Source organism: Salmo salar, chromosome 23 (assembly GCF_965601325.2).
Source record: "Salmo salar chromosome 23, fSalSal1, whole genome shotgun sequence".
Lineage (NCBI taxonomy): Eukaryota > Metazoa > Chordata > Actinopteri > Salmoniformes > Salmonidae > Salmo > Salmo salar.
Window position 1 is genome coordinate 28,520,089 of NC_138313.1, and position 288,358 is coordinate 28,808,446.

Genomic DNA, 288,358 nt, shown 5'->3' on the forward strand with positions numbered 1-288,358 from the left:
CCAGTCATTTTGGACCTGACTGTACATAGAATAGTTTATTTTTTTGAGTGAAGGGAGCAATATTGCAGATACATTTTGATTGATTGTAAACAGGAGAAACAATCAATCAATCAATCAAATGTATTTATGAAGCCCTTCTTACATCAGCTGATGTCACGAAGTGCTGTACAGAAACCCAGCCTAAAACCCCTAACAGCAAGCAATGCAGGTGTAGAAGCACAGTGGCTAGGAAAAACTCCCTAGAAAGACCAAAACCTAGGAAGAAACATAGAGCGGAACCAGGCTATGAGGGGTGGCCAGTCCTCTTCTGGCTGTGCCGGGTGGAGATTATAACAGAACATGGCCAAGATGTTCAAATGCTCATAGATGACCAGCAGGGTCAAATAATAATAATCAGAGTGGTTATCCAGGGTGCAACAGGTCAGCACCTCAGGAGTAAATGTCAGTTGGCTTTTCATAGCCAATCATTCAGAGTATCTCTACCGCTCCTGCTGTCTCTAGAGAGTTGAAAACAGCAGGTCTGGGACAGGTAGCATGTCCGGTGAACAGGTCAGGGTTCCATAGCCGCAGGCAGAACAGTTGAAACTGGAGCAGCAGCACGGCCAGGTGGACTGCGGACAGCAAGGAGTCATCAGGCCAGGTAGTCCTGAGGCATGGTCCTAGGGCTCAGGTCCTACAAGAGAAAGAAAGGAAGAGAGAAAGAAAGAGAGAAAAAGAGAAAAAGAGAGAAAGAGAGAGAGAATTAGAGAGAGCATACTTAAATTCACACAGGACACCGGATAAGACAAGAGAAATACTCCATATATAACAGACTGACCCTATCCCCCCGACACATAAACGAATGCAGCATAAATACTGGAGGCTGAGACAGGAGGGGTCGGGAGACACTGTGGCCCTGTCCGACGATACCCCCGGACAGGGCCAAACAGGCAGGATATAACCCCACCCATTTTGCCAAGCACAGCCCCCACACCACTGGAGGGATATCGTCAACCACCAACTTACCATCCTGAGACAAGGCTGAGTATAGCCCACAAAGATCTCTGCCATGGCACAACCCACAATAATGTTACATACTTTGTTGTATGAAGCTAATGTGATGTGAGTCACTGATGTCATTACTCTAGGTTCCATAGTAGTATGTCGAGTCCAGAAAATTCTCGACACCCATTGCTACTGACAGGAAACTACACTTTGTGAGTAACTTTTGACCTTTTAGGATAGACAAAGCATAGGCCCCCCACTGATATTGACTGATACTGATCAATGTCTAAGACACATTTATAATATGGAGCTTGGCACTCTTGTTGGCTATGAAGCTTAATATACATGTTCTGGGACATTAGTTCTGCACTACATCTTTTTCTAGTCACACTTTGATTTGACTAATTTAGTGAGCTGAACTTCCTCTCACCTCTGTGTTAATTTTGTTCCACATTTCATTTTCATTTTAAGCCCTGAAATACCTGTTCGGATTGGTTTGCCTCAAATGGAAAAAGCTGGCGAGTTGGCAGGTGTGTTAAAAAACGTTTCACCTTCCACCCTTTGCTGTTTGAAATGCCTTGATGGCAAAACCAAAGTGAAATATGTTTAATTACTCTAAAGCCATCTGAAATCCGCTCTGAAATAAAAGAGAGACAGGGTTTTGTGGGTGGGAGATCTTTAGTCGGTAAGCTGCTGTTAAGGGCTCATCTTCCCCAGCATAAAAAGAGAGACGGTACGAAGGAGCCTCAGCATGGTGCCAACAGCTACATGGCTGAAGCAGAGCTTCAAGATGAAGAATGGCCTAATCCACACATAATTAAAAGGAAAGACAGAGGGGGATTTGATTAAAGAGAATTAAATCAAACAACTGAAAGAGCTTGACTTTAAAGCTGGAATCCTTAATGGTGAAACAGCCTCGTCCGTTTGCAACATTTTTGCTAGTGCTGTCTTTAAAAATATATATATATATATAATAAAATGGTCCAATTAATTAATTTGCTAATATTCAATCCGTATCGCAGAAATTCAGTGTTAGAGTGATTTAAATTTAAAGGCAATATTCCCTTGTTAGCGGAGACTGAATTCTCTGTAAACACTGCAGATTTCGTTTCAATAGGAAATTACCTGAACATTTCTAGCTTCGACGATACAGATTTAAATGTGCCTTTGGTGTGTATAATCTGTTCATCTTTTCAGTGATGCTCAATAATAGTAACATTAAACAACATGTTTGTATACTTTCAGGACGAGGATGGGTGTTTGTCATAATACATTTAAACACTTCCGTCACTGACATCTTCATTTTATAACAACCTGAAAGACAATGGCCTCTATTCAATCAGATACACTTCAGGCAAAATCATAGCAGTTGTTTTGGTGGTGTCAGAGGTGGAACTGTATTAGAGTTGTCAAATCCACAAGTGGCTCCTGACATTATACCTAAAGCGGACATTGCCATTGGTTGCATGGAGTCGCATTAATAGAAATTCCACACAGCCTAGTATACAAGTATGAACACTGGAATCAGAGATGTAATCTACACCTCAATTAAGATGCTAGAAATCATCATTTCATTTTTCAATTTGAAGCCTCCCCCTTTCTCCTCCAAACATAACAATGGTCATTATGGCCAAACAGTTCTATTTTTGTTTCATCAGACCAGAGGACATTTCTCCAAAAAGTACCATCTTTGTCCTCATGTGCAGTTGCAAACCAGTCTGGCTTTTTTATGGCGGTTTTGGAGCAGTGGCTTCTTCCTTGCTGAGAGGCCTTTCAGGTTGTGTCGATATAGGACTCGTTTTACTGTGGATATAGATACTTTTGTATCTTTTTCCTCCAGCATTTTCACAAGGTCCTTTGCTGTTGTTCTGGGATTGATTTGCACCTTTCGCACCAAAGTACGTTCATCTCTAGGAGACAGAACGCATCTCCTTCCTGAGCGGTATGATGGCTGTGTCGTCACATGGTGTTTATACTTGCGTACTATTGTTTGTACAGATGAACGTGGTACCTTCAGGCATTTGGAAATTGCTACCAAGGATGAACCAGACTTGTGGAGGTCTACAATTTTTTTCTGAGGTCTTGGCTGATTTCTTTTGATTTTCCCATGATGTCAAGCAAAGAGGCACTGAGTTTGAAGGTAGGCCTTGAAATACATCCACAGGTACACCTCCAATTGACTCAAATGATGTCAATTAGCCTAACAGAAGCTTCTAAAGCCATGACATAATTTTCCAAGCTGTTTAGATGCACAGTCAACTTAGTGTATGTAAACTTCTGACCCACTGGAATAGGGATATAGTGAATTATAAGTGAAAAGTGCCTGTAAACAATTGTTGGAAAAATTACTTGTGTCATGCACAAAGTCGATGTCCTAACCAACTTGCCAAAACTAGTTTGTTAACAAGAAATGTGTAGAGTGGTTGAAAAACGAGTTTTAATGACTCCAACCTAAGTGTATGTAAACTTCCGACTTCAACTGTATATACACAGTATATATACACACACAGTGCATATAAACTCAGCAAAAAAAGAAACGTCCTCTCATTGTCAACTATGTTTGTTTTCAGCAAACTTAACGTGTAAATATTTGTATGAATATAAGATTCAACAACTGAGACATAAACTGAACAAGTTCCACAGACATGTGACTAACAGAAATGGTATAATGTGTCCCTGAACAAAGGGGGGTCAAAATCAAAAGTAACAGTCAGTATCTGGTGTGGCCACCAGCTGCATTAAGTACTGCAGTGCATCTCCTCCTCATGGACTGCACCAGATTTGCCAATTCTTGCTGTGAGATGTTACCCCACTCTTCACCAAGGCACCTGCAAGTTCCCGGATATTTCTGGAGGGAATGGCCCTAGCCCTCACCCTCCGATCCAACAGGTCCCAGATGTGCTCAATGAGATTGAGATCTGGGCTCTTCGCTGGCCATGGCAGAACACTGACATTCCTGTCTTGCTGGAAAGCACACGCAGAACGAGCAGTATGGCAGGTGGCATTGTCATGCTGGAGGGTCATATCAGGATGAGCCTGCAGGAAGGGTACCACATGAAGGAGGAGGATGTCTTCCCTGTAACGCACAGCGTTGAGATTGCCTTCAATGACAACAAGCTCAGTCCGATGATGCTGTGACACACCGCCCCAGACCATGACGGACCCTCCACCTCCAAATCGATCCCGCTCCAGAGTACAGGCCTCGGTGTAACGCTCATTCCTTCGACGATAAACGCAAATCTGACCATCACAACTGGTGAGACAAAACCGCAACTCGTCAGTGAAGAGCACTTTTTGCCAGTCTTGTCTGGTCCAGCGATGGTGGGTTTGTGCCCACAAGCGACGTTGTTGCCGGTGATGTCTGGTGAGGACCTGCCTTACAACAGGCCTACAAGCCCTCAGTTCAGCCTCTCTCAGCCTATTGCAGTCTGAGCACTGATGGAGGGATTGTGCGTTCCTGGTGTAACTCGGGCAGTTGTTGTTGCCATCCTGTACCTGTCCCGCAGGTGTGATGTTTGGATGTACCGATCCTGTGCAGGTGTTGTTACACGTGGTCTGCCACTGCAAGGACGATTAGCTGTCCGTCCCGTCTCCCTGTAGCGCTGTCTTAGGCGTCTCACAGTATGGACATTGCAATTTATTGCCCTGGTCACATCTGCAGTCTTCATGCCTCTTTGCAGCATGCTTAAGGCACATTCACGCAGATGAGCAGCGACCCTGGGCATCTTTCTTTTGGTGTTTTTCAGAGTCAGTAGAAAGGCATCTTTAGTGTCCTAAGTTTTCATAACTGTGACCTTAATTGCCTACCGTCTGTAAGATGTTAGTGTCTTAACAACCATTCCACAGGTTCATGTTAATTAATTGTTTATGGTTCATTGAACAAGCATGGGAAACGGTGTTTAAACCCTTTACAATGAAGATCTGTGAAGTTATTTGGATTTTTACTAATTATCTTTGAAAGACAGGGTCCTGAAAAAGGGACATTTCTTTTTTTGCTGAGTTTATATAGATGCATACATACGCACACAGTGAACCGGTCACAAGTTTTTGAACACCTATTAATTCAAGGAGTTTTCATTATTTGTACTATTTTATACATTGTAGAATAATAGTGAAGACACTAAAACTATGAAATAACACATATGGAATCATGAGGTAAACACAAAAGTATTAAACAAATCAAAATATATTTTATATTGGAGATTCTTCAAATAGCCACCCTTTGTCTTGATGACAGCTTTGCACACTCTTTGTTTAACACTTTTTTGGTTAATACATGATTCCATATGTGCTATTTCATAGTTTCGATGTCTTCATTGTTGTTCTGCAACATAGAAAATTGTAAATGAAAAAACCTTGAATGAGTAGGTGTGTCGATACTTTTGACTGGTATTGTACGTATGTATGCGCGCCCCCACCACACACACACACACACACACGCACACACACAGAGAACAAAAATTCTAAACTTAACATTCAAGAATTTAAAAGATTTTACTGAGTTACAGCTCAAATAAGGAAATCAGTCAATTTAAATAAATAAATGTGGCCCAAATCTATGGATTTCACATGACTGTGAATAAGATAACATAACCTGAAAAAATGTTTTAGGTGCGTGGATCAGAAAACCAGTCAGTATCTGGTGTGACCATTTGCCTCATGCAGCGTGACACATCTCCTTCATATAGAGTAGATCAGGCTGCTGATTGTGGCCTGTGGAATGTTGTCCAACTCCTCTACAATGGCTGTGCGAAGTTGATGGATATTTGCGGGAACTGGAATACGCTGTCATACACGTCGATCCAGAGCATCCAAAATATGTTCAATGAGTGACATGTCTGGTGAGTATGAAGACCATGGAAGAACTGGGCCATTTTCAGCTTCCATGAATTGTATACAGATCCTTGTGAAATGGGGCAGTGCATTATCATGCTGAAGAAACACGGTGATGGTGGCAGATGAACGGCACGACAATGGGCCTCAAGATTTCATCATGATATTTCTGTGCCATCGATAAAATGCAATTGTGTTTGTTGTCCGTAGCTTATGCCTGCCCATACCTTAACCACACCGCCACCCTGGGGCACTCTGTTCACAATAGCAAACTGCTTGCCCACATGATGCCATCACGTGGTCTGCGGTTGTGAGGCAGGTTGGACGTTCTGCCAAGTTCTCTAATATGACTTATGTTAGATAAATGAACGTTCAATTCTCTGGCACTAGCTCTGGTGGACATTCCTGCAGTAAGTATGCCAGTTACATGCTCTCTCAAAACTTCAGACATCAGTGGCATTGTATTGTGACAAAACTGGACAATTTAGAGTGGTATTGTATTGTCCCCAGCACAAGGTGCACCTGTGTAATGATCATGCGGTTTAATCAGCTTCTTGACATGCCACACCTGTCAAGTGAATGGATTATCTTGGCAAAGGAGAAATGCTCACGAGCAGGGATGTAAAGCTTTTTGTGCATATGGAACATCTCTGGGATCTTTTATTTCCATGAAACTAAGACTTTATACGTGTTTATATATACACACACACAATCTGTGTGCCCAAACAATTACAGTATATAAAACAAACTAAAGACAGGCATTTTGTTTTACTCTGTAAAATGATAATACTGTACTTTGAAGGAGACCGATTAAATATTTTGTCTTGAATTAGAACAGTCTTTCCGGTCTTATTTGTGGATTCGGTTAACTCCGGCTATCTTCAATTACTCATAGGTTAATATATCCAACAAGTTAAGATCTGCTACTGACAAAATTGTTTGTTGGTCTTGAAGTTCACCCTTCTGTTACTGATGGCAGCAACGTGGTTCCTGACTGTTCTTTTTGGTAGTCTGTTGATGGGGATGCGCTCCAGTGAGTCCACCACCTGTGGTTCCGCCAGAGAATGGGCCACCTGGACAGAAGACTTGACAGTGCAGTTCTCAAGTGTCTTTATTTTTTTTTCTCCCTGTGATCTGTCACGCGTCCAATAGCGCTCTGGAGCTGCTGGCCACAAACACACTAAGCCAACAGGAGGCTGGCAAGCAGGGGCAAGATTTTTCTGGGTAGAAACTGGGTGAGCAGATGTTAATTCATTTGATCTCTTTGTATGCGGATTTGCATCGGCAGAGACAAGAAAATCCGTTTGATGTTCCAGCAAATATACACAGATAATGGGAAGGGTTACAGACAACAGAGCTATTGTAAAACAGTCCCTTTAGGCACAATGCAGCCAGTTCAGCCAACTCAATTGGCTTCTCAGGATGGAGCCAAAGAAAGTCGACCAACGGTTCAAACCGGTTTTGATTTATTAAAACAAACAATGAAAGTTGAGTTAGCACAGACATTTTCTCAACAATATTAGTGCTTGGGCTGCCGAGTGGCGCAGCGGTCTAAGGAACTGCATCTCAGTGCAAGAGGCGTCACTACAATCCTTGGTTCAATACCAGGCTGTATCACATCCGGCTGTGATTGGGATTCCCATAGGGTGGCGCACAATTGGCCCAAGCATCATCCGGTTTTGGTCGTCATTGTAAATAAATGTATTCTTAACTCACTTTCCTAGTTAAAAAAAAAGGTTAAATCTATCTTCTCTTTAAAAATAGACGTGTCCCGTTTTTTTTATCCTGTAGTATTTTAGTAATTTGACTTCTAAAACACAATCTCAATCCATATCAGATACTTGTCAGGGAAAATATGTTTGAAAAATTAATTCTGAACCTCGTCAGCTTAGCCAGTATAGCATAGGCTTATTGTGGCTATGCATACATACTGTATAAATCTAGATGTTTTATGGTATTAGCTACTAATGTGAACCTCTAAATTACAAAGTAAAAATGTTGATACAGATTGTTCATGTTACGTGACAAATTTATAAAGAGCTTTAGCTCCATGCAGCCACTAAATTGTATGTTTAATTAATAGGCTTTGATTAAGACAACATATTATGGGTCTCAATACAGTCATATGATTGTGTATTACATCACTCAGTCACTGTTACTTTCTGAACTTATTACTCTTCCTATTCTTCTTGCCAGCACCAATGGCTGCTTTTTCTGTCATGATCTGTTGGTATTTCTTCTTGTTGTTGCTGTTGAAGTTAAAGGGAAAGTATTAGCGCTTGACAATTCAAGTAGTTCATATCAGATAATCAATGTCAATTCAATTGTTCTGCATACCTAAGAACTCTATGCCAAAAGCATATTTTCAGGAACACACAAGCTATGAAATTCAATACCGTACATGACACAGAAACTTACTGTCTGAACTCTGCATCAGCAAGCAACTCCTCCACCATGGTTCTCTTCCGGTCTTTCTTTGGGACACGGGAATGGTAGAAGTCCACAGGGCTATCTACTACTGTAGCAACCTGCGACAGAAAAACAAACAAATACAACATTTGGGGGAAAGATAGTTTTTTTATGGAATTTCTTGTGGAAGAATGGTGTCGCATCCCTCCAATACAGTTCCAGACACTTGTAGAATCTAGCATTTACCTGTATAACATGAACCACTGAGAAAACAGAGCACAGTTGAGGGTTAGATGCTTACTGACCTGGAAGTACTTGGGGAATCCATCTCTATCATTCTTCTTATAAAACCGCTTGGGGTCCATAGCTCCACGCATTTTCAGTGCTTTGAGGTCACCCTTTAATTCCTCTGTCATTTCAGGAGCCCTCATGTTAAACCAGCCGGCTCCAGTGGTCTTGTCCCTCTCCTCCTGAGCATGGCAAGACGAGGAAACATGTCAGTCAGGATAGTCAATGAGTGAACAAACTGAACAAAAATATCTCAAATGTAGTCAAACTATAACGACTACTTGTCCTTGCATCACGCTGCTGGTGTTTGCTACTTTCTCTTCTAAATTAATAAACAAAGGCATATGGACTTGTACTCACTTTGCGCTTCAGTTTAGCAGCCTGTTTGGACTCCCTGTATGGAGGCACAGCATCTCTCTTCTCAAACTCTGGGCCAATAACACTCTTCTTCATCAACTGCCAACAGAGAAAATAAATCACAATGTAGGAGAAAATCAAAAAAACACAGATCCATTAAAGTCGAAAGGTTTGAAATTGCATGAAATACTTCCTCATTGAATTACCCAGCCTTGCATAACTACACAATTCATTACCAATTATACACCATATATCACCTTCAAAACAAAATCAATTAGTCATTTACCTCATCTTGGCTCTTCTGTTCCTTCAGTTTTTTCAGGGAGTTAGAGACTGTCTTTGATTTGCTGCCATCGAAATTGATGTATAATCCCCCAAGCTCCTTCACTTTCAGGCCCGGGTCAATACGGCTGGACAACTCTTTCCTATAACGGATTGTAACAAATAATTACCCAGGAGGCGCAGCATTGTCCATTCTCCAACTAGTTCAATATTGATATGTTAATTAATGAAAATGAATGTGAAAAGTCTTTATACGTGCTTGGCATTGCAATTCAATAAAATAGCTCCACTGCATTAGATTAAAAAAACTAATCCTGCTATACATTCAGAATAAGATGGCATAGTGGTGCTGGAGCCACAACTGTCAAATTAAAATATACATTTTTAAAGCACAGATGACAACTGACATTTGCATGACCAAAACAGATACTTACAATTGTGGATTTCTGCTTGTGAAGAGGACTTGTTCATCTTCGTCATCATCATCTCCCTCTTCATCAACAAATTCTTCCTCATCTTGCGCTTCTTCAATGGCCTCCGTGTCGCACTTTTCCTTCTCATCCACATAGTAATGTTCATCTGACTGAAGACCAGGCTGGGTGTCTATGACAAACAGGCCATCATCAGCTGAGGACTGAGCAGCAGCTTGGGGTCTGGATGGGCCCGCCGCCTCCTCTGTACAGACAGCTTCCTCGTCACCCTCAGAACCCTGTCTATCCCTCTCATCCCCTTCCCCAGAATGCTGACTGTTGTCGTCGTCATCCTCTTCATCGTCACTGCTCTCCAGCAGACTGACCACGCCAGATTTCTGTATGATGACACAGTCTCTGGACTCCTCCAGTTTGTCAGCGTCAGACACACTGACCTTCAGGCTCAGGCTGGAGGTCACCTTAATGGGCTCTGTGGTATGAGGGGCTTCATCTTGGTCAGCCGTTTTATTCTCAGCTACTAGTGTGCTGCTGACATCCATAGCCTCCTCACTAGGCACTGCCTTACATTCCTGGTTCTTTACCTCCAATGGAGGATCTGTGTGGGTGTTTATATCCACGGTCTTTTTCTCCTCTTCCTCAGACACCACTATAACAGGGGACATTACATTTTCACACGCTGCTACTTTTACTGTTTGCTTAAGAGAGACTTGTGAATCAGCTGGCGTCATCGTCTCCTGTTCAATTATCACTGGGGCGTCCACATCGGCTGCATCCTCAGTGGACAGCTCCCTCTGCTGGTCTTCTGCAGGCTCACAGACTGCCTCAGCCATCTCTGTATCAGCACTCTCACAGATGGTCACCTTCTCCTGTATGTTTTCCTGAACAGGGACATCCACCATAGAGGTATTCTTCTCTGGGTCTTCCCTGGCGGTTGTCTCGGTTGAATCCTGTTGTACACTAGTGACCGCTGGCATCTCTGCATCCTCAGAGACTGTCACACTCTCTGTACGCTCCCGAGCAGGTGCTGCATCTTGGATGGGCGCTGCTGGTTCACCGATCACTACATCCTCAAGGGTTAGAGTCTTATTTTCTTCCCGCACTTCTTCTATCATGGAGCAGTCTGGATCAGCGTCGACTGTGTCCTCCAACACTACGCTTTCTTCAGCAACCTCAGATGCTCTCACCTTATCTGACTGGCATAGGGCTTTCTCAACTAGTATATCCAGGGCCTTGGCTGTCAGCCGGGTAACTGGTGCTGCCCTGGAACTGCTGTTGGATCCAGTGCGACTACTGCAGGGAGTGCCCCTACCTCTCACCAACCTAGGACTCCCCAGAGGGGTATACACATCAGTCAGGTCAGACTCAGAGTCTGAAACAGTGGTGCCTGTTTGTTTCAGCTCAGACAGCCTGCGAGTAGACCTCCTGGGAGTCATGCTTGGCCCAGACTCAAAGCTCTCTGAGTCCTGGGGACTCTGGGGGTCACAGGGACATCCTTTAAACAAACCTCTGCTTCTCCTGCGGGGTAGAGGAGAGTTGGAGCCATCAGTGGTTTCCTCCAAATGCATGGGGATAGCTTCAATAAACCTTGCTCTCCTGCTTCTGGTAGCTCTGCGCACCGTGGAGGTCTGATCACCAGAGACACAGGACTCAGGATCAGAAAGCTCTGTGTCCTCGGTGTGACACTTTGAAGAAGCCCGGCTGCTGGACACGGCAGTCCTCCTGGTCACTCTGGTCTGCGAGTCAGGCACCTTGGACTCAGACACCACAGAGCTGCAGGACTCTGCCTCTGAAACATCCTTGTCCTTTTTGGCAGAGTCCGTGAGAACAGCCTTCCTCAGACTCCTGGTGGCTCTGCGAGTGTTTGGTCTTCTGGAGACAGACAATGAACAAGAGTCTACCTCAGACACGCCCTCCTCCTTCGTAGTGTCAGGCTGTTCCCCACCTGCAGCTCCCCTTTGGCCCCTGCGAGCTGGCTGTGTGTCGGGGATAGCCTCCATATCTGATATAGCAGAACAGCAGGACTCTGACTCGGACACGTCAGCTTCATGGGTGGAGTCTACCTGGTTAGCAGAGACAGTTTCACGTTTAGATGCCCTGGTCTTCCTCTTCCCGGTGGAGCTCTGGGGCTTGGAGGGAACATCTTGCTGGGAGTCACTGGTCACCTCAGACTGGGTTGCAGTCTCCCCTTTATCAGCTGTCCTCCTGGTTCTCCGAGTGGACACTGGAGTGGCCTGTGGAGAAATATTATTTGTCAATACCGGTACTTCTGAACTAAGAGGTCACAGAGAGACAAATTACTTTCATAGCATTTTTTACAAATGCAGTAGTTATTAAATCAAATCCATCTCTGGCATGATGAATCTATTGAAAAGCGTTGGGTGTTTCGGGAATCGACAACCATCAAATACACAGGTATGTTTTTGACAGTGGAGCAGCGCTAAAACGAATGAACTCAAGACATTGACCACGTTTACATGCACACAATATATCCTGCGTACGATCTTATTCGGGATAAGCTACATGCACCTTTGATATTCCGCTCACAAGTATCCCTGTATCAATAAATAAACAGAATATTCCTCATTTTAGCTCATATGTGTTAAATGGAATAGTAACAAATATGGACATTGACTGTAGACCTATAACCTCTCACATGCCAACTGCTCAGCATATGTGAGAACTCCTTCAAGACTGTTGGAAAAGCATTCCAGGGGACCACCTCATGAAGTTGGTTGAGAGAATGCCAAACTTGTGCAACGCTGTCATCAAAGCAAAGGGTGGCTACTTTGAAGAATTTCAAATATATTTTTATTTGTTTAACACTTTTCTGGGTACTACATGATTCCATGTGTGTTATTTCATAGTTTTTATGTCTTCACTATTATTGTACAATGTAGAAAATAGTCAAAATAAAGAAAAACACTGGAGTAGGTGTCCAAACCTTTGATCGGCACTGTATGGATTTTTTTTAACTGATCAAAATCAATCAATCCAAACTGTGCAGCAGCCATTTGATGAATGGAAAGAGACGTGTGACAAAACACCTAAAAGTTTAATGACATTGGGAAATTGCCAAGCCTTCGATACTGGTTAAGGCTACAAGGTAAGGAGTAGGAATGTCCCCAACTAAAACAAACCTTGGGCGACCAAGAGGTCTCTTCTTTCGACCAATCAACATTTTTTACGTTTATTTTTCCATATATAAAAACACGCTGTGTGTTTTAATACAGTCAACTGTATGCACTGAGCTTGTCTGATACTTTAAGCACACTGTTTGATGAAATGAGACACACAAATGACTCCAGAGGGAGCCCGACGGCAGTTGATTTGGGCCGGACTTGCCATGCTGTGTTAAAAAAGACAGCTAATGCCTATGTGACAGGCGCACGCTGTCGCTCTTTCATCTCCCTGCTGCAGCGACCATACATAGAACAGGAAGTGTTCATCGCGCTGTCGGTGGGGCTGAAGCTGCAACATAATTAGACATCTCTAGTTTCTTACTTGAAAAGTTGTGTTACCAAGATCCCTCTTTTGTTTCGGAAAAAAACATTCCCTATTTCCTCCACCCTTGCTCTCTTTACGTGACATGTACACATCACATGCACATAACCAATAGAGCCTGACCTATAGCATATCATAATGACATCAATAAATTGGCTATAAACTCCAACACAGCAGCATAATGGATGCAGAGGATGTGACAAATAAACTTGAAAAGGGGGTATGTTTACAGGTTGCTCAGGAGGGAAAGGGGAAGTCCAATGTGTGGAAGACATTTGACTTAGTGTGCGGAAGCTTACAAACGACACTAAATAAGTGTACGAGTCTAACAAATAAAATGTGTAAAGGCCTTTATTACTGCAAAGACTAAAGTTGCATGCATTCATGAATGCAATTGCAGACATGTTGCAGGTAATTTATTGTTTAGGCTAATTGTTCAAGGCTAGCAAAATGTGTAATGCATCCACATAAAGCGTACTTAACTTTTGTAATTCGTTTCACTGCATCAGGGATAGCGTCAGGGAAGGCACCAATTCAACTGCGCACTGAAGATTAGGCTGTGTTTCAGAACCGCAGACAGCAATGCTGGTGAAAGCCCATTTGTCACAAAATATTATTTTTAATAGTGTTGCAAAATTCCAGGAATTTTCAATTAATTCACTAGTTTTCCGTAACTCGTGGTTGGAGGAATCCGGATTTCCAGTTTATTCCATCCTGATTCCGGCAAACATCCCCTGGTTTTCACAAAATCCCGGTTCAATTTATTGAATGTTCCAGTTATTTTGCAGCCCTAGTTGCACCAATGTTCTTATAATACAACCATATACAATTTATGTAGGCCATGTCTTGAGCTGTGTTCAAATACCCATACTAACATACTACACATAATGAGTATATACACACACTACATACTAATAGTTCATTTTACTATACTGTAACCGAACAGTATCCTTTCAGTTGAGCGTACAAACGCTTTGCCTGTCTACCGGAAGTTGATGCGGTTGCTATTCAACTTCTTGCTAGCTAGCATTAAAAAAAAATACTAACTAGACATCGTACGACTCCATTAACAATGTCCACTGAGAACGCACAACGAATATAGCACTTAGCTAAGAATGAATGGAATAATCAAGTCAATACATGTTGGGAAGTTAGTTCGACAGCATATAGTTAATATACTGGCATGTTCGATATATTAGTAGCCAAGTAACGTTATGTAGCTAGCTAATATATTGGTACACACACCTGTAATTATATGGTATGCGGTTCTTCAGGTTAGCGTATCTAACAAATTGTTAGCCAACAATGTGTAACATAAGTTGTTTGAAAAGGCATTACTTTATTACATTGCTCAACATTTTCTTAAATTTGTTAAAGCAATGAATTTGTATCCGCTCTCGTCAGACTTCGGCTGCACATTTTCCGCCATTTTCTTGTAATCTAAAATTGTGAAGCCACGCCCATTTTCATAAGAATTGCATTATTTGCCCTAAAAACAAGGAAATGATTAAAAAAATAAAAATAATATATAAATAAAAGCGAGGAAAAAGTTTTATATATATTTTTTTTTTACTTACGTGTATTTAGTAAATATTTTCTTAACTCTATTTTCTTACCTGAATTTTTGGTTACAGGCTTGTAAGTAAGCGTTTCACAGTAAGGTCTACACCTGTTGTATTCGGCACATGTGACAAAATGTGATTTGATGTAAACGTGGTCATTGATTAACTAGCTAGCTATTTGATTTAGGTGTAAGTGATGAGCTGAAAGAAAACTCTAACAAGTTAACAGTAGCAAGGTCTCCAAGACTAATTTGTGAGTGTGTAACTTCAGTTTAAATGGCATGTAATCTTGTATACAACGGATTGCCTCCTAAAAACAATAGTGGAAAAGTGTTTTTATGCTAGCAAAACAAATGAGGGACTCAAGCTAGGCTAGCTAACGTGTTGCCACGTGAATATGAATTAGCAAGTATTACACACTGAAAACGACCTGTATGTACGAAATGCGCTGAACTGTATCTAAATCATACACATATCTACCCATAATCACGCAAGTAAAACCTACCGTAACTCCAGAGGATTCATCAGAGTTTGTTTTAGTTGGGGAGCATACGCGTACTCCTCTTCTGGTGGCCACCATCTTGCTCGCGCTGTTCTGTCTCACTTCTGCCACATGTGTTCCCAACGTCAGCCAGACTCCACCAATTTTCTTCGATGAGGTTTAACGGCGGTTGGCATCCAATAAATGTTGCATTACCGCCACCTACTAGACTGGAGTACAACTCCCTTATACTTTGCTTGAAAAATAAAATTAACACATACCACTACTTTCCCCAACGCTACACATTCCTATGTCTCATGCCCTTCTGCATACGTCCTACATCTAGGAACCTCCCTCCTACACACTGCTGCCACATGCCCATAAGTTTGACAGCTGTAACGTAACATATTTGGTACAAAAGCTCACACAGGAAAACGTATATATCCTAACATCACTTTGTCTGGAAAGGACTCAACATCAAAACTAAAAAAAACAGGCAATGATTCTCGTTTCACCATTCACACCACCCTGACTGTGTGGCAACAAACGACAAGCATCATAAACACCAGGAATGTTCCCCTTCAATTGGTCAACTTTTATATTTACTGTTACCCAAGTAATCACTCCTTTCAATGGCACCCTTTCCTCAAGAGCAAAACAATTCACATTTCTTTCCCCCATTAGTTTAATGCGGATTCTCCCTCTGACCAGAAGAAACACAAACAATTATCACAAGACCACTTCTGGTTACCCTCACCGATTCCACAGCACCCAGCTGTTTTCACCACAAACGGATCAGCCAAAAGGCAAAGGGTCCACTGTTTCCGAAAACTTCACTCCTGTCAGACTCATCTTTATCCTGACCCTCGGTGCAAGCCTCGGGCTCCGAGACCTTCACCACACCTACCACCTCCGGTACTTCGACCTCATTCACTTCCAGTTGGCCTCCTGTCTTCAGCTCACTTTTCTTACACTTTCTACCATTCTTATTTAACAAACCATCTCCCTTTTTTTACACCATTTTTAACCAACTCAAGCTCATCCTCTCTCCCTGACCTCCTCTGCCTCTCATTTTCCCTCCATTCCTCCTCCCCTGTATTCCAAGTATATATCTCCTTATAATACTGCACTTCTCCTGACATACATCTTATTCTTGCCTTCTCAAGGGACACCATTTAACTGGCTGTCACAATCTCTGTACGATCAGCACGAACCCCTCGGGATGTAGTGCTCAACAGTGCATCCCAGCTATAAAGCAGCTCCTTCATCTTGATGTTCTTTATCAAAAGCTACCGCAAAGCGTTTCCATTTCAAACAAGCGCGCTGTTCCAACCGCCATCTCGCTTCATCGATCAAAACCTGACCAATGGAATTGCGATGCATGCTAAGGAACATAAACACATTTTCTGTGTGGATGACAGTACTCCAATGAGACTATAGTCTAGTAAAGTTTATCATTCGAGGAGGATTTATGTTATAGATACCCCGTTTTTATGTGATCTGAAAGAAATGGATAGTGATCATGTGCACCCATCTCTTCCAATGAACACAAAACACTTCAAAAGTGTTTAATCATTTAATAAACCCAATAGAACAATACAGGAAATGGTAACATTAAATATGAATTATTATAGTACAATAGAGAACTCAAACTTCTTAGGATTGTGGACCCCATCTGGAAGAAATGCCATGATTAATAAATAAGACATCCACCCAGACACTTCAGAATTTATAATTCATTTTCCATGTCAATCTGGAATATTCCAGTACTATCACATACACGATAAAGGTGTCACACCTACTATGAATGTAAACCTCATTTGGGGATATTTCTCATGTTACCACTTAGATGGGGACACATTTTCTAATAAGGAAATCATATGAGCAGTTAGGGGGATAGGACAAATCATGTCCTGGTATACCCTGTCAGTAGCACTGGGCTTCAAAAAAAGAATATACAAAGATTTGCCAAGACAATACTTTAACATCCATAAAGTTGTTTCTAAAAATCAAATAACTACTGTACACTAAATCAAGAGAAGTTTATGAACTAACCATAATTTTTTGTTCACTTTTCACTCATCAGAAATCTATTGGAATTAGGCTCTTGTCCCCACTGTACAGGGTGCCAGTATTATACAGTAGAAAACAGAAGGAGCTGTTCATACACATCAGAGCACACTAGGACTTTACATCTCTCTCTCTGTGGCTTTAACAACCGATCCAAAGTACTCACCTCTACTTCATTTTCTCATCAATTTATAATGTAAAAATATATCATGGGACACTTCCGTAGTGGGTTAGAGGCTGTTTAACCTTTAAACTGATTTGCAATAATTCTAACATTGTACTAAAACCATCTATACAATTTAATTATTTCTGTGGTTCCAATTCAGTTTTGTAGCCATGTTTGTTAAAAGTTGAGCTACCTCTATCCCTGTCTTAAATGCATTGGACATGAGTAACATTTGAATAACAGATTTTCAGAGGACATGCTACAGGTTGCTTCTCTTTGAGTGAACAAGGTAGCCTTTTGCTTTGATGATCCCCCTGCTTTTGACAATGATGGAGTAGCGCAAAACCCACTCCAACCTCCAGTCTGCTACGTTCAGGTCCTGAGTGCTCTCCTGCACTGCCTCCTGGAAGCTGGCAGCAGTAATCAGTTCTACAGGAAAATACAATGTGTTAATTCAGTGCCCCTCAGAGCACACACAGCCTTTCCTTAACATGTATTATTTGATTATACAGTGAAAAGATTACAAATTGAAATGATCACAATCTTCACCTTTTGAGTCATTATGAGTCAGTAGCTGAATGTCAAACTCCTTGGCAAAAGCAGTCAGGTCAGGGGGCATCACACAGCAGGAGGCCAGATTCACCTGGTTACTACTGGGTTTCACCTAGACCAGGAGAAAATCAATCAATTCAAAACCCCAAATACACCAACGCTAACCTACAACAATCTGACGGTCTCGTCAGCATCACCACTCACCTGGGCCCAGTTGTATAGCTGCTCCAGGAGCTCCTTGTCCAGGTCGGAGGTTCCAATGGCAGCGATTTTGTGGCTCTGTACCAAGCCCTCCAGCTCCCTCCAGGCAGGCTGCAGGTTCTCCAGGGTCTGGCTCTCCCCCTCAGGCAGAACAGGGGGTGCAATGATCACCGAGTCCAGCTGGGACACAGCCAGGGCCTGACAAGCTGTCACAAACAGTCTTATGAGCATGAAACAAGTATACAGTCAGTGCATACTTCTTAAAGCTGAAATCTGTAAAAGGGGAAACCGTGCCTTTGTTTTGCTTAGATAAAACAGAGAAGAGGAGCTTCCAGGAGCGTGGTAAAGAAAATATATACAGCACAGTACATATTCTGGTGTTCTGCCGCACATTCAATAATGTCGGGGGAAGGGGAAAAAAAGTTTGTTGTTTGAAGTGATCAACATCTTTGTTGTTGTAATATCCCAAACAGACGTGATAGCTTCTGCCTGTACGGATTTCATCTTTCAAATACAACAAATTGAGGTAAGGCAAGGAGTTGGCATGCAAACAAAAGCAGTTCACTGATACTAAAGCCTGTTGCATTTTTATTTGACATGGTCAGGTCTACAGACAATCGCCTGTACCAAATTACTTTTCCGTACAGTCACCGAGTCAGTGGTCCCTTGCTGTTTTGTAAATGTAATACTCACACTTATCGACTGCATCTTTGATTGAAGAGAGGTCTGCCTCGCAAATAAATAGTTTCACTGTAAAGCAAGAATATGGACATGTTAATAAAAACACAAACAATCAGTAAGGCACCAAGAATGGTATTTTTGTCATGAAATTCACATACTGGGCTCATAATTCCTTATGCCAATGCCACACAAAACTCTATGGTATCAAAGCAGGGGTTCCCAAACCTTCAGGCCAGGGACCCCTTTCTGATAGCAAATTCATCAGAGACCCCCCTCATAATCAGAACACAACTCGAGTGAGATAAAAAAAATTGCATACAAAGAGTTCTACTATGATTTTGGCAATGCATGGCCCAACGAATCAAGTCTCCATCCCTGGGAAGGAACATTTTAAAAACCCATTTGGGAGTGTTCAAGCACATTTCCTTCAATTCTACAGATATTGTCAAGGGGCAGAGAGATTTTTTGTTGTTGAAGCTAATATCCTGCAATTCATCACATTTTTGCTATGAGGCAGAAAGAAAACTTAGCAGTTTTAAAGCTTAAATTACAGTGCATTTATGTAACAACAAAAAAAGAAAAAGAATTGTGGAGCACTGTAGATACCAATATCCCTGTAAGCCTCCCAAGCCCATGCTGCCCAGGGTTAAGAATATAACATTTTAGACTAATAATTGCATTTTATTACACCCTCTAAACTTACTCCAGGGATCCCTTGGCCATTAAAAAAAATATATATATATTAATTTGAGACATAATTATGTAAAAAAGTGGGGTCCATGGACCACTGAGAACCCCCTGTCATAGAATACCAGAAACTCACCAGAGACCTTCAGCTCCTCCCTCTCTTCAGGTGTGATTGCTTCTGTAGCTTGAGGGATGGAGCAGTCAATAGTGTCTGGTAGGTCCTACATTTACAACAAACGGACGTGTTAGTCAAAGAAAAAGAGTAGCTTAAAATACAAAGAAAAAAGCAACATCAATATTGCCTTAACTTTGTCCAAATACAAACACCTGCTTTCGATTTCACAATCTTGTTGTGGGATTTCGTTGCAGGGAACATAAGCTTTGACTTTGTGTATGTAAGACCCCCCCCCGCTGTACTCACTGAGCGTGCGGAAGCAGATTAGCTGACCCCAACAGAAAAGCAACAGGGCAAAGCCACTCGAACTTCACAACAGAAGCACATGTAGAACCTTTCACAGCCAACTTTGCATGAATAATTAGTATGACAGTTCCCTTTCATCAGTCTGATAAATTCATTGCGGTCAATCAACAGGCAGCTATTTTGTTTTCCCAGCAGGAGAACGCAACTGCATAGTAGTATCGTAACATTGTGACTACTGTGAGCTCCAAAAGTATTGGGACAGTGACCCCTGTTGTTTTGGCTATTTAGTCCAGCACTTTGTATTTGAAATGATACAACATCTGGAGGTTAAAGTGCAGACTATCAGCTTTATTTTGAGGTTATTTTCATACATATTGGGTAAACCGTTTGGAAATTACAGCACTTTTTGTACATAGTCCCCACATTTTAGGGGACCAAAAGTATTGGGACAAATTCACTTATGTGCATTAAAAGTAGTCAAAAGTTTAGTATTTGGTCTCATATTTCTAGCATGCAATGACTACATCAAGCTTGTGACTCTACAAACTTGTTGGATGCATTTGCAGTTTGTTTTGGTTGTGTTTCAGATTATTTTGTGCCCAATATAAATTAATGTTAAATAATGTAGTGTCATTTTGGATTCACTTTCATTGTAAATAAGAATGTTTCTAAACAATTCTACATTAACATAGATGCTACCATAACAGATTATCATGAATGAATCGTGAGAAAGTTAGATGCACTATGTACAAAACGTGCTGTGATTTCTAAACGGTTCAACCGATATGGATGAAAATACCCTCAAATTAAAAGCTGACAGTCTGCACCTTAAATACACATAGTCATTGTATAATTTCAAATCCAAAGTGCTGGAGTACAGAGCCAAAACAACAAACAGTGTCACTGTCCCAATACTTTGAGCTCCCTGTATAACTCCTGTTCCCTGAAAGAGGGAAACGAGTTACAACATACTATGGAGAGTCGCACTCTCCTGACTTCAGTTTAAAGATCTACAATCACGCCTCGCAGGGCCAATGAAATCTCTGCCTCGCTGGAAGCCCCGCCTTCCACAGTTGATAAGCGCGAGGCTCGGATTCATTCCTTCAATTTAATACCACTCTTCACGAGCTCAGGGACGGGTGGCCAAACAGGTGTTGTGCCTTGTTTCCCTCCTTCAGGGATCAGTTGTTATAGTCATAACGTTACGCTCCCTTTCAGTCAGTCAACTTCGGTACAACAAACTACGGAGAAATAATAGTCATTGCCCAAGCTGACCCCAGTGGTTACTAAATGAAGTGGCCCATGGCAGAGCAACCTGACCTGACCCAGCCAGATGTGGCAGTCTGGGTATTGCAAACACAGTGCGCTGCCTAGTGACTTTCCTCTGTACGTAAGCACACTGTGGGCTACACAGAGCAGTGACTAACGATAAAACCTCAAGAAAAAAAATAAGTTTGGCGATGCCCAACTGTCCGCAGCACAAATAACTCCTACAGTCAATCCTTTAAACAACAGCCAAGACACTGCCAGACCCCTGGTGGGGTAGCGAGTACACCGCTAGGGAACACTTGCTGCGATGTGCCAGGGAGATATCGCCCACTGGATTGTAGAGGCTACGCTCCTTAAAAGAGCGTCCTGACGTGAGCTGGATTTGCAAAACAGACAAAAAGCTGGTCACATAACCACCTGGGTCCATTCAGTGCATGTGCGTAAAGCTCACACCGGACACAGGGCATATAACCTTTGTTGCTCTTCAGAAGCAAAATGAAGAGATGAAAAGGGAAATAGCTCAAAGCTAAGGACCTGTAGGACATTGCCATGACTTTCGGGGCTAAGGCCGCATTTGGAAACAATGTCACCTTAGTCGCCTGGGGCAAACGAAGTACAGGAAGGTGTACAGATAACACGTGGAGGTCTCCAACATATTTAGCTGAGGCCAAAGTCATGAGCAGGGAGGTTTTGTAGGAGGATCTTCAGCTCCACTGACTCCAGAGACTGAAAAGGGGACACACAGTGCCCCAAAAACCAGCACCAAGTCCCATGTGGGCGCAATAGGTTTAGAGACTGTGTACCCCTTTCAAGAACTGCACAACGTCCCCAGTGTGGCTCTGTCAATTCCCACACGACACGCCCACATAGAGATCATGTACACTTTTAAAGTAGAGAAAGCCCGTCCCTGCTCGAATAGCTCCTGTAGGAACATATGGATGCACCTCAGAGCACAGAAAAGGAACCATCTTATCAACAGAGCACAAACACTTGCCACAAATGCATAAGGTCCTCTCGTGGAGGCGCACTTGTGGACTGAATGGTAGCGATAACATTCGGAGGTAAACCTCTAGCCATCAGATTAGCCCACTCTGGGGCCAGGCAGAAAATAACCAAATCCTTGCACGCCAAACCTGCCTGTGCACCTGGCACAACAGGTCACTGTGCAAGGGGTGTGGCCACAGGTCCCCGCCTAAAAAGGTGAATGATCTCCGCGAACCAAGGCTGCTTGGGCCAACGGGGAGCCACAAGAATCAATGATAAGCTCTCCTGGTGCACCCTCTCCAACATGGGTTGAATCAGAACCACTGGTGGAAACGCTTAGAGGGTCCGAAGCCACTGGTGCGCCAGAGCGTCAGTTCCTAATGGTGCACTCTGTTCTCTCATCAAGAAAAATAGACGACAACGCGCGTTTGAGTTAGGCGTAAAGACCTATGTCGGCATTGCATAATCTCCCATATCTGGGTGACCACCCAGGGGTGTAGTCTCCACTTCTTAGCAAGAGGGCCCCCCCGGATAGCAGTTAACTGATATGCCAGGCACTCTGACACCGCCAATACTCCCTGAATTGAGTAACCCTCGCACAGCTGGCCCCACCCTTGGGCGGGACGCGTCTGTCGTGACCATATTGCGGAACTCCCGGACCATGAGAAACCCTTGTGATAGTAGTCAGCGATCCCTCCACTGGGCCAGTGCTCTGAAGGCATGTCAAGGACACCTGAATCGAGTGGTTTAGGTGGCGATATGTATCCAAGCGCATGGCTAGCAACCAGCACTGGAACAGTCAACAATAGTCCCAGGGGAATGACCACTATCATAGAAGCCATCAACCTCAGTAGGTGCAGAAACTGGTGAAAAAGTACCGTGCGCCTCAACCTAAACTGGGCCAAGCAGAGCTGAAACCCAGACAACCTCTCCGGGGTTAGAAAAGCACAATTTCCAATTTTCCAGCCCCCTTGTGGACAAAGCTAATCACCCAATTTATTCCTTTCACCATGGGGAGAATGGTATACCCCTTGAGCCCTGTGAACACCATGGAACGCGGGGTAACAGAGGAGCTTTAAACATGGACAAAATTCCAAACTAAATTGTGCTTCCGTGAGACTATAGCCTGGATGAAGCCCGGTCCCCGGATGAAGCCGTAACCCCAGATGAAGCCGTAACCGTTTGGCCGTAACCAAACGTGGGGGCACTGACATCACAGTAATGTTTTTGTTTAGGGGCTCACCGGTTGTGCAGTCCTGTGAGAAGGCCCCTCACTCCAGAGGTTACCCATGCCCAGTGCTCGGAGGCAGCTTCATCATTGAAGGTATACCCCGCAAGCCCCGCTTCCTCCACTCTAGGAATGTGATTGCCTTAACGCCGGAGGAAAGCTAGTAAACTTAATTTGCCGGAAGTTATGCATGCTAGCCGACGTTAGCCATGAGGCTTTTAATCTAAGATAGCTAGCCACTGATCGCAGCACAATCCATTTAGACTAACCAAGCGACTTAATGCAAGGTACATATACTAAACCGGAGCTACCCAAGCAATTCCACCATTAGGAAGGCGGAATAGCTAGCAGTAACTAGCTTAAATGGCTAGCATGCTATGCATCGCTTTAGGGAAACACCAAGCTCCCTAAAGAATGCTCCACGATTGTCAAGAGAACCTGCGCCACAAACGAGTATGGGAACAGTGACAGCTGTCTCCTTGTCTCGCACATGAACTGATTCGAGTGAGGGCAGCCTAAGCATGCACCGAGCCAAGTCATACAAGACAACAAACTTGAAGAACTAATTGTATGGCATTAGGAAACTTATGAGAACCATACAAACCTCAGCACACAACGTCCAGGGGGTGAGCACGCTTAGTTGGCGCAATGTAAGACAATCTCATGTTCTAACTGTTTAATCAGCTTCTTGATATGCCACACCTGTCAGGAGGATGGATTATCTTGGCAAAGGAGAAATGCTCACTAACAGGGATGTAAACAAATTTGCGCACAAAATTTGAGAAATAAGCTTTTTTTTGCCTATGGAACATTTATGGGATCTTTTATTTCAGCTCATGAAAGATGGGACCAACACTTTACATGTTGGGTTTATATTTTTGTTCAGTGTGTGTATATATATAAAAAAAACACATTCCTTAAAGTATTATTTTTTTAAAGACTACTAATGTTACTGTCCCCACTACAACAAAAATACATGTTATTTTGTCCTTGAAACATTTAATTGAAATACTATAGAAATCTATTCATTCCTATGGAGGACCACTCCAACTGGGGAGTGCCAATATGGCCAAACAGTGCTTCAAAGCCTCTCAATGGCCAATACAGAACATCAGCAATCCAGGATTTATATACATTATTGTTATCACCTGCGGAAGGCAGGGCTTCCAGCGAGGCACTTTCATTGGCCTTGTCAGGTGTAATTGTAGATCCTTTAACTCTAGTCGCGAGAGTGTGACTCCCCATAGTATGTTCTACCAAACTTGACTGAAAGGGAACCAATGGTTACACAAGTGTTTTTCATTATGGATCCATCCCTGCTAGATGATGTAAAATGTTAGCAGGTACTGTAGACACTTGGTCACTATGGGAACTTGGTAAACAGGGATTATGGACACTTGATACTGTTTGGATGTTGGTGAATAGCTGTTATGTAGCTATGTGTGTAATAAAATATGTATGGGAAATACAACTGTGGTGTTGAATAGCGAGTGGGTGGACGGAGTGGTCTCACCGTTGGTGAAGTTGGTGGTACGGTGGCAAACCACTCATTAAGAGTGGCTCGAACACAGTCTTGAATCTGTAATGCAACAAAACAATTGAGTGGACTGTAAATTAATAGCGGTGTTAACAGGGTTGCTATAAACACTTGTGGTAACTAGGTAGGGCTTTCATGGACACCTACAGATCATGCAATGATGCTAAATTATCTAACATTACTTTGAAAGATTGTCATATGGAAAGTATAGGATTATTTTGTACACTGCTGGGCACAATGGGTGATTTGTACAGTATGAAAGTGTGTGGCCAGAGCTATGGCTTGTTATACAACTATGAAATGCTGTAGGGAGTCTTAGTTACATGTATGAGAGTCAGGTGGTGCACAGCTTCAATTAAATAGTTATGATTGTTCATGCTAAATAAAGGCTGGCCTTTTAGAACCTACACATGACAAGTCCTTGTTCTCAAATTGATCATGCATTCTTGAATCTCATTCTCTGGTGAATCCTGGCCCAGATACTTTTTTTTTTTTTAAAGGGTAGGGGCCTGGATCAGAAAAGTATCTGTGACCAACAGATATCTGTATTCCCAGTCATGTGGAATCCATAGATTAGGGCCTAATATTTCTTTCAATGGACTGATTTCCTTATATGAACTCTAACTCAGTAAACTCTTAAGTTTATTATTGTTCAATATAGTTAGCTATTTAACGTTGAGGCTATGGTTTTTCAAGCTAACTAGTTAACGTTATCTGGCCAGGGGTGTATTCATTCTGCCAATTCTGTTGCAAAACGTTTCTTAAACGGGAGGGAACGGGACCTACCTGAACTTGTCCGTTTTTGGACCATGGCGATTCATGACTATACTCCAACTGACAAATGTTGCACTATTTTTTAAAAACGTCTTACTTCAGCTAGCCAGTCAGTTGTGACAGAGTCCAATGGTCAGTCTTACCTCTTCGCTAGGTGAAGACGGACATTTTTTCTTGAGACGGCTTCGGTTTACTAAATTCCCCGTGTGAAGATACAAAATCGTAGCATGGTTGAGGAGCACCTTAGCACTGGTGGTGTGATTATCCATGTGGTGTCCTTGGTAGTCAATAAATGTATCGTGGTAGAAGGCCTTTATGAACTATTCAGCAACTTCAGTTACTTTATTCTAACAGGAGTGACCTCGTTTCCAAACGGTAGCAACCGCTGAATTAGAATGACTTGCATTTGTAGATTATTTAGCTGGCGGCAGAATCTAGTTATGAGGACGCCCACAATGTAACCGGGTGCTGTGTGCAAAATCTGGCATGGATTTCTGGAGTCTTTTAACCAAGAGATTGTTACAGCTCAGCAATGGTGTTATCTGACTCACTGTACATTGGAATATACACTGTAATCATGACACAGCTTGTTTCAAGAGACCAGATGTTCCATTTTTAATTCAACATTCATCCCTTGACCCTAATCAGAGGGCACACACCCACACAGAAGACAGTTTTGGCAATAAACAGTTTAAAGACACAGTCAACTTAGTGTATGTAAACTTCTGACCCACTGGAATTGTGATACAGTGATTTATAAGTGAAATAATCTGTCTGTAAACAATTGTTGGAAAAATTAATTGTGTCATGCACAAAGTAGATGTCCTAACCGACTTGCCAAAACTATAGTTTGTTAACAAGAAATTTGTGGAGGGGTTGAAAAACTAGTTTTATTGACGCCAACCTAAGTGTATGTAAACTTCCCACTTCAACTCATTTGTTGACTTCTGTAACCGTAAAAGCCTTGGTTTCATGCATGTTAACATTAGAAGCCTACTCCCTAAGTTTGTTTTACTCACTGCTTTAGCACACTCTGCCAACCCGGATGTCTTAGCCGTGTTTGAATCCTGGCTTAGGAAAACCACCAAAAACCCTGAAATCTCCATCGCTAACTATAACATTTTCCGCCAAGATAGAACTGCCAAAGGTGGCGATGTTGCAATCTACTGCAAAGACAGTTGCAGAGTTCTGTATTAGTATCCAAGTCTGTACCAAAACAATTCGAGCTTCTACTTCTAAAAATTCACCTTTCCAGAAACATAAGTCTCTCACTGTGCCCTCGATACCATATGTGAATTGATTGCCCCCCATCTATATTCTGAGCTTGTGCTAGTAGGTGACCTAAACTGGGACATGCTTAACACCGCGGCCATCCTACAATCTAAGCTTGATGCCCTCAATCTCACACAAATTATCAATGAACCTACCAGGTACAACCCCAAATCCGTAAACACGGGCACCCTCATAGATGTCATCCTAACTAACTCGCCCTCCAAATACACCTCTGCTGTTTTCAAATCAAGATCTCAGCGATCACTGCCTCATTGCCTGCATCCGTAATGGGTCTGTGACCAAACGACCACCCCTCATTACTGTCAAACGCTCCCTAAAACACTTCTGCGAGCAGGCCTTTCTAATCGACCTGGCCGAGGTATCCTGGAATGACATTGACCTCATCCCGTCAGTAGATGATGCCTGGCTATTCTTTAAAAGTGCCTTTCTCACCATCTCAAATAAGTATGCCCCACTCAAAAAATGTAGAACCAGGAACAGATATAGTCCTTGGTTCACTCCAGACCTGTCTTCCCTTGACCAGCACAAAAACATCTTGTGGCGTTCTGCATTAGCATTGAATAGCCCCCGTGATATGCAACTTTTCAGGGAAGTTAGGAACAAATATACACAGGCAGTTAGAAAAGCTAAGGCTAGCTTTTTCAAACAGAAATTTGCATCCTGTAGTACTAACTCAAAAAAGTTCTAGGACACTAAAGTCCAAAGAGAATAAGAGCACCTCCTCCCAGCTGCCCACTGCTCTGAGGCTAGGAAACACTTACCACCGATAAATTCACTATAATTGAGAATTTCAATAAGCATTTCTCTACGGCTGGCCATGCTTTCCACCTGGCTACCCCTACCCCGGTCAACTGCCCGGCACCCTCCACAGCAACCCACCAAAGCCCCCACCATTTCTCCTTCACCCAAATCCAGATAGCTGATGTTCTGAAAGAGCTGCAAAATCTGGACCCATACAAATCAGCCGGGCTAGACAATCTGGACCCTCTCTTTCTAAAATTATCTGCCGAAATTGTTGCAACCCCTATTACTAGCCTGTTCAATCTCTCTTTCACATCGTCTGAGATTCCCAAAGATTGGAAAGCTGCCGCAGTCATCCCCCTCTTCAAGGGGGGTGACACTCTAGAGCCAAACTACTACAGACCGATATCTATCCTACCCTGTCTTTCTAAGGTCTTCGAAAGCCAAGTTAACAAACAGATTACCGACCATTTTGAATCCCACCGTACCTTCTCCGCTATGCAAGCTGGTTTCAGAGCAGGTCATGGGTGCACCTCAGCCACGCTCAAGGTCTTAAACGACATCATAACCGCCATCGATAAGAGACATTACTGTGCAGCCGTATTCATCGACCTGGCCAAGGCTTTTGACTCTGTCAATCACCACATTCTTATTGGCAGACTCGACAGCCTTGGTTTCTCAAATGATTGCCTCGCCTGGTTTACCAACTACTTCTCTGATAGAGTTCAGTGTGTCAAATCGGAGGGCCTGTTGTCCGGACCTCTGGCGGTCTCTATGGGTGTGCCACAGGGTTCAATTCTCAGGCCGACTCTCTTCTCTGTATACATCAATGATGTTGCTCTTGCTGCTGGAGATTCTCTGATCCACCTCTACGCAGACGACACCATTCTGTATACTTCTGGCCCCTCTTTGGACACTCTGCTAACTAACTTCCAGACGAGCTTCAATGCCATACAACTCTCCTTCCGTGGCCTCCAACTGCTCTTAAACGCAGGTAAAACTAAATGCATGCTATTCAAGCGATCACTGCCCGCACCTGCTCGCCCGTCCAGCATCACTACTCTGGACGGCTCTGACGTGGACAACTACAAATACCTGGGTGTCTGGTTAGACTGTAAACTCTCCTTCCAGACTCACATTAAGCATCTCCAATCCAAAATGAAATCTAGAATCGGCTTCCTATATCGCAAAAAAGCATCCTTCACTCATGCTGCCAAACATACCCTCGTAAAACTGACCATCCTACCGATCCTCGACTTCGGTGATGTCATCTATAAAATAGCCTCCAACACTCGACTCAACAAACTGAATGCAGTCTATCACAGTGTCATCTGTTTTGTCACCAAAGCCCCATACACTACCCACCATTGCGACCTGTACGCTCTCGTTGGTTGGCCCTCGCTTCATACTCGTCGCCAAACCCACTGGTTACAGGTTATCTACAAGTCTCTGCTAGGTAAAGTCCCGCCTTATGTCAGCTCACTGGTCACCACAGCAGCACCCACTCGTAGCATGCGCTCCAGCAGGTATATTTCACCGGTCACCCCCAAAGCCAATTCCTACTTTGGCCGCCTTTCCTTCCAGTTCTCTGCTGCCAATGACTGGAACGAACTGCAAAAATCTAAGCTGGAGACTCATATCTCCCTCACTAGCTTTAAGCACCAGCTGTCAGAGCAGCTCACAGATCACTGCACCTGTACATAGCCCATCTGTTAACAGCCCATCTATCTACCTACCTCATCCCCATACTGTATTTATTTATTTATCTTGCACATTCATCTTCTGCACATCTACCATTCCAGTGTTTAATTGCTATTTTGTAATTACTTCGCCACCATGGCCTATTTATTGCCTTAACTTACCTCATTTGCACTAACTGTATATAGACTTTGTTTTCTTTTGTTCTACTGTATTATTAACTGTATGTTTCGTTTATTCAATGTGTCGAATTGCTACGCTTTATCTTGGCCAGGTCGCGGTTGCAAATGAGAACTTGTTCTCAACTAGCCTACCTGGTTAAATAAAGGTGAAATAAAAAAACAGTATATAACCATTCCTGTCTATACGGAAATAAATTAAATAACTCAAAATACTTCACCAGAAAGCATGATTCAGCCAGAGGAATTGAGGATCATTAGCTTTTTTTTGGGGGGGGGGGGGGGGGCAGAGTGTGTGGAAATAGGCCTTGCAGAATATTGAGTTGAGGCTGTCAGTGAAAAGCATCTAAAATATGCTACATGACCAAAAGTATGTGGACACCTGCTCCTTGGATATCTTATTCCAAAATCATGGGCATTAATATTGAGGTGTTCCCCCTTTTGCTGCTATATCAGCCTCCACTCTTCTGGGAAGGCTTTCCATTTCTGTATGGACCTTGCTTTGTGCACAGAGGTATTGTCATGCTGAAACAGGAAAGGGCCTTCCCCAAACTGTTGCCACAAAGTTGGAAGCACAGAATTGTCTAGAATGTCATTGTATGATGTAGCTTTAAGATTTCCCTTCACTGGAATTAATGGGCCAGCCCGAACCATGAAAAACAGCCCCAGACCATTATTCCTCCTCCACCACTATGCATCGGGTTAGGTAGCGTTCTCCTGGCATCCGCCAAACCCAGATTCGACCATCGGACTGCTTGATGGTGAAGCATGATTCATCACTGCTCCAGAGTCCAATGGCAACAAGCTTTACACCACTCCAGCTGACACTTGGCATTACGCATGGTGATCTTAGGCTTGTGTGGCTGCTCGGCCATGGAAACACATTTCATGAAGCTCCCGACGAACAGTTCTTATGCAGATAGATCGGTTCAAATGGTAGTATAAACTCACACGCCGCCTATGAAGTCATTTCCATGGTCGGATTTTGCCTATAGGCTACTTTGAAGCAAAGTAAGACATGCCTCATAATATGAAGTAAAACATTCAGATTTCAAACAATGCATTTCAAAATGCATACTGCCTCCAGCTCACATTGTAGCGTGGTGTTGACAGGCTGATAGTCTTTTGCCTGCACTTGAATGTTGAATGGGAGGTGAGCTTCAATTAGGCTACGAGTTGAGAAATAAAAAGTAGGCCTAGCTCTTTTTAATTGTGCACCAAAACTGTTTAACATGCAATTGCATTTAGAATTGTTGTGCAATGGGCTTATAAAAGCACATTTTACTCTTGCAGTGAGGAGCTGCAGGAGGAATCCCGCTCAAAATAAGCTCTGCATGCATGATAGTTATGTTGGATAAATCAGATTCAGGTCATGCTACATGATGACTAACGAAAATACACACGGCAATTTAATTCCACTCTATTATGCAAATTGACCTATAGACTGATTAAAAATGATGGTCAAATGTATTTCCATCAATGAATAAAAAACATTTTGCAATTGGGAGTTTTTTTTCTACCAGTCATTTTGGACTGCAACAGTTTTATTTAACAGCTTTTCATTTATTAATTTGTTTTCCAAAAGCTGACAATTGTTGGCTAACGGAAAACTCTGATTGGCAGAATAGTCAAAGTTAAATAGCTACAACAGGCTCTATCACTTCTTCCAAAACTTGCTGTAATCATCCACTTTGAAATCATCTTCGAATTCCACTGTCCTCTGCTTAACAGCTCCCTTCCTGGGATCCCGCTTCCGCATCCTCATTTTCCTTTCTTCCTCTGAGAGTGTACTGATGTCCACAGGCATCTGAAGAAGGGATACAATACCAAATCCTCACAATCAGTCTCACAATATGATTAGCATTCAAATGTAGTATTCCTGAATAGCCAAACGGATCAATCCAATTTTTGTTTTCAGTTCAAGGATGCTTACCATGAGTATCCTCTTGGGCTCTTTGTACCTAATGTTAATTGTGGAACCATCGGGTTGTACGAGCAACAGTGGATACAACCTTTCATACTTCTGTCGACTGCTTCGTACAATTGATGTCTTGTTGGAGTTGTGCTGAGTGGTTGTTGTGTGTAAACTTGATACAGGAAGGAAATGACTCTGAGCAACCACCGCTTGTAGACATCTAAAAGACAAAACATTCACAATGTTGAAACAATTAGGATCTAGAAAGGACAAACTAACAAAGGCTTAATGCAAATGTACTCAGAAGCTTGCCGCGAGCTGCCCAGTGATACGAGCCTACCGGACGAGCTAAATGCCTTTTATGCTCGCTTCGAGGCAAGCATGAGAGCAGTATATCGGGGATAGTATATCCAGAGAGAGACATGATTCCGTGAAACAAAGTATGTTACAGTCCCTGATGTCTCTCTGGAAGGAGATCCTCACCCTGAGCTCGTCTACTTTATTGTCCAGGGACTGAACATTAACGAGTAATATACTCGGAAGCAGTGGATGGCGAGCACGCCTCCTGAGTCGGACTAGAAGTCCGCTCCGAATACCTCTTCTTCACCGGCGGCGTCTTGGAGCAGCCTCTGGGATATTCGCTCTGATATCCAAAAGTCATTTCCGGCTGTATGTAATAACACAAAACGTTCTGGGCTAACAATGTAAGAAAAGATTAATTAAAAATAAATACTGCAAAGTTGCTTAGAAACAGAGCTTGCTGTTGCTAGCACATTTTTCCTAGGATATAAATATTTGGTTGTTATTTTACCTGGAATGCATATGGTCCTTTTTTAGCTGGATATTTGTAGAATTTTGACCTATTGAGTCAGACAAAATCATGTGTTCTCTACTCCAACAATTAATCCACAGATAAAAGGGGAAAGCTAGTTAGTTTTCTTTGATTAATATAAAAAAATAAACTCTGCTCATTCATCTTTCCGCTTCTTCTGGATTTGATATGGTGGTTGGCAACCAACTTTAAGGTGCATAGTACCACCAACTGGACTGGAGTGTGGACCTCTGATCTTTCAATCACGTGGGTTAGCGTGCTCATAAAAACCAATGAGTAGTTGGGAGAGGCGGGACATGTAGCACGTCAAGCATCTATTTTAGCTCCTGGCTACGCAGGCCTGCGGGAGCAGTTTGGATGAAATTATTCACAAACATGCATGTGTACATTTATTTTGCAACACGGACAGTTTAGTCAGCATGTAAGGAATAATTTTTCACTTCTCTCATTGACTTCCCCAAACCCCGGCCTGCTCGAACTGTTTTGCAAGCGTTCCTGGAAGTCTCGCGATGTTGCGCCTTGGAGTTTAGAAAATCTGTGCCGAAACGTTCGTGAACACACCAGGCGTATTCATTACGGAAACTGTTTAAGAAGCAAACAGGGCAAAACGAGTTTCTATTGAACAAATTCAGGTAGGTCCCTCCCCGTTTAGTTTGTTTCCGCTTAAGAAACGTGTTGCAACAGAATCGTCATAAATACGCCCCCAGGGGTGTATTCATTCCGTATTGCAACTGAAACAGTTTACCATTTAAGAACCAAATGGTAGCAAACAAAGCAAAATCTGAATTTGTCCAATAGAAACATTTGTTTTCGTTGCAAAACGGTTTCCGTTGCAAAACCGATGAAACACTTAAACAGATTCGGCATAATGAATACACCCCTGCACAGTTGTATGTTATTTTGGCATTCAAACATGTCACATCAGTTTACAAACAATGTAAAACATTTTAAAATGTAATTAAGAGGCTGGTCCAAAATGCAAGTGTTTCCGCCTAGCTCAGTGCTTTCTGTGTTTGTGGGAGAGCCAGCAGAAAATACAGAGCGTAGGGGGTTGGTAATGTTCTATTTGCGCCGTGATTGGCTCAGTGTTCTGTCACTCATGGGGACACTACATCACTGCAAAATCTACGGGGAGAATTCGAATATTCAAGCCCCTTGGGTACTGCCATAGACTTACATTTGAAGTGCCCATCCATGGCGGCTCAAGGTCATTTGCCACAGATAAAATTACATAAAATCACGTTATATCTACCGTAGCTTTGATTGGACTGTCAACATCATACTTAGCTAGCAAGCTAAATCTTAGCCAGCAAGCTAGAGAAGCAGTCATCATCATGAATCAAGTCGGCAATCTACTGGCAAATCCTTTTTAGTTCTTGTCATATGAAGAAAAGTTAGACAAAACGTATCGGTGCTCATCAGAAATTGGACATAAAAACACAAGAGAAAACGCAAATTAAACAATGAGTGGTTTGAAAAATCAGTGGCTAACTGTAAGTGTTGCAAAGCAATCACTAGCCTGCTATTCAAGTTGGGGTTTAAGGGTCTCTTTTCCAAGCTTAAAAGGATCAACATTCACATGCAACACCAGGGGCCAGAAAAGGTTGAATACATTGGCCATGCTGTCAATCCAGCATGACTTCTGCTGTGTTCAAAACAACTGGAAACTTGAAAATCTCAGACTTTAGTTAGTTCAAGACAACTGGGAACTCTGGGGGGGAAAAACAAGCTCAGAGTGGGTAAATACATGTTGAAAGGTCACCCAACTTGGTTTGGAACTCGGGCCTCTTTTTAGAGCTAAGACCTGCAGATCACTGACGTCATGATTCAACCTTGTTTCCCCCCCCCAGAGTTCCCAGTTGTCTTGAAGGCACCATAAATCCAGAGAATGCCAGACATTGATGACAATATTTGCCCACAAGAAGGACCGCCATGCCACCTTCCTGTTCAAGTGAGCACAACAAGGCTAGTCCAAAAATGTATTGCATGCTGCTGCATAAATGTAATATGCCAGGGAAATATGTATACTGTAGCTAAGTAATACTAAGTGTATGTTGCGTAGTAAGCTGTTAGTAGCCCATGTGCCTCACCATTATAATTTGGTCTCTTTTCACCTCTTAATGGGGCGGCAGGTAGCCTAGTGGTTAGAGCGTTGAACTAGTAACCGAAAGGTTGCAAGATCAAATCCCCGAGCTGACAAGGTAAAAATCAGTCGTTCTGCCCCTGAACAAGGCAGTTAACGCCATTGAAAATAAGAATTTGTTCTTATTTTGTTTAACTGACTTGCCTTGTTCAATAAAGGTAAAAAAACAAAATAATAAATTCACCTACTGTTCTGACTTGGTGGTGCACATGTAGCCTGTTTTAGAGAAATGTCATAATTGAAAATTGTAAAAGCTTTCATTGTCTGCTTATATGCCCCCTTTATTTATCCTACGGTTCTGAATTGGTGTACAGGGAGAATACTGTAAGAACGGCCCATGTTCTGAATTCTGTCGCTGTACATTACAAAAGTGCTGAACAAAGTTATATTAACTACGTTCGTCTTCGCTCGCTAATTAATGTCTTAATCGAATTCATGGATTGCCTCTTATCCGCTCATCATTCCCTTATGCCATAGCTTGTACAAGTGATGTAAAGTACTTAAGTAGTACTTTAAAGTATTTTTACTTAAGTCGTTTTTTGGGGTCTGTACTTTACTATTGAAATTGTTGACAACTTTTACTTCACTACATTCCTAAAGAAAATAATGTACTTTTTACTCCATACATTTTCCCTGACACCCAAAAGTACTTGTTACATTTTGACAGGAAAATGGTCCAATTCACACTCTTATCAAGAGAACATCCCTGGTCTTCCCTACTGCCTCTTATCTGGCAGACTCACTAAACACATGGCTTGTTTGTAAATTAATGTCAGTGTTGTAGTCTACCTCCTGGCTATCGGTAAATTTAAAAAAAAATATATAGATATTGTGCTGTCTGGTTTGCATAATATAAGGAATTTGAAATTATTAATACTTTTACTTTGATACTTAAGTACATTTTAGCAATTCCATTTACTTTTGATACTTAAGTATATTTAAAACCAACCACTTACTCAAGTAGTATTTTCCTGGGTGACTTTTACTTGAGTTATTTTCAATTAAGGTATCTTTACTTTTACTCAAGTATGACTTTTGAGTACTTTTTCCACAACTGGTTAGTACATCGTAATTGTCAGTAGAAACAACATTTGTTTAAGCAAGTCAGCCATATCACTGTCAGCTATGTTTTTTTAAAAAGGCAGTAAATGAGGCTGAATGAATGGTTTCACTGCCAGACAATGCTCTGCTGATAGCCAGGCGGTGTCAGAGGAAGGCCCACAAAAAATTGCCAAAGACTCCAGCCACCCTTGTCATAGACTGTTCTCTCTGCTACCGCACGGCAAGCGGTACCAGAGCACCAAATCTAGGTCCAAAAAGCTTTTAACAGCTTCTACCCCAAGCCATAAGACTCCTGAACAGCTAATCAAATGGCTACCCAGACTATTTGCATTGTGCCCCCACCCCCATTTTTACTCTGTTGATTAACCATGCATAGTCACTTTACCTCTACATTTTACCTCAATTACATCACTAACCGGTGCCCGCTCACATTGACTCTGTACTGGTACCCCCTGTACATAGTCTCGCTACTGTTATTTTTAATTATTTGTTATTTTACCATTTCTTATTTGATTATTATTTTTTACTTCAGTTTATTTTAGTAACTACTTTCTTAACACTCGTTTTCTTAACTGCATTGTTGGTTAAGGGCATCTAAGTAAGCACACCTGTTGTATTCAGGGGGTTGTGACAAATACAATTGTATTTGATAGCTTTATGTTAGCCCCTAAACGTATGAGGGAACCGTTTGTCACCGTTAAAGTACAATGAATGTATTGTTACATGCAAAATCGCCACTGCAACATCTTTACTTTGGTGAGTAACGAAAGTATATTGAAGCCAATCACTAAAATAACTGGTTATATTTGTAGGGATGAATGGCAAGATAGACCGCAACGCCACTCGGAAGCCTAAGGCACTGCATCTCAGGGCAAGAGGCGTCACCACAGTCCCTGATTCCAATCCAGGCTGTATCACATCTGGCCGTGATTGGGAGTCCCAAATTGCAGCGTCATTGTAAATAAGAATGTGTTCTTAACTGACTTGCCTAGTTAAAGGTAAAAACATGTTTGTTATTTTAAATACAGGGCGTTGAATGCGGTTCAAGCCGCAAGTAACGCCCTGGAGAAGAGCTACTTGTTAGTTAACTTGCGTCCCAACGAACGTCTTCAAAACCAACACTTCGTTTATTTACCTGTTTAAAACACTCTTCGTCGTCCATACTTTCTGTAGGGCCATGTCGGATTTTAGCTAGCGTTTTTCTCAACGGAACATGAAATTGTTTGGTATTCTAGCTAGTTATCTCGCTAATCGTTATGTTTTAGATTTCTAAAAGAGAGAACAGGAAGTGGAAGGTCGTGCGCAGTTGTCCGGTAAATAAACGACGTCAGGAAACAATTACCATCCAAATGGTTCCTACATGTGATAAACCACGTCAGGAAACATATCCTGCGTGAATACAGTCATTGTTTTGAATCAATTCAAATGTAAACATTTAACAATAATGTAATACAGTTGAGTTTATTAAAGAAGAAATTATCAACTTCATGCGTAAATGTATACATGATATACTTTATTCCTAGTTATATTAATATGCTCTGTCTGTGTAGTTCAGTCCTCCTGGGATGTTTGTGGGCAGGGAACCACAGGCTGAAAAGCCGGCTGGTAATGCTGTAGCCTAATACTCATTCTCTCTGTAGCCAGAAAACAAGGCTCCCTCAACTGTCTCCCCAGTTTTGTTTGTTAATAAATTGCGGATGGTTGAAATATTTTTCTTAACTAAGCAATCCTCTTAATAATACATAGAGTTATTAACATGTGTTAATATATGTAAGAATTTCTCACTAATGTTCTCAGATGTTCGTTGATTGCTAAACAGAGTGTCCTCTGTCGTGGTTTCTATTAGCCTTCCGTCAGCTTGGACACTTCAATAGGCTACATGTGCAAAGTCATTCACTTTAATTTAGGTAAAACATTTTTATTTTAACTGAGAAGGAAGGTAGCATTGTAATATTTGGTTACTATATATCAAACATCTACAATTCATCTGACTTGGTCCAGCCATTCCATCCACAATGAAAATTCGCATTATTGTCATTAACCACTAGAGAGCGCACAACAATAGGATAGTGTTGAGTTTTCAATGTGTCAACCAAAGCGCTCTATCACCTCAATTTGAGAAGTGTTACACCGGTAACTCTATCAGGGCTTATTTGATTCAGCTGTTGTATTTCATTTATTTGCTGATGAGATCTGTTTGTTGCTATATTTGAGTGTAAGGCCTGCCCATTGGCTTTAAAGTAATGAAACCGTAAAATACAATTTCTTTATGACACAATAATAAAGACAAATAAACGCATGGCAGGGCATATTTTACTTTTTCTACTGCCAAGGGTATGAGCAGATGCTGGTTGGAATAAGTAACAATCCCTCTACTTCCCTTCACAAGCAACGGCTGAAAGTGAACTGTTAGAGGTGTGTGTGCAGTTGGTGCGTGTGGGTGTGCATGCTGCTTCTTTTTATCCCTGGAGGCCAGTTGAACTGTATTATGATGAATACTATTTTCCTCTTCAATTCCAGAACCAATTATTCACTTGAACAAAAGAGGATGAATTGTGTGGCAGGTATAAGTGAGTGTTGATAATAGTGGAGGCTGATTCTCAGGGGGGTGCAGTTTCCAACCACAGTGGATCACCATCACCTGTTGCTATTAATACTGTAGTTACCTTTCCTGCGGCATTAGCACAATTGTCAGATTTGATATGACAGGGTTACCCAACTGGCGGCCCCTGGGTGGTTTTATTTGGCCCCCAAAATTCTGGGACATAAAAGACTGTAAATGCAACAGAAATTTGTCTCCACGTGATTTAAATTTTGTTAATATGTTCCCAAGTATTTCCACGCATAATAAAGAGATCGTATATAAATGTAAGCAAGGTTTGAATTATTATGTTTTAGTCAAATATCTGTTTGGGCTTCTTGCAGTCAATTTGCAGTCTACAAATGATTTGTAATTATGTTTCGGTCCCCCGACCATCCACTCAAGAAAAAAAATTGGCCTGTGGCTGAATCTAGTTGATGATCCCTGTGATATGATGATATTACGTAGCTCTAGTGCCTGACTTTTTTAATTTGAATGATTAATGAACTGTGAAATGGCTGAAAACCATTCAAATATGTATTTTTTCAAAAGTTCATGTCAAATAAATGTATTCATATTCACAGTCATCATGTTTGTGTTTATTTCCTAGCCAAGAATAAACCATACTGTAAATGCATGACAGTGAAATTAGATTCAACAATAGGAGAGGGCAACCTCCCCCTCTTTTATCAAGCCCTCCAAGGAAAGGAAATATTGTACCGCGCTTGTCAGTCTGCACCCAATCGCTGTGTATAGCACTGGCCTTTCAACACATACATAGAGCCAGGGCACTGCAGAGGCAAGTCATTCGCTTTCCTCACAATGAGAGTTTGCCTTTTGTTCTGCTAGCCTAGATGAATGAATGACCTTATTGTAAAATTAACTTATCATCAGTCTAATTTATAATCTTTCTGTGTTATTGTGCACACGTCTCAGTTTTCAGTATTCCAGGGTTCTCCCCTTCAAAGCCAGGGCTCAGATTGGTGCTGCAGCTGTGGGCAGGTGAGTGTGGGGGGAAAAAATGATGTCTGATGAGGAGAAAAGGCTTGCTTTGTACGACACAGATGGCAGAAGAATACCCAGACAGCAGGCCCATTATTTTTCAGGGGTAGGACAGAGAACACTGTCGATCCATGTGCATTTTTATATAGATTAATCCCAAGAGTAAGAATACACATATTTAGACACTGTTATTCAACCTTACCTTATCTGTTTAAAGGAGCAATCTGCAGTAGCTACATCCATTTTTTGATTTATAAATTAAAGATATGTACCCTTTTATTCTTGAAGAATATAACTTAGAAATGCCTCATGAGCTTAGTTTAGCAGTCATACCCCATCAGAAACCAAAATATAAGCTTGTTTTACCCCAATGTTTGTAAACAAACTAAATGTAAACAAACATTGTATAGCCTTGACACACGTTTAGAACTATTATTTTGATATCATGGATGGTCAGTCCTTGCATCCATACCTCTATCAAGGAATTTGAGAGTGGTTACATTTCTCCAGCCACGCCCCTTGGCTTTTTACCAAAACAGTGGCAGCTGGCAGGGAAAACATTTTATTTTTTCAACTGCTGATTGATGCTTTAAGGACAAATTTGTTTAGACGATAACTGAGACTTTGCATTAAATACTTTCTTATGAAACCATAGCTTTGATATCAGACTTGCATATGTAATAATAAATCCCATTGACTGACTATTTAAAGGTGTGTTTAAGGTCTAAATTGAATTACCAGATGTCTCATAATGGTTGAATTTAGTCTTGAGTGAGTGCAGAAAAACTGGAGAAGAAGGGAATGTTTGGTTGGAGGGGGAGAACACTAACAGTGTAGTTTTTCTTAGGGTGATATTTCCCCCTTCCTACAGATGTGACTTGTCAGGACAGGACTGTCCAGGGGCAATAGTGCAACTAATTTCAGTTTGTCCCTGTACACACAATCTGGACTGACTGCCTCCCCCATGGAGTCCCCATGTCCTTCTCAGAGGCATTTAAGACAGGGCCCCAGGCACCCTGAGTGGCTTGTTTGACTTATGATAGTTGAGAGGGATACACTGTGGGGGAAACCATATTTTTCTTTCACCTTATGCCATCAGTACGCCATTGCAGTTCCCCTTCAACAAATTGTTGTTGCTCAAGACAATACATGGACTGTTGAGAAGCTTTCTAATAACACGTGTGAAACATAAAGCATCTGAAAAATACTTGTTTGAGGAATATTGTTTGAAAGGCCTTCAAGTGTTACAGTATGTAATACAGCTGTAGTGGTAAGCGATAGGGACCATAGAATACAAAACATCTAGACGCTTGTGTTCTGTATAACTGATCTCTGTGGGGGCTTTCTCTCCTACACAGGCAAATGAAAATGGGTCCCAGACAATGTAACAGTTGTTGGGTGTTTCAGAGGGCTTATTGTGTTGTTTTGTGTGTGTCTCGTTCTTGGCTCTGCAGACGAGCAGTCTTGCCTGCCTCCTGCCATTACAACTCAACTAGATGCCCATGCCAAGCATGTCATCTGCTATGGTTACCAACAACTGACATGTAAATATTTGTAGTCCCAATTACTGTATCACACAGAGAAAGGGGTGCCTGTCGACTCACTCCCAGACTAATTACACATCGATGTTGGGTTCGTTCTGGCGCCGCAGCAGAAATCAAAGGGGATCCTGAGACACCATGCCAAATAGAGTCTCATCTTCACAAAGGGGAAAGGGTATTAAACTATGATAACAGAGTTCTTCTCTCACCAGTCTCTTGGAACATTCAGTTGAATCAGAGAACATAGCCCCATGTGAAAAATGAATTTAATTCAAATGCATTACTGCAAATAAAGCATTTGTAAATATGTTACTGTAAATATGACACACACATTGTCAATTTACTATTTATTTGGTTTTCTCTCCAAATGTATGCTTATACTGTATATCCCGTATTATCGTACACTTTTGTTCCCTTTAGTGAAAACAAAAAATCATTAGGAACTCTGGAATTAGTTTACAAGTTTACATCAGTTTGTACAATTTACACTTGTAAATGTGTAACTATATAGTTATACAGTAGCCTATCTTAAAGACGTCTTCAGAAGCTCCTGATTGAAATATATAGAGGTCCAGTTTGAATATGACCCACATCCTGATGAAACAAGAGGTAAATGATAAACCAAGGTCATATCTTAGCAAGAGCAATGGTCAGACTCAGACAGCTGAATGGGTTCTGGCTGCCAGCCCTTTATGGGGAAAGTTTAATCAACTAAGTGCTAGTAGTCTTGTCCACAGGACTGCAGAGCATTTAGTGCAAAGAATAAGGGTCAAGAGGTAAAGGTAGAATTCAGCTTAGGTGAGGATATTTAAATCCTCCACCTACCATTGTTCTTTAGCTGTGGCAGAGTGCTTCCTATTGTTATATAGCAGACCTCATGTGGTGAGTCAGAGGGAGTGACCATTGTTATGCTGATTACAGAAACAATGACTGAGCCCTAATGAAGCATTGATGACCACACCCCATATAGCTCAATATATATACTTTGTCCTAATCAATTGGACCATAGCCTACACTGTCAAAAACATTACTATTTCGATCAATCAAAAAATAAAAATACTTCAACTTGTTACAAGTAAATGAGTTCGTTTTCTCAATTGAAAAATGACATTTGTTGAAACCAAATATGATTCAATGCCAACTGTTTTACTTTTAAGTGCTTTGACATTCTATAGAAATGTAATACATTATTACATTTAGTTGTCACAATATCCTAACCAAGCATTGGCTAATTTAAAGGGATTCTCCAGTACTTTTGTAAACTTTTTGCCAGCATTTATGAAAGTAGCGCTCACGAGCCAAAAGTGGTCCCCAAAAATGGCATACTATGTCACATATGTGCATCACGTCATTGCTCTCTCTCTCTCTCTCTCTCTCTCTCTCACTCTGCTGTGGGTGCATCATGTGCATCTTGCTAGACTGGTGTCTCTTAGGGGTCTTTGGCCTGGTTTGCTAACTACCTCTCTCAAAGAGTGCAGTGTATAAAGTCAGAACATCTGCTGTCTCAGCCACTGCCTGTCACCAAGGTAGTTCCCCAAGGCTCAATCCTAGGCTCCACACTCTTCTCAATTTACATCAACAACATAGCTCAGGCAGTGCGAAGCTCTCTCATCCATTTACATGCAGATGATACAGTCTTATACTCAGTGTGCAAAAAGATTTCTCTGCCCTTAACCTTGTTCTGAACACCTCTGAAACCAATGTCATGTGGTTTGGTAAGAAGAATGCCCCTCTCCCCACTGGTGTGATTACTACCTCTGAGGGTTTAGAGCTTGAGGTAGTCACCTTATACATGTACTTGGGAGTATGGTTAGACGATACACTGTCCTTCTCTCAGCACATATTAAAGCTGCAGTCTAAGGATAAATCTAGACTTGGTTTCCTCTATCGTATTCGCTCCTCTTTCACCCCAGATGCCAAACTAACCCTGATTCAGGTGACCATCCTACCCATGCTAGATTATGGAGATGTAATTTATAGATCAGTCGGTAAGGGTGCTCTCGAACGGCTAGATGTTCTTTACCATTCGGCCATCAGATCTGCCTACAATGCTCCTTATAGGACAGGTCACTGCACTCTATACTCCTCTGTAAACTGGTCATCTCTGTATACCCGTCGCAAGACCCACTGGTTGCTGCTTATTTATAAAACTCTCTTAGGCCTCACTCCCCCCTATCTGAGATACCTACTGCAGCCCTCATCCTCCACATACAACACCCGTTCTGCCAGTCACATTCTGTTAAAGGTCCCCAAAGCACACACATCCCTGGGTCTCTCCTCTTTTCAGTTCACTGCAGCTGGCAACTGGAACAAGCTGCAAAAAACACTCAAACTGGTCAGATTTATCTCCATCTCTTAATTCAAAGACTCAATCATGGACACTCCCAATGACAGTTGTGGCTGCTTCGCGCAATGTATTGTTGTCTCTACCTCCTTGCCCTTTGTGCTGTTGTCTGACCCCAATAATGTTTGTACCATGTTTTGTGCTGCTACCGTGTTGTGCTGCTGCCATGTTTTGTTGCTACCATGTTGTGTGGTGCTACCATGCTATGTTGTTGACTTAGGTCTCTCTTTATGTAGTGTTGTGGTGTCTCTCTTGTCGTGATGTGTGTTACTCATGGTGAGGGGCTAAAGGCTCATTGGTTGAACTCGAATTGCTAGGGGGCTGGCCCATGTGGGGGTTAATGTGGGGAAAATGGTGCAGCTCAGTTTCCAAGTTTCCAGAAAAACTGTTGCTTTAAAACTAGGGATTTCGTGTTTAATTAAGGTAAGACAGTAATTCTGCTCATAGATGATGCATGTATGAAGTCAAAACGGAAGTGGTCCGATGAAGTGGAAGATGGCACATAATGGAATATGTTCCGGGATTCATTCGACGGCATTGAAGAGTATAGCACATCATACTGATCTGCTCATCTGATCATCATACTGATCTGCTCTCACACCTGTCTCCAACCACAGACAGACAGACAGACAGACAGACAGAGACAGACAGAGAGAGAGAGAGAGAGAGAGAGAGAGAGAGAGAGAGAGAGAGAGAGAGAGAGAGAGAGAGAGAGAGAGAGAGAGAGAGAGAGAGAGAGAGAGAGAGAGAGAGAGAAAAAACCGGATGAGCACCAGAGGGCGTAGCAGATGTGACATCATTAATAAGTGCATCGACAACGTCGTCCCCACAGTGACTGTACGTACACATCCCAAACAAAAGTAATGGATTACAGGCAACATATGCACTGAGCTAAAGGCTAGAGCTGCCGCTTTCAAAGAGCGGGACACTAATCCGGCACCTTTTAGGAAATCCCGTTATGCCCTCCAACGAACCATCAAACAGGCAAATCGTCAATACAGGACTAAGATCAAATCCTACTACACCAGCTCTGATGCTCGTCGGATGTGACAGGGCTTGCATACTATCACAGATTACGAAGAGAAATTTAGCTGCGAGTTTCCCATTGACGTGAGCCTACCAGATGAGTTAATGCCTTCTATGTTCGCTTCGAGGCGAGCAACACTGAACCATGCATGAGAGCACCAGCTGTTTCGGACGTAGCCAATGTGAGTAAGACCTTGACACAGTTTAACATCCACAAGGCCGCAGGGCCAGACGGATTTCCAGGACATTTACGTAGACCATGCGCTGACCAGCTGGCGAGTGTCTTTACTGCCATTTTCAACCTCTCCCTGAACCAGTCTGTAATACCTACATGTTTCAAGCAGACCACAATAGTCCCTGTGCCCATGAACGCCAAGGTAACCTTCCTACCGCACCGTAGCACTCACATCTGTAGCCATGAAATGCTTTGAAAGGCTGGTCATGGCTCACATCAACGCCATCATCCCAGAAACCCTGGACCCACTCCAATTTGCATAACGCCCCAACAGATCCACAGATGACGCAATCTCTATTGCACTCCACACTGCCCTTTCCCACCTGGACAAGAAGGACACCCATGTTAGAATACTGTTAATTTAATACAGCTCAGTGTTCAACACCATAGTGCCCTCCAGGCTTATCACTAAGCTAAGGACCCTGGGACTGGATCCTGGACTTCTTGACAGGCCGCCCCCAGGTGGTGAGGGTAGACAACAACACATCCGCCAAGCTAACCCTCAACACGGGGGCCCCTCAGGGTTGAATGCTTAGTCTCCTCCTGTACTCCCTGTTCACCCACGACTGTGTGGACACACACGACTCCAACACCATCAATTTGCATCCTGTAGCACTAATTCCAAAATGTTTTAGGACACTGTAAAGTCCGTGGAGAATAAGAGCCCATCCTTTCAGCTGCCCACTGCACTGAGGCTAGGAAACACTGTTACCACCAATAAATCTACGATAATCGATCATTTCAATAAGCATTTTTCTACGGCTGGCCATGCTTTCCACCTGGCTACCCCTACCAACAGCTCAGCACACCCTGCAGCAACTTGCCCAAGCCCCCCCCCCCCCCCCCCCCCCCCCGCTTCTCCTTCACCCAGATCCAGACAGCTGATGTTCTGAAAGAGCTGCAAAATCTGGATCCCTACAAATCAGCTGGGCTAGACAATCTGGACCCTCTCTTTCTAAAATTATCTGCCAAAATTGTTGCAACCCCTATTACTAGCCTGTTCAACATCTCTTTCGTATTGTCTGAGATCCCCAACGATTGGAAAGCTGCCGTGGTCATCCCCCTCTTCAAAGGGGGAGACACTCTAGACCCAAACTGCTGTAGACCTATAACCATTCTGCCCTGCCTTTCTAAAATCTTTTAAAGCCAAGTTAACAAACAGATCAACGACCATTTCGAATCCCACCGTACCTTCTCCACTATGTAATCTGGTTTCCGAGCTGGTCATGGGTGCACCTCAGCCACACTCAAGGTCCTAAATGATATCATAACCGCCATCGATAAAAGACAGTACTGTGCAGCCGTCTTCATCGACCTGGCCAAGGCTTTCGACTCTGTCAATCACCGCATTCTTATCGGCAGACTCAATAGCCTTGGTTTCTCAAATGACTGCCTCGCCTGGTTCACCAACTACTTCTCAGACAGAGGTCAGTGTGTCAAATCGGAGGGCCTGTTGTCCGGACCTCTGGCAGTCTCTTTGGGGGTGCCACAGGGTTCAATTCTCGGGCCGACTGCTGGTGATTCTCTGATCCAGCTCTACGCAGACGACACCATTCTGTATACATCTGGCCCTTCTTTGGACACTGTGTTAACAAACCTCCAAATGAGCTTCAATGCCATACAACACTCCTTCTGTGGCCTCCAACTGCTTTTAAATGCTAGAAAAACTAAATGCATGCTCTTCAACCGATTGTTGCCCGCAACCGCCCGCCCGACTAGCATCACTACTCTGGACGGTTCTGACTTAGAATATGTGGACAACTACAAATACCGAGGTGTCTGGTTAGACTGTAAACTCTCCTTCCAGACTCACATCAAACATCTCCAATCCAAAATTAAATCTAGAATCGGCTTCCTATTTCGCAACAAAGCCTTCTTCACTTATGCTGCCAAACATACCCTCGTAAAACTGACTATCCTACCAATCCTTGACTTCGGCGATGTCATTTACAAAATAGACTCCAACACTCTACTCAGCAAACTGGATGTAGTCTATCACAGTGCCATCCGTTTTGTCACCAAAGCCCAATATACAACCCAACACTGCGACCTGTATGCTCTCGTTGGCAGGCACTCACTACATATTTGTCACCAAACCCACTGGCTCCAGGTCATCTATAAGTCTTTGCTAGGTAAAGCCCCGCCTTATCTCAGCTCACTGGTCACCATAGCAACACCCTCCCGTAGCACGCGCTCCAGCAGGTATATTTCACTGGTCATCCTCAAAGCCAACACTTACTTTGGCCACCTTTCCTTCCAGTTTTCTGCTGCCAATGACTGGAACGAATTGCAAAAATCACTGAAGCTTGAGTCTTATATCTCCCTCTCTAACTTTTAAGCATCAACTGTCAGAGCAACTTACCGATCACTGCACCTGTACATTGCCAATTTGTAAATAGCACACCCAACTACCTCATCCCCATATTGTTATTTATCTTTTTGCTCTTTTGCACCCCAGTAGCTCTACTTGCACATCATCATCTGCACATCTATCACTCCAGTGTTAATGCTAAATTGTAATTATTTTGCCTCTATAGCCTATTTATTGCCTTACCTCCCTACTCTTCTATATTTGCACACATTGTGTTATTGACTGTACGTTTGTTAATGTGTAACTCTGTGTTGTTTTTGTCACTTTGCTTTATCTTGGCCAGGTTGCAGTTGTAAATGAGAACTTGTTCTGAACTGGCCTACCTGGTTAAATAAAGGTGAAATAAATAAATAAATAATTATGTTGATGAGGACGGTGGTAGGCCTGATCACCGATGATGATGAGACAGCGTATAGGGAGGAGGTCAGAGACCTGGCAGTGTGGTGCCAGGACAACAACGTCTCTCACAATGCGAGCAAGACAAAGGAGCTGATCATGGACTACAGGAAAAGGAGGGCTGAGCACGTCCCCATTCACATCTGTAGTGGATCCGGTTGAGAGCTTCAAGTTCCTTGGTGTCCACATCACTAAGGACCTATCATGGTCCAAACACACCAAGACAGTCGTGAAGAGGGTACAACAATGCCTATTCCCTGCACAGGGAGGAAAATAAATGATGAAAGAAATAAATAATAATGAAAGAAATAAATAAATCATTCTCTCTACTATTATTCTGACATTTCACATTCTTAAAATAAAGTGGTTATCCTAACTGACCTAAGACAGGGGATTTTTACTAGGATTAAATGTCAGGAATTGTGAAAAACTGAGTTAAAATGTATTTGTCTAAGGTGTATGTAAACTTCCGACATCAACTGTACATGTACATATTACCTCAATTACCTCTATTAACCCAAATCCCTGCACATTGACTCGGCACGTGTACCCCTTGTATATAGCCTCGTTATTACTATTTTATTGAGTATTTTTCCTTTAGTTTATTTAGCAAATGTTTCATACTTACTTTTTAAAAACTCTGCATTGGTTAAGGGCTCGTAAGTAAGGATTTGACAGTAAGGTTGTATTTGCAGCATGTGACAAATAAAATGTGATTTGATTTGAACTACACATTGACACATCCAGCCCAAAGCAGGAGGTTTAAAAAATACTTAATAGTTGCCACATTTCAGGACGATGTCTTTACATTAGAAACCTTATCAGGCCCTTTAGTATCACATGCACGTATGCAAGTATCATTACATATTCTGGCAGTGTACAATAATACCTTTAAATGATGAAAATAATAGACACATTAACTGGTTCTGACTAAAGGGAGTACAGCTACGACTGTAAGTGACTTTTTCTTAGCAGGTTATGAGAATTTAAGCTACAGTTAGGATCATTAACATGGCAGGTTAGGAAACTTAAATAAGGTTAGGAAAATGTATATTGTAAGGGTTATTTTAAACACCCCTAATCAACGAAAAGTCATGCCCTTTCATAACTACTCCCTCTAGTCACTACCACATTAACTTGACTGACGTTCACTTTCATGGGTTGGCAAAAAGAATAAACGAAGAATAGCCATGCCCCCAACAAACCCCCAACAAACCCCCAAATATTATTATAGTATGCATTACCCCACCGCTATTCAATGCGCATGCGCATAGAGTGTTGAAAGCAGTTTAGAAGCTTTCATTTCAATTTTTAAAATCACATGGATCTTGTTATTTGATTTCAGACAAATTTAATAGAATAGGTTGAATGAACCAAAGTGTAATTTTAAATTATTCCAATCAGTAAAAGCACGTTAGATTAACAACCGCATTTTCCCACTTTCTAGTGTGTAGCCTGTGCAAAATGTCTGGCAAGTGACAATGGATTTAGTTTTACTGAGAGGGGCAGTTAGATGTGATGATGGCATGTCATTGATGTTATTTTGTCATCTGTAAAAGGTGGCAATTGTAAACACATAGCCTAAACTGATTCAGAGAGGCAGAACACTGGCAGGTTAGCGGCCGTATGAATGGAATGTGGATGAAGAGCAATCGACAGCAGAGCGCATGAAGAGCTCCCAGCGCGGCGCGGCAGCGAAAGTGAGATCAAGCGGCATGCAGTTGCAACCTGAAGCCCAGTCAGTGTAGATTGGAGTTGGCATTTGCTGCTGTTATCTCGGTAGCATCAAACCTGACCTTTTATCCACTGGCCTGCATCTTTGAGGTATGTGCACTCCACAGGTTTTCTGTCTCCCAAAGGGCGATATGGTTATCCACCTGGTAAAGAAAGAGACACTTTTCTCATAAAAGAATTCAACTCTACTCTTCAACTACTCTTTTCGGACTGCTCTTGTGTTTTGGATTGCCTTAAATTTCTCGAGTATTTCAAGGTACGTTGTGTGTTTATTTCTAAGGCTGTCCTTCAAGTGTGCATGATGAACGTGTGTTAATCAAATGAAATAGAATGCGGGACATTTGTTTATTTTATTTTAGAATTTTTGATGCTGCAATGTACTTGCAATGTACTTTTAGAAAATATTCATTCAAAATGTGTTTTGTGGGGAATTATTCATTCCACATGCACCTGCTCATGTTGTAGCATGGCATGAGGTTAGAAGCTACACATGTAAAGTCCTGACTCCTGTGATTAAATTGCAGGGTGATGTGTGCTCACCTGCATCCCACAAGAATGTTAGACAAATTATGTAAATGATAGGACAGAACACATCACCTTTTCATAAGGATTTTCTGTAACCATTATGATATAAACAAACTGTAATCCTTGACATCATGTATGGTCATAGGGGAGAGTGGGGTAAGGAGAACCAAAGGGGCAAGTTGAGCCACCCTTGTTTCTAGGAAACCATACACAAAATTAGTAATTTGAGTCTTCGAAGGAAGAAACCACATGGAAAAAGTTGGAAGCAAGTTAGGTCCAAAAAACACATTTATTGTGTTAAGAGGTTTCCTGATGCTTGTATTTAAACCAAAGTAGATTATTTTAAGATTGTTCGATGCATCAGTTGGGGTCTCTATAAGCTTCAATATTAGGTCCTAAATATAGCATGAAAATGTATCCTTGTAGCTGTGTGGGCTAATATAGTCAAGATGTTTGCCTTGGGGTAAGTTGAGCCAATGACCATGGGGTAAATTGAGCCAATGGTTGAGCCAATGGCAAGTTGAGCAAACTGAAGTGTTTTGGCATTATGCAAGGCAACAACAGGGCCTGGCCTATGTTAAAATTGTTTAAAAAAGTACAAAGTGTTTGTCAGGTGTTAAGCCTGTGTTAAAATATATTTAAAATGATTAAAAGACAAAAAAGCGATTGTGATTGTGTTGAGGGAAGTGGTAATATTTAATTCAGTACAGACATTTTGAGGCAGCTTCATTTAGGGCTCAATTTACGCCATATCCGGGGTAAGTTGTGCCAAGAGACCACTTTTTTCGACAAGCAAAGTTTTAAAAACTTTAATATTTACATGAATTCATATTATTTTCCAGGGATACACAACATCCTGAAATATATGTAGATATCATCTTTGTTAGAACAAATACTATATTTCCCTTGATGGAGTGATGCTGAATGTAAAAAATGGCTCAACCTACTCCACTCTCCCCTAAATCTGTTTATCAAGATGCCTTAAGAAAAAAATGTAAAACATTAGGGGGACCTTACAAGAGAATTTCAATTTGCCATGGACAATACATAGTGTTTTTATGCTTGGCTGTTTTTATTCTTCTCCCTAGGGGGCATCACTGTGGAGAGAGTGAAAATCACCTGGTGCATTGACATTAGTACCATGTCTTCTTCATAAGCCCAGTCATGCAGAGTTAACATAGAAAGATCTCTGCCACAGTACCAATAAGCCACCTCTGATCCCAAGGTCTCCTGTCATCCTCATGTTCATATGTTTGGTACAGGGACCTTGTATCAGTCCAGACATGAGAGCCAGAAGTGCAAATCTCTCCAAATTAAAGAAATTTGATATTTCTCACTGGAAGGCACGTGGATGCCAGGGGGACTGAGGAATGGGTTATTACCGTCCTGGATGTAATTTCAGGAGACAGAGACCTGAGCCCCTTCTGGCAGTGTTTAGGAGCTAACCACACCACAGTACTGCAGAATGTTGAGGGCTTTACATGTGGCACACGGCATCATGCCTTGGCACGATGGGGAGGCTGGCGGGCAGGCGACTGAAGAGATTTTGCTCTTCCACACTGCTCCCACAGCTTTCACACTCACAGCTCCACAGGATGCTGTCAACTGAACTATCTCAATTCTTTCCCCCCAACGTGGTGAGGATTTGAAGTTATGCAGTAGTCAAGAGATGTGTAATGATAACTGTTGAGGAACATGTTCCCTCGGAACTTCTGAACTGAATCATTTGAGGCATGCTCAGGGAGAAGACAAATCAAGAAACATGGCATTTGACTTTAAAAAACAACACATTACATAAAAAGCTAAACTGAATTGTGTCTTATTGGTCCTTTCGCTTTATTTCATACGACTGTACTAGTGACTTTGGCTTGTCATTCACCCACAACTACTGCCAGTGTTAACACAAACATTGCTATGTTTTTATTTAACCTTTATTTAACTAGGCAAGTCAGTTAAAAACAAATTCTTATTTACAATGACGGTCTACCCCGGCCATGTTTAGTGGACATCATTCTAATTTTACTCAAACTTAATTCAATAAAACAATTGTAGACCTTGCACCAGCAGAGGAAGTCATACCAAATGCAGTGGTGGAAAAAGTACAATTGTCATACTTGAGTAAAAGTAGATACCTTAATAGAAAATGACTCAAGTAAAAGTCAAAGTCACCCAGTAAAATACTACTTAAGTAAAAGTCTAAAAGTCTTTGGTTCTAAATATACTTAAGTAAAAGTCTTAAAGCATTTGGTTTTACATATACTTAAGTATCAAAAGTAAAAGTATAAATCATTTAAAATTCCTTATATTAAGCAAATCAGACGGCACCATTTAACATTTTTACATTTTACATTTTAGTCATTTAGCAGACGCTCTTATCCAGAGCGACTTACAGTAGTGAGTGCATACATTTCATACATTTTTCCCGTACTGGTCCCCCGTTTTTATTTTACGTATAGCCAGGGGCACACTCCAACACTCAGACATCATTTACAAACTAAGCATTTGTGTTTAGTGAGTCTGCAAGATCAGAGGCAGGAGGGATGATGTTCTCTTGATAAGTGTGTGAATTGGACCATTTTTCTCTCCTGATAAGCATTCAAAATGTAACTAGTACTTTTGGGTGTCAGGGAAAATGTATGGAGTAAAAAGTACATTCTTGTCTTTAGGAATGTAGTGAATTAAAAGTGAAAGTTGTCCAAAATATAAAGAGAAAGTGCAGATACCCAGAAAAACGACTTAAGTAGTACTTTAAAGTATTTTTACGGAAGTACTTTACACCACTGACCAAAGTTAGGGTCACATTGTGAGTTCTCTAATGCTTCTCCATTGCTGCCAAGTGCATTCAGCATTTTTCTACCCTCTGCTGTTTGAGACTGTCAATCTGTCTGGGACTGAGCCTAGCTTTCTAACGGAGGAGGGTTGGTTGTTTAGCAACAAAACTGACGTGTGCTCATCTATGGGGCAAAATAGTCGAGGTTGGCTTAGATTTTTGACAACATGTAAACTATATTTTGTCTCCATATTTATTGAAAAAATGTATACATTTGCACAATGAGCACATGTTGTCTCTCAAATACATTGTTACAGTTGTTTGTTAGCTAGCTAGCACATTTTTTTGTTGTTGCCATATTAGCATTGACATGAAATCAGTCAAAACACCTCCAAACAAGACACCCCACTGGGCGCACACAGGTTGAATCTATGTTGTTTCCACATAATTTCAACGAAATTACACGGAACCAACGTGGAATAGACGTTGAATTAACGTCTGTTCCCAGTGGGATGGTATCAAGAACAAGATAAAACTAGCTGAAACGAGCCACCTAAAGTTTCCCACATGGCAGCTTCTTGTCATTGTTGCTAGCTATCTGCCCATTCAGAATCATAACAACGCACGGCTTCATCGATGTGGGTGCATCATTTTCATGACGTTGTCAGCCAACCCGTCTATAGATGTAATGTTTTTGTTAGAAACTTAAAAATCTCATGAGGATAACCAACAATTTAGACATTTGAAACCCAGAAGACCTTAAGAAAAGTATATACGGACAAAAGTAAATCTTTCTGAATAGCCAGGTTCTTGACATGGAGCCCTTTTTGTTGACTTTAGCTGATATTGGCAGCTCATAAAGGGATTTCATGGACCCACAGTAAAATAGGACATGGGAAACAGGGCTATATGGCTCTGTTTTTATCATTATCTTTGACCTTTGGTAATCCCTTAGAACCTCTATGGCCTTCAGCCTCAGTATTGACATAGAGTTGCAGAGTTTTCCTGTTTGGAGTTGAGGACGGACCCGTTACCAAACTGAAAAGGAAAATAACATGTGAGTGTTTGGACTTTTACAGCACAACTTGACCCAGATTACTCCGGTGTATAGTCTGGGTTTGTGTATTAGCATTGATGCTATACTGGAAAATATGCATCATATGTGTTTGAATGGTTAACTGTGTGATACATGGGACCATGTCAAGGGTTGGGGTTAGGAATCCAAAGCCAGTGTACTGGGAGTGTTCCAGGCCTAACTCATCAGCACAGTCATATGTACTGATGGGTGCAAACTCTCTCCTTCAGTCAGGACTAAGTCTTCCAATAGTGTTTACAGTACACTACAAACCTGACATACCAGCGCTATCTAACAGCATGTCAGAGACGATGAGTCAAGTCAGAGAATGTGGTGAGCTGTCATGGCCTTAATGCCACGGCTCAGGCATGGCAGGCACACCAGGGAGAAAACCCACCTCCGCTTGGCTCTGCTTCCTTGTGAAATGTTGCTCTATTACACGAGCCTCTACCATAGAGCTATGAACTGGCAGATTACGGGTAATGGCCAGTTCTGGGTACTTCATGTCCAGAACTCCAGATCAAGTGCACTGATTTCAGGAGACTTGGACCAGAACTCTCAACCACTGCATAATGCTGATAGTAAATCTTCTGCAGTGCACTGCACATGGATGACATCTCTCAGACAGGTTCAGTGTCAGTACTGAATGGGTCATGCTAAATGACTGCCAATATCTAAATCAAGTCCCTCCATCTCTCCAGCCTTGATTGATATCAGGTTACTGTTGGAGATAACAGCTGACCTGGCTGGTACAGTCCCTGACTAAAGGCTTGACAAGTGGCTCTTGGTCAATACTGTCTATTCAAAGATATGACATCACCCCTTATGTAATGGGCTCAGTTTAGTAGAGCTTTGTACAGTCATTTCTTTGTAACAAGAAACTTAAGGACTGTGTTTGGAGCTACAGTACCAGTCAAATTTCTACATTGTAGAATAATAGTGAAGACATAAAAACTATGAAATAACACATATGGAATCATGTAGTAACCCAAAAAAGTGTTAAACAAATCAAAATATATTTTAGATTCTTCAAAATAGCCACCCCTTGATGACAGCTTTTGCACACTCTTGGCATTCCCTCAACCAGCTTCACCTGGAATGCTTTTCCAACAGTCTTGAGTTCCTACATATGCTGAGCACTTGTTGGCTGCTTTTCCTTCACTCTGCGGTCCAACTCATCCGAAACCATCTCAATTGGGTTGAGGTCAGGTGATTGTGGAGGTCAGGTCATCTGATGCAGCACTCCATCACTCTCCTTCTTGGTCAAATATCCCTTACACAGCCTGGAGGTGTGTTGGGTCATTGTCCTGTTGAAAAACAAATGATAGTCCCACTTAGCGCAAACCAGATGAGAAGGCGTATCACTGCACAATGCTGTTGTAACCATGCTGGTTAAGTGTGCCTTGAATTCGAAATAAATCACTGAGAGTGTCAGCAGCAAAGCACCCCCACACCATCACACCTCCTCCTCCATGCTTCAAGGTGGGAACCACACATGCGAAGATCCTCCATTAATCTACACTGTGGTTAGAACCAAAAATCTCAAATTTGGACTCATCAGACCAAAGTACAGATTTCCACCGGTCTAATGTCCATTGAGCGTGTTTTTTGGCCCAAGCAAGTCTCTTCTTCTTATTGGTGTCCTTTAGTAGTGTTTTCTGTATACCACCCCTACCTTATCCCAACACAACTGATTGGCTCAAACGCATTAAGAAGGAAAGAAATTCCACAAAAGAACTGTCACTTTGAAGAATCTCAAATATAAAATATCTTTTGATTTGTTTAACACTTTTTTGCTTACTACATGATTCCATATGTGTTATTTCATAGTTATGTCCTCACTGTTATTCTACGATGTAGAAACTAGTAAAAATAAAGAAAAACCCTTGAATGAGTAGGTGTGTCCAAACTTTTGACTGGTACTGTATATCTATCTATATACATGTTTTTTAATATTATTTTTTGCTGCAGCACCTGTACTTCCCGCAACTATGCTAATAGGCAAACTTTAAGACAGGCTACTGTGGAGTTTGGAGGATTATTGAGTTCACATTTTCCTAGCACTTTAAACACTATACCGGTTCTGACAACATGCTTTGTCCAGTGTTCCTCGATTCCCTCCCTTCATGTCTTCAATGACTCACACCTGATGATGCAGTGTATTGCGTCATGTACTGCTATATACTGTAGCTGGGCAAGTGGCCACTATTTGATATCCCCCCATTGTTTGGTATTATTACCATGCAAGCCTGTTGCCGGCCTCTGCTCTACATCATCTGTTGTTGGGTGGAAACACCAGTCGGGTGGATTTTATATGGCCCTCATTTCCTTAACTCCTTCCCTAGACCTAAACATACACTGAGGTCCTAGTGCCTCAGTGCAGGCCATTCATGTCCCTCCAGATGGTTCTATTCAGAGCTGGCCTAAATATCCCTCCCAAAGCTGTCTGTGTGGGGATGTGCTGGAACACCTTACCATAGAGGCTACAAGCCTGACTCTGGACACCTATTGTTCTCAGCAGAAAAGAAGCAGACAATTCTACTATGAGTCTTCTCTTCTCAGAGCTGGGGCCAAATCACACACAGACAAACACACATATCCCTCCAGTAAAATAATACAAATACTTAGGATAAACTCAGGTTAACAACAGCATGTCTTGACAGTATCATTGGATATGAAAATAATGTATTATATCCAGCCATAACTCTATACAGACTAATTAAGTACACCAGGTTAAGATGGGCATTTCTGTTGATCTGGAGAGAATATGAATCTGGAGAGAATCAGGAGAGAATAAGAAAAAATGAATCTCTTCTGAAACAATGGGTCTGTTCTGTTCAGTGGTCATAGCTCCAGATTCCTAAGGGCCAGATGTCTACAGTACTGTACTAGTGGAAGCCCGGGAGGCCGCTATGAATGGTACAATGCAGAGAAACAGCACCAGAGCACTGTTGATTAACGTAAACATCCTGCTTGCGTGTGTGTGTGTGTGTGCACATGTGGATGGTGATTACCATGACAACATTGAGTGTGTTAGATCAGAGTGTGCGGTCCACCACTGTACATCACTGGTGCCGAGCTCCCTGCCATACAGGACTCTATACCAGGCGATATCAGAAGAAGGCCCTACAAATTATCAAAGACTCCAGCCACACAAGTCATAGACTGTTCTCTTTGCTACCACACGGCAAGCGCTGCACCAAGTCTGGAACCAACAGCACCCTGAACAGCTTCTATCCCCAAGCTATAAGACTGCTAAATAGTTAACCAAATAGCTACCTGGACTATCTGCATTGATGCTGTTCAGGGTGCTGAACACTGCTACTGCTTATTATCTATCCTCTTGCCTAGTCATTACTCATAGTATATTTATTCCTCGTGTTATTATTTTTCTCTCTGCATTGTTGGGAAGGGACCATAAGTAAGCATTTCACTGTTAGTCTACACCTGTTGTTCAAGAAGCATGTGACAAATAACATTTGATTTGATTTGACCACTGAGATACAAACATTGTCTTAGGCAACGTGTTGACAGAGTTGGGATCAGATAAGGAATTCAATCAGCATTGATAGGAATTCCAATACTTTACTCTCTATAGGGCTCCCGAGTGGCACAGTGGTCTAAGAGGTCCGAATCCAGGCTGAATCACATCCAGCCATGATGGGGAGTTCCATAGGGCGGCACGCAATTGGCCCAGCATCGTCCGGGTTTGGCCGTGGTAGGCCGTCATTGTAAATAAGAATTTGTTGTTAACTGACTTGCCTAGTTAAATAAATAAAAAATCCACATCAGAGAAATGGCATGTGTGAGCTTGTATGTGTTCTACAGCTGTTCTGCCTCTCTCATTGAGAGAGGCATGCTAATCATCATTGGTGGTTCAAAGGACCCTTTCTAGGGAAATATATTCTAATACAGGATAAAAACTGTATTCCCACATAGGATTCTTGCAGTCAGCTTTATAGTCACATGCATAATGTAACCTGGCACATTCTACAGTAGAGTGACTGCTTATAGCTCAATGTGCCAACTCTCAGCAACTGCTGATTTTTGTTTCCTAAATACTTAAAACCAGTTGGAAGTCATTATCTTTAATTGCAACTTTTGCCAGAACGACTGCATTCATCTGTGTCACGTCAATACTAAATAGTTTCATGACTTAGACACAACCGATATCTGTGAAACAGTTTAGCTTCCTTCCCTCTCCTCGCCCCTACCTGGGCTCGAACCAGGGACCCTCTGCACACATCGACAACAGTCACCCTCAAAGCACCGTTACCCATCGCTCCACAAAAGCCACGGCCCTTGCAGAGCAAGGGAAATAACTACTTCAAGGTCTCAGAGCAAGTGACGTCACCAATTGAAACGCTATTAGCTCGCACCCCGCTAACTAGCTAGCCATTTCACACCGGTTACATCTGCATACTGACTGGTGCAGACCTAGGGCTCTATTTTCGGCTGGCGTTAAGCCAGCTCAATTGTCAAACGCACGCTCATTTGCAATTTCAACATGTTAAAGCTGGCACTCTTTTATTTTCTAACCCCTGCCCCAAGATTGGTAATTTACCTGTTTTATATGAGCTTGCTTGCGATGAGGTGGGAGCAGTGGCAATATCTGAGGCGTGTCCTTTAAAAACGTGCTCCAAAGTGCCCATTTCAGAATGCGCTGGTGGGGATATTTATGACCAACCAAAAGCTGATCTTAAGACTCATTCACATTACCCCATTAGTACTCCATTACGTTGCGCCAGTTGTCTTGCATTTCAACAGAGACGTCCACAATGGAGTGAAAACGCAATGCCCCCTTGCGTTTGAAGGCTCCGTTGCTAGACAGACACCTCGTACATTGACATTTTTCAAACTTAGCGTTGTCTTCAGTTCATCAAGAGTCCGTCGAAAAACAGAGAAGAAGATATGTGGTTTTCAGTGATGGCTTAATGGGATAGCTAGCAACTTGTAAACAATTATCCAAGTGAATACTATTTTAATAGTAATGTTAAATAATAAATATTTGCTGTTAAGCCAGTTATAGCATACTGTATGACTGTAGCCTCCTGTTGAAGATTATTGTGATGGTAATGACGTTTGTTTTTAATGATAATTGTTAGGTGGAGGTTGCTAGCTACAATGGTATCTTCAACCTAGCTTAGCTTTTAGCAAGCTGGCGACCTATGCTATTTAAATTGTAGTATCAATCCACGCTGGTCTAGGAGGAGATAATTCTGAACCACCAGCCGAATTGCAAAGACCGTTAACAACCTACAGAACTTGAGACAAACACATGCAGTATTAAGCCATGGAAATGCCTTGATTGGCCAGTGAGTGGCCAAGCCATCACACCGACAACTTGCTTGTTCATCAAAACCCAGCCCTTTCACACTACCGGCAGTTAGTGCAAGCTAGTTTGACTTGCAACAAGTTAGAGAAACAAGTTGAGGAAAAAGTAACAAAACAAAACATGTTTTATTATTACCTGAAACAATATATTTATCCTGTCTCGAATTAAAAGTCATATTTTGCAATCTCCCAAAATAAATGCAATCTCTGATGAAAGACATGCTCTCCTCCATCATGTGTTACAAACACTACACTTGTTCGTTCCGTAGCGGGACAAGACTCCATGAAGATGACGTACTCAGTAATGAAATGAAATACGCTCCGATGTGATCGGGGCATTAGAGGTAACATCACAGATAGAACAATAGAGTTTAGTTACAGAAAAAATCTTTGGTAACACTGTTGGTTATGGCATGGATTTTACAGCGGAAGTGCAGCCTATCCAGCCGTGACACACATTGCCCATATGCACATGGAACAAGAGATATGTGTTTTTTGTGCCCATAAATCTCATATTTAGAAACATAAAAAATGGAATGTTTTTTTCCATTTGTTTCATTTGATTAAAAAACCAAGCATAGCCGCCCTCTGAAAGGCAGTTTGTTTTTGGCATACCCAATGCATTCGCCAAGTAGTCAAGACTATCAATAAAGGGTTTAGCTCGTGAGACTGATTTTATAAAGCAGTCTCACAAGCTTTAAGCTTTATTCAAAGATTTGGCAGCAGCAAACAGTGACATCCCCTTTTTATCTATGTAGGCTATTACATTATTTTAGCCAGCTTCTGTTATTATTTTGGATGTGCATAAAAACCCCTCCATATCGGCTATATGCCATGAAATGAGAGGTTTAAAAAATCCATTGACATTCATAATTACAAACATTCAAGTTATTTTCCTGTAATAATTGCTTGTTTTCCGGCTACCCTTACCCTACTATAACGGAAGCTGGTTCAACAACAATGCATCTGGTGTCTTTCTTATCCTGGCCATTCATTAGCCAAGGAGCCTATCCATAAAATATTTCTAATGGTCTACTCGTGAGGCTTTTGCCGAATTGCATTATTCACATAGGCCTACCTGCAGTCCATACGCCATTCGGCTTGTATCCATCCGCATTTCCAAAGAGCGCCTTTTGTCCGGTTACCAAAGACACTCTCCTCCAAACATTGGCTATTCAAATGTTTCAGTCCTATAATGGCATGTCAATGGTAGGCCTAAGCTATACAGTGGGGCAAAAAAGTATTTAGTCAGCCACCAATTGTGCAAGTTCTCCCACTTAAAAAGATGAGAGAGGGCTGTAATTTTCATCATAGGTACACTTCAACTATGACAGACAAAATGAGAAGAAAAAAAATCCAGAAAATCACATTGTAGGATTTTTAATGAATTTATTTGCAAATTATGGTGGAAAATAAGTATTTGGTCAATAACAAAAGTTTATCTCAATACTTTGTTATATACCCTTTGTTGGCAATGACACAGGTCAAACGTTTTCTCTAAGTCTTCACAAGGTTTTCACACACTGTTGCTGGTATTTTGGCCCATTCCTCCATGCAGATCTCCTCTAGAGCAGTGATGTTTTGGGGCTGTCGCTGGGCAACACGGACTTTCAACTCCCTCCAAAGATTTTCTATGGGGTTGAGATCTGGAGACTGGCTAGGCCACTCCAGGACCTTGAAATGCTTCTTACGAAGCCACTCCTTCGTTGCCCGGGCGGTGTGTTTGGGATCATTGTCATGCTGAAAGACCCAGCCACGTTTCATCTTCAATGCCCTTGCTGATGGAAGGAGGTTTTCACTCAAAATCTCACGATACATGGCCCCATTCATTCTTTCCTTTACACGGATCAGTTGTCCTGGTCCCTTTGCAAAAAAACAGCCCCAAAGCATGATGTTTCCACCCCCATGCTTCACAGTATGTATGGTGTTCTTTGGATGCAACTCAGCATTCTTTGTCCTCCAAACACGACGAGTTGAGTTTTTACCAAAAAGTTATATTTTGGTTTCATCTGACCATATGACATTCTCCCAATCCTCTTCTGGATCATCCAAATGCTCTCTAGCAAACTTCAGATGGGCCTGGACATGTACTGGCTTAAGCAGGGGGACACGTCTGGCACTGCAGGATTTGAGTCCCTGGCGGCGTAGTGTGTTACTGATGGTAGGCTTTGTTACTTTGGTCCCAGCTCTCTGCAGGTCATTCACTAGGTCCCACTGTGTGCTTCTGGGATTTTTGCTCACCGTTCTTGTGATCATTTTGACCCCACGGGGTGAGATCTTGCGTGGAGCCCCAGATCGAGGGAGATTATCAGTGGTCTTGTATGTCTTCCATTTCCTAATAATTGCTCCCACAGTGGAGTTGTCTTGGAGTTTGGAGTGGGACTGTTTGAGGTTGTGGACAGGTGTATTTTATACTGATAACAAGTTCAAACAGGTGCCATTAATACAGGTAACGAGTGGAGGACAGAGGAGCCTCTTAAAGAAGAAGTTACAGGTCTGTGAGAGCCAGAAATCTTGCTTGATTGTAGGTGACCAAATACTTATTTTCCACCATAATTTGCAAATAAATTCATTAAAAATCCTACAATGTGATTTTCTGGATTTATTTTCTTCTCATTTTGTCTGTCATAGTTGACGTGTACCTATGATGAAAATTACAGGCCTCTCTCATCTTTTTAAGTGGGAGAACTTGCACAATTGGTGGTTGACTAAATACTTTTTTGCCCCACTGTATCTTGCTTATTGAGAACGTACCACATACATACAATACAATTTAAAGGAGCCTAGTATTTTTTATTTGAGGAGAAGTGCAGTGCCTAAAGGCCTATAGGCCTACTCGTTGAAGCCAATTACAACAATGTTGACTGTCAACACTCCAAACATATTTTACTGTTGCTATCACGTTATTGAAGCCTATGCTATTTAAACTGTAGTATCAATCCACAATGGTCTAGGAGGAGAATATTCTGAGCCACCAGCCGAATTGTGTTAGGTTTTTTAAAATAGAGCCCCTAGTGTAATACAGTAGTGACACAACATAAACTCAGCAAAAAAAGAAACATCCTCTCACTGTCAACTGCGTTTATTTTCAGCAAACTTAACATGTGTAAATATTTGTATGAACATAACAAGATTCAACAACTGAGACATAAACTTAACAAGTTCCACAGACATGTGACTAACATAAATGGAATAATGTGTCCCTGAACAAAGGGGGGGTCAAAATCAAAACTAACAGTCAGTATTTGGTGTGGCCACCAGCTGCATTAAGTACTGCAGTGCGTCTCCCCCTCAGGGACTGCACCAGATTTGCCCGTTTTTGCTGTGAGATGTTACCCCACTCTTCCACCAAGGCACCTGCAAGTTTCCAGACACTTCTGGGGGGAATAGCCCTAGCCCTCACCCTCTGATCCAACAGGTTCCAGATGTGCTCAATGGGATTGAGATCCGGGCTCTTCGCTGGCCGTGGCAGAACACTGACATTCCTGTCTTTCAGGAAATCACACACAGAACAAGCAGTATGGCTGGTGGCATTGTCATGCTGGAGCGTCATGTCAGGATGAGCCTGCAGGAAGGGTACCACATGAGGGAGGAGGATGTCTTCCCAGTAATGCACAGCGTTGAGATTGCCTGCAATGACAACAAGCTCAGTCCGATGATGCTGTGACACACCGCCCCAGACCATGACAGACCCTCCACCTCCAAATCGATCCCGCTCCAGAGTTCAGGCCTCGGTGTTACGCTCATTCCTTCGACGATAAACGCAAATCCAACCATCACCCCAGTTGAGACAAAACCACAACTCGTCAGTGAAGAGCACTTTTTGTCAGTCCTGTCTGGTCCAGCGACGGTGGGTTTGTGCCCATAGGCGACGTTGTTGCAGGTGATGTCTTGTGAGGACCTGCCTTACAACAGACCTACAAGCCCTCAGTCCAGCCTCTCTCAGCCAATTACGGACAGTCTGAGCACTGATGGAGGTATTGTGCGCTCCTGGTGTAACTTGGGCAGTTGTTGTTGCCATCCTGTATCTGTCCTGCAGGTGTGATGTTCGGATGTACCGATCCTGTGCAGGTGTTGTTACACGTGGTCTGCCACTGCGAGGACGATCAGCTGTCCGTCCTGTCTCCCTATAGCACTGTCTTAGACGTCTCACAGTACGGACATTGCAATTTATTGCTCTGGCCACATCTGCAGTCTTCATGCCTCCTTGCTGCATGCCTAAGGCACATTCACGCAGATGAGCAGGGACCCTGGGCATCTTTCTTTTGGTGTTATTCCGAGTCAGTGGATTTGAAACAGATCAAATGTCTGTTGTGAGGGGTCGAGCTGTTGCTTTGAAAGCCTCTCTGATGACGATATAATTGTGAGACTTCATGACGGAAAATACATTACCAGTCAAAAGTTTGGACACACCTACTCATTCAATATTTTTTCTTTTATTTTGACACATTTCTACATTGTAGAATAATAGTGAAGAAATCAAAACTATGAAATAACACATATGGAATCATGTAGTAACCAAAAAAGTGTTAAATAAATCAATTTGAGATTCTTCATAGTAGCCACCCTTTGCCTTGATGATAGCTTTGCACACTCTTGGCATTCTCTCAACCAGCTTACTGAAGTAGTCACCTGGAATGCATTTCAATTAACAAGTGTGTCTTGTTAAAAGTAAATTTGTGGAATTTATTTTCTTCTTAATGTATTTGAGCCAATCAGTTAGGGGTGGTATACAAGGTAGGGGTGGTAAAATACCAAGTCCATATTATGGCAAGAACAGCTCAAATAAGGAAAGAGAAATGACAGTCCATCATTACTTCAAGACATGAAGGTCAGTCAATACAGAACATTTCAAGAACTTTGAAAGATTCTTCAAGTGGAGTCTCAAAAACCATCAAGTGCTATGATGAAACTGGCTCTCACGAGGACCGCCACAGGAAAGGAAGATCCAGAGTCACCTCTGCTGCAGAGGATAAGTTCATTAGACTTACCAGCCTCAGAAATTGCAACCCAAATAAATGCTTCACAGAGTTCAAGTAACGGACACATCTCAACATCAACTGTTCAGAGGAGACTGCGTGAATCAGGCCATCATGGTCGAATTGCTCCAAAGAAAACACTACTAAAGGACACCAATAAGAAGAAGATACTTGCTTGGGCCAAGAAACACGAGCAATGGACATTAAACCGGTTAAAATCTGTCCTTTGGTCTAATGAGTCCAAATTTGAGATTTTTGGTTCCAACCGCCGTGTCTTTGTGAGACGCAGAGTAGATGAACGGATGATCTCTGCATCTGTGGTTCCCACCGTGAAGCATGAAGGAGAAGGTGTGATGGTGTGGGGGTGCTTTGAATTCAAGGCACACTTATCCAGCATGTCTACCACAGCATTCTGCAGCTATACGCCATCCTATCTGGTCCCATCTTAGTGGCACTATCATTTGTTTTTCAACAGGACAATGACCCAACACACCCCCGGGCTGTGTCAGGGCTATTTGACCAAGAAGGGGAGTGATTGAGTGCTGCATCAGATGACCTGTCCTCCACAATCACCCGACCTCAACCCAATTGAGATGGTTTGGGATGAGTTGGACCGCAGAGTGAAGGAAAGGCAGCCAACAAGTGCTAAGCATATGTGGGAACTCCTTCAAGTCTGTTGGAAAAGCCTTACAGGTGAAGCTGGTTGAGAGAATGCCAAGAGTGTGCAAAGCTGTCATCAAGGCAAAGGGTGGCTTCCTGCTTTTACCTCCACACCATCATAGTCCTTGATTTGTTTAAAAGAAAATTGGTTACTGTGTGTTATTTCATAGTTTTGATGTCTTCACTATTATTCTACAATATAGAACATAGTAAAAATAAAGAAAAACCCTTGAATGAGTAGGTGTGTCCAAACTTTTGACTGGTACTGTATATAGAAACAAAAACAAAAAATCACAACATTTGTGAACTAGGCTTTTATTACTCCTGTATGAGCTGAGAAAGTGAATCCTCGGCAAGCCAGTCAGGTGGGGACCCTCAGGACACATGACATCACATATGTACGTTCTCAACATCGAAAATATTGAAAATGTATGCACTCACTACTGTAAATCGCTTTGGATTTACAGTAGTGTCTGCTAAATTACTAAAATGTACATGTAAATGTAAACATCACTTAGCGTGATTGAGGAGGCAGAGAGGACCTGATGAAACCTACTGCACCAACTACTCAGTAGCTCTTAATGGAATTGGATCATTCTGATGTGGATGTCATGTCTAGGCCAACAGCGCTAACACCTGAGTCAATCATATGGTGGTTCCTCATTAGTTGTGGTTGAGTGTCGATGGATGTCAGTGGTAGGGTGTAACTTTGCCATAGTAGATGAATAAGCAACATCATTACTAATTATATTACTGGCCATCAATTTATTTATTCTTGACCAAGCTTTGTTTTTATTTTAGTCCTCTGTTTAGCCACTGATTCAAAAATTCTGTTTCCCATGCATAATGCAACTGCTAACAGTAGTTTATGGAATTGTTAAACAAATGACATGTTGAACAGGCTTTTCCTAATGGCTTGGCATGGTTCATTATACCAACAGACATGGTTGTGTATTACAAGCCAACTCCATTTTCTGTGTGTTTGTGTAAAACAACATGGCCATAATGATGGTAATGAGAGAGTGTGTGACACCATTGGATGCTTCTCCAGAGTCAACAATTCCAGGGAAGAGCCTACTCAGCTATTCCATCCCAGGGGTGTGAAGAGGCAATGCGTCTCACTGTGTGTTCTGTCTGACATTGACATACATGATTGAGATGAATGGGGGATGAATCTGTCCCTGTTTTACTCTGCTGATTGCTTCACCCCAGGAGCATCATCCCAGTCAGTAGGCTCAGCTGGGGGAATACACTGCAGGTTGGATTAACTAACTACAACTTTACCACCTCATTGTCCCCTTCAGGGTTTATGACCCATGCTATGAGCCTCCATCTCCACTTTATAGAGCATTGTTTGAGTATGTAGAGAGAGGCCCTATTATAATCTGGAGAGGGCTGCACTCTGCAGGAGTTTGGCACAAGTTTCCATTGGATGGAGTGGAGAGAGCAAAGGAATATTTCAATATGATGCCTCCTGTAACAGCAATAATTCTCGTCAAGCAATGATACAGCTACAATATGATTAACATACAGTAAAGACTGGCAGTGCTTTAAGCTAAAGTTGTTTGTTGTCCAACTTGATATACACGCCATCTCTCCTTTAGTGTTGCTGTGATGCAGCTGGTCAGTCAGAGTGAGCCTGGTTGGGATGGAGTGTGTCTGGCTGAGCTGAGCGGTGGGAAGAGGACAGTTCAGCTGGCATAGAGAACACTTGACAAAGCACTTCTCTGCCTGAGAGGTGACCAGACTGGCCTTTACCTGGCTGGCAAGCCCAAGTAATAACTATAATGGCCTCTCTCCAATGGCCATCTCTCGTGATTGAAGAAGTTCTTTGCCAAGTTATTAAAGTTATATTGTTTAACACGTACTCCCTGTCCTGGATTTTTTTGGGAAACTGATGACAATGTTTTAGATAATGTTTGATAAGTATCTTATTAAACCCTTATTTGTGTGTTTTCACACATTTCTAACCATTCTGAACATTCTGAACATTGAAGAAAGCTTTTTTCTCATATGAGCAAAGTGTGTGAACTGACAGCTAAATGATTTGTTCATGGCAGGGTATTCAGGCTGTGAGTCGGCCTAATAGTGCTGCACTGTATATTCCCAATTATGCAGAGTAAAAATGAAAGCGGATGACATCATCTGCTGTTGGTTCCTTTAATGTGGTTTTGATGACTGGTTTGCCTCTTTGTTCTTCACTACAAACAGATGTAGCAGCCATCCTGAGTGGGTAATAATGGTGATGCTGTTCCTGGTCCTCTCCTCAGGTGACAGAGGCCCCAGGCCCCAGGGGAGGGAGAGGCTGGCCTGGCGGTAGGCTGGCAGCATGAAGCACCTAGCCATCTCCAAGTGGCTCAGTCAGCTCGGTCTGCCGCAGTACTGCACTCTGTTTGACGAGGACTATGATGGGGTGGAGGTAAAAGCAGATTTCAGCCTAATTCACTATGTAGACACTGCACACTCAAGTACGCACATACACACAAACACAGACACACACATAAAAGCATGCACAGTAAAGGACACATACGAAGACTCCGCTGCCTAAGCAGGTCAGTGGAAAAGACTGCTAAAGCACAGCAGTGGGTCTCATATAACCTACATAGCTTACCAAAAGCAGTTAAAGTATACTGAACAAAAATATAAACGCAACATGCAAAGTGTTTCATGAGCTGAAACAAAAGTTCTCAGACATTTTCAATATGCCCAAAATATTGTGTTGTGCACACATTTTGTTTACATCCCTGTTAGTGAGCATTTCTCCTTTTCCATCACAATCAATCCACCTGACAGGTTTGGTATATCAAAAAGCTGATTAACACAGGTGCACCTTGTGCTGGGGACAATAAAAGTCCACTCTAAAATGTGCATTTTTGTCACACAACACAATGCCACTGCTGTGTCAGGTTTTGATGGAGCGTGTATTTGGCATGCTGACTGCAGAAATGTCCACCAGATTTGTTGCCAAAGTTGTTTACCATAAGCCGCCTCCAACGTCGTTTTAGAGAGTTTGGCAGTACGTCCAACTGGCCTCACATGTATGATGTTGTGTGTGCGAGCGGTTTGTTGATGTCAACGTTGTGAACAGAGTGCCCCGTGGTGGTGGGGTTATGGTATGGACAGGCATAAGCTACGGACTATGAAAACAATTGCATTATATTGATGGCAATTTGAATGCACAGAGATACAGTGACGAGATCCTGAGGCCCATTGTCGTGCCATTCATCCGTCGCCATCACCTAATGTCTCAGCATGATAATGCACAGCCCCATGTCGCAAGGATCTGTACACAATTCCTGCAAGCTGAAAATGACCTGCATACTCACCAGACATGTCACCCATTGACCATGTTTGTGATGCTCTGGATTGACTTATACGACAGTGTGTTCCAATTCCCTCCAATAGCTAGTCAAGTAGAGAGACACGGAAGCCCAGCTAGTCTAGCTAGCCTGTAGCCTAGCTGGCTTGGCAGTCTCAAATGGAGGTCGCTATTGAACGTTTTCAACGCTGCAGGAGCTGTGTTTACTTTGCTTTATTTCGGGAAAATGTGGACCGCCTGGACTTTCAATGTAGCAACTGTTAGCTTGCAGTGGACTACTTAGCAAACAAGTAGTGAACCTACACATGCTACTGGGAAATCCACGCCCGCCTACTTTTTATTTTTCTTCTACCCCAGTAGCCGGACACCGCTCTGATCTGGTGGAAGTGTGGCCGCCAGGTAGGCTCTCCACAGCCGACTGGCCGCCACTCTGCAGGGATCCCTCCCTGAAGGTGTCTCCCCCTTCCCTGGAGAACGGAGCTAGTAGGATGCTCCTGGATGACTTGGAGGATGTTCCTGCACCTTCCTCCTCTGTTCTGTCTCCCTCTCCGGTGGCTCCCACCCTCATCAAACCTTGAGGCTGCCTGAGAGATCGGCCCATCCATGATGGATACTACAGCCGGCTCGGTTCCATTGGGCCCCAACGGCCTTCGGTCCTTGAGGGGTCTTCTAAACCACTTGAGGTGAAAGAACGGCCGGGCCTCCCCGGCTGTTTCACCAGCTGTCATCATCGGCAGCTCTATGGTGAGAAACATATCGGTTCCCAGTGCAAAAACCCTGTGCTACCCAGGAGCACAAGTACAGGACATTACAAGGTTGCTTACGACTGTTCTACGACAGATGCCGGGAGCTGACGCTGTCATAGTTGATTTGGGGTCAAACGACATCAGGAGGGCTAACTCGGAAATGGACTTCTGAACATTGATTGTAAAGAACTGATTCTAGCATTGAAAGATTCCAAAAAGCGGCTAAACATTTCAGGCCCGGTATCATTTTTGGGCTGCTGGTGTGAAAGATTCAGTAGGCTATTGGAATTACACATCTGGCTAAAAGATTACTGTAGCTCTGTTGGAATCACTTTTATAAATAACTTTGACATCTTATGGAAACGAAAGATACTCTATAGTCCATCCAAATCATCTTGGCTCCTCGCATTTCAAGGCTGCATTGAGACAATGACTTATCAATGAGCCAAGACCAGCTCAGTTAATACCTACCATTGTGACAATGAGTCATCATAATGCTGCATCTAATGTACATTTCCCAGTGGCTTTTGCAGATCCAATGTAAGTAACTTAATTAATGTCCCCCTAACTGCTTTGAATACCTCTGTTGATCCTACAGCTATTGTATGCAGTAGTCATGTGCCTATGAACGAGAGCTACACTGTTAGCACTGAGGATGTGTGCCCTAGTAGGAAGTCCACTGTGTGCAGCTCCAATATAAATAACATTAGCAAGTCTACTTCTGATAAGCTTCCCAGTAAAGCATTAAAAGCAATCAAGCAACCCAGAAAAGTGCTTAAAACAGCCCATATTAACATATGTAGCCTAAGAAACAAGGTTCATAAAGTCAATAACTTGCTTGTAGCAGATGCTTGTAGCGGACTATATCTGAAACTCACTTAAATAATACCTTTGATAATACAATGGTAGCAATACATGGTTATAACATCTACCAAAAAGACAGAAATGCCAACGGTGTTGCGGTCTATATTCAGAACCACAATCCTGTAAAGCTTAGAGAGGATCTCATGTTAAATACTGTTGAAGTAATATGGCTACAGGTTCACCTGCCTCACCTTAAGCCCATTCTTGTGGAAGCTGTTATAGACCACCAAGTGCTAACAGTCAGTATCTGGATAATATGTGTGAAATGCTTGATAATGTATGTGATAAACAAGAGAAGTATATTTTCTGGAAGATTTAAATATTGATCACATCTTTACTAATGTGGCAGAAATGTGTTTTAAAGCACTATCCAAATCCATAGGATGTAGTGATCACAATCGTAGTTATATCTAGGAAAACCAAAGTTCCAAAGGCTGGGCATAATATAGTGTATAAGAGGTCATACATAAAGTTTTGTAGTGATTTTTATATTGATGATGTAAAGAATATTTGCTCGTCTGTGGTGTGTAATGAGGAGCAACCAGACACTGCACTGGACACAGTTATGAAATGTCTTATTCCAGTTACTAATAAGTATGCACCCATTACTTTTACATTTGTGTGTATTGTTGTGAATCGTTTTTAGATACTACTGCACTATTAGATACTACTGCACTGTTGGAGTTAGGAACACAAGCATTTCGCTACACCCGCAATAACATCTGCTAAATATGTGTACGTGACCAATGAAATGTAATTTGAAAATTACTGTAAAAACTGTTAAATCCCCTTGGATTGATGAGGAATTGAAAAATTGTATGGATAAGAGGGATGAGGCAAAAGGAATGGCAAATAATCCTGGCAGCCCGACAGATTGGCAAACGTACTGCAAATTGAGAAATCATGTGACTAAACTAAATAAAAATAAACTACACTATGAAACAAAAATAAATTATATAAATAATGATAGTAAAAAATCTTTGGAGCACCTTCAATTTTGGGAAAAAGGCATACTCGGCTCCATCATTCATTGAATCAGATGGCTCATTCATCACAAAACCCACTGATATTGCCAACTAATTTAATGACATTTTCATTGGCAAGATTAGCAATTTAAGCATGACATGCCGGGCTATCTGCATTGTGCCCTGCCACCCACCACCCGCCAACCCCTCTTTATGCTACTGCTACTCTCTGTTCATCATATATGCATAGTCACTTTAACCATACCTACATGTACATACTACCTCAATCAGCCTGACTAACCGGTGTCTGTATGTAGCCTCGCTACTTTTATAGCCTCACTACTGTATATAGCCTGTCTTTTTACTGTTGTTTTATTTCTTTACTTACCTATTGTTCACCTAATACCTTTTTTTATCACTATTGGTTAGAGCCTGTAAGTAAGAATGTCACTGTAAGGTCTACACCTGTTGTATTCGGCGCACGTGACAAATAAACTTTGATTTGATTTGATGCCAGCAACAAACGCTGATACTACACATCCAAGTATATCTGACCAAATTACAATTGGCTTAGAACAGGGCAGCATGGCTGGCCCTTAAAAGTACACGGAGAGCTAACATTAAGATATGCATGTCAATCTCTCATGGCTCAAAGTGGAAGAGAGTTTCACTTCATCACTACTTGTTTTTGTAAGAAGTGTTGACAAGCTGAATGTACCAAGCTGTCTGTTTAAACTACTAGCACACAGCTCGGACACTCATGCATACAAGACATGCCACCAGAAGTCTCTTCAAAATGCCCAGAACAGATTATGGGAGGCGCACGGTAATGTATAGAGCTCAAATTCCACATCAGGTAACTGATGCAAGCAGTAGAATCAGATTTTAAAAAACAGGTAAAAATATACCTTATGGAACTGCGGGGACTGTGAAGAGACACACAAGGTACAGACACACGCATACACATACATTGTAATATTGTTGTATGGTGGTATTATACATTTGTATTGTACATTGTGTATTGTTGGTATGCAGTGGTGTAATAATGTTATATGTAGTGTTTTATCTTTTGTTTTATTTGTAATGTAAGTGCTTTAATGTGTTTGGACCCCAGGAAGAGTAGCTGTTCCATATACATATATCCTGCAACTTCGTACTGCCATTGAAGTGGAGTGGGACATTCCACAGGCCACAATCAACAGCCTGATCAACTCTATGCGAAGGAGATGTTGTGCTGCATGAGGCAAATTGTGGTCTCACCAGATACTGACTGGTTTTCTGATCCACGCCTTACCTTTTTTTTAAGGTATACGTGACCAACAGATGCATATCTGTATTCCCAGTCATGTGAAATCCATAGATTAAAATAAAACTGAAGTCAACATGTCACGTCCTGGCCAGTATAAGGTTAATTGTTTTTGTAGTTTGGTCAGGACGTGGCAGAGGGTATTTGTTTTATGTGGTTCGGGGTGGTGTGTTTGTGTAAAGGGTGTTTGATTTAGTATTTCCGGGTTTTTGGGTGATTGTTCTGTGTTGAGCCTATGCTTTGCAGACTGTCAGTTTATCGTTCGTTTTCTTGTTTGTTGTTTTTGTATTCGTGTTGATTTAATTAAATGTTCAAAATGAACAACTGCACACCTGCTGCGTATTGGTCTACCTTTTCTGATGACGATTTCGCATTATCGTCAGAAGACGAAGAAAGCTGTGACACAACAGAAGTCCACTTAATAGAAATGTGATTCATTAACTTTTTTCCAATGCCATACTGTAGATCGTTCTTGATATATAGATTCAATCTCCTCAGAGAATGCAATCTGCAATCCTCAAATTTTTCCACAAGTCAATCCAGGGAATACAAAAACAGATAGCAATATCACTGGTCTGGGAAATCCATCACTTCTCTGAGAAAAAAACTACCTCTTACCCTGGATCCCTAAACTGCAGGCCTAAAATACAATTCTTGGTATACATTTAAAGCTGTGGCTGCCCAGGCCCAGGTGAACATGTGAGGAATGTGTGTTTGCGAGGCAGGAGTGTTTGATGGTGTGTGAGCCCTGGGCTGTCGTGGTGATGGACCTGTTTGGAGCCTGTAAACAGTAGCTGTCCCCCCTCTGACCTCCAAACCAGGCTGCTGTGGACATTCCCTCTCCCTCTGCCTCTCCTAACCGCCCGCCCACCCACCCACTGTCTCCCTCCCACGGGCTCCCCCCTGTCTTCTCCCACCCCTATCTCTCTCAACCTCTGTCTTCCTTCCCTTGTCTTCCTCTCACTCTCCCTGACCACTTCCCCTGGTCTCCACCCCCTTTCTCTTTCCTCTTGTCTCCTTCCCCCGTGTATCTTATCCCTACCTCCTATCTCATTCCCTGTGTCTCTTTCCACCTCCCTCTCACTCTCCCTTCCTCTGTCTCCCCCTCCGCCCAATGCACCCAGCACCTCTCCAGGGCTTCCCCTCCCACATCCCCAGGAGACAGCAGCACTGCAGTCATCTCAGAGACCCTTATTACTGGGGATTTATGACACCCACTTAACTGTTCGTTTTTGGACCCAGCTGTCTGCTGACTGTCACAGAGGCGAAAGGGTTTTATAGTGACCAGACTTAACCCAGAGCTAACCCTCTCTCCCCAAGATTGATCCTCAGTGGTGGAAAAAGTACCCAATTTCTCAGTAAAAGTAAAGGTACCATAATAGAAAATGACTCAAGTAAAAGTAAAAGTCACCCAGTAAAATACTACTTGAGTAAAAGTCTAAAAGTCTTTGGTTCTAAATATACTTAAGTATCAAAAGTAATTGCAGTTTCTAAAATATACTTAATTATCAAAACTCAAAGTAAAAGTATAAATCATTTCAAATTCCTTACATTAAGCAAGCCAGACGGCACCATCTTGGTTTTTTTCTCCATATTTACAGACAGCCAGGGGCACACTCCAACAGTCAGACATCATTTACAAACAAACCATGTGTGTTTAGTGAGTCCGCCAAATCAGAGGCAGTAGGGATGACCAGGGAGTTTCTCTTGATAAGTGCGTGAGAATTGGACAATTTTGCTGTCCTGCTAAGCAATCCAAATGTAACAAGTACTTTTGGGTGTCACGGAAAATGTATGGCATAAAAAGTACATCACTTTCTTTAGGTATGTAGTGAAGTAAAAGTAAAAGTTGTCCAAAATATAAATAGTAAAGTACAGATACCCCCAAAAACTACTAAAGTAGTACATTAAAGTATTTTTACTTAATTACTTTACACCACTGCTGATCCTGTCCTGCTACAACTGTAAGATATTTCCTCTGCGGTGATGTGACTCTATGGTGAAGGGTTAACGGACATAGGCTTGGATCAGATCTCATTAAAGGGTGAAAGTTCTATCTCATTCTTGATCCCAGTGAAAAGTGCGGCAGTTAGCCTAGCATTTAAGCACATTGGGCCAGTTAGCGAAAGGTTTCTGGTTTGATCCCCGAGCTGACTAGGTCAAAAATCTGTCGATGTGCCCTAATTGCTCCTGTAAGTCACTCTGGATAAGAGTATCTGCTAAATGAGTAAAACATATGAAAAGGAGATCAAATCAGAATGAGCTTGTCAACAGTCTCTTAAGGGACCATATCAATGGGATGTCCTAGCACTCTGACTCGTGTCAAGTGAAGGAGCTTCTTGCCAAGGCCTCCATATTGCTTCAACTTGTACTTAACCATGACTCACACTGCTTGTTTTTGTAGTCTGAGGATGATATGTTGCCTGTGGTTACCGTTACCCCATCCCTTTGTTTCACTTCTGTTTTGGCAATATGTTATTAGATGATTAACCTACGGTATATGATGACTTACCAGCTTACAGTAGATATACTCAGCTTGTTCAAAACATGTTTTTAACAATTCCTATGATGAAGGATTAAATACAGTAAATATTTTTTGGAATCCGTATTAAAGTCCATGCCTAACAAAACAGCAGTAAGAGGCCTAAGACTTCCACCTGTCCCCACATTATAACATATACCATCCTATGTATGAGGATTTAAACTGGCTTCATAAAGTTTCCCAGTTGTCCTCTAAAAGCATTTTATAATAAGCAACACAAATAACCAAGGTAGGGTCACATGCTGTGGTCATGGATAGACAGTGTTCCCCATGTTAATCAGGCTGCAGGACAAGAACAGAGAGGCTATTAGTGAGGGTATCTTTATACCACCAGCCTGTAAACCTTCTATCCCACCGTTACAGAATAGAGAGACTTCAGAGTGAACTCTTTAGATCTCAACATAAATGAGTGTAGCTGACTTTGTTATATGCTCGAATCAATAGTTGTTAGTTATTCCAACCATGTCTTGCTTCTACTAATGAAGGCCCACAATGCCTCAGTAATGTGAAACAGAGATAATGGAGAGAGCTAATGGAATTTCCATTCTTTTATTTTTTATTTTTTATTTTTATTTTACCTTTATTTAACTAGGCAAGTCAGTTAAGAACAAATTCTTATTTTCAATGACGGCCTAGGAACAGTGCCTTGTTCAGGGGCAGAACAACAGATTTGTACCTTGTCAGCTTGGGGATTCGATCTTGCAACCTTTCGGTTACTAGTCCAACGCTCTAACCATTACTGCTCCATTAGTGGTGGAATTAAGGGAGAAAAGAGAGTGAGGGATACAAGTTCTAAAACATTTTTTAGAATGGACCTTCTATTTTAATGGTTGAATATGATACAATTATAACACAAACGTGCTTTATTTATGCCTTTCTTTCAACCATTGGAGAGCATCAATCAGCCAGGAGATTGTGTGTCACGTCTCTCTGCTCTGCTGCTGCTCAGACAGGTGATAGAGATGAGGGGAAACGCATGACTGCATGGCTGCCTTCCTCTCTGCGTTTCTGCCTTTCTGGCTATGCAGCCTGATAACCCGCCCTGTAATGAGAGTAATGGGGAGATATCAGCACTTGCTCCTCACGCCCTGGGGACGCGTTCTGCTACACCTCACCACATTTTAACGCTGGTGAGCGTTAAACTGCCAGTCAGACCTGCCAGTGCTCCTCTCTCTGCCCATCGTCGTCTCAAGTAACCAGACAAGAAAACAATGACCCAGACCAAACCACAATTCCGCAACGCAACCCGCAGACAAAGACAACTATTCAAATATCTGCCTGAGGAATGTATTGAAATGCTTGTCAGTTCTAAAAGTAGTTATGTGACTACATATGGCACGGTCGGATAATGCATAGGAGAATCTTCAGGACAGACCAAGGGCTGTTTTTGCCTATTGATGTCAGGAAGTGGGCAAGAGGGTGTGGAACTACTAGGGGCCTCTTTGGGTAAGGACTGCACACCTAAGAGCCATCAGGGGATAATGGACCCTTACCAGCATAGGGCACCCAGACAGACACACAGTAGCCCAGCTGCCCTGGGAAGCTGGCTGTGCCTGGGCTCCCTCTCGCTCTCTCTCCAACCCCCCTGACATAACAGAGGCAGGACAATGCAGAAGAATGCCTGGTGATCACAAAGATCCTGGCTGAGATTCCACCGGGATAGAGCACAGATAACAGGGACAAAGACTCTAATGCACTGTGGTGGAAAACTAACTCTCTGATTCCTTAAAACAATCTGGTCCAGATCACTGCTCCATTGCACCAGGGATGATAAAGGCAAAGCAAACAGCCTAGCTGAGAATTTGAACTGGTGTCGTTATGAATGATGTTATTATCATGTGACTAAAGCGAACTTGTCACTTCACTTGCATCAATAATATACGTTATGAATGATTTGTAATTTTTTGTAAGCTAACCCTGATCTCATTAAGTACATGAACGCAGAATAATTTCCTCTGTTTGGATATTTCAGTATTGTTAACACAAGCTGAAAGGCATGTTCCAAACAGCAGAAAATATCTTCTAACCAAACCTATCATTTAACTTGTCTGTTTTGTCTTGCTGGGGAACAATGCACGCTGGAACTCTGAGAGAAACAAAGTGGTGTTTGTGAAGACACCACCAAGAATGTATGGTTTTGAAACCAAAGCAAGCCCCTGGTTTGAAGTGTAAGAAAGGGCACCGTTGGCAGCAGAGTGGCAGCCCAGTAATGACAGGCAGTGTGTGGCGCTGGCCTGACTAGATTAGGGGGAGGAGAGGACACACTCAGTTTGGAGGGAGGGGAAAGGTGTCCTTGGTGTCTGCCTGGCTAAAAACAGTCCTGTCTAGCCCCTGAAGAAGGCTGTTGTAGTTGAAATGTTTTCTGCATTGTGGTACAGTTTGGTATACTTCGCAGGCTTGTAATTTGCAGGCTTTCTTTCCTTCTTCATATTGCCTAACCCTTCACCCATCCATCTCTGCAGGACCTGTTGCACCTGAATGAGCTGGATCTGCTGGAGCTGGGGGTCCGTAACCACCTCCACCGCATCCACCTCCTCACAAGCATCCAGATACTGCAGGAGAGCGAGAGGAGGAGAGGTCAGTGGCTCAACATCTCACTGGTAGTTGTTATCTTCCTTTACCAAACCTGTTCATGAAGAATATACTTTGTTGGTCTGTTCACATTATGAGTCACTGCTGTTGTGACTCAAATCCTGAAAAGTCATTCCCACTGAAATATTCCCAGTTATTCCTTTTGAAAGCCACACGATTACAGCATACATTTTGAGCTGTTGTTTGCTAAATGCAATATGCCGTGCATATGCCACATACTGTAACACGCACTGCCGATGCACTTACACTTGTTTGGATGTGAAAGTAGGGAAAGTGGCAGTGCTTTAACAAGAGAAGTGTCTTTCTCTTCCAACACTCACACGGCTGACCAAACAGGAGCAGGCCTTATCATGGCTGTTTTCACAGACTGGCTCAGGTCCTGTTTGTCTCGTTCCCAGCCCTCCCTCCCACTGTCTCCCCCTGTCCGGTCCTCTGTTTGTGTCGGGAAGCGCAGGCCCCATAATGTGTTTGAAAGTATAGAGAGAATAGAGAGGATAGGCCTAGTGAGGAGCAAAACCCCGGCACTCTCCCACCAGCCACGGCCACCCCACGGTCCAGGGGTCGGAGGAGAGGCCCCTCCAGAGAAACAGTGTTGTGCTGAATAGTAGCTGACACTTTTGTTATAGTCACCAGGGAAAACGATGTGCCCTAGTTAAAGGCTATAGATTTTTTCCTGGCCATCTGAGTGAATAAAGTCACCAGTGACTTGACTCATCAGTGACTTGATGAGGATAATCAACAGTTTTCATGTTTGTTTGTTTTTTCTCCTATTCTTATCCCTTGACGCCACCTATAAAGACAAGAGAAGCTGATGAGGTGTTCAGCTGTAAGTCATGAAAGCACCAGGAGGCTGATGGCAACACGTAGGGATTACTGAGATAAGACAGACAGGCATCATGCTGCTGGGAACAGAGGAGGAAATCAAAACAGTCTCATTTACTGTAAACATAGGTATTGTGTCACGCAAAGGCATGCTTCCGCCTTGGGTGAGTGGGATGTATGTACAGCACCACACACATATCACAGCATTATACTCCTACAACGACAGTGGAACACACAAACACCTCAGGTGGCCGGTAGCACCATAATTGGGTAGGACGGGCTCATAGTAATGGCTGGAGCGGAATAAATGGAATGGTATCAAACACATGGTTTTCATGTGTTTGATCCCATTCCATTCCAGCTATTATTATTATTATTATTATGAGCCATCCTCCCCTCAGCAGTGTCCTGTGACACACACACACACACATACAGGGTCTACCCAGGCAGCTGTAAGAGATGGAGCAGTGGTGACTGCCCCGAGGCAGGTGTCCTGCTGTGTATAATTAACTTTAGAGAAGTGGGGATGAGGACTCATGCATTATACGCCAATTCTCTACTGTTGCTATGGCTACTGCCAAGAGAATGACATTTGGTATAGAATATTCTAGTAAGGCCGTTTTGTCAATATTCCATTCCTAATAAAAGACACTTGTTTTTATGTGTCTGCATTAAGTGGCTTTGGGCTGCTGGTAAATCCTGTTGTAGCACCTGAGAGGGTTTGTGGTAAAAGGGTCATCCATTCTCATGTTGCACCATCCATCCACACCACAAGTTTAAATGCATCTCTCACTAACGATCAGAAAAGCAAACTTGCAGGGTGTTAGTCAATGGCGTGTGGATTCAGGGATAGTGCTAAATAGACTTAGGATGGCTGACGTGACTCACAGCGAGGGAGAGCTGTGACACACTGGTCTGGATGTCACGGTTGTCATAGGAATGAGCGGACTAAAGTGTGTTGTTCCACATTTTATTTATACTGTGAAACTATGCAATACATAAATAAACTTGAATGACAAAAAAACAACAAACTGTGACGCAGAGGTGAAACAGACACTACTCAAAACTAATCTCCTACAAACCCAGGTGGGACAAACACCAACTTAAATATGACCTCCAAATAGAGACAACGATGACCATCTGCCTCTAATTGGAGATCATCCCAAACACAGCCCAACATAGAAATACAAAACTAGAACATAACAACATTGAAAAACTAAACTAGAAAACCCCCCTGTCACGCCCTGACCTACTCTACCATAGAAAATAACAACTTACTATGGTCAGGACGTGACACTGGACAGGAGACAGAAATGTGCTCCTGAATGTGCTGAGCTCGAATGTTTTCTTTAAAAAAAGTATTAGTACCTCACGCTGTTTGGATTTGAAAATCCAACAATTGTATTGGAAGGGGGCGGTGCTCACAGGCTGTGTGTGGCTGTCCATGTGGTTGTTTGAGTGAGAAAGACACAAAGAGAACCAATCAGTAAAAAAGCACATGCCCTTCATTATCGACGCATTGTGCCCGACAGCATCAAAATAGCCTTTCTAGACTCTGAAGTCTGGAGGACTTTGTTAGGTGTTAGCCAGACTAAAATATATTAGCCTTCTGTTATTCTGACTGTTATCCTTTCTCTTTGAGGAGTCTGAGCTCTATGAGACAAATATGACACATTCGACATTGTGATTCAGTAATGTAAAGCAGATGGATAGGTTGCCTCAAAACGATGAGAATGGAATTGTCACTATTGAAAAGTATTGAATTTCTACTGAACATATTTCCCATGCGGTACTGTGTGTTCCACAGAAGTAGATTAAATGTTTCAGTCATGCTGGGTGTTTTTTTCATATGATAAATTTAAAGACAAGCTCCGGAACTTTGGCGGTTTGCTGGTTGTGACAATGTGTAGTTCATACATGCATAATCTACTGTTTTACCTCAATTAGCCACGAAATGTCTAGTTTGAAAGTGACCGTTTTTCTGGAAGCTGTGCTGCGGCATTTCTCCCAAATTTTCCCCCACATGGGCCAGCCCCTTACCAATTTGAGTTCAACCAATGAGCTTCCGCCCCTCGCCATATGAGTGACAGCCAACAAGATGCACTTATAAACCCACAGCAGAGCGAAAGAGAGAGCAATGACATGGTGCACATATGTGACGTAGTACACCATTTTCAGGGACCACTTTTGACTCATGAGCGCTACTTTCAGAACTACTGGCTAAAAAGTACACAAAAGTACCGGAGAATAGTTAATCAAATGATCATCATTTTAAACATTCAAGCACATTGTCATTTCATGCTTTATGACTTTTGTGAAATGCCCTCTCATAACCCACTGTTTCCAAGCCAAATATATATTATTAGTATCAGGCTAAGATTCTAAAGCCTTGAATTTAGAGTCATAAACAATTACTCTATTCGATTAGGGAGACTTTTAAAATGCATTTTCATAATATTTGTTATAATTAATGTATTCCTTTAGTATTCTACAGACTTCTAAACATACATAAAATTGCTTTTCTTGGGAAAAAAACATAATGCATCCCGTTTTTTGTTCCTAATGCTTCTATAAGATTCCTTACTGAGCATTTAAGTCACCACACAGCATCGACATAGATGACAGGCCAGAGTATCGCTGAGAGCAGGTAGTATAAGCCTACCATTAAATGGAGAGTTGGCATGCTGCCTTCCCTTCTATTAGGGCAGATTGTCTATGTACAGTATTTGTTCAAGTTAATGGCATTCTTTGGAAATTGCAAACTCATCTTGTGACCCAGATAAGAGCATTTGAAAGACATAGCACTTTCATCTCTGAGAATGAAAAACACTGCAAAAAAAATGTGCTGCAATAAATAAAGGTATAAGATCAATGTTATACTAGTCTTTGCCCAGTGAGTCCCACACTATGATCATTTCATCTCATCATGACATACAGCAATCCTCTCTGCATTGCCGCTCAGGTCCTGAAGGTAACCTGTGATGTCACAGACATGGCCATGATTGATGGGATGATTATGGAAACTATTGTGAGATCCAGATGATGACAGCATGGTGAAGAAGTGCTTGTGGTTTGGATAGAAAGAGATTGAAGTGTCCGATGTGATAACAACAACGGCTGCTACCATTACAACAAGATGCCTTTTAAAACTTCATGGGATCAACGTGTTGTGATTGAGGAGGGCATTCTCAGGGTGGTCCCAGTTCCCACGTCTCCTCTGTCACATGGGGCGGGACAGTGGAAGGTTTGACGGTTAGTGGTGAGAGAGTTCAGTCTGTCCAGACCAGACTAGCTGTGATCGTCACCAACATAAACACAGTCATCCGTTGTCAACAGCTGGGCATGCTGCGTAAAGAGAGAGAGAGAGAGAGAGAGAGAGAGAGCTAGCTCCGTTTGGAATAACACTGGTCCTAATGATCTCTTTCTTAGTGCTGATAGCTGATTGTAAAACAGTCACAAGCCACTCCAACTAGAAATCACTGGTCAGTTGTATTATCAACCAGGCTTGTGTGACAAATGTCACCATGCAATGTGAGCGCAAACCAAGTTTAAGCAGCGTGTCCAATCCAAGGCCATCCACCAGCCTGTTGCATTAGCCACCATGCTACACAGCATTGTCACTGACACAGGGCCATCCGTTATTTTTACAACACTCACTGCTGACTGACAGCCATAGCTTTTCTTGTGCTGTTGGGTCTCAGCGCATTCCTCTTCACACTGTGTGTGGACTTCCCCTTGGTGATAGGCTGACAGACACTCTTACTGACAGTTGTGGCTGCTTTGCGTGATGTATTGTTGTCTCTACCTTATTGCCCTTTGTGCTGCTGTCTGTGCCCAGTAATGTTTGTACCCTGTTTTGTGCTGCTACCATGTTGTGCTGCTGCCATGTTTTGTTGTTACCATGTTGTTGTCATGTTTTGTTGCTACCATGCTATGCTGTTGTCTTAGGTCTCTCTTTATGTAGCGTTGTGTCTCTTGTCGTGATGTGTGTTTTGTCGTATATTTGTATTTTATTTATTTTGATTTTTAATCCCAGCCCCCGTCCCCGCAGGAGGCCTTTTGCCTTTTGGTAGGCCGTCATTGTAATAAATAATTTGTTTCTTAAAACTGACTTGCCTAGTTTAATAAAATGTTAAATAAAATCAAAAAATCTAAACAGGCCGTCAGTAGTGTGAGAAGGTAGATGGACAGAAATTCAGCAGCATGCCGACAAACTATTATTTGTCCCTGACGGAAAATACGAGTTACCATGGTGAGAGAATTGAATACCAGAGAATTTTATGAGTTGGTGTTGTAGTTGAGTCATATTCAGCTTAACCTGGTCCCACTAACGTTGTTCTGGTATCAGAAGAGTGTTCACCAACAGAGTTAGGATGATGCAGTAACACTGTGGTTGTGTAGCCCTGGTTTGATCTGTTTGATCACAGGTTAAATATCCACTCCTCCAAAGAAATGGATTCCATGCCAACTGAAGTACAACACATCCTTGAATTTATACGCCGTTAAAAGTTATGGAATGAGGTGTTCTTTAAAACAAGGATAGTTTACATGTGCTGATAAACTGTTCTTCTCAGCCTTGGGTACTGGGCAGAGAGGGGACGTCTTCAGATTTACATACTGTTCTCTACTCAGATCTAAACTACAACATAGGGAAAAGACTGTTAGAGAAACAGTCTTAGTAGACATCCAGTACTTCCCTCTACAAAAACATTTCCCTTTACAGAATAAAATAACTGTATTTCTCCCAGAGGGAACTTGGTTATGATTGACAGCTCATGGGCATGGGATGGCTGGCTCCTGAGTCACTGTGGCTGTCTATGGGCGTCAACAGGCAGTGCTGTGAGTAACCACCAGCAGATTACTGATCCGGATCTTGACTCAGAGCAAATAATGGGTGGAGGAGTGATCAGAGGAGTGATTTCCTGGAAATGCCCTGCTTTCTTTACAACCATGTGAGGAATGTGATGGATCAGGACTTTTGTATCTTTTCAGAGGGGAAAAAAGCATAGCATCTGGCATCCAAACGTTCCCTCGATGAGTGCATGTGCACTGGAGAGAGTTTGCCTGTGTGTGTGTCCCTTGCGTGCGTGCATGTGTGTGTATGTAGTTGAGGTACCTGAGGACACCCAGGTCATAAGATAGCACCAGGTCTGTACAGTGTCACTCAATGACAAGCTGTGCCAAGCCAGACTTCACCAATACATAACAAAGGAGAACACACAGACACGGTCTACACTATCAACAGTTCTCTAATTGGTTCATGTCAAAGAACATGACTTTGACTGATTGAAGTTACATCACATACTATGCCATTCTATTTATGTAACATTTCTATACTAAACATGTTTCATATTTGTAATGTGTGAAACATTTTTAGATACCTGACATCTTGATAAATGAGGGGTGTTAGTTTTATTTGATTTATTTCACCTTTATTCAACCAGGTAGGCAAGTTGAGAACAAGTTCTCATTTACAATTGTGACCTGGCCAAGATAAAGCAAAGCAGTTCGACACATACAACAACACAGAGTTACACATGGAGTAAAACAAACACAGTCCATAATACAGGTGAAAAATAAGACTATATACAATGTGAGCAAATGAGGTGAGATAAGGGAGGTAAAGGCAAAAAAAGGCCATGGTGGCGAAGTAAATACAATATAGCAAGTAAAACACTGGAATGGTAGATTTGCAGTGGAAGAAAGAGCAAAGTAGAAATAATGGGGTGCAAAGGAGCAAAATAAATACAGTACGGGAAGAGGTAGTTGTTTGGGCTAAATTATAGATGGACTATGTACAGGTGCAGTAATCTGTGAGCTGCTCTGACAGCTGGTGCTTAAAGCTAGTGAGGGAGATAAGTGTTTCCAGTTTCAGAAATGTTTGTAGTTCGTTCCAGTCATTGGCAGCAGAGAACTGGAAGGAGAGGTGGCCGAAGGAGGAATTGGCTTTGGGGGTGACCAGAGAGATATACCTGCTGGAGCGCGTGCTACAGCAGGTATATATATATATATTATATATATATATATATATATATATATATATATATATATATATATATATATATATATATATATAACAGCTATATACCTGTTATGAGGTATACTCATCTAGAGTATAGTCCTGGCAGGTGCAGTGAAACTGGAGATTGTCTGATTCCAGATGTCTTTCCAGTGTATGCCTGGTGTGTGTCTCTCTGTGTGTGTGTGTGTGTGTCCTCCTGACCAATGCCTGACTTTGACTGAAATAGTTGACATTACTCATGTTGGGTGCCATTACTGTTTATATTTAGGTGCAGGAGCGCCAAAATAGCTTTTAGCTAATATTCTATAAGAGGAAATGGAGCTCAAGCAGTAGAACATTTGAAGTGCCGGTACTCAGGTCCGGTGAGCTCCTGCCCAATTCAAGCACTGCTCCTGACAAAAGACCCAGCTGGGTCTCATGTGCTGAAGGCTTCTGTGGAGACACACACATTCATATATACACACACACAGAGCCCTGACCCTGAGTCACCGTGGCAGATTTAGCATAACGTTACACAAAACAAACATCACTTGACTTAAGATGGCGCCGAAGAGGATGGCTGATGTTTTACATGCCCGTAACCAATTGTGCTATTTTGTTCAGTTTTTTGCATTGTTTGTAACTTATTTTGTACATAATGTTGCTGCTACCGTCTCTTATGACCGAAAATAACTTCTGGACATCAGAACTGGGATTACTCACCGCGAACTGGAAGAAGCTTTTTCCTTTAACGAATCTGACGAGAAAGATATACTTCTCTCCCGGGGACAGGCCCAGATCCTCGTCATTTGCATGAAGAAAAGAGGAAAGAGGACGCCGATCGAGCTGCCTTTTGAGAATCCGTATGCGAGTGAGTAAACTCCCACTGCCATCAATTCTACTTGCTAACAATCAATCATTGGAAAATAAATGTGATGACCTACGATTACCCTACCAACGGAACATTAAGAACTGTAATATCTTATGTTTCACCGCTTCGTGGCTGAACGACGACACGGATAATATAGAGCTGGAGTGTAACGATGTACGTACGCTGAGAGTCGGGAAGCAAGTTCAGGGAGTGAATACATTTAATAAATAAACAAACATGAACAAAACAAGAAACACGAACAGCGCACCGACATGAAACAGATACAGAAACAATAACACCTGGGGATGGAACCAAAGGGAGTAACATAAATAGGGCAGGTATTGTGTCAATAAGCGCTGGTGCACATGACGTTGGTGACAGGTGTGCGTCATAATCAGCAGTCTGGTGACCTAGAGGCCAGAGAGGGAGTGTACGTGACAGTACCCCCTCCCTGACGCGCGGCTCCAGCCGCCGGACGCCAACAACAGGGACGATCCCGGGGATCAGGAGCAGACCAGCCACCTCTGCCGAAGCGCGAGAACCTGTAGAGCCGACTGGGGCGTGGGAGTCCGGCGACCTAGAGCACCGAAGAAGGAGGAGACGAAACAGCACCTTCTCTCCGATGCGCGGCTCCAGCCGCAGGACGCCGACCAGAGGGACGTTCCCGGGATCAGAAGCAGACCAGTCGACTCCGTAAAGGCACAGGAACCTTACGAACAGCCTGAAGCGCCGGAGCCTGGCAAGCCAGTTGTGGCATGGGAGCCTGCCGAGCCTACCGAGTCTTGAAAACCTGACGAGCTAGCTGAGGCAATCTCGGTAGACTCGGCAATAGACGCTTGACCCGCCAACCGAGTCTTGACACCCTGACTGAGGCATGAAAGCCTGAAAAGCCGGCAGAACCCAGACCCGGCGACACCTACAACACAAAAACACGCCTTGATGCTTCCCTTTGGTGAGGCGTTATTCTGTAACAATGTACGCTGAGAGTCGGGAAGCAAGTTCAGGGAGTGAATACATTTAATAAATAAACGAACATGAACAAAACAAGAAACACAAACAGCGCACCGACATGAAACAGATACAGAAACAATAACACCTGGGGAAGGAACCAAAGGGAGTAACATAAATAGGGCAGGTAATCAAGGAGGTGATGGGATCCAGGTGAGTGTCAATAAGCGCTGGTGTGCGTGACGATGGTGACAGGTGTGCGTAATAATCAGCAATCTGGTGAACTAGAGGGCAGAGAGGTAGGAAACATGACATGGAGGGATTTTCAATGCACCGGCAGAACAGAGAAGCTACGTCTGGTAAGACGAGGGGTGGGGGTGTGTGTCTTTTTGTCAACAGCTGATGCGCGATGTCTAATATTAAAGAAGTCTCGAGGTATTGCTCGCCTGAGGTAGAGTACCTTATGATATGCTGTAGACCACACTATCTACCAAGAGAGTTCTCATCTATATTATTCGTAGCTGTCTATTTACCACCACAGACCGATGCTGACACTAAGACAGCACTCAACCAACTCTATAAGGCCGTTATCAAACAACAAAATGCTCATCCAGAAGCGGCACTCCTAGTGGCCGGGGACTTTAATGCAGCCAAACTTAAATCAGTTTTACCACATTTTTACCAGCATGTCACATGTGCAACCAGAGGGGGAAAAAACTCTAGACCACCTTTACTCCACACACAGAGAGGCATACAAAGCTCTCCCCCTGCTCTCCATTTGGCAAATCTGACCATAATTCTATCCTGATTACTGCTTACAAGTAAAAACTAAAGCAGGAAGTACCAGTGACTCCCTCAATACGGAAGTGGTCAGATGACGTGGATGCTACGCTACAGGACTGTTTTGCTAGCACAGACTGGAATATGTTCTGGGATTCATCCAATGGCATTGAGGAGTATACGACCTCAGTCATCGGCTTCATCAATAAGTGCATCGACGATGTCGTCCCCACAGTGACCGTACGTACATATCCCAAACAGAAGCCATGCATTACAAGCAACATCTGCATCGAGCTAAAGGCTAGAACTGCCGCTTTCAAGGAGCGGGACACTAATCCGGATACCTATAAGAAATCCTGCTATGCCCTCGGACGAACCATCAAACAAGCAAAGTGTCAATACAGGATTAAGATTTAATCCTACAACAGCAGCTCTGACACTCTTTGGATGTGGCAGGGCTTGAAAACTATTACGTACTACAAAGGGAAACCCAGACGCAAGTTGCCCAGTGACGCGAGCCTACCAGACGAGCTAAATGTCTTTTATGCTCACTTCGAGGCAAGCAACACTGCAGCATGCGGGAGAGCACCAGCTGTTCTGGATGACTGTGTGATAACGCTCTTGGTAGCGGATGTGAGCAAGACCTTCACAAAGCCGCAGAGCCAGATGGATTACCAGGATGTGTACTCAAAGCATGCGCGGACCATCTTGCAAGTATCTTCACTGACATTTTCATCCTCTCCCTGACTAAGTCTGTAATACCTACATGTTTCAAGCAGACCACCATAGTCCCTGTGCCCAAGGAAGCGAAGGTAACCTGCCTAAATGATTACCGCCCCGTAGCACTCACGTCGGTAGCCATGAAGTGCTTTGAAAGGCTGGTCATGGCTCACATCAACAGGATCCTCCCGGATACCCTAGACCCACTCTAATTCGCATACCGCCCCAACAGATCCACAGATGACGCAATCTCAATCGAAATCCACACTGCCCTTTCCCACCTGGACAAAAGGAACACCTATGTGAGAATGCTGTTCATTGACTACAGCTCAGCGTTCAACACCATAGTGCCCACAAAGCTCATCACTAAGTTAAGGACTCTGGGACTAAACACCTCCCTCTACAACTGGATCCTGATGTGCCGCCCCCTGGTGGTAAGGGTAGGCAACAACACGTCTGCCACACTGATCCCCCACACAGGGGTGTGTACTTAGTTCCCTCCTGTACTCCCTGTTCACCCACGACTGTGTGGCCAAACACGACTCCAACACCATCATTAAGTTTGCTGACGACACAACAGTGGTAGGCCTGATCACCGACAGTGATGAGACAGCCTATAGGAAGGAAGTCAGAGAACTGGCAGTGTGGTGCCAGGACAACAACCTCTCCCTCAATGTGAGCAAGACAAAGGAGCTGATCGTGGACTACAGGAAAAGGCCATTAACATTAACGGGGCTGTAGTGGAGCGGGTCGAGAGTTTCAAGTTCCTTGGTGTCCACATCACCAACGATCTATCATGGTCCAAACACACCAAGACAACCCCCCCATATGTTTTGTACATTGTTGCTACTCATTGTTTATTATCTATGCATAGTCACTTCATCTCTACCTACATGTACAAATTACCTCTAACCTGTACCCACTCACACTGACTCGGTACCTGTACCCCCTGTATATAGCCTCGTTATTGTTATGTTATTGTGTTACTTTTTATTATTTTTTACTTTAGTTTATTTGGTAAATATTTTCTTAACTCTTCTTGAACTGCACTGTTGGTTAAGAGCTTGTAAGTAAGCATTTCACGGTAAGGTCTACACTTGTTGTATTCGGCGCATGTGACAAATAAAGTTTGATTTGATTTGACCTGTACTCTCAATCATGGGGCCACAGCACTGGTATCCTCTGCCAGGGTGAGCCAGGAAGGAACACATACAAACACACACACACACACTGGGGTGTGTGTTATATTTAGAAGACAATGTGGAATATTTAGAGGACAAAGACAGGGGAAAGTGTATTCAGTACCACAGTCAAGACAAACATGACTTCCTCTGTCTGCTGGGGACATTTACATGTGTTACAAGACACGATACTAGCTACCTTAAAATTGTATACAAATTATTTTGATGTTTTCAGAGACGTGAGCAGATTGCACATCATAGGCCCAGTGTTGCACTGTCTGTATAATGACAAGTGACAGTAACGTCTTGTTCAAAGAACATTAGCAGATATTTATCACTACTTAGACCTTTATGTTTCTAGCTGCCATGACATAATGTGGAGTGAAACTGGGCAGTAACAAAGGCTGTTGTTGGGAGGGTTAGGCTGCTCTGTCCTCTATCCTGGGCTTTGCTGAAAGAGGAGAGTAGGGAAAAAGGGGGGAAGAGAAGAGGGAAGTTTTCAGTGCTGCGGGGCAGTGGGAGGATAGGGGGTGAGGGGGAAGATGGGGGGTGAGAAGGAGGATGGGGGGGAGGTCAGGGGCAGGGGCCGGTCAGGAGACAACTCTGCTGGCTCCACCCAACCCAGAGGGTGTGGCTGGGAAGTCGTAAATCACTCCCCTATGGCGCGGTGTGTGTGGAGGAGCAGGGGCATGTGTGTGTGTGTGTGTGTGGAGGAGAGAAAGAGGACTGATCACCCCAATCCACAAAAGTGGAGACAAATTTGACCCCAATAACTACCGTGGGATATGCATCAACAGCAACCTTGGGAAAATCCTCTGCATTATCATTAACAGCAGACTCGTACATTTCCTCAGTGACAACAATGTACTGAGCAAATGATCGTACGACAGACCACGTATTCACCCTGCACACCCTAATTGATAAACAAACAAACCAAAACAAAGGCAAAGTCTTCTCATACCTTGTTGATTTAAAAAAAAGCCTTCGACTCAATTTGGCATGAGGGTCTGCTATACAAATTGATGGAAAATGGTGTTGGGGAAAACATACGACATTATCAAATCCATGTACACAAACAACAAGTGTGCAGTTAAAATAGGCAAATAACACACACATTTCTTCCCACAGGGCTGTGGGTTGAGACAGGGATGCAGCTTAAGCCCGACCCTCTTCAACACATATCAATGAATTGACGAGGGCACTAGAACAGTCTGTAGCACCCAGCCTCACGCTACTAGAATATGAAGTCAAATGTCTACTGTTTGCTGATGATCTGGTGCTTCTGTCACCAACCAAAGAGGGCCTACAGCAGCACCTAGATCTTCGGCACAGATTCTGCCAGACCTGGGCCCTGACAGTAAATCTCAGTATGACCAAAATAACGGTGTTCCAAAAAAGGTCCAGTCGCCAGGACCATCTAGACACCATTGCCCAAGAGCACAGAAAAACTATACATACCTTGGCCTAAACATCAGCACCACAGGTAACTTCCACAAAGCTGTGAACGATCTGAGAGACAAGGCAAGAAGGGCATTCTATGCCATCAAAAGGAACATAAAATTCAACATACCAATTAGGATCTGGCAAAAAATACTTGAATCAGTTATAGAACACATTGTCCTTTATGGTTGTGAGGTCTGGGGTCCTCTCGCCAACCAAGAATTCACAAAATGGGACAAACACTAAATTGAGACTGCATGCAGAATTCTGCAAAAATATCCTCTGTGTACAACGTAAAACACCAAATAATGCATGCAGAGCAGAATTAGGCCGATACCTGCTAATTATCAAAATCCAGAAAAGACCCATTAAATTCTACAACCACCTAAAAGGAAGCGATTCCCAAACCTTCCATAACAAAGCCATCACCTACAGAGAGATGACCTGGAGAAGAGTCCCCTAAGCAAGCTGGTCCTGGGGCTCTGTTCACAAACACAAACAGACCCCACAGAGCCCCAGGACAGCAACACAATTAGACCCAACCAAATCATGAGAAAACAAAGAGATAATTACTTGACACATTGGAAAGAATGAACAAATAAACAGAGCAAACTAGAATGCTATTTGGCCCTAAACAGAGAGTACACAGTGGCAGAATACCTGACCACTGTGACTGACCCAAACTTAAGGAAAGCTTTGACTATGTATAGACTCAGTGAGCATAGCCTTGCTATTGAGAAAGGTTGCCATGTGCAGACCTGGCTCTCAAGAGGAGACAGGTTATGTTCACACTGCCCACAAAATGAGGTGGAAACTGAGGTGCACTTCCTAACCTCCTGCCAAATGTATGACCATATTAGAGACACATATTTCCCTCAGATTACACAGATCCACAAAGAATTTGAGAACAAACCCGATTTTGATAAACTCCCATATCTACGAGGTGAAATACCACAGTGTGCCATCACAGCAGCAAGATTTGTGACCTGTTGCCACAAGAAAAGGGCAACCAGTGAAGAACAAACACCATTGTAAATACAACCCATATTTATGTTTATTTATTTTCCCTTTTGTACTTTAACAATTTGCACATTGTTACAACGCTGTGTATATATACATAATATGACATTTGTAATGTCTTTATTCTTTTGGAACTTCTGTGAGTGTGTTGTTTATTGTTCATTTTTATAGTTTTTTTTCACTTTTGTATATTATCTACTTCACTTGCTTTGGCAATGTCAACATAAACTCAGCAAAAAAAGAAATGTCCCTTTTTCAGGATCCTGTCTTTCAAAGATAATACGTAAAAATCAAAATAACTTCACAGATCTTCATTGTAAAGGGTTAAAACACTGTTTCCCATGCTTATTCAATGAACCATAAACAATTAATGAACATGCACCTGTGGAACGGTCGTTAAGACACTAACAGCTTACAGACAGTAGGCAATTAATGTTACAGTTATAAAAACTTAGGACACTAAAGAGGCCTTTCTACTGACTCTGAAAAACACCAAAAGAAAGATGCCCAGGGTCCCTGCTCATCTGCGTGAACATGCTTTAGGCATGCTGCAAGGAGGCATGAGGACTGTAGATGTGGCCAGGGCAATACATTTCAATGTCCGTACTGTGAGACGCCTAAGACAGCGCTACAGGGAGACAGGATGGACAGCTGATCGTCCTCGCAGTGGCAGACCACGTGTGACAACACCTGCACTGGATCGGTACAACCGAACATCACACCTGCGGGACAGGTACAGGATGGCAACAACAACTGCCCGAGTTACACCAGGAACGCACAATCCCTCCATCAGTGCTCAGACTGTCCGCAATAGGCTGAGAGAGGCTGGACTGAGGGCTTGTAGGCCTGTTGTAAGGCAGGTCCTCACCAGACATCACCGGCAACAACGTCGCTTGAGGGCACAAACCCACCGTCGCTGGACCAGACAGGACTAGGAAAAAGTGCTCTTCACTGACGAGTCGCGGTTTTGTTTCACCAGGGGTGATGGTCGGATTCGCGTTAATCGTCAAAGGAATGAGCATTACACCGAGGCCTGTACTCTGGAACGGGATCGATTTGGAGGTGGAGGGTCCGTCATGGTCATGGGCGGTGTGTCACAGCATTATCGGACTGAGCTTGTTGTCATTGCAGGCAATCTCAATGCTGTGCTTTACAGGGACATCCTCCTCCCTCATGTGGTACCTTTCCTGAAGGCTCATCCTGACATGACCCTCCAGCATGACAATGCCACCTGCCATACTGCTCGTTCTGTGCGTGATTTCCTGCAAGTAAGGAATGTCAGTGTTCTGACATAGCCAGCGAAGAGCCCGGATCTCAATCCCATTGAGCACGCCTGGAACCTGTTGAATCGGAGGGTGAGGGCTAGGGCCATTCCCCCCAGAAATATCCGGGAACTTGCAGGTGCCTTGGTGGAAGAGTGGGGTAACATCTCACAGCAAGATCTGGCAAATCTGGTGCAGTCCATGAGGAGGAGATGCACTGCAGTACTTAATGCAGCTGGTGGCCACACCAGATACTGACTGTTACTTTTGATTTTGACCCCCCCTTTGTTCAGGGACACATTATTCAATTTATGTTAGTCACATGTCTGTGGAACTTGTTAAGTTAATGTCTCAGTTGTTGAATCTTGTTATGTTCATACAAATATTTACACGTTAAGTTTGCTGAAAATAAATGCAGTTGACAGTGAGAGGACGTTTCTTTTTTTGCTGAGTTTGTGTCCCATGCCAATAAAGGCCCTTGAATTGAATTGAGAGATAGATGTCATACTACTGAGGGGAATAGGAAGGCAACAGCCACTGTGGGAGGCCCAGAGACACAAAGCCAGAGCGAGAGCAAGGGCGAGAGCGAGAGCGGGAGAGAGAGAGAGATGCGGAAGGAATTTGTTTCTCTACGCTGGTCTTGTTGTTGCCTGTCTGTGTGAGTCTTTGTGCTGGTCAGTCAGTCTACTATGCCTTGGACTCTGTAGTGCTACAGCTCAGGAGGAACTCTACTCAAGTAAAGTGAGGAGGAAATCTCTGGCTGTGCTCTTTTTCAAAACAAGTGCAACTTTAAATAGACAGGTAAGGAATTCTGGAAATGATACTGAATGGAAGTCACAGGGAGTGTTGGAGTGTGATGGTGTTGTATCTAAATGCTGATAGGAGTTACAGAGGTGTGGGCAGTATCTATCTGTCTAGTTTGTTTACGACTTCAAAGAACGTTGATTTATTCAGACTTTACACGTCTTCACAACAACAGGAAACTCTCAGTATTGTTTTTAATAGAATTACTTCAGTCAATTCAGTTTTTGCCGCCTTTTCTCACTAACAAGGTCAAACTTTTACAAATATTTCCTAAAATGTTTTTTCTTTATTTTACACAATATCATAAGATAAGCATTTCGACTACTGAATCGATGTCTTTCAAGGACTTTGTTTTCTGAGACTTTTCCCTTGGGAAATTGGCCACCTAAGATGCTGTGTGTGTAGGAGAGAGATGACAGTAGCTGGTCTTGTTGGTGAGGAATGGAGTGGCAGCCACTGCTGTGGGCTTTAATAACTGGCGATTAATATGTCACACACAGACCAGCCATGCAGCCCATAGACTGAGACTCAGCGGGTCTCTCTCTCTCTCTCTCTCCCCCTCTCCTGCAGCGGTCTTTCTCTCTGAGGAGGAGGAGAGGAAGATCTGATTTAATATCAAACACCCCCCTTTCTCAACAAAAGAATGGCCCAAACAAGTGTCATGTGACAGTTGGGCTCATTGTTCTTTTCAGAGATCTGGAGAGAAAGACTGGCCAGGGGATGCTTCAGTAATGCACTGCTGTGTGTGTATGTATGTGTGTGTATGTATGTGTGTGTGTGTGTGTGTGTGTGTGTGTGTGTGTGTGTGTGTGTGTGTGTGTGTGTGTGTGTGTGTGTGTGTGTGTGTGTGTGTGTGTGTGTGTGTGTGTGTGTGTGTGTGTGTATGTTTATGCTAATGTCTGTATGCAAGTATGTTTGTCCTCCGTTTTCCGCCCATCCACTCTCTCCAGTTTGCGGTGAGAGAGAAAGGGCAACCTCACTCAATCAGTTTCCTCTGGTTAATTTTATCCCTCTTCATTTCCCTGCATGATTTTTATTTGTGGTGTTGTTTTCCTGTGCCACTCATTAGCTTTCCCGGTGTGTCTGCTTGGCTGTCTGGGTATTGAGGGGCCAGGCCTGCAGCATGTGACAGAGCTGGAGCTGTAGGGCCTTATAAAATCTGCGTAGCGGAGAATGTGGACGGAATCCAGACATTAAAACTGAATTCAACAATATTTCAAAATGTATTGGATTTAGTAGTAGGAAATCAACTAGATCTATTGAACTTATTAGAAAATGCATGAATTTGCCCAAGTTAATCATAAGTCACGAACAAAATGTATCAGCGATTCGTATTTTCCTGCAACATTGTGAAACGGCACAGGAATGCCCCCTGTCTATGTGTGTGTGCGGTGCACGTGTATGTCTACACTCTGTGTAGCCGTTAGCGATGATGCTAATGATTCCATCTCAACCAGAAGAAGGTTTTCCCAAAAACCTTCTCAATTACATGTTAACTTTGCATCAATCCAGTGGCCATTTGTTTTGCAAACTCTGCAAAGACATGAGTGCTACAGAAACACTGCTAACCAAACAACGGTCTATTGCTGGTGCGCACAAAATGTATTAGATTCTTCCCAGACGTCAAAAATGGTCCCCTAATGTGGTTGAAACATTGTTGTGGACTTAGAACATCCAATTGAGTTGTTTTTCTATGTAAAAAAAAAGTATGGATTATAAGAGGGAAAAATTCAATCAGGCAAAAATTTAACCGATTTTATAGGTCCTTAGAGCTGTGAAGTGTCTGCTGGCTGCTGCTTTTAGAGCTCCAGCTGAAAGACATCCAGAAGTCCCTGCCCTGCCTGTTGCCTCCACACCTCAGCTGATTGGGCATGTGAGCTATTCACAAGTCAGACCCTTTCTCCACAGCTTCCTGTTCCTTCCTGTAAACTAGATAAGATGCAAGCTGGACACCCTGCTATAGAAACCCTGAAAGCCGGCTCAGAGCCTGTATCCAGCCTGATTCACTGTGATTTGTGTGCTGAGTGGAGGACCAGCGTTAATGGGGGGAGAGAGAACTCCCTAAGCCCTGGGTGTGATGGGTCTGATGGGGGGAGAGATGTATGGTCAGCCCAGATGTTCACTGAGTACAACAGGCTGATATTCTAAGCTAGAGCAGACCTAACTGTTTTGTCTCCCTCAGAACTGCCTGTTTCCATTGTCAGATATGGGATGGATGGGAGAAGCTGGATGGGCATAGCAGTCAGCCTTATAGTGCTAAATGTATTAGAGGTTTTATTCTGCAGAGTACTCTCGTGGCCCACAGCCTCTCTCTGGCCTTTTGTCCACTCAACGCACGTTTGAATTCATTAAAGGGAACTTGCATTATTCACTAGATTCACATAGAGGAGTGAGTGTGGGGGAAGGCTGGAGAAAACAACATAACTCTGATTATACTGGCCAGTTTGTTTTGAAATTCACTGGAATATTCTCTTCCTCCACTTTTTCAGTAACTTCTCTAATAAGCTTTAGTTTTGATGTTTATAGTTTAATTTCCTTTACATGTTGACTCGCATATCTTTCTGATCAAGGTCAATTTTGGCATTGCTCACTATTAGGTAACAGATTTGTAGATGCTGTGTGACTAGTGCAGGACACAATGCTCCTACTATAAGTACAGTCAAATAAAGACAATATTTGTGTTTGTTGACATGAGCTAATGACATGTGCCATGAGCCAGATGCAAACAAAGAACTTTAAAGTGTGTGTGTGTGTGTGTGTGTGTGTGTGTGTGTGTGTGTGTGTGTGTGTGTGTGTGTGTGTGTGTGTGTGTGTGTGTGTGTAAAATATGCATAGGAAGATGTCAGCAGTGGGCAGCAGTTAAAGTGATGAGAGGACAGAGATGGAGTGAGCCAGAGAAAGACCATTGTGCTTGTGAGAGGTAGACAGACAAAAGAGAGAAAGGAAGTGAAACAGTGTGAGGTAAAGCGGAGTGACATCATGAGGCACAAAGGAGATAGACAAAAGAAGAGGGACGGTGGCGATTTTCTACACTCACACTTCAGTTCAAATAACAGCCATAACCTTGTCACCTCTTCTAGTATTTCACATGAATCATTTATGTTATCAGAATATTGAATATTCATGTTGTCTTAATGAGCCCAGAGAGAGTTAACCCTTTGCCTTCCAGCACGTGCAACAGACTCACCACAGGGAAGTAATTATCAAACAGCATTCCTTGAGTGGGAACAGATGCGCCTGGTTTTGGCCACACTGACTCACTGCTGGTTTCTCATTCTGCTTTTTCTGAGGTCAACAGCAGGCCTCCACACACTGACCAGCCCTAAGCCCTCAGGCACCAGCCAATTAACCCCTTGCCCCAGCCCAACCAGTTTCACTGGCTTCTATAGGAATCCTCACCTGGCCGCTGAAGAGTGGTCTGGCACAAAATGGCTGCTTAGCACTGGGTGGGTGCTGTTGGTTAAGGTCGGGTGTTTGATTGAGTCAAAGATTGTTTATTATATTGACAAGATAGTCAAGTGACCGCTCTAACAATGGAAATACAGTGCATGTACCTTATTTACATACGTATTCAGCCCATTTGCTATGAGACTCGAAATAGAGCTCAGGTGCATCCTGTTTCCATTGGTCATATTTTAGATGTTTCTACAACTTGATTGGAGTCCACCTGTGGTAGATTCAATTGATTGGACATGGTTTGGTAAGGCACACACCTGTCTATATAAGGTCCCACAGTTGACAGTGCATGTCAGAGCCGTAACCAAGTCATGAGGTCGTAGGAATTGTCTGTAGAGCTCTGATTCAGGATTGTGTCAAGGCACTGATCTGGAGAAGGGTACAAAACATTTCTGCATTATTGAAGGTCCCCAGGAACACAGTGGCCGCCATCATTCTTAAATGGAAGAAGTTTGGAACCACCAAGACTCTTCCTAGAGCTGAGCAATCAGGGGAGAAGGGCCTTGGTCAGGAAGGTAACCGAGAACCCGATGGTCACTCTGACAGAGCTCCAGAGTTCCTTTATGGAGATGGGAGAACCTTTCAGAAGGACAACCATCTCTGCAGCACTCCACCAATCAGGCCTTTATGGTAGGGTGGCCAGACGGAAGCCACTCCTCAGTAAAAGGCACATGACAGCCCGCTTGGAGTTTGCCAAAAGGCACCTAAAGGACTCTCAGACCATGAGAAACAAGATGCTCTGGTTTGATGAAACCAAGATTGAACTCTTTGGCCTGAATGCCAAATGTCACATCTGAAGGAAATCTGGCACCATCCCTACGGTTTTGCTAAACTTTCTCAGAACCTGATTTTGCTTTGTCGTTATGGGGTATTGTGTGTAGATTGATTAGGGAAAAACACAATTTAATCAATTTTAGAACAAGGCTGTAACGTAACAAAATGTGGGAAAAGTCAAGTAGTCTGAATACTTTCTGAATGCACTGTATATCAGTGCATTCGTAACAACCTAACCATTACAAAACTTCTATTCGATCAAATAAGACAAATATTATTTTTTTTGTTGACAAATTCCACACTCTCTCATTGACCGCCATACAAAAATTGCTCACTTCGTGGGGTTATTTTCGTGGACAGATTTTGGGCAGAGTAAAACCTCTCGCGTCGCCTCTTCCTCTCTGGGTGAGTTGTGTGAATTGTCACACCCCCATAGACTGTAATTTGTGTTTGTTCTGTGGTATGATGTTGATGATGAGTAAGTGGAACGTGGTCAGTGACTGAGCCCACATGATGAGTCTGGACACAGAGCAGGGGAATAAACATCTGTGGTGATCTGAGATCCATGTCAGGACATGTGATCGACATGACATTAGAGGTGTTAAGGAATTTCTGGGAGACGTTAAAAAAATATGGTGGAGTTTTTGATTCTGGATAGCTAACTACCGAATCACACTGTGAAAGCCGGTACTCTGATCTGATTTTTAGTCTCACAATACACCTGGAACACAGTAGGTGAATTAAACGTGCTTCTGATCCAATTTCACCCTGAAATGTCCTAAGTTCTCCTGAGATTGAAACCTGTTGTTAACCATGGTTATTTCCCAGTATAAGTAGCTCCATTTTTGTTGACACTACTGGCATTCTATCATCTCCTTGATGAGTAAGGAGACATCGCACAGAGAGAAGGGAGATCTTATCATACATCAATTACAGGACTATGTTGTACTACTATTTTAATTGCATTTGCATGATAGGAATGAGTGTGTCTGTGTATTTGGAAGTGTGCTGTCATCACAGGGCAGATTATGGTACTCTCCCATCAGTCAGTCAGTCAGTCAGTCAGCAGCACCCGTGATGGTGGGGAATTCCTCCCATGCTACAGAATAGTCCTCCCTGCTGCTGCCCTCCTGGCACTCAGTCAACGGCTTAAACAGCAAAGCATCTCCCCATAGAAGAACATATCTGGTTGCACTGCAATCCCTGTGGGGAGGATTAACCATTTTAGGGACCTGAAGCAGGGCCTTAAATCTCCCCCTCTCAGTTAGAGAGAGTTCACAGAGTTAATACCAGACCGAAACACTGACACCAGCCCTGGCTCAGATTACATTTCACACAGCAGAAAGAGGACAAAGGCTCTGAAAGTAGCACCAGGCCGTGTGTGTGTGTGTGTGTGTGTGTGTGTGTGTGTGTGTGTGTGTGTGTGTGTGTGTGTGTGTGTGTGTGTGTTGGGGTCACGGTGACAGTGTGTATGTGTGTTGAATAGCGCTAGTTAATAGGGTCAGTGCGTGGTCACAGTCAGCTGTTGTCTGGGTCAGTGAATTCTCCACCTCTCCTCGTCCCCATCCTCCCCAAGGGGGTGTTTCTATAGGACTGCTGCTCCCTCAACCCACCGCCCATTGTTTTACACGCATTCTGCACTACTCTGTTTTTTTCATCACACAGAAGTTCACATCCATGCATGAGGGTGTAAAGCAAACCCTGATGAAAAAAACAGCAACATTTCAAGCTGGTACATGCTGGTCAAGCTGGTCTGACCAGCATGGTCTAGCTGGTTAGGCTGGCCGACCAGCTGGTCAAGCTGGTGATCAGTTTGTGATGGTATGCTAGTGACCATGCCGGTCTATGCTGGTCCACAATGGTCTAACTGGTCAAGCTGCCCTGGCAAAACCATGCCCATCATTATCACATTTCCCAGCATTCTCTACTGCAGTTCGATTTTTTTAATTGTTTGTTTCACCATTTTTTGTGTGTTTTTGCATGTACATTGATTGATTAATAAATCTTATGCTACACAACGATAAATAACATACATGTTTATGAAGTAATCCAATCTGTTAGTTGGACTTATTGTACCTGTTACTGAAATGGTTGTTCCAGTTTAGATGGTTTAGGTAGTCTAATTATTCATCTTTCTAACCCCGGCAGTAATTCTGAATACAGATTGTGGGTGAATAAAAGTTACAATTGTTGTATATCCCCATTCTGGCTGGATTCCAACAGGAACTAAAAATCAATTTGCAAGCCTGCCTGATGTGACCTGCAGGCCTGATGTGTCTACTGTATTAGGAAAGATTATAATACATGTAATGTTCTGTCTTAAATAATTAAGCACTTTGATGCTGGTTTTGCTGGTGACCAGCATACCAAAATAGACTGGTCAACAGCATACCATGCCAGCCACCAGTGTCCTAAACACAGTGAAGACTGGTCACCAGCAAAAGCACAGCAAAGACACCAGCAAAACACAGTGAAGGCTGGTCACCAGCAAATACACAGTGAAGGCTGGTCACCAGCAAAAAAACAGTGAAGACAGCAGCAAAAACACAGTGAAGACAGCAGCAAGAACACAGTGAAGACAGCAGCAAAAACACAGTGAAGACAGCAGCAAAAACACAGTGAAGACACCAGCAAGAACACAGTGAAGGCTGGTTACCAGCCTTGTCTAGGCTGTTTTTTAAGAAACGATCAAAGTGCTTGGCGGTCTTAACCAAAGTTTTTCTTTATCTTCCATCACCACACAATTGCATTTTAATGAAGACCGCAGGCTTTATCCTCAGTTGACCCCTTACAGTGTGATAATCAAACAACCTAAATTACAGCTAAACCCTGTGATGATTGATTTTTCTTTACGCTCACTCCCCTCCACATGCCAAGTCAAGTTTAGGAAATAAAACAGGTTATGAATAATCCTGTGCTGCTGCTCTTTGAGGAGCAGGTGAGGAAACAGCAGCAGCAACAACAAGTGACGTCACCCCCTCTCTGCTGAGGAGGGAATTTGGTTTCTCTGCTTGTTAAGGAGTTGGCCGGAGGCAACAGATAAAAGCAGAAAGCTGAGCAGAAAAGCTTCTCGGCTTAGAAAGGAGTCTTTATTTCATTGTCCAATTAGAGGCGTAGTGGTCCAAACTGAGGTAAACATGTTTTTGGAGAAGACAGAGAACAAGAGATCCCTATTTGCTGTTGTGTGGTCAGAGTCAGACTGGCTGGTGGTTCACTGATAGCCTGGAGTTGTGTCCTCTCTCTCTCTGGGAGGTTGTATGGACAGGGAGGGATCCTCAGTGGAACTAGGACTTGGATAAATGAAGGATGGTGGTCTCTATGCCATTGGCTTCATTTCAATGTACTTACGTATATAGCATTATCTTAACATATCCAGTAGCAATGCCATTGTCACTGTGCTGTACTATACTGACAGCTTAAGAGGAAATGTACGCACACACGTAAATGTTGCCACCCATCTTGTGCATCAGCAGCACCTGTTTACTGTCCCGGACACCATGTCTCTGTGATATTGTCACAACAAGGAGAAAACGCAGTCGTCTGCGATAACCAGCCTTATATAACCTCTAGGTGGAAGTAGGTCCTCAGTCCACTCCTCCTGCCGTCTGTTCTGATGTGTGTCTCTCTCTTTCTTCCCTCTCAGAGCTGAGGATGATGGCGGAGGGGAAGTTTGCCAGTCTGCCCAGGAATATGCACATGGGCGTGGGCAGCAGGCAGTGTCCCCTGGCCTCCTCCATGGACCTGCTGAGCTCCAGGCCTGCAGTACCAGAGCTGCCCCCAGCCGGATACCACAGTGTCTCCATCCACGGCACTCTGCCTAGGAGGAAGAAAGGGTCCCCAGCCCCGGCCCAGGGCCCTGCCCACTCCTGGGACATGTACAGCCACATGGGCACCCTTCCCCACCCGGCCCGCACCCGCCTGCCCTCCTCACCGCTCATTCACAACATCATAGAGGAACACCAGCCTTACCATACAGGGAGGAAAGGCCACTCTGCATACAGGTACAGACACACATCCTTTAATGCTCCAGTGCTATGCTTTATATTTAGGACTAGTTTAGGACTACCTTGGCAGCAGCTAATAGGAATCCTAATAAATACTACATTTTCCTTTGTTCATAACACACAATCGAAAATAAATAGTTATGTTTTGTAAAATAAGACACTTAGGGGTCGCTCTTCAAAGCTACTTGAGTACTGTGCTGCAATCACCCCCCTGACTGACTGAGCTTACTTCACTCTGAAATAGTGTCCCAGCTCAAGCGTCTGCCATGGTAAGCAGGTCAGCTGAGATATAATCAGTGAGCAGCACATGTTAGCACCAGCCTCTCTGCTACTGTCTGTCAGGGCAAGGGGCTGTATCCCTCAGGCCCTGTTGAGTCACTGCAATGCAGCTTCACTCTGGCCCCCTCTAGATGTTATCCGGGGCTTGGGCCTTCCTCCTCCCCACAGCACCTTGCGCTCACTACTGAAACACAACAGTGTCAGACTGCTGATAGGGCTAGCTTGATCTCAGATAACACAGCAAGTGAAGGTAGAAGTTCCACAGCATCAATTCATGTGATTAGCCCAGAAAACTGTGGGCAGAGACATAATAAAACATACACACATCTCACAGAGATGGAGTGATGGGAAGGCTTCTGTTTAGGGTGATATAAACCACCCAACACAACAACAAAGCTTGTCTCTAGGTGAGATATATAGGCCCAGACAGCCCTGGCTGTGAGTTAGATCCTGTGTGGCAGAGTTTTAAAGTGGCACTCCAGTCTCCTTTTCACCTCATTTAACACCTGATTTACTTAACAAGAGGCACATCTCAATAGGTTGTCCAGGCAAATCATTACATAGCACAAGTGGGGGGGCTTTCATCTTTTGTTCTCTATTGCTCCTTTATTGTTCCTTAAGCAAAGGGGAGTCCGATGACATCATGGATTCCCATCAGAGCAACTCACTGAATAACCTACTCCTTGAAGTATGCTGTTGTGTAAAAAAGTATATATATATTTTGCTCAAACATTGTTTTTACCCTTTAGTGTGTAAAAGTAACTGTATTTATAATTGGGATATCGCTTTGTAACAGTAAAACAATTTTTTTAAATCACTGAAGGATGTCTTTATGTGACACTGTAGACCAGAGCAACCCAGCGGCGCGGGACAGAATGAAACACAGCCCCCCTCTTTAGACACGCTTTGAGCAGGCAGACAGAATATCTGGGCCTGGGTGGAGGAAGTGGGTTGGGGTGCGAGGGGGGTGTTAATTAGAACTGAAAAGGCTGCGTCCATCCCTTGACATTTGAAGGTTATCTAATATTGGTCTAGTATTTCATCCCCATAAAGCTGGTGAGGTTAGTGAAGGTAAAAACTAGACAAAGGGAAAGAGAATAAATTAGCAACTGGTTTCCATAACAACCTCCATTCTGGCACTATGGGATACACAGTGGAGTTGAAGAGGAGCAATAAGGGTAGAGGACTGTCTGGCTCAGCAAAGCGAGGGAAGGAGGGAGAGAGAGAGAAGGAGAGAGGCAGAGGAGGGGTAGAGAGGGAGGCAGAGGAGGGGTAGAGAGGTACTGAAGAGAGCCCTGAGGTGTAGTATCTTATTCAGAACATTGCACGTCCTAATATTTCTATATTTATTTTACTTTTAGATTTGTGTGTGTTGTTGTGAATTGTTAGATACTACTGCACTGTTGGAGTTAGGAACACAAGCATTTCGCTACACTCACAATAACATCTGCTAAATATGTGTATGTGACCAATAACATTTGATTTGATTTGAACAGGGGATCCTGTGGCATTAAGTACACAGCCCAGAGCCCAGCTGTAGTGTATCCGATTGTAGCTGCTGCTTTAACTCTAGACACTGATGTGGGGACATGGACAGGAATGAAGGCTAACAGAACACTATAAAAGCTTTAGTTCTTAGGGACTCATTCTGCCTGCACTGTGCTGCCTGCTACAGGACAGGACTGCAGCCCCATTGTGTCTATCTTAAGGCCACTGGTTGACTGGTTGTGGCTGGCTAGAGGGGGAGATTTCAGGATTACTCAAAGGTCTTTGTCCTGCTCTGTTATGAAAAGATAGGTCTGTCCTTAACTTCAGATGGGACGATATGCCACTCTATCATCTCTTTTCATGGAGATTACATGAGTGAATGACCACTTCATTTCTGCTCACTGACTGAACTACTTGGCTAATTGTGGTTCCATGGATATTGTACATGTTTTAAATAAACCTGTTTCTTTGTGCTGACCTGTTAGTCTCCCTGACTGTCTGTTGACCTTTGCCCCAGACAGTGCTCCATCCTTCAGCGACACGCTACTTAATCAGTGTTTATTCTGTATCGATGACACTATCTGGATTGATCCACAAAGGGAGACATTTTTCAGGTGACCCCTGACCTCAGTCTGTCTGTGTGCGTATGTATAAGCCAGATAGCCCCTATAACCCAGGGCTCACTCACTCTGCTCCAGGGAGAGATAGACAGTTCTGGCTGCGGTGTGCCTGCAAATCCTTTACGAGTTGGACTCAGGTTGAGATGGAGAGGAGATTTACAGCTTCGTAGAGGAGATGAAAGGGCTGATTAAAGATGGAGCTGGCCGTGAGCTCAGAATCTAGACTGACTGAGCTACTCTGTTTGTTCGGTTGAGAAATGGGCTGCTGCTGAGTTTGGGCCAGACGCCTGTATGGTAACAGGCAAGGCTAGAGAATGGGGAACAGTGGTGAAGGTTAAAAAACAGCGAAGAGAGTGTTTTTCCAGATATCTGACTGTCAGGGTCAGTTCTGAATAAACCACTCTGATGAAAAACAAAAACATGGAGCTGCAGCTGCAGTATGTACAGTACATTGATAGGACCATGTAGGTAGGCGAATAGACATCACACACACCACATCTTTTCAAGGAACGTGTTGTTGTTTTCCGCCATGTCAAGGCTGTCCTCGGGATCACAACAGAGATAAGTCATGACGCCAGGCCTCGATGTTTCCAAGGACGCTGTGCGCTAACCCGAATCCAGGAAAAAATATGCTATTGTTATGATCAAATCATGCTGTGGTTGGTTAGGTACAGTAAACATTCAATTCCAATATCAAACACAGCCCCGGAACAAACATTTACTGTACACCGTCATTTGTATTGATTGGCTGTGGGACTCACACGCTTCTAAGCCAATCACAGTGTATACACTGTAATTCCTGTCAATGTGTTTGTAGTTCTGTTTCTAACGTTCATCCAGCCCAGACCATCAGGTGCTGGTTCTGCTTTTGGAAGGCTGCTGCTACTTGTCCTTCTCCCCAGCTGAACCAGCCAGCAGGAAGCTGAGGGACAGAACATGTTCTGTGTGAGGGGACACACACCTGCAGCAACCCTGTAAAATAAAGAGATATATCCGACTCACCCTGGGCCAATCATTCACACCCCTTCACCTCCCCCAGTTTTTCCTGGCCAGATGGTCACTTAGTGTGAGTAGTATATGTACGCATTTATTCATGAAAATGACTTCAATAAGGTGACTTGATTGAAGTTATTTTCTGCCCTGTAGAGTGCTGATGCACTGTACTATACGTGTAAAAGTTGAGGGGTTTGCCAATAGTGTCACACTGCCCCTTGAGTCAGTAGTGTGCATGTGCCTTAGGCATCCAGAACAACCTTTGACTCCTCTGTAGGGCTGAGGGAGTGTTGCATGTCAAGTGCCCCTCTCTCTCAGTCAGTCAGTCAGAGAAGGGGAGGTTGTGTGCGGAAATCCAATTATAGCCAGGTCGTCTGTGTGTGACCTGGCCTGTCCTTGTCCTTGGCTTGACTGAGATCCATTTGAACTTGAGGTTTGGGGAAAGTCAGTGGTTGAGTAGGGTACACATTTTCTCTCTGCAACACGATGCAGCTGTGGTTTGGCTGACACTCAACCGATCAGAGGGAGAGGCTCTTTGGCTGGCCTGCGGCCTCGCTCATCCTCTTTCTGTGAAAAATGATCAAATCTCCACTATGCCTCCCAACATCTCTGTTCTCTAGCCTGTCGGACCCAAGAGGTTGGGGATATACTGTATGTCCTGTATGATACCACCGCACAGTGAACTGTATGATACCACCGCACTGTGAACTGTATGATACCACCACACAGTGAACTGTATGATACCACCGCACAGTGAACTGTATGATACCACCGCACAGTGAACTGTATGATACCACCGCACAGTGAACTGTATGATACCACCGCACAGTGAACTGTATGATACCACCGCACAGTGAACTGTATGATACCACCGCACAGTGAACTGTATGATACCACCGCACAGTGAACTGTATGATACCACCGCACAGTGAACTGTATGATACCACCGCACAGTGAACTGCACAGTGAACTGTATGATACCACCGCACAGTGAACTGTATGATACCACCGCACAGTGAACTGTATGATACCACCGCACAGTGAACTGTATGATACCACCGCACAGTGAACTGTATGATACCACCGCACAGTGAACTGTATGATACCACCGCACAGTGAACTGTATGATACCACCGCACAGTGAACTGTATGATACCACCGCACAGTGAACTGCACAGTGAACTGTATGATACCACCGCACAGTGAACTGTATGATACCACCGCACAGTGAACTGTATGATACCACCGCACAGTGAACTGTATGATACCACCGCACAGTGAACTGTATGATACCACCGCACAGTGAACTGTATGATACCACCGCACAGTGAACTGTATGATACCACCGCACAGTGAACTGTATGATACCACCGCACAGTGAACTGTATGATACCACCGCACAGTGAACTGTATGATACCACCGCACTGTGAACTGTATGATACCACCGCACAGTGAACTGTATGATACCACCGCACATTGAACTGTATGATACCACCGCACAGTGAACTGTATGATACCACCGCACAGTGAACTGTATGATACCACCGCACTGTGAACTGTATGATACCACCGCACAGTGAACTGTATGATACCACCGCACAGTGAACTGTATGATACCACCGCACAGTGAACTATATGATACCACCGCACAGTGAACTGTATGATACCACCGCACAGTGAACTGTATGATACCACCGCACAGTGAACTGTATGATACCACCGTACTGTGAACTGATTGTGATGTTACCTAGCACTGTAGCTGTAGGTGTTGAGTAACAAGGCCAGCTCTTTATTCCGATGCGGAGGGAGCGACTTCAGAGCTGAACCAGCCAGCGCAGCAGCCTGGCTGTGTTGTGTTGTGTTCCTCTGAGGTGGTGTGACATACAACCACCCACTCACCCTGCTGAAAGAAAAGCCAGGTTAGTGTGTAGGCTGACATGAAAGAATAGGCAGAGAAGAGAAAGTTCAGTTCTCCAAGTACAGTGAGACGTGGTCGTACAGAAGCTAAATGGAGAAAGAGCTGATAGGAGCTGTTTAAGAACTAGTGGCCGGCGCTGAACTTCTCAGGATGCAGCAAACATACTCTTTCCAGTTGACTTTACTGGCCACCTTATTTCCTGCTGCATTCACGCCCTGTTCAGAATATTAGGGAGAAAAGGAAAGACCAAGGGCCGTCGAAGTAGTTCGGTGAGTTATTTTTAGATTGTAATCTTACTGTAAATTCTTTGGTTTGGATACTTGCTCGCTTAGCCAACATTTTGTATGGATTAAGGGGCAACATTCCACTGTTTTCTATTCCACAGAGGCTCTTCTTAAAACGTTTTTTTTTCACATATATTTATTAGTTCCAAGTCAACAATTACAGAAAGAGATGGATTTCTTTATTTCCACACATACCCCCCCAACCCAAAGAGACAAAAGCATAACAGCCAAACATTCACAGACACATTTCCACTAATAAAAATACATAAAAAGTATTATATTCAGCCGCAGATAATGCAGATTACGCTTCGACTATAGCCAATATTCACCTAAAAATAAAGAATATACAGATTTACAATTCCAATTCTTCTATAATATCACCGGTTTGCAAAAGTCACACAACAGATCCCAAATATCATGAAACTCTGGGGCTTTCTTTTTCACTATATAAGTACATTTTTCAAGTGAGGGAACTGACATACTTTCAGTGCAGAGCAATTGAAAGTCTAGCTTGTAATAGACAGAGATCAACTATTTTCTTCTCTTTCCTTTGTAAAGAGAGAAGAGAAGAGAAAAAGATACATTCCTGGGTAAAGATTTAGGATGCAAAGTTTAGGGATTAATGGTATTGGGGTAGAGGTAATCTCAGAGATATAGTGCAGTACTGAGCTCCAAAACTTTTGTATTTCAGCACATTCCCACAGGCAATGATACAAGGTGCCTAAATGTGTGTTACATTTAACACAGGTCTGTGATATTAGGGTCAAATGTGTGGAGTTTAACAGGTGACATATGTTCTCATTATCAAATTGTATTGCAACAATCTCAGGCAGCTGTTTATTGTCTGTATCTGAGCTCTAGAGCATATCATACCCCAGTCCTCTGCTGAAATATCTTCCTGCATATCTTGTATCCACTGAAGTCTCTTACTATCAGAGTTGTCTTTATGAGTAGCTACAATTTTCCCATATAATGACATCATCTGACCTCTCCCATAACACATACTAACAGAGAGAGTTTCTAAAGTGGTCGAAGGACGTTGTAGGGAAGATTGTTTTAGACTGGAAAAAATAAAGCTTGTAAGTATTTGAAAAAAGGCTTTTGTGGTAAGTTAAAGCTTTCATTTATTTCTTCAAACGACATGAGCCCTTTTTAATTGAATAAATCCATTACTTTAACAATACCATTTCTTGGCCATTCTTTAAACCCCAAATTGGTGTAAAACTGGATAATACAGGGGATTCGCCCAGATATTGCTGTACTTTGTGCCACATAGTTAGGATGTTTTTAACAAAGGGATTAGTAGTATTCTTCTTTAGCTTCTTAAAGGGAGCAGAGTTCAAATATCCATACAGAGATAAGCCTTATGTGGACAGCATTTCAGTCTGCAGCCAGGGTAAGTATGGTTTCTTGGAGAACCAAAACATTGCTGCCCTACGTTGTGCAGCCCAGTAATACCACTGTAGGTGTGGAAGTTGCAAACCCCCTCTGTCATAGGGCAAATAAAGAAGAGAAAGTCTAAGCCTTGGTTTTTTGTTGCTCCAGATAAAATTTAAGAGTATCTTTCTGATCTTTGTGAAAAAATAAAGGTGGTGGAGCCAGAGGAATTGATTGAAATAGATAAAGAAATTTGGGCAGAATATTTATCTTAATGATATTTATTTCACCAATAATAGATATAGGCAATGATGTCCATCTGTTGATGGATTCTGTTACACTCGTTACCATGGGTTCATAATTTGTTAAAGTCAATGAGCCAATTTCTGGTGTGATTTTAATACCAAGATGTGAAACCTTGTTCTGTATTCACAAATGGATGCTGTACAACTGGATTCAGTCTCTCTTGCTTGTTGAGGAAAGGATAGAAGAGGTTTAAAGTTTTATTAACTTTAAACCCAGAAAACTGACCAAAGTTTTTCATTATATTGGACAGGGAAGAGATATAATTATTTAGATCTGTTAAGAATAAGAGGGTATCATCGGCATACATGTTCAGAATCCAATGTTTTAATTCCACTAATTGACAGGTGGGACCTTACTGCAATGGCAAAGGGTTCTATAGCTAAAATAAAGAGTCCTGGACTGGCCGGACATCCTTGTCTTGTACCCCGAAAAAGCATAAAAGGTTGTGAAATCAAGTTGTTCGTGGCAACTTCTGCAGTGGGGTCGGTATATAATATTTTAATCCATTTATGGAAGTAGTTCCCAAACCCAAATCTCTTAAGCTCTTCAAATAAATAAGACCACTCAACTCTATCGAATGCCTTCTCTGCATCATGTGAGAGTATGACAGTATCAGGGGACCCTTCACACATGTGCACTATGTTTAGTACTCTCCTCACTTTGTGAAAACCTTGACGGTTTTTCACAAAGTCGTTTTGGTCTTTGTGTGTTAGATATGGGAGCACTCTATCCAATCTCCTGGCTAAAGCTTTAGCAATAATTTTTGAGTCGGAGTTCAGAAGAGAAATCAGTTTGTAACTTTCACATTTTGTTGGGGATTTATCAGGCTAACGAATAAGAGTGATTAAAGCACTCCTTAGAGAGAGGTGGAAACAACCTTACTGAGAGGATTCTGCATACATTTCCAAAAGTGGACCTGGAAGTTTGTCCTTAATATCTACTGGGAGAATAATCTGGACCTGCCGCTTTACCTCCCTTCATTTTGGAAATAGCATGAGATATTTCAACACCATTCCAATTGTGTGTCTTCTGAAATAGAGGGAAAATCAAGACCATCCAAAAATGATGTCTGATTAGTTAAGTTCTCGAGAGATTCAGAGTTGTAAAGTGTGTTGTAGTAGGAAGCAAATGTTTGGTTTATTTCTACAGGATCCGTTGATAATTGTCCTTGGAAATTATGAATTAAATTATTGGCTTTGTCTGAACTTAACTTCTTAATGCACCAGGCCAGCAATTTACTATGTTTTTCACCTTGATCATAGAAGGACTGTTTCAGCCTCGTTAGGCTGTTTGCAGCCTTTAAGGTGGAAAGTTCTTCATACTGAGCTTTAAGAGTAAATCATTCTTTGTTTATTTCTTCTGAGTGATCCAAAAAAGCTTCCCTCGCCAATTCTCTGATTTTGCTGTCCAACGCTCTCATTTTCAGATTTAATTGATTTGATTTGAAACTGGTAAAATGTATAATTTGCCCCCTAATATATGCTTTGATAGCCTCCCATCTGGTACTCGCTGACATTTGGTCAGTGTTCAATGTAAAATATACATCTATATGCACTCCAACGTAATGTAAGAAGTCTGAGTCCTGTAACCATCTGGGATGCAAACGCCATCTAGAGGATCCTTTTACTAGTTTTGTATCCCTATAGAACAATGACACAGGGGAATGGTCACTCAGAACAATACTATCATATCCACTTCCTGCTACATTGGGAAGCAATGAGCAATAAACTAAAAAGTAGTCTATACTACCTTTAACACGAAGACTCCCTTTTACTCAGGTTCTGAGTCCTCCAAGGTTCATATAGATATAAGTCCTTAATGAAATGCTGTCATTTCTTTCTACTCAGCGAGTGGGAAGTGTCTAAACCAGAGGAGCAATCTCGATGAGGATCAGGAGTGCAATTAAAACCCCCTGCTATTAGGACTTAATCAGGAAGGGAGGCTATCAATAGAAATACATTCTCAAAGAATTTGGGATTATCATCATTAGGACCATCAACATTAACCAGATTAATACGCTCATTCAAAAGAGTTCCCTGTTCAAAATGTAACTAACTGCTGTATCAGTTATAATATTCTCCACTTGAAACGGAACAAATTTGTGAATTAAAACCATAACACCACGAGAATGAGAGGAGAAACTGGATGCTTTTACTTGCCCTTGCCATCTCCTGCGTACTTTAAGTAGCTCATCCTTCAACATGTGTGTTTATTGTAGGAACACAATAGATTAATGAAGTTGTTTAAGCCTAGTAATAACCTGTTTAAGCTTGGATAGTTTACAAACTCTACAGACATTCCCCAAAGTAAAATTAAGTTTTACATTTGAAGTAATTTAACCGAAGATGTAAACATGGAATAAGCTATAGCATAAAGGCATATCTAAAATATGTTTAGTAACTACAAGGACCGCGTTAATATTTTATAGTGAGAAAAATATGTAAAGATCTGTTGGAACAAACAAACTACTAACAGTTAAACACTGAACACCATTCCCTTGTCTCCCTAACCGAGACACCCAACGCTTCCTCTCCCACCTCCCCCTAATCGTAGATTGTAGCCTGGTGGACGACTGATCCATTAAAGTGAGTAGTCTAACCTAAGCGTCGCTAAATAAAACAGTGTCTCCTACCGTCTCTCTGCCATTACTCCTCATGAACAAAACAAAAGGCGTATCTTGCAAGATGTTATGTAAAATATACCACAACAAAACGCATAACTAGCAAGATGATATGTGAAATACTGTATCACGTAGTATTCATTTGAAAAGTAGCAAAGAATAGCTCCACCTAAAACAGTAATGCTAGTCAGTGAAGCCTGACTAACGCTAACATTACAGTATGGACAGTCCAAAATAGCTAGTAGCTACCAAGTAACAAAATGGCCCATACATATAGCATTAACGTAGTATACCATGATAAGTTTATAAACCAAAAAAAGTATCAAAAGATCAGAAATGAACAGCCTATGCGAGAAAAATATATACCATTGAATATGTGCTACGTTACCCAAAGGCCCTTGCACATGATGTAGAAGTCAGGCTTGCACATGAGTGTCAATCATTTTAGTCCAAGGATATGATCGAAACTTAAGTCTTCATACAGTAGCAGCCTTCCCTGTGGCTCAGTTGGTAGAGCATGGTGTGTGCAACGCCAGGGTTGTGGGTTCAATTCCCACGGGGGGCCAGTACAAAAAAAAAAAAAATTACAAATGCATGAAATGTATGTATTCACTACTGTAAGTCGCTCTGGATAAGAGCGTCTGCTAAATGACTTAAATGTAAATGTAAATAAAGTAGTCCCGATGCTTCTCAGTGGTGCAGGATGAATGAATAAGGTCCCGATGTGTCCATTGACATGGAGCTTAACATCGTCATCAGCATTATGGGGCGGCAGGTAGGCTAGTGATAGGAGTGTTGGGCCAGTAACCGAAAGGTTGCTAGATTGAATCCCCAAGCTGACAAGTTAAAAATCTGTCATTCTGCCCCTGAACAAGGCTGTCATTGTAAATAAGAATTTGTTCTTAACTGACTTGCCTAGTATAAGGAAACTGAGTGGGTGAGCTCACCATATTATTCACTTAACTGTTATGCTAGCTACTGTACTACAGTAGCAGTTAATAAATGAGTTATTGTTAGTTAGCTTGCCAACAGTCACATAATCCAAGGTGGTTTAATTCTCCATAGTCCAGAGTGGTGGTAAACTTCACAGCTACAACATGACTAGGAAGAAGATTCATGTTGTATGCCACGGATGAACACCTCGGCTTGAGAGGGAGATTCAAACTCGTGTGACCATCCATTGTAGGTCAGATATTCCATTGGCAATGTTGAGGGACTTGAGCTGGTTGTTTGACCCTGTCGAGCATTTTCCTTTTCGGCGGAGGTCCGCAGATAGGTCAGGGAAGAACAAGATCTCTTTGTCCCTGTATATCACCTTGCCCATAGCCCTGGCTTTTCGCATCACTCGAACTTTATCTTGAAAGTTGAGAAACTTAATGTTAAGGACTCAAGGAGAGGGGTGGTTTCTCTGGCCTGTAGGAGCAGGAATCAGATGGGCTCTTTCAATGCGCAGTGGGTCCGGAAAGTTGTCCGACCCCAATAACTCGGGAAGATAGAGCTTCCAGAGTCATTGGGGCCGGAGAACTTTCCGGACCCCTTCCGCATTGAAAGAGCACATCAGCTTCCGAGAGAGAGAGAGAAATGCAAGAGAGAGAGAGAGAGAAATGCAAGTGCGTCACCATTTGCCACTTTTTCAAGTAGATTAACCAGTCTCAAATTAGACCTCCTGTGGTGGTTCTTGAGTTTAGTTTTGAAGTAAGGTCCGCCAACTGTTTATCCAACTTTTCGGTCGTTGTTTTGACAGTTACGACAGTATCTTTCACCATGCTAATGTGTTCCTCTGCTTCGTCCAAGGGTGTGGAGTGGGATTGATGGTCACGTTTAACCTCACTAATCCCTGTTAGGACACCTTCGTGATTTGCGGAAAAGTCCGCCCTCATGGCAGAGATTGCTTCCAAAACCCCTTAGTTCTGGCTCTGGTTGTCTACTTTGCTGGTTGTCATGTCGGACTTGTGGTGTGAGGAGCTTGTAGGGCTTGCTGGGTTAGTAGAGCTGGCTGAATTAGCAGGGCTAACTGGCCTAGCCTGGACCACGTTGTCGACGCGAGATGTTCTTCTTGTTTTAGGAGGACTATGTTTAAGTCGATTCATAATGGATGTAGATACGCCTGAAATTGTCCAAGAAAATTGGTGTTCATGTTACCAGGATTAAAAATAAGAGATAATAATAAGTTTAGCCAAAATTGGCAGGAGAGCACTAAAAACATGTCCTCCCAGTTCAACGCCATAACCACACCCCCCACAGAGGCTCTTAAATATGATGTTTGTGTTTTTTCCCCTTCACAATCTCTATGGGAAAAGTGGTGAAAGGCTCAAGGAATTAATTCCCCCCCTGTAAGGCCTCTGCATCAAGGGTTTGGATTCAACTACTCTTAAACACACAAAAAAACTGAATACTGAATATATAGAGAGGCAGAACTCAAATAAACAGAATCTTTAGCAGAACCCTGAGGAGGCATCGTCTCGTCCTCAGGAATTTGAAATGAACTCCTCTCAGCCTTTAGAACTGATTTCCTCTCAAAATCCATTATGGACATCTCGAGTTGGTTCTGAGAATTTAGGGAGGACTAGCCCTGCTAATGACAGGGACAGTTTAAACCCCTTTTTCTCATCTAATGTAACAGAGAAAGGACTCATGTGGGAGTTTCTTACCCCTCTGTGAATTTGCCACTGAGGTCAGAAGAAGGGGACATGTGGCTGTGACTTGTGTGGGGGCTGGTTGGGTAGACAAGTGGGTGGGGGCGGGGGCAGGTGGTGTCTGAGCTTGCCACTCCTGTCAGAGAGGAGGTAGAATCTCAGTCAGCAGCCAGGGTAGTAGCAGCAGCTCTGCAGACACAACACAGCACAGGGAGGGAGTGGATGGGACCAGCAGCAGCCAGTAGAAATGTGTTCACTCAACAGAACCCTGTCTCTGTCTCTGTTCCCCAGGGACCTCAGCAGCAGCATGGATCCCACCATGGAGTATGTCAAGGTAGGAGCCCACTCAACCATTACACATCTGGCTGAGACACAGGGCTCAACAGGTGTCACTATTGTTTTGTTACCTCACTTTATTTTTCAACTGATTCAGAAGCGGTCAGAAATATTGAGGTTTGATTCATCACTTATCTGAATGGTGTTTTAGTAGCTTTTTGAAGTTGATATGACACTAATTCCTACAAAACAGTTGAGACTAGTTTTGTAACTCTGAGGTCAGTGAAATAGGGCAAGAATGCTAGTAGCTCTCAGGGACCTCTGACACAAGATGTTGATCTGACGTCAAGGATATGAAGTGTCTTGGTTTATATTTCCAGGATTTTAAAGAGATACAAAGAAAGATAGATTAAGACAGTAAATATGTACAGTATATATGGAGAAGACATGATGTGTGTACAGTATGTGTGTGTGTGTGTACATGTGTACATGTGTGTTTGTGTGTTTGAGTTATAAGGTCTGATGATGTCATGTTTTGTAACGCACTATTCTTTTGACAAGAGGTTTAACTTTTTGTTCTCCAGACAGGTTGAGCATTCAGTTCATAAAGTTCAGCTGTGTAAAAGTGTCCTCTTCAAGCTTTGTTTCCTGCGTAGACATCATCTACTATACCCATTGGTTAGAGAGAGAAAGGGGCATTTGTTTGAAAAGGAGTGAAGATCCAGACATAGCCCTCATAAGCTCTCAACTATTATCGCAATGCCACAGGAAAACAGTAGGCAGACAGGAGATTGTAATCACTAGTTTTGTTGTGTTTTGTCTCAGAAGGAGCCACACTGTACTCATCTGTAGCTAAGGAGCCGAGTAACATCTTCAGTGGAGTAACGTCTCTTTGGTTAAAAAGTAGCAGAGACCACTTGGGTAGAAAGGAGTGTCTCTTAGATGGAAACAATGTGGAACAATGTTCCATTTCCACCAAGAAGAGAGACATTTCTCTTTAGACTTTTTTTTAAATCTAGTGCTCTAAAAGTTTTTTGTATAGTACATGTTTAGTAGCTAAGTAACTGATGTTGGCTCTAGCTATAATTCCTCTTTATGTAAGGTTGCTGTGAGCATAAATTATTCTACTCTCTCTAAGGGGTAGGCTGTCAAAAAGCCTCAAAAGGAAAAGGACGAGCGAGCGGTGGAAATGTCCTCTGTCTAGTACACTAATCTAATTTCTCTCTAGGCGATGAGGCACTTTGTCTTAGAAGTAGGTCAATGTATCGACCAAATCATATTTCCCATTACCTTCACCTGTGTCCCTGCTCACCGTGATTGGGCTTGAGTGGTGACTGAGGTCTGTGTTCTGATACCACACGCCTGACAACTCTCTCTCTCTCTCTCTCTCTCTCTCTCTCTCTCTATTTCACACACATGCTCATTCACCCACTCCTTACCTTTTTCCCCTCACCCACTGTCACTAATACCCTGGGCTGCTTGCCTCATACGATAGGATGCTCTCAGGTCAGTGTGAAAAGCAAACATAGTGGTTCTTCACATGCAGGTCAGGAGAGCAAACAGCTCTCATATCAGGTGCCATGGCAGCCTTTCATGAACACATACACAGCTCTGCTACCTCACTAGGGTAGTAGGCAATGTTCCCTATAAGCTGCGCCAGCTCCCCTTGGACAGATGAAATATCAGCCCGTGCAGAGATGCACGAGATTGAACTTCCCTTTCACTTTCTAGAGTTTTCCTCTTTAGTTTACACTAGCAACGTTTCGCTCTACTGTGGGAATTGTGCTCGAATCAATGCAATATTAGCCACTTTCAATGTAACATTCGGAAAATAAAACTAACTATGCAAGAGATTTTCTTGTAGGCAGAGCGCAATGGAGTAGGATTCTATTGCATTGACAGGCATGACTCAGGCCTGTACTCTACACAGACCGGTGCGCCATAACCAATCATAGGTACAGTAGGCCTATATGCAAATAGCCATTCACTTTGAACTCATTGCGCTTGTTTTGAGATCAAACCAGGGGCTGCATGTAGCCAGGTGTGCACTTTTGTTCATATTCTTTGCTAGTTAGTGAGTTATTAGCCCAGTTATAGATAATTTCTGGTTGCTTCTACAAGAGCATAACGTTTGTGCATTTCTAGCCGTCTTTAGAAGCAAGTCAGGTAAATAGCTTTTTTTTATGTCTTAAAGGGGCAGTGTTGTGTTTTGAAACGGTCTTGAATAAGCTAAGTAGTCAATAGGCAGAGGGCAGCATCATTTGTCTGATTCTCTGTAATAATGGTGGAAATAATAATAATGACTTTTATTTTGTAAAGTGGTTTCTTGCATCAAACAACACAAGATTTTCAGTCACCACCTTGTCTGAAGGACAAGTGGATAAACAGGTTAATGTCAAGCCCTGCATGTTTTTTTTCCCAAAGTCTCATGGAATGTTGGCCTTCATTGAACACCAGACATTTGCTGCTACTGTAGGCTGAATGATAGAACAGCTGTTCAAATGTTATGGGATGCATTTTTCTCCATTGTTTTTGATGGTAGGCCTACATTATGATCAAATAGCCACAGTAGCCTACTTGGCCACTGTTAAAACTGTAACTTAAAGCGGGTACAGCCTCAGTGTTTACTGTAAACGTACGCCGGAAGTTGCACAGCATTTTCATGTTCAAGTTAACGCTCAGCAGATCTGAAATTTGCTCAGGTGTCAAAACATCGGTAATAGGTAGTCCTAACCACTACTCAGGGCACTGGCTCAATATGCCTTAGAAAAGAGAAATTGGCCCAAATCAGAAACTCAGTTCTTCAGTCCATTGTTATCTACCCTTTATGTCAAATATGAATTATGTCCCTACCATCTCCATTCATTCATGCTCATTCAGTCACCTCAACATGTTGGAACAGACAACCACATGGACCACATCTTCCCTCATTACTTATTGTGATGTTGGAGAGTGCTGCCAGCCTTGTCGGACTCAGGTTGATGACAGAAAGTGTTATATGAGGATGAAACATCCCAAAGACTGAGCCCTGTCCTCATCTCAGCTCACCTCAGAGGGATTACACAGATGAGGGTGCAACCTCATTCTTAGACAAGAGTCATCTATGCCAGGCGCGTAAACGTACAGTACCAGTCAAAAGTTTGGACACACCTACTCATTCAAGGGTTTTTCTTTATCTTTACTCTTTTCTACATTGTAGAATAATAGTGAAGACATCAAAACTATGAAATAACACATATGAAATCATGTAGTAACCAAAAGTGTTAAACAAAAGATTCTTCAAAGTAGCCACCTTTTGCCTTGATGACAGCTTTGCACACTCTTGGAATTCTCTCAACCAGCTTCATGAGGAATGCTTGTCCAACAGTCTTGAAGGAGTTCCCACATATGCTGAGCACTTGTTGGCTGTTTTTTCTTCACTCTGCGGTCCAACTCATCCCAAACCATCTCAATTGGGTTGAGGTGGGGTGATTGTGGAGGCCAGGTCATCTGATGCAGCACTCCGTCACTCTCCTTCTTGGTCAAATAGTCCTTACACAACCTGGAGGATTGTTTTGGGTCATTGTCCTGTTGAAAAACAAATGATAGTCCCACTAAGCGTGAACAAGATGGGATGGCGTATCGCTGCAGAATGCTCTGGTAGCCATGCTGGTTAAGTGTGCCTTGAATTATAAATAAATCACTGAGAGTGTCACCAGCAAAGCACACCAGCACACCTCCTCCTCCATGCTTCACGGTGGGAACCACACATACGGAGATCATCCGTTCATCTACTCTGCATCTCACAAAGTCACGGCTGTTGGAACAAAAAATCTCAAATTTGGACTCATCAGACCAAAGGACAGATTTTCACCAGTCTAATTTCCATTGCTCGTGTTTCTTGGCCCAAGCAAGTCTCTTCTTCTTATTGGTGTCCTTTAAAAAGGGAAAGGGGAATACCTAGTCAGTTGTCCAACTGAATGAATTCAACCTAAATGTGCCTTCTGCATTTAACCCAACCCCTCTGATAGTAGGGGTTTCTTTGCCCCAATTCGAACACGAAGGCCTGATTCACCAGTCTCCTCTGAACAGTTGATGTTGAGATGTGTCTGTTACTTGAATTCTGTGAAGCATTTATTTGGGCTGCAATTTCTGAGGCTGGTAACTCTAATGAACTTATCCTCTGGAGCAGAGGTAACTCTGGGTTTTCCTTTCCTGTGGCGGTTCACATGAGAGCCAATTTCATCATAGCACTTGATGGTTTTTGCAACTGCACTTGAAGAAATGTTCAAAGTTCTTGAAATGTTTCACATTGACTGACCTTAATCTCTTAAAGCAATGATGGACTGTCATTTGTCTTTGCTTATTTGAGCTGTTCTTGCCATAATATGGACTAATATGGACCAAAAATCTGTATACCACCCCTACCTTCGATTGGCTCAAACACATTAAGAGGAAAATAAATTCCACAAATGAACTGTTAACAAGGCACACTTGTTAATTGAAATGCATTCCAGGTGGCTACCTCATGAAGCTGGTTGAGAGAATGCCAAGAGTGTGCAAAGCTGTCATCAAGGTAAAGGGTGGCTACTTTGAAGACTCTCAAATTTAAAATATATTTTGATGTGTTTAACACTTTTTTGGTTCCTACATGATTCCATACGTGTTATTTCATAGTTTTGACGTCTTTACTATTATTCCACAATGTAGAAAATAGTAAAAAATCAAGAAAAACCCTTGAATGAGCAGGTGTGTTCAAACTTTGGACTGGTACTGTACACACATGCACATCTACACGCACACACACACACACACACACACAAACTTTAAACATCAGCCCATCTGTAAATAGCCCATCCAATCTACCTATCTCATCCCCATATTGTTTTTCTTTTACTTTTTTGCACACCAATATCTCTACTTGCACATCATCTGCACATCTATCACTCCAGTGTTAATCTGCTAAATTGTAATTACTTCGCTACTATGGCCTATTTATTGCCTTACCTTCTCACGCCATTTGCACACACTGTATATAGACCTTTGTGTTATTGACTGTACGTTTGTTTATTCCATGTGTAACTCTGTGTTGTTGTTTGTGTCGCACTGCTTTGTTTTATCTTGGCCAGGTCGCAGTTGTAAATGAGAACTTGTTCTCAACTGGCCTACCTGGCTAAATAAATAAAAAATTCAATAAACACACACACAAACTCTGAGGTGAGTATCACTAGATTCAGGGTAGTAGTGTAGAGTTTCTCCTGTGGTGTTTAACCAACACTAGAGAGGCCCGACGAAGCACAGCCCGCCTCCAACAGACTCATCCAACTGTGTTATTCTGGGCAGCCACAGTGCAGAGGACAGCAGGAGTACAGCTGACTGGAGCACCTCCTGTTAATATCTCTCCCATTGTTTTGGTTGGAGATCCAGCTGCTGTGTGTGGGGCCTTCCTGCTGAACTGCACTGTCTGGCCCAGGCCTTACATAACGCCCATGATACTTTATCCACTGTTACTGTGAGCTCCACACCTAAACACAGCCCATCCAGGTGTGTTTGTTTTTCCACCCAGCTGGGCCTTAAATTAACAAGCTATTGAAACAACAATGAATCTTTGCCACACATGAACAGGAAACATCAAAGGCCGATGTGCCAAAGTAATTTCCTGTGGGTAGGTGACCCGTGTTGCAACACGGAGCTGGTCAGGGTAATACCCACAATCCTACTGCAACCAACCACTGGGATAGTGGTTTAGATGGGTGGACTAGAGGGACAATGCAACAGAATGACTGAATGCAGCAGCAGTGTAGCTTCAAACTGTTCTTTGTGAAAGTCTTGTTGTTTTGCCTCCAATTTCACATGGCTACTATCTTCAAAGCCAATCTAGAAGGCGGGAGAGTGGAAATTGTTCAAGAAAGACTCAATGCCTAAAAATACAATTTATTTGCTGGATGGAGCCCAACTTCTCCCTCTGGGAGTGTGTAGTGTTTATGAGAAACAGGTTTTATATCATGGTCATGCAATGTGTCTCTACATGGATTAGATTGAGACTAACTGTCAGAGTGACTCAGCGATACAGTCACAAAGAGAAAAGGGTGTCAGATGAGGACAAAGGGCCAGGACCAGAGACACCTGCTACTCCAGTAGACTCCTCAGTTCAACATCTAGTTTTGATTGACATTTGGTTGAGATTTCCACATAGATTCAACGTCATCGCATTGATTATTTTGGTTAAAATGATGTAGAAACAACGTTGATTCAACCAGTTTTTGCCCAGTGGCTGGAGTGTAGAAGAGAAGAGGGATATAGTGTGAAAGACTGATTGAGAGTGACAGAGTGAGAAGAATGGAAAGAGAGAGCATGAGAGTGAAAGAGAAGAACAGGAGGACAAGAAAGACAGGATGGAGAACTTCAGGCCTAGTGGATTGTTTGACCTGTTGGTCTCCCCGGGCCCCCGATGAAGGGAGTTCTTTACTTCTTTTCACACGAGGCATTAACACAGCCTCTCTCTCTCTCCTCCTCTTAGAACCTGCTGAACAGTAAGCAGCTAACTGCTTATGAAAGAGCTTTAAAAGGGAACAATGGCTCTCTGTGCCTCCTGTGAGATCTCCAGCCCTTGCTAAACACCAGATGAAGACCCTTTTGGCCCTCCGTGTGGCCTGCACAGCACAGAACAGCACACATAGCCTGCAGAAATACACACTATTTGTGACAGGCAGGGTGAGATCTGACAGTCTGACAACTCACCAGACTAGACAGCCTGTATATAGGATTGCAGTCCTATCATCTTCATCAATTCCAAGTAAATGAATTTGCCCAGCACGTAAAACGTTTTCTACTGCAAGGTCAAAGACTGTGGAGTTTAAGTGATCTTGCTGCAGATACGGAGAATAGTGTTGAGTTCAGAGAAATAGCCAACAGTGTCAATTTCCCAGGGGTTAGAGAGATTGACTTGCCAATTTGAAGAAAGAAATGGCCAGAACTGCAAAGACATAAGTTTGGATTTCTGACAATACTTCTAAATAGGAACACTCATACATAATGTGTATATGGTGTGGCTAGGATATGCAGCACAGGTGTGATTGAGACGGACACAGACTGTGTAACAGTTAGCTGCTCCTAGTTAGAGGCAGATGCCAGCAGGTTTATGAGGATGGGATCCATAAACCCCAAGTACCAGTGACAGTGACTCCCTCAGGATAGTTCCGTCATTTACCTCAGGCAAATGGCTGTCCTTCATCTCTCCCTGTTGCTCCTACCTACAGTGGGCCTACCTACTGTACCTGGCTGTATCCTAGACTAGTTAGAACTAAGTTCTGCCCTTCAGCTGGGTCTTGGGCTGCGTTTACACAGGCAGTCCATTTCTGATATTTTCTTCAGTAGTTGCATCTCTTGGCAAATCAGATCAGCTCTTTTGACAATAATTGGGCATAAGATCCGATTGGGCTGTCTGTGTAAATGCAGCCACAGAGTCCACAGTTCATTATACAACAATGTAAGAGAAATGGCAATCTCTAGTGGTTTGATTGAAGTACTACAGTATAATTTATTACACAGCAGAACAGCTGGACAGACAGTATTGAAGTGCACCCACGTATAATTCCAGTCAATCTCTTGATAGTCTGTTGCTATATTTTTATTTTCTGGAGTTGAATTAAAAGATGTGCAAATATGCTTTCCAGGGAAATGGTATTTGTGTTATCCATTGTAGTTTCCAAAAGTCTAAAGGACAGACAGACATTACACACAGTTTCTAGATATTTTAGAAATGACCAAAATGTGGATGCTGTATGTGATGTGCTGTAATGGCACACTTGGCACTGGTCAATACTGCTCTTTGGTTCTGTGCCAGCGTTAGTGTTGTGCATCTCACCTTTCATCACAGCGTTGTCATCATCAGTGTCACTGACATGCTAAAGGCATTCTGATGAATTAATCACTTACTGATGCTTGGGTGCACACTTCCATCTGGCTCTATATCCATCTGGCTCTACAGTATATCCATCTGGCTCTATATCCATCTGCCTCTACGCTCGTGTCCAAGAATGGGAAAGTAACTGAAATGAATGACTACCGACCCGTAGCACTCACTTCCGTAATCGTGAAATGCTTAGAGAGGCTAGTCAAAGACCACATCACCTCCTCCCTCCCGAGACACTCGACCCTCTCCACTTCACCTCCCGCCCTGACAGATCCACGGACGACACAAACGCCATTGCACTGCACACTGCCCTCAACCACATGGACAAGAGGAATGCATATGTGAGGTTGCTGTTCATTGCCTACAGCTCAGCCTTCAGTACCATAGTGCTCTCTAAGCTCACCACAAAGCTCACAGCCCTGGGACTGAACTCCTCCCTATGCAACTGACAAACGACAGTCCATCATGAGCCCCACAAGGGTGCGTCCTCAGTCCCCTCCTGTACTCCCTGTATACCCACGACTGTGTGGCCTCACACAGTTCCAACTCCATCATCAAGTTTGCTGAGACGGGACAGTAGTAGGCCTGTTTACCAACAATGACGAGATGGCATACATGGAGGAGGTAGGTACTCTGATGGCGTGGTGGCAAGTAAAAAACCTCTCCCTCTACGTCAGCAAAACAAAGGAGCTGATTGTGGACTTCAGGAGGAACCAGGTGGGGCACGCCCCCATCCTCATCAACGGGGCCGCCATGGAGACGGTAAAAAACGTCACATTTCTCAGCGTGCACATCTCAGAGAAGCTGAAATGGTCAAACCACACAGACACTGTGGTAAAGAAGGCACGACAGCGACTCTTCAACTTCTGGAGGCTGAAGAAATTCAGCCTGTCTCCGAGGGCCCTCACAGTGTCCTACAGGAGCACCATCGAGACCATACTGTCGGGCTTCATCACAGCCTGGTACAGCAACTCCACCTCTGCAGACCGCAAGGCGCTACAGAGGGTGGTACGCTCAGCTGACAAACCATTGGGTGCCCACTGCCTGCCCTCCAGGACACCTACAACACCAGGTGTTGCAGGAAGGCCAAGAAGATCATCAGGGACCCAGCCACAGGCTGTTCTCCCCGCTTCAAATCACTCAGATGTGGGCAGAACAGGAGCATCATGGCTAAAACTAGCAGACTGGCCAATAGCTTCTACCCCCAGACCATCAGGCTGCTGAACAGCCACCACTAGTCAGCTACCTGCTCCTCCTGCCTCCCTGGACTTCCTAGAGTTGAGTTCCTCATCCTACACATGCACTGTTTGTTTGCGGTTGTATTTGCGCTGTTTCCAGTATCTTGTGTCTGTTTTGTCTTACATAGTTTTTTGTTGTTAAATAACAATTTGTTCTTAGTTGACTTGTCTGGTTAAATAAAGGTGTAATACAATTAAAATTAGAATACAGGTCAACTGGATGTCAGCCAAAAGTAAACCATTTTGAGTTGGCTGTTCCTCCATTCCACTTGTCTAGAGAAATAAATGTGTGTATTTTGGGGGGTACTTTACATAAAGCTGGTAATTTGAAGCTTGTGAAAACTCTCTAACAGGTTCCTCTCTTTCCCAGGGGCAGGCAGTCTTCTGGGGTTTTAATGAAAGCAATTAACTTGTTTGATGTGTTTCCTGCGGGAAAGCATTTCTGCACTGTGTAGAGAAGAGGGAGTGCCAGCTTACCTTCCTTAATGTCTTTGTTTACACTTTATGAGCATTTCGGAGGCAGAGGAATGGAACCCAGCCGATAGATAGCCAACTGTTTGCATTTCTTAATGGCTCTTGGGTAATTACACTCCCGCACTCATTGGACCTCCTGGCCCTTTCCCAGTGCGGTTACAACGGGCTGAGTTTTTTGTTCTTACAACAGATTTATGAATGGCGCAAGACAGAGAGGACCACTTAAAACTATTATACAACATGAAAACAAAGCACATGGATGACTGATTTGTCCTGTGGAGCCCCAGATGTGCTCCAGAGGCATCTTGGAGATAGATGGAGTAGAAGAACATACTTAGAGTATTCACTTTACAAAGATTCAAAATGGCAGATTTCCTTCTTTTTAGACATTGTGTAAATGGATGAGCAGCAGTATGCATTGCAGTCATTCACTGTCACACATCTGTATCATTAGTCAGTCAGTTCTCACTCCCCCTCACCTGTAGTTGGACCTTATCTCTGATTCATAGGGCTGAAGCAAGCCAGTCCTGTGAGGCTGTATCTAATGATTGCTATAGTATATTTTCATCCGTCTAGCAATCTGGCTTTTTTCCCACATGCCGGTAATAGGCTGTAAGTTTCCCTAAAGCTTTTTCAACGGACAAGTGAATTAAGCAGGATTTTACCGCTCACACGTTAGGATGTCAGCTGATATCATGGTATTGTAGGTCCAACCAAACATTCCCTGAACAGCTGCGAGCCCAACGCTAATGAAATGTGGTTGGTCAATTCCTGTAGTTGTTGGAGTGGTTGACATTCCACTCTGTCGTCATTACTTGGGCAGTTGACAAAAAGTGGTTCTGTGTCAAATCAAATGAAATGTTATTTGTCACATTCGTCGAATACAACAGATGGAGACTTGACTGTGAAATGCTTAATTACGAGCCCTTTTCAAACAATGCAGAGCTAAAAAGTATGAAAATGAGCTAATAAAAATAGTAACAATAAATAACAATAACGAAGCTACTGTATATACTGTACAAGGAGTACCGGTACTGAGTCAATGTGCAGGGTTACGAGGTAATTGAGGTAATATGTACATGTAGGTAGGGGTAAATGTAATTAGGCAACAGGATAGATAACAAACAGAGTAGCTGCAGCATATGTGAAGAGTGTGAAAATGTGTTTGTGTGTATGTGTGTGGCGTCAATATGCGTGTGTGTGTGTGTGTGTGTGTGTGTGTGTGTGAGCGTATGTATATATAGTGTGTGTGTGTGTGTGTGTCAGCCATTTGGTAGCCATTTGATGAACTGTTCAGCAGTCTTTGGGGTCCAAGCGGTTCAGGTGTGAACAGAGTGAACAGTATGACTTGGGTGGCTGGGGTCTTTGACAATTTTACAGACCTTCCTCTCACACCGCCTGGTATAGAGGTCCTAGGTGGCAGGGAGCTCTGCCCCAGTGATGTACTGGGCCGTCCGCACCACCCTCTGTAGCGCCAATGCAGCTCAGTCGGTAACAGTGTTCACAACGTCAAGGTCGTGGGTTCAATTCCCTGCAGGATCCACCGACATAATATGTATGCAGTCATTGCCCTGTAAGTCATTTGGGTAAAAGCACCTGCTAAGTGCCATTGCTTTCTAATGAAGAATACAGTCTTCTGGACATGCTCAGTTATACTCCAACCATCTCTCTGACTGAAGTTAAGTGTCCTTAGCATTGAAGGACACAGACACATAGCTCTGACCCCAGTGAATATGTATCTTGTCACTCATCACTACTCCTGCATCCCTCCTTGCTCCACATCTGTGTACTACTACATTCTGCTCAATGGTTGTTCAGAGAGACAAATGAAATATAGACTGAGAAACAAGATCATTTGCCCATTTCTCTGTTCAACAACACAGATTATGTGCGACCGACTTAGTATTAGATCAAGTATGAAAAAAAGACCTTCACAGTTCAAAACAGCAGTGTGTTAAAAGAACAGAAGAATCACACAGCGTGTTTATGGTGGCGGTGTTAATCAGAGCAGCACTGTTGGTAGGGTACCGGGCTTCAGGAGAACACACAGGAGCTTCTCCCCTCCTCTCTCTCCCCTCCCTCTAAACTCAGCCAGTGGTAAGAGGGGGCTGCGGGGGTTAGTCTTGGTAGAGCCAGAGGCAGTAGAGGCAGTGCCCTCCCAGCTGGCTCTGACTTTATTAGTGGGAGAGCAAGATCACATGGAGTTTCCACCGCTCCATACATGGAGCTCCGGGACTGCGTGAAGCAGCATGGATTAGTGTGTTCACCGTGTAGAGCACAGACAGCAGGGCTGCTTAGACTGAAAAAGAGACGAGAGAGAGCCACAGAGTAAGGTGCTGCAATGCTCACCCCCTCGGTGTGACAGAGGTGACGGCTAATTGAGAATCTCTGTGCTTTTTTGATGCCAAGATTTGTTTGTGAGGCTCTTTTTTTGCGAGTTAACTGAAAGGGGCGAAAGATGTCAGAGAGATGCAACGTTCTGAGCACCTTGACTGCAGCACTGTGCTGCTTCTACCAGAAGAGCTCCGTCATCAGGGCCAAGGTGAGTGACGTCATGCCGCTGTTTGTGTCACACGGTCACCAGTCAGCATTCACATCATAGCCTACTGTGTGTTCTCATAGTCAGTGTCTTGCATGTTTTGAAACCAGGTCATCTTAACTGCCTGCACCGTATTTCCTGGAATTACTTCTGTACTTTAGTGAAAGGAAAAATGAATCAAACCTGGAAAAGGGCTTTGATTCATCCTCTGTAATCTTATTCTAAGCTTTGTTTGGGCAAACAGGCTTAGCCAATGGTAATGTAGATGAATCATCAGTTGCTCCTTTAAAAAGAGGCTTTATCCTGGATCCCTTACTGCATGTTTGGGTGTGATGAATGTGCCCTCTGGGCTGTGTGAGTGCTGAATGTCGTTTTTGGGGGAGCTTTCTCCTCTGTATTGACTAGTTAATGTGGGTTAGAGTCTGTCACTGTTGTGGGATGGAGAGAACTTTTACTTTCTCTCTGTGTTTTTCTATGCTCTGTGCTGCCTGGCCCATGTGTCTGAGTGAAAGCTTTAAATAGCTCAGTTAGTCAGTGCTGGTTATTTTTCTCCTCCCAGATCAGACCTGCTGTTTAGATATTTTCATTATTGTAAGTGAAGTGGTCAGCCAGACATCCCATTCCATGTGACGACTTATGGGAGTTGGAAAGTGATGCTAAGGTGTGTGTGTGTGTGTGTGTGTGTGTGTGTGTGTGTGTGTGTGCTGGTGTTTTTTTTGTGTGTGACTATGCTCTTGGACTATAAATGGGAGAGAGCTCATCTGTATATTTGATTTAGAATGTATCTCACAATCCACTTCATTTATTAATGATATTCTTTACTTTTCTTTGTTTGAAGTATGGCTTTGATATTCCTTTGTAATATGTCCCATTGAAAGTGGTCTGTCCTTTATGACATCAGGGGGAATTGTTACAGTGGCATTAAGTGAATTGGATGGTGAGGCTGGAAAGAGAGAGACACTACAGTATATCTGTCCCAACAGTGTTATAGAAAGGCCCTATATCTGTCCCAACAGTGTTTATGGAAGTGACACAAGCCTGTAACTTCAGAAGGGGCTAGGGGGTCATGAGATGGACCAAAATACTGACATTATTAATAGCCATTATCAGTTATGCCAATTATTTGTGGCTGGCTGAAGAATGACATATACTGTAGGCCTATTCTGTACAGTACAGTACTTACAGAGACACCTTGTACACAGTATGTAATACAAGTGGGTTGTAAAAATTGCCTTAATAGTTAAGCTGCAAATGAGTTAAAAGGCTTATAGGAAGTGACTTTTCCCTGGAGGTCTACTGCCCCAAAGCTCATCAGTGTTAACCACAGTGAGATCAGCCCCTCACCCCCAGTCCCCCTCATCATCATCTACATCCATACTGGCTCTCACACTCGTCCATCACGTAGGGCTAGTGATCCCTCCATCCCTATTTCTTTCTCGATCCATCGTTCTCACTCTCTTTTCTTTGGTGACCCTCTCTCATCATCACCCACAGTGGAGAACGGCATGTTTCGTACAAGTCTATGATCCATCTGACTCGATCATTTTAAGGGGAGATATTTGCCCCAAAATAGCCCACAGTTTGTTGCTCCTCGAGTCTGGCTGTTTGGACCCAGCGGGCCCTGGAGAGTCCGGATAGTCTGCTAGCTTAGACATTGGCTCTGTTTTGTTTGGCCCAGGCTTAAAATACACTGCTCAAAAAAATAAAGGGAACACTTAAACAACACAATGTAACTCCAAGTCAATCACACTTCTGTGAAATCAAACTGTCCACTTAGGAAGCAACACTGATTGACAATACATTTCACATGCTGTTGTGCAAATGGAATAGACAACAGGTGGAAATTATAGGCAATTAGCAAGACACCCCCAATAAAGGAGTGGTTCTGCAGGTGGGGACCACAGACCACTTCTCAGTTCCTATGCTTCCTGGCTGATGTTTTGGTCACTTTTGAATGCTGGCGGTGCTTTCACTCTAGTGGTAACATGAGACAGAGTCTACAACCCACACAAGTGGCTCAGGTAGTGCAGCTCATCCAGGATGGCACATCAATGCGAGCTGTGGCAAGAAGGTTTGCTGTGTCTGTCAGCGTAGTGTCCAGAGCATGGAGGCGCTACCAGGAGACAGGCCAGTACATCAGGAGATGTGGAGGAGGCCGTAGGAGGGCAACAACCCAGCAGCAGGACCGCTACCTCCGCCTTTGTGCAAGGAGGAACAGGAGAAGCACTGCCAGAGTCCTGCAAAATGACCTCCAGCAGGCCACAAATGTGCATGTGTCTGCTCAAACGGTCAGAAACAGACTCCATGAGGGTGGTATGAGGGCCCGACGTCCACAGGTGGGGGTTGTGCTTACAGCCCAACACCGTGCAGGACGTTTGGCATTTGCCAGAGAACACCAAGATTGGCAAATTTGCCACTGGCGCCCTGTGCTCTTCACAGATGAAAGCAGGTTCACACTGAGCACGTGACAGACGTGATAGAGTCTGGAGACGCCGTGGAGAACGTTCTGCTGCCTGCAACATCCTCCAGCATGACCGGTTTGGCGGTGGGTCGGTCATGGTGTGGGGTGGCATTTCTTTGGGGGGGGGGGTCGCACAGCCCTCCATGTGCTCGCCAGAGGTAGCCTGACTGCCATTAGGTACCGAGATGAGATCCTCAGACCCCTTGTGAGACCATATGCTGGTGCGGTTTTGAGCAGTATAGTTCCATGTAAATGCCTGGTTCGGACACGCTAGTCTGTGTCAGGGTCACAGGGGGTAACACAGTGGGCAGGGTTGGGGCTCTGGGCTCTGGTGCATGGGGTCATTAAAGAGGGAGAATTATCGCCTGACGACTCACTCTGAATTTAATTCCGCTGCTCTGTCGATCGCTACATACATTCAGTCTGAATCTCCCATCCTAGAATTTGATGATGTCATCAGGCTGGCGCTGGGACCAATCCGAATGGTCACAATGTGTTCGCATTCTAGATATTGTATGGGAGTGAGGCAAATCCAGACTCATCGTGGAGAAGAAACATCAGTTTGGCCGGAACGATGTGGATGGGTAGCCAAGTAAGGAGAATTACTCTGGGGCCTGTGCTATGTGCTAGCTACTGAAATACATCTCACTCATTTCCTCTCCATTAAAACAACACCCAGCAGCGGCTTAAACACTATTAAATGACCCAGGCAGCTCAGCAGCACAGCTGGGAGTGGAGGACAGCCATGTAGCTCCAGGGAGCTGTACTGTATGCTGAGGGTGCAAACACCACACACACTCTGCAAGGTCAGAGTAGTAGTGCTAAGCAATTAACCAAAATGATGGTTCTTTTTCCGTTTTTAAACAATTAAATTATTTGAATTCCATTTCATTCAGTTTTTTTCTGTGAGCTCGATGTGCAGTTTCTGTAGAGATAAATCAGATCAAGCCTGAATTGGCGATGAAGTAGGGAGTTGTATTTTCCAACAGGCCAATATTCTACATAGTTTAGCGCATGGTAATGAACTACAACGACCATAATCCATTGCGCCGCTTAAACTTGTCCGGTCTGTGTAGAGCTGATACGGAGACTGAGAGGCGAGAACGAGCGATCGAGAGGGATAGAAAGCAGTTGCTTCACGAGCCTGAAAATACATGATCTAAGTGATTGATAGTATTCAGCAGTCATAAGAGAGTGCCTTGTTTACTCTGAAGAACCACTAAGATAGTGATTTTGTCAGACAGCATAGGCAGCAGCTCTATAGAGATGAGATGATGACTTTATGATGGTTAATAGGTGATTAGTAGTAATGGGCAGTCACTACCGTCATGGGACTTTTATTCATTGTTTTATTCTGTGTTGTTACAGCATTCAACCCACATAATGCATTGTGCTTTTAATGTAAGAAAAAAAAATAGAACACACACACACAAGCACACACACACACACACACAAGCACACACACACACACGCACACACACACACACACACAAGCACACACACACACACACACAAGCACACACACACACACGCACACAAGCCCACACACACACACACAAGCCACACACACACACACACACACACACACACACACACACACACACAAGCACACACACTCTCCACAGAGAGGTTTTAAGCTGTGTGTAACAGCATGGCAGTGAGGTGCCAAGCATCATCATGTCAGGACTCAGCAGCCCTCTGGCAGATGCAGCTCTAATTGACAGATGTGAATTGCTGAAACAGCATGGCTGAAGCCCATCCATTACCAGCAGGAACATCACTATAGACAGGTGTGTGTCTGACACCTTCCTCTCTGGTCAACAATCCATATCATCTCAATCTCTCTATTTCTCTCTCTTTCTATCCCTCGGCTGTATTTCAGTTTTGTATTCCTTAGCTCCCTCCATTTCAGCCAGGAGGTTTTTCCTCCAGCCCCTCCGTACCCCGGGGGTTAAGCCGGTTCCCTCTGTAGTCCAACCGCTCTGCACTTGAGGAAACATTAAAGATGACCGCCCCAGGTTTCCAGTGATCTGGCCTAGATTTGGGTCCTAATCCTTTCTGTATGCCCTTCCTGGGATGCCAGCGATGGGCCTGGGCTGAGTGGAGTGCTGTGGGGGAGGGCGGCGGACTTAAGATGTGTGTTCTGTCCTATATTTATATTTAAATTATTTTTTATTTTTAATCCCAGCCTCTATCCCCGCAGGAGGCCTTTTGGTAGGCCGTCATTGTAAATAAGAATTTGTTCTTAACTGACTTGCCTAGTTAAATAAAGGTTAAATAAATAAATAAAGTAAAAATAAGAGAAAAGCCCCTGGAAGGTGCTGATTTAACACAGCCAAGGTGGACACAAAACCCTGCATTCTTCTACTCCATCTAAACAATGAGGTTTTACAAATCCTTCCAAATGGCAAAAAAAAAAAATCTGTAGGAAGGCTTTCATCTTTTAGACAAAGTGAGGAATTAGAAGAAATACCACCGATCAGAACAACGCAGCTTCAGAGAAATGTGGACTTTAAAGCAGCAATCAGCAGTTGAAACAGTAACAAATTGTTTTCCCCGCCCCTGTTTTGAGAAAAAGGTGAGGGATGAGGCTGGAGAAATGTAACCACTCTCAAATTCATAGACAGAGCTATGGATGCAAGGACTGACCATCCATGAAATCAAAATGATAGTTTTAACCATGTTTTGAGGCTAAATAGTGTAGTGTGTGTTTACATTTACTTTGTTTACAAACATTGGAGTAAAATAAGCCTATATTTTGGGATCTGATGGGGTACGACAGTTGAACTAGCACATGGGGCATTGATAAGTTATATTCTTGAAGGATCAGTGGGTACATATAATTCCAAAGAGGGATGTAGCAGCTGCAGATTGCTCCTTTAAGGCTCACGTCCTCTCCTCCATATCCATCACTTCGCATGCTTCCCTGTGTGGATGTGTCCTGTTTCTGGACGTAATATTACCAGTGTATTGTTGTGGATGGACATGGCCATGGAGCCCAGTTGTCGTAAACAGGTCAAGAGATAATGGATGGGGAGTGGACTGCAGCAGGTCTCCTGAGGCGCCTCAGACAGAGATAGAATGTCCTGATGGTCCTATCAGTTTACCCCTACACAGGAAGGGTGAGCCCACGTAGCAAATCACAGATGAGAATGATAGAAAGGCCATGAAAGACCACTAACTACCCAGTGTCCTTCTCCCCCCATCTCCACAGGAAACTCAGTAATCACCCTCAGGGTTGATGTTCTGAGGGAACATTCTGGCTGTCACATTTCTGTGACAAACGTTGGATGTATACTAGGCCATTGGTATTATACGTCCCCCTGGGTTCAGCTCCACATGTAATCCTAAATCTGCACTGCCGACTGACTAGAGTTTCAACCATTTAGGCCAGTGTTTCTAAACTCCAGTCCTCCAGTGCCCCCAACAGCCCCGGGCAAACATACACAATTTAATTAATTGAGGGCTTGATGATTAGTTGACAAGTTGAATCAAGTGTGCTTGTCCAGGGCTACAATACAAATGGGTAGTGTTGGGGGTACTTGAGCACTGGAGATGGGAAACACTGATTTAGGCCATGTATGTATACTACAGGGTTAGCAATGTAAGGACCGGGATTAGGCATAAGAAATCGTTATCTCCAAGCAGCCATTATCTCCAAGCGGCTTATGATGGTTCTGTTAACTAGAGGGGCTGGAGACTGACTGAATGAATGGGCCGTCAGCTTAAAAGGGACATTTAAAAATGTTCTACTTCATATTCATCATCGTCTATGGGCTGCCGAGTGGCGCAGCGGTCTAAGACACTGCATCTCAGTGCGTCACTACAGACCCTGGTTCGATTTCAGACTGTATCACAACCGGCCGTGATTGAGAGTCCCATTGGGCGGCGCACAATTGGCCCAGCGTCGTCCGGGTTTGGCCGGTGTAGGTCATCATTGTAACTAAGAATTTGTTCTTTAACTGACTTGGCTAGTTAAATGAAGGTTAAATAAATAAAATACAAAAAATCTCCATCAGCACCGAAATATCAACATGTGAAAATGGCGCGTTTCTATGTTTTGTAGAAAAAGATTGATTAAGATAAGTGTTTCCAATGACATCATAAACCAATTAATAGACAATTAGTAGGCAATGCCTACTCACAATTGGTTAAAATCACATGATACACACTGATGTCATTGGAAACACTAATCTTCTTCTATCCTTTTATACTACTAAACATAGAAATGCGCCATCTTCACATGTTGATGTTGGGGTGCTGCTGGAGATGATAAATATGAAGTTGAACATTTGTGAAGTTTCCCTTTAATAGCAGCCTGATCCTAGGGTCCAATGACCCTGGTGTGCCATCTCTGTGTGTACAAAACATTATGAACACCTTCCTAATATTGAGTTGCGCTGAGTCCTTCAGTAAGGCTTTTCAACTGCCATGTTTGTCTATGGAGATTGCATGGCGGTGTGCTTGATTTTATGGACCTGTCAGCAAAGGTGTGGCTGAAATCCACTAATTTGAAGGGCTATTTATATCAGTATATAAAATACACTATATATACAAAAATATGTGGACACCCCTTCAAATTACTGGATTTGGTTTCACCATCTGGCAGTCCGATGGACGAGCCCTGACCTCAGCCCCATCAAACTCCTTTGGGATGAATTTAAAGGCTGATTGCGAGCCAGGTCTAATCGCCCAACATCAGTGCCCAACCTCACTAAAGCTCTTGTTTCTGAATGGAAGCAAGTACCCGCAGCAATGTTACACCATCTAGTGGAAAACATCCGAGAAGAGTAGAGGCTGTTACAGCAGCAAAGGGGGGACCAACTCCACATTTGACGAGCAGGTGTCACATACTTTTGGTCATGTAGTGTATGTACAGTATATATATATATATATATATACACACACACACACAGAGGGAAAAAAGTATTTGATCCCCTGCTGATTTTGTACGTTAGCCCACTGACAAAGAAATTATCAGTCTATAATTTTAATGGTAGGTTTATTTGAACAGTGAGAGACAGAATAACAACAAAAAAATCCAGAAAAACACATGTCAAAAATGTTATACATTGATTTGCATTTTAATGAGGGAAATAAGTATTTGACCCCCTCTCAATCAGAAACATTTCAGGCTCCCAGGTGTCTTTTATACAGGTAACGAGCTGCGATTAGGAGCACACTCTTAAAGGGAGTGCTCCTAATCTCAGCTTGCTACCTGTATAAAAGACACCTGTCCACAGAAGCAATCAATCAATCAGATTCCAAACTCTCCACCATGGCCAAGCCCAAAGAGCTCTCCAAGGATGTCAGGGACAAGATTGTAGACCTACACAAGGCTGGAATGGGCTACAAGACCATCGCCAAGCAGCTTGGTGAGAAGGTGACAACAGTTGGTGCGATTATTCGCAAATGGAAGAAACACAAAAGAACTGTCAATCTCCCTCGGCCTGGGGCTCCATGCAAGATCTCACCTCGTGGAGTTGCAATGATCATGAGAACGGTGAGGAATCAGCCCAGAACTACACGGGAGGATCTTGTCAATGATCTCAAGGCAGCTGGGACCATAGTCACCAAGAAAACAATTGGTAACACACTACGCCGTGAAGGACTGAAATCCTACAGTGCCCACAAGGTCCCCCTGCTCAAGAAAGCACATATACATGCCCATCTCTAGTTTGCCAATGAACATCTGAATGATTCAGAGGACAACTGGGTGAAAGTGTTGTGGTCAGATGAGACCAAAATGGAGCTCTTTGGCATCAACTCAACTCGCCGTGTTTGGAGGAGGAGGAATGCTGCCTATGACCCCAAGAACACCATCCCCACTGTCAAACATGGAGGTGGAAACATTATGCTTTGGGGGTGTTTTTCCTGCTAAGGGGACAGGACAACTTCACCGCATCAAAGGGACGATGGACGGGCCATGTACCGTCAAATCTTGGGTGAGAACCTCCTTTCCTCAGCCAGGGCATTGAAAATGGGTCGTGGATGGGTATTCCAGCATGACAATGACCCAAAACACACAGTCAAGGCAACAAAGGAGTGGCTCAAGAAGAAGCACATTAAGGTCCTGGAGTGGCCTAGCCAGTCTCCAGACCTTAATCCCATAGAAAATATGTGGAGGGAGCTGAAGGTTCAAGTTGCCAAACGTCAGCCTCGAAACCTTAATGACTTGGAGAAGATCTGCAAAGAGGAGTGGGACAAAATCCCTCCTGAGATGTGTGCAAACCTGGTGGCCAACTACAAGAAACGTCTGACCTCTGTGATTGCCAACAAGGGTTTTGCTACCAAGTACTAAGTCATGTTTTGCAGAGGGGTCAAATACTTATTTCCCTCATTAAAATGCTAATCATTTTATAACATTTTTGACATGCGTTTTTCTGGATTTTTTTGTTGTTGTTATTCTGTCTCTCACTGTTCAAATAAACCTACCATTAAAATTATAGACTGATCATTTCTTTGTCAGTGGGCAAACGTACAAAATCAGCAGGGGATCAAATACTTTTTTCCCCTCACTGTCAAAGACAAGGACCAGCGGTCCCTAGTAAGCTAGATCCCGGTTAAAACCCAGAGAGATTTACTAATAACGAACCGCTACAGAAACCATCATCTGGAGCAGGGGGTGAAGGGACCAGCTCTCTGAGGAGAACCCACTAAACTCATCACTATTTCCTCAAGTCAATAAATCAGACAATGAACCTCAACCATTTCCAGTAACTCACAGCCCTCAGAACAAACAAACAATTCACGCCCATGTTCATCTGGAAAGATGAAACTTCTGTCACTGTCCTGCTGTGTTTGCCTCTGTGTCCTTCTGTGGGTTGTGCCATTTAGCTAGTAATCTGGATGAAGATGGTGACACCACTTAACTGTTTTAGGGAATGGTAGTCAGGGTAATGTGACTGAGCCCAGCCAGAGATATGCACTCGACACACTCATGATTGAGAGTCAGCCTGATATGGATGGGTGCTTTCCAAGGTGATGACATGGACAGTAAAGGGAAGGCCTTTAAAAAGCCACCACATGATTAGTCAAACAAATGTGTGAACATGCCGGCATAATGTGTGCAGCGCTGAACAATATAAATGAGCAGTTTATTAAAAGCAAATGACATTTAGTTGATTGAATGCATGTAGTTACCCTGAAGGATTAACTATGGCCATCGTATCATCAGGCTCCTCAGAAGTAATTTTACCGGAGCTATTTTAAAACTCAGGCTAAGAGTTGATTGCCTCCAGCTAAGTGGACCAGGCCATGCTGTAATTCCCCAGCATCGTAAAGTGGTGCCTCAGTGCTGTTGAAAAGCAAGGAAATGCCAAGAAAATCTACTTCAGTTGGCGTCAAGTTCCCCATACCACTATAAAACACCCTTAAATCAACTGGGCTAAGTGTCAAGGAGAGGGAGAGGAGGAGCTCTGTGAGTGTGGATGGAGGTTGAAGGTCTTCTGTAGTATTATGTAATGAATTGAAATAAGGAAAGACTGAAGTAAAGACAAACAGCTCCTGGATAGATGCTTTTCTCAGGCTGCTGTGTCAGCATGGAGCGCCTAGTAATTTTAAGGTTGAGCGGTGCTGGCTGGGCCTGAAGGCCTCTAAAGACTGTTGACAACATAGAGAGAGAATGCCTGCCTGCCTGCCCTGCCACGGCGTGGCCGCCCATCCTTCAGTACAATGCCAGTGCCATCAGTGGTTATTTCAGTCTGTGCTCACCTGCCCAGGCCTGCGATTGTAAGCCTCTATGGCTGACATGTATAAATACTCAGTGATATTTACATTACATCATTGACATACAGTAGTGGCCATGCTATGTTTGCTTACGTTTCTGTGGTATTGTATGTAGTATTGCATTGCACACTATTCAGGCCTAGCCAGGGGTGCATTTTTTATTGCAGGTTGATGTTTATTGTAATGAATCTTGCCCTGGAGGCAGAACTGAACAGTTTCAGCCAGGTGGGCCAGCTGCAAAGTCAAAATTGGATTTATCGTAAAAAATCATGAAAACTAAAATGAGCTTTTGGGTCTTATATTAAGGTTAGGCTTTAGAGTTAGCAGTGTGGTTAGGGTTAAAATTAGATTGTATGGCTTTGTGGCTGTGCCAGCTAGTGACCTCTCTGCAGAGATGCCTCCAGGGCAACATTCATGACAACAAATGCCAACCTGCTTTTTTATATCACTCGTCATTACTCAGTTCAATGAAGGACCCCTGGGGGCACACACCAGAGTCATGCAACGACACGGTACAGCTCTGACACATACCACACATACCCTTCTGCAACGGTGAAACGGTTTCACCCTGTCAGCGTATCCATAGAAATAGCATGATGCCTGAAAGCCTGTGACAGAGGCCAATGCCAGAGCCAAAAATATGACTCTGGTTGATATTTCAGGACAGTAAAACACTACACTGAACTATATGCTTATCCTAGAATATTCTCTATTCTCACTGGATGGCATCACTCTGAACTTGCTCTGACAGAGTCACACAGGGAGGTCCCCCAGCTGTGACGCACAGCAGGGCATATCCAGGAATTGATTGATTTGATTGACACACTGGCATTCATGTTATACAAGTACGTTATAGTTAAGCAATAAGGCCCAAGTGGCTGTGGTATATTTGCCATTATAAACTGAGTGGGTCAAGCTCTGAATGCTGATTGGCTGACAGCCATGATTTATCAGACCGTATACTTTGGGTATGACAAAACATTTATTTTTACTGCTCTAATTACGTTGGTAACCAGTTTATAATAGCAATAAGGCACCTCGGGGGTCTGTGGTATATGGCCAATATACCTCCGTGTTGTGTTGTGACTAAGAACAGCCCTTTAGCCGTTTATAATTGATCTCTCATTGAGTTCACACAAGTGATCAGAACAGAATGATTTTCAGCCCCCTAGAGCAGATTTTTCTCCATGTAACACTCTCTCAGACCATCAAAGGGCCTGGTATAGGATAGATACCATACTCAAGACTGGAGTTACAGTATATAACATCCATCAGGACTGTGTTACCAAATGGACCAAAAGCTTATCTCTGACCATTCTGAGTAATCTTACCATAATCTTACCATTAGCCGTGACTTCTAGACTTGTAGCTGTCGAGGACACAGGCCACCAATAGTATCTAGGATCTCTGGCTCTGTCCGGCAGTGTTTGTGAGATGCAGGCGCTCTCTCCTCAGCTGCCCCAGGGTAGTGGGCCGTTTTCTAGGGGAGCGTTAGGCCGTGCGGGCATCACACATGGCTGACAGGCTGTTGCCAGCCCCTTCTCCCCTAGGGTGTTTGTGTGTGTGCAGGGATACTCGTGCGTGTTTTTGTGTGTATGTGCGTGTCCACAGTAAAGCAGAGTGAAGGCCTGCCAGCCCAAAGGATGCAGTGTAGGAAGAATATTATCTACTACTGTCATGAAACGGACAGATCTTGTGTGCTTCACATACATTGCCCACCACTCTAAGTTCAGCATGTATGTCTGTATGGGGGGGGGGGGATTTGGGAGGTTTTCTTATGTTGTACGGGTTCAGTCTCAGTCATCTGTATCCTCACTAGAGGAAGTCTCTCTCCCTCTCTCCCTCATAATTAAGTCTGAGACTTGCCTTTGAAACACATAAAACCTATTTTAATCTGATGAGCAGCAGGCCCACTGTCTCCCCAACAGGTCTAATAAGATGTATACAGATATATAAAGCAGACGCCCGTAGCTAAATTAGCTCTCTGGTAAAACAAATAGCGCCATATCAACTCATGCTAGAGTTTCCAATGCTTACCCCCTCCACCCGCCTCCTGCCAAAATAAAACTATTTCCCGGAGCCTTAATTCAGTTTTAGTTGGCATATAATTCGGTCGACCACAACATAAAAAAAAAGAAATTTACAGTCCTTCAAATGTTCTCTCTGGGGACAAGGGTGAGCGCAGTCTAACAGATTTAGCCCTAGGTTAAACAGTAGTAACAAATTGCCTGTTAGGAACAGCACAATACAGTGTCTGCTTCTGGAAGTGGTCAGTGAAGCCAAACACTGTGCATTCTGAACATTCCGAACAGTTAGCCAATGTCAAGAAGGCCTCATGCTATTTTAGAAGGGGACAAATGGGTGTGTTCCTATTCTGTCCTTTAAAGGGAAAAACAGAGCTTTATGAAGAGTTTCTGTACTCAAGGCTATTGTTGGTGATGTCAATATCCGCCATAAATACCATTGTTTTAGTGTGCAGGGACAAAGACAGCACTAGGTAAGTACGGTTAAAGTATAATATTGGTTACTGCAGGAAGGTATTGAGTTGATGGAACACAATAATCCTTCAGGTCATTGCTCACCCTTAGGGCTGACGCTGAGTTGCCAGTCAACTCCCTCCCCCCCCCACAACATTTCTTTATGAACCAGGTTTTGGCAGCCCCTTGTAATGCTCAAATTGTGTTTTGGAAAGATGCAGATTGGGTGCCAACATCCCAGAAGAACACAATGGCTAAACCACTTTCCTTCAGAGTCTAATGTTGCCTGCCATCTCCAGGGGGTTGGTTTAAAAAGCAGCACAGTTTTAAAACATTGTTGTTGTTCTGGGTCTAACGGACCTCTAGTTAAAAAAGTGGAAAACTGATGCTCGGTTCAACCCCACAAGTGGCGCCACTGGAGTGAAATGTCATTATGTCTCCAGAAGTATTACGTCTAACTCAGTACAACATATATTACAGGCAGACAGAGAAGTTGCGCAACAGACCAATCCTTTTATAATGCGTTTAGAAAATATAAGCCAAAGCAGGAAGACAGTGTGGAGGGGAAGTCTATTGATTGTGAAAGAGGATTTCCTCGAAGCAGGACTGAGAAGAGTCTCTTTATTATTTTACCTTTATTTAACTTGGCAAGTCAGTTAAGAACAAATTCTTATTTTCAATGACGCCCTAGGAACAGTGGGTTAACTGCCTTGTTCAGGGGCAGAACGACAGATTTGTACCTTGTCAGCTCGGGGATTCGAACTTGCAACCTTTCGGTTACTAGTCCAACGCTCTAACCAATATGCCGCCCCATATTATATTATCAACCTGAGAGGTATTTCCTGGCAGGAACCTGCTATGATAGATGAGGTCATCCCATGTCCCCTTTTTGCTAAATGACTGACACAATGTGTGTTTTGAACTATGCAAGTAGACTATAAATCCTAGTGTGAATCACAGCAGCCTGGCATAGTGGACTGTGTGTGTATGAGTGTGTGTGTCACTGAAGTCAGGTGAGTGCGTTGTTCCACCCGGAGGCCTCTCGCTGGGGCAGAACAGGGCAGAGGGGCATGGCAACAAGGCCAGGATATGACACAGCAGTCAAAGCAGAGGCAGGTAGAGCCCTCGGCCAATTGGAGCCTTCGGCATAGTGTATCTCTGGGAAGTTACAGCCCAGGAAACAAAGAGGGGAGGAGAGCTCTGTATGACACATGCTTACACATAAAGAAAGCCAGAGAGAGAGAGAAAAATAAAGTGTGTGTGAGAGGTAGCTAGAAACAGTAGGGAGAGAGTTATATTACAAAGGTTTACCGGTACATAGACAGACCGACAGATAGATGCAGGCAGCCAGTGCAGTGCACACAGTGTGTACCCTCAGTACAGCAACCATGTCTGTGAGGATACCAGTACTGAAAGAGCCTGTTCTTCCTGTCTATGTGTAGTTCTCCAGGGACAAGTACATCATGGAGGGCCCACCGGAGAAACTACGCAAGGAGCTGGAAGACGAGCTGAAGCTGGGCAGTGAGGAACCACGCAGCCACGCCTGGTACCATGGTGCCATCCCCAGACAGGTAAAAAAAAAAAAGAAAATCACACACTCTCTCTCTCTGGAGGGACAACACAGCTGCCTGTTTGCCATGACTGTTTTAGAGTCCAATGATTTAGCTTGAGTCATTCTTGATAAAGTATTTTTTTTTGCGGCCGGCAGCACACGCTGGCTCTTTGTGAAAGAGGATATTTAAATAAAGAGATGGAGCTAAGAGAGGCTTACTGTGAAACACGACCAGCCCAATGAAAGCATGCAGAGGGGAGGGGTTCCTCTGTTGCCAACAGCTACGGCCGGGTGTCCAGTTGCACACTGATTTCATTCAGGGGCCTGTCACTCCCACCCTGTGGAGGAATCACAGCACTGGCGCTCTGAAAACATGGCAACCATGCAAAACCTTGCATACCCACGCAGAGCAGGACAGCTGGCCAGACAGACACGTTTCCAAGCTCAACCAAAAATCTCTGTAATGACATCCAACACAATGCTTTGTTTGGTCACACTGGAGTATTATGTGAATGGAGTCAGGGAGCTCAGACACTTTGGCAGGCAGCTCTTGTCGTAAATATGTGAAAATTCTCAGTGTCTAGAGGTTTCTAGAGGGGATCTGTGTGTCTTTCATGTGGACTGAAGAGTAAAAGCTACATGGCTGAGGGTCTGGACTTAGGAGGAGGCTGTGACAGTGTGACAGATCCCTGCCCTCTGACCTCTAGCGCAGCAGCGTTCAGCTATTACCCTAGGAGGTCAGGAGCCTGTTGGTTTTCTGTTCTACCTGATCATTAATTCCACCCACCTGATGTCCCAGGTCTAAATCAGCCCCTGATTAGAGAGGAACAACGGGGAAAAACGCAGTGGAACTTGCTTTTAGGTCCAGAGTTGAGTTTAAGGGCTCTAGGGGCTGAGCCTTGTTTTGAACACAGGGATGTAAAGTCTGAGGAGTGTTAGTGATGATGACCCACCTCAACACCCAGGGCTCAGCTCAAATCAGTGCTTGTACACAGAGTAGTAAAATCAGGGAATGTGTTTTTTCCTATGATTCACTCTCAGGCAACAACTTGTCTGAAACTGGTTGAGCCAGATCAGAATCAGACAAATAAGGACAAGTCAACAACATAAAGAAGTATTTATCTTGACAGGTCTGTTCTACAGCACTGGCTGTATTAAGTCCATTGAGCTGTGTGAGGCTCAGTGACAAAAGGGGACTCACTGTCAGTTTGATAAACTGTGGCTGAATGAGGCTGTATGGTTCATTGAAATGGGCTTCATTTCAAACGTGTGCTTTCATCAGTATCTCACTAAGAACTTGTCACTGAGAACTTGTCAGTGTGAACAGAGCGGCGCTGACACACAATGGTGAAAGCTCAGACCACAGAGCTCGGTCCATGAACCCCAGCCTCAGTGAGGATGCTCTGTCAGCCTCAGCACACACACACAGAGTGACAGGTCTTAATTGGATGGTAACAACAGAATGGTGCAATCAACTGACATGATGCTATTTATTAACAACATCTTCTATTATAGCCGTCCACTGATCTGCCAGGGACCACGCCTCTAAGTCTAATCATCATCCCTAAGATAAAAGCTCATCTGTGCTCACTGTGCCACCCATCCCATTTCCCAGTACACCTGTCACCTTCTGGTTTCGTCCTACTGTATCTCTCAGAGGAGTGGATGTAGGCCAGGGAGCCCTGCAGCCTTGTTCCATGTCTTACGTTGTGACTTTGTAAGGGGTGTGAGCCAGCATGTATCACAGCCCTCCATTAGGCATTGTGAGAGTCACAATGGCTCTGCCAGTCCCTGGTTACAGTAGCTGCACACGCTGTCCTGTTTACCCACAAGACTGGGCGTCTCTGAACTAGAACTACTAGAACTAGTACGACCAGCTCAGTCAACTCCCATTCTACCATTAGCGAACACATTAGCAGCTTCAGGTGATGGAGGAGTCCCCCTCCCACGTCGGTGCATCGGGGATAGTGAATGTTGTCACAGTGCATGTATGTCACACGGAAAAACACTGGCCACTCAAGTTGCAGAACGAGTTGTGCTGGCTATGGGATTGTGTTACGATTTTCACTGCTGTAAAAAAAAAAAAACCTCGTAGCTGTTTGAAAACATTTTCAATTTCCATGTAATTTCACAACAACAAAACATTTCACAATGGTTATCTGTCAGAAATGTATAAATAACTTTGCATGGCTAATGGATGTAATATGGATCGCAATTTTAATGAGCTATTTCATGAGGTATAAATCAAATTACTTTCAATGCGTCAGACTGGGTATATAAACCCAAAGCATCGCCTCGTGTAAAATCACAGATGCGACCCTGAATAAGAAATGGAGCTGTTTTGAGCTTGTCCTGGCGGGCATGTGACAGGATGGTATAGAACTGGTAACACACACATGCTCAGTTCTACATTCTGCACCTCCTCAGCAGAACAGAGACTTTACTTTACGTAAGGACAAGGTAAAACAGCATTCATGCTGCTAAGTGATCCTAGTAAGGTTTAATAAGCTCCTTCCTGGTGCTACTGCGGCCAGATTGTGAAAAGAGGGCTTTTAAAACTTTTAATTAAAAACCCTCCACAACATGATTATATAAACATAATTACTTAGTTCAATACTAACTTCATTAAAAAGTAAAGTAATTAAATGTTTGGAAGAACAACATAAGTGAAGTGGAGTGTGTAGACCAATGTGTGACATGACTGAGTTTCTAAGCAGAACTGGGGCTTTGGGTCATTTGACCCTACAGTTTGGCTGTGAGGCCTGTACTCAGAGAGCATTTTGGGAGGGATCATGATGTCACAGTACAGTAACAGTAGCGCTAGTGAAAACATTCAGTGAGACAAGCATGTTACTGAGAAGGCCATTCAGTGAGGGAGTAGAGCGCCTGTCGCCACAAATCTAACAGTGAGACGAGTGTGACAAACTGAAAACACACTAGACACAGTTCTAACTGTGTGATATTGAAAATACAACCAAGTGTGTGAGCTATATTTCTGTGTGTATGTGTGCTCAACATGTGTCCTCTGGTGTCCAGGTGGCAGAGAACCTGATCCAGAGAGACGGGGACTTCCTGATCCGGGACTCTCTGTCCAGCCCTGGGAACTACGTCCTGACCTGCCAGTGGAAGAACAGCCCGCAGCACTTCAAGATCAACAAGAAGGTGGTGGCCATGAATGAAGCTTACTCCCGGGTGCAGTACCTGTTCGAGAAGGAGGGCTTCGACAGCGTGCCCGCCCTGGTGCGTTACTATGTTGGCAACAGGAAGCCAGTGACGGAGGCGGTGGGAGCCATCATCTTCCAGCCCATCAATAGGGCCTTGCCCCTGCGCTGCCTAGAGGAGAAGTATGGGGTGGCCTGTGTCCATGTGGAGGCTGGCCCGACCCTGCCCGAGAGGAAGAGCCAGACATCTAAACGCCTGAGCCTCAACATCATGAACGGACACACCCAGGACCACAGCCTCGGACGGGGGAACCTGCTTAGGTTAGTAGGCTATCTACAGAGGCTCAGGCCTGTCTGGTCTGGACATAGTGTATGTGGTTGGAAATTGTCTGTGAGCCGTAGGCTACAATGGAGATGCTTGCTTGCAGGCGCAAGATACATTTAGATCCATTACAGCCATTAAGTGCCCTTTATTTTCCTCTGCAGCCAGGAGTTTATATAGACACTGTACATTATGTCATACATTTATAGGCCGGCAACTTATAAGTAGCTATAAAATATAATTTTGTAGGGGGTTTGTCCAAATGGAATTGGCTCCGTATAATTTCATGTATAGCCTAACATGCAAACACGTGCACTCCAAATTTGTACGACTAATGTGGGAGTCACAGAGATAAGTACACGTCTACAATAAACCATTCCTGAGGTAAAATAAGGAGTGGTGTTTAGCCTGGATGGAGAATACCAACCTCTGAGCACAATAACAAAGGCAAACCAGGACAAAAAAATACCCCATCAAATTACACTGTACCATTTTACATAACAAACAGTGCACACAATGTATCAGGTTTCTCTGGGGGTTAGTGGCGTGGTGTGCCCAGTAGCCATGTATCTGTTGGTAGCTAGAGGGGTCAGTCCAACTGAACACTCCTTTTCTCCTTCTCTTCCTCACTCTCTGTCTATCAGGAACAAAGACAAGTGTGGAAGCCAGCCGGCGTGTCTGAACCACGTTCAGGAGAGACGACGGCCCCTCAAAACCCACCAGTCAGAGAGCTTCCTCCCGCTAGGTATGTACCATCCCCTCTCTCTTACTCATTCTGCTGCAGTCAGAGGATGTACAGCTCTGACGAGCCTGCAAAAGACTTGTTTCCGTGAACATGCATTTTTTTTGCACAGGGGTGGCAATATTTCAAAGGCAAATGTAAATATTTTCTTCTTCAAAACGTTGCTTTGTACTCTTTCAACTCAGAAGTGAAAAGTGTGACATGAGCTAGAGATGAAGATAAATGTATTTCTGAAAGGATTATAGATAGAAGTTGAAATGGGAATAGATAGATGTGCTTGAAGTCTGAGTCTTTGGAATAAAAGAGACGAGAGATCAGAGAGATTCAAAAAGCTGCATTCCATTCTGTGACTGACAATGTAATTAAGCTTTCTATGCAGTTAGACTTCAAATAGACAGCAGGACTCCCAGTCAGCAGCTACAGAACACAGCATGGCTCTAGCTGTGTGGTGTTGCTAGGCTGCAGTGTGCAGGTTTAAATAATGATGTTTACCTCTTTCTCACTCACCCTCTCCCCAGGCTCTAGGCCCCAGCCCCTGCCCCAGCCCCAGCTCATGGAGCACCAGCTAAGCCCCAAGTCTCCAGTATTCAGGACGGGTAGTGAGCCGGTACTCAGCCCCACCGTGCCAAGGAGGATGGCCTTTGAGACCCAGGCCGGGGAGGCCATACGGGGCTCAGACAGCCAGCTCTGCCCCAAGCCGCCCCCTAAGCCCAGCAAGGTGCCCTCCATCAGGATGCCCCACTCCCCACATCTGCAGCCCCTGGCTGCCCCAGCCCCGGGTCCCCCTGTACCCCCACTGAAACCCAAGAAGCAGCATGTGATCCAGGCTCTCCAGCCTCCGCAGACCCCTAGCCCAGAAGTAAATTACTGTGAACTGAGCCCCTGCAGCCCAGCAGAGTTGGACAGGCTCCAGGCCCCTGCCCCAGGGCCCCAGGCCAACAACAACAGCTACGTAGAGAGGCTGAGGACAGAGGAGAGCCAGAGGAGCAGCTACGGCTCCAAATTGGACCGCAGCTCCTACCACCACGCCATCGAAGCCCTGGAGAATGGCAGCGAAGAGGAGGTGGAAGGAGGTGGAAAAGGAGGGATGGAAGAGGTAGAGGAGACTGTGGAGGAGAAGGAGAGAAGCTTCCGGCGGCCGGTGTTGGAGACTGCGTCTGCGTTCCGGCCGGGGGAGTTTGAGTCGAGGCTGCTGCCTGCAGAGAACAAACCCCTCGAGATGAGTGTACTGAAGAGAGCCAAAGAGCTGCTGGTCCATAAAGACCATCACATCATCGCCAAGCACATCCTCATGGCAGACTGCCAGGTACGGCATTGCACTGTCCCACTACACACCATACCCACATTACGTTCACCACACCACTAGTCCTACTGGATGTCTGAACACTCTGGGCTGAATCCCAAACAGAGATCATAACTCACATTTCAGTGTACATCATGAATTGATGATATACACCGAGTATTCCAAACATTAGGAACACCTTCCTAATATTGAGTTGCACCACGCCCCTTTTCGCCTCAATTCATCAGGGCATGGACTCTACAAGGTGTTGAAAGCGTTCCACAGGGATGCTGGCCCATGTTGACTCCAATGTTCCCCCACAGTTGTGTCAAGTTTGCTGGATGTCCTTTGGGTGGTGGACAATTCTTGATACACATGGGAAAGTGTTGAGCGTGAAAAACCCAGCAGCTTTGCAGTTCTTGACACAAATCGGTACGCCTGGAACCTACCACCCTACGATACCTCATTCAAAGGCACTTAAATCTTTTGTCTTTCCCATTCACTTTCTGAATGGCACACATCCTCAATCCATGTTTCAGTGGTCTCAAGGCTTAAAAATCATTCTTTAACCTGTCTCCTCACCTTCATCTACACTAATTGAAGTGGATTTAACAAGTGACATCAATAAGGGATCATAGCTTTAATTTGGTCAGTCCCATGCAAAGAGCAGGTGTTCTTAATGTTTTGTACACTCAGTGTACATGTGCAGGACAGTGTGATGAGTTATGATTCAGGCCTCATTCAGCAACATCTAACTAAGGGGCTAGAAACAGTCAGGCACACAGAGGGCATCAGAGACTGGTATTTAATTCATTTCCTCTAGTTGGTATTTGGCCTTTTACGGTCAGGTGTCTTATGTCTGTCTGGGTGTGGTACACCACACAAAGTGCAAAACGAAACCAGTGAATTTAACTACAGTAAGACACACCAAAAATGATCTGCAGCAAAGTCCATGACTGGGTGTCTAGTCTTTGAGGGAAACATCTTTATAGTGTTAAAAACAGCTAGAGTACACAGTTATGTAAATGTGGCTTTGAGGCGTCTCATGTTTAATTCAGTCAGAAGGAGCTAATGAGCAACGATTTCCCCAAACATGACCATACTAAAAACGCTTGTAAAACCACATTAATGCAACAACAAAAATGATGTACCTGACAGGTTGCTAGGGTACATGGCATCTCTGAGGAGGCGAAAGGTCAAATGGGTGTGTCCTCTGGTCTGGAGCTGGTGACCTTACCCCACGGCAGGCAGCTGCGGCAAGACCTGATGGAAAGGTAAACACACACCCTCAAATCCACCTGACACACTCCTCCTCAGGTACTAGGGACCCCTCATGTAGACACAAAAGGTTCTAGGGACTTATGACTGAACTTTGTCGTGTAACCCAGGCACCACACCATGGCCATCGGGGTTGCCGTGGACATCCTGGGCTGCACAGGAAGTCTGGAGGAGCGGAGCGCCACGCTGAACCGTATCATCATGGTGGCTCTAGAACTGAAGGACTCCATGGGGGACCTGTACGCCTTCTCCTCCATCATGAAAGCACTAGACATGCCTCAGGTACCCCACTCAATACAACTGGACATGCCTCAGGTACCCCAGTCAGTACAACTGGACATGCCTCAGGTACCCCACTCAATACAACTGGACATGCCTCAGGTACCCCAGTCAGTACAACTGGACATGCCTCAGGTACCCCACTCAGTACAACTGGACATGCCTCAGGTACCCCAGTCAATACAACTGGACATGCCTCAGGTACCCCAGTCAATACAACTGGACATGCCTCAGGTACCCCAGTCAATACAACTGGACATGCCTCAGGTACCCCAGTCAATACAACTGGACATGCCTCAGGTACCCCAGTCAGTACAACTGGACATGCCTCAGGTACCCCAGTCAGTACAACTGGACATGCCTCAGGTACCCCAGTCAGTACAACTGGACATGCCTCAGATACCCCAGTCAATACAACTGGACATGCCTCAGGTACCCCAGTCAGTACAACTGGACATGCCTCAGGTACCCCAGTCAGTACAACTGGACATGCCTCAGGTACCCCAGTCAGTACAACTGGACATGCCTCAGGTACCCCAGTCAGTACAACTGGACATGCCTCAGATACCCCAGTCAGTACAACTGGACATGCCTCAGGTACCCCAGTCAATACAACTGGACATGCCTCAGGTACCCCAGTCAATACAACTGAACATGCTTCAGGTACCCCAGTCAGTACAACTGGACATGCCTCAGGTACCCCAGTCAATACAACTGGACATGCCTCAGGTACCCCAGTCAGTACAACTGGACATGCCTCAGGTACCCCAGTCAATACAACTGGACATGCCTCAGGTACCCCAGTCAATACAACTGAACATGCTTCAGGTACCCCAGTCAATACAACTGGACACACAAGACACAGTCCACCACATGGTCTGAGTTGAGTCTTTAACCCTTCACCCTCGTGGGAGTTGGCCTATATGGATAGGGCTAAATTGAAATGTTTCTTACAGAAGAAATATGGAAAGCATATGCATAACCATGGTAGCAATTGAAAGGGAACAGTTTACAGTTCACCTGACAAGACTGAATCATAACATTACACTGTTGATTTTGTGCAATTTACATTTACTGCACTTTGCACTGTATTTGTTGATAACGCAATCTGAAATACTCGGGATACATTCAGTAACATAAGAATATTCCTGGAAAATGTGCAGTAGGTGCAACATAGACAAAAAAATTACAAGGGGTTTGAGTGAGAGGTTTCACTGGCGTTACTGTGCAGCCACTGCGTTCCAATTTAGGCGTCTATCAGTGTCCAAATCTGCCGTTTTCAACACGTATACAGGTACGAGTGTAAAGGGCTGCAGGCGTAGGCTGAGATTCCTGGAGATAGTGATGTTTGTTTCCTAACACTGCGCTTGACCACAGATCACACGGTTAGACCACACCTGGACCATGCTGAGGAGGAAGTACACTCAGACTGCCATCATATACGAGAAGTCTCTCAAGCCATTTTACAAGGGACTGTATGAAGGAACAGGTAAATGCACATCAATGGAGCCTTCAGTTGTAGTTGTGTGTTATTGGGCTGCAGTCTCTGACCGTGTCCCTGTGTGTGTGTTTAGTGGACATGCCCCTGACTGGCACCACGGTGCCTCTACTGATGCCCCTGCTGATGCTGATGGAGCGACCGGCGGTGGCGTTCGAGGGCATGGAGCTGTGGGAGAGCAACGACCAGGGCTGTGAAATCCTGCTACGCCACCTGGAGGAGGCTCGCAACGTGGCACACAATGCTGACTCATACACCGCCAACACTGAACGAGTCCTGCAAGGTACACTCCACGCCCACCGCTAGATACACACCCACTGCTAGATACACGCCCACCGCTAGATACAGGGATCATAGTTGTCCAAATGAATTGCTAAGGAAATACTCCTGTCCAAAACGACCTGTATTCACATTTGCCCTTAGCTTTTTTCATAGTACCAGAGACACTAAAACAAATGCCATACTGCATGTCTCGGCAGGTATGATGAGTTACAAGGCTAATGATAATGAGTTCCTCTTTCTGGATACAGATTTCCAGGCTGACGAGGACCTGTTGGAGATCTGTAAAACAGACTTCCAGCTGCGTCTGCTGTGGGGCAGCAGAGGGGCGGCCGTCAACCAGACAGAGAGATACGACAAGTTCACTCTCATCCTGACTGCTCTGTCCAGGAAGCTTGAGCCAGCGGTCAAACACACAGAACTCTGAACAGGACAGTCAGGCTGGTTAAGAGCGAGGATGAGGAAGAATGTTACAGAGACCACTGTCCTTTCCCAACCTGTCCACTGGAGGGAGTGTGAGTCAGATCCATCTGGAACTCATCCCTGGCAGGACACCAATCTGAGTGTGCTGATATGAAGAGGAAAAATGTCCCTGGACGCAGGGCCTGGTCCCAGATCTGTTTGTGCTCTTGCCTACTATTTGTGGCGGCAGTTAGCCTAATGGTTAGAGTGTTGGGCCAGTAACCGAAAGGTTGCTGGATCGAATCCCCGAGCTGACATGGTAATAATCTGTCGTTCTGCCCCTGAACAAAGCAGTTAACCCATTGTTCCCCGGTAGGCCGTCATTGTAAATAAGAATTTGTTCTTAACTGGCTTGCCTAGTTAAATAAAAGGTAAACATATATATATATTTTTTAAATAGTCCGTTGCCGTCATTGTCAAGCCAATAGCATGACAATGAGTGTCAGGGAGTTGGCACGATAGCACAAACAGCCTGTCACCCAGGCTAGGAGGGGGGCATTTACACCATATATGGTAGTGTAGCCCCTTGACCCTGGTCCTCAGTCATCCTACTGTATGTTACAGACTGGAACACACACTGCCCACAGAGAGGACCCAAGAAGTGTTTCTGAAAGTGTTTGTCAGATGGAAATGTATGTATGTATCACTAAAGTAGTGATTCAACACCCTTGTTATAACAATGACTTTGAAAGGAGAACATAGAACGACGAGACGGAAGAAGTGGAAGGAGGAAAACGATTGGTCGCTATACAATAGAGACAGTTTAACCGTATATTGTCTTCAATACTATATACTGTATGTACATTAACTAGATCTTCGACTGTGTATTCCATGTTCATTGTTCCTCAGATGGTATATTATGAGTTCATCTGGATAATCCTGAATGGTGAATAGTGTACATAATTCGTAAGCATGTAAATGCTAGACTGTAATATATCTCCCTCCTAAATATTGACATGTAAATAGAGTTGCGTATAATTGTAATATCTATATATGAATTATTGTGCAAGAAATGAATAAATAGATGTGCAGATGGTGTCTGAGTAACAACAACAACAACCTTGGAACATTTCACAGTAAGTATTATGATGCAAAAAATAAATGAAAAGGGTCTGGATTCAACCCGTATCACACAAGTATTGTGGAAGATCAGAGTTCTTGCTCGATTTAACTGTGGAGACTGTATTGACGGGAAACGCTGCAATGTCGTCTCAATTGGAAATTACCTTTATATTTGAACATGGATCTTACGAGATACAGATTGAATCCAGCCCTGTGTTGATGAAGAGTAGGCTTGTAAAATTAGGAGGGAATAAGCAGAAAAAAAATCCAGAATAATCCAACCAGGATTTCTGGGAAATCAGGGAATTTATTGAAAGTTCCCGGAATTTGACAACCCTAATGAAGTCATCAATAAGATGCTAAATGTTCTTTGGTATGTTCATGTGTTTGTTTTATTAGAACAATGAGAGAAAACATTTTTCCCCCCACAAAGTATCTTGACAACATTAAAAACTAAAAGAGATGTGCACAACAACATGAAGAAATAGAAGTACTGACATTGATTATTACAATGTGCTAAAATAAGAGTCAACAGTGACATTATCATATCTACTTTTTTGCCATTAAATGAATTTGCTACCATGCCAACTCAGCTGGGTTGGTAGATAACACAATTTGCTCCTTGCCGTGATATGCGTGAATACTTTATATCATCTTAAAGCATATTGTTAGGAGTTTTTTTGTTGCATAATGATCAGAATTACAGCATAATGGATATGATTTAGCTCACAGTTTAAATCCAAAGTGAAAATCACATTTTTAATCGCATAACTTTTGCTTAAGGTTGCTAATGAAAAACCTGCAGCATTATCATCATACTTTGTCACCACTGAAGGCCACTTGCACCAAGGTGCCAAGAATACGGTCAGCACTGTTTTAGGCCATTAGAGACAAGCTTGTCAAAATCCTACTGATGAAGGATAGCCAGACACATACACTGCTGAAATTAATGGGTTAATAAGGTGCTTCATATTCAAATCAACTACTTACACCATGACAGCTTCTCCTGATTTAGAGATCTACAATGACATGTTCATCAGGGATGTAACCAGTATTACTAGATATTGGATGATATTGTAGGGTAGGGTCAATACACATTTGCTGTAAGCTCCAGAAATGTTGAGTCAAGCATGCACCTTCATGCTCTGAAAGCCATTCAAGGGAATTTCCACTGAAACGAAAGGGAGGATTCCCCCCCCCCCCCCCCCCAGATTTCTGATAGCACTCCTATTAATCAGTTCAACAAGAGAGGAGTGATGATTCAAATGAGAGCATTCATCCAGGCAATGGAATTGACATGCTAAACTAAAAATCACAGGATTTATATAACATGCACTGTTCCATTTGATCTGCATGATCTTTGTTAGTGCACATTAATCAACGAAGCAGAACGGTCTTAATCAAGACATCCAATGGAAGTAAGAACATGGGGTTCTTTAGGAAGTTCAGAGGTACAGTTCAAGTAAGATGAGCATATCATATGATAACAATGTCACTTTCACAGCTTTAAGTATTTATTAAGAACTAAAGCGCTGCTCCTATTAGCGTTTCAAAGTGGGACCATCAAATTAACCACAGAAAAAGTTGTTTTTAATAGCGAATATTATACCCTGCCAAGGGTAAAACGCTCTGTCAGTCTCATAAAAGCTACTTAACTTCTTTGATTAAAGTCCAATCACTCACCAAGTCAATTATGCTCATATGCAAATTCAATTCACTTTCAAATTCATTCAATTCAAGAGGGTTAGTATCAAAAGCATTTACATGGCTAGCTACGGTAAATGCCTTTATTTTGTGGTAGTTCTGAACTCTACACCTCCTATAATAACATAGTGGTCACCTTACATTTGTACAAAAGGTAGCATACAGAGTCCATTTCATTCATTCATTTATTCATTGATATTCGATTCAAATGCTATAGGGCAAAAGTGCATCAGTGAAGACCATGTCCCTATTCAGAAGGATGTTCTGACAACAATGCATGGTTACTTTGAGCTAACAGCACGATTCTGAAAAGTGAGTCATTCATCTGATTAAAAACCCTATAAAAAGTCACAATAAAAACACATTCAGCATGAAATAAAAGAGATGTTAATACATACAATTTAGTAATAAAACAAACTACATATATGCATACACACATTAATATGCATACACATGTTTATATATGTATAAATCACATTCACAATCATAATATGCGCTTGAAACAGGAACGTTATGGGAATGCAACACTCTTTCACGTGGAGACCGCACGCAGCAAGGCCCCAGGATGCTCCTGTGAGACCGAGGAGAAGAGACGCGGAAGGAGTCTGGGTGGGGCCCAGAGGAGCACCACAGCAAGCCACCGTAGACTTTGTCGGTTGGAGCCCTTGTGTGCGGCAGAGAGTGATGGAAGAGAAATCAGCAGGTCCATCCCCACTCCCAGAGTTAGTATTAAGGCAGAGACTGCAAGGAGAGTTGGAGTGTTGTTGTTGAATTGCGGGTGGATCCCCTGTCATTTGTCTCAGGTCAGCCTCCAGGTTTCCTAGCCTGAGGTGCTGTGTGATGACTGGCTGGTGAGGGAGGAGGGCCCTCTGCTGGCATGCTGCCTTCCCCCGGTCTGCGGTGCTGGTGCAGGGTTGAGGAGGAGGGGATGAAGTGGTAGTGTAAGGGCAGGCATGCTGTTTCTAGAGTAGTACTGCTCCTACTCTGATCTGAGTGGCCATGCCGCGCCACATGAGTTACTGAACAACAGCATGACAGAGGTGACGCTCAACACACGCACATCATGATGGGAATGTTTCGATTAACACAGAAAGAAAAGAAACGGAGAGACAAAAGAAACCAAAATCATGGATGAATGAAGGAGACAGACAGGAAGATTAGAAGTGAACGAACGGGCGGCGTGGGCGACCACAGAGTTACATCCAAGACGCTGCATTCCTTCCTGTATGACGTAATGACAGTTCATATTACAGACATGCTGAAGCACGTTAAGGTAAGGCGACCGCAGGCGAGTAGCAGTCAGGCAGACATTCTCAAGAACGGAATGAGAATGTAACAATGCAACAACAAGGCAGGCTGTTAGTGCTGGACGTTGCCTGAAGAGCAGAAATACAACATTAAGATGTGCGTAATAGTGGAGTAGTGTATTAGTAGTGTATTCATTGCTTATCTCTCATTATAAAAGATGTTGCGAGTCGCTAACTATAAGCCCCCTCCCTGGTCCCTGATCTTGCTGGTATGCTGCAGTGGATTGGTTACTCTGTGTTGTGTATAGACAGACACAGTTTAGAAGAACACTCCCCTCCTACAGAGGCATAGTTACCACCTCAGGATTCTCCGCTGCTATGGAATGATGTTAATGGCCATGGATGTGTGCATGCAAACATGTGACCTGCCAACCCCCTCCCCTCCCAAGTCAAGCCCTGTCTGCCACTAGCTCCACCAGACTCAGCATGTACCCTCCACCAAAGACCTCGCCACACTGCTCCACTCAGGAACCTGCAGTCCAACAGGAGAGAGAGAGAGAAAGGAGAGGAGTTACTGTACCGACCCCTAGGACAGAGACAGATAGTGGACAGTAAGTAGTACACACTGAAGAACCACGCCCCTGGGTGTAATGTAGGCCTGACCACCAGAGGGCAGCATTGTTGTGACACACACACACATACAAATCAAAGGAAGAGAGAAGGAGTGTACAATTATCTTAAAGGGTAGTATGGTAGTGGGAGGTATGAGTCATATAGGCACAGACTAGGCCACTTCTTACCGGGACCGTATTACTGCATTCATGTCTTAATAGGTGGAGCAGAGTACTTAACATACGAGACTCACAACAACTGACTGATAACATAGAGACAATACAATGGGTCAAATCTGTATAAGTCAATTTTCCTATTTTCCAAATCACTTTGATCCAAAGTAGAAAGATCTTAAAATCAGAAGAGCATTTTAACATCCACCTCTTAAAAAAAAAAAAGAAGAAAAAAAAGATACATGTACAGAAACAACAAATCTCTTTTGAAATATTAAATAAAATGAATCAGCCCTAAGGGGTGATGAGTCCCCTTGCCATAGAGCAGACACACATGGCTTAATTCATTGATACAGAGCTCCTGTAGGGTCACTACAATAGCATGACTGTAGAGTGTTTGTTTGTCCGTGAGCTCACACAGTGAACAAAGAGGACCTGCTGTTCGGACCAGCACTCCCCAGAAGAAGAGGGCTTATGATATGAGTCCATGCTGGTAGTCAGATCAGATGTAGGTGACCGCACCTTTGCTGTTCTTCTCCATGGTGATCTCCACGTAGGACGTGGGCACATAGCCCTCCTCTCCGCTCTGCTTCCTGGCTCGCGTCCAGCCGTCGCCCTTGTCCTCCTCGATGATGAACAGCACGTCGTCCTCCTTCATCAACAGTGTTCCCTCGTTCTGACCTGGGGGTCAACAGCACAACACAGACCAAAGACATTCTGTTAGCGCACAGAGAAAGAACCATAAATACCACATCACATCATCAACATGCCATATTCACATTCATGCAAATACTAAAAACTGCTCCAGTGTTTGTGTCAATATCGCTAGTTGAAATGCCCAACCCACCACACACAGTGTCACCACACAGTAAGACAGTGAACTGCATAGAGCGCACCACTGGCTTGACTGTACTATACCATCAAAGGAGTAGAGCGCTTTGCAGTGGCCAAGGACTGGGAGGGGGTCGTCGTCGTCAAATTCATCATCAAACTCGTCTGGCTGGTGGGCCTGTCGGGGGTCTGGCTGGTGAGGGGGGCTGCGGTGCTCCTGGCTGGGGTCGTCTGTGTAACTGCCCTCAGGGCTGAGGAGAGGAGAAGAAGAGGGTGGAGAGAAGAGACGGATGAGAGAGTCTGTGCCATCTCAGCCATTCAAGCTGTAGGATTCTGCTCCAGACAGACTGACTGAGCCATCCGAGTCATTTTCCTTTAGAAAAACTATTACGACTCCACCCATGTTAAGCTTTAAAGACACAAAGAACAAGGTGTGTCATTCTATTTATATGCAGACATCTGGTAAACCTGTTAGATTGGATTTGTTCAATTTACGCTATGGCCCAGGGGAACATGTTACTACTATTACTACTTCTTCTAGTCTACAATCTATTACTACCACATAAACAACGTGTTTCTGTGCCCTCTGACCTCTCTCTGCCATGGGGTGTGTGATGGTTGACGTCGGCACTGGGTCTTCGATCTCCTCTGGTGCTCACCTTCCCCTCCACCTCTGACAGCCAGCTCTGTGTGTGTGAGGGAGACAGAGAGAGACAGACAAAAAGAGACAGAGAGCGAGAGAGAGAGAGAGAGAAAAGGAAATGAAGAGGTAGAAAGAGTCATAACATTCATATTGCTGTTAATAACCCCACGATGGATACACTCATTCTTATCCGGGATATGCCATCGTTCAACCAGTCTTTCAATATTAGTGTAGTAGATGTAACCCTCGGACTCTCAAAGAACTCCTATCCTGTTCTACTCAGTGTTCTGTTGACAAAGGGAAGCAGGGCATACAGTCATCCTCCAGAGGGGGCTAACTCGGCACAGGAAACCGTCGCCCTGTCACTATTTCTCCAGATGTACTGTGATGCCTTTCTTCCGCTCCCCTTCACCCATTCCTTCCTTCAGGGCTCTTGGCTGGGGAGGCTTACCTCATTCTTGTGGATCTCGGAGCGCAGTTTCTCCATGTTGCACATGGTCTCAGAGATCTTGGGCTGGAGGCTCTGTGGGTCTCCCATCTGAGGGTTCTTCTCATACACATCCTTCATCTTGTTCAGTGCATCTCTTCACAAACATACATTCAGTCACAATGTGAACACGTAGTACATAAACAATCTAACAAACGACACCGACATGTCAATGAAATACTAATGAAGCAGAAATGTGGACAGTATAAGAGAGACACAGATCAGTGTTTAAAGTAAGTCTTCCCATGGCCTACCTTTGGTCCACCTCTTTCTGTAGTTCTTTGCTGAGCTCGTCGATCCGAGCCTGCAGCCTCTTGCGTCTCTGTTCGGGAGGCAGATGGCTGAAGTCCTCCAGTGACGGAGCCTGAAATCGCATCAGGACACTGTCCAGTTACAATGACACAATCACTCGTGGTCTCTAGAGACCTTCTCATAGCAAGAACCTACGAGAATTATACTAGCAGAGACCAGAGAATGAATAGGTTGGAGAGCCTCACTCTAGAATGACACTAGACCTGTGCTATAGAACTCCACAAGGTGAGACACATGTACAGCTAACTACAGCAGACCAGATCTCACACTACTGACTCACCTTCACTGACCACTGGGCAGGTTTGGGTTAAAATAGAAGAAAAAGCAAAAGATGGAACGGTTATCAAAACGTACGTGGCTCATGTAGGTTGTCACGGTAACTACGAGCAAAGCATCACAAGGGTGTGACTATGAAAGGAGAGTCAAGAGGTTGGTCGGGGGTTACCCACAGTTGTCAAGAACAAAGGTGGACACAATCTGATGAGCCCTATTAGTGTGTCAATCTGGGTGAAGTTATACTTGTTATGTAATCTGTGTTATTATATTTCAATAATTGAACGGATATCTTTACTCTACATAGAATGTGGCCTATCATGTATTGGAAAGGCTATCCTCCAAGGAGAATACACTGTTCTCAAGATATCCTTTGAATTCCACTAAAAATAAGTTGACATCTTAAAATCCCTCTTTAGATGATGTGATGACATTCGAAGCAGGAAGAAGGTTGTTTCCAGGAAGTCTGTGTCTTTACTGCAGACAACCATGAGTCACCTCATACATTAGGGAAATCAAACTAGGTCCTTCAGCCAGAAACCAATGGGACACACAGGGGTGACACACAATCAATGGTCTGGCACAGTAATACCACTGTGTGACATTCATCAGACTGTTTAGCCGTCATGCAGTATATTGGCTGGCTCATGACGAGGTACAGTTGACCTTTATGTCACGTCGACATACCACCGTAACCTCCCCTTATCCAAATACCACCTATAGCTACAGTATCACTTCCTACACGTCACACAACACACTCTACAATGGCACTCCTGTGATTTCAACACCCCAGTGTTCCTAACTAGAGAATAACTAACTGGATCAAAACCAGAGAAACAGAAGAGAGGGAGGTGAGAAGGGAGAGAGACAAAAAGAGAAAGAAATAAGGAGAAATAGAGAATTAAATCACTGCAAACCCAAACACACTGACATGCTCTTAGTCTTACCCCTCGTTTAAGACCCCTGAAAGAGGCTATCCTGGGTTTGACCGTTCTCATTTCAGACAGACAGAAAGCTATGGGGTCACTGGCAAATTTAGGAGACTGACAGTGGCTGCCGGTAGCCAGGTCTGGGCGGTGGGGAGCGGGGGGAGGAGAGGAGGGGGGAGACTGGGACAACAAAAAAGGGTTGATCAACCTGCAAACTTTTAGAACTAGGAACATATTGTAACGATTGAACATAAAGTCATGGTGTTGTGTCGATATAAGAGACAGAGGTTTAAAAAAGAGGTTATCCAACGTATTGTCCCACAAAACAAATCTCAACAGGAGAAACACCAGTTAAGCAAGATCATGCAATATGAAATCTGAGAGACCTTCGGGTGAGAAACCAGAATGGACATAAGACAAGAGCAGGCAAATCAAAGTCAATATGCGCACCAACACCCCTTGTATTAGACAAGTCATTTGAAAATGGTTAGCTACTCTCACACAAACCTACAAAAAGTTATAGATTAACAGACGGTATTGGCCTTTGGTAGGTCAAAGTGTAGTGATTTATGTAATGAGATAGAAAATGCTAGATTCAGGTGACTTATAAAAAGAGAGCAACCGTAAGGTATAAACCTACCAGTGGACTCTGTTATGAGAAAAAAAACAGACAAAAGTGAGTGGGCATACATACAAGTTGTTCACTATTGAAACAGTGAGCAAAGGTCTTGATAGCAGGTGATGATGAATCTCTCACCTTGGGCTTTTTCCCAAAGAGCCACAGTTTGTTCTTGGCCGCCTTGCTGATCGAGTGTTTGGGGTCTGGCTTGACCACCCCCTCATTCTTTGGGGTGCTGATGGTGTTGTCTGAGCCCGTCCGGGAAAGGTTCTGACTGTAGTCCTCAAACGGGAAGTCCCCTGGAGGCTCAAAGCCCGACTTAAATGACTCCACTACGATCGCTGAGTCCTAACAGAGAGACAAAAAAAAGACTAAGCTATAGTGAACATCAAACATTACAGACTGACTTCTTTAAAATGATGTTTTCTGGGACACCATGACCTGAGTGTAGAGTACAGCTCAGCCCCTGGTGGAAACCACTGGGCAACATGCGCTATGTGCATAAAGAACAGCCAGCTCTGCTCAGCTGGCTGCGTGAAGAACCGGCCAGGCTGCGTGTAGAACCGGCCAGGCTGCGTGTAGAACCGGCCAGGCTGCGTGTAGAACCGGCCAGGCTGCGTGTAGAACCGGCCAGGCTGCGTGTAGAACCGGCCAGGCTGCGTGTAGAACCGGCCAGGCTGCGTGAAGAACCGGCCAGGCTGCGTGAAGAACCGGCCAGGCTGCGTGAAGAACCAGCCAGGCTGCGTGAAGAACCAGCCAGGCTGCGTGAAGAACCAGCCAGGCTGCGTGAAGAACCAGCCAGGCTGCGTGAAGAACCAGCCAGGCTGCGTGAAGAACCAGCCAGGCTGCGTGAAGAACCAGCCAGGCTGCGTGAAGAACCAGCCAGGCTGCGTGAAGAACCAGCCAGGCTGCGTGAAGAACCAGCCAGGCTGCGTGAAGAACCAGCCAGGCTGCGTGAAGAACCAGCCAGGCTGCGTGTAGAACCAGCCAGGCTGCGTGTAGAACCAGCCAGGCCGCATGTAGAACCAGCCAGGCCGCATGTTGGCCCGTGGGTGGGAAGGAGAGAGGAGGCTCTGCCTGCCCGGGGCCAGCCAGCAACAAACACTAGAGACAGAGGCCAGAAACTAGGCAGAGGCTGACTGATATACCACCGCTAGCATGCTAGCAGATGCCCATAGACTTCCAGTCATTGCACTAGCTGGCATAGGCTCGCAAAACTACCTCTAACCTTTATACTGGACACAGAGACATAAAAATAGTATCCACGAGTTCATCTGACTCCGGAGAAGTAGATAAAGGGCCTCATTGGCAAAATCCCCAAGTATCCATTTAACACTACAACCGCCTGGCCTTTCAGCATCTGCTAGAGAACATTGACAGTCCTTCTTTTAGCATACGCATCAGATGCATATCAACATAAGTGTCAAAGTTTAATAAAACAGTGAATAAACAACTGTAAAGGATAAATTGCATGAAGAAATATTAGTGGAAATATATCCATGTAAAAATATAACAATAGTTATTATTGGTGCTCCCGAGTGGCGCAGCGGTCTAAAGTGGCAGAGGCGTCACTACAGACCCTGGTTCGATTCCAGGCTATAACACAACCGGCCGTGATTGGAGTCCCATAGGGCCCAGCGTCATCCAGGTTAGGGTTTGGCCGGGGTAGTCCGCTATTGTAAATAAGAATTTGTTCTTAACTAACGTACGTAGTTAAATAAAACATGTAAACATTTGTTTAGATAGAGTCAAGGATATGTTTTGTATAATTCTCAAGGCCTATTGCGACACATAGCACGTTTTCATTTCCCTTTTAATACATTTGATTAGTAATAGAGTTCCAGTAAATTTGACATAGTAAAACGTAAGAGAGAATGTATCAACCCGCAAGGCGCGCAGACAAATTATTAATGAGTGCCAACGCTGATAAATAGGCATAAAACTCATCATTACACTATGGCTGTTCTAAATTAAAATCACCCTCTTCTTCCTCATCATTCCGTTAGGCCTAATTGAAATTCAATTGTGAAGTAAAGTGCACAATTATCACCCATTCATTCATCCATCCATGTCATTCATTCAGTGAGGAGACACACATTAGCGCCTGGCTGGGTACCAACGTCCTACAGCACAAGTTGGTGAAAAGGTTCAATACTTCTAAAACGTTTGTGAGTTCAAAATTCTGAAAACAAGCAATGTAAAAATAGAAACATTTAAGGAAAAGTCATGGAAAGAGCAAGACGTTGCATTTTGTTTTGGCAGATTTAAAAAAAATGTACATAGCCGTTGGCCTATGGCGGTTCCAGTGTTTAGAGAGCCATTGCCTCACCCTGGCCTGGCTGGTGGGTGGATGACTAACTACTGATCCTGCTCCACCCATGCCATGAGCTGCCTCCGCTCCGTGCTAGAGTCACCATGCTAAAGCATAGTCTTATGTACACCCTGCTCCAAACTATAGAGCACCGTCACATATGCTCATGCTATAAGGGAATCATGCTACTGTGTAGGCCACCATAGCATCATACCATAGGGCACCATCCTCCAGACTCACCTTGCGTTGGTCCACAGCCTTGGCAGCAGTCACCATGCCCTCCAGACACTTGGAGATTATGGGGACGACTCTGCGCTCCACGTCGGCAAAGCTCCGGTACGTCTCCCCCAGCTTCACTGTCCGCCTCTCGTCCATGTCCTGCAGGTTCTGGAGAGGTCGGGAAAACAGACACACCCCGTGACCTCTGACCTTCTAGTCTCCTGTGAGCCAATCACAGCTCAGATTTCCATCTCTCCGGCCAATGCGGGATGAGACAAAAGTTGGAGCCTGGAGGAGAATGGCTGGCCGTGGATTACCTTGAATATCTGTGGAATGGCCACGTTGAAATGTTTCCACTGCTCCCCATTAAAGTTCTGCAGCTGAGCGGCGTACTCGTTCTTACTCTCGTCTGCTGAGTGTGTGCGCAGGTACAACTGGGACTTTGCCTGCAGTGGACAAGAGGGACAATTCAGGACCACTCAATACACACAGCAGATGACAACCTGCGAGGTGTATGAGTGTAGGTAGTTTACATGTGAAGGCTCAAGCCAGGTCAGGACTTACCTTTTCTACCTCTGACTTGGTGGCGTTGATGTCGTTGTCTAACCTGTCGTAGCTGATCTGTGATTTCTCTGCCTCCTTGCACTCCCGCTCAAACTTCTTTTTGCTCTAAGAAAGTCAAATAGGAGACAGATTATTAGTCAAGACATATTGATCTCTTCTCAAAACCAGGAGTCAATCCTGCCTTGTAATGAATGCAAGCCTCTACCATTTCTACAAGAAATAGACAGGAGAGCAAAACAGAGCAGAAGCACTTTATTGTGGTTAAACAGGCAGCAGTGCAAACAAAAAACCTCTAAATAAATGTATGCTTTCCTCCTGCCAGAAAATCTGTGCTGCATTACGTGACATTGCAACAAAGAGGAATACCTAAGGCATTACAACACTGACATTCTCAATGTGAGATTCAGCTGTTGCTGGCTGCAATCACACAAGCCCTAAAAGCAGCAAAAATAATTCAGCCTTTGAAAGTGTGACACACAGGCAAACTGGAAAGGCATGAAATGCAGGAATACTTCTCTCATCAGTGTGTGTATGTTTGTGTGTGCCGATGTGCTCTTTTATGTATGCATCTTCCTATGTGTGTGCACACTCCTTTAAGTGTGTGTGTGTGCGCGCAGAGGTAAGTGGAGATCCTCTTGGCCCTCTCTCACATGCGGCCCAGCACCCAGCAGGACTGGGCGTCTGGCTGTCGGCAGAGGGGAGCAGGTCCCTGCTGGAGGTCCACGTGTCACACAGGCCTCCTTCCCTGCGAGGGGCCTTCCCTGTCCTCTCCGTGCCCTGTGCCACATGGCCCTCCCTCCATTCATCTCTTCCCTGCCTCCTCTCACACACTCACATTGTCCATATGTTTCCAACACTGGTCCAGATACTGCTGGGCCTTCCTGCCCTCTTGGAGGTGCTGTGGAGTCAAAACACACAACTCAACACACAAATGTACCGTCTTAATTTGACTAGTTTCTCACAACGGGAAAATAACCCTGCAGCAACAGGAAATGTGAATTCTATGTGATTCTAATTACTGGACATTTTTGTGTAGGGTTTGATACATTTAGCTAGGATAAATCAAGGTTGACATTTTAAAGTGGAAATAAACTTTAGAAGCCTTTTTAAAACCTTGAATACACTACAATTTGCATTTCCTGCTGCGCGTTAAATTTCTCTGCGACAACAGAGTGATCAATGAAGTGATAATGCCCTTGAAGCCAGTATTTGGAGGACATATTGGCACCGGTGTTGTTAGACCCAAGATGAAGTCGAGAGCCGGCACACAGTGACAATATATCCTCCAAACACCGACCTCGAGGGAATTATCACTTTTATACGGGTTACGGGTTACCAACATACTCAAACAATGACTGACATATTTTAATTAAAAACGTTATTTTTGATGAATTTATTCATACTATTTCATCCTTCCACAAGATATAGTCCTGACACAAATCTAGGGTTGCTACCCAAGCTGGCTGGTCCTTCATTCTATCGGTTGACAGAGACGCGACTCAGTCGTTCCGTCTTCTTGTTCTGTATCTATGGACGTTGTTCGTTCTAAATGTTCCATTGCCATAATGGCTGGCAATGTTCTTATCCCTTGCTTGCTAGCTATCCAACTACGGCTAACTTAGTCACTTCAAACAGTGCAGACAGAATAACAACAGTAGCTGAATTTGTTTAAGCTGTTTTCTAGGGACATTTATTTGGATACATCCATAACAACAAGCTAAGGAGGCGCGATTTCGCCTGGCATAGAAAATGTGCTCTCTTGTTAGGACACTGTCGTTCAGAGGAGCTAGCCAACAACACAGCTCACACAATAACTTCAAACTGAAAAGACTGCAAACTAGATGTACTTCGTTTTGTTTAACTTTTTTTCAATTTACATTTCTTCGTATATATCCATAAATATTATGCCAGCTGATTCATGATTTCGACTGGCTGAGAAAAGCTGCCTGCCTGTCTGTCTTGTCCCGACACGTTCATTACTATGGGACAGCTGGAGATCGAATTTGAATATTGACTATAATAATGAATATAATATTGTTAGCAATGTCATGGACACAGACAGCAAGGTTTATACAAATCTCCGCTGCCGATAACCGAATGTTAGTGTAAAAGAAATGTGAGATGATGTCTAGATGCTTTTTATAGTGGAGATCAAGTTTATAAATTGCCTGGCTGGGCTGATGACAGTGGATTGCGCAGTCCGATGGAACAGAGTAAATAGGCATTTTAACAACAGATTTAGCCGGTGGTGACTTGTGGAATAGACACCGGCTGGAATGCGGTTTTATCCAAATCAGCATTAGACCCACCCGTTGTATAAATTAAGATAGCGCACCTGTATGAACAAGAGCATCTCAATACAAACATGTATAACTCACTCACTACGGCATAGATGAAATAACCAAGCTATACACAACATAACAACACTGTACATAATTAAGCCTGCAATACGTACATCCAGGGATTAGTGTCCTACTGCTAAAGCCACTCACGTGTTTCCTCTCTGACTTGAGGTCCTGTGAATACCTCATCAGCTCTCCGTACACATTGTGTCCCATCTCCTCGGCCACAACCTCCCTCTGCCCCGCGTAGTCATTCAGCTCATTCAGGATGGAGTAGAATGACAGGCACGACGAGAACCTGAACACACAGGACAGGTTACTCAACACAGCAAACAAGGGTATTAGCAAGTAAACTTTGAGAAATGAATTTGTGAGGATAGAGCGAAAGACAGAGATGGATCCATGCTGTGGATCCCATCAGATGGCAGTGGTTATGGCCAGATCTATAATATGGTTGGTGCTATTCTGGACCTAGGCTCTGATTCAAAAGAGAGACCGGCTCCCCCTCTGTATCACAGACTATGAGGCCTAGAGGGAACTAGAGGCCAATAACATGTCGGATTCTGTGATAATATTGATAAGACCCACCTCCCCTTAGTGACATTACCAGCTCACTTTATTAGAATTCTCCTAAAACCTCTACCCCCCCCCACACACGGAGTGGTATAAAGTACTTAAGTAAAAAACTTTAAAGTACTACTTAAGTAGTTTTTGGGGGTATCTGTACTTTACTATTTATATTTGACTACTTTTACTTCACAACATTCCTTATTAGATGGTACTTTTTACTCCCTACATTTCATTTTCCCTGACACGCAAAAGTACTCGTTACATTTTGAATGCTTAGCAGGACAGGAAAATTGTCAAAATTCACTCACTTATCAAGAGAACATCCCTGGTCATCCCTACTGCCTCTGATCTAGTGGACTCACTAAACACACATGATTCGTTTGTAAATTACATCTGAATGTTGGAGTGTGCCCCTGGTTATGGGTAAATAAAAAATAAAAAAGGTGACATCTGGTTTGCTTAATATAAGGAATTGGAAATGCTTCATACTTTTACTTTCTATATTTTAGCAATAACATTTACTTTTGACAAACTTTTCCTCGAGTAGAATTTTACTGGGTGACTTTTACTTAGTCATTTTCCATTAAGGTATTTCACTTTTACTCAAGTATTAAAATTGGGTACTTTTTCCAACACTGCACACACACATCCACTGAGGAAGGACCAAGGAAGGAGGGATAGGGACATAAACTCAGCAAAAAAAGAAACGTCCTCTCACTGTCAACTGCGTTTATTTTCAGCAAATTTAACATGTGTAAATATTTGTATAAACATAACAGGATTCAACAACTGAGACAAACTGAACAAGTTTGTAACAGCAAATGTAACAGTCAGTATCTGGTGTGGCCACCAGCTGCATTAAGTACTAGAGTGCATCTCCTCCACATGGACTGCACCAGATTTGACAGTTCTTGCTGTGAGAAGTTACCCCACTCCTCCACCAAGGCACCTGCAAGTTCCCGGACATTTCTGGGGGGAATGGCCCTAGCCCTCACCCTCCGATCCAACATGTCCCAGACGTGCTCAAAAGGATTGAGATCCAGGCTCTTCGCTGGCCATGGCAGAACTGACATTCCTGTCTTGCAGGAAATCACGCACAGAACGAGCAGTATGGCAGGTGGCATTGGCATGCTGGGGGGTAGTGTCAGGATGAGCCTGCAGGAAGGGTAACCACATGAGGGAGGAGGATGTCTTCCCTGTAACGCACAGCATTGAGATTGCCTGCAATGACAACAAGCTCAGTCCGATGATGCTCTAACACACCACCCCAGACCATGACGGACCCTCCACCTCCAAATCGATCCCGCTCCAGATTACAGGCCTCTGTGTAACGCTCACTCCTTCGACAATAAACACGAATCTGACCATCCCCCTGGTGAGACAAAACCACGACTCGTCAGTGAAGAGCACTTTTTGCCAGTCCTGTCTGGTACAGCGACGGTGGGTTTGTGCCCATGGGCAACGTTGTTGCCGGTGATGTAAGGCAGGGCCTCACCAGACAACAGGCCTACAAGCCCTCAGTTCAGCCTATTGTGGACAGTCTGAGCACTGATGGCGGGATTGTGTGTTCCTGGTGTAACTCGGGCAGTTGTTGTTGCCATCCTGTACCTGTCCTGCAGGTGTGATGTTCAGATGTACCGATCCTGTGCAGGTGTTGTTACACGTGGTCTGCCACTGCGAGGACGATCAGCTGTCCATCCTGTCTCCCTGTAGCGCTGTTTTCGGCGTCTCACAGTACGGATATTGCAATTTATTGCCCTGGCCACATCTGCAGTCCTCATGCCTCATTGCAGCATGCCTAAGGCCCGTTCACGCAGATGAGCAGGGACCCTGGGCATCTTCATTTTGGCGTTTTTTTGTTTGTTGAGTGAGTAGAAAGGCCTCTTTAGTGTCCTAATTTTTCATAACTGTGACCTTAATTGCATACCGTCTGTAAGCTGTTAGTGTCTTATCGACCGTTCCACAGGTGGATGTTCATAAATTGTTTATGGTTCATTGAACAAGCATGGGAAACCGTGTTAAAACCCTTTACAATGAAGATCTGTGAAGTTATTTGGATTTTTATGAATTATCTTTGAAAGACATGGTCCTGAAAAATGGACATTTATGTTATGCATCCCTTAGAGGGCCTCCTTCACTCCCTCCCTTGTCCTCTCCCTGTCCTGTTACAGCACCAGTGTTAGGACACAGGGCCAAATGATGCAGGGATAATTTAATTAATTAGGGGAAGGGTTTCAGAGAATTCAGAGGGTGGTGTCCCAAACATGGCCTGTCTTAAATATGTCCACTGTAAATATCAGTGCTGTGAGGCTGAGGCTAAAGGGAGCCAGCTCTCCCTCTCCACGTCCCTCAGTCTCTCCCTCCTTCCCTCAGTCTCTCCCTCGCTCCCAGACCTTTGATATCATTCCTGTGCAATAGCAGCCAATAATGTCACCGTGGAGTGGCCAAGCACTGTGACCGTACGTCAGAGGCAGATATCCTACACAGCTGTAGGACTTGCGAACTCTGTTACTCTATTCTATGGAAGCAATTAAACATTTAAAAAGTGCTGGGTTGCCATGGCAGTCCTTCTTTGTGGTGACCGGTCTAGTGGAAAGGCCCTGTGTGTGGCATAAAGCTGATACCGTTCACAGGTTGTTAACCATTTAATACAAAACGGGTCTAATCTACTCGCCTAGGTTCATCATCTTTGGAGCGCTTGGGACAGTACTTCTTAACCAGGTTCCTGTGAGAAGAGAGGAGACATATGGTCAGAGACAGATAACAGTGAGACAGACAGAACAGACAGCTGCCTTTTTAACTCCAAGACAGGAAGGAGCACATTAACAAAAATTACAGCTCTTTCTTTATTTCAATATTTCCTTCTGTATGTGAATATGATCAAATGATTGGCTGAGATAGCTCAGTTTCTCTCAGTCAGATGGTCCTCAGAGAGAGATAAAAGTAGGTCAGACCGACACAGATAACCTGGCACTGTGTGATATTCCTGCACTCTCCTCTGTTTCCGACAGAACACATGCAGGAGGAGCAACACAAAAGACATGGTTGTCTTTGATAAAGTAGTCCCTCTGGAGAGGGGCTCCTGTAGTGTGGGGCTGTGATGTGGTGCTCTTCAGGCATGCAGTACAGGCAGTGCTCAGGTTCCACTCTTTAGGGATGAATAGAGGAGGGATACAGAGAGGTTTTCAGAACTTGCCGCCGCCCTGCCCCCTCCTCCAATCAGTCCCCACTGAGCCCAACTAATGAAGGGGCTTCCACCAAACAGCACTTGGTTTCCCAGTCCTGGGAGGCAGGGGAGTGGCTCCCCACACTACCACACAGACTGATAAACATCAGCCTGGCCTGGTGCCACTAAGGATCACACAGAACAATACCTGAACACAGGCAGACTGTCCAGAGAGTCAGGGACTGGGGAGAAATACGTCCACAGAAACGGTAGAGGGGAGGGGGGGTGCAGAGGCCACAGCTGGAGCCTCTTCGTTACCAGGGGTGATGACCACAGCTCCAGGGGGACTGCACTGTTTCTAAATCTTACTAACAGAGATACTTACGGCAGGTTGCATTTTATGTGGGCTAGAATGTGCCTATATGGCATCTGATACCAGATGAGGCACCGGTTATTCACAAACAAGTACAGAAAAACACATAAAATGAAATGTGTTAGCATTGACAACCTTTTTCCCAGATGGCATTTATTACAATGGTAAAACAAATCAGTCTAATAAAAGTGGCCACGTGAGAGGAAAGGAGAGTGAACGTCATGCTCTCTCAGCCATGGCAACAGCTCAGAGTAGAGGGGACGATTAAGATGGAAGCAGAGGTGTGACGTTGAACCCCATCACGTCACGGTGACGTCATATGCGCCACGTGTGTGTGTGTGTGTGTGTGTGTGTGTGTGTGTGGGCAGGTTCAGTGAGTGGTCACCTATGGTTTACCAACCTAGCCTACATTTTCCTATTCCCAGCCTAATCTTGTTAAACCAGTGGTCTCCCTCTAACTCAAGAACTCGTCGTTTTAGAACTCTTTGTTAGGGTTTTTTTCTCCTTGGTAGATTTGCTCCAAAGGTTATAACATGGATGTCAGAGAGGATACAGTCTTTAGGGTGTAATCCAACAGCGTATACATCTGTAACAAACTCCAGCGTTACCATCTGCCTACTCCTCTACTGTCTAGAGACTGGCCAGTAGCCACCTCCTAGAAATCTATTATATTGATTTGCGGCCCTCCAAAAATCTATTAATGGCAGCACAACCATGTCAGATTGGGCTGAGCTGGCCCTATTGTTCAGGCTGAATGGGCGGTCTGTACCACAGACACTTTTAGATACTCATCAAAAGACAGGATCCAATCACATCATTTGATAATGATCCTAGTCATTATTTCATTACCTGTAACTCAACATTGATATTACATGATAAGCATATGGAAGGTTAATATACATTACTAATGCATCCATGTCTAATATATGTCTACAACACAGATTACCGTATTCTACAAAGAATACTCATTCAATTAATGATGTAAAGTATAGGCAAAACACCTCAAAAACAGTTCTATGGAACTGAACGATAAATGCCACATTCTTACCTTAACTGTTTTGCATAGGTCTGTTCAATCTCCAGCCTTTCCTTGACAAACTTTGCATACCTCTCTAGGAAGTCGATCCCCCACTGAGTATGCTTGTCAAGGTTTTCAAACTGGTCCTGAGAGAGAGATGGAGAGAAGAGGGAGAAAGAGAGAGGTCAGGGTTAGAGGGAGATTGACTATATGAGCGCTTACAATGGCATGCATATGATGGATTAAATTAAACGAGACATGAATGAGAACCCAGTCGTCTGACATTGAATAACAAGCACATGTTGAGTCACTACTTTATTCCTGTGCCAGGCTGTACTTCCTCAATGATCACACTGGGTAATATCAAGAGCATGTCAAATGAAAGGAAAGCTACAGACACGCCGCACAGGCATACAGAGTAGACACTCCATACTTCTACTGATGAGAATTCCAAGGTGTCTAAGAGAAGAACCGGTAACCTATCGCCTCGAGAGTTAAAACAGAAACTTTACAATTTTTCAACTTCATATTCATCATCTCCAGCAGCACCCCAACCTCAATATAGGCCTAAGAAAGATACGGTATTAAGACTAAACAGGACACGCTCTTAGGCCTACAGCTCAATGGTGGTTACACTTATTATAATGATGATCATAATAATAATTTGACAATTTGGAACAATGTAAACACTAAATAAATTATAAATAATAATAATACCAGAGGCTGTAATTCCTTTATTACAGCATAGCAAAGATTAAAAAAGAGCCAAATTTGTGAAATTGTTTATCCGATGTTTTGTGAGGCTTGGTGCTCACGGAATCCTGTAGGCTATTAACTTCTTACGGGTACCTGGGACGGTAGCGTCCCACCTGGCCAACATCCAGTGAAATTGCAGAGCGCGAAATTCTAAAATACTCAATTCAAATTTTAACATTTTTGAAAATATATGTGTTTACATCAAAATAAAGCTTAACTTCTTGTTAATCCAGCCGCTGTGTCAGATTTCAAAAAGGCTTTACGGCGAAAGCATACCATGCGATTATCTGAGGACAGCGCCCAGCACACAAAACATTACCAGCCAAGTAGATTAGTCACAAAAGTCAGAAATAGCAATAAAATGAATCACTTACCTTTGATGATCTTCGTATGGTTGCACTCACAAGACTCCCAGTTACACAATAAATGTTTGTTTTGTTCGATAAAAGTCCCTCTTTATATCCAAAAACCTCAGTTTTGTTGGCGCGTTTTGTTCAGTAATCCAATGGCTCAAAGGCAGTCACAACAGGCAGACGAAAAATCCAAATAGTATCAGTAAAGTTCGTAGAAACATGTCAAACGATGTTTATAATCAATCCTCAGGTTGTTTTTAGTCATAATAATCAATAATACTTCAACCGGACAATAGCTTCGTCAATATAAAAGAAAAACAAGAAAGGCGCGCTCTCGGTCGCCATGATTTTATATTTAAATGTTTAGCTACTGTCCAACTAATGAAATCTCGGTCGACCAACAAACAATCGACCAGTTGACTAAATGGGATCTGTCCTACACTCTACATTTTTATTTTACATTATGAAGGTTACCATGGTACCCCAGAACAGTTGAGCCAGTCACGTGTTTGTTTGTAAACAGCACAACGGGAGAAAGCGGGAGCAGGTTAGTCCAGCTGTGTATTGACATGGGTCGCGTTTTAAATTTAAAAGGCAAATGTTTTTTTTGCTTCATTAGCGTCATCAGGGACGTGCAACTATAGTTTTCCTTCACAGAAAATACATTAGTGCAACACATTTAGGCAGAAAATGGCTTCATTGCCATCAGATGACAACAGAAGAGTTTTTCCCTTCAGCCAAGCATGCGTCAAAACCTTGTTCATTTGCACAATATCTCTCGTTCAAATTCGCTTGTAAAATGTCCAACTCAACAAAAATGACATTCGGTTCCTCCTACCTATATATGTATAACTTTATGAGCTGGATTGCCCATTTTTGCAATTTGTTTATTTTAGTTTGAGCTCGTTAGCATATTCAGCTAGCAGCATCCATTGTGCTAATTTTCTTAGCATTCTGGTAATAGATGCCCAATGGGCTTTTATGCGCGGTTTTTAGGCACCCCCTTGCGTACTAAGCCGCTAATAACGTAAATCCCGATTTGAGAGAAGGACGGTAAGAATATGTGGATACTGCCTAACCCTACAGCACAGCAAGGTAGGTCTAGGAGGGAACAGTGGCGCTATACCAAAGTCAGTCAGACTCAGCATACTGATAGTCTTTGATTTCACCTGAGGGCTAACCTTCCTACTTCAGAGCTTGTTTGGAGGCTGAGAATAGATGGTGAGAAACTGTCAGTATCATCCCCACCAAAGATCTATACACAGCCCAGACATGAGTGAGGTGAGTAACTCCCATGCTGTGTTCTGGGATATCGAGGGAAAGAGAGGGGGATAATATAGAAGGAAAGAGAGGGGGATAATATAGAGGGAAAGAGGGGGATAATAGAGGGGAAGAGAAAGAGGGATGGATTCCAGTTTCACCCTGAAGTGGACTGTCTGAAGAGCTCCGGTGTCATCCCCTCTCCGCATGTCTGAGCTGTGCTGGAAGAGAGGGGGAGAAAGGGAGAGAAGAAGAAAAGTAGAGAGAGAGGGAAAGGGGTGTCTGACTCTCTCCCATGGCTTGTTCCCTGCCTGGGAGCGAGGCTGTGTTCAGGATTGGCTTAGGACCTAGACAGACCCACAGAGACTGACTGGTGGACTCCAGCCAACACACTTCCTCTGTGAGAGAACAATACGCAGGCCGTCCCAACGGATCCCTCCTCACTGACGCTTCACAGACTCAGTCCATATGCACACAGGGAGGGAGGGAGGAGAAAAAGAATGTGCAAGCTACAGTCAATTCCATGGGCCTGTTAAACCATACATGAAACCCATTCTCAGAAAATGTGATCACTGATCATGGTCTAATACCATGACTTTACCTTCCTCTGACTCAGGGACAGAGATGTGTTGTTCATGTAAAAAATAATCATGAACATGTAAGTATCCGTACCCTGTAGGATGTATAAAATCAACAGATACTGAATTGACAACCATTCCAGAAGTACATCCTGTGACTAGCCAAAGCATGCCAAATGAGATGTTCGCAACCGTTTCACACCAACACACAGACAAACAGAGAGAAAGAGCGAAAGAGAGAGAGAGGACAGAGAAAATAAGAAAAAAGAAAGGCATTATTTTCTGGAGCATTGACTGTGACTAGGTCTGCCTGAGCGGCCAGGCCCCTACTGCTGCTACATTCTCATTCACACAGCTTACTCAGCTGCCTGGATGGAAATGATTTCTCCTCCAATAAAATTGCTTCTTTTGCCATTTCAGGCTCTCCAAAGCTTCAGAGCTTAAATGCTGAGCACATGTCAGGGTCCTGTACTCATGACAACCTAGGGGGGAATGGAGAACAGAGAAGGAAAGGCCTTATGCCTCCAATAACAACAACAACCAATGCTTCTCACTTCTGCTTTATTGTCCTGTCTTTTCACACAGTAAACCAACAGAATCTCCTTTGGTTGAGTTAATGATTGTTGACATTAGAGAACAATCACATTTTTGGGCCGATGCCAATACCGAGTCGAGGGTCAAGGAGGCCAATATTTTAGACCAATATTCAATATCATTATATTTGAAAATGTTGATGAGAAAATGTATCACTTTTTTTTTTTTTTTTTTACTCAGCTGCCAGGACAAAACAAATTTTTAAAACAACTTCATTGGCTAGTTCAGCTATGTGTCAAGAAATCATCTTACTGCTACGATTGGATAGAGCGAGGCTGTAACTCCATTCCCTTTCACATCTCTCTCCAACGCTCATATCACTTGCTGGCTGCTGTTTATTGCTACTTTGGTAACTAGCTCAATGGCGATGACTGCTGCTACCAAGCCAAAAATGTTCACATCTCACAAGGAGAACGAGGGCAGGAACCCGATTTAACGACAATGCACGTTCTGTCCATCATTTGAGAAGTGAGAACTACGGGTTTCTTGGTCCACAGGTTTCTTGGTCCATAAACATGCAGGAAGATCCTAAGGTAGCTAAACCTATTGCAAACTTCCTTCTTTCCCTATTACGACATATCATCTAATCTGACTATCAAGTGTCAATTTACAGACACGATTGCGGATGGTCAGATCAGTACACCAGTAAATAGCTAATGTTACACCAAAAGAGGTTTAGAAACTCTGGTTACATCGCAAGTCGGATGGCTTGTTGCCGAAAATGGTGCATGTTCAAAATTATAACCAGCTAGCGTTAGTTGGCTATTAGCTCCCATCTGATATCTTAGCATCGTGTTTATCTAGCTATCTAACACCACAGATGAAAGGGTTAGTGTAATCTTTGCAGGTCACATAGCCATCTACTTAGCTAGCTAGCTTGCTTGCTTATTGCATGCATGCATGCATGCATGCATGCATGCATGCATGCATGTCCGGGCACGTCGACACAAGCCTTGTTATTAGTAAATTAAACTGAACCTATATTTGCAACAGGAGTTACATTTTTGGCCACTGTCAATTAATCAGTTTCTCAATACTGCACCCTTCTGTTGGAGAATGAGCTAGCTTGCTGATGCTACTGATTTTCGATAGTCCATAGACTAGAAAAGGCCAATATCTGCCCGATATTGACACGTAAACGGAAGTGACCAGAAATAAAGATTGGGTCAGACGGGGTGTCCTACCTTCCATTAACATCTGCAGGTAAACCAGCTCCTCTTTACCCTCCACGTTCTGATTCCATCCAAACCCAAACAGATAGTTTAGATCTTGGTTTTTGATTATGATCCCATTCCTCCACATATGCAAATAAATAGTTCATGACAAACTACATGACGGAGTTAGTTGGAGTACGTCACATTCTGTCAATGTGCGTGCGCGCGCGTAATGGACACAGCTAGGGATTACTCATGGTACAGTGAGCACTACCCCGAGCCCCTGCAGTATGCCTCCCAAGGAAATGACTTTACCAGGAGACTGGTGCTCTGCTCAAGTGGAAAAACAATAGGACTCCACGTGACTGTCTGCCAGCCACCAACTCTTACAGGCCCAAGTTACTGTTAGAGCATGACGTGATAGGTACCATAAAGAATGACATTAAAGTAATAATATTTCTATGATAGTTTCTATCCTCCTGATTGCATAGCCAGTTCAGATGAGGACCCTATCAACCATCACATCGGGTGTGCTGTGCACAGAGCAGACAGCTGTGTACAACGCTAAGCCTGTGTTTTCTCCCTCAACACCACCACTCTACACTCTAACCTCCAGGGATGGCCCGTTCAGAGTTATGACATTATGAGTGTATGGTTGTAAAGCACCTGACTCATCCAGCAGGTGACGGCATGTCTGCAGGTAGGCTACAGTATATAGCAGCCAAACTACCTCAACTAAGCAAGTTCAACTCGGTCCCTGGTACAGGTGTGGTCTACCTGAATTCATACCGACAGCAACAGCTTGCGTACAAAACAATGCGAATGGAAAATCAGGGCAGCATACGCACGCAAAGAATCGGCCAGACCACGATCACATGGTTTGTACCATGACAGCAACATGAGGTGGTAAGGTATTTACAGTGCGAAGAGGCAGAACAAGGGGATAGGAAGAAAACCACAACACCTCAAGTCCCCAAAATAATATTTCAAATGGACTGAGCTCAGCAACCCACAGTGACTACTATGACGACGCCGGGTAACAACCTTGCAATAAAGCACTGAATCAGAGCCGGGGGGGGGGGGCTGATGAAAAAAGAATAAGCAGGTCCCAAAAAATAAAAATGTGTTACAGCAGCAAGGTCTGTTTCACAGACTGATTGAACTAAGACCCCATGTGAATGTTGTTGGTGCTGTGCCGTTTCCCCTCCGAGACAAGCCTGTTTACTGACACTAGCCCATTCCCATGTGTGTCCCCTGACGTAGCTGCACCGCTGGGCCTAATGGATGTTTTCAATAACTCAAGGCAGTTTGAACTCAACATAGTAGGCATGGGAGCAAAGCCTCCTCTCCTCCCAGGACAGCCTGTGTACTACGAGCACAGCCTGTGTTTTCATTCTCCGCTCACTGCTTAATCTCAAAGTGATAGTTCTCTCTCTGCGGCAGAGATATCACAATATGCTGAATGTGGTCCAGAGCCAAAGAAGAGCTTGATTCTGGCCCAATATTTAGTGGTGTTTAGCGCCAGCACTGCGTCGGTTGGGAAACAGCTTGCGCATGCAATACAGCCAGTCCTTACCACACAGAACACAGCCAGAGCCTCTTCAGTTGGAGAAAAACAGGTTTCAATGGACCAATGACAACATCAAGGGAAAATGCTATGGAAAGTAACTTTCCTATGGGACAAACTACAGGCTATGGGTTACATTAAGAAACAAGTAGATTTCATCTGAATAATCTGAGCATTGAAATATATAGGCCTCTGTCTCCTATAAGCCACTGTGTTGACTTCATGAAGAGAGACAACTGAGGACTTATGGCTACGCCCAGGACAGACTGGCTGCCGTCTTATAGCAGAAACACAGCTTTAACCATTACTTCAAAGGCTCCTGTTGACTCATGAACTTCTGTTAATCTTTGCTCCTCACTTTTGAGCGATGATATAGGTTACTGGTGCCATCAAAGTGCAGAATACTATTACTAATTAACACAACTACCAGCCATAGCTGACAGTGCAGGAGAAAATGTTCATGTTCCCGAGAGCGTCTGTCCCACGTCAGCTTTCCTCCATCGCTCAATACTCATGAATAAGTAACTCCATGAGCTCATCATCCCATCGTCGGCCTGCCTGCTCCTCTCTGGCTCACCACATCCACGTCTGTACTGTGACGCACCATACAGTAAGACAACATACAGAACAAAGCTTCACAGTGCAATGTAGCACAATAGAGCACAGTGCAGAATGGACTGGCCAGTGATCCAGCCCCAGAGCTCACCTTTCAGTAACTTGACCTCCACACAGAAGCCTGTCACCACTAGGATCTCTCTGTGGATAAGCCTGAGGGGGAAGTGCCGTATGGAGGCCTGGGTGGAGATTCCAACAGACTGTTGGATCTGTCTGGGAGAGAGACTTCAAGCCAAGTTTCTCACTCTCAGGGGCTGGACTGACTGAAAGAAATGTCTTTTTTGGTGTGAAGAGGGGAGAAACGTCCCAGGAATTTAGGAGGAGATTCCCAAAATGCCAGTTCAGCAGATCGGCTTTCTCTTTTGAGTGTTTCGGTTTCATTCTCCAAGGTTTCTCTTTGCAATGTCTGGGGATGTGTTGAGACACACAGGGCAGTTCCAACATCACTGCTATGCCATTTAGCCAGCCCGATTTTCCCTTTCACTCACTCTCTACCTCAACCAGAGTCAGTTTTAGCAGAGGTCCGATGGTTGGGTTTCAATATAATTTCTCTGTCTTGTAAAGTTATCCCTCTTCCCAGAGTGGGAGCCCAGTTAGCACAAGGGCAACGCACAGGGGCAGTGCACAGGAGAAATTAAACAGATGACGGTCTTACAGTTCCTCTCATGATGAAAGATAAAGCAAACATAATGATTTGATGAAATTCAGTACCCATACAGCTAACATTTCAGTAAAGACTTTACTGACCATAAGACCAGATTACTGACCACACAATAACTTTCACTGAATAAAAACAAAGGGATCATGTAAGGCAGCAGCCCAAAACTGCAGACTAGCAGCAACTAGCCACAACCCCAGAGGAACACAAGCATATCTGGAAAGGAATCTCCCTAGGCCAGAGGAAAACAGCCTGACTAAGAATGTCAGGAAGTGATGTCATCACTGGAACAATAACATCAGGACTACCAAGGTCTCTCTCTACTAGAAATGCTCTGTTCCATGTAGATAATAAAGGGGTTCCATTTGCACAGTGCCTTCATAAAGTATTTCCACATTTTTCTACGTTACAGCCTTATTCTAAAATAGATTCAATAGTTTTTTCCCCCTCATCAATCTACACACAATACCACATAATGACATAGCAAAAACAGTTTTTTTTGGCGGCAATTACTTTAGTTTTTTTTAACTGACATCAAATTTACATAAGTATTCAGACCCTTTACTCAGTACTGTTGAACAACCTTTGGCAGCTATGACGCTACAAGCTTGGCACAGATGTTTTTGGGGAGTTTCTCCTATTCTTCTCTGCAGAAGAATAGGAGAAAGCTGCACAGCTATTTTCAGTTCTGTTCGATTGGGTTTTTTATTTTTTTATTATTTCACCAGGTAAGCTAGTTGAGAACAAGTTCTCATTTACAACTGCGACCTGGCCAAGATAAAGCAAAGCAGTGCGACAGAAACAACAGAGTTACACATGGAATAAACAAGCGTACAGTCAATAACACAATAGAAAACAAATAAAGTCTATATACAATGTGTGCAAATGGCATGAGGTGGTAAGGCAATAAATAGGCCATAGTAGGAAAGTAATTACAATTTAGCAGATTAACACTGGAGTGATAGAGGAGCAGATGATGGTGTGTAAGTAGTGATACTGGTGTGCAAAAGAGCAGCAAAGTAAATAAAAACAATATGGGGATGAGGTAGGTAAATTGGGTGGGCTATTTACAGATGGACTATGTACAGCTGCAGTGATCGGTTAGCTGCTCAGATAGCTGATGTTTAAAGTTAGTGAGGGAAATGTAAGTCTCCAGCTTCAGCAATTTTTGCAACTCGTTCCAGTCACTGGCAGCAGAGAACTGGAAGGAAAGGCAGCAAAAGGAGGTGTTGGCTTTGGGGATGACCAGTGAGATATACCTGCTGGAGCGCGTGCTACAGGTGGGTGTTGTTATCGTGACCAGTGAGCTGAGATAAGGCGGAGCGTTACCTAGCATAGACTTATAGATGACCTAGAGCCAGTGGGTCTGGCGACGAATATGTAGCGAGGGCCAGCCGAGTAGAGCATACAGGTCGCAGTGGTGGGTGGTATAAGGTGCTTTGGTAACAAAACAGATGGCACTGTGATAGACTTCATCCAATTTGCTGAGTAGAGTATTGGAAGCTATTTTGTAGATGACATCGCCGAAGTCGAGGATCGGTAGGATAGTCAGTTTTACTAGGGTAAGTTTGGCGGCGTGAGTGAAGGAGGCTTTGTTGCGAAAGAGAAAAATGATTCTAGATTTGATTTTGGATTGGAGATGTTTGATATGATTCTGGAAGGAGAGTTTACAGTCTAGCCAGACACCTAGGCATTTGTAGTTGTCCACGTATTCTAGGTCAGAACCGTCCAGAGTAGTGATGTTAGTCGGGCGGGCGGGTGCAGGCAGCGAACGGTTGAAAAGCATGCATTTGGTTTTGCTAGCGTTTAAGAGCAGTTGGAGGCCACAGAAGGAGTGTTGTATGGCATTGAAGCTCGTTTGGAGGTTAGTTAACACAGTGTCCAAAGAAGGGCCAGATGTATACAGAATGGTGTCGTCTGTGTAGAGGTGGATCAGAGAATCACCCACAGCAAGAGCGACATTGTTGATATATACAGAGAAGAGTCATCCCAAGAATTGAACCCTGTGGCACCCCCATAGAGACTGTCAGAGGTCCGGACAACAGGCCCTCCGATTTTACACACTGAACTCGGTCTGCGAAGTAGTTGGTGAACCAGGCGAGGCATTCATTTGAGAAACCAAGGCTATTGAGTCTGCCGATAAGAATGCGGTGATTAACAGAGTCGAAAGCCTTGGCCAAGTCGATGAAGACAGCTGCACAGTACAGTCTTTTATCGATGGCGGTTACGATATCCTTTAGTACCTTGAGCGTGGCTGAGGTGCACCCGTGACCAGCTCGGAAACCGGATTGCACAGCGGAGAAGGAATGGTGGGATTCGAAATAGTCAGTGATCTGTTTATTAACTTGGCTTTCAAAGACTTTAGAAAGACAGGGCAGGATGGATATAGGTCTGTAACAGTTTGGGTCTAGTGTGTTACCCCCTTTGAAGAGGGGGATGACCGCGGCAGCTTTCCAATCTTTAGGGATCTCGGACGAAACAAAAGAGGTAATAGGGGTTGCAACAATGGTGGCTGATAATTGTAGAAAGAGAGGGTCCAGATTGTCTAGCCCAGCTGATTTGTACGGGTCCAGGTTTTGCAGCTCTTACAGAACATCTGTGATCTGGATTTGGGTGAAGGAGAAGCTGGGGAGGCTCGGGCAAGTAGCTGCGAGGGGTGCGGAGCTGTTGGCCGGGGTTGGGGTAGCCAGGAGGAAAGCATGGCCAGCTGTAGAGAAATGCTTATTGAAATTTTCGATTATCATGGATTTATCGGTGGTGACCGTGTCGCCTAGCCTCAGTGCAGTGGGCAGCTGGGAGGAGGTGCTCTTGTTCTCCATGGACTTTACAGTGTCCCAAAACTTTTTGGAGTTAGAGCTACAGGATGCAAATTTTTGTTTGAAAAAGCTAGCCTTTGCTTTCCTGACTAACTGTGTGTATTGGTTCCAGACTTCCCTAAACAGTTGCATATCGCGGGGACTATTCGATGCTATTGCAGTCCGCCACAGAATGTTTTTGTGCTGGTCGAGGGCAGTCAGGTCTGGAGTGAACCAAGGGCTATATCTTTGCTTAGTTCAAAAACATTTTTAAAGGGGCATGCTTATTTAAGATAGTGAGGAAATGACTTTTAAAGAACGACAGGGCATCCTCGACTGACGGGATGAGGTCAATATCCTTCCAGGATACCTGGGCCAGGTTGATAAGAAAGGCCTGCTCGCAGAAGTGTTTTAGGGAGCGCTTGACAGTGATGAGGGGTGGTCGTTTGACCACAGACCCATAGCGGATGCAGGTAATGAGGCAGTGATCGCTGAGATCCTGATTGAAAACAGCAGAGGTGTATTTGGAGGGCAAGTTGGTTAGGATAATATCTATGAGGGTGCCCATGTTTACAGTTTTAGGGTTGTACCTGGTGGTTTCCTTGATAATTTGTGTGAGATTGAGGGCATCTAGCTTAGATTGTAGGAAGGCCGGGGTGTTAAGCATGTCCCAGGGGGGGGGGGGGTGGTCAATAACAGGCGGCAACAGTGAGAGACTTATTTCTGGAGAGATACATTTTTAAAATTAGAAGCTCAAACTGTTTGGGCATAGACCTGGAAAGTATGACAGAACTTTGCAGGCTCTCTCTGCAGTAGATTGCAACTCCTCCCCCTTTGGTAGTTCTATCTTGACGGAAAATGTTGTAGTTGGGTATGGAAATCTCAGAATTTATGGTGGCCTTCCTAAGCCAGGATTCAGACACGGCAAGGACATCAGGGTTGGCGGAGTGTGCTAAAGCAGTGAGTAAAACAAACTTAGGGAAGAGGCTTCTGATGTTAACATGCATGAAACCAAGGCTTTTTTGATTACAGAAGTCAACAAATGAGAGTGCCGGGACACGCAGGGCCTGGGTTAGCCTCCACATCACCCGAGGAACAGAGGAGGAGTAGGATGAGGGTACGGCTAAAGGCTATCAAAACTGGTCGTCTAGTGCATTGGGGACAGAGAATAAAAGGAGCAGATTTCTGGGCGTGGTAGAATAGATTCAGGGCATAATGTGCAGACAGGGGTATGGTAGGGTGCAGGTACAGTGGAGGTAAGCCCATGCACTGAGTGATAAGAGAGGTTGCATCTCTACACATGCTGGTTATACTGGGTGAGGTCACCGCATGTATGGGAGGCAGGACAAAGGAGGTATCTAAGGCATGTACAGTGGGACTAGGGGCTCTGCAGTAAACTAAAACAATGATAATTATCCTAAACAACAGTATACAAGGCATATTGACATTTCAGAGAGACAAAGCGAGGCATAAAGCAATCACAGGTGTTGATTGGGAGAGCTAGCTAAGTCAACAACGGGTAAGACAACAACAGCTAATCAGCTAAGTCAACAACAGGTAAAATGGCGATGAATGGGCAGAGAGGATTGGTTAACTACACACAGGGCCTGAGTTCGGGGCTAGGGCCGACAGATAAACAAAGTGGAGTACTGTGATAAATGAACAGTCCAGCAGGCATCAGCTATGTAGCCAAGTGATCACAGGGTCCAGTGTACAGCAATAGATGAAACAGTGAAGCTGCTAGGTAGTCGTTGGTACGCTAGCACGCGGGAGACACGGCATTCAAAGTTAGCATTCCGGGGTAAGTAGAAGCGTCTGCTCAATCGTCCGGCAAAAGCCGGTTGAAGGCACAGCTGATGGAATTACGTCTGCGGACCAGTCGTGGTGGTACGGCGGGGCGCCGTGTCGATGAAGGGACCAGGCCAGATGGCGAAAGAGGTATTGTAGTTGTGGTAATTTCGTTTGCTAGCCGGAGAGGCGCCTGACTCAGGGCTAGCTTCGGGGCTGGGTCACTCAGTGGCAGCTAGCTAGCTAGCTAGCTGTGATGATCAATGGTCCAGGGTTTATGGCAGGAATCGGGCCTTGTAGTGGAGAAAAACAGTCCGAGGCTGGCAGGTATTATCCAGGCTAAAAAAACGGCTGGTGCCTGAGCAGAGGTTAAAGGCCGCTAGCAGTGGCTAACAATGACTAAATAGCTAGTAACTTAGCTAATTTGCTGGCTGCCTTCTGATGAAGGTTTTGGATATAAGGTCTAAAAAAAAAATAGCGGATCCGTGTCACATTGAGTGAGGCGGGTTACCATCTCTCCTGACTAGCCTCCCAGTCCCTGCTGCTGAGGAGTGGCTTCCTTTTGGCCACTCTACAATAAAGGCATGGTTGGTGGAGTGCTGCAGAGATGGTTGTCCCATCTACACATAGGAACTCTGGAGCTCTGTCAGAGTGACCATCAGGTTATTTGTAACATCCCTGACCAAGGCCGTTTCCCACCGATTGCTCAGTTTGGCCGGGCGGCCAGCTCTAGGAGTCTTCATGGTTCCAAACTTCTTCCATTTAAGAATGATGGAGGCCACGGTGTTCTTGGTGACCTTCAATGCTGAAAAAAAATCTGGTACCCTTCCACCGATCTTTGCCAAGAGAAAATCCTGTCTCGGAGCTCTACGGACAATTCCTTCGACCTCATGGCTTGGTTGTTGCTCTGACATACACTGTCAACTGTGGGACCTTATATAGACAGGTGTGTGGCTTACCAAATCATGTCCAATCAATTGAATTTACCACAGGTAGACTCCAATCAAGTTGTATAAATATCAACGATGATCAATCGAAACAGGATGCACCTGAGCTCAATTTCAAGCCTAATAGCGAAGGGTCTGAATACTCATGTAAATAAGGTATTTCTGTTTAAATTTGCAAAAATGTCTAAAAACCTGTTTTCGCTTTGTCATTATGGGGTATTCTGTGTAGATTGATAAGGATTTTTAAAATTCATTTTAGAATGAGGCTGTAACACAACAAAATGTGGAAAAATTCAAGAGGTTTGATGAATTCTTTCCGAATGCACTGTAGCCGCAGGGACAATACCCTCATTACACCCTGGTGTTCTGGGGCAGTGTCAAAAGCAGGCAGCCAGTTGCTGGGTGAGCGGGGCAGGGAGCAGGGTGGAAAATGTCACCGTCTAAAACACTGGCATCAAGCCCTGCCTGTAGTGAGTTAGTGAGTGTGAGCGCACAGACATTACAGGTGCATCAAAGCTTGGACCGAGAAACACCTATCTCTAGGCAATCAGACTGTTAAGTCACCACTAGCTGGCCTCCGCCCAGTACACTGTCCTGAACTTTAGTCACCGTTACTAATCGGCAACCACCCGGTACCCAAACCTACAATTTAGAGACTGCTTCCCAACATAGGCATTGAACACTGGTCACTTAAGTAATGTTTGCATACTGTTTTACTGACTTTATATGTATATACTGTATTCTAGTCATGGCTCATCCTATATAACTACAGCTGTACACACATTTCTATTCACATACTGTCCATACTCACCACTCACATATATACAGTGCCTTCTGAAATTCAGACCCCGTTCCTTTTTCCACATTGTTAGATTACAGCCTTATTCTAAAATGTTCTCAATCTACACACAATACCCCATAATGACAAAGCAAAAACAGTTTAGAATTTCTTGCAAATTTATAAAAAATAACAGAAATACCTTATTCACCTAAGTATTTAGACCCTTTGTTATGAGACTAGAAATTGAGCTCAGGTGCATCCTGTTTCTGTTGATCATCCTTAAGATGTTTTCAAAAAAAAGTTGAGTCTACCGGTTGTAAATGCAATTGAATGGACATGATTTCGAAAGGCACACACCTGTCTCTATAAGGTCCCACAGTTGACAGTACATGCCAGAGCAAAAACAAAGCCATGAGGATGAAGGAATTGTCCGTAGAGCTCCAAATCCGGATTGTGTCGAGGAACAGATCTGGGGAAGGGTACCAATTTTTTTTGCAGCATTGAAAGTCCAAGAATACAGTGGCCTCCATCATTCAGAAATGGAAGAAGTTTGGAACCACCAAAACCCTCCCTAGAGCTGGCGGCCCACCCAAACTGAGCAATCAGGGGAGAAGGGCCTTGGTCAGAGAGGTGACCAAGAACCCAATAGTCTCACTGACAGAGCTCTAGAGTTCCTCTGTGGAAATAGGAGAACCTTACAGAAGGACAACCATCTCTGCAGCACTCCACCAATCAGGCCTTTATGGTAGAGTGGCCAGACGGAAGCAACTCCTCAGTAAAAGTCACGACAGCCCGCTTGGATTTCGCCAAAAGGCACCTAATGACTCTCAGATCATGAGAAACAAGATTATCTGGTCTGATGAAACCAAGATTGAACTCTTTGAACTGACTGAATGCCAAGCATCACGTCTGGAGGAAACCTGGCACCATCCCTATGGTGAAGCATCGTGGTGGCAACATCATGCTGTGAGGATGTTTTTCAGCAGCAGGGACTGGGAGACTAGTCAGGATCGGGGCAAAGATGGAGTAAAGTACAGAGAGACCCATGATGAAAACCTACTCCAGAGCGATCAGGACCTCAGACTGGGGCGAAGGTTCACCTTCCAACAGGACAACGACCCTAAGCACACAGCCAAGACAATGCAGGAGTGGCTTCGGGACAAGTCTCTGAATGTCCTTGAGTGGCCCAGCCAGAGCCCAGATTTGAACCCTATCAAACATCTCTGGAGAAACCTGAAAATAGCTGTGCAACGACGCTCCCCGAGGCTGTAATCGCTGCCAAAGGTGCTTCAACAAAGTACTGAGTAAAGGGTTGGCCTGCACAGAGCCCTGACCTCAACCCCATCGAACACCTTTGGGATGAATTGGAACGCCGACTGCGAGCCAGGCCTAATCGCCCAACATCAGTGATCGATGTTGGGCGATTCCAACATCTAGTGCCTTCTCAGAAGAATGAAGGCTGTTAAACGTAGTAAAGGGGGGGACCAACTCCATATTAATGCCCATGATTTTGGAATGAGATGCTCGACAAGTAGGTGTCCACATACACAACATGACCAAAAGTATCTACTGCTGTACGTATCATTAATATATCTTGTGTAAATTAATCTAGTGTATATACACATATACATTGCATTTGGAATACTGTTACAGTTCTATTTGGGTTAATTGGATTTGTTCTTGATTTCTTGTTAATATTTTTTGGTATTATTTGTGTACATTTTACTGCATAGTTAGGAGCTAGTAACATAAGCATTTCTCCGCCCCGCCCCCTCCTATAACATCTGCTGAACTGTGTATGCGATCAATAAACTTTGATTTGGCTTTGACAACATCCAGAAAAAGAGAGGCTCGGGCTCTGGGTTGAATGTAGTGGGGAGAGGTGAAACTATGCAGGCTCCAGTCTATCTTCATTTCATGAATAATGCATGGTGAATAAAAGACAAATCAAGGCAGCTTTGGGGAGTTGATGCCGAATAATGTAATAGGCAATGTGTTCTTGTAGAACGCAGATAAATGTCTCATTTGCAAATGGGACTCTGGGTAAGATTCTCGTCTTCATCAGGGTTTTTCTGAAAAAAAAATAGCTAGCCTATACCCCACAATGTCATTCAAGTACCCCGGTTCCATCACTGTGGCGCCAACTCTTATTTCAGCAGAAAGGCACCAAAGAATTCCCCCAGAGTGTAAATAAATGTTGAAATACATAACGTAAACGCTGGCTAGCTATGAAGTTAGTTACCACATCCTCCCTGCAACCTGCTGTCCTAATGAAGCACCCAGGTGCACAGGGTTAATGTTCGTCTTAATCCCCAACACTCTACCCCCTCAGACAGACACAAACCCCTGTCCTAATCCAATCTCCATCATCCAGACCTTTTTGATGTGCTGAAAATACAGAGGCAAGAAGCACAGGAGTGAAAAAACATGCCTTGTATTAAGTTGCCTGGCTGCCTGCAACATTTATGACTCTGGTTAGTCGATCCCTAGTTGTTCTGCCGGCAAGCAGGAAAAGTTACAGTAGGCCTGGAGGCTGACCGTGCAGAGTGCAGACAGAGGCTGCAGCAGCACCATGCAGAGAAGGGCACTGACTGGATCATTCATCCCCTTAAGGTCGTCACTGTACATGAGAATGTGTTCGCAGTCAACTTACAGTGGCTTGCGAAAGTATTCACCCCACTGGCATTCTTCCTATTTGGTTGCCTTACAACCAGGAATTAAAATTGATTTTTGGGGGGTTAGTATCATTTGATTTACACAACATGCCTACCACTTTGAAGATGCAAAATATTTGTTGTTGTTAAACAAACAAGACAAAAACACAGAAAACTTGAGCGTGCATAACTATTCACCCCCTCAAAGTCAATACTTTGTCGAGCCACCTTTTGCAGCAATTACAGCTGCAAGTCTCTTGGGGTGACTCTATAAGCTTGGCACATCTAGCCACTGGGATTTTTGCCCATTGTTCAAGGCAAAACTGCTCCAGCTCCTTCAAGATGGATGGGTTCCGCTGGTGTACAGCAATCTTTAAGTCATACCACAGATTCTCAATTGGATTGAGGTCTGGGCTTTGACTAGGTCATTCCAATACATTTAAATGTTTCCCCTTAAACCACTCGAGTGTTGTTTAGCAGTATGCTTAGGGTCATTGTCCTGCTGCAAGGTGAACCTCCATCCCAGTCTCAAATCTCGAAGACAGAAACAGGTTTCCCCTCAAGAATTTCCCTGTATTTTGCCCCATCCATCATTCCTTCAATTCTGACCAGTTTCCCAGTCCCTGCCGATGAAAAACATCCCCACAGCATGATGATGCCACCACCATGCTTCACTATGGGGATGGTATTCTCGGGGTGATGGGAGATGTTGGGTTTGCGCCAGACATAGCGTTTTCCTTGATGGCCAAAAAGCTAAATGTTTGTCTCCCCAGAGTACCTTCTTCCATATGTTTGGAGAGTCTCCCACATGCCTTTTGGCAAACACCAAACATGTTTGCTTATTTTTTTCTTTAAGCAATGGCTTTTTTCTGGTCACTCTTCCATAAAGCCCAGCTCTGTGGAGTGTACGGCTTAAAGTGGTCCTATGGACAGATACTCCAATCTCCGCTGTAGCTTTGCAGCTCCTTCAGGGTTATCTTTGGTCTCTTTGTTGCCTCTGACTAATGCCCTCCTTGCATGGTCTGTGAGTTTGTGGGCGGCCCTCTCTTGGCAGGTTTGTTGTGGTGCCATATGCTTTCCATTTTTTAATAATCGATTTAAAATGGTGCTCCGTGGGATGTTCAAAGTTTCAGATATTTTTTTATTACCCAACCCTGATCTGTACTTCTCCGCAACTTTGTCCCTGACCTGTTTGGAGAGCTCCTTGGTCTTCATGGTGCCGCTTGCTTGATGATGCCCCTTGCTTAGTGGTGTTGCAGACTCTGGGACCTTTCAGAACACACATATATATATATATACACACATATATATACATACATATATATATACACGTATATGTATATGTATACATACATACATACATACATACATATACACATATATACACACACACACACACACACTGAGATGATGTGACAGATCATGTGACACTTAGATTGCACACAGGTGGAGTAACTAATTATGCGACTTCTGAAGGTAATTGGTTGCACCAGATCTTATTTAGGGGCTTCATAGCAAAGGGGGTGAATACATATGCACGCACCACTTTTCCATTTTTTTTTTTTAAACAAGATTATTTTCACTTCACCAATTTGGACTACTTTGTTGTATGTCCATTACATGAATTCCAAATAAAAATCAATTTAAATTACAGGTTGTAATGCAATAAAATAGGAAAAACGCCAAGGGGTATGTATACTTTTGCAAGGCACTGTATGTGGTAAAATAAGGGTAATTTTTATTTTATTAAAATCAGGTTGTACACAGCAGGTGGTCGAGGGAGGGATACGGGGTCATTTAAAGCACACACTTTCAACATGCAGTGAGCAGGCTAAGAGACGTCATGTCTCGGTCATACCACATTGTCTTTATGCCTGCACTGTTGGCTCCCTGGCTTCAAGCATGGCAGTTTCTTTTCAAAAGCGTTCTAGAAGCAGAATCCCTGTGGGCCTTGGGTGAGTCCGTTGCTTGGATGAGTATGCCTTGCTGATACATGGACCATCTGGAAGATGCTAGTGAGATAGTTTGGATGGAGAGACCGTGGGGCTGTTGATCAAACAAGACCCTGGAGATGAATGTTATCATGCGTAGGAGGACTTGGGACAGGAAGAGGCTGCAGGGCCCAGGGACTAACGTTACACAATGACTCTATAGTACTGGCAGGCGTTTCCCACTGGTGCTGCAGGCCGCAGCCCCATGCACTCAGCCTTGAAGGAAGACTCACTGGCTCCTCTGACAGTAAGTTCCAGCCGGATGGCAGTCAGGCAGTCACATGGAGCGAGATGGTACTTTACCCCCCTTTACTCCACTCGCAGAAGTGGCATCGGTCTACAACTCTGCCTCTGTTCGCTCTGAGTGTTGTCATGATGATCTCCAATCGACACTCCTGGGGCCGAAGAGCAGCGGATGTGGCAGACAGAACTCTGGCTTGTCCAAGACGTGATCAGGTGGATCATATTAACAACATCAGGAGTCTTCAGGAGCATCAGAGTTTGCATTAAACTGCCTGAGAACTGACCCTTTAGAGGGGTTACAGTAGTTTGAGATGAAGGGAATAGTGAAACAAGATAGGCGTATCGTCTGGAAAGCGTACGATGGGCCTACGATTCAGAAGCACTACAGTTGCATATCATTTCATATGTCTAGATTTTGATTACCAATGAACAGACTTGGTGAAATGTGAGCTCATTCATGGACCATTTCACAGGAAGGAAAACAAGGTCTATTTTGTGCATGACCCAGTATTTCAGCAATATTTCAGCAATGACTTTAGTAAAATATACACAAGTTGACAAGTAAGGAACATTGTGCTTCACTCCATGGCACAGAGGCTAAATGTTTAGCGTGCAGAAAGACAACATTGATGGAGAGGAAGTAGCCAATGTCTTTAGTGAGTCATTTGGGGGTCAGTGGAATTTCAACCGAGGCACTGCCATTATGAGTCCTACTACCACCACAGGCTCGCAGAAACAATAGCTTCTTGTCATACTAGTGGTGCCTTGGCTAGTTCATATATACTCATACCCCAGCCCTGGAACAAAAGACATACTGTGGTGTATGACTAACTAACCCTCATGAGGAGGATGGGGGCCTGGGGGACATAAACTAGGCCCTGTTTTCTCATCAGAGCACCGGCCCTTCAGCATGTGAGTGGTATTCACCCAGTAGCACTCTGGTCATGCATAATGAGCAAGACAGATTGGCCTAATAAAGTTAATGACACAGCATTTAAGTGACCTGGCTACACACCACAATAGTAATTTATTAAACACTAATACTCATTCCTTTAACATGACACAGAGCCCTAGAGGGTCTCAGCCAGATATGACTTCATATAGAGAGGAAGACTGTTTTTAAAAGACAATGTCTGTAAAAGATTTAGCTCAGAGATTTGTTTATTGCACGCAACATAAATCATAGAGGTGCTTCCAAGGGTTGAGTACATGTTGTGAAAAGTATATACCTTAAAAAAAAAATATGCCAATAAAAACACATACATCTTCTGCCTGAGGTCAGACGAATAGGGAAAATCTAGGCTAAAAACGTACTATTTTCAGAGAGATTTTAGATTTTAAGCAGACATCTAATTTTCCTGTTATGTGATTCCCTCTTGCCTTGTTTGGCTGTAGAACAGCAGTCTAAATACAGGGCTGACCCTAGCCTGCCTGACACCATCTGGGCCTCAGCTGGTGAGCTCATCATTGCTCCTGGACCAGGGAATGAATTCTGACAGTGTGGACCCAGCACTGCAGCCAGGCTCCCTAAAAAGAGTCCAATAGGGTTGAATAGCGGGACCCGGGTTACTGACATTTCCCAACCAAACCCACTCCCTTTTCCTGGGATAAATAATTGCGAGCAACTGGTAAATGATATAAGGTATACCAGGGTATTTGGAAAAAGCCACGGGATGTTTTTTTATACATTGGAATATTTGTAGCTACTTTAAGTAAATACCTGCAGTCAACTTGTGCAATATGTTAGGAGATAAAGAGCATTGTGTTCTTCATTTCACCTGTCACATTATTATGAATCTTATGGTAGTCCCCAGTCACGTGTTCTAAACACAACAGCGAGAGACCAGAAGTGGTTAGCATCTTCCAAAATCAAGAATTTGCTTGGTAACAGCAGAGAATCCCCTCCAGGATCAAGTTAATATTTTGTTTTGTGCATGCAGCAAACTGTGAGTAGCATTTTCGAGTAACTTGTATAATTTAGGTCAGAAACCATGAAAAATGTTCGCACTTGTAATAATTGATTTAGCATTCTCTATGGGATTAAACATTTACTTGTCAGCATTGTTAACCTTGGGATTAGAGTGCATCCGTGGGGTTTGAAAACAGCACCCCTTGTGTTCAGTGCCGGTATTACAGAATATCCAAGTATGAAGGTATTAAAAAAATATAAAAAACATTCACCTTTATTTAGCCAGGTAGGCCATTTGAGAACAAGTTCTCATTTAGAACTGTGACCTGTCCAAGATAAAGCAAAGCAGTGGGACAAACAGAGTTACACATGGGAAGAAAGAAAAAACACACAGTCAGGATGACAATCTGGATACCGCCAAAGCCTATTCAAGACAGATTTATTAACTAAATGGTTGGAGCCCTGAACACTGATTGGCTGAAAGGCGTGGTATATCAGCCGGTAACCACGGGTATGACAGAACATTTCTTTTTACTTTTCTAAATTAGGTTGGTAGCAGTTGATAATAGCAATAAGGCACCTCAGGGTCTGTGGTATATGGCCAATATACCACAGCTAAGGTCTGTATCCAGGCACTCCGTGTGTAAGAACAGCCCTTAACTGTGGTATATTGGCCATATAACACACCCCCTCAGGCCTTATTGCAAAAATATACAGTACCAGTCAAAAGCTTGGATATGATTCTGAGAAACCGTTGTCCCCACACAATTGACTGACTTCACTGGGCCATTCCCATATATGTTCATTTATTTACCTATTTTTAACTGTTAGTTTGTTTTGCCAAAATCTCATTTGTTGTGTCAGGTTAAGGTTTATTTTATTTTCAAATATCAGTTTTACAGTAGTCCCCATTCAAGGGTTTTTCTTTATTTTTATATAATAATGGTTAACATATCAAAACTATGAAATAACACATATGGAATCAAGTATTAAGCAAAAAATAATAATAATACAAATTAAAAAAAGACTTCCATCAAAATGTATTTTATATTCTTCAAAGAAGCCACCTTTTGCCTTGACAGCGTTGCACACTCTTGGCATTCTCTCAACCAGCTTTATGAGGTAGTCACCTGGAATGCTTTTCCAACAGTCTTGAAGGAGTTCCCACATATTCTCAAATCAAATGTTATTGGTCAAATACACATATTTAGCAGATGTTATTGCGAATTGCTTGTGTTCCAAGCTCCAACAGTGCAGAACTGAGCACTTTTTGGTTGCTTTTCCTTCATTCTGCGGTCCAACTCATCCCAAACTATCTCAAATTGGGTTGAGGTCGGGTGATTGTGGGAGGTCAGGTCATCTGATGCAGCACTCCATCACTCTTCTTCTTGGTCAAATAGCCCTTACACAGCCTGGATGTGTGTTTTGGGTCATTGTCCAGTTGAAAAAAAAATTATAGTCCAACTAAGCGCAAACCAGATGGAATGGCAGAATGCTGTGGTAGCCATGCTGGTTAAGTGTGCCTTGAATTCTAAATAAATCACTGACATTGTCACCAGCAAAGCACCTCCACCCCATCACACCTCCTCCTCCATGCTTCAGTGGGAACCACACATGCGGAGATCATCCGTTCACCTACACTGTGTCTCACAAAGACACGGCGGTTGGAACCAAAAATCTCAAATTTGGACTCATCAGACCAAAGGACAGATTTCCACAGGTCTAATGTCCATTGCTCGGACATCTAACGGTGTCCTTTAGTAGTGGTTTCTTTGCAGCAATTCGACCATGAAGGCCTGATTCACACAGTCTCCTCTGAACAGTTGACGTTGAGATGTGTCTGTTACTTGAACTCTGAAGCATTTATTTGGGCTGCAATCTGAGGTGCAGTTAATTGCCGATTTCTGAGGCTGGTAACTCTAATGAACTGCAGAGGTAACTCTGGGTCTTCCTTTCCTGTGGCGGTCCTCATGAGAGCCAGGTTCATCATAATGCTTAATGGTTTTTGCGACTGCACTTGAAGAAACTTTCACAGTTCTTGAAATTTTCCGTATTGACTGACGATGTCTTAAAGTAATTAGAGAACCTTCCCAAGTTCTCTCACGTCACCCCGCTCCTCCGCACACTCCACTGGCTTCCAGTTGAAGCTCGCATCTGCTACAAGACCATGGTGCTTGCCTACGGAGCTGTGAGGGGAACGGCACCTCCGTACCTTCAGGCTCTGGTCAGTCCCTACACCCAAAGAAGGGCACTGCGTTCATCCACCTCTGGCCTGCTCGCCTCCCTACCTCTGCAGAAGCACAGTTCCCGCTCAGCCCAGTCAAAACTGTTCGCTGCTCTGGCACCCCAATGGTGGAACAAGCTCCCTCACGACGCCAGGACAGCGGAGTCAATCACCACCTTCCGGAGACACCTGAAACCCCACCTCTAGGGTGCAGGCCAGGCAGCAGGCTGTTAGCCAGCCTGCCAGCTTAGTGGAGTCTGCCACTAGCACAGTCAGCGTAGTCAGCTCAGCTTTCCCCATTGAGACCGTGTCTGTGCCTCGATCTAGGTTGGGCAAAATTAAAAATGGCGGTGTTCGCTCTCAAAATTGGGTTACTTGATGTTAGATCCCTCACTTCCAAGGCAGTTATAGTCAATGAACTAATCACTGATAATAATCTTGATGTGATTGGCCTGACTGAAACATGGCTTAAGCCTGATGAATTTACTGTGTTAAATGAGGCCTCACCCCCTGGTTACACTAGTGACCATACCCCCCGTGCATCCGGCAAAGGCGGAGGTGTTGCTAACATTTACGATAGCAAATTTCAATTTACAAAAAAAAATAACTTTTGATACCATCGATCACCACATTCTTTTGGAGAGATTGGAAACCCAAATTGGTCTACATGGACAAGTTCTGGCCTGGTTTAGATCTTATCTGTCGGAAAGATATCAGTTTGTCTCTGTGAATGGTTTGTCCTCTGACAAATCAATTGTAAATTTCAGTGTTCCTCAAGGTTCCGTTTTAGGACCACTATTGTTTTCACTATATATTTTACCTCTTGGAGATGTCATTCGAAAACACAATGTTAAATTTCACTGCTATGCGGACGACACACAGCTGTACATTTCAATGAAACATGGTGAAGCCCCAAAATTGCCCTCGCTAGAAGCCTGTGTTTCAGACAAAGAAGTGGATGGCTGCAAACTTTCTACTTTTAAACTCGGACAAAACAGAGATGCTTGTTCTAGGTCCCAAGAAACAAAGAGATCTTCTGTTGAATCTGACAATTAATCTGGATGGTTGTACAGTCGTCTCAAATAAAACTGTGAAGGACCTCGGCGTTACTCTGGACCCTGATCTCTCTTTTGAAGAACATATCAAGACTGTTTCAAGGACAGCTTTTTTCCATCTACGTAACATTGCAAAAATCAGAAACTTTCTGTCCAAAAATGACACAGAAAAATGTATCCATGCTTTTGTTACTTCTAGGCTGGACTACTGTAATGCTCTACTTTCCGGCTACCCGGATAAAGCACTAAATAAACTTCAGTTAGTGCTAAATACGGCTGCTAGAATCCTGACAAGAACCAAAAAATTGGATCATATTACTCCAGTGCTAGCCTCCCTACACTGGCTTCCTGTTAAGGCAAGGGCTGATTTCAAGGTTTTACTGCTAACCTACAAAGCATTACATGGGCTTGCTCCTACCCATCTTTCCGATTTGGTCCTGCCGTACATACCTACACGTACGCTACGTTCACAAGACGCAGGCCTCCTAATTGTCCCTAGAATTTCTAAGCAAACGGCTGGCGGTAGGGCTTTCTCCTATAGAGCTCCATTTTTATGGAATGGTCTGCCTACCAATGTGAGAGACGCAGACTCAGTCTCAACCTTTAAGTCTTTACTGAAGACTTATCTCTTCAGAAGGTCCTATGATTAAGTATAGTCTGGCCCAGGAGTGTGAAGGTGAACGGAAAGGCTGGAGCAACGAACCGCCCTTGCTGTCTCTGCCTTGCCGGTTCCCCTCTTTCCACTGGGATTCTCTGCCTCTAACCCTTTTACAGGGGCTGAGTCACTGGCTTACTGGTGTTCTTCCATGCCGTCCATGGGAGGGGTGCGTCACTTGAGTCACTGACGTGGTCTTCCTGTCTGGGTTGGCGCCCCCCCTTGGGTTGTGCCATGGCGGAGATCGTTGTGGGCTATACTCGGCCTTGTCTTAGGACGGTAAGTTGGTGGTTGGAGACACCCCTCTAGTGGTGTGGGGGCTGTGCTTTGGAAAAGTGGGTGGGGTTATATCCTGCCTGTTTGGCCCTGTCCGGGGGTATCATCGGATGGGGCCACAGTGTCTTCTGATCCCTCCTGTCTCAGCCTCCAGTATTTATGCTGCAGTAGTTTATGTGTCGGGGGGCTAGGGTCAGTCTGTTACATCTGGAGTATTTCTCTTGTCTTATCCGGTGTCCTGTGTGAATTTAAATATGCTCTTTCTAATTCTCTCTGTCTTTCTCTCGGAGGACCTGAGCCCTAGGACCATGCCTCAGGACTACCTGGTATGATGACTCCTTGCTGTCCCCAGTCCACCTGGCCGTGCTGCTGCTCCAGTTTCAACTGTTCTGCCTGCGGCTATGGAACCCTGACCTGTTCACCGGACGTGCTTGTTGCACCCTCGACAACTACTATGATTATTATTATTTGACCATGCTGGTCATTTATGAACATTTTAAGATTTTAACATCTTGACCATGTTCTGTTATAATATCCACCCTGCACAGCCAGAAGAGGACTGGCCACCCCTCATAGCCTGGTTCCTCTCTAGGTTTCTTCCTAGGTTTTTGGCCTTTCTAGGGAGTTTTTCCTAGGGAGTTTTTGCTAGCCACCGTGCTTCTTTCACATGCTTTGCTCGCTGTTTGGGGTTTTAGGCTGGGTTTCTGTACAGCACTTTGAGATATCAGCTGATGTACGAAGGGCTATATAAAAATAAATTTGATTGATTGAAATTTGAATACCTGGGATAGGATAAAGTAATCCTTCTAACCCCCCCCCCCCAAAAAAAAGATAGATGTACCATTGTAAAGTGGTTGTTCCACTGGATATCATAAGGTGAATGCACCAATTTGTAAGTCGCTCTGGATAAGAGCGTCTGCTAAATGACCTAAATGTAATTACGGACTGTGGTTTCTCTTTGCTTATTTGAGCTGTTCTTGCCATAATATGGACTTGGTCTTTTACCAAATAGGGCTATCTTCTGTATACCACCCCTACCTTGTCACAACACAACTGATTGGCTCAAACGCAATAAGGAAAGAAAGAAATTCCACAAATTAACTTTAAACAAGGCACATCTGTTAATTGAAAGGCATTCCAGGTGACTACCTAATGAAGCTGGTTGAGAGAATGCCAAGAGTGTGCAAAGGTGTCAAGACAAAGGGTGGATACTTTGAAGAACCTCATATAAAAATCCATTTTGACTTGTTTAACACTTTTTTGGTTACTACATGATTCCATATGTGTCATTTCATAGTTTTGATGTCTTCACTATTATTCTACAATGTAGAAAATAGTAGAAATAAAGAAAAGCCCTGGAATGAGTCGGTATGCCCAAACTTTTGACAGGTATTAAAATAAAAAAATAAAAATAGGTTCTAGCCTACCTCTTTCAGGTAATACATTCAATGCAGTATTAGCCTTATATGTAGTTAAGGCATGATGCATAAGCTTCTAACTTACGCAATACGTACCTGAGCGCCGCTGGCCTTTCTCCTTCAAAAACACTGCTTAGCTCTTGGAGTCCCATGAAAAGCTGGACTAGAATAGCTTAAAAGGTTTTTTATTCTTCTACTTTTCTAATAGACTATTCGAAGAGGAATGCAGGCTTGTATCTGCTGAATGTTAAATACAGCAGCCAATAGAATTCATGGGGAGTTTGAAAGAAGCGAGAGCGCACGATGGCGGTATACTATAGCAGTCATTTATTCAGACCCAAAACCATTTAAATCTTCATGAAGACAAGTGCTAGCCATCTGCATCCTATTCAAGTCCTATATTATTCAAACATGTCATTACAATGAAGATATGGACAACAAAATGTATTTAAACTGTTGAAAGAGAGAAAGGAATGAAGTAACAATAGAGAGAAAAGTGTGGTAGGCTAATAGAGAGAAAAGTGTGGTAGGCTAATACTCACGTCGCACAACATTAGGGGAAATATTACGAAAGTTATAGGAGTCAGCCTACTAATGATAAAAATGTAAAATAGTCCCTATTATATTTCAAAATTAAAATTTTCTAGCAAATAATTGTAACTTTGTAGGCCGCATGTCCTGCACCAGCATCGCATGTTCTCTCCCAGCTTCATGGTTTAAACGATGTGTGTAATTCCAGTCCATAAAATATAGTATAATACAGTAACAGTCCACACTCAAAAAGATTAGTCTACTGGAAATGTTTTCCTTTACTTACTCAAGAGAGCATAGCTACATCCATGGGATTTTATAGTTTTCTATCATGTGTAATGTGTAGTAGCCCATATATATGTATTGGATAACGGCACAATCATTTGAGCTTGGGATCATAAAATGTCTAATGCCTGGCTCATCAGCCCCATGCTTAAATTTTCATGCCAATCAAAGCTCTAATCAAATCCAGACATATTTATATGCTTTAGAAGGACACTTCCAGTTTGAGTGTGAAATACAATGTTTTGGTACCTACTGGAGAGCTCTTCTTTGTCTACACCCATTCAGTGTAGTATACTTACAGACACAAATGAGAGAACAGCTCACTGACCATTTTACTTGCCCTAGCAGAGCTGGTTAGGCTTATTTCATGTTAACCAGAGTGTTGATGACTGCAACTGTGCTGCTGCCAACAATTTAATTACGCTTTTTTGCCAACGTTTACTGACACTGGCCATATTCAACGGGTGTTGAGTATTTGTAAATGTCAGTTATTCTGCGCTCTGGCACACTCAGACGAGAGTACTCTGAAATCGGAGTAGATAGACGTAGCGGGTAAATTTGCTCTGGCTATCGACAGTTGCCGCAGTGACAAACATTCTATTGAAATAGTTACTTGCATAGTGGAGTATTTTGTTTAGACATGTAGCTAGCTAGCAAAACAATGAACCATAATCCCAACTCATAACGTTACTACCCAGCATGAATCTGCAGGTAACTAACCAACCAGGTTCAATGTTAGCTAGCTAACATTAAGCTATAACTAGCAATGCAAATGGCTCTGAGATACGAATAATATTACTACACAGATTATACACGTAACGTTAGTGTACTGTTAGCTAGCAAGCAAGCTAACTTGAAATGAAAACGACTGACAAAATTAGGAACGTGTAATATCTGAAAATGTAGCTAGCTAGACTCTTACCCGTATATATGGATGGACGCTTCTCCCTCTCTGTCACAGATGCCACGGTTGCCCTTAGTTTGAAGATGTAATCCGGAGACAAGTGTTTTATACAACAGTCTTCTGTGTTGTCTTTTCGACTCCGTCTGCATATTTGCAATCAAATGCCAGAATTTTCTCCATCTTCTTAGCTATCATACTCCAATTCCACTGATTTCAAAACTTGGTCCTCCACAAAGTGGAGAGCAACACTCATGCAGTTCTACTGTATCATATCTTTCAAAAAAGGATAACCAACACATATTGACCAGCTCATATTATAGACAGAAGCGTGATACATGGCAGTCCAATCCAAATGCATCTCTCGGCATGTTCAGCCCACTCATTATCTCAGCCAATCATGATGGTATTCACATATGTTATTAAGGCACATGAAAGTTCACATGTTCCAGAAGGCATTTCTGCCCAAAAACACATTTTCATTTTTCAAAAAAAGTTTACGTTCAAATGACGTTCCTGTGAAGTAGTGACACCCACTTAGTTTCCAGAAATGAGTCACGTGTGTGCATCCACACACACACACACACACACACCTCAACAATACCATCCTTTCCCACTTCTTTCCAGTATAATTTAAATAAGTCCGTTCCATGACCTTACAACCTGCCATGTTACGTGCCCTGGGCGTGTAGTTCCTGTTCTAATAACGAGCTTGGGAATGTTGTTCCATCCCTGGGGGCTAACTTTCCCAGGACAGCACACACATCTACTGTGGGAGAGAAACTTGAATCAAAGCTCAGAGAGACCTGTTAATTAACAGTCAACCCAACTAACAGTTACTTTTGGTACCAAAACACATCAACACGGAGCCAATCCTCCTGAGGCCATGTAGTGTGGTTTAGTAACCTTGTGACAGGTCTGCAGTTTATATATCCACATCCAGAGGTCTCTTGGCTGTGGTTAGATAGAGCCTGACTGAATTAAGTTGTGGGTGTTTTTTTCTCATATCACAGACATTTGATTACTCTAGAGTTGCCATAGCTACACTACACGCCTCTATATTTAATCCATATAAAAAACCTGGACGAGTTTCATTGCAAGCCGATATGCCCATTGTCTGCTCTGCTCCTTCTGCACCCCCCCCCCCCCCCAAAAAAACAACACTGTTGTGCAAGTCAAATGTTTTTTCTGCAGCTTACAGTTAGGAAGCAGGCATGGCTGGGTGAGGGTGACATTTCTGTCACTAGCAATCGAAGCCTGTGGAGTTACATGGAAGCTAGGGAAAAATCTGAATATCAGAGCAATATTAGCACACAAATGCTAATGGTGGTTGTTGATGTTACAGGCTCTTCCTGTAAACTAATGAAAATAAATACAGATAAACAAGTTCAATACTTGATCGTGTTTGTAAGAGACAGCTGGTCATCGTTTGTCACTAAAAATTATTAGCCCATTTCTTTCTTGTTCATCAATTAAACATGAGGGCTTGATTATAATGTTGTCCTGGCAGTAAATATAAGACATGTCTCATCTTGCACCTGTTACTGTGCTCCCAGGTTCCTTTGAGTTAGCATGTATCATGTAGGGTGGCAGAAGGCGCTGTGAGGAGTGCGTAGGGAGGCCAGACAGGCAGCCTGGGTGCCAGGCCTGCACATGCCATTTATCAGCCTCTGGGTCTAATGACACACACACACACACACACACCATGGCAGAGAGAAGGCTAAAACAGGACTAGTGATTGACCCATTCACCTTGCCTGGATGTACCAGAGTCTAGTCAAAGAGAAATGCCTGTGTCGTCATATAGAATCACCCTACTACTTGAAAGGATGTGCCTGTCATGGTTCCATGACACTCTGTTGATATGATCAGCGCAGTGTCCGAGCAACCCATGTTGCTGCATGTAGGGCTATCAAAAGGCACATCTGCTCTCGTGCATCTTTCTTATTTTGTGTGTTCGTGTATATATATTTTGTATATGTATATTTTGTATATGTATATGTATTTTGTATGTGTATATATACATACACATACACACACACAGTGGGGAGAACAAGTATTTGATAACCTGCAAAATAGGCAGTGTTTCCTACTTACAAAGCATGTAGAGGTCTGTAATTTTTACCATAGGTACACTTCAACTGTGAGAGACGGAATCTAAAACAAAAATCCAGAAAATAACATTGTATGATTTTTAAGTAATTAATTTGCATTTTATTGCATGACATAAGTATTTGATACATCAGAAAAGCAGACCTTAATATTTGGTACAGAAACCTTTGTTTGCAATTACAGAGATGATACGTTTCCTGTAGTTCTTGACCAGGTTTGCACACACTGCAGCAGGGATTTTGGCCCACTTCTCCAGATCCTTCAGGTTTTGGGGCTGTCGCTGAGCAATACGGACTTTCAGCTCCCTCCAAAGATTTTCTTTTGGTTTCAGGTCTGGAGACTGGCTAGGCCACTCCAGGACCTTAAGATGCTTCTTACGGAGCCACTCCTTAGTTGCCCTGGCTTTGTGTTTCGGGTTGTTGTCATGCTGGAAGACCCAGCCACGACCCATCTTCAATGCTCTTACTGAGGGAAGGAGGTTGGTGGCCAAGATCTCGCGATACATGGCCCCATCCATCCTCCCCTCAATACAGTGCAGTCGTCCTGTCCCCTTTGCAGAAAAGCATCCCCAAAGAATGATGTTTCCACCTCCATGCTTCACGGTTGGGATGGGGTTCTTGGGGTTGTACTCATCCTTCTTCTTCCTCCAAACACGGCGAGTGGAGTTTTGACCAAAAAGCTCTATTTTTGTCTCATCAGACCACATGACCTTCTCCCATTCCTCCTCTGGATCATCCAGATGGTCATTGGCAAACTTCAGACAGGCCTGGACATGCGCTGGCTTGAGCAGGGGGACCTTGCGTGCGTTGCAGGATTTTAATCCATGACGGCGTAGTGTGTTACTAATGGTTTTCTTTGAGACTGTGGTCCCAGCTCTCTTCAGGTCATTGACCAGGTCCTGCCGTGTAGTTCTGGGCTGATCCCTCACCTTCCTCATGATCATTGATGCCCCACGAGGTGAGATCTTGCATGGAGCCCCAGACTGAGGGGGCAGTTAATACAGGTAATGAGTGGAGAACAGGAGGGCTTCTTATATCCAAATATCTAACGGTCGCCCCAGCGTGAGTTTTCTTATGCACGTGATGTTAGAACGTTCTCTCCATTCCAGAATGTGATTGTTACATAAACACTGAATGGCTCAGAGTGGGAGCGAGAGGTTACCGTGATTGACTGCCTGCACCGCCATTTGTATCAATAAATCACTATCAGAAAACGTTTTGTGTGGTAATTATTTGTGTATTTACTGTTTTATTCACGTTTTCAATTCTAGGTGACAAATCATGCATTCTGATTCTTGCATAGATTGTAATGGGCACATATTATGTGTGTAAAATATACTGCTAAAAAAAAAAGGGAACACTTAAACAACACAATGTAACTCCAAGTCAATCACACTTCTGTGAAATCAAACTGTCCACTTAGGAAGCAACACTGATTGACAATAAATTCCACATGCTGTTGTGCAAATGGAATAGACAACAGGTGGAAATTATAGGCAATTAGCAAGACACCCCCAATAAAGGAGTGGTTCTGCAGGTGGTAACCACAGACCACTTCTCAGTTCCTATGCTTCCTGGCTGATGTTTTGGTCACTTTGGAATGCTGGCGGTGCTCTCTCTCTAGTGGTAGCATGAGACGGAGTCTACAACCCACACAAGTGGCTCAGGTAGTGCAGCTCATCCAGGATGGCACATCAATGCGAGCTGTGGCAAGAAGGATTGCTGTGTCTGTCAGCGTTGTGTCCAGAGCATGGAGGCGCTACCAGGAGACAGGCCAGTACATCAGGAGACATGGAGGAGGCCGTAGGAGGGCAACAACCCAGCAGCAGGACCACTACCTCCACCTTTGTGCAAGGAGGAGCAGGAGAAGCACTGCCAGAGCCCTGCAAAATGACCTCCAGCAGGCCACAAATGTGCATGTGTCTGCTCAAACGGTCAGAAACAGACTCCATGAGGGTGGTATGAGGGCCCGACGTCCACAGGTGGGGGTTGTGCTTAAAGCCCAACACCGTGCAGGACGTTTGGCATTTGCCAGAGAACACCAAGATTGGCAAATTCGCCACTGGCGCCCTGTGCTCTCACGCCGTGGAGAACGTTCTGCTGCCTGCAACATCCTCCAGCATGACCGGTTTGGCAGTGGGTCAGTCATGGTGTGGGGTGGCATTTCTTTGGGGGGCCGCACAGCCCTCCATGTGCTCGCCAGAGGTAGCCTGACTGCCATTAGGTATTGAGATGAGATCCTCAGACCCCTTGTGAGACCATATGCTGGTGCGGTTGGCCCTGGGTTCCTCCTAATGCAAGACAATGCTAGACCTCATGTGGCTGGAGTGTGTCAGCAGTTCCTGCAAGAGGAAGGCATTGATGCTATGGACTGGCCCGCCCGTTCCCCAGACCTGAATCCAATTGAGCACATCTGGGACATCATGTCTCGCTCCATCCACCAACGACACGTTGCACCACAGACTGTCCAGGAGTTGGCGGATGCTTTAGTCCAGGTCTGGGAGGAGATCCCTCAGGAGCATGCCCAGGTGTTGTAGGGAGGTCATACAGGCACGTGGAGGCCACACACACTACTGAGCCTCATTTTGACTTGTTTTAAGGACATTACATCAAAGTTGGATCAGCCTGTAGTGTGGTTTTCCACTTTAATTTTGAGTGTGACTCCAAATCCAGACCGCCATGGGTTGATAAATTGGATTTCCATTGATTATTTTTGTGTGATTTTGTTGTCAGCACATTCAACCATGTAAAGAAAAAAAGTATTTAATAAGATTATTTCATTCATTCAGATCTAGGATGTGTTGTTTTAGTGTTCCCTTTATTTTTTTGAGCAGTGTACTTTTTTGAAGGTTGTACTGATTATGATGAGCTAAGCTAATTCCAGCTGTGTAGCCATGTTTGTTGACATACAATGCATTCTGGGTTTCACGTAATCGTCTGTTTGACCAAAGATGTTTTAACAAAATTAGGTGAGTAAGTGAATGGTGGGATGTGAACGACGTTGAAGGGGTGTGTCATCTACCATGCATACTATAAACCGACCAAACTCATCTTGTCTTCTCTTATTATCTTCGGTTTCTGTGAGGAAGAAATGCATGGCTGCGCGCTGAAACTAATCGTCGGATTACTTTCGATTTCTTGAAAGTGTTTTACCTAATTATTTCGATCAATGGTGAGCTCACCCGTGATGTGATTAATTATACATAGTAATTGCTATTAGCTATTTCATATTGTAGTTTATGTCAGCCGTGAGTTAGAAATTATGACTGCTTGTGTTGGGTCAATCGTTCCTCAGTTAGCGCTAGGACAAATGTAGCATACATTATTCCGATTAGGAAGATTGTGTTGTGCTATATATACACACTTCTGTGAATATCTAAAACATTTCATCCAAAAACAAGCTGCTCACGTTCTGGACATAACTTTGTAAGGACTGTGTTTGTGTATATAGTTTCAGAAAAAAAAGTGTGGCCAGCTCAAATGCTGATTGTTGCGTCATTCGAAACTGGCCGTTCTAAATGAGTTTTCTAATCACACGGGGTGTGATCATACGCTTCAGGGACCACTGTAGAACGATCACACCCCGTGTGATGGTACGTGTGAAAGGGTTAAAGAAAAACTAACAGGTCTGTGAGAGCCGGAATTCTTACTGGTTGGTAGGTGATCAAATACTTATGTCATGCAATGAAATGCAGATTAATTACTTAAAAATCATACAATGTGATTTTCTGGATTTTCTCTCACAGTTGAAGTGTACCTATGATACAAATTACAGACCTCTACATGCTTTGTAAGTAGGAAAACCTGCAAAATCGGCAGTGTATCAAATACTTGTTCTCCCCACTGTATATATGTATGTAAATAAGAGGTCGACCAATTAATCGTAATGGCCGATTAATTAGGGCCGATTTCAAGTTTTCATAACAAATCGGTAATCAGCATTTTTGGACACCGATTATGGCCAATTACATTGCACTCCACGAGGAGACTGCGTGGCAGGCTGACTACCTGTTACGCGAGTGTAGCAAGGAGCCAAGGTAAGTTGCTAGCTAGCATTAAAAACGTATCTTATAAAAAACAATCAATCTTAACATAATCACTAGTTAACTACACATGGTTGATGATATTACTAGTTTTTCTAGCTTGTCCTGCGTTGCATATAATTGATGCGGTGCCTGTTAATTTATCATCGAATCACAGCCTACTTTGCCAAAGGGGTGATTTAAGAAGCCCTGACTCTGTGCAACAGCTTTCTTACATGGCACATATTGCACTTTTACTTTCTTCTCCAACACTTTGTTTTTGCATTATTTAAACCAAATTGAACATGTTTCATTATTTGAGACTAAATAGATTTTATTGATGCATTATATTAAGTTAAAATAAGTTTTCATTCAGTATTGTTGTAATTGTCATTGTCATTATTACAAATATCTTTGAACACTGGTCTAACTACTTCTATACAGTTATGTGGCCCCTGGCCTGACATAGCCTCTCTGTTAGTCAGAATGGTGGCACAATGTTTGTTTGGCCAAGAGGGCAAGGCATGGCCAGAGAGTAAACACCTTTTGGGAGACAAAGTCCCCTGCTTCGAATCAGAACCTAAGCTATGGCTGCTGCACGAACGCACACACTTCACACGCACAACACAGTTAAACACACAGACGTGACGTCATGGTCCAGCCTCAGGGCCTAAGTCTGTGTAGAAAGGGCACCTCCACAGCTGGCTGCTAACCTGACAGCTTTCATATCTCAGTAAGCAGACAAGAGCACTGCCTGCATGACATATGGAATACCCAACACCTCCAAGCCTGTCAACACCCTGGCCTGTTAGGAGTGATAAGAGAACTGTGCTAATGCCCAGACACACAGGATACAAATAGAAAGGCCTGCCATGCCTTAAAGTCAAATCAGATTTCCAATGTTAGGAGTGATCAAGAAACCACAGAAGTTGGATGTGACTATGGTGTTGGGTTGTTGAAGTATCTGTACTATTGCTGGGCCATGGTGACTTACTGACTTAATACACACACCAGGGATTCCATTAGCCGGTAATAGCCAATCAATAAAATTGGCACGGGCCAAAGCAAAGCAAAAATAAAACATACCATTGCGAAATAATACTTTTTAGCCTATTAATTGACGGATATACCACAACTTATTGTATGTTTGAGAAATTTGAATTATGACATTGAATTATGACATTTTGTTGTTTTGTATTTGCCGCCCTGATATTTCACTGGCTGTACAAAATACATCAGCAGGGGATCAAATACATACAGTGAGGGGGAAAGAAAGTATGTATGTATGTATGTATGTATGTATGTATGTATGTATGTATGTATGTACAGTGGGGAAAAAAGTATTTGATCCCCTGCTGATTTTGTACGTTTGCCCACTTACAAAGAAATGATCAGTCTATAATTTTAAGTAGGTTTATTTGAACAGTGAGAGACAGAATAACAACAAAAAAATCCAGAAAAACACGTCAAAAATGTTATAAAATTATTTGCATTTTAATGAGGGAAATAAGTATTTGACCCCTCTGCAAAACATGACTTAGTACTTGGTGGCAATCAGAGGTCAGATGTTTCTTGTAGTTGGCCACCAGGTTTGCATACATCTCAGGAGGGATTTTGTCCCACTCCTCTTTGCTGATCTTCTCCGAGTCATTAAGGTTTCGAGGCTGACGTTTGGCAACTCGAGCCTTCAGCTCCCTCCACAGATTTTCAATGGGATTAAGGTCTGGAGACTGGCTAGGCCACTCCAGGACCTTAATGTGCTTCTTCTTGAGACACTCCTTTGTTGCCTTGGATGGATGAGTCATTGTCATGCAAATAATCGCACCAACTGTTGTCACCTTCTCACCAAGCTGCTTGGCGATGGTCTTGTAGCCCATTCCAGCCTTGTGTAGGTCTACAATCTTGTCCCTGACATCCTTGGAGAGCTCTTTGGTCTTGGCCATGGTGGAGAGTTTGGAATCTGATTGATTGATTGCTTCTGTGGACAGGTGTCTTCTTTTTTTTTTTTTTACAGGTAACAAGCTGCGGTTAGGAGCACTCCCTTTAACAGGTGCGCCTTGTTAAAAGTAAATTTGTGGAATTTCTTTCCTTCTTAACGCATTTGAGCCAATCAGATATGTGTTGTGAGAAGGTAGGGGTGGTATACAGAAGATAGCCCTATTTGGTAAAAGACGAAGCCCTATTTGGAAAAAGACCAAGTCCATATTATGGCAAGAACAGCTCAAATAAGCAAAGAGAAACGACAGGCCATAATTACGTTAAGACATGAAGGTCAGTATATCTGGAAAATGTCAAGAATTTTGAAAGATTCTTCAAGTGCAGTCGCAAATACCATCAAGCGCTATGATGAAACTGGCTCTCATGAGGACAGCCACAGAAATGGAAGACTCAGTTACCTATGCTGCATAAGTTAATTGGAGTTACCAGGCTCAGAAACTGCAGCTCAAATAAATGCTTCACAGAGTTCAAGTAACAGAAATCTCAACATCAACTGAGCAGAAGAGACTGCGTGAACCAAGCCTTCATGGTCAAATTACACCAAAAAGAGAATTGCTTGAGGCAAGTAACATGAGCAATGGACATTATACCAGTGGAAATGTCCTTTGGTCTGATGAGTCCAAATTTGAGATTTTTGGTTCCAACCGCCATGTCTTTGTGAGACGCAGAGTAGGTGAACGGATGATCTCCGCATGTGTGTTTCCCACCGTGAAGCATGGAGGAAGAGGTGTGATGGTGTGGGGCTGCTTTGCTAGGGACCCTGTCAGTGATTTATTTAGAATTCAAGGCACACTTAACCAGTATAGCTACCACAGCATTCTGCAGAGATACACCATCCCATCTGGTTTGCGCTTAGTGGGACTATCAATTGTTTTTCAATAGGACAATGAGCCAAACGCACCTTCAAGGCTGTATAAGGTCTATTTGACCAAGAAGTAGAGTGATGGAGTGCTGCATCAGATGACCTGACCTCATAGATCACCCAGCCTCAACCCAAATGAGAAGTTTTGAGATGAGTTGGGCCGCAAAGAAACATCCCTTTTTCAGAACCCTGTCTTTCAAAGATAATTGGTAAAAATCCAAATAACTTCGCAGATCTTCATTGTAAAGGGTTTAAACACCGTTTCCCATGCTTGTTCAATGAACCATAAACAATTAATGAACATGCACCTGTGGAACGATCGTTAAGACACTAACAGCTTACAGATGGTAGGCAATTAAGGTCACAGTTATGAAAATTTAGGACACTAAAGAGGCCTTTCTACTGACTCTGAAAAACACCAAAAGAAAGATGCCCAGGGTCCCTGCTCATCTGCGTGAATGTGCCTTAGGCATGCTGCAAGGAGGCATGAGGACTGCAGATGTGGCTAGGGCAATAAATTGCAATGGCCGTACTGTGAGATGCCTAAGACTGCACTACAGGGAGACAGCTGATCATCCTCGCAGTGGCAGACCACGTGTAACACTTGCACAGGATCAGTACATCCAAACATCACCCCTGCGGGACAGGTACAGGATGGCAACAACAACTGCCCGAGTTACACCAGGAACGCACAATCCCTCCATCAGTGCTCAGACTGTCCGCAATAGGCTAAGAAAGGCTGGACTGAGGGCTTGTAGGGCAGGTTGTTGTAAGGCAGGTCCTCACCAGACATCACCGGCAACATAGTCGCCCATGGGCACAAACCCACCGTTGCTGGACCAGACAGGACTGGCAAAAAGTGCTCTTCACTGACGAGTCACGGTTTTGTCTCACCAGGGTTATGGTCGGATTCGCGTTTATCGTCGGAAGAATGAGCGTTACACCGAGGCCTGTACTCTGGAGCGGGATCGATTTGGAGGTGGAGGGTTCGTCATGGTCTGGGGTGGTGCGTCACAGCATCATCGGACTGAGCTTGTTGTCATTGCAGGCAATCTCAACGCTGTGCGTTACAGGAAGACATCCTCCTCCCTCATGTGGTACCCTTCCTGCAGGCTCATCCTGACATGACCCTCCAGCGTGACAATGCCACCAGCCATTCTGGTCGTTCTGTGCGTGATTTCCTGCAAGACAGGAAAGTCAGTGTTCTGCCATGGCCAGCGAAGAGGCCGGATCTCAATCCCATTGAGCACGTCTGGGACCTGTTGGATCGGAGGGTGAGGGCTATTCCCCCCCCAGAAATGTCCAGGACCTTGCAGGTGCCTTGGTGGAAGAGTGGGGTAATATCTTACAGCAAGAACTGGCAAATCTGGTGCAGTCCATGAGGAGGAGATGCACTGCAGTACTTAATGCAGCTGGTGGCCACACCAGATACGGACTGTTACTTTTGATTTTGACCCCCCCTTGTTCAGGGACACATTATACCATTTCTGTTAGTCACGTCTGTGGAACATGTTCAGTTTATGTCTCAGTTGTTGAATCTTATGTTCATACAAATATTTACACATGTTAAGTTTGCTGAAAAAAAACGCAGTTGACAGTGAGAGCTTATGTGACTCGTTTCAGGAAACTAGGTGTATGTCACACTTCACAGGAGAGGCATTTGAACGTGATTTAAAAAAAAAATCAAAATGTGTTTCTTTTTCGGCGGAAATGCCTTCTGGAACATGTGCTTTAGTAACAAACTTGTATTCCATCCGTAAATACTAATAAAAAATTTAAATTACAAGCCTAGTTGGGTTAGCAACGGAAAAAGAGGAACCCTACCGCTAGCTATGATTGGCTGAGATAATGAATGGGCTGGACATGCCGGGAGATTAGACTGGATTATTCTGCCATGTAGCATGCTTCTGTCTATACCGTGAGCTACTCCGTATGTGTTGATAGTCCTTTCTGCCACGCCGTTTATGAAAGATATAATGTTAGCCATCGAGGACTACAAAAGTTTTGCTACTTTTCTCAACAACATTGATACTCTGAATTTAGCAGGTGCTATTGACAGATCAGTTTGGAAAAGTGATGGACTACTTTCTGCACACGCCACTGTCAGTGTGAAGCGGAATGACTTGACAACGCTGGCCAAACAAGATGTAGCTACAAAGAAAATGGAGTGAAATGGTTCCAGTCTGCTGCGAAGCATTCATCCATGTATACAGGTAAGAGTTAAGCTATATTTTCAGATATTATACATTTCTAATTTGGTCAGAAAGTTAAAGCATACTGTTCGCTAGCTAACATTACGTGTATGAATCTGTGTAGTAATATAATTCTAATCAGAAATACATTCGCATTGCTAGTTATAGCTTAATGATAGCTAGCCAAAATTGAACATAGTTGGTTAACTTTAACCGAGTGGCGCAGCGGTCTAAGGCACCCCATCGCAGTGCTAGAGGCGTAATTAAAGACCCAGGTTCGACACCGGGATGTATCACAACCGGCCAAGCCCCATAGGGCGACACACAATTAGCTCAGCATTGTCCGGGTTAGTGGAGGGTTTGGCCGGGTAGGTAGGCAGTCATTGTAAATAAGAATTTGTTGTTAACTGAATTGCCTAGTTTAAAAAAAGGTTTTAAAAATGTTTAAAAAAATAATAATTTGAAAGCTACCTGCAGATTCATAATACAGCTACGACAATGTTTGTATTGGCAGTAGTATGACTTCGGATTATGCCGGTTCATTGTTTAGCTAGCTACATGTCTAAACACAAGACTCCACTTCACCAGATGATTACATGACCCATCAAGTTAGTTAAAAGTAAATGTGAACAGTTATTCCAACACCTTCAAAGTGTGCGGCAAGTGCATCCTCGACGTGCATGTCCTGTTAAGATTCATTACCATAATCTAAAACGTGATTTCTATCTTTCTGAGTACCGTGGGTGGACGCCCTTATCAGGTTAAGCACCCAATGCATAGGCCTATGCTGCCCTACCAAGCAAAATGGCAGTAACTGCTCATTTGGTCGAAAATGAGTTGTCATTTTTGCTACATTAAATACATGCTTAATCATGTGGATAAGTATCCTGCCTCTATTGTATTGTGTTTTGGAGAAAATGTGGGTGATGTTAGCAGTAACTGTATAAAGTTACTGTGAAACCAAGGTAAATAAAAGCAATTTATCAGTTCCACGCTATGAGCAGATACTGCCTTTTTGCAAGATAGGGCAGTATGGATTGGTAAATTTCTGTAAATGTCCTGTAAATTAAAATGCTGCCGGTCAAACGTCCAGCGCCACATTTTCATAAAGGAAACCCCGACACACACACCGACTGAAGGAAACTACAGCACAATCAAGGAGAAGCTCCACTGATTATCCCTCGCTCTCCCTCTAACAGCCACCTAATTTCCTGCCTCTCTGAAGTATGGTTAAAGTGCCCCTTGAACAAGACAGTCATCACATCCTCCTCCTCTCGCGGCCTGCTGGGTGATACACAGAGAAATGCCACGGCTGACATGACTAATAGCACACAGTGCAGTGGATCTCAGTAGTTACTACTACTACTACTACTAAAGCCATTGGCTACCTTTAAGGAGCCCCACCCGTAAAAAAATAAAAAATAAAATCCGAACATCCACTATCATTTAAGCTCCAGCAGGAAGCAGTTTCCTTCCTGCCATCCACTTGAGACAGGAGAGAAAGAAAGAAAGAAAGACTGTATAGAAAGAAAAGACAGATGGCAGAGCTGTAGAGAGAGAATAGAGAAATAAGATAGGCAGAGAGAATAGGGAAATACAGGACCAAAGAGAGGGTTAGAGACAGAAATAAAGAATGGGGGGGGCAAGAGGACACAGTCCACATAACACTGGCACTGTCATAATGCGGCACAGCAGGGCCACATCACAAGTTCACACCTGACTGGCCTCAGTGTTTTGTTTACTGAGCAGTAGTATCTCCATGTAGCAGGAGCCTCAGCTTTTGCCCAGCCAGCAAGGTTGTTTCCAACTACTGTACCGCGGAAGCAGCAGCAGCACTGACCTCAACCAGGTGACCTGCCCAAGCCACAAACATGAACCACTGACAACCACAGCTATTCTTATCTGCACCAAACGGAAACTCTTCTTCTCCCTCTGCGAGTGTATTATGACAGCACATCCATTCTCACTCAGTGTCCCTGCTGAGTGAGTAGCCAGAGAGGAGAGAATGTTTTCAATAGTCAGGATGAGAATGTTTGTATGTTCTGCCGTCCCAGTAAATCATCTCCAGGACATTTTAATCAGAGGAAGTTCCTGGCACAGCTGGTGTAGAGGCTGAGGGGGCAGCCAGGATTGAAATGGGGGGTAAGCAAATCTGTTGTGCCCTTGTGTCACTTGGCTGTCTTCCTAGCTCACTCCAGAGCCTGCTTCCAAACATAATATATGGCATAGAAAAAGCGAACAGTAATGTGAACGTAAGAAGTCCTCCGGTTCAGTCCAGCGCAGCAGACTGAGTCAACCCGAATGTACCGTAAATTAAGATCTTCCCTACGCAATCTGACAATGTAATTTCAATGCGCTGCAGTCCTGAGCAGTTCCACAGAGTCCTTTAATACCCTCTTGGGGCTAGGGGGCAGTATTGAGAATTTTGAAAAAAATATGTGCCCATTTTTAACTGCCTCCTACACCAACTCAGAAGCTAGAATATGCATATTATTGTTCAGGTTTGGATAGAAAACACTCTGAATTTTCTAAAACTGTTTGAATGGTGTCTGTAAGTATAACAGAACTCATATGGCAGTCAAAACCCTGAGACAAATTCTGACAGGAAGTGGATACCTGATGTGTTGAATTACCTTTAAGCCTATGCCATCGAAACACACAGGGGCTTATTAATTGTTGAGCACTTCCTATGGCTTCCACTAGATGTCACCAGTCTTTAGAAAGTGTTTTGAGTCTTATACTGTGAGAACTGAACGAACAAGAGCCTTGGACCGGTGGTGTCCGATTAGACTCAGGTGCGCGAGTTCATGTTGGGTACTCTCATTCCAAAACGTTTTAAAAGAGAATGCAAACGTCCGCCTTGAATATTATTCATGTTCTGGTTAAAAAAGGCACTAATGATTTATGCTATACAACGTTTGACATGTTTGAACGAACGTAAATATTTTTTTCCCCCTCGTTCATGATGAGAAGTCCGGCTGGCATAGATCATGTGCTAACAACACGGAGCTTTTTGGACATAAATTATGAGCTTTTTCAAACAAAACTACATTTGTTATGGACCTGGGATTCCTGGAAGTGACATCTGATGAAGAGAATCAAAAGGTAATGGATTATTTACATAGTATTTTCGATTTTAGATCTCTCCAACATGGCGGTTAGTCTGTATCGCAAAGCATATTTTTCTGGGCGCAGTGCTCAGATTATTGCAAAGTGTGATTTCCCAGTAAGGTTATTTTTAAATCTGGCAATCCGGTTGCATTCAAGAGATGTAAATCTATAATTCTTTGAATGACAATATAATATTTTACCAATGTTTTCGAATAGTAATTATTTAATTTGTTGTGCTGCTTGACTGGCGGTTATTGGAGGGAAACCATTTCCTCAACATCAACGCCATAGTAAAACGCTGTTTTTGGATATAAATATGAACTTGATAGAACAAAAAATGCATGCATTGTCTAACATAATGTCCTAGGAGTGTCATCTGATGGAGATTGTCAAAGGTTAGTGCATCATTTTAGCTGGTTTTCTGCTTTTGGTGACGCCTGTCTTTGAATTGACAAAACATTACACACAGCTATTGTCAATGTACTCTCCTAACATAATCTAACTTTATGCTTTTGCCGTAAAGCCTTTTTGAAATCGGACAACGTGGTTAGATTAAGGAGATGTTTATCTTTCAAAGGGTGTAAGATAGTTGTATGTTTGAGAAATTTGAATTATGACATTTAATTGTTTTCAAATTTGGCGCTCTTGATATTTCACCTGTTGTTGATTGGGTGTACCAGGGGTGGGACGCTTGCGTCCCACATAGCCCATAGAGGTTAAGTGCCTTATGGCAAACTCCAAGTGGGCTGGTATGTGCCTTTTACTGAGGAGTGGCATCCATCTGACCATAAAGGCCTGATTGGTAGAGTGCTGCAGAGATGAGAGAACCATCCAGAAGGACAACCATCTCCACAGAGGAACTTTGGAGCTCTGTCAGAGTGAACATCGGGTTCTTGGTCACTGACCATGAGAAACAAGATTCTCTGGTCTGACGAAACCAAGATGGAACTCTTTGGCCTGAATGTCAAACGTCACGTCTGGCGGAAACCTGGCACCATCCCTATGGTGAAGCATGGTGGTGGCAGCATCATGCTGTGGGGATGTTTTTCAGCTGCAGGGACTGGGAAACTAGTCAGGAATGAGGGAAAGATGAACGAAGCAAAGTACAGAGAGATCTTGATGAAAACCTGCTCCAGAGCGCTCAGGACCTCAGACCGGGGTGAAGGTTCACCTTCCAATAGGACAACAAACCTAAGCAAACAGCCAAGACAATGCAGGAATGGCTTTGGGACAAGACGCTAAATATCCTTGAGTGGCCCAGCCAGAGCCCGGACTTGAACCCGATTGTACATTTCTGGAGACCTGAAAATAGCTGGGCAGCGACACTCCCCATCCAATCTGACAGAGCTTGAGAGGATATGCAGAGAAGAATGATAGAAAATCTCCAAATACAGGTGTGCCAAGCTTGTAGTGTCATACTCAAGAAGACAAGGCTGTAACCATTGCCAAAGGTGCTTCAACAAAGTACCGAGTAAAGGTTCTGAATACTTATGTAAATATGTAATTTCAGTTTTATTTATTATACATTTGCAAAAATGTAAAAAAAAAAAATATGTTTTGCTTTGTCATTATGGGATAGTCTATATGAAGAAAAAAAAATTGAATTAATTTCAGAATAATGCTGTAACGTGAAAAAATGTGGAAAAAGTCAAGGGGTCTGAATTCGTGATGCACCAATATGACATTTTTGGCCGATACCAATATCCAATATTTTCCTTGAAAAAACCTGATTCCGATAATTGGCCCAGCGTTGTCCGGGTTTGGCTAGGGTAGGCCGTCATTGTAAATAAGAATTTGTTCTTAACTGACTTGCCTAGTTAAATAAAGGTTACACACACACACACAAAAAAAAGGTTATTTTGTTGGAATTTACCTATGTCCCCATTACCAGTAAAACATAGTCAAAACCCGTTTCTTTCACTTACTTGCTGTGCTGTTTTGTTGTTCATTTGTTTCATTCTCAACCAGGATTTCTATGGAACGCCATTTGGGTCTTTCCATGTCAAAAAAGATAACACTATTTGACGTGTCAAATAAGTTTGTTGACCAATCAGGACCCGAATATGACTGCACATCACAGAATAATTTAACGCGTTCATACATTTTTTATTTAGTGTAATAACTATCACTCGTATTTCATATGGCACAACGATTCATCGATACGTATGCTATGATGCTGGTAAAGTTGTCTCGTGCACCTACAGTGCTGGTCATAAAAAAAAAAAAAAGAAGCTTGCTAGCTCATGGATGCAAACAATATTCTTCACCAAAAGCATAGCAAAACGACAATCTGTTTCAGTAGCTATAGTTAAGTAGCTAGGTTGTCTTCATCTAAAATAACCCTAATTTATAAGACAGTTCTTATTTGATTAACGGTGGTTGGACCCATCTATGTGAAGCTAGCCACAATAAGGATTAGCCACAATAGTGGACTTTGCGGTTAGCCTTCAAAATAAAAAAAAAGTGTCATTGACAGCGACGCAAATGAATACAAATAGCAGACGTATGCCATAATTTAATAGATCATGAAAAACAAGGTTGGAATGTTACATAAAATCAACAAAAGACTATTTGTTAAATTTGACTAATCTGTTGAAATCACACTGAATTTATTATACTTCAGAATTACATTGGGGTCATACTTATTTCACCGTACAGCCTTACTTATGGATCAATGACATTGGGTATCAGTCTACTCAGTGACACCCAGAGAACATTAGCATCATAGCTCTTATTGCAGGACTCTGAAACAACTGAATTGAGACACATTTATTGTCAACCTGTGTGTATTGAACACTATTCGAGGAAAAACAATACTGTGTGGATGTTTTGGAGTCTGAAAACTATGAGGAGGACGTTGGGGAAAAATATATTGGGTATTGAGTAGACTGTAACCTAATTTCATTGATCCCCAAACCTTAGGAAAAGCTTTACCTTTGCGATATGAATGTCAATACACACAATAGGCTGACTGGGGAGGTGATTTCACACAGTCACGCGATAAGAGCTACAACACTCACATTTGCGTAAACTCTTCACAGTTGTGTTCTGTGGATGTCACCGAGTAGACTGATATCCTATTTCATTGCTTCACATTCCAACCTTGTTTAACATGATCTAGTCTAAATATAGCATAAGTCCACCAATTGTAACCTTCTGCATCACTTTCAAATAGGAACCCTTATTTTGAAGGCAACACGCAAATTCCACTATTGTGCCTAATCCTTATTGTGGCTAGCTTCACAACACATAAACCGGTCAGGTCGAGCCGCACTAGCCAGCTGCTTATAACATTAGCTTTGGGCAACAGGGTTAATTAGCTGGCTAGCTATTTCTTTTCATGAACTGAAGTTCAATTTCAGTAGGTGAACAAGAAGTGACTACCTAGCTAATACTTACAAGGATTCCTAAGTCATTGCTAAGAATAGCGAAAATGACTGCATTTTCTACTGGTCATTGTTTTCAGGCTAGTTGTATTGTGCTGTCTAGGTACCAAGCTAAAGCTAGCTAGCTGTCCATGAAGTAGCGGTCGGGAAAAAAAACAATGCTTTATTACCAACACGGTATTGTAAGCACATCGTTCGTGGCCGGTGTTTGCAGACTTTTTTGTACAGCTTTGATAGTGCTACTGATAGTGGTGGTGCTTGGCTTGCACATGCAAATTCAGAACATACAACATTCTATAATAGAACTGCGTTATATGACGTTTCAAATTAAAAGCTTACTTCACTTTTTAGGGTATATGGGGCAGTATTTTCGATTTCGGATGAAAAGCGTGCCCAGAGTAAACTGCCTAATACTCGGGCCAAGAGTAAAATATTTGCATATTATTAGTAGATTTGGATAGAAAACACTCTGAAGTTTCTAAAACTGTTTGAATGATGTCTGTGAGTATAACAGAACTCATATGGCAGGCAAAAACCTGAGAAAAATCCAACCAGGAAGTGTAGAAATCTGAGAATTGTAGTTCTTTTGAATCCCTATCGAAACTACAGTGTCTGTGGGGTCACGTTGCACTTCCTAAGGCTTCCATTGGCTGTCAACAGCCTTCAGAAAGTTTTTCCATCTTTCTCCTGTTACTGGGCAGAGAATAGTAGCTCAGTCAATGAGTGGACTGCCTATGGACAAAGGACTTGGTGATGTGCGATCCCGCGAGCGAGCCCCTCCTTTTTCTTCTTGAATGAATACGCTATTGTCCGGTTGGAATATTATCTACGTTTTATGTTAAAAATACCCTAAGGATTGATTGTAAACAACGTTTGACATGTTCCTACGACCGGTAATGGAATATTTTGACTTTTCGTCTCTGGAACTGCGGTCGCGTGTTATGCCTTTGGATAGTGATCTGAACGCACAAACAAAACGGAGGTATTTGGACATAAATATGGAGTATTTCGAACAAAACGAACATTTCTTGTGGAAGTAGGAGTCCTCAGAGTGCATTCTGACAAAGATCAGCAAAGGTAAGAGAATATATATAATACTAATGCAGAGTTTTGTTGATGCCAGAACTTGGCGGGTTGCTGTCTAGCTTGCTTCGATGGCTGAGCTATGTACTCAGAATATTGAACAATGTGCTTTCTCCGTAAAGTTATTTTGAAATCTGACAAAGCGGTTGTGTCAAGGAGTAGTGCATCTATAATTCTTTCAATAACTGTTGTAAATTTTATCAACGTTTATGATGAGTATTTTTGTAAATTGATGTGCACATTCACCGGAGGTTTTGGTGGGAATACATTTTCTGAACATCACGCGCCAATGTAAAATGCTGTTTTTGGCTATAAATATGAACTTTATCGAGAAAAACATACATGCATTGTATAACATGAAGTCCTATGAGTGCCATCTGATGAAGATCAAAGGTTAGTGAATATTTTAGCTGTACTTTTGGTTTTTATGATGTATGTCCTTGCTTAGAAAATGGCTGTGTGGATTTTCTTGTGAAGTTTATGTCCTAACATAATCTAATTTTATGCTTTCGCCATAAAGCCTTTTTGAAATCGGACAATGTGGTTAGATTAACGAGAGTCGTATCTTTAAAATGGTGTAAAATAGTTGATTGTTTGAGAAAATGAAATTTAGATTTCTGCTGTTTTGTATTTCGCGCCATGCTATTTCACTGGCTGTTGAATAGTGTGGGACGGTCATGTCCCACCTAGCCCAGAGAAGTTAACGCGTAAAATAGTGTTATTTGACACGCAAAGACCCAAACGGCATTCCATAGTATGTCATGAAGCTAATAGCAGTGACGCTATTATTACTGTGTAACTCCGGTAGGGCAACATCTGAACAATAGCGTACTTGGTAACGTTAGTGTGTACCGGTGCCCGACCAGTCGCGAAAGCCAACATCACCCACGACAGAGAACGGTTGATTGTCAAGGGCAATGAATTCCGTTATCTTGGCGTCAATGGATTTCGCCTTCGAGTTGTCTCGCTGAAATTCTCTTACTCTTTCAAAATGACTGCTTGACTTGTTGACTACTCGATCCACAGAGCAGACATTGTGGGCTAGGTTAGGAATGCTGTGTTGCACGTGTAGCGTAACATTTTACGTGGCATCATTACGACATGTACCTATGTTATATAGGTACGCCTGGTAGCTTTGACATCACATTGGCATTAAACTAGACATTGGGTTCCAATATGTTCACAGATATACCGCGCATCCCTAGTCTGAATACTTTCTGAATGCACTGTATATCCTCTTGAATGGATGCCAGGTCAGTGATGATACGTCAGGTTCCGAGTTTGAAAAGACGTCAAAGCATTAGGAATTATATTTGGAAAGTGTGGTAATTTTTGCAAAAACTCCAACTCCAAAAAAATAGCAATATTCTTAAAACAGTCATTATCATTACTCTCACGTCTGCTTTTTTTGTGCCAAATGTAAGTTTGGAACATAGGCTCTAAAATGATTGTTGTAGCCTCTGTGAATGCAGCGAATGCCTCTGATAAGGTGCACGAAAACCCCTTTGACCATCCTCTAATTTACACACTCATAAAGTGGTAGACTTTTTGAAACTTGTGTCCTGGGTTCATACCGGTAGAAGATCTTCTGGCTCTTCCACACAACACAGTAAGAGGATCCTGCAGGTGTAAAGTAAGAATACTGCTCTGGAGCTCTGAAGGCTTTTGACACTGCTGGGATTGATGTCCGTCTGATGCCTTTCCTCAATGTGTACAAAACAGCATGCAAACTCAGCCAGGTGATTTGTTGTGATCCTTATCTGTGCTGTGGACATCCTCACTACAAACCCGCATACAGTTGAAGTCAGTTGAAGTTTACATACACTTAGGTTGGAGTCATTAAAACTCGTTTTTCAACTACGCCACACATTTCATGTTAACAAACTATAGTTTTGGCAAGTCAGTTAAAACATCTACCTTGTGAATGACACAAGTCATTCTTCCAACAATTGTTTACAGACAGATTATCTCACTATCACAATTCCAGTGGGTCAGAAGTTTACATACATTAAGTTGACTGTGCCTTTAAACAGCTTGGAAAATTCCAGAAAATTATGTCATGGCTTTAGAAGCTTCTGATAGGCTAATTGAGTCAATTGGAGGTGTATTTCAAAGCCTACCGTCAAACTCAGTGCCTCTTTGCTTGACATCACGGGACAATCAAAAGAAATCAGCCAAGACCTCAGATATTACATTTGTAGACCTCCACAAGTCTGGTTCATCCTTGGGAGGAATTTCCAAACGCCTGAAGGTACCACCTTCATCTGTACAAACAATAGTACGCAAGTATAAACACCATGGAACCACCCCGCCTTCATACCACTCAGGAAGGAGACACATTCTGTCTCCTAGAGATTAACGTACTTTGGTGAGAAAAGTGCAAATCAATCCCGGAACAACAGCAAAGGACCCTGTGAAGATGCTGGAGGAAACAGGTACAAAAGTATCTATATCCACAATAAAATAAGTCCTACATTGACATAACCTGAAAGGCCGCTCAGCAAGGAAGAAGCCACTGCTCCAAACCCACCACAAAAAAAGCCAGAATACAGTTTGCAACTGCACATGGGGACAAAGATCGTACTTTTTAGAGAAATGTCCTCTGGTCTGATGAAACAAAAATAGAACTGTTTGGCAATAATGACCATCGTTATGTTTGGAGTAAAAATGGGGAAGCTTGCAAGCCGAAGAACACCATCCCAACCGTGAAGCACGGGAGTGGCCGCATCATGTTGTGGGGGTGCTTTGCTGCAGGAGGGACTGATGCACTTCACAAAATAGATGGCATCATGAGAAAGTAAAATTATGTGGATATATTGAAGCAACATCTCAAGACATCAGTCAGGGAGTTAAAGCTTGGTCGCAAATGGGTCTTCCAAATGGACAATGACCCCAAGCATACTTCCAAAGTTGTGGCAAAATGGCTTAAGGACAACAAAGTCAAGGTATTGGAGTGGCCATCACAAAGCCCTGACCTCAATCCTATAGAAAGTGTGTGGCCAGAACTGAAAAACCGTGTGCGAGCAAGGAGGCCTACAAACCTGACTCAGTTACACCAGCTCTGTCAGGAGGAATGGGCCAAAATTCACCCAACTTATTGTGGGAAGCTTGTGGAAGGCTACCCAAAACATTTGACCCAAGTTGAACAATTTAAAAGGCAATGCTACCAAATACTAATTGAGTGCATATACACTTCTGACCCACTGGGAATGTGATGAAAGAAAGAAATCATTCTCTCTACTATTATTCTGACATTTCACATTCTTAAAATAAAGTGGTGATCCTAACTGACCTAAGAGAGGTAATTTTTACTAGGATTAAATGTCAGGAATTGTGAAAAACTGAGTTTAAATGCATTTGGCTAAGGTGTATGTAAACTTCCGACTTCAACTGTATCACTTGAACTCTTGTGCTGCACCATATTCAGTAACTCTTTAAACCGGGCATAGTCTGATGTAATTAACAAATAAAACAAGGTATGACCATGCATTTAAAACATTGAATGGAGATTGAGTACTGTCACGGCAAGTTATTGTGTGCCAAACAAACCCTGTCCTGGTGTCCCACTTCTGTTTTATTAATTTATGCTTTTGTTCCAAGAACTATGAGCATTTGGTGCCATTGTTCTGCGAGCATGGAAAATGAATTTAGCTTTAGCATGGGCTCTCTGGGAGTGGGCTTGAGTTGTATAAGAGGGTAACTGAGTTTATTGTTCACTTACTCCCCATTTGTTTTTTACTGGGCCTCTTGCAGCTTGACTAATAGCTTGGGTCTGTTTACATGAAGTGTGAAAAAAATACATGAGAAAGCGGATCGCACCGTTTCACCATTTTGTTGACATGACAAAGCAATGTATTGCTTATTGACCAGATAAATACAGACAACCACGTAATCTAGGGGGGATTGAGTTGTGTGTGTGCCAAGATTCCAGGGAAGTTGTCGTTTTCAGACATTTATTCTAGCCTAGCTATTGATTCACAGGCTGTTGTTTTTCTTCCCAAACAGACAATGAGCCAAGTAGGAAGAAGGCACGTGTAAGAAAGGAGAATTATCAGGCTGTGTTTTAGTGACCTGCATACTAACGTGTTGACTGGGAGTTGTTGCTGCTGTGGAACCATAGGACAGACAGGGGGTTGTTTGTATCCCAGGCAAAATGTCACTAAGCTGACACTTTAGTACACAATGTGCTTGGTTACCCTCCTCTTGAAAGAAGACTGACTTTAAAAAAATATATAAATACAAGTCAGCTAGTGAACTTTCATGTAAAAAAAATAAATTGACCCAGACTAGTCCTGAGTGTCAGGATCAGCCCATATTCTGCAGGCCAGGGTAGGCAACTAGATTCAGCTGCGGGACGATTTTTGTCAGAGCGAATGGTCAGGGTGCCAGAACATGATTATAATCATTGAACACAACTAAGCCCAAAAGGAGTTAGTTATTTTCATATATAATTATTTCATACCTTGATAAAATTGAGGAACAATCATGCCACTTTTTAAAAAATTCACGGGAATACGTGGGAACAGATTTCCAACCTCTTACATCTAGACGTTCCGCTAGCGGAACACCTGCTCCAGTATCCAATGATAGGCATGGCGCGAAATACAAACTCCTCGAAAATCCGAAAACTTCCATTTTTCAAACATATGACTATTTTACACCATTTTAAAGACAAGACTCTCTTAGATTATGTCAGCAGAGTACCCAGCCAGAAATAATCAGACACCCATTTTTCAAGCTAGCATATAAATGTCACAAAAACCAAACCACAGCTAAATGCAGGACTAACCTTTGATGATCTTCATCAGATGACACTCCTAGGACATTATGTTACACAATACATGCATGTTTTGTTCAATCAAGTTCATATTTATATCAAAAACCAGCTTTTTACATTAGCAGGTGACGTTCAGAACTAGCATTCCCACCGAACACTTCCGGTGAATTTACTAAATTACTCACGATAAACGTTCACAAAAAACAAATTATTTTAAGAATTATAGATACAGAACTCCTTTATGCAATCGCTATGTCAGATTTTAAAATAGCTTTTCGGTGAAAGCACATTTTGCAATATTCTGAGTAGATAGCCCGGCCATCATGGCTAGCTATTTTGACACCCACCAAGTTTGGCACTCACCAAACTCAGATTTACTATAAGAAAAATTGGATTACCTTTGCTGTTCTTCTTCAGAATGCACTCCCAGGACTTCTACTTCAATAACAAATGTTGGTTTGTTTCCAAATAATCCATAGTTATATCCAAATAGCGGCGTTTTGTTGTGCGTTCAAGACACTATCCGAAGGGTAACGAAGGGTGACGTGCCCGGCGCGTTTCGTGACAAAAAATGTCAAAATATTCAATTTCCGTACTTTGAAGCATGTCAAACGCTGTTTAAAATCAATTTTTATGCGATTTTTCTCGTAAAAAAGCGATAATATTCCGACCGGGAGTCGTTGTTTTCGTTCAAAGACTGAAAATGTAAACATGGAGTCGTCTCGTGCACGCCCGCACCAGTCTCATTGTTCTCAGATCGACCACTTACCAAATGCGCTACTGTTTTTCAGCCATGGCCTGCAAAGTCATCATTCAATGTTCTGGCGCCTTCTGAGAGCCTATGGGAGCGTTAGAAAATGTCACGTTACAGCAGAGATCCCGTTTTGGATAGAGATGATCAAGAAGGCCAAGAAATGGTCAGAGAGGGCGCTTCCTGTTTGGAATCTTCTCAGGTTTTGGCCTGCCAAATGAGTTCTGTTATACTCACAGACACCATTCAAACAGTTTTAGAAACTTTGGAGTGTTTTCTTTCCAAAGCTAATAATTATATGCATATTCTAGTTTCTGGGCAGGAGTAATAATCAGATTAAATTGGGTACGTTTTTTATCCGGCCGTGAAAATACTGCCCCCTATCCATAACAAGTTAAACACATTTTTAGCTGAATTCTTGGTGATTTAACTTTTTTTTCTTCTAAAAGTTTGGTCCGCAGGCTGCATGTTGCAGGCTGTGTTTTACAAGACAATACTTTAGCAGTACAAGAAATGTATGCCTCATCTCCAGAAGTTAATTATTTAACAGAGTAGATTAGCCAAGCATGCCAGGCTCTTACTAACTAACCTACACTCTAGTTGACACAGTGACTCAGACTACTCGTAACGTTTCCATTTTTTTTCTCCTCCATTTTAGTCATTTAGCAGACACTCTCACCCAGAGCGACTTACAGAAACAATTCGGCTTAAGTGCCTTGCTCAAGGGCATATTCAACAGACTGGATTTTACCTAGGTAGGCTCCGGGATTCGAACCGGCAACCTTTCGGTTATCGGCCCAACACTTTTAACCACTGGGCTACATGCCGCCCGCAGACTTGAATAAGATCTGCCAAATATTTATAGCATGTATGTCATGTTTCGAACTGTTGTGTAAAGTCAACATACGGTACATTTGGAAAGTATTCAGACCCCTTGACTTTTCCACTTTGTTACATTACAGCCTTATTTCTCAAATGGAAATGTATTTATTTTTTATCCTCATTTTACAAACAATACCCCATAATGACAAAACAAAAAACAGACATAGCTTATTTACATAGTATTCAGACCCTTTGCTATGAGACACGAAATTGAGCTCAGGTACATCCTGTTTCCATTGATCATCCTTGAGATGTTTCTACAACTTGATTGGAGTCCACCGGTGGTAAATTCAATTTATTGGAAATTATTTGGAAAGGCACACACCAGTCTATTTAAAAAAGGTCCCACAGTTGAAAGTGCATGTCAGAGCAAAAACCAAGCCATGAGGTTAAAGAAATTGTCCGTAGAGATCCGAGACAGGATTGTGTCGAAGCACAGATCTGAGGGAAAGTTACAAAAAAAAATGTCTGGAGCATTGAAGGTCCACAAGAACACTGGCTTCCATCATTCTTAAATGAAAGAAGTTCGGAACCACCAAGACTCTTCCTAGAGCTGGCCGCCCGGCCAAACTGAGCAATCAGGGGAGAATGGACATGGTCAGGGAGGTGACCAAGAACTTGATGGTCACTCTGACAGAGTTCCTCTGTGGAGATGGGAGAACCTTCCAGAAGGACAACCATCTCTGCAGCACTCCACCAATTAGGCCTTTATGGTAGTGTCCAGACGGAAGCCACTCCTCAGTAAAAGGCACATGACAGCCCGCTTGGAGTTTGCCAAAAGGCGTTTAAATACTCTCAGACCATGAGAAGCAAGAGTCTATGGTCTTATGAAACCAAGATTGAACTCTTGGGCCTAAATGCCAAGCGTCACGTCTGGAGGAAACCTGGCACCATCCCTACGGTGGGGATATTTTTCAGTGGCATGGACTGGGAGACAAGTCAGGTGAACGGAGCAACTAGTCAGGTGAAAGATGAACGGAGCAAAGTACAGAGAGATCTTGATGAAAACCTGCTCCAGAGCACTCAGGACCTCAGCCCGGGGTGAAGGTTTATCTTCCAATAGGACAACAAACCTAAGCACACAGCCAAGACAATGCAGGATTGGCTTTGGGACAAGATGCTGAAAGTCCTTGAGTGGCCCAGCCAGAGCCCGGACTTGAATCAATCTAACATCTCTGGAGAGACCTGAAAATAGCTGTGCAGCAACGTTCCCCATCCAACCTGACAGAGCTTGAGAAGAATAAATATATAAAAGAGATTTTGTGTATGACTGCGGAAGACAAACTATCAATCACTTAGGAACAATTTCTTCTTGAAAATATATGGTCTAAGAGACATTTTTTCCAATACTGATATTTTCCTTGCCCCCCAAAACGCGATACCGATATAAGCATTAAGCATTCTAGTACAGTTAACTAGTTAAACACCCATGGACGCAGCGGTCTAAGTCACTGAATCTCAGTGCAAGAGGTGTCACTACAGTCCCTGGTTTGAATCCAGGCTGTACCACATCCGGCCGCGATTGGGAGTCCCATAGGGCAGTGCATAATTGGCCCAGCGTCGTCCGGGTTTGGCTGGGGTAGGCCGTCATTGTAAAAAATAATTTGTTCTCAACTGACTTGCCTAGATAAATAAAGGTTACACACACACAAAAAAAAAAGTTGTTGGCATTTGTGTGTGTTTTACTGGTAATGGGGCCAATCAAAACCTATTTCTTTCACTTACATGCTGTGCTGTTTCATTGTTTATTTGTTCAGTCGTTTCATTCTCAACCAGGACACCATTTGGGTCTTTGCTATGGAATGCCATTTGGGTCTTGCGTGTCAAAAAATATACCATTTAACACTATTTGACGAGTCAAATAAGCTTGCTGACCAATCAGGACCTGAATATGACCGCACATCACATAATAATTTAACACATTGATTCATTTTTACGTAGCTATTACACGATCACTCGTATTTCATATGTCACAACGATTCATCTGCTATGATGCTGGTAAAGTTGGCTCGCGCACCTACAGTGCTGGTCATTAAAAGAAAGCTAGTTAGCTCATGGATGCAAACAATGTTCTACCCCAAAAACATAGAAAAACGACAAACTGAGTAGCTATAGTTAGCTAGCTAACTATATAGCTAGGTGTCATCTAAAATAACCCTAATTTATAAGACAGTTCTTATTTATTTGATTAATGGTGGTTGGACCCATCTATGTGAAGCTAGTCACAATAAGGATTAGCCACAATAATGGACTTTGCGGTTAGCCTTCAAAATAAAAGTATGGCATAATACTATTTATATTAATTTGCACCACTGTCAAACTTTTATTTTGAAGGCTAACCGCAAATTCCACTATTGTGCCTAATCCTTATTGTGGCAAGCTTCACAACACATAACCTGGTGCGTTCGAGCCTCACTAGCCAGATGAAGCTAGCTGGCTGCTTATAACGTTAGCTTTGGGCAACAGGTTTAAGTAGCTGGCTGGCTATTTATTTTCATGAACTGAAGATCAATTTCAATAGGCGAACAACAAGTGGCAACCTAGCTAATACTTACTCACAAGGATTCTTAAATCATTGCTAACAATAATGAAAATGACTGCAGTTTCTACTGGTCATTGTTTTCAGGCTGGTTGTATTGGTGCTAGCTAGGTACCAAGCTAAAGCTAGCTACCCCAGAAGTTGTGATCGAACAATTGATGCTTTATTACCAACGCGTTATTGTAAACACATTGTTCGTGGCCGGTGTTTGCAGACTTTATTGTACAGCTTTGACAGTGCTACTGTATCTTTGACACACAAAGACCCAAATGGTGTTCCATAGTATGCATGTCGTGTAGCTAATAGCAGTGATGCTATAGCTGTGCAACTCCGGTAGGGTAATATCTGAAAAATAGCGCATTTGGTAGTGTGTACCAGTGCTCAACCAGTCGGCGAAAGCCAACATCCCCCATGACAGAGAACGGTTGATTGTCAAGGGCAATGAATTCCATTATCTTGGCTTTAACGGATTTCGCCTTTGAGTTGTCTCGCTGACATTTTCTTACCTCTTTCAAATGACTGCTCGACTTGTTGACTGCTCGATCCACACAGCAGACATTGTGGGCTAGTTTAGGAATGCTGTCTTGCACATACAGCGCAAAATTTTACGCGGTGTCATTATGTCACGTTATATAGGTATGCACGTCAGCCTTGACATCGGTTTTGCACATCGGCGTTAAACTAGACATCGGGCCGATACCGATGTTGGCATTTTTAGCTAATAATCGGCCGATTCCGATATGTATATATCGTACATCCCTACTCTCTATGTATCCCCTCTTGAATGCGCATTCTTCTGTTTCTTACCTAGCAGGTTTAAAAGAAACGCATACCGGACAAGTTTAGCAACGCAATGGATTATGGTGATTGTAGTTAGTTTTTAGCACAGAAAACCTGGTAATTATGTAGAACATTGGCCTGTTGGAAACTACAACTCCCTAATACAATCACACTGTTCGGGCATATGATCAGATTGTTCTCTAGAGAAACTGCAGTGCAATGAGAGCATTGAGCTAAAAAAAAAAAAAAGACCAAAATGGAATTCAAATAATTGAACCAACATCTGTCAATTAGTTGTTTAAAAAACAAAAAATGACCGACATTCCGGTTAAATCGCTCAGCCGCACCAGAGGCATATGGGGACAAAGTCTCATACACTCATAATCTGAGACAGTTTCACACGCACCACTGGTGTCTCCTCTACTCGGTTTACCCAGCAGAGAGATGGTTTAAAGCTCTGCTTACCGGTCAAAGTCACCTTGAAATTGGGTGGGGGCGATATGAGCCCCTTGTATTGAATGGGACAGGAAGAGAAGAAGGGGGAGATGCAGGCCTCACGGTCTGCCGCCCCCCCATCCCATCACCCCATCCTCCTGGGCAGACCCCCGAGTTCGACCGATTAATTGGAATGGCCGATTAATTAGGGCCGCTTTCAAGTGTTCATAACAATCGGAAATCTGCATTTTTGGACGCCGATTTGGCCGATTTTTACTTTTATTTATATATATATATATATATATATTTTTTTTAGACCTTTATTTAACTAGGCAAGTCAGTTAAGAACACAAGTCAGTTAACCTGTTAGGGCTAGGGGGCAGTATTGACACGGCTGGATAAAAAACATACCCGATTTAATCTGGTTACCACTCCTACCCAGTAACTAGAATATGCATATACTTATTACATATGGATAGAAGACACCCTAAAGTTTCTAAAACTGTTTGAATGGTGTCTGTGAGTATAACAGAACTCAAATGGCAGGTCAAAACCTGAGAGATTCCTTTACAGGAAGTGGCCTGTCTGACCATTTCTTGAACTTCTTTTCCATCTCTATCTTTTACTAAGGATCTCTGCTCTAACGTGACACTTCCCACGTCGTCCATAGGCGCTCAGAGCCCGGGAAAAAACAGAATGTCGTCATTCCAGCCCCAGGCTGAAACACATTATCGCCTTTCTCAAGTGGCCGATCAAGGGACTCTGGGCTTATGCGCGTGACCCGACCGCCCCCGCCTTTGTGATTTTTTTCCTCTGTTTGCCGAAAAGGAGATTCCCTGTCGGAATATTATCGCTTTTCTACGAGAAAAATGGCGTAAAAATTGATTTTAAACAGCGGTTGATATGCTTCGAAGTACGGTAATGGAATATTTAGAATTTTATTGTCACGAATTGCGCCATGCGCGCGACACTTCTTTACCATTTCGGATAGTGTCTGGAACGCACGAACAAAACGCCGCTATTCGGATATAACGATGGATTATTTTGGACCAAACCAACATTTGTTATTGAAGTAGCAGTCCTGGGTGTGCATTCTGACGAAGACAACAAAAGGTAATCAAACTTTTATAATAGTAAATATGATTATGGTGAGTGCTAAACTTGCCGGGTGTCTAAATAGCGAGCCCGTGATGCCTGGACTATGTACTTAGAATATTGCAAAATGTGCTTTCACCAAAAAGCTATTTTAAAATCGGACATATCGAGTGCATAGAGGAGGTCTGTATCTATAATTCTTAAAATAATTGTTATGCTTTTTGTGAACGTTTATCGTGAGTAATTTAGTAAAATGTTAGCGAATTCCCCGGAAGGCGGGGGGTATGCTAGTTCTGAACGTCACATGCTAATGTAAAAAGCTGGTTTTTGATATAAATATGAACTTGATTGAACAAAACATGCATGTATTGTATAACATAATGTCCTAGGGTTGTCATCTGATGAAGATCATCAAAGGTGAGTGCTGCATTTAGCTGTCTTCTGGGTTTTGGTGACATTATATGCTAGCTTGAAAAATGGGTGTCTGATTATTTCTGGCTGGGTACTCTGCTGACATAATCTAATGTTTTGCTTTCGCTGTAAAGCCTTTTTGAAATCGGACAGTGTGGTTAGATAAAGGAGAGTCTTGTCTTTAAAATGCTGTGAAATAGTCATATGTTTGAAAAATTTAAGTTTTTGTATTTTTGAGGAATTTGTAATACGCGCCACGCCCATCATTGGATATTGGAGCAGGTGTTCCGCTAGCGGAACGTCTAGATGTAAGAGGTTAACAGCAATATTTAGACTTTGGGATGCTATCGTTAGATGAAATACGGAACGGTTCCGTATTTCACTGAAAGAATAAACGTTTTGTTCTCGAAATGAGTTTGCGGATTCGACCATTTTAATGACCAAAGGCTCGTATTTCTGTGTGTTATTATGTTATAATTAAGTCTATGATTTGATAGAGCAGTCTGACTGAGCGATGGTAGGCACCAGCAGGCTCGTAAGCATTCATTCAAACAGCACTTTTGTGCGTTTGCCAGCAGCTCTTCGCAATGCTTCAAGCATTGGGCTGTTTATGACTTCAAACCTATCAACTCCCGAGATTAGGCTGGTGTAACCCATGTGAAATGGCTAGCTAATTAGCAGGGTGCGCGCTAATAGCGTTTCAAACGTCACTAGCTCTGAGACTTGGAGTAGTTGTTCCCCTTGCTCTGCATGGGTAACGCTGCTTCGAGGGTGGCAGTTGTCGATGCGTTCCTGGTTCGAGCCCAGGTAGGAGCGAGGAGAGGGACGGAAGCTATACTGTTACACTGGCAATACTAAAGTGCCTATAAGAACATCCAATAGTCAAAGGTATATGAAATACAAATCGTATAGAGAGAAATAGTCCTATAATAACTATAACCTAAAACTTCTTACCTGGGAATATTGAAGACTCATGTTAAAAGGAACAACCAGCTTTCATATGTTATCATGTTCTGAGCAAGGAACTTAAATGTTAGCTTTTTTACATGGCACATATTGCACTTTTACTTTCTCCAACACTTTGTTTTTGCATTATTTAAACCAAATTGAACATGTTTCATTATTTATTTGAGGCTAAATAGATTTTATTGATGTATTATATTAAGTTAAAATAAGTGTTCATTCAGTATTGTTGTAATTGTCATTATAACAAATAAATAAAATAAAAACCGGCCGATTAATCGGTATCGACTTTTTTGGGGTCCTCCAATAATCGGTATCGGCGTTGAAAAATTATAATCGGCCGACCTCTATTTTTGGGATCATGCGTTGAATGAGGATAAAGGTGGAGAGATGGTGTTCTCTTAAGATGTCTTGGCACAGTTCGGATAAAAAAAAACAGATTTAAAACAAATTTGTAGAATCATGTTAATATTGTTACATTTTTGTTTTCAGCCAAGCCTAGTTTTTTTTTGTTTTTTTTAATGGCACTTTACACCTTTCCTGCACAGTACAACCCCAGGGTAATGAGTGCAATCCAACAGAGATTTACACACAATTACAGTGTTGTACCTTTTAATACACTCTGCTGGCACTGTCTATGTCCTTTGACAATCACATTGAAAACACAGCTGCTGGGTTCTTCCTGTTGTGCTGGTGCGCTCTGTAAATGTGACCCCACTCTCATCCCTGCAACTCTTCTCATCCCAAAATGGATTTTATATGCCATGTAACCTCAATTTCTATGCTCTTTCATACATTCCCTTTTTTAAGCTTATCAGCAACATGTAACCTAGCCATACAGTTGAAGTCGGAAGTTTACATAAACTAGTTTTAATGACACTAACCTAAGTGTTTCAACCACTCCACAAATTTCTTGTTAACAAACTATAGTTTTGGCAAGTAGGTTAGGACATCTACTTTGTGCCTGACAAGTCATTTTTCCAACAATTGATTACAGACAGATTGAATTCTAAATGAAATACTGTATCCCAATTCCAGTGGGTCAGAATACACTAAGTTGACTGTGCCTTTAAACAGCTTGGAAAATTCCAGAAAATTATGTCATGGCTTTAGAAGCTTCTGATAGGCTAATTGACCTAATTTGAGTCAATTGGAGGTGTACATGTGGCTGTATTTCAAGGCCTACCTTCAAACTCAGTGCCTCTTTGCTTGACATCATGGGAAAATCAAAAGAAATCAGCCAAGACCGCAGAAGAAAATATTGTAGCCCTCCACAAGTCTGGTTCATCCTTGGGAGCAATTTCCAAACACCTGAAGGTACCACCTTCATCTGTACAAACAATAGTATGGAAGTGTAAACACCATGGGACCACGCAGCCGTCATACTGCTCAGGAAGGAGACGCGTTCTGTCTCCTAGAGATGAACGTACTTTGGTGCGAAAAGTGCAAATCAATCCCAGAACAACAGCAAAGGACCTTGTGAAGATGCTGGAGGAAACAGGTACAAAATTATCTATATCCACAGTAAAACGAGTCCTATATCGACATAACCTGAAAGGCCTCTCAGCAAGGAAGAAGTCACTGTTCCAAGGTTGCAAGATTGAATCCCCGCGCTGACAATGTAAAAATCTGTCGTTCTGCCCCTGAACAAGGCAGTTAACCCACCGTTCCTAGGCCGTCATTGAAAATAAGAATGTGTTCTTAACTGACTTGCCTAGCTAAAAATTATTTATAAAAAAATAATAAATAGGCAAATCGGTGGCCAAAAATACCAATTACCAATTGTTATGAAAACTTGAAATCGGCCCTAATTAAATCGGCCATTCCGATTAATTGGTCGACCTCTACCCCAAAACCACAGATTAAGGGGAAATCACAGACAGGAGATTGCCATGGCATGTAGACAAACACCAGTATTTTCACACTGCAAACTTCAGCTGAGATTTTCAGTTTGGTCAATGCCCCATTGTTTTAATCCTATCAGCAATGGTTTTGAAATGTGTGCTCATGTAAAACCATTATCTTTGCTCCTGACTGGAAATGGATCAGAGACAAAATAAATATGCTGGGTCATGGTGAACCATGGCCTCAGTCAGCCTTCAATTGATGTGACCAGATCTCAAAAACTTGATAGAATTAAGTACCAAATACAGACCAACTACAGCCTTCTCATTAGTCATTATCCAGTCTTCATTCACCATGGTTGTTATTGGAAGGAAGCCTTGAAAGCCCCTCTGTGAGGCAGGCTGGCAGCACCGCCAGACTGGCAGGGAGAGAGTTTAGCTCTAATCTTGGCCAGTTGGCCTCACCTGATTTAACCCCATGTTGTCCAGATTAACACTAAGAAAGCCTGGACAAAGGAGGTCCACCAGCCAACCCACAAACCATAGGAGGAACTGAGCAACCCAGAATGTGAATCATCTTTTTAACAAGCTATTACAGGTAGGCATAGTCTACATTATTCAGTGGACATGGGATTGCCCTATCAGAGATAGAGAAATATATAAAAGACGTATGGCTGTAAACCAGCTGAATACCACAAATTGATGCTCTGAAAATCTGCATTAGGGCTTGAAACATCTGCCAAAAAGTGCCTACTAATCCTATAATGGAGGAGTTCAAGTTGTCAAAAACATGACAGAATCCCAAGGCCAGGACGATGATTCTGCCCAGCCTGGAGGATTAGCACTAATTAAACTGTCTTAGACTGTGCGCTGCTGTTTCTGTGACTCCATTCTTAAAGCTCTGACCGCCAGTGAGGCGTTACAATGCACCGTCTGGGTAGGAGACGCACGCTGCGTCTGGATAGCATGCGCAGCATCCCCCCCATAGTAAGAACCCATCTTAGACCTCCCTAATAATCACAAAAGAAAGAAATGGTCTGTCTGATCATTATGACAGGTTATGGTTTATTTACCTTGTAAAAAGCAAAGACTCCAAAGACAGTCCAGTGTGTCCAGGGCAGGCTATGACAAGAGGCAAATTATAGGGCCTAGGGGATGGAGCACAAGTAGCTACGCTAAATTGCTTCATACTGTCTGAAAATAAAAAGGTATGAGGACACCACTTCTGAGTGTGTGACATATAAAACAGTGCAACATGAGGTTGCTATCAGAGAAATCCCCTGACAGTATCTCTAAAAACATACAGTATGTCAGCTTGCGAAACAAGTGTAGACAAATCAGGTTAAGCCATCATAAACCACAAACTCTTTCCTTCAATATTAGGTCCAATGGCCTGACATGCCTCAGCCAATGACCTATACTATTTACCATAAACTGCACAACTAAAAGCTCAAACGTGACCAATGGATTTACACGGTAAATCTGTGCAGATTAGCAGTATTTGCACGGCCGGATAAAAAAACGTACCCGATTTAATCTGGTTACTACTCCTGCCCAGTAACTAGAATATGCATATAATTATTGGCTTTGGATAGAAAACACCCTAAAGTTTCTAAAACTGTTTGAATGGTCTCTGTGTATAACAGAACTCATGGCAGGCAAAAACCTGAGAAGATTCCTTACAGGAAGTGGCCTGTCTGACAAGTTCTTGTTCATCTTGGCTCTGTTTATTGAAGACGGAGGATCTTTGCTGTAACGTGACACTTCCTACGGCTCCCATAGGCTCTCAGAACCCGGGAAAAAGCTGAATGATATCGAGGCAGCCCCAGGCTGAAACACATTAGCGCGTTTGGATAGTGGCCGGTCAGAGGACCATCAGAGATGTTTTTATTTTCTCTCTCTTTGAACGTAAACACGCTTTCCCGGTCGGAATATTATCGCTTTTTTTACAAGAAAAATGGCATAAAAATTGATTTTAAACAGCGGTTGACATGCTTCGAAGTACGGTAATGGAACATTTAGATTTTTTTTGTCACGAAACGCGTCGGGCGCGTGACCCTTATTTACCCTTCAGATAGTGTCTTGAACGCACTAACAAAACGCCGCTATTTGGATATAACTATGGATTATTTGGGACCAAACCAACACTTGTTATTGAAGTAGAAGTCCTGGGAGAGCATTCTGACGAAGAACACCAAAGGTAATCAAACTTTTCTAATAGTAAATCTGAGTTTGGTGAGCGCCAAACTTGGTTGGTGTCAAAATAGCTAGCCTGTGATGGCTGGGCTATCTACTTAGAATATTGCAAAATGTGCTTTCACCAAAAAGCTATTTTAAAATCGGACATAGCGAGTGCATAGAAGAGTTCTGTATCTATAATTCTTAAAATAATGTTTTTTGTGAACGTTTATCTTGAGTAATTTAGTAAATTCACCGGAAGTGTTCGGTGGGAATGCTAGTCACATGCTAGTCACATGCTAATGTAAAAAGCTGGTTTTTGATATAAATATGAACTTGATTGAACAAAACATGCATGTATTGTATAACATAATGTCCTAGGGGTGTCATCTGATGAAGATCAAAGGTTAGTGCTGCATTTAGCTGTGGTTTGGGTTTATGTGACATTATATGCTAGCTTGAAAAATGGGTGTCTGATTATTTCTGGCTGGGTACTCTGCTGACATAATCTAATGTTTTGCTTTCGTTGTAAAGCCTTTTTGAAATCGGACAGTGTGGTTAGATTAACGAGAGTCTTGTCTTTAAAATGGTGTAAAAGTCATATGTTTGAGAAATTGAAGTAACGGCATTTAAGGTATTTGAATATCGCGCCACGGGATTACACTGGCTTGCGTCCCACCTAGCCCATAGAGGTTAAGCAAAACAAAAAACAAATGCATGCAATCCAACGCTGCATGCACTCTGGACATGCAGTAGTGCCGCCACCTATCAAATCCCTGTTTGCTTGTGATTCCTCCTGATATACCGCTCATTGATTGTTTAACCACATTTTCTTTTGTTTTGTCCTGTGTAATTTACCTGGGCAGGGCAGCATTTCCCCTCAATGTTCCCAGTCTTCCCCTGGGAATGCATGGGAACACACGTTACGCACCAAACCCTCTGTCTCCACGACCCTGTCCACCTCCCTCCCTGCTCAACACCTCCCTGAGCCATACCTGCTAGCACAACTTCTCTTTATTAAAGACGACATCCACCCACACACTCCCCTACACAATCCTGTGATATCACACCCCTCTACTCACTGAAGAGAAGGTTTTCATGTCAGGTGCTGTGAACTGAATGCAATGGCAGGTCTCAGCTGTGATTCAACATCTGTGTCCTTAATTGAACTCTCTCAAACTCTGTCACTTTTCATTGCACAAATCGACAAGCCAGACTTTAACCATGATCATATCCCTCCCTGTTAACAGCTGTTGCAGTCAACAGAACATAACCTAGCCTATAAGACATCTGTTATGAAAAAGAATGCTAGAATAACTGTTGATAGCCTGTGTGCTCAGCATGGTAACATTTTGTAGACAATGCTTCCATTCACAAACCATCTCCAGTGGATCAGTCTCAGTCAGTTAGCTGGTAGGGACATGCCAACCCCATGTAATAAGATGTGTTAGTCTCAGGCTTTAGGTCTCAAAGCCGTGGATGAATGCCAACATGCCAGGCAGACAGATAGTACTTTGACATGTGAACAGATAAATGTGTAATGCACACATATGGCCTACAGTAACAGTCCATCAGAGCCTAAAATCATGTCAATATCACACCTGTCATTCCTTCACTACAAACAGGCCCAGATGTGTTTTTTTTGCATCATTGCAATGTGGTTAATTTCCTTTCCGAATACTCTCTGAGTACGCTTACATGCACACTAATAATTTGATATTAAACTGATTATGGCAGTAGGCCGAGTATGGCGTTAGTCATGTAAACACCTTATCTTCATCAGCTTAAGGTCATAATCTAAGTAAGCACACAGCGATTAAAATGCCTGGTTTTCTGAATAATCATTCTAATTATTAGGACATGTAAACAGCTTAAGAATCTGTGTTTCAGCTGTGTATTTGATCTGCCGCATGTGCCAGCACTAATAAAACTATTATATTAATCTGACTCAATGTCTAGGTAGGAACCAGAAGGAATCAGGGATAAATTAATTTAATTCAGAAAAAGAAGCGACAGTGTTACTGTGCTACAGATGCGAATTCAATCTACTGTATGTAACTAGAGATGCCTTTCAGTGAACCAGAGACTCCAGGGAATAAATCATCCAATCAGGTCTTGAAGGGATTCCTGATAGAGATTTAAGAGTAAAACAATATGTAATGAGCATTTTGAATCAAGTTGGTTCCCGTATAGCACACAGTTAAAATATAAGGGATAAGGGCCTAACACATGCAGCCAGACAATCAGACTATGCCCGCATGGTCGATTTAATTAAGGCCGATTTCAAGTTGTCATAACAATCGGTACTCTGCCTTTTTTTTACGCCGATTACATTGCAACACACGACGAGACTGTATCAGGCTGACCACCTGTTACGCGAGTGCCGCATCAAAAGGACCTTGTGGCTGCAAGGTGCCAAGGTAAGTAGCTAGCTAGCATTCAACTTATCTTATAAAAAACAATCACATAATCACTAGTTAACCTAGTAATATCATCAACCACGTGTAGTTAACTAGCTTGTCCTGCGTTGCATATAATCAACGCGGTGCCTGTTAATTTATCATCGAATTTCAGCCTACTTCGACTTCACCAAACGGGTGATGATTTAACAAAAGCGCATTTGCGGGAAAAAAGCACTATCGTTGCACAAATGTATCTAACCATCAACAATGCCTTTCTTAAAATCAATACACAGAAGTATATTTTTTTTGAACCTGCAAATTCATGTTAGCAGGCAATATTAACTAGGGAAACTTACTTCTCTTGCATTCAGTGCAAGGAGAGTCGGGGTATATGCAGCAGTTTGGGCCGCCTGGCTCGTTGCGAACTGTGTGAAGACCATTTCTTCCTAACAAAGACCGTAATTCATTTGCCAGAATTGTACATAATTATGACATAACATTGACGGTTGTGCAATGTAACAGCAATATTTAGATTTAAGGTTGCCACCCGTTCAATAAAATACAGAACGTTTCCGTATTTCACTGAAAGAATAAACGTTTTGTTTTCGAAATTATATTTTCCAGATTTGACCATATTAATGACCAAAGGCACGCATGTGTGTTTATTATATTAGAATTAAGTTTATGATTTCATATTTGATAGAGCAGTCTAACTGAGCGGTGGTAAGCAGCAGCAAGTTGGTAGGCATTCATTCAAACAGCACTTTACTGCGTTTGCCAGCAGCTCTTAGCAATGCTTGATTCACAGCGCTGTTCATGACTTCAAGTCTATCAACTCCAGAGATTAGGCTGGCAATACTATAGTGCCTATAAGAACATCCAATAGTCAAAGGTATATGAAATACAAATGGTATAGAGAGAGAAGTAGTCGACGTGTCATAATTCCTATAATAACTACAACCTAAAACTTCTTAACTGGGGATATTGAAGACTCATGTTAAAAAGGAACCACCAGCTTTCATATGTTCTCATGTTCTGAGCAAGGAATTTAAACTTTAGCTTTTTTGCATGGCACATGTTGCACTTTTACTTCTCCAACACCGTGTTTTTGCATTATTTAAACCAAATTGAACATATTTCATTATTTATTTGAGACTAAATTGATTTTATTTATGTATTATATTAAGTTAAAATAAGTGTTCATTGTTCAATCAGTATTGTTGTAATTGTCATTATTACAAATAAATATCTGAAATTATTTTTAATTTAATAAAAAAAACAGGCTGATCGATTTTTTTTTTTTGGTCTTCCAATAAATCGGTATCGGCGTTAAAATCATAATCGGTCAACCTCTAAAATCAGACAAAGGCTAATGTGTTTACAGCACAAATCAAAATATTTGAATTGCAGAAGGTTGGCCAAATTATGCATTTTACAGCAAGGTGCAGTAGGTTAGGTTCATGAGACCTTTATCATACATACAGCTCTTGCAATCAAGCATTAAGAGCCTCAAACTGAACTGTAGGCTATTGCCCGAATATACATACTTTAGACTCTTCAGGGCACAGACATGCTTTTGAGACTTAATTTAGCAGTAACAGAATCATTCAGGAAAAACCATAGTAAATATACATGTTATCAATAAAACAGGTTCAAAGTTCATCATACTGAAGTGAACCCATATAAGTCACATCAGTCACATGTTGAATAAAGCTTCAATATATTGTTCTCTTCCCTCAAACTACATACCAGTGCAGTTCTCTCTATCAATGTTAGATATCAATGTAATTGGAATGAAACAGGCTCATCACTTCTTTGACTAGCTATCATGTTGGCAGAGGCACTGCAGTCTTCACAACTATACATTTTAGAATGATTAGGGGGAGAAGCTGCCCCATTGGTAGGATACTGGTGGTGACCAAACGTTTTATGGGCAACACCCATGTAACTGGAATACATGTCACAGGAGTTCAATGTCCCTGGTGAGGAATATTTTAATAGGTGAAGATTATGTTCTCACTAACAAAAAAACGTTTAACAGATTTTTGCTGCAGTAACATGGTAGCTAGATATAGTCACAAAAATAATTTGGACGATAAACCGCTTGGGCAAGCCGGGTGATGTAGCCAGGGGCCTGGCTGTCAGAGGGCAAGCCAGACCAGACAGAACATGACAAAGACCGTACCTGGAATAAGCCCCCCCACGTCTGTTCAATGGGTGGGTCGTGTTTTGTTATATTCGGGAGAAGAAAAATGCTTGATTTCCTCAAGTCTACTATTGTTTAACTATTTGACTTGCGCAATCTCCTTGCATACTCGGAACAATGCTGGTCAAGCAGCTTGAAGAGTCACTCAGACCCAGCGAGGAAACAGACATAAATAAATACAAACTCGAGCTTTAAAACCAAGTTAAACGAAATGTGTACGTGCATTGTTTAATGCGGGTAGCCATAAGATCCATAAAAGCATTGAGAGAAAATAGTACAGGGGGTTACTTGCGGTACCCTCCTGTCTACACCTTTTTTGGGGATAGCTAACGTTAGCTAGCTTGCTAGTCTATGTGTGAACTAAGAGAGGGTGTGATAGACTCCCTATTCAAACATAAAACAATAACTGATAAATCAAGCGCCTGTCAGAGACAGTGTTGTGATAACAAGTACTAGACAAAGATACGCAAATTATCCCTTTTGCCTGGCGGACATTTCTACACGCCTTGCCTATTGTTTACCGTCTGTAGTACTATGGTAAAGGTGCATGCCAGGCTTAGCTGGCTAGCAGCTTACACAATGCTAAGGTAACCGAGCACCTTCATCGAATTCGTGCTAAATTTTGGCACGCGTGTTATCCACACAAGAACAAAGAAGAGAGCAACATGGTTTATACCAATAGCAAACTTACCCAAAGCTCCGTTCCCCAAGTCATTGTGGACTCCCCTGGTTGCTAAACCCCCAGATTGTCAGTGTATTCCCCGCTCAAAACTCGCCAATGATGCGTTTCCAATCGTCTGCCGTCGTCTGTGGTGCTCACTCCTGAAGAGCTGTCTAAATTCAGCTCTAGCGAAGGAAGTTGGGATCTAGGATTCAGAGAACCGGGAGGTTCAGGTTCGCCAATAAAATGTTAAATGCATGCATGTTATTCCTTATTATTTAGTAATCAACAAAATAGTTATATAATTTTAATTCAACACATAAAATAATTAAATTAGCTATTCTAGAACTATGCTAGAACTATGCTGATGCACGGTATTTTTTAAATTCCAAAAATTTGCTGGGAAGAGGAAGACTTTCTGAATAAATTGTATCATCAATTCATGAATTTTGTTGAAATATTCATATTAGCTGCGGAAATATTAATATTAGCTGCTATCGACCATTTGATCAGTTGTCACAACAATCACTTTGATGATTTGGTTAGAATAATTTGGCCTCAAAAGTTATCCACAATAAGTAATTAACCTTTCATTTATTTAACTCTTACTGTTGAATATAATTAATGTATAAATATACATTTAGTGGGCAATGTCAGGAGACTAATGTCACCTTTTTTTAATGATTTGCACCTACGGCTATGAGTTCTGCGATTGATAAACAAGCTTAATCTGTTTTATTGATTAGTAAATGGCGCCATTTAGTGGTATGTATGGGGTACAGGCCAATCAGATAGGCGCATTAAGGGATCCTTTTTGTTTCTGTCAAGACGTTAATCGTGTAACACCTATAGGCGGAGTTATTTTGTAAACGCGTCTAATATATTTTACGCAGCTAAATGATCATGTACAGTTGCCTATCAATGTAAGTAGCAACTTTTCTGCACACAGTCCAAATGATTTGTCATATTGCTGATATTATGTCTGTCTACCGTAAATATCAGTAGTTGGTTTTATATTCACATTTTCGGACATTCAACAGACATTCACAGAACAGCGCAAACTGACTCTAACCAGAATAGAAAGAGGAGTGGGAGGCCCCGGTGCACAACTGAGCAAGAGGACAAGTACATTAGAGTGTCTAGTTTGAGAAACAAATGCCTCAAGTCCTCAACTGGCAGCATCATTGAATAGTAACCTGTAGTACCTGTCAGCTTCCTTAAATATTACCCGCAAAACACCAGTCTCAATGTCAACAGTGAAGAGGCGACTCCGGGATGCTGGCCTTCTAGGCAGAGTTCTTCTGTCCAGTGTCTGTGTTATTTTGCCCATCTTAATCTTTTCTTTTTATTGGCCAGTCTGAGATATGGCTTTTTCTTTGCAACTCTTCCTAGAAGGCCAGCATCTCGGAGTCGCCTCTTCACTGTTGATGTTGAGACTGGTGTTTTGCGGGTAATATTTAAGGAAGCTGACAGGTAAGGACTTGTGAGGTGTCTGTTTCTCAAACAAGACACTAATGTAATTGTCCTCTTGCTCAGTTGTGCACCGGGGCCTCCCAGTCCTCTTTCTATTCTGTTAGAGCCAGTTTGGGCTGTCTGTGAAGGGAGTAGCACACAGCGTTCTACGAGATCTTCAGTTTCTTGGCAATTTCTTGCATGGAATAGCCTTCATTTCTCAGAACAAGAATACACTGACGAGTTTCAGAAGAAAGTTTTGTTTCTGGCCATTTTGAGCCTGTAATCAAACCCACAAATGCCGATGCTCCAGCTTCTCAACTAGTCTAAAGAAGGCCAATTTTATTGTTTCTTTAATCAGGACAACAGTTCTCAGCTGTGCTAACATAATTGAAAAAGGATTTTATAATGATCTATTAGCCTTTTAAAATGATAAACTTGGATTAGCTAACACAACGTGCCATTGGAACACAGGAGTGATGGTTGCTGATAATGGGCCTCTGTACACCTATGTAGATATTCCATTAGATATCAGCCATTTCCAGCTACAATAGTCATTTACAACATTAACAGTGTCTACTCTGTATTTCTGATCAATTTGATGTTATTTTAATGGACAAAAAATGTGCTTTTCTTTCAAAAACAAGGACATTTCTAAGTGACCCCAAACTTTTGAACAGTGGTGTACGTACAGTATATACTATATATTTTTATTATATACTATATATTTTTAAATGTAAGGTTGTCTAACTATACAAATACTTTTTGAGATCAACTGACACTAACCAAAGAGTTTATCAAATTGAACAACTCCTGGAAATGGCTGATTTCTAATGGAATATCTACATAGGTGTGTGTGTATATATATATATATATATATATTACCATGGGTATTGCAAGATACCAGAGGGTGGATAACAAAAAAAGCATTAATATAAGAAGTATATTTGGTTTGGTTTTTGGGCTAAATGCATACATTATGATTTGCCTCTGAACTGTATATGAACCCCCCTGTATTCTACTGGCACTAACCATTAAAAACTTGGACTTCAACCAGGCTGTCCCTATGCTATTTGCTCTCTTTCTCTTTTAAACTGCTAGCACAAAGCCTACGTGAAAATTTGGTTTTTCACAAAAGATCATGAAAAAATATATAAACTGGCCCAAATCAGCTCTACATAATTCAGCAGGGAGGTGTGCAACTACCACACATTATACCCATTATACCAGTGTAGAAACTGTCACTTTCATAGGTATTACCAAAACCCTTTCAATTCACATTCCTTACAGAAATAACTATTTACAAACCTTTTAAAACATCCAGAAAGACAGTGGTCTTAGAATGGTATTTATACTTTAAAATACATGTTTTATGTGAATGAATATGGATGAAAGAATTCTGCCAGTGTTTTAATGTCCTAGTTTCATCTTTTTTCTTTACCTCCAACTCTATATATCCAAGTGAGCCTATGAGGACCTTGGGGATCAGATTTACCATTATACCCAATGATCAAACGTATAACAGACAGACACTGCTCAAAGGAGTTATTTGTGATATCTATACTCAGTTGCCACTTTATTAGGTTCACCACCATATTCACAAAAATAAATTGCTCCTATATACACCAAGTCCAGTGGTCTTGGCTTGCTAGACACTAAAGCATGCAGAGAAGTATTCAGGTTTTCTGTTACTGTTTGTTTGAACTTTAGAATGTGCAAAATGACAGCACAGTCTGTGATGGTCTTTTGTAACTCAGAATAATTCCAACACTCAGCTTGTAGTGACTGTATTAAACTCCAACTGGACTTAAAAACTTGAACAGTCTATCTCCTTTCCCAGTTTCATCAACTGTTTTGAATTCACACTGTTCCAGATGCAAAGGGTGTTGTACCTAATAAAGTGATCACTGACCACTGTATCTATAGACTTTCCAGAATGTGTTCTGGGTATACCAGGGGTATTAAACATTTGGCTGTAAGTGTTGAACAGCTAAATCTATTACCTCAGGAAAAAAGACTGAAAAATAAATACTGGAAAATACATTTTGGGAGGTATAATGTACTTTGATGTACCTACTGTAGTTGTTGTAATTCATGAAACATATATTTCTAAATCCCACATGGTGATCTCATGGAGCCTTTCTGTTTTAGCCATTAGGGGGAGGTGTTATTTTTATTCTGCATTAGGCTAACAGGAAATACAGAAAAAAGGAGGGAAATTCTCAGACTTACAGTAGATTACAAGGTTGACTAGGTGTTTTCAAGGTAAACTTTTGGCTCCAATGGGTCATGTAAATCAGAAAGACGATCTTTGGGGAACCCTTTGCTACAGGGTGTGGGAAGGGGGCAAAGTACAGACAGTGAGAGAACAATGTAGTATGCAACTGCGAGGGACAGATTTTGTCTTTGAAGCACAATCTTTAGAACGATGGGTTCCAGAATGCGTGTTTAAATATGTCAACAATGCACAAAAATGTGGTTCTCTTTTTTTTCCAGACTTCAATGCGAAACAAGACTGCTCAATGTGTGCTTTGCATCATCCAGAGAAAACTGATGATCATCTGACCAACTGGGTTTGTCTTTGTAATATAACACTAGGCTATGAAAACTCATGTAGTTTCATCCTTCAAGACATTTAGAAGTATGAAACCTTGTCTTGAAACTCTTTTATCAGGGTTATCCTTGTGTTATTGCTAGGGTTGTACATTTTGGGGAATATTCAGAGGTGGCCACCAATTTTTCAACCCTTGTATTGGTCAGCCTGTCGCATGCTTTGGTGTGTGTGTTCCCAACAAGGACCAGTTGCGCTCTGAGGCGTTTGATGTTGGTGGGATTTGGAGGATGATGGAAGCAACAGGGGAAAGAGCCTCAGATCCACAAAGTCCCTTCCACCAGGTGGCTGATGAGATATGTTGGCACGACTGCCATATTGCATCTCCATCCCAAAGCCCTTGGTCGGAAGTGTACTTTGCCAGACTGCCAAGAACCATGCCCTCATCCAGGCCAAGGTGGCGAGACACGGTAGTGATGGCACCATAGGCCTTGTTGATCTCTACACCAGACGGATGCTCTTGCCAGCATACTTGGGGTCCAACATGTATGCTGCGGCGTGTATAGGCTTCAGGCAGAAGTCTTCACGCATTTTGATGTATTTCATAACTGCAGTTTCCTCTGCTTGGAGCAACAGTAAAGTGGGAAGGGCAGTTCGGATTTATTCTTTTACATTTGCCTGCAGAGTCTGAACATCAGACAGGATGGCAATGTCTCCCTCAATCCGAGCAATGGCTACTGCTATAGGTTTCAGGAGTTTCAGGCTGCTTACCACTTTCTTCCAAAATACATCATCCAGGAGGATCCTCTTGATGGGGCTGTCCATATCGGCAGACTGAGATATGGCAATTTCTTGGAGAGACTCCTTCCCCTCCAGGAGACTGTCAAACATGATGACAACACCAACCCAATGGGTGTTGCTGGGCAGCTTCAATGTGGTGCTCTTATTCTTCTCACTTTGCTTGGTGAGGTAGATTGCTTCTATAACTTGATGACCTTTCACATACCTAACCATTTCCTTGGCTCTCTTGTAGAGTGTATCCATTGTTTTCAGTGCCATGATGTCCTTGAGGAGCAGATTCAATGCATGAGCAGCACAGCCAATGGGTGTGATGTGAGGGTATGACTCCTCTACTTTAGACCAAGCAGCCTTCATGTTCACAGCATTGTCTGTCACCAGTGCAAATACCTTCTGTGGTCCAAGGTCATTGATGACTGCCTTCAGCTCATCTGCAATGTAGAGACCGGTGGGTCTGTTGTCCCTGGTGTCTGTGCTCTTGTAGAATACTGGTTGAGGAGTGGAGATTATGTAGTTAATTATTCCTTGCCCACAAACATTCGACCACCCATCAGAGATGATTGCATTAAAGTCTGCTTTCTCTATGATTTGCTTGACCTTCACTTGAACTCTGTTGATCTCTGTATCCAGCAAATGAGTAGATAAAGCATGTCTGGTTGGAGGGGGTTATGCTGGGCGAAGAACGTTCGGAAATCTCTTCCAATGCACATTGCCTGTGAGCATCTGTAATGCGTCTGTGTGTAGCTCGTGAGATGAGTCAGGCGTAGGACAGCAGATATGAGTAATGAAAGCAATTTTACTCAATAATAAAACAATACATGTCGCATAAATACAAGGCCACAAATACGGACCGCAATACAATAAACAGTTACTCACAAACAAACATGGGGGAACAGAGGGTTAAATAATGAACAAGTAATTGGGGAATTGAAACCAGGTGTGTAAGACAAAGACAAAACAAATGGAAAATGAAAAGTGGATAGGCGATGGCTAGAAGCCCAGTGACGTCTAACGCCGAACGCCGCCCGAACAAGGAGAGGGACCGACTTCGGCGGAAGTCATGACAGCATCAGAGGTGAACCAGTTGCATAAACAGCTCAAGCAAGCAAGACATTCATAAGCATTTCTCTGACAACTTTCCTCCATTGAGTCAAAAAAACTTCTGATTCCAGGAGGACCATGAGCTGTTGAGGTGTCTGAGGTGTCTGATTCATAATTTTCACCTCGAATAGAAGTAGAGGGACTTTTGTCAGAGGTTGCTTGTTGTGAGCACTGAGGGAACTTTATTGACTTGGCCAGGTGATTCTGCATTCTGCATTCTTCACATATGATTTGGCACAGTATTTGCAAATGTTTACAGCTTTTCCTTCTGCATTAGCTGCAGTGAAAAGTCTCTACACATCAGATAGTGCTCGTGGCATTTTCCTGTAAAGATTAGAAAAAAAATTGTAAAAAAAAACCCAAATACAATTCCATGTAAAGATAAATAGTTAAGCAGTTAGATTAAACAACTCTTTTGTAGATAAATGTTTTTAAATGAAACATGTATGGAAACAGGTGAATTAACACTTCTCGGTTAGCAAGCTCAAGCAAGCTAAACCCCACATGGTAGCAAAAACTAACTAGCAGAAATTGTTAACAAGTTAGAAATGATTTCACTTTCCTGTAGGCTCTATTTACTAGTTAACAAAAAATCATGTATGTCATATAAAATATATTCACCCCAGCCAGTATTGTAATCAAAGCTTACCAGAAAGCATATAATCCTTGGCTCAGACAGTGTAGTAGTGTGGGCTCAATAGCATCTCATTAGTGTGCAAGATCTTGAGAATCAGCTTACATGTGATGGAAGAGTGCACTGCACATGTGATGGAGAATGCACTGTGCATGCAGAGGGCTGAAATTCCATTGAATTGGGGATAGTTTAACCAAAAATATGCCACAATACCTAGAATTGCCATATGTGTATCCCACAAAAAAGGTTCACTGTTATAAGCTAACTTTTTTGAGAAATGTAAGCAAAATTCCCCAAATTCCCGGGCTTAACTTCCCATGGAAAATTTCCGAAACAATTCCGGCCATTTGCAAGCCTAGTTTTTGCTCTAATGTTTTATTATCATTACTCTATTTTATTATTCTACTATGAGAGATACTAGATACATACTATGACAGCAATTCACTGTAATAGGTACACACTTATCTGGCACACGTGACGATTAAACTGATTTGGATTTCAAAGACTGCCATTATTGTAATGTTTGATATTACAACATTGATGTGTGATACCTTTTTTATCAACACATACGTTTTTTGCAAATGTATGCCTTTATTACTATATGATTTATATTGCCTGAATACTCAACGATGATTAACACCTCAGTTATGTGTGCTTCTGTCAGGGTTGTGTTCAAATGCATGCCTTTTAAAGTCAATTTAGCAATTGATCAAAAATCCAATTCAATTTGAAAATGTTCCTAGTTGCAAAAGCATGTAACAGAATTTGGGTATTCCAGAACTGTAATTTACATGTAAATAAACATAACACTGTTATATGTTTTTAATACTGCAGATAGAATGCTCTGTGTGCCAGAGATTGTACCATTCAGTTTGTCTGGGGATGACAAAGGACTTCAACAAAGCCAAAATAGAAAATGATTGGAAGGGGCCTGTTTTGCTGTTAAATTAGAGACATATAAATCAATTACTGTTGTGCTTTTTAACTACTTTCAATGTGGAACTGTTGCACAAAAAATGTGAACATTTATTTGGCATACAATTTAAGATTGTAAACATTATACAACTTTATGTAAACATTGTCTAACTTCATATAGAACAAATTGCACTTGAAATGAACATTTCCTTAAAGTTATTGCAAATAAATGCATATTTTCACTTTTTTCGGAGACAATCACTGGATTAGATTTCTTCATCTTTAAATGCAATATTTGAAAATGTATGTATTTCTATCAAATTTAAACTGGATTTTTTCCTCAAAACAAAGGTTGTAAAAGTATGCTAGACATTTATAGAATAAATCGTACTGAGTTTGATGTTTCTGTGACAAACGGTGAATTAGTTATTGATTTATACCGCTTTAAATGGCATTTTATAGATTTTATGTATTTCTATAAAATCTAAACTGGAGTTGTTCCACAAAACAAAGGTTGTGAAAGTATGATAGACATTTATAGAATACATCATATATAGTTTTATGTTTATGTGACAAGTGGTAAATTAGTTATTGATTTATACCGCTTTAAATGGCATTTTATAGATTTGATGTATTTCTATCAAGTCAAAACTGGAATTTCTAGTCAAAACAAAGGTTGTAAAAGTATGCTAGACATGTATAGATAAATCATATCTTGTTTGATGATTCTGTGACAAACAGTGAATTAGTTATTGATTTTTACATTTTTAAATGGCTTTTGGCGAATGTCTGTTGAATGTCCGAATGTGTGAATATAAAACCAACTTTACCTCGGTAAATATCATTGCTAACAAGCCAGATGACTGCTGCTAGTTACAGTAGCTACCTTCTCCCTACAGTTTTCAGCCATTAGCTTCGCCCATGACTGCCTCATGTGAACTAGCGTAGCACCCCGTATTATTGGCATATTCAACAGTTAGCGGGTGTCCGATGTTGGGGGGAAATTGGCTACAATCCCAACACTGTGTTTTAACCTTTAAAAAAAAAATCACATTTATTTAACCAGGTAGTCCAGTTGAGAACAAGTTCTCATTTACAACTGCGACCTGGCCAAGATAAAGCAAAGCAGTGCGACAAAAAACAACAACACAGAGTTACACGTGGGATAAACAAAAGTACAGTCAATAACACAATAGAAAATCTATAGACAGTGTGTGCAAATGGCGTAAGAAGGTAAGGCAATAAATAGGTCTCACGTCCTGACCATAGTAAGAGGTTATTTTCTATGGTAGAGTAGGTCAGGGTGGGTGTTTTGTGTTTTTCTATGTTTTCTATTTCTATGTTTTAGTTCTAGTTTTTCTATTTCTGTGTTGTTGTTTTTGGGGTTGATCTCCAATTGGAGGCAGCTGGTCCTCATTACCTCTGATTGGAGATCATATTTAAGTAGGGGTTTTTCTTCCTGGGTTTTGTGGGTGATTATCTTTTGAGTAGTGTTTATCTCGCTCTGCGTCACGGTTTGTTGTTTTTGTTATTCAAGTTATTTGTGTATTGCAACGTTTCACGGAATAAATAAATATGTGGAACTACAACCATGCTGCACTTTGGTCCAATCCTTTAGACAACCGTGACAGAATCACCCACCACAAAAGGACCAAGCAGCGTGGTAAGGAATGGACCTGGGAAGAGATTCTGGACGGTAAAGGACCCGGGAGGCAGGTTGGGGAGTATTGCCGCCTGAGGGAGGAGATTGAGGCAGCTAAAGCAGAGCGGTGTTATTATGAGGCGCTGTACCAACCACGAAGCAAGTGCGAGGCACACGGTGAGATTGGCAGAGTCAGGTTGGAGACCTGAGCCAACTCCCCGTGCTTACTGTGGGGGGCGAGTGATCGAGCAAGCACCATGTTATGCTGAGATACGCACTTTGTCGCCAGTGCACAGCTACAGCCCGGTGTGCTCGGTGCAAGCTCCTCACAGGTGCCGTGCTAGAGTTGGCATTCAGCCAGGAAGGAGTATGCCTGCTCAGCGTTCCTGGTCTCCGGTGCGTCTTCTCGGCCCAGGTTATCCTGCACCAGCTCTACGCACGGTAACCCCAGTTCGCCAACACAAACCTGTGCGACCTGTCACAACGCCTCGCGCTTGTCGGGCTACGGAGGTTATCCAGCCAGGACGGGTTGTGCCAGCCATAAGCTCCAGATCTCCAGTGCGCCTCCACGACCCAGTATACCCTGTGCCTGCTCTGCGCACCTGGCCTCCGGCGACGCTCTCCAGTCCGGAGCCTCCAGCGACGTTCCCTAGTCCAGAACTCCCAGCGACGTTCCCTAGTCCGGTGTGACCTATTCCAGCTCCACGAATGAAGCCTCCAGTGATGATCTATGGTCCAAAGCCTGTAGAGATGATCCATGGCATGGAGCCTGCAGTGACGGTCCACAGTTCGGAACCTCCTGAGACGGCCTGCAGCCCGGAACCTCCTGAGACGGCCTGCAGCCCGGAACCTCCTGAGACGGCCTGCAGCCTGGAACCTCCGATGACGATCCGGTGGTACTAGAGCCGAGGGATCAGCGGGTGGAGTGGGGATTACGCCCCGAACCGGAGCCGCCGCCTCTGCTGGAGGTTAAGGTTATGTGGACTGCATTTGAGCCGCCATAGACAATTATCACCCTCCCTACCCTCCCTGTTTATGTTTGTTTGGCTAGCATTCGGAGTCTGCACCTTTGGGGGGGGGGGGGTGTACTGTCACGTCCTGACCATAGTATTGCAACGTTTCACGGAATAAATAAATATGTGGAACTACAACCATGCTGCACTTTGGTCCGATCCTTTAGACAACCGTGACAATAGGCCATAGTAGCGAAGTAATTACAATTTAGCAAATTAACACTGGAGTGATAGATGTGCAGATGATTATGTGCAAGTAGAAATACTATATTATATATAGTGATAATGCCCGAGAAGCAGGTGTTTGGAGGGCCGGCAAAATGTGCCAATCCTCCAAACACCGGCCTCGAGGGCATAATCACTTTTATGCAACGGGTTACCAACATATTCAAATGATACTTGACGTATTATAATACGTATTATAATATGCCTTCCCTGGGGCTCAGTTGGTAGAGCATGGTGTTTGCAACGCCAGGGTTGTGAGTTCGATTCCCACGGGGGGCCAGTACAAAAAAAATGCATTCACTACTGTAAGTCACTCTGGATAAGAGCATCTGCTAAATGACTAAAATGTATAATTAAAATGTTATTTTGATGAATTTATTCATACTATTTCATCCGTCCACAAGATATAGACTCTAAACAAATCTAGGGTTGCTACCCAAGCTGGCTGGTCGTTCATAATATTGGTTCGGTTGCCAGAAACACGACCTAGTCGTTCAGTCTTTTTGTTCTGTATCTATGGACTCGACCCAGTCGTTCGTTCTAAATGTTCCATTGAAATACTGTCTGGCAACGTTCTTATCCATTGCTTGCTAGCTAGCCAACTACGGCTAACTTACAGTCACGTCAAACAGTGCAGACAGAATAACAACAGTAGCTGAATTTGTTTAAGCTGTTTTCTAGGGACATTTATTTGGAAACATCCATAACAATGAGCTAATGAGGCACGATTTCGCCTGGCATAGAAAATGTGCTCTCTTGTTAGGTGACTGTTGTTCAGAGGAGCTAGCCAACAACACAGCTCACACAATAACTTCAAACTGAAGCTGGAAAGACTGCAAACCAAAACTTTGTTTTGTTTTACCATTTCTTTGTATATATCCATAAAAATTATGCCAGCTGATTAATGATTTCGACTGGCTGAGAAACGTGGCCTGCCTGTCTCTCTCGTCCCAACCCCTATAAGTTCATTACATTACATTTACATTTAAGTCATTTAGCAGACGCTCTTATCCAGAGCGACTTACAAATTGGTGCATTCACCTTATGATATCCAGTGGAACAACCACTTTACAATAGTGCATCTAAATCTTTTAAGGGGGGGGGGTTAGAAGGATTACTTTATCCTATCCTAGGTATTCCTTAAAGAGGTGGGGTTTCAGGTGTCTCCGGAAGGTGGTGCCAGAGCAGCGAACAGTTTTGACTGGGCTGAGCGGGAACTGTGCTTCCTCAGAGGTAGGGGGGCCAGCAGGCCAGAGGTGGATGAACGCAGTGCCCTTGTTTGGGTGTAGGGCCTGATCAGAGCCTGAAGGTATGGAGGTGCCGTTCCCTTCACAGCTCCGTAGGCAATCACCATGGTCTTGTAGCGGATGCGAGCTTCAACTGGAAGCCAGTGGAGAGAGCGGAGGAGCGGGGTGACGTGAGAGAACTTGGGAAGGTTGAACACCAGACGGGCTGCGGCGTTCTGGATGAGTTGTAGGGGTTTAATGGCACAGGCAGGGAGCCCAGCCAACAGCGAGTTGCAGTAATCCAGACGGGAGATGACAAGTGCCTGGATTAGGACCTGCGCCGCTTCCTGTGTGAGGCAGGGTCGTACTCTGCGAATGTTGTAGAGCATGAACCTACAGGATCGGGTCACCGCCTTGATGTTAGTGGAGAACGACGGGGTGTTGTCCAGGATCACGCCAAGGTTCTTAGCACTCTGGGAGGAGGACACAAGGGAGTTGTCAACCGTGATGGCGAGATCATGGAACGGGCAGTCCTTCCCCGGGAGGAAGAGCAGCTCCGTCTTGCCGAGGTTCAGCTTGAGGTGGTGATCTGTCATCCACACTGATATGTCTGACAGACATGCAGAGATGCGATTCGCCGCCTGGTTATCAGAAGGGGGAAAGGAGAAGATTAATTGTGTGTCGTCTGCATAGCAATGATAGGAGAGACCATGTGAGGATATGACAGAGCCAAGTGACTTGGTGTATAGCGAGAATAGGAGAGGGCCTAGAATTACATTACAATGGGACAGTTGGAGATTGAAATTGAATATTGATAATGGGACAGTTGGAGATCGAATTTGAATATTGAAACAATGTTGCAAATGTCGGAGAGACAGACAGCAAGGTTTATACAAATCTCCGCTGTTGAAAACTAAATATTAGTCTAAAAGAAATGAGATTATGTCTAGATGTGTTTTATAGTGGAGATCAAGTTTATAATTTCCCTGCCTAGGCCGATGAGACAGTGGATTGTGCAGTAAAATGGAACTGAGTAAATAGGCATTTTAACGTCATAGATTTAGCCTGCGGTAACTTGTGGAATAGACACTGGCTGGAATGCGCTTTTAACCTATCAGCATTCAGGATTAGACCCACCCACAGATCCCAGGTGCCTCCATTCAAATGAAACTACACATACAGAGTTAGGCTTACACACAGGTGTTCTGCGCATGCTAGATAGCTAATTAGCACAGGTGGTTATCTTGTCTTAAGTAAGCAAGCGGTGTAACATGGAAATATGGCAATGTGGGAACACTAACCCTAAACAAGGTGTGTATCAGAAGAGGATGGTAGGAGGAGCTATAGGAGGATGGGCTCATTGTAATGGTTGGAATGGAATAGGGTGTGTTGTCAACCAATCAATTAGCTAGATACCTCATTGAAACATTCTCAACTGGGTCCTGAACTTCCTGACGGGCTGCCTCGACATGGTGAAGGTAGTAACAACACCTCCACTTCGCTGATCCTCAACACAGGGGCCCCACAAGGGTGCGTGCTCAGCCCCCTCCTGTACTTCCTGTTCACCCATGACTGCGTGGCCACGCACGCCTCTAACTCAATCATCAAGTTTGCAGACGACACAACAGTAGTAGGCCTGATTACCAACAATGTTGAGACAGTCTACAGGGAGGAGGTGAGGGCCCTGGGAGAGTGGTGCCAGGAAAATGACCTCTCACTCAACGTCAATAAAACAAAGGAGCTTATCGTGGACAGGAAACAGCAGAGGGAGCACGCCCCTATCCACATCGACGGAACTGCAGTGAAGGTGGAAAGCTTCAAGTTCCTCGGCGTACAGATCACTGACGATCTGAAATGGTCCACCCACACAGACAGTGTGGTGAAGAAGGTACACAGCGCCTCTTCAACCTCAGAAGGCTGAAGAAATTTGGCTTGGCCCCTAAAACCCTCACAAACCTGTCGGGCTGTATCACCGCCTGGTACGGCAACTGCACCACCCACAACCACAGGCCTCTCCAGAGGGTGGTGTGGTCTGCCCAACGCATCACCAGGGGCAAACTACCTGCCCTCCAGGACACCTACAGCACCCAATGTCACAGGAAGGCCAAAATGATCATCAAGGACATTAACCACCCGAACCACGGCCTGTTCACCCCGCTATCATACAGAAGGCGAGGTCAGTACAGGTGCATCAAAGCTGGTACCGGAAGACTGAAAAACAGATTCTATCTCAAGGCCATCAGACTGTTAAATATCCATCACTAGCTGACTACCACCCGGTTATTCAACCCTGCACCTTAGAGGCCTTTTATCACTGGCCACTTTAATAATGGAACACTAGTCACTTTAATAATGTTTAAATAATGTTTACATACTGCTTTACTCATCTCATGTATATACTGTATTCTATTCTACTTTATTTTAGTCAATGCCACTCCGACATTGCTCAATCTAACATTTATATATTTCTTAATTCCATTATTTTACTTTTAGATTTGTGTGTATTGTTGTGAATTGTTAGATACAACTGCAATGTTGGAACACAAGCATTTCGCTACACTTGCAATAACATCTACTAAATATGTGTATGTGACCAATAAAATGTGATTTTTAACAACCATGTCATCCATTCATTGCTTTTCAGGGTTTTGAGGATCAAAGGCAGACAACGTCCTATTTATAGCTCATCTCAGTCAACTCTATGGAACGTTGACCCGTGCACACCTAGCATGCCCAGGTGTCCAGAACGCCGTTTACACTCAAGGATATCAGCAGGCAACCTATGGCAACGTTTGGCACAGATTCTGTCAGGCCGAGGTGAACAGCAGCCAGTGTCAGCATACTTGATGAGCACCAGTGTGCGCGGAAGGCGATTGCTAAGTGCCTTTCCAGTTTTAGATGATGCCCTCCAGCCAATTCACAATGATGTATTCCAGGCAGAGGAGGCTGGTGGGAGGAGCTATAGGAGGACGGGCTCATTGTAATGACTGGAATGGAATTAAGGGAACGGTAACAAACATATGGAAACCACGTTTGACTCCGTTCCATTTATACCATTCTATCCATTAATGAGTCCATCCTCCTATAGCTCCTCCCACCAGACTTTACTGATTCCAGGCTAACCTACGAAACAGCCAGGCATGCCAACAAAGGTAGGTAGAAATTCCATATAACTCAGCAATCTCAGTATATCAACTAGTTTTCCATTTATGCTGTATTGTACCAGCCTTCTGACTATGGTGGCCCTTGCAGGTATATTGAATACTTAAAGAAGTGGGTGGAGAGAATGCAGTAAAGAGGCACACCCAGAGAAACAAAAAGATGTTGGTTCCGGACCGTCTTCACATGCTGTTAGACGATGGATACTACCTTCAGCGGTCTCCCTTCGCTGGAATGAGCCTGCCCTATGGAGACATCCCCTCAGCAGACTGTGTAACAAGTAGAGAGGGTGCTCTGCTCTGTCAGTGATGGATGCTCTTAATGTATGCCTGTCACTCATCTAAATGTCCAACCTCAAATTTGTCAGCAAGGGAAATGTCTTGGTCCAGTGCATTGTAATAATGAAATATGTATAAGTAAGAATAGGTGTTATAATCATCATAATGACTTTTCACCTCATTGGGCACACTCCACTGTTCCAGGCATAGGTCAAATCAACGGGCTGTGGTGTGTGTTTATTGCTAATGATGTCACTGAGTGGTGGTACAGCCTACCCCATAACTGTCAAGAAGCAGCTCAGAGCAAAGGATGTGGCCATCCAGAACCAGCTGCCCATGTTAACTTGTTGGAGAGTGGAGGTGCATTCCCTCCTCTTCAGGTGTGAACTAGAATCATTGAGACCAACACAACTAATGAATGACTCATATCAAGATACAACAGAACACTAATACTAATGATCAAATTATTTCATCGGCAGTCTGAGATCGTCCCTGCTAAAAACCAGGGAGGACACTGTTGATTGTGTGACAGTCTTTAGTTTTGAAGCATTTACCTATCCTCCTACAAGGTGCCATCTAGACTTTTTCTTAAAGGTCAGACTTTTACAACTAACTTCATTATAATTTCATGCAGTCTTTCATTGCTTCATAAAGTACATGCATATTGGAACCTGTTAAATGATCTATGTTCAAATAAAATATTAATTACCTGACACATTTTTTTAAGCAGAATATTGAACAAAAGAGCATCAGGACAATAAAGTATTTTTTTTAATTTAACCTTTATTTAACTATGCAAGTCAGTTAAGAACAAATTCTTATTTACAATGATGGCCTAGGAACAGTTCTTGTTCAGAAAGACAGATTTTTACTTTGTCAGCTCGGGGATTCAATCTAGCAACCTTTCAGTTACTGGCCCAACCATCTAACCACTAGGCTACCTGCTGCCCAAAGTTTAACCCTGTTAATTTGCAAATCAGTTTGGTGGGTTCTGACCAATCATATCTTTCCCTACCAAAACAAGACCTAGATTAAGATGGGCAATCTTTTTGAATGAGAATGGAGAACACAAGGAAAATAAGTCTCTTCAGCCAGCTTTCATTTGCTTTTACAAAGAGCTTCTCTGAGAGCGGCTCATTGCAACGGCAGTGGAATATTCTAGATGCAGAGGGTATTGCAATCTTGATCAGGTGATGGCGCTCAAACAGTTGGTCAGGATAACAGAAATTACTTGTTGAAAACCTTAATAAATCTTGACAAAAAGTTTGCTTTAGTTTTTCATTCTTAAAAACTCCACTGAAAGTACAACAAAAAATTATAAAAGCAATACGTTTTATTCAAGTGTAATTGCCTGACTTACGTTTTTCTTCAGGCATCAGGTTGGCAATGTGGCGAGTAATGGGGAGCTAACGCAGAATGCATCATTGAAAGGCAGCCACTCTGTCTAGCTGTGTGACCAGCGAGACATCCCCCTGATATTTCTACAGAACACCGTCCCAACGCCAGAGCGGACCCTTTTCCAAACCCAAATATGGCACTGCAGGCAACCCTGAGCACTCGCCACAGAATAAAACAACACTTTGTTATGAAGCACAAAAACTGGTGAAGAGGAGCACAGTGAGGCATCTCAACATGCCTTTGTAAACACACAGACATTCCTGTGGAACTCAGCCAGCACTGTTATATAGCACTATGATTAGAATCAGGTCTTGAATTCAAAACAGCCATGTCATCAGAATGATTCATTAGCTGTTATTTTACATTTGTCATTTAGCAGACACTTACGCGCTCAGTTCTCACTCATTCTTAAACATAGCTGTGGAATTTCATGTCAGTGTCTTAAAAAGGTTGGCTGGTGTTAGTCATGGAACAGATCTGTGAGTATTTATCCTCTCTCTCCTGTAGGCAGAGACCAACAGACTAAAGGCTCAGGGTTCCATGATGTCTGCTGTGGCATGTCTCTGTTCCAAAAATCACTGTCGCCATGGTAGTGGCGATGGTAGTGCCAGTAGTAGTCACTATGAAAATCTGCCTAGTGCCTTCACATCAATTACTTTATATATTGAAAATACTAACTAAACTGGTCTGTCTTTTGTGTGTGGTTTTCTTTATCTAGGGTGTTTCAGGAAGACATTTGGAAAGAAATATGAAAAGCATACGCATAACATTTACATTTAAGTCATTTAGCAGACGCTCTTATCCAGAGCGACTTACAAATTGGTGCATTCACCTTATGATATCCAGTGGAACAACCACTTCACAATAGTGCATCTAAATCTTTTAAGGGGGGGGGGGGGGGGGGGGGGTAGAAGGATTACTTTATCCTATCCTAGGTATTCCTTAAAGAGGTGGGGTTTCAGGTGTCTCCGGAAGGTGGTGATTGACTCCGCTGTCCTGGCGTCGTGAGGGAGCTTGTTCCACCATTGGGGTGCCATAACCATGGTAGCAATTAAAAGGGAACAGTTTGGAGATTATGGGGAAATTATTAGACGAAAGGTGACGACACAACAGATCACCTGACACAATCCAAACATTAGACTGTTGATTTTAAGTGCATTTTACATTTACTGTACTTTTCGCCACATTTCTTGATAACGAAATCTGAAAATACTCTGGATACATTCAGTAACATAAGAATATTCTTGTAAAATGTGGGGAAGGCGCAACATAAAACCAAAAAATGACAAGGGTTTGAGTGAGAGGTCAAACTGTTGTCTCCAAGTGGCCACACACCTCTCCAATAGGAACTGTGTACATAAGTCATTTCAATGTACTTTTATGACTCAAAAGAAGAGTCTTAAACTTGGTGTTTTTTTTAGCTCTCCTAGCTGTGCCATTGGGGAATTAGAGCAAAAACACTTGTAGTTGTTTTGTTTGGAACACAGCCCTGCATCTCCATCTTTACACAATTACTGTTGTTTACGCAATCCAAAAACAGTCCATTATAAATTGCAATCTGGTTCATGTGGGCATAATTAGAACGCTTGTTCTATTGCCAACATGACTAGCTAAATTATGAAATAAGATATTACAGTGTTAGGCTTTCACAAAGAAATTCAGAGAAACAGATCCTTTTTGTGAGCATAGAATGGAGTCATGCGTGCATTGCGTGGTCCACAGCAAATTTTCTTCAAAATGCAACAAGGATAGGCTCATTCTGTTGAGGACAACCCAATGCTATGTCATCTTGTAACTGTACATCAAACATAGTGATCATAAACGTTGACACTGTATATAGCATTGGTTTTAAATGGAAATGTTAAGTGCGCATTTGGATTCACAGGGGTTTGGCTTGCTTGTATGACGAAGCGGTATTTATTATAATCCTCATCCTTTCAAATACATAGTCCTTGTAATTTACAGCAATTCCCACAGGAAACCAAAAATGTGCCCAATGTGGGCAACTTCTTGTCTCATGCAGTGTTCAAGTTCAGAACAGCGGTCAGTCAAACCCCATACAGCGCTGTGAAGCGCAGAGTCAGAGCTCTGACATGTGTAGTATGTTACTTTGCAGCCACTGCGTTCCAATTTAGGCGCTTATTAGTGTCCAAATCTACAATTTTCAACCCGTATAACGTTACGAGGGCTACCAGGAGTGTTTATCCTTTTAGGTTAAAGGAGAGCTCTGCATTCTTTGTCTGGCAGACTCTGGAATGATGGAATGATTCTTCCCCAGGACACGAGGAAGGTAAATCTCTGAGAATCATACCTGACACTTATATAGGTTCACAGAGTATTGGCTGGTCCGCACTGACTGGAAGCAACTGTTGAGGTTTTCTGTGGAAAAACCAAAACCCTTACATAATGACATAGTTTATTTGGCTCTAGCCATCACAAGACATTATTTTGGGGTTTGCCTTTAAGATGCAGGATTATTGAATGCCACTTGATAGGTTAACGAAAAAAGTTGTGTTGCAAATCCTAATCAGTTTACACATGCCCATTCCATGTTTTTCCTCATTCTCATCAGGTTGAGCAATTGCCTGAAAATCAAACAGGAATACCAGCTCTCCAAAGATGAAGTACTCCAATACTCTGTGTGAAACTGCCTCACTGGTTTTTATTTTAAACAATTGCATTTATCAGAAGTATAATGTTAAATCTCTATTTGACAAAACACCTTTATAGAGGAACTAATTACCAAAACAATGTATGTGAACCATCACATGAAAAAAAAAAACAAAAAAAAAAAACATTTGAGATTTGTAATGTAATAACAGTCAATGCAATTTTGCTTATTTGTATAAAAGTAGCAGAATACATTTGTAAATACAAGTTGAAACATGTACCATAGAAATCTCAAATAAGTCTTGTCAAAATTCTTACTGTGCGGTGCAAACAGAACATGCCTCTAAATCAGAGTGCAACACAGTTTCAGGGTCAAGGTTAAGACAAACTCAACAAAAAAAGAAACGTCCTCTCACTGTCAACTGCGTTTATTTTCAGCAAACTTAACGTGTGTAAATAACGAGTCCCTGAACAAAGGGGGGGGGGGGGGGGTCAAAATCAAAAGTAACAGTCAGTATCTGGTGTGGCAACCAGCTGCATTAAGTACTACAGTGCATCTCCTTGTGGACTGCAACAGATTTGCCAGTTCTTGCTGTGTGATGTTACCCCACTCTTCCACCAAGGCACCTGCAAGTTCCCGGACATTTCTGGGGGGAATGGCCCTAGCCCTCACCCTCTGATCCAACAGGTCCCAGACATGCTCAATGGGATTGAGATCCGGGCTCTTCACTGGCCATGGCAGAACACTGACATTCCTGTGTTGTAGGAAATCACACACAGAACGAGCAGTATGGCATTGTCATGCTAGAGGGTCATGTCAAGATGAGCCTGCAGGAAGGGTACCACATGAGGGAGGAGGATGTCTTCCCTGTAACGCACAGCATTGAGATTGCCAGCAATGGCAACAAGCTCAGTCCGATGATGCTGTGACACACCGCCCCAGACCATGATGGACCCTCCACCTCCAAATCGATACCGTTCCAGAGTACAGGCCTCGGTGTAACGCTTATTCCTTCGACGATAAACGCGAATCTGACCATCACCCCTGGTGAGACAAAACCGCGACTCGTCAGTGAAGAGCACTTTTTGCCAGTCCTGTCTGGTCCAGCGACGGTGGGTTTGTGCCCATAGGCGACACTGTTGCCGGTGATGTCTGGTGAGGACCTGCCTTACAACAGGCCTACAAGCCCTTAGTCCAGCCTCTCACAGCCTATTGCGGACTGATGGAGGGATTGTGCGTTCCTGGTGTAATTCGGGCAGTTGTTGCCATCCTGTCCCTGTCCCGCAGGTGTGATGTTGGGATGTACCGATCCTGTGCAGGTTTTGTTACATGTGGTCTGCCACTGCGAGGACGATCAGCTGTCCGTCCTGTCTCCCTGTAGTGCTGTCTTAGGCGTCTCACAGTACGGACATTGCAATTTATTGCCCTGGCCACATCTGCAGTCCTCATGCCTCCTTGCAGCATGCCTAAGGCCCGTTCACGCAGATGAGCAGGGACCCTGGGCATCTTTCTTTTGGGGTTTTTCAGAGTCAGTAGAAAGCCCTCTTTAGTGCCCTAAGTTTTCATAACTGACCTTAATTGCCTACCATCTGTAAGCTGTTAGTGTCAATGACTGTTCCACAGGTGCATGTTAATTAATTGTTTATGGCTCATTGAACAAGCATGGGAAACAGTGTTTAAACCCTTTACAATGAAGATCTGCGAAGTTATTTGGATTTTTATGAATTGTCTTTGAAAGACAGGGTCCTGAAAAAGGAACGTTTCTTTTTTTGCCGAGTTTACATTACTATGTGGACTAAGCAAATGAACAGGCTACATGATCACACAGTACATTCCATAGGCAACACCAGCGATGCCTCAACAAATAGATACTGAAATGATAGTGCTATTGGAAAGTATTCAGACCCCTTGACTTTTCCACATTGTTACGTTACAACCTCATTCTAAAATGGATACATTGTTTTTTCCACCTCAATCTACACACAATACCCCTTTTGGATTCGGGGTTAAACTTAGAATATAGTTATACTCAGAAGTATAGGAACATTAGTTACAAAAGAGACATGAGGGGTGCCATTATGAAGCTTGGGAGGGGCTGAATGCAGGGAAAACAATCACGTGACAGTGCTGATAAGGGGAGAAACCGTTGAAAGCTCATATCACTTAGTTCCCTGCTTAGCAAGAATGATGCAATGTTTAGCGATAAGGAGGACACTCCACCCAAAGTGGGGTATGAATACCACCATGGGGGAAGCCATGTCAGAGTCTGAATTGCAGCTGTATCGACCCTTTGGGAAGAATTAAACTTGGATAAATTAGAACCTAATCAGACCAGAGAATCTTGTTTCTCATGGTCAGAGTACTTTAGGTGCCTTTTGGTAAACTCCAAGCGGGCTGTCATGTGCCCTTTACTGAGGAGTGGCTTCCGTCTGGCCACTCTAGCATAAAGGCCTGATTGGTGGTGTGCTGCAGAGATGTTTGTCCTTCTGGAAGGTTCTCCCATCACCACAATGGAACTTCAGAGCTCTGTCAGAGTGACCATCGGGTTCTTGGTCACCTTCCTGACCAAGGTCCTTCTCCACCGATTGCTCAGTTTGGCCGGGCGGCCAGCTCTAGAAAGAGTCTTGGAGGTTCCAAACTTCTTCCATTAAAGAATGATGGAGGCCACAGTGTTCTTGGCGACCTTCAATGCTGTAGAAATTTTTTGGTACCCTTCCCCAGATCTGTGCCTCAACACAATCCTGTCTCGGAGCTCTACGGACAATTCCTTCGATCTCATGGCTTAGTTTTTGCTCTGACAAGCACCGTTAACTGTGGAACCTGATGTAGACAGGTGTGTGCCTTTCCAAATCATGTCCAATCAATTGAATTTACCACATGTGGACTCCAATCAAGTTGTAGAAACATCTCAAGGATGATCAATGGAAACAGGATGCACTTGAGCTCAATTTCGAATCTCATAGCAAAATGCATAAGTATTTAGACAAGTAAGGTACTTGTATTTTGATTAATACATTTGCAATAATGTCTAAAATATGTCACTTGGTCATTATGGGGTATTGTGTGTAGATTTAACTTTTTTTATTTAATCCATTTTAAAATAAGGATGTAACGTTAACAAAATGTGGAAAAAGGGAAGATGTCTGAATACTTTCCGAATGCACTGTAACTAGATTTCTTATGTAAAGTATAATCCCAACAAAGGTTTTAGTATTATGATTGTTCTGTAGATGTGTTGAGAAAGTAGTCCTAAGGCTTGTACATTCCATGGAAGGTGACAGGGATGATGACCTCCACCTCAGCCCGTGCGATCTCTGTCAGGTCTCTGGCATTGAGGATGAGGAGGTACCCTGGCCTCTGGTCTGCTCCAGGGTTCACCACGATGCTCAACAACACCCCTAGCAGGAGGAAAAGAGAGCAGTTTCACAACCACAAAACCAGAAGTGTGCGAGAGAGGCATACCTACATTTTTATTTCAAGTTGTATACTACCGGTATGTCAGCATTTTACATCACACTGAGGTGAATCCTACTGATGGGTTCTGACTTAACTTGAAATATTGTTAAATCATCAGGTATCCTATAGAAAGGAGAAGGACCACAGTCTGGTTTCTAAAACAGAAGTTAATGGTTATCTGTAGGAGGAACGTATATGATTGCGGTCACTGATAAGGGTGGAGAGCTGTGGATTAGTAAGGAATGGGGGCCGAGTTCAGTTACAATAAGCGAAAAGGAGCAGTTTATTACCTGCATCACTTAACTTCCTGCCTAGCTATACATACATAATATTTAGAGGAAAGGAGGAGACTTCACCCATATTGTGGGCTGGAGATAGATACACACACATATACATTTGAAGTGGGAAGTTTACATACACTTAGGTTGGAGTCATTAAAACTTGTTTTTCAACCACTCCACACATTTCTTGTTAACAAACTCTAGTTTTGGCAAGTCGGTTAGGACATCTGTGTGCATGACAAGTAATTTTTCCAACAACTGTTTCCAGACAGATTATGTCACTGTATCACAATTCCAGTGGGTCAGAAGTTTACATACACTAAGTTGACTGTGCCTTTAAATAGCTTGGAAATTTCCCGAAAATGATGTCATGGCTTTAGAAGCTTCTGATAGGCTACCGTAATTTCCGGACTATAAGCCGCAACTTTTTTCCCACGCTTTGAACCTCGCGGCTTAAACAATGACGTGGCTAATATGGATTTTTCCCGCTTTCAATTTATAAAAAAATAAATAAAAAAACACATTCTGTGAGTGCTCAGTTTTTTGGCGGCATGAAGCTTTCATTAGACCAATGAAATTGCCGAACGGGTTAAGGTCAAACAACTTTTTTGTTTACTGTTTAGATTAAATCGAGCGCTCTCAAACTTCCCATCATTCTGATTACGGTAGTCATTTTGTAACCCTCATCATGGCAAAGACACGGAGAAATGCATATGATGCAGCTTTCAAGTTGAAGGCGATTGATCTGGCTGTTGGAAAAGGAAATAGAGCTGCTGCACGGGAGCTTGGGCTTAATGAGTCGATGATAAGACGTTGGAAACAGCAGTGTGAGGAATTGACTGAGTGCAAAAAGACAACTAAAGCTTACTGCAAATTTTTTATTTTTTGTTACAAGCCGTGTTTTGTTAAAGCCTATTTATTTTAGTTACAAGCCGTGTTTCGTTAAAGCCTGTGTAAAGTTAATTTGTTTCAGTGTACCGGTAGGCACCTGCGGCTTATAGACATGTGCGGCTTATTTATGTTCAAAATAATATTATTTTTTTTAAATTCAGTGGGTGCGGCTTATATTCAGGTGCGCTTAATAGTCTGGAAATTACGGCAATTGACATAATTTGAGTCAATTGGAGGTGTACCTGTGAATGTAATTCAAGGCCTACCTTCAAACGTAGTGCCTCTTTGCTTGACATCATGGGAAAATCCAAAGAAATCAGCCAAGACCTCAGAAAAACAAATTGTACAGATGAACGTGGTACCTTCAGGTGTTTGGAAATTGCTCCCAAGGATGAACCAGACTTGTGAAGGTCTACAAACAATAGTACGCAAGTATAAACCGCATGGGACCATGCAGCCATCATACCGCTCAGGAAGGAGACGCGTTCTGTCTCCTAGAGATGAACGTACTTTGGTGCGAAAAGTGCAAATCAATCCCAGAACAACAGCAAAGGACCTTGTGAAGATGCTGGAGGAAACAGGTACAAAAGTATCTATATCCACAGTAAAATAAGTCCTACATTGACATAACCTGAAAGGCCGCTCAGCAAGGAAGAAGCCACTGCTCCAAAACCGCCATAAAATACTCAGACTACGGTTTGCAACTGCACATGGGGACAAATATTGTACTTTTTGGAGAAATGTCCTCTGGTTTGATGAAACAAAAACAGAACTGTTTGGCCATAATGACCATTGTTATGTTTGGAGGAAAGAGGGGGAGGCTTGCAAGCCGAAGAACACCATCCCAACCGTGAAGCACGGGAGTGGCAGCATCATGTTGTGGTGGTGCTTTGCTGCAGGAGGGACTGGTGCACTTCACAAAATAGATGGCATCATGAGGCAGGGAAATGATTTGGATATATTGAAGCAACATCTCAAGACAGTCAAGAAGTTGAAGCTTGGTCGCAAATGGGTCTTCCAAATGGACAATGACCCCAAGCATACTAACAAAGTTGTGGCAAAATGGCTTAAGGACAACAAAGTAAAGGTATTGGAGTGGCTATCACAAAGCCCTGACCTCAATCCTATAGAAAATGTGTGGGCAGAACTGAAAAAGCATGTGCGAGCAAGGATGCCTACAAACCTGACTCAGTTACACCAGCTCTGTCAGGAGGAATGGCCAAAATTCACCCAACTTATTGTGGGAAGCTTGTGGAAGGCTACCCGAAACGTTTGACCCAAGTTTAAATTGTTTAAGGCAATGCTACCAAATACTAATTGAGTGTATGTAAACGTCTGACCCACTGGGAATGTGATGAAAGAAATAAAAGCCGAAATAAATCTCAACTATTATTCTGACATTTCACATTCTTAAAATAAAGTGGTGATCCTAACTGACCTAAGACAGGGAATTTTTACTAGGATTAAATGTCAGGAATTGTGAAAACTGAGTTTAAATGTATTTAGCTAAGGTGTATGTAAACCTCCGACTTCAACTGTATACAGTGGGGGGGAAAAAAGTATTTGATCCCCTGCTGATTTTGTACGTTCGCCCACTTACAAAGAAATGATCAGTCTATTATTTTAATGGTAGGTTTATATGAACAGTGAGATACAGAACAAAAAATCCAGAACACATGTCAAAAATGTTATAAAATGATTTCCATTTTAATGAGGGAAATAAGTATTTGACCCCTCTCCAAAACATGACTTAGTACTTGGTGGCAAAACCCTTGTTGGCAATCACAGAGGTCAGACGTTTCTTGTAGTTGGCCACCAGGTTTGCACACATCTCAGGAGGGATTTTGTCCCACTCCTCTTTGCAGATCTTCTCCAAGTCATTAAGGTTGAGGCTGACGTTTGGCAACTCGAACCTTCAGCTCCCTCCACAGATTTTCTATGGGATTAAGGTCTGGAGACTGGCTAGGCCACTCCAGGACCTTAATGTGCTGCTTCTTGAGCTACTCCTTTGTTGCCTTGGCCGTTTGTTTTGGGTCATTGTCATGCTGGAATACCCATCCACGACCCATTTTCAATGCCCTGGCTGAGGGAAGGAGGTTCTCACCCAAGATTTGACAGTACATGGCCCCGTCAAATGATGCAGTGAAGTTGTCCTGTCCCCATAGCAGAAAAACACCCCCAAAGCATAATGTTTCCACCTCCATGTTTGACAGTGGGGATAGTGTTCTTGGGGTCATAGGCAGCATTCCTCCTCCAAACACGGCGAGTTGAGTAGATGCCAAAGAGCTCCATTTTGGTCTCATCTGACCACAACACTTTCACCAGTTGTCCTCTGAATCATTCAGATGTTTATTGGCAAACTTCAGACGGGCACGTATATGTATTCTTGAGCAGGGGGACCTTGCGGGCGCTGCAGGATTTCAGTCCTTCACGGCGTATTTCAGTCCTTCACGGCGTGTGTTACCAATTGTTTTCTTGGTGACTATGGTCTCAGCTGCCTTGAGATCATTGACAACATCCTCCCGTGTAGTTCTGGGCTGATTCCTCACCGTTCTCATGATCATTGCAACTCCACGAGGTGAGATCTTGCATGGAGCCCCAGGCCGAGGGATATTGACAGTTCTTTTGTGTTTCTTCCATTTGCGAATAATCGCACCAAATGTTGTCACCTTCTCACTAAGCTGCTTGGCGATGGTCTTGTAGCCCATTCCAGCCTTGTGTAGGTCTACAATCTTGTCCCTGACATCCTTGGAGAGCTCTTTGGTCTTGGCCATGGTGGAGAGTTTGGAATCTGATTGATTGCTTCTGTGAACAGGTGTCTTTTTTACCGGTAACAAGCTGCGGTTAGGAGCACTCCCTTTAAGAGTGTGCTCCTAATCTCAGCTCATTACCTGTATAAAAGACACCTGGGAGCCAGAAATCTTTCTGATTGAGAGGGGGTCAAATACTTATTTCCCTCATTAAAATGCAAATCAATTTATAACATTTTTGACATGCGTTTTTCTGGATATTTTTGTTGTTATTCTGTCTCTCACTGTTCAAATAAACCTACCATTAAAATTATAGACTGATCCTTTCTTTATCAGTGGGCTAACATACAAAATCAGCAGGGGATCAAATACTTTTTTCCCCCACTGTATATACACACACACACACACACTTGTGCTGGTGGGAACATGTCTGTTTGTTCAGCTGTCTGACACATTGGGTGAATAAACTTGGTTTGAGCTTTTATAGTTGTCTGGCAGTTTTTATCCTGTTATTTAAAACCTAACACTCCTTAGGTATGGTAATTCATGCCACTTGATCCAATTGAAATGTTAGACAACAGATTGTGATATTATAGAATCGCCTAAAACCCTTCTGTTTACCATCATCTTCCTCCACAGAGTCTGGGGTCTGCACAAAGATGGGTTCTGAGGGGTAAGAGTCTGGCTCCTGCCACACCCACGTCTCCTTGGTCTTCACGTTCAGTTTGCAAATCTGGAGCAGGACACAATCAAACTCACTCCCTGAATGACTATCAGCAGGTTAGTTTAATCATAAACCTAATCAAGAGTTGGACAATGTACTACTAGTTCTCATCTGTGTGCTATACTTACCCTGTCAGGGATGAAGTGGTTCAGACCCAGTCCATAGGCATAGCTGTAGTTCTTCCCAGAGAACTTACTGTAGTTGATCTGAGGAAACTCAAATGCTGCAATGATAAAGGATTTTCAGTGACTGATTCTACAGAATAAGGAAAATCTTACGACTGATAAGATTTTGATGCCACTCTTAGTTAGTGGCATCAGATGGTATAAGAATAGGGGAACCATCAAAGCTGAATGAAACACGCTGTTTGGGTTACCTTGTCGTGGTCCAGAGAACAGAACCTCAGGCTCCAGCCAGATGGTTCCATCACTGCGCATCACTGCAGTGGCTGTGGTGTACGGAAGGGATATCAGATTCTTCCCCTGTTTCTCCTGCAAGTACAAAAGGGAAAGACTTCACTGATATAGTCCTCTATTCTGAGAGGATAACATCAAAGCAGTGGTTACTACTTACTTCAGAAATTACAAGAATAAGGGCACAAAGCTTACTCTGTGGACGTCTATGGGCAGAACGTATCGCCGGACCTCCGGTTGAGGTGCCCTCATAGCAGCTTTCTTCACTTCCTCCCAGTTCTCCCGCAGGTTGGCCAGATATAGGTAGTTGTAGACAAACTCATGACTGAAACCAAACAAGAGAAAGGGGCACTAGATAAGTGTCTGGTACATATGTTATTCTCAAGTCATTACAACAACTGGTCAATACCTACCCTTTCCAAGTGCACAGGTCAACAACGACGAAGCCATCGTCCTCATAGCTGTTGATGTGATGGAAGAGATTGAAGGCAGAGGTCCTGAATTTATGCTCTATGTATTTAGCTGGGTCCTTCATAGCCAGATGGAACCATGTCTATATAAGAAAAATACTATTATCTGGTGATGAAGACATTTGTAATAGTGAGATTAATATAGTGCCAATATATCAATAATCAAAGTGAAATGCTAACAGGCTTTGTATACAGTTAGAGAATAGTGGTCTACAAGTTTCTTTACTTACACCCATGGTTTCGTTTGACTCAAAGCAATCCATGTAATTTGTGCCCCAGATGCTCCAAGCAGTCAAGAATTTTAGAAGGTTGATCTTTATTGGAGTCTCAACAAAGACAAAGTAGTTTTCTGTCATTCCAAAGCTGATGAACGACACAGAAAAAGCATTGAAATAAATGTAATAAGCACGAATGTTCCAATATAGAATGTGAACTCAATCAACGATGTCACTAACCTATGAACGTATGAGGGCTTGAATCTCTCACTGCTGGGTAGCTGCACAAGAACCTTGGACTTTGCAATGGGATCTGACTTGTCTGAAAACAAGCATCAGAAAAAGACAGACAAAACCCAATGCACTTAATTTAGGGACATCTCACTTCAAGAAAATAGTCTCAATGCTGTCTGCAGAACTAACCTTTCTGTGTGGGAGGAATTTTTACAATGTTGTAGGCCAATGACATGTTCTTCCCAAAACAGTTCCCAAGGTTGTACACCGTTCCATCACTTTCAATGTGTGGATGAGCCGTCACCCCATTGACCGAGAGGTAATCACACAGGTCCACCTGGAGAAACAGTTTGTGAGACTTCTCCTTTGTGACGTACGACAGTTCTTATGTTCAATCTATCTGATGTTAGCCAGGGTGAGCAGCACATACCTTTTTCAGAGTCTCCAGTGTGTCTGGGTCCACTTTGGTGATGTAGTTGGTTTCTGTGCAGGCATAGAAATCCTCACCAACAGGGTACACATTCACTAAGCAATTATCTGTCACCTCAATTCCTTTGAAGTAGGTGAAAAACCTACAAAGACAGAAGAAAAGGATTCATGAAATGAGGAAAGCATGGATAATTGATGTAATGCCTAATAACTGAATTGTGAGGACATTGTTTTACTTTATCATAAAATTAGAGCAAATCAGACCTTGAGAATATATTTTTGCAGGGGTCTGGGTAGGCTGCTGTTCCAAACTCAGTGATGACCACTCTTTTCTCTGTCATGGCTCGCACATAGGCATCTGTTTTGACAAATCTACAGAGGAACATAAGGGTTAACTTAGTCTAAGCCCTGTCATTTTTGGCCTTACTGCCTTATTAGCCCATACAAAAGCATTGAATAACAGATTTACTACATGGAACAACAGTCCCCCCAAAAAATCCAAAGAAAGTTAGTTCTGAAGTGTGTCTTTTATCAGCGATATAAGATAGGACATTTTCTTTTTTACATTTAGTGCCTTATTTTTGGTACTAAACAGTCTCCATATATACACTGTACTTCCATTCATTTTTTCCCCACAACTGGTACCGGGGGACCTTCAGACTTGTGAGCATCCTAGAGCAAAACATGTAAACTGTTCGGACGCTCCAGACAGAAGTTGGCAGATCAGCTGTACCCATTTCAGACAAGTCCCAAGACGCTGGTGGGGGTCATAAAGCAAAACGGAGAACACCATCGTTTTCTTGAGAGTCCCATTTGCAGACACTACAGACGATTTTGTAAGATAACTGATTTTCGGGATGTCTCATGGTCTGACAAACCCCGCTCTAGCTCTGTCACCTTTCACCGCAGATGCGGAAGTGCGACTTTGGCAGATGCGGTGGATTGAGACGCATCCAATGCAAAAAAAATATATAGCTCTAGCGAAAACTGACTTATGGGTATTTTTTATTATGCCAATTATATTTGCGCGGGTGCGCGAACATCGACTGAAGTTGAAATAATACTGTGAAAATGACAATTCCCTGTTAGTGTAAGAGTAGGTGGGGGGGAAGAAGGGGGAAAAAAAGAAAAAAAAACTTGGAATTTCAGCCTGTTTTGTAGGGATGGAGTTTATTGACCAATAACAAAGACTTAAACCTCTGCCAATAACAGTTCGTTTTCAGGATACATACTGTCTCTCCTCCATTAGGCTCATTCAATTAGGTCCCTCACGCAGACCACTCCCAGACAGTCCTAGCAAGATTCTTGCATGAGAAATTACTTTTTCAATTTAAACAGTCAAAAATAATAAAAAAACTCACAGTAAGGTACTTAATTGTTAACTAGAAATGATTTGATAGAGATAAAAAAAATGTAAAAGCTGCATTGGACCTTTATAAACAATTAATATGAAGCTTGGAACATACAGATTGGGAACTGTTTTAGCTTTCAGAAGCCTTTGAGAGCAGAAGGTCTCTGTGCTTTAGTCACTGTTTTAATTAGAAACAGCCCAAGCTGAGGTTGCCCAAAACATTCCAGTCAAATTTACTGGCAGAGGGGAACATTTCACAAAACTCCACAACTACTACCAGTGTGTTACTGTAAAATTATTGCAAGCCCTCCTCATAATATAGATTTCACCACCTTCAGTGTGTAAACGTGTTATGCATCGTCACTGAAGTCAACACGCAGGGGCTTACTTCCGATAGTAGGTCACATGGCCATTCTTTAGGTCAAACTTGTGCATGAGGGCCTGGCCATCAAAAAGGTGGTAGAAAGGTTCAGCCCCCACCTCGAACAGGCCGGGTCCCAGACGCAATAGACTGCCACTCAGCCATTCTGGAATCACACCTGAACACAGCATGAAATTATCCATGTTAACCTGTCATGCTCAATCTTCACACAGCCATGATAAAACACCAAACCTTCTTGCTTGTAAACCAAAGGGGAGTGGAGTCTTAAGACCTGTTCCTCACCTACCTACAACGATAGCAGGAATAGGTTCATTCAATTCTTCACACGTCTCAAATATTTTCATGTACCCACCAGCCGGATGCTGAATTCTGAAAATGAAACAAAAGTTAAAATAACATCCATTCACAAAAGCATAGGCTGCTGATCTGACTTTTCTGGCCCAACCTAAAAATCGAAATGAGGTACCTCATTCTGCCCTAAATGTGAAGTTTTACTTCATCAAAACCAACAACTACAATCTCAGACCAGAAAAAGAAATGTTCAACTGCTTGACAATAGCATGCAGTAAAACAGTAATGAGAAGGTACAAATGTTTATTTTTTTAAAGAACTTAGCACAACACAGTTACTCAACAATTTACATACTCCTGTCAGTTATGCAACACGGAAAATCTGCAAAAGTTTGCTTACTCACCAACTTACTATATTCTTGTATAGGAAAGTTATGTGAAGTGAAGGAAAATGTACAAAAAAAAAAAAAAGAGTTACTCACCGACTAACCATTTTCCTTTAGAGAATAAACACAGCTTGCGTGCAGGAAGCCCAGTCAGAAATGTGGAGTGAGCAGCAGCCTTTATAGACAGTTCCATTCCCATGCAGAGCGCCGGGAGTCTGAGAACCTACCCCCAAACCAGAGGTCTCTGAAACAAAAGTTCCTTTGTGTCCAGACCATTCAGTTTCCAGTGAAGTTTAGCCCACTGCCACCACACAATTCTACCCCTTCAAGGAATTTCTCAGCCTAATTAAGACCAGAACCACATTTGCTAACCTGAGAGCCCCAAAAGGTTACAAAAGGGGCTAAACAACAAACACTTAACTGAAGTGAACAGGAAAGTAATGCAGTTCATTATGCAATATCTTTGGTTTCAAATATTTGTTCTACACATTTTGTCAGAGGAAGATGTTCCTACACTAGTTAACCAATTTGATGGATTCCAGATGAAAACAAGTTTATATTTAATCAATATTCTCTGTAGGCACCCACACGGAGGGTGTTTGTTATGGATGAGTATGATTAACGCCGTCTTCCTTTTCTTCATCCTGATCTAGATGAATGAAGCTGTCAGTTGGTCAGACTTGGGTTGCAATGCACTTGGAATTATAACAGATTTCTCTGCCACATCCTTCCAGGGACAGTGCAATGATACTGTGTAATTTGTGCATTTTAAAAAGTAATTAGTGATGCAAGTCAGTTATTCTGTCTGAGTAGCAACCATTGCTCTCCCTTCTTGTGCCAGACAGTGCAAGGACACTAAGGTAAACAAATATGAACTAAACCACATCAGTCAGAACATTAAGCCATACATTTGCATAATTAGTAAGGAGAAAACATTTTGTTTTACAGTTGGACATTTTCCTAAGAATGTTGCATAAAAACAGATTTTTGGCAAGGAAATAATACACAAAAGGTTATAACTGTTGTAATTGGCTCTTCCCTTGAGGTAAGTATACAGCCATAGAGGTATTCGGAAAATGCATCAAACAGATTCCAAAAGGTTTATTAATACTTCATCGATGGCATAAAAATACATAATATGGCAGATATATATATATATATATACACACACACACAATTGTATTGATTGGTCAAAGCTACCATTCGTTTAAAATGACAGAAAATAGTGCAAAACCTTCTGTATCCCAAATGGCTGAACATAACTTGCCAGGTAAGAAAATAGACAAATCCCAAGCCCAAAATATAAAATAAAGCAGTTTGAGCTTAACTTTAAGAGAATGTTATGTAATAAAAAAATACATTAGATGAAAGAACTACAGAAAAGTGCAATGCCAAAATATACAGAAAAAAGTGAAACATGGATACAAAATGTTATGAGCACTTCGTACAAACCTAATGAACGAGGTAGACAAATCACACTTAGTAACAAATGTAATCCCTAATAAAACTCAAACGTTTTAAAGTTTGAATACTGTATACTCTGTCAATGGTAGTGTATGAATGTAGATCAATTGCAACATTGACTGAAAAACACCAAATCTAATCTTGTTTGCTTTAGTTTCTCTTTAGTCTCTTATTATACTCCATAAGATAGCCCAAAGTAACTTAATTGGTGCACTGAATACCTACTGCAGTATTTTCAAAATAACATACACAAAAACATATTACTCAACATAAAATATGCAAATCATAAGTTGTAAACAAAGTTGTAGTGTGATGAAAAATATGAAAGCGTTCAGACATGCCATCTAACTTGTTACCTGCTTGAGCTTCTTCTTCCTGTCCTTCATCGACATGTTCTCGTCTTTGACCAGGCTCTCCAGCAGGTCAGCAATCGCAGCCTGGGACAAACTCAGCTTCTGCTCCTCAAACTCTTTGGTGCTGATCCGTCTACAAAAGGAGTGGACGGGCATGGGGGCACCAACACTGCCTGGGTATGTTATCTCGGGGAGGAAAGAGAACAGGCTCATACACACATCTCATACACATCAATGTAAGCAGTTGAAAAAAAAAATAGAAAATTGATCATGGAAGCCTTATAAAAATAAAAGTGACAGTACTACTGTACCTGCACTTTCCTGAGGTAGGCGATGTGGTCCTGGACAGCGTTCTGCAGATAGACGGGCACCTGGAGGATCTCCTGGTGATGATCCATGATGAAGGAGACTAGTCTGGTGGCCAGCAGCTCATCTAGGTCCATCTCCTCCTTACAGCCCAGCACGCAGTGAGAGAACATATGCGCCATCTGAAAACGCAATGGAATTGAATAATGGAGTTGAGGACATGTTCATTTCATGCTCTTTTTAGGTTTACCATGTTCAGATCACCCAGAATTGTAAAACCTGTTTCTCCTCACCAGTGTGTGTGTTGCTATTGCGTCATGGAGCCGAGGCAGGTCCACGTTCTGACTCATCCGGGAGATCATTCTCATCAGCAGCTGGAGCTTCCTCCGGCTGGCAGGAGGCAGCAACAGGGTGCAGAGCTGCAGAGCCTCAATGGCCACCTGCTCCAACTGAGGCTGGAGGAGGCCTTCACACACAGAATGGGTGTGTGAATTTGGCCCTTTGTACACATCAGATCATAAAGATACACACAAGCACTAGGACTTGAGGCTAATGAAATACATTGAAGTGACTGAAGCATCCGTGTGATTAACTGTAAGAAATACATGTATATTGCAATGGCAAAAAGCAATTGCTTCTCACTACAGTAATACCTACTTGTACAAGTTACTAAATGTAATGTAATTATATCTAGGCATAAGGAGTATCAAGGCAGACTTTAAACAGAGCAGTTTAAAGTTCTGAGAGCATCCATATGGATACATTTGAAATTCTTGCAGTGATAACCTTAAAGGACAATTAGATTCTCACCCCACATTAATGAAGGCCCACTGAGTAATGTTAGTCAGGTGTTAAGACATGCAAAAGCACAACACACAAGCATTCAGTTAAAATGGCGCCGAAGAGGATGGCTGACGTTTTACATGCCCGTAACCAAACTGTGCAATTGTGTACATAACGTTGCTGCTACTGCCTCTTATGACCGAAAATAACTTCTGGACATCAGAACTGGGATTACTCACCACGAACTGGAAGAAGCTTTTTCCTTTAACGAGTCCAACGAGAAAGACATACCGCTCTCCCGGGAACAGGCCTAGAGCCCCGTCATCTGCGTGAAAAGACAGCGGAAAAGAGGACGCGGATCGGGCTGCCTTTTGAGAATTCGTAGGCGAGAATCCCACTGCCATCAATTCTACTTGCTAACATACAATCATTGGAAAATAAAATTGATGACCTATGATTATCCTACCAACGGGACATTAAGTACTGTAATATCTTATGTTTCACTGAGACGTGGCTGAACGACAACACGGATAATAGAGCTGGAGACATTTTCAATGCACCGGCAGAACAGAGAAGTTACGTCTGGTAAGACGAGGGGTGGGGGTCTCTTTGTCAATAACAGCTGGTGCGCGATATCTAATAAAGAAGTCTTGAGGTATTGCACCTTATGATAAGCTGTAGACCACACTACCAACCAAGAGAGTTCTCATCTATATTATTCGTAGCAGTATATTTACTACTACAGACCGATGCTGGCACTAAGACAGCGCTCAACCAACTCTATAAGGCCATAAGCATCTGACTGAATGAGGGATTGTCCATTGGTAGGGAGATGCCGATTCTGGCGCAGTGAGTGCTACCCTCTACAGATGTCACACCTGAACTGGTGTCACAACTACGAGGAGTTGCCATGGTGACAAAGCCTTGGGATTCAGAGTTAGGGCAGCTGTCTGGCTGAGAGTGTTTTATTCTGAGGTAGAGTGCTATACTTGCTGCCATTGTTACTTTTGCAGGACGCCAGACTCTCGGAAGACTGGAACAACTTGAGTCGGGAGCATAAGTTGGACTCTGGCAATTCATCCAAGATTCTCTCCAGGGAACAACTCCTGGGTCTGAGCCTAATGGACAAGGCTCCACTGCACTCTGACCGGGACAGGCTCAGACTGCTGCCTTCAAGGACATCCTCAGAACTGTTCGGAAGGAGTTCTGGGGATCCCCAGAACTGGCCCTTCAGCCTGGCAGGCCCATCTGGGGGACCCTCCTGGTACAACCTGTCTTCAAAGCCGCAAACATGGACTGGGCCTTCGAGCGGAACACTTCTCTCATTGGTGAGTCGCCATCATCAAAAGCCTCCTTCCGAATTATGCTGAACAGCAGAGATTCGGTAGATTTGAATTGGTTAACAGCACTGTACATGTGAGGGTTTTTTGCAGGCTGGGGGTAGCTGGGCTGCTCTTGTTTTTTTCACTTTCCTCTGTTTTAGGAGCCACAATGTAGCCACATAAAACTAGCAAGGGACCAGACAAAAACAGAACTTGTGAAGCCGGCAGGACATAAACAAAAAGAGTGGGCACATTTGGGGGGGGAGCTAAATTGGACACACGAGTTAGTAATAACAAGTCACAGCGCAGTTGAGACATCCTCTGTTATGAGGCAAATAAACCAGTTGCAGTTTCATGCTGCTTGTATTAGATCTGGTCAATCTTATTGTTCAACTGGAGAGTGGAGATATGTCTCAAACAATATCTCATCCAAAAGAAGTTGTTTTCCCATTTACAGAGGCATTTCATAGAGAAGGATGAAAATGCAAAACACCATTCACATTACTCATTTTAACTAATGTAAACCTGAAACCATTAACCACACCTGAGATGTGTCCTCTAATTTACAAATGACTGCAAATGTTACTGGACAAGTTGCTAAAGATGGAGTGCAAATGACATTACGGGTGAATTTACCCTTTGCTAAGCCCCACCCTGGAATTTGGGGCAACCAATGGCAGCACTGAAATGGATAGCAACGGTTTTCAAGTCAGACACATCAGTGGGGGGTCTTTAACAATGAACCAAGAGCACTTGCTACTGTGATTCCTGAAATGCAGAGTGTTGGAGTATTCTTCCAATCTGAAATTATACTTTTGTTACATTGTTTGCTAGCTCAGCTAGTTAGCCCAGTCTCATAGACCAAACATTGCCAATGCTAGCCAGCCACTCAATATAACTTGTTCTCTAAATGCATGTTAGCCAGCCAAGTTATGAATACAACTCCCATCTGCTGTCAACATCAGGGTATGATTTGAGAGCTCTAGCTAGTTAGCGCCATGCTGACAGTAAATTCAGAGCCATTCAATGGCTAGCCACATTATATCCAATTTCCTGATTAGCAAGGGGTAGTCGGTTTTTGAATACACAATGAAATTGAACAGAGTTTGAGCGCAACAGTAACCAAAGGGGGCAGGGCTTAGAGAAGGGAACATTTTATCCAGATTTTAGTAACACCTTAGGTTAGGGAGGAACAGAGAAACCATTGAAATTGAGTGTCATACAATTTCACCTTTAACAATAAGGCATTAAATTCAAAAGCTTGCCAAATGTATACATACCCAAGATGTTGACAAACAACTTGTAGTATTCAGATGTGAGAAGTGGCCGAGGGAGGCAATAGAAGTAGTCAGAGACTGTTTTAAACACATCCCTCTCAAACCCAGGATAGGATGGCTGGCTGGCATCATACTTCGGCCCTAGAATGGTATGGGTGATATTTGACATGTTGGTCTGAAACCAAAGCTCTCATATTGAGTCTTGTTTCGTATGAGGGGAAATATTCATACAATACACCAAAAAAAAAAGTTACTTACAGTTTGCAAGACTTTTCATTGCAGACAAAACCCAGTGTGGGAGGTCATCTGTGGGGAAAAAGCTTCAATGAGGTCCAGCAGGCCGCACTGAAATGGGTTACATTTCCTCGCCGTCGAAATGTGCAAATTAAGTCCCATTTATTGTTTTTGGAATTTAATGCTCTTTCACTGTCTAGCTTTCATTTCGGTGATTATTAGCGTGCTGGACACAGTCAAGAAACTATGAATGTACGTCCTTTATCATTTCTACACACCCACGGGTCGGATTGGACCCCCTAGCGGGCTGGATCTGTCCTGCGGGCAGTATGTTTGATACCCCTGGTCTACACTGTATAGACAGAGTGAAGATATAAAATCAGACCTACCCGTCTTATCCTCAAGTGTAACAACCCCATGCTTGTTCACATTGGTCATGTTGTACACAATGTTTTGAGTATTGACGTGTCTTGGATCCAAAACATCCTCAAGTGAGGTCAATCCCAATGTTTTCTGCAGGCTGAAAACATGAAATGGCAATGAATTAAGGATCTAATCATTCAAACTTTTGAGAAGGATTTAAAGGAATTTAAGAGTGGATCTTACTGTGTGAGAGTGATGCCTCTCCAAACATCCTGGATATATTCCTCTGTTAGTACTCTGGGCTGTACCACTTCTATCACAGGCTCAGTCTCCATATCTTGTTTTGAGGGATCCACATTTTCCTGTGAAAAATAATCATCTGTCAATTATGTAGACAAGTGAGGAAGTCATAACAGAGATATTGCGGTTGCCCGGCTACCCATCCACAGCGCTCCGGCCAAACGAATGATAGAGGACTCGTGCTCAAAAGCTTGTTTAAGCAGGAGAAGCTCCATTGAGGACTTCCACAATTTTAAAGTATTCAACTGGGTGAGACTTCCTATGGATCTGATAATTCCATCCAGGTCATCAGGAGGGATCAGCCAATGAATTACACTCATGAGAAAACATTCCATATCTGCAGGTGGCAGTAAATCGCCAACCTTGAATATATCTGTTCAAGCACACTCCAGGTGGCAGTATGCACCATTTCAGTTTGTTTACCAACTCAGAAGTAGAAGAAAATAAACTACTTCAAAAATGGAGATGGCCTCAATGGCACTGCCCGTGCGCTCACAGACACCATAATGGGACAGATGCAGAGTCATCGATCATTCAACGGTCTGGATTTGCCTCCCTCCCCGACAACTTCTGGAATGCGAAACACTGACCATTCTGATTGGTCCCGGAAACCAATGGGGTGGGCCATAACTGGCCTACATGATGACGTTATCAACTTTGATACTAATTCTCAGATGTTAGAGATGATCCAATCGCTGATTAATTTGTTTTGTACAATGGCCCTCATGTTCACTTCATGTACACTACCTGACCAAAAGTATGTGGACACCTGCTTGTCGAACATCTCATTCCAAAAATCATGGGCATTAATATGGAGTTGGTCCCCCCTTTGCTGCTATAAAAAGCCTCCACTCTTCTGGGAAGGCTTTCCACTAGATGTTGGAACATTGCTGCAGGGACTTGCTTCCATTCAGCCACAAGAGCATTAGTGAGGTTGGGCACGGATATTGGGTGATTAGGCCTGGCTCGCAGTCGGCGTTCCAATTCATCCATAAGGTGTTCGATTGGGTTGAGGTCAAGGTTCTGCAGGCAAGTCAACTTCTTCCACACTGATCAACAAACCATTTCTGTATGGACCTCGCTTTGTGCATGGGGGCTTTGTCATGCTGAAACAGGAAAGGGAAAGGGGGATACCTAGTCAGTTGTACAACAATGCCTTCAACTGAAATGTGTCTTCTGCATTTAACCCAACACTTCTGAATCAGAGAGGTGCAGGGGGCTGCCTTAAAAATCGACATCCACATCGTCGGCACCCGGGGAACAGTGGATTAACTGCCTTGCTCAGGGGCAGAACAGATTTTTACCTTTCGGTTACTGGCCCAATGCGCTAACCACTAGGCTACCTGCCACCCTCCCACAAACTGTTGCCGCAAAGTTGGAAGCACAGAATCATCTACAATGTCATTGTATGCTGTAGAGTTAAGATTTCCCTTCACTGGAACTAAGGGGCCTAGTCCAACCATGAAAAACAGGCCCAGACCATTATTCCTTCTCCACCAACATTTACAGTTGGCACTATGCATTCAGGCAGGTAGCGTTCTCCTGGCATCCACCAAACCCAGATTTATCCGTCAAACTGCCAGATGGCGAAGCATGATTCATCACTCCAGAGAGCACGTTTCCACTGCTCCGGAGTCCAATGGCTGCGAGCTTAATACTACACCAGCCAACGCTTGGCACTGCGCCTGGTGATCTTAGGCTTGTGTGCGGCTGCTCGACCATGGAAACCCATTTCATGAAGCTCCTGACAAACAGTTATTGTGCCGACGTTGCTTCCAGAGGCAGTTTGGAACTCGGTAGTGGGTGTTGTAACCGAGGACAGACAATCATTATGCGCTTCAGGATTCGGCAGTTCCGGTTCTGTGAGCTTATGTGGCCGACCACTTTGCGGCAGAGATGTTTTCCACTTCACAATAACAGCACTTACAGTTGACCGGGGCAGCTCATTAGGCCATAATAGGGGTACATTTACAACATCAACAGTACTTACTACAGTATCTTTGTCCAGTTTCTTGGAACCCCTACATTTGAAGAAGCCTTCCTTTTCCCTCATTGAGAAACTCTTCTTTACTGATGCAGGCCCTGACGCAAGTGGGCAATGGGGAATTCCCTTCAAAAGAGATTAAGGGAACCTAGGACATTCAAGGTGAAATAATTTAAATACATTTGTGAAAACAAATGTATTGTCAATCATATACACAGTAAGGAAACGAGTCAGACAAATATCATGTAAAGTGTATGCTTTGATATTGCATGTTTACAGATTCTACAATTCTTTAAAAGATAAACACACCAAATAGATAATTTACATGTAGAGATGGCAGTTGTCCTCTAAATCTTCTGAACCCCATCTGCCCTTTACATCCTCGATCACATGATTCTTGAGGAACTTCTTCAGCAGCTGGACAGTCTGTTGCCTGGTGACATCTGGTCCGAAGTTACTATTGTTCCTGAGCAGTTCATGCAACCAGTCGACAGCTGCCACCGCAGTAAAACAGTTCCCATACACTCTGAAGTGCTGCCGATGTTTTTGCAGAGGCATCCCCGCTCGGAAAAGCTTTGCAACTTCATTCCACTGCAAATGGAAAATGTAAATAGCTGTATGCATGCATGCCTACAGTACTTTCTAAAAGATTAGCTAATTATCTGTAACATTGCATTTGGGTTAAAGTCCCAGTGCAGTCAAAAACATGATTTGTGTGATATTAATGTTTACACACTAGGAGGTTGGAATACTACTGTGAAAAAGATGCCATTTTAGTGTAAGAGCTGTTTGAAAAGACTGAGTTTTGGCCTGCCTGGGGACATAAATTAGCTAATAGACCAATAAGAAAGACAGTTCCAAAACTCTGCCTATAGGGCTCCAAAAGGACACACCCCTCTTTCACAATTTCGGTTCTGGAACTGACACTCACTCATTTGTAGCATACTAAATTTCAACAACATGTGGTCGCGTGTTTCCAAACATTGAATGGGTACATATACATACATATACACACATATATATACTGCTAAAAAAAATAAAGGGAACACTTAAACAACAATGTAACTCCAAGTCAATCACACTTCTGTGAAATCAAACTGTCCACTTAGGAAGCAACACTGATTGACAATAAATTTCACATGCTGTTATGCAAATGGAATAGACAACAGGAGGAAATTATTGGCAATAAGCAAGACACCCCCAATAAAGGAGTGGTTCTGCAGGTGGAGACCACAGACCACTTCTCAGTTCCTATGCTTCCTGGCTGATGTTTTGGTCACTTTTGAATGCTGGCGGTGCTTTCTCTCTAGTGGTAGCATGAAACGGAGTCTACAACCCACACAAGTGGCTCAGGTAGTGCAGCTCATCCAGGATGGCACACCAATGCGAGCTGTGGCAAGAAGGTTTGCTGTGTCTGTCAGCGTAGTGTCCAGAGCATGGAGGCGCTACCAGGAGACAGGCCAGTACATCAGGAGACGTGGAGGAGGCCGTAGGAGGGCAACAACCCAGCAGCAGGACCGCTACCTCCGCCTTTGTGCAAGGAGGAGCACTGCCAGAGCCCTGCAAAATGACCTCCAGCAGGCCACAAATGTGCATGTGTCTGCTCAAACGGTCAGAAACAGACTCCATGAGGGTGGTATGAGGGCCCGACGTCCACAGGTGGGGGTTGTGCTTACAGCACAAAACCGTGCAGGACGTTTGGCATTTGCCAGAGAAAACCAAGATTGGCAAATTCGCCACTGGCGCCCTGTGCTCTTCACAGATGAAAGCAGGTTCACACTGAGCACGTGACAGACGTGACAGAGTCTGGAGATGCCGTGGAGAACGTTCTGCTGCCTGCAACATCCTCCAGCATGACCGGTTTGGCGGTGGGTCAGTCATGGTGTGGGGTGGCATTTCTTTGGGGTGCCGCACAGCCCTCCATGTGCTCGCCAGAGGTAGCCTGACTGCCATTAGGTACCGAGATGAGATCCTCAGACCCCTTGTGAGACCATATGCTCGTGCGGTTGGCCCTGGGTTCCTCCTAATGCAAGACCTCATGTGGCTGGAGTGTGTCAGCAGTTCCTGCAAGAGGAATTTTCTTTCTTGTTTACCATTTTAATTGAAAACAATCACAGTAAGGTTACCCAGAAATGACTTGATATTGAGATGAAAACAGCTACATTGGACCTTTAAACTATGTAGTTAAACTGATTAAGGCACATCCTGAAACATTGGCAAGCAAGCAAACTATCAGGACAGAGGCATATACACAGTATACAAAACACCCTTCCTAATATTGAGTATATTTGCCCTCAGAACAGCCTCAATTCATCAGGGCATGGACTTTACAAGGTGTTGAAAGCATTCCCCATTAGCATTAAAATATTCCCCATGTAATGTTATGTAACTGAATGTCTAGAATGAGCATTATGATGCATTTACGTTACACTTCAACATTCTATGGCAGCCATGTTAGCTCCCCATTAACATTACATGGGGAATATTTAAACACAATAATCTGGGTGGTTAGAGCCCTGAATGCTGATTTGCTGACAGCCTTGGTTTATCAGACCGTATACCACGCATATGACAAAATATTTATTTTCATTGTTCTAATTACATTAGTAACCAGTTTATAATTGCAATAAAGGTGACCTCATGTTTCCAGACAAAACAGTAAGGAAGAGTTAGTGCATATAAGAAGACACCTTTGTGACATTTTTGTTGGATTTGGATTTATGACTTTCGCTGTTCGGCTCGCCTCAAGAAAATTGTGTGCCCGAAATTCGGGAGCGGAAGTCACCCCATCGTCCGTGATTGGTAAACTGTACGGATTCTTCAATAAAGTAGTCATTCAACGAGAGACAATACTGTGCCAACCATCTTAGTTAGATGTACAATTTCGCAACTAAGATTTACAGCAAAAACATACAAATTAATGACCGAATTCTTGAGTTACCTTAGATTAATTCTGACTATTTTGAGGAAGTGGATACTGCCTACGATGGCTCAAAATGTACTGTTTGTTTTCTATTTTTCAAGTGTCCTTTTAAGGGAGCATGCAAACTCTAGGTTCGCATAGCCAACGTCAGCTAGTCGCCAGCAGAACTGAAATATGCTGATATCTTCAGGCACCTCGGGGTTTGTGGTATTTTACCAATATACCACGGCTAAGGTATCCAGGTACTCAGCGTTGCGTCATATTAAAGAACAACCCGTACCATTCGAACACATCGACAGCTATTTGCATTTTGGTACAGCAGAATTATATTCATTTACAATGAAACGCTGCGTTTGCATTGCGTTCGGTGTGGTGCATACGGAACGTATGCGTCAAACTGTATGCTTAGACGGCTTGACAGAAATGGTAGCAGAAAGTCAATGTCGAACTTTTGTAGCATACACATCCGGATGATGCTGGTACTATTTGCGCAATGACACTGTCGGTGTGTTCGAAGCGTCAGCCATGGCATATTGGCCACATACTACTACCCCCCGCCCAGCCTTATTGATTGACTATGTAACCGCATGTTTAGAAATAAAACAATCTTCAACATTCTAAAAGATGGCCAAATTATTCGTAAGGCTCTGTATCGAGAGCTTGACTGCTAATCCTAACATATTGCTGGCTCATGGCTGTCTGTCTGGCTAAAAATTAAACATAAAAGACAGTGTTATTTTGCATTTTGAGTGATCTGCACAGATCTTAGTTAGCTACTTCCCAGTCAACTTGCAGCATTATTTCACGACATTGTATTGGCTAGCAAGCTAACTGTTAAGTTAACTTGATAACAAGAAAAGATTACCAGTTTTGTCGCCCTGTAAGGACCGGGAGTGACATGCGAACTCATAATATTGAAGCTAGAAACGAAGACAATCAACGTGCAAAAACACACATTGTCTTAGTTTGTTGTTAGCAGGGGCCAACTTGCCGCAGTCACAGATCGAATTAAGGGTTCAGTGGCGTTCCACACTATTTAAATAACGAGCTTGTTCTGGAGGCAGCTGATTGGACAACATTTGTCACGTGACTATTCATAGGCGGACAAATTAAATAAAAGAGTACTGTACAAATATGTGACACATTTGACAAGACTCATGAGTGATTATGCTAACACGGGCAACAATGTATCAAATCTCATCAGAGATTATCAAAATGATATCATGTAGCAGTGAATTGTGAGAACCAGAATTTATAGTGAAACATTGAATGTAGACTGCCACCTGGTGCATGCACTATGATCCTACAACCAACAAAGCAGTACATACAGTAAGCCACTAGAAGCTGTTGTTTTGGCTTAGTTTAGTTAAAACAGGCAGTGGCTTGTGTGGTTGTTGTCCTTGATGATCTTTTTGCCCTTCCTGTGACATCGGGTGGTGTAGGTGTCCTGGAGGGCAGGTAGTTTGCCCCGAGTGATGCGTTGTGCAGACCTCACTACCCTCTGGAGAGCCTTACGGTTGTGGGCGGAGCAGTTGCCGTACCAGTCGGTAATTCAGCCCAACAGGATGCTCTCGACTGTGCATCTGTAAAAGTTTGTGAGTGTTTGGGGTGACAAGCCGAATTTCTTCAGCCTCCTGAGGTTGAAGAGGCGCTGTTGCGCCTTCTTCACCACGCTGTCTGTGTGGGTGGACCATTTCAGTTTGTCCGTGATGTGTACGCCGAGGAACTTAAAACTTTCCACCTTCTCCACTGCTGTCCCGTCGATGTGGATAGGGGGGTGGTCCGTCTTCTGTTTCCTGAAGTCCACGATCATCTCCTTTGTTTTGTTGATGTTGAGTGTGAGGTTATTTTCCTGACTCCACACTCCGAGGGCCCTCACCTCCTCCCTGTAGACCATCTCGTCATTGTTGGTAATCAAGCCAACCACTGTAGTGTTGTCTGCAAACTTGATGATTGAGTTGGAGGCGTGCATGGCCACACAGTCATGGGTGAACAGGGAGTACAGGAGTGGGCTGAGAAAACACCCTTGTGGGGCCCCAGTGTTAAGGATCAGTGGGGTAGAGATGTTGTTTCCTACCCTCACCACCTGGGGGTGGCCCGTCAGAAAGTCCAGGACCCAGTTGCATAGGGCAGGGTCAAGACCCAGGGTCTCGAGTTTGGAGGGTACTATGGTGTTAAATGCTGAGCTGTAATCGATGAACAGCATTCTTACATAGGTATTCCTCTTTTCCAGATGGGTTAGGGCAGTGTGCAGTGTGATTGCGATTGCGTCGTCTGTGGACCTATTGGGGCGGTAAGCAAATTGGAATGGGTCTAGGGTGTCAGGTAGGATGGAGGTCATATGATCCTTGACTAGTCTCTCAAAACACTTCATGATGACGGAAGTGAGTGCTACGGGGTGATAGTCGTTTAGCTCAGTTACCTTAGCTTTCTTGGGAACAGGAACAATGGTGGCCCTCTTGAAGCATGTGGGAACAGCAGACTGGGATAGGGAGAGATTGAATATGTTCATAAACACACCAGCCAGCTTTAAATTTAAATGTTTTACTCACGTTGGCTGCGGTGATGGAGAGCCCACAGGTTTTGGTAGCGGGCCGTGTCAGTGGCACTGTATTCTCCTCAAAGCGAGCAAAGAAGTGGTTTAGTTTGTCTGGGAGCAAGACATCGGTGTCCACGACAGGGCTGGTTTTCTTTTTGTAATCCGTGATTAACTGTAGACCCTGCCACATACGTCTCGTGTCTGAGGTGTTGAATTGCCACTCTACTTTGTCTCTATACTGACACTTAGCTTGTTTGATTGCCTTGCGGAGGAAATAGCTACACTGTTTGTATTCGGTCATGTTTCCTGTTGCCTTGCCATGATTAAAAGCAGTAGTTCGCGCTTTCAGTTTTGCGTGAATGCTGCCATCAATCCACGGTTTCTGGTTATGGAAGGTTTTAATAGTCACCATGGGTACAACATCACCGATGCACTTGCTAATAAACTCGCTCACCGAATCAGCGTATACATCAATGTTGTTGTCTGAGGCTATCTGGAACATATCCCAGTCCACATGATTGAAGCGATCTTGAAGCGTGGAATCAGATTGGTCAGACCAGCATTGAACAGACCTGAGCACATGCGTATCCTGTTTCAGTTTTTGTCTATAGGCTGGGAGTAACAAAATGGAGTCGTGGTCAGATTTGCCGAAAGGAGGGCGAGGGAGGGCTTTGTATGCGACACGGAAGTTAGAGTAGCAATGATCCAGAATTTTGCCAGCCTGGGTTGCGCATTCGATATGCTAATAAAATGCTGATAAAAAATTATCACACCACGACTCGTTAATCATAAAGGCATACACCCCCGTCCTTCTTCTTACCAGAGAGATGTTTATTTTTGTTGGCGCGATGTGTGAAGAAACCGGGTGGCTGTACCGACTCTGAAAACGTATCCCGAGTGAGCCATGTTTCCATGAAACAGAGAATGTTACAATCTCTGATGTCTCTCTGGAAGGCAACCCTTGCTTGAATTTCGTCTACCTTGTTGTCAAGAGACTGGACATTGTCGAGTAGTATACTCGGGAGCGGTGAGCGATGTGCCCGTCTACGGAGCCTGAACAGAAGACCGCTCCGTCTGCCCCTTCTGCGGCGCCGTTGTTTTGGGTCGCCTACTGGGATCCGATCCATAGTCCTGGGTGGTGGTCCAAACAGAGGATCCGCTTTGGGAAAGTTGAATTCCTGGTCGTAATGTTGGTAAGTTGACATTGCTCTTATATCCAATAGTTATTCCCGGCTGTATGTAATAAGATTTAAGATTTACTGGGGTAACAGTGTAATGTGTATGTAATAATACATAAAAAAATTTAATACTGCATAGCTTCCTGAGAACGCGAAGCGAGGCGACCATCTCTGTCGGCGCCATCATTATCATCGCAAGACACACTGGTTGATGCTTATTTATAAAACCCTCTCACTTCCCCCTATCGGAGATATCTACTGCAGCCCTCATCCTCCACTTAGACACCCGCTCTGCCAGTCACATTCTGTTAAAGGTCCCCAAAGCACACACATCCCTGGGTCGCTCGTCTTTTCAGTTCGCTGCAGCTAACGACTGGAACGAGCTGCAATTAACACTCAAACTGGACAGTTTATCTCATTCTCTTAATTCAAAGACTCAATCATGGACACTTTTACTGACAGTTGTGGCTGCTTTGCGTGATGTGTTGTTGTCTCTACCTTCTTGCCCTTTGTGCTGTTGTCTGTGCCCAATAATGTTTGTACCATGTTTTGTGCTGCTACCATGTTGTGCTCCTACCATGCTGTGTTGTCATGTGTTGCTGCCTTGCTATCTTTTTGTCTTAGGTCTCTCTTTATGTAGTGTTGTGTTGTCTCTCTTATCGTGATGTGTGTTTTGTCCTATATTTATATTTAATTTTTACATTTTTAATCCCAGCCCGCGTACCCGCAGGAGGCCTTTTGCCTTTTGTTATACCGTCACTGTAAATAAGAATTTGTTCTTAGCTGACTTGCCTAGTTAAATAAAGGTTAAACTAAATCAATAAAAATAAAACATAGAACAGGGATGGGCAGTAATTTTGGCTCGAGGGCCACATAAGGATTTAAAATTAATCGGAGGGCTACACAGATTTTTAGGTTAAAAGCAATTTTTGGGACAGAAAAAGGGCAGTTGTTTTAAATAAATACAGTCGCTAGTGAAACTCTACACACCCCTTGCACACTATTCACATTTTGTTGCCTTAAAATAAAATTGACTATTGTAGTGGCAGCATCATGTTATGGGTATGCTTGTCACCGGCAGGGACTCAAATCAAAATCAAATCACAGGAGGAATAAAACAAAATACACAAGAATAGAGCTATGTACAGGGAGTACCAGTACCAGATCAATGTGCAGAGGTACAAGATGTTTGAGGTAGATATGTACATTAAGACAGGGTAAAGTGACTAGGCATCAGTATAGATAATAATAATATAATTTTTTTATTTACCCTTTCTTTAACTAGGCAAGTCAGTTATTAAGAACAAATTCTTATTTTACAATGATGGCCTACCCTGGCCAACCCTTCCCCTAACCTGGACAACGCTGGGCCAATTGTGTGCCACCCTATGAGTAAGAGTGCAATAAAGAACAGACAAGCAGCAGCAAATGATGAGTGTAAAAGTATGTGCGTGTGTGTGTGTAATGTGTATGTATGTGTGTTTGTATTGTGTCGATATGCGTGTGTGTGTGTTATGTGTGTGGGTTTTGTGTGGGAGTGTCAATGTAGTGTGTATGAGTGAGTGTGTATATATAGTCTAGTGAGTGTGCATAGAGCCAGTGCAGAAAGTTCGAGTACCATTAATTGACTATTTAGCAGTCTGGCTACTTAGCAGTCTTATGTCTTGGGGGTAGAAGCTGTTTTTGAGCCTTTTGGTCTGATGGCCAATGCTTCAGTACCATTTGTCTGATGATAGCAGAGTGAACAGTCTATGGCTTGGATGGCTGGAGTCTTTGGTATAGAGGTCCTGGATGGCAGGGAGCTCGGCCCCAGTGATGTACTGGGCTGTCCGCACCACTCTTTGTAGCGTTTTGCGGTCAAGGGCAGTGCATTTGCCATACCAAGCGGTGATGCAGCTGTCAAATCTTTTCAACCTCCTGAGGGGGAAGAGGCTCTGCCGTGCCCTCTGCATGACTGTGCGGCTGTGTGTGGACTATGTTAAGTCCTTAGTGATGTGGACGCCAAGGAACTTGAAGTTCTTCACCCGCTCCACAACAGCCCTGTCGATGAGGATGGGGGCCTGCTCTCCCCTATTTCTCCTATAGTCCACGATCAGCTTCTTGGTCAACTGTGGCTCAGTTGGTAGAGCATGGTGTTTGCAATGCCAGGGTTGTGGGTTCAATTCCCACGGGGGACCAGTACGGGGGGGGGGAAATGTATGCATTCACTACTGTAAGTCGCTCTTGATAAGAGTGGGACAAGGAGAGATTGAAAATGTCTGTGAAGACACTTGCCATCTGGTCTGCGCATGTTTTGAGAACACGCCCTAGTATTCCTTCTGGGTAAGCGGTTTCTTGTTTGTTTATGGCCCCATACAGTTTGTTGCCAGAGTGGTGTTGGCTTGTGGAGGGATGTAGACAGCTGTGATGGTTATGGATGAGAACTCTTTTGGTAGATAAAAGGGTCTGCAGCTTACCATTAAGTATTCTATATCAGTTGAGCAAAAGCTTGACATTTGCTTCACACTTGAAGCACCACACCAGTTGTTATTTATGAAAAAACACACTCCACCTTCTTTTGACTTCCCCACAGCCGATTCTGACGCTGCATGGAGTATCCACCAAGTACTATGTGCATAGCGTCATCATCCAGCCATGTTTCAGTAAGACATGTAATATTGCAGCTTTTCAAGTCTCTCTGATAGGATAGTCTCATACGAAGCTCATCCATCTTATTCTCGAGTGACTGGACATTTGCCTATAGAATGAAGGGGAGCGCTCATTTTTTTCTTCGCCTCAATTTCAACAGGACTCCACCTCATCTCCCGCGGTCTACGCCTGCTGCGTTTTGGTAGTCCGTGGGACAAAGGAATACAATTAATTTGGAAATGCTTCAATAATTTTCTTTCACTTTGAAAATGTAGAGGTTGTGTAGATCTGTAGGAAAAAAACAAACTTAATCCCTTTTCAGACTGTGCAAGTTGTGTGTAGACTTTCATTAGGCACTGTAGGTCCATTATAATTTCGACATATTCAATCTGTTTATAACACTATCAAGTTAGGGATTCATGATGTGTAAATTCTGGGCCAATACCAATATCTGATCTTTTCTTTGCAATATCGATTAATACCGATATTTTTCTTCTTCATTTTATCGACTTTTTAACCATTCTATGTCAAATACAAACTGCAAACAAGTTTCTATGTTCATGAGGCTAATAAGAAAAACATGTCGATTAACTTGAATATTGGAAAGTGAAATGCATCAAAAGGTATTGGAAAGTTCCAGAAATCATCAGGGAAGATCAACAGGTAATAATTATGTCTGTAGAACAATCACAGTCCCTTCTAGCGTGTCCTGCGCGGCTTGTGAGCATCGTAGAAGGAAATAGTACACAAGACATGTACATTTTCCTGAGAGTCATAGCTTTCAGGAATGGGGTCATAATAACGAATAGCCTCAACCATTCAAAAGCTAGAGCCAAATTCAGAGGAAGGAAACAGAAACTGATAATTTTGCTAAATAGTGCACATTGGAGATTACGCAAGAGTGGAGAAGGGCCTCAAACAGAGGAGGAAGGTAGGATAACATAAACACTGTATTATTAAACTAATTATGCCAAGTTCACGAGGCCCCCTGATGGTGTGAGGCCCCAGGCAATTTCTTTAGTTGCCTAATGGCAAGTCCGCCACTGAGTGAAAGTGATGTAAAGGCAGAGGAGAAAGGGCATGAGGCTGTGATGCCAATCATTTAATTTGAGGATCACTGTTCGACAGCTCTTGTTCAGCAGTGGACGAGTTCGGTCTCATATAAAATGAAATAAAATTGTATTTGTCATGTTTTGTAAACTACAGGTGTAGACTAACAGTGACATGCTTATGGGCCCTTCCCAACAATGTGGAGAGAATGAAAAAATATAAATAAACAAAAAGTAATAGCACGTAATAATAAAAGTAACAATAAATACAGGATTAGTAACGATAACTAGGCTATATACACGGGGTACCAGTCTTTTCATACATTTTTTTTTTCCGTACTGGCCCCCCGTGGGAATCAAACCCACAACCCTGGCATTGCAAACACCATTGCAAACACCATGCTCTACCAACTGAGCCACAGGGAGACCAAGCTTCAACTTCCTGACTGATGTCTTGAGATGTTGCTTCAATATATTCACATAATTTTTGTTCCTCATGATGCCATCTATTTTGTGAAGTGCACCAGTCCCTCCTGCAGCAAAGCACACCCACAACACAGCTGCCACCCCCGTGCTTCACGGTTGGGATGGTGTTCTTCGACTTGCAAGCCTCCCCTTTTTCCTCCAAACATAATGATGGTGATTATGGCCAAGAAGTTATATTTTTGTTTCATCAGACCAAAGGACATTGCTCCAAAAAGTACGATCTTGTCCCCATGTGCAGTTGCAAACTGTAGTCAGGTTTTTTTATGGTGGTTTTGGAGCAGTGGCTTCTCCCTTACTGAACAGCCTTTCAGGTTATGTCGATAAGGGCTTGTTTTACTGTGGATATAGATACTTTTGTACCTGTTTCCTCCAGCATCTTCACAAGGTCCTTTGCTGTTGTTCTGGGATTGATTTTCCCCTTTTCGCACCAAAGTACATTCATCTCTAGGAGACGGTATGGCGGTATGGCGGCTGCGTTGTCCCATGGTGTTTATACTTGCGTACTATTGCTTGTACAGATGAACGTGGTACCTTCAGTCATTTGGAAATTGCTCCCAAAGATGAACCAGACTTGTGGAGGTCTACAATTTTATTTCTGAGGTCTTGGCTGATTTCTTTTGATTTCCCCATGATGTCAAGCAAATAGGCACTGAGTTTGAAGGTAGGCCTTAAAATATATCCACAGGTACACCTCCAATTTACTCAAATTATGTCAATTAGCCTATCAGAAGCTTCTAAAGCCATGACA

The 288,358-nt window shown here is 43.1% G+C and overlaps 6 protein-coding genes and 1 pseudogene across 11 annotated transcripts; 1 reads left to right on the top strand and 6 right to left on the bottom strand.

Annotated features, from left to right (window-relative positions):
• Positions 1-7,266: 7,266 nt before the first annotated feature.
• dnttip2 (deoxynucleotidyltransferase, terminal, interacting protein 2) lies at positions 7,267-15,440 on the bottom strand. Its single transcript, XM_014169509.3, has 7 exons — positions 15,153-15,440; positions 9,588-11,815; positions 9,158-9,296; positions 8,875-8,970; positions 8,532-8,696; positions 8,236-8,345; positions 7,267-8,066 (listed from the first exon to the last, which is right to left on the bottom strand). Exons 1-7 carry the CDS (start codon positions 15,225-15,227, stop codon positions 7,973-7,975), a joined length of 2,907 nt encoding a protein of 968 aa, XP_014024984.3. The 5' UTR covers positions 15,228-15,440; the 3' UTR covers positions 7,267-7,972.
• Positions 15,441-17,106: 1,666 nt separating this feature from the next.
• On the bottom strand, positions 17,107-26,143 carry gclm (glutamate-cysteine ligase, modifier subunit). The gene is made up of 7 exons (XM_014169510.3): positions 25,842-26,143; positions 24,901-24,966; positions 19,622-19,706; positions 18,811-18,867; positions 18,121-18,323; positions 17,914-18,028; positions 17,107-17,793 (listed from the first exon to the last, which is right to left on the bottom strand). The coding sequence occupies exons 1-7, from the start codon at positions 25,965-25,967 to the stop codon at positions 17,624-17,626; spliced, it is 822 nt and encodes a 273-aa protein (XP_014024985.1). The 5' UTR covers positions 25,968-26,143; the 3' UTR covers positions 17,107-17,623.
• Positions 26,144-31,151: 5,008 nt separating this feature from the next.
• On the bottom strand, positions 31,152-36,894 carry mrpl55 (mitochondrial ribosomal protein L55). The gene is made up of 3 exons (XM_014169512.3): positions 36,697-36,894; positions 31,543-31,744; positions 31,152-31,416 (listed from the first exon to the last, which is right to left on the bottom strand). The coding sequence occupies exons 1-3, from the start codon at positions 36,738-36,740 to the stop codon at positions 31,267-31,269; spliced, it is 396 nt and encodes a 131-aa protein (XP_014024987.1). The 5' UTR covers positions 36,741-36,894; the 3' UTR covers positions 31,152-31,266.
• An 11,907-nt stretch (positions 36,895-48,801) lies between these two features.
• Positions 48,802-150,051, top strand: bcar3 (BCAR3 adaptor protein, NSP family member). 4 transcript variants are annotated; one of them, XM_045706216.2, is made up of 14 exons: positions 48,802-49,047; positions 66,405-66,553; positions 76,339-76,453; positions 100,191-100,548; positions 113,365-113,407; positions 139,603-139,731; positions 142,749-143,194; positions 143,840-143,940; positions 144,456-145,243; positions 146,378-146,493; positions 146,608-146,779; positions 148,154-148,265; positions 148,351-148,557; positions 148,805-150,051. In XM_045706216.2, exons 2-14 carry the CDS (start codon positions 66,464-66,466, stop codon positions 148,978-148,980), a joined length of 2,853 nt encoding a protein of 950 aa, XP_045562172.1. In that variant the 5' UTR covers positions 48,802-49,047; positions 66,405-66,463; the 3' UTR covers positions 148,981-150,051. The 4 variants fall into 4 exon arrangements, with proteins under 4 accessions (XP_045562172.1, XP_082824154.1, XP_045562173.1 ...); XM_082968028.1 differs by lacking the exon at positions 48,802-49,047 and having other exon boundaries at positions 66,400-66,553; XM_045706217.2 differs by lacking the exons at positions 48,802-49,047; positions 66,405-66,553; positions 76,339-76,453 and adding an exon at positions 92,152-92,314.
• A 1,897-nt stretch (positions 150,052-151,948) lies between these two features.
• fnbp1l (formin binding protein 1-like) lies at positions 151,949-237,380 on the bottom strand. 3 transcript variants are annotated; one of them, XM_082968030.1, is made up of 16 exons: positions 237,177-237,380; positions 168,501-168,616; positions 166,588-166,638; positions 163,494-163,641; positions 161,837-161,899; positions 161,002-161,106; positions 160,755-160,883; positions 160,459-160,605; positions 158,046-158,255; positions 157,307-157,468; positions 156,367-156,378; positions 156,029-156,138; positions 155,739-155,871; positions 155,236-155,330; positions 154,732-154,895; positions 151,949-154,494 (listed from the first exon to the last, which is right to left on the bottom strand). In XM_082968030.1, the coding sequence occupies exons 1-16, from the start codon at positions 237,198-237,200 to the stop codon at positions 154,316-154,318; spliced, it is 1,848 nt and encodes a 615-aa protein (XP_082824156.1). In that variant the 5' UTR covers positions 237,201-237,380; the 3' UTR covers positions 151,949-154,315. The 3 variants fall into 3 exon arrangements, with proteins under 3 accessions (XP_082824156.1, XP_082824155.1, XP_014024994.1); XM_082968029.1 differs by lacking the exons at positions 156,367-156,378; positions 157,307-157,468 and having other exon boundaries at positions 151,949-153,560; positions 154,336-154,494; XM_014169519.3 differs by lacking the exons at positions 156,367-156,378; positions 157,307-157,468.
• An 18,794-nt stretch (positions 237,381-256,174) lies between these two features.
• On the bottom strand, positions 256,175-268,643 carry LOC106584339 (retinal Mueller cells isomerohydrolase). Its single transcript, XM_014169523.3, has 14 exons — positions 268,518-268,643; positions 268,032-268,114; positions 267,752-267,902; positions 266,277-266,384; positions 266,014-266,155; positions 265,773-265,920; positions 265,590-265,671; positions 265,365-265,497; positions 265,078-265,217; positions 264,860-264,989; positions 264,628-264,742; positions 264,380-264,474; positions 264,149-264,260; positions 256,175-259,547 (listed from the first exon to the last, which is right to left on the bottom strand). The coding sequence occupies exons 1-14, from the start codon at positions 268,526-268,528 to the stop codon at positions 259,399-259,401; spliced, it is 1,599 nt and encodes a 532-aa protein (XP_014024998.3). The 5' UTR covers positions 268,529-268,643; the 3' UTR covers positions 256,175-259,398.
• A 1,341-nt stretch (positions 268,644-269,984) lies between these two features.
• On the bottom strand, positions 269,985-280,720 carry LOC106584251 (DEP domain-containing protein 1A-like; annotated as a pseudogene).
• Between the last annotated feature and the right edge of the window lie 7,638 nt (positions 280,721-288,358).

Bases quoted from the DNA above. Each gene is read 5' to 3' on its own strand.
- gclm (XM_014169510.3), bottom strand. From the start codon at position 25,967: ATGGATAATCACACCACCAGTGCTAAGGTGCTCCTCAACCATGCTACG. The intron at 24,967-25,841 runs GTAAGACTGACC...GTTGCATTACAG, and splicing joins CGTCTTCACCTAGCGAAGAG to ATTCAAGACTGTGTTCGAGC. The intron at 18,868-19,621 runs GTGAGTTTCTGG...CTTGCTTTACAG, and splicing joins GGAGGAGCTGAAGGTCTCTG to TGAAACTATTTATTTGCGAG.
- fnbp1l (XM_082968030.1), bottom strand. From the start codon at position 237,200: ATGACTTGGGGAACGGAGCTTTGG. The intron at 166,639-168,500 runs GTAAGAATGTGG...CTCTTCTCACAG, and splicing joins ACCTATGCAAAACAGTTAAG to GAACCTGGTTAAGAAGTACT. The intron at 161,900-163,493 runs GTGAGTGGCTTT...TTGACTCCACAG, and splicing joins TCAAGTCAGAGAGGAAACAC to CACCTCCAAGAGGGCAGGAA.
- LOC106584339 (XM_014169523.3), bottom strand. The intron at 265,672-265,772 runs GTTAGTTCTGCA...GCTTGTTTTCAG, and splicing joins AATTCCTCCCACACAGAAAG to ACAAGTCAGATCCCATTGCA. The intron at 264,743-264,859 runs GTAAGCTTTGTG...TTGTACTTGCAG, and splicing joins TGCCCATAGACGTCCACAGA to GAGAAACAGGGGAAGAATCT.
- bcar3 (XM_045706216.2), top strand. From the start codon at position 66,464: ATGAAGCACCTAGCCATCTCCAAGTGGCTCAGTCAGCTCGGTCTGCCG. The intron at 113,408-139,602 runs GTAGGAGCCCAC...GTCTATGTGTAG, and splicing joins CCACCATGGAGTATGTCAAG to TTCTCCAGGGACAAGTACAT. The intron at 146,780-148,153 runs GTACCCCACTCA...GCTTGACCACAG, and splicing joins AAGCACTAGACATGCCTCAG to ATCACACGGTTAGACCACAC.
- dnttip2 (XM_014169509.3), bottom strand. From the start codon at position 15,227: ATGGTGGCCACCAGAAGAGGAGTACGCGTATGCTCCCCAACTAAAACA. The intron at 11,816-15,152 runs GTAGGTTTTACT...ATTTCTCCACAG, and splicing joins ATGAATCCTCTGGAGTTACG to GCCACTCCAGTGTCCACTCG. The intron at 8,697-8,874 runs GTGAGTACAAGT...TGCCATGCTCAG, and splicing joins CTGCTAAACTGAAGCGCAAA to GAGGAGAGGGACAAGACCAC.
- mrpl55 (XM_014169512.3), bottom strand. From the start codon at position 36,740: ATGGCCCTACAGAAAGTATGGACGACGAAGAGTGTTTTAAACAG. The intron at 31,745-36,696 runs GTAAATAAACGA...TTTGTCTTTTAG, and splicing joins ACGAAGAGTGTTTTAAACAG to ATGTCTACAAGCGGTGGTTG. The intron at 31,417-31,542 runs GTAAGCATCCTT...TCCCTTCTTCAG, and splicing joins AGCCCAAGAGGATACTCATG to ATGCCTGTGGACATCAGTAC.